The 288,358-nt window shown below is 45.7% G+C and overlaps 2 protein-coding genes, 1 long non-coding RNA gene and 1 other non-coding gene across 4 annotated transcripts in view; 3 read left to right on the top strand and 1 right to left on the bottom strand.

Annotated features, from left to right (window-relative positions):
- Positions 1-74,245: 74,245 nt before the first annotated feature.
- GCLM (glutamate-cysteine ligase modifier subunit) lies at positions 74,246-111,323 on the top strand. Its single transcript, XM_073643220.1, has 7 exons — positions 74,246-74,597; positions 94,099-94,164; positions 96,259-96,343; positions 96,638-96,694; positions 100,816-101,018; positions 103,194-103,308; positions 105,928-111,323. Exons 1-7 carry the CDS (start codon positions 74,472-74,474, stop codon positions 106,098-106,100), a joined length of 825 nt encoding a protein of 274 aa, XP_073499321.1. The 5' UTR covers positions 74,246-74,471; the 3' UTR covers positions 106,101-111,323.
- A 3,423-nt stretch (positions 111,324-114,746) lies between these two features.
- Positions 114,747-114,831, bottom strand: TRNAR-UCU (transfer RNA arginine (anticodon UCU)). Its single transcript is given in 2 exon segments — positions 114,747-114,782; positions 114,795-114,831. It is a non-coding gene; the product is annotated as a tRNA-Arg (tRNA).
- Positions 114,832-114,878: 47 nt separating this feature from the next.
- On the top strand, positions 114,879-214,407 carry LOC141156399 (uncharacterized). The gene is made up of 3 exons (XR_012247603.1): positions 114,879-115,324; positions 213,887-213,955; positions 214,288-214,407. It is a non-coding gene; the product is annotated as an uncharacterized lncRNA (long non-coding RNA).
- A 43,570-nt stretch (positions 214,408-257,977) lies between these two features.
- Positions 257,978-288,358, top strand: part of BCAR3 (BCAR3 adaptor protein, NSP family member) — a 112,799-nt gene continuing 82,418 nt past the window's right edge. The window contains exons 1-2 of the mRNA XM_073643218.1: positions 257,978-258,222; positions 285,075-285,403. Coding sequence (XP_073499319.1) covers positions 285,084-285,403 — 320 coding nt within the window. The 5' untranslated portion in view covers positions 257,978-258,222; positions 285,075-285,083. The remainder of the gene's footprint in view (positions 258,223-285,074; positions 285,404-288,358) is intronic.

Genomic DNA, 288,358 nt, shown 5'->3' with positions numbered 1-288,358 from the left:
GCCGGATCAGATGGGGGTTGTAGTCTCCGAGTGGCTGTGACCCGGTCCGTGCCCAGGGTGTCAAACTCAGTGTGTGGCAGTCCTACAGATGTTATTAGAGTTCTTTGTGTCGACTACGCCACCCGTTGATTTGCGGTCAAAAGGCCGCCGCTGCAGCAGGGTCCGCTGAGGCTGTTGGTATGTGTGCAGCTTTGGTAGTATAACCCCCAACGGGAGGGGTATAGCCTCAGGGGGGTCAGATGTAGAGGATGGTGGTTGTGAAGGTGCAGGATGAATCAGCAAGAAGACTCAGAGTCGGGCTGTGCAGTTCAGGGGTTTTTACTTACGGGTGTTCTTATGGTCACTCTGGACTGAAGCGACCACCCGAGCCGTGCTGCGTCCACCAGGTCCTGGACTCGGCTAACCCCCAGGCAGTTCTGGAGCGTGGTCCTGAGCTCCTGTCTGACTTTCCCTCTCTTCTGGCCGTTCTCACCAGGGATCCACCTATGTCCGGCTCCCTCGGGTCTCTTGGTGGGTACACCTCCTCTGGGTTCCCTGACCCTATACTTGGTCTGCCTTCCTGGTGGATTTGGTGAGGGTCGTGGCAGATCCTGCCCACGACCTCCGGTCTCTGGCTAAGGTGTGCTTTTCTCTCTGCCAGCTTGGGATCCGGTACCCTAGGTGCCAACTCTTCACCCTCTAATCTAATTTTGGGTTCTTGGAGTTCCCTCTTGTTTTCTCTGGGTCCTTCAGACTCCTCTCTCTCTCTTGGCCTTGGAGCTGGGTCCAGCCGGAACCACAACTCCCTGTCAGCCCTTCTGGCTGAGCTTCTCTGCTCTGCTCCTCAGGTTACACTCTGACAGACTGACTCACTCTACAAAAGACCCTGTCCTAAGATGGTGCCCACCTTATATACTCCCTCTATGTGTGAGCTCAGGTGACCAGCACCCAATGAGCTCCTAGCTTTACCCAGACTGCTCCCCCTATCTGCCCCTACACTACTGGGATGTTCCACCCCCCTCCCACTCCAGCCAGGAACAGACACTGTCGTACCTGCACATTTCTCTAGTGGGAGTACCATCGGTCTGTTCCTCGGAAATGGGATGTGTGTAGTGCATGCAGCTAACTGAGCTCAGTTCCACACTCCATCCTTACCCGGGAGTGGAATATCACACCTCTGGGTTGAGGTGCAATACCCCTGTAGCAGCCGAATCCTCAGGGTGCTACACATCCACAAGATATGTGATAAATATCTGATAGATGCAGGTCCGGGCGGTGTCTAAAACCTCCTCATGGACTGCAGTGATGTCCACTTCCTCTGGATGTGACTGGTCCTTTCATTACAGCGGTTGTATGTGTAAGCCCTCAATCACATGATGCAATTTCAGTGGTTTATAATGACCTAAATATGGTAACGTTGCCCCTGATGAAGCCATCAACAGCTAACAATAAACCAACCACCAGCGCGTTATTTACTGACAGTCGACAAAACCAAGAATTAGTAAGAATTAATCACTAGACAAAGTTGAAAATGTCAAGAGAAGCGCGTGGAATGCCAATGCGGAGTACGCACGAAGCTCCGAAGAGAAATGATATAGAATATTGTAAAGGTTAATTCAGCTGCACAGTTTTCTCTAAAATACATAAATAAATGAGCGAGTGATTTTATTCATATGCAAGGTGATTGAAGAATGAAAAATATGAAAGAGAATAGCAGATAATTTACTATGCCATCTGCCCTTTCCTTTCTAACACAAATGTGCTGCTCTGTATATATAATTATCACAGTGTATTCATTAGTTTTAAAAATATGCGCTAATTTACAGGTTCATTAGAACATTTCACAACCAAGCTCAGAGGTTCATTTCCATACAATCTATTTAAATATAGCTCTGACTCCCAAGAAGTGTCTCATTCATCAACAGGAAAATGGAAGGGGACAGTCACTGATGTACCAAAGAAAAGCTTCATTGTTTGCAATCTGATTCTTCACATTTTACCAGTCTTTCTTCACAATAGCTGATGAACTGATTTTATCAGCTTCTGTATTGGCTTAATTCTCTGGCAAAAGTCTTGGATGATATTTGGAATTGAGGAACAACGAAGAAAGTCCTTCTGTTACACTTTAATGCGGTAGGGTTTCCTAATTTTTCAAACTTGAGGCAGCCCTGGGGAAAAAAAAATGTTACCTTGGGGAACCCCAACTAAATTATTTTTCACAAAAGCCTCCAAAAGCAGCTGAAAAAAAGGAGCATGCAATAGATATAAATAGCTGTTAACGATTTTCACCTGAATTTTACCTTAAAATGGAAAAAACAAGCCTAGCATTTTAGCTTGACATATGGGTTTGCTTCTTCTTGGAAAAAGTTGAGACCTGCAGAAAATTTACAGACGTTGGTTGATGATATTGGGGCAAGATCTAAATTTCAACACCATGTGCTGCAATTTAGAAGGCTATTCCCGTCTACCTTGTTTCATAAGATAGGCTATAAAGGTATGATAGGTATTGATACTACCTCTGGCACCCAAATATCTCAAGAGATCAAATTCTCTTCTTCTCTGAAGAGGCTATGTGCATGTCTATAGAAATGCATTCAGTAGTTGAAAAATATACATTTTTCTTTAAATTGCTATATGTTGGGATGTGAGAGCGAATTCAGAGTGCTTTTAAAAAGTTGTAGCTATTTTTTTCTCCATAGGGTGTAGTAAAAATTGCATAGAAATCTCTTGGAAATCACTCATTAAAGAAGCACTCCTCCTCCTCCTATCAATGTTTTTATCCTCTTAATATATTGCACTCATCATATTATATATCACTGTGTACTTACAATTGTTCATTTTGCCTTTCTACCAAGCTTATTCTTCTCTTTTTTCTGCTCTATGTAGACACAGTGAGTTTCTAGTCCCTGCATTTACCATCCCCCTCTTCAACTCCTAAGCCAGTTACTCCTCCTCCCCCCTGCCATTGACTTTTGCAGCGACTGATGACTCATACAGGGAAAATTGACCTCCTGTTTCTACTTAGAACTTAGAAGGATTCAGCTGGTCAGTTCTTAATCACGTGGTGTCATAAACCTAATGGAATAGAGAAGAATTGACTGGGTAGAAAGGCAAAATGAGCAATTGTAAGTACACAGTGCTATATAATATGATGACTTCAATATATTAAGAGGATAACATTTTGCTAAGAGTGTCAGAATGATTTTACTTTTGTAAGTAATGGTATTGCCTTATAGGTATTAAAACGACTATAAAAATGATAGATACCTGTCTTGTTATATAATGTGCCATCACTAAGAAATCAAGCTTTGAATTTACATGAAAAATTATACTGGATATGCCCTGGAGGTGTGTCCGCCCCCTCTGAGTACATCACCATGTCATCGGTGCAATTCTGTTACATATCTGTCTCGTACATCCCGTAACCCATTTCCTTCCCCTGGGTCCTCTGCCCTCTGCTGTGCTCCGCGCGGGTTCTATAGGTTGCCCATCGTGGATGAATGACATGATCTGCCTAGACCTGTTTAAGACCAATTTGGACACACACCTGTGTCTTGGGATTGAGACTCTAGTATTCCATGTTTGGTTTGTTCTATTACCTGTGCTTGCTGTGTTTTATGCCAGTAACGGCCAGTAAAAGAAAATACCATGTAGGTAAATACAGCTCTGATAAGGGGTAGAAAGTAGAATCTATCTTATGTCAATTAAAATAATAATTTTTCATAGGAAAATCTATATGGAAAATTGTACAGGTAGCCATGTATAGAGCTCTGCATGTGATACTACAACTATAGATGTTACCGTGCTTTGTGCTAAACCTGCCTATTTTTCTGTTACAACAGAATTTAGCCATTGCACTTTGAAGGACATCTCCAGGGATTATTAACGCTGACGGGCATTACATTATTGCACTTCCAGCATACATACTAAGTGAGGATGTAATTTCCTTCAAATAGCGCTTTCTTCCATGCCACTGTAATAAACTTTTTTTTTTTTTTTGCTGGCGCTCAGGATTTCCCGTGTGCTGACTTCCAATATGTTTAAACTATGTGGAAGCAGTTTTGCAAACTGATGAGTAGAACAGAATAACTGAATTTATCACCTTTTTTTTTTTTTGTATCGGAGGGCGTCAGTTTTACATTATTTTTTATACTGTGCAATACATACGCGTGAGGAAATTATATTAGCTTGGACTATTAGGATCAAGTAAACTAATTATTTTACAGCAAAACTCTGCAAGATCTTCTTAAAGTCTTACTGTCCTAAAATGTAAAAAAACATAAAAAGGAGAGACCGTGCTCCCCTATATCTCTGTAGCACACACTCGGAGTCAACTGCAGCATGAAGGATTTTGCTCACCAGTACTGTGCAGTGTAGCTGCACATCCAGCATTAGAGTAAGATAAAAACGTTTACTACAAAAGCAGCAGCACTATCTTTGTGTGTCTCTGTCACTACAGCAGCTCCCCCCGTTTCCATAGACTTTTATGGCAGCAGCAGCTGTAACCAGATCTTTCTGCCTGTCAGTAAATTCAGAGACTTGTCAATGCAAGAGGTTAGTGTTAGTCAAAGAATTGGACTTTAAGTGGAGAAAAGAGCATTTGTCATCAAACATATATTACAGAGTTACTTCTAATCACTTCTACTATTGATTTAAAAAAAAATATAGTTACTAGAGATGAGTGAATTTATTCGAGTGGGCATAGAACAGAGGAGGCACCCGGAGAGGTGAGCGGTGAGGTATTATTTATTCTCTTTACATCTAACGTCTATTATGCTCAGGGATCTCTTCAGACCCCAGAGCATAATAGAGAACATTCAATTCATGGAGAATTGCTTCTCTGCAAAACAAATTTGCATGTAAAATCCAAGCAATTTGGTCAATACGAATTTTGTCAGATCTGCTAATCTCTACTAGTTACTCTTCTGCATGAGGCCTAAAACTCATCTCTTCACACAATGATATATAAGGGTTAAAATTCTGGTTTTCGGGCATTTTTTTCTTGCGATTTGAAGAAAATTAAGGTAAATATTACGCTATTTTTCCAAACTCAGCAAAACTATCTATAAATATAGTCTAATCTGTTGTAAAGTATCTAAGATACATTTTCATGTTCATTAAGCAAAATATTCATTATTCGGATGCCAGTAAACCATATTCTGCAGTGCTGCTTATTATTCCAAAGTAGTGAGTTTCCTGACATAAGACATTTTACAACATGTTCATTTTACTCAGAAACATAATCTATTTCCTGAAGAGATACTGACATAAGCCAGATAAGCAGCTGTGATTGATACTTCACATTGTGCGCCACCAACTGAGACTCGATCAAGGGCATTAAATCTGAAACGGAACAGGCTGCTATTTGAGCATCTCTCATTCACAAAGTTATCGGGCAATTTCCTCCTGCTCCACTTGTTCACGTGATACGACAATCTCCGCATACTCAGCTCAATGTTACACAACAGAACCCCGGTTGTCTTGTGTTCTTATTACAGCAATTTTAGGATTCCTTCTAGTAAATGCACTTTTAATTACTTATTTTATTAATTGACCATACAAGAAAAGATAAGAACCTTTATAAAGTATTTTATTAAAGAAAAATGGCCTTTTCCTTATTTATCACTCACTCTTCCTGCTCTGATCATTCACTTTCAAAAACTGCTCAAATCTGTCTACAGTTTTGTTTTCAGTGAGGAATCAAATTACACCTGCTGCCTATAGAAGTCTATGGATAGGGAAGAGGAAAAAAGAAGGAAGGAATCAGAAGCGGAGACACAAAGAGAAACTGATGCAAACTACAGCATGCAAAGGGGTAAACTGATAAATAATGCAGGATACAAGTCATATAACAGCACAAATAGTGTTATTCCTGAAATAACAGTAGCCTGGATTATCAATTAGACTTTAATATCTAGAATTATGTTTTGATAAATTAACAGGGAACACAGTAAGACTCCTGATTTATCAAAAGTGTTTATGTCAGAAATTTGTCGTAAAACACTTTGAAAAGTTCAAAATATTTTGCGCAACGCAAGGATGTGTAAAAGTTTGGCAGCTTTTGGAGTTTTCACAACAGTTTCACAACAGAGAGCAGCATGACACTGAGCATGAAGGTTCCTGTTTTCTGCCACTAGAGGACAGTACACAGGTACATCATACTACCATCATGCTCAGCACACGCCGGCCGCGGTGTCACCGGGTGCGGGCTATAATGATGAGGAGCACACCGATTTGTTGCATAATCTTCTTACAACACATAAATAGTACCCATCTTTTAACACTGGCCATGTCTCCTGACAAAGCCCAGTGTAGTGAAAAGTGAGTCGCGGTGCACCCCGAGCCTACATCTTTACATGCACTTGATGGCTGATTTAATCAAACATCATGTGCCTCTAACACACCGACAGGGGTGCACGTCATTCCTTGCCGCTCCCATTGGCGCTGACGTGATCACAGGGCGCTGATTGGTTGTCATGAGAGCCAGAGGTCTGCTGAAGACCCCCGTGCCTGTCATTACGATAGTCCTGTGAAAACCAGCCCATGAATGGCGTTCATAGGAGATCATGATTTTAGCACTGCTATGTATTCCAGAGGCGATCAGATGATCACAGCTTCAAGTCCCATATGGGCAGTGCCAGACTGGGGTGCCATGTTTGATTGCAGAGACCCCACTGTAAACAAGAACAAAGTTCTATGGGAGCAAAATGCCAAAATTTCTCTTTTTTCTGTTTCTGTTGACTCCTAAATAAAAAGTAACTGAAAAAATGGCCCTAATGAAAATGTAAACTTGTCATACACACAAAAAGCAGAATTACAATTTTTCTATTTTTCTCTCGCAGAAAATAAAAGGGGAAAGCAATAAAATGTTTTCTTTTTTTTCAGTTAATAGTTTTATATGCCAGCCTCCTGAGGTCGGTATTGTTACCACTGATAATTCTGCACTGAGTGGTGGATGGGCGTTTCCTGCATAGAGATCTTTTCTATGAAACCCAGAAACAGACGTTTAAAATGTATAGACCAAAATGTATAATCTACTGTATAGACAACATTCAGCCTATGAATTAATATCAAGAAGATGGGAGAAAAGCAGCACGAGCCTAAAATACTGTGTGGATGGGGCCACGGTGGGATTTGAACTCACAGCCCCAGGTCACTAAGCTCTGAGCCACCAAACCTGTAGGAAAAAATTGTGCTTTGGCCGAGAGCACTTCATGTCCTGGAGCTCCTGGCAATGTCCTGCCAGCTACATATGTGCCAGGCAAGCCACATATGAGACCTCTCCGATCTGCCGCCTATCCATCCTGTACGCCTGTGGCCGTGCTCTGCTGATAGATATTTGGCTCCTGGCAGATCCCTTTTATTACACTCCCATGATCTCAGCACTGCACCCGATTATACAGTAGGACCTCAGCTCTATTTATGCGCCTGTGCGGGCAGAAACTTTTATCTTAGGGAGACTAAAAAGAAAAAAATCAAAAGAGACCTGCTGACAGATTGACCCACCCCCGCTGACAGACTGACCCACCCCCCGCTGACAGACTGACCCACCCCTGCTGACTAAGTGACCCCGCCCCTGCTGAATATTTAGGAGAAATTTGTTGAAAAGTCGTTGGTTTTGCCACCAGCTCATTTGCATATATCGGTGAGTGAGCGCTCTGATTGGCTGGCTACAGAATGCTGTATCTGCAGCCAAGTTATAGACGGGATCATCATCCTGACAGGACAGGTCGCTGAACAAGGGACAAGAGGTCACATATGAAGAAAATGGGGCCAAATCAGGACCGTATTGGCCACTAGGCACCTTAGGGGGAGGGTCCTTTGGGTGGCAAACTGCAGGAGGCAGCATCACCATGATTAAAAAAAATATATATATTTCCCCTGCTTCAGCGCTGGACCAAGTGTCAGTATCGCCGTATTTATTTGGGGGGGATGGGAGGGGGAAGGTGGTGGAAATTCAGGAGGTGCTCACGTGCTACATGGGCAGAGGAGCACTCAGCAGCTCCTGCCCAGGCAGAAGACAATGAACCCTAGAAGTAAAGGACATGTGATGATGGTTGGTTGGTGTCCTGGAAAATCCTGTTATTAGCAGCAGCAGACTTGTGCAACAAGTGTAAGCGAGCATAGGGAGAGTAAGCAACAAGCAAAGAGTGAAATAGGCAGTCAAGCCAAGTATTTGAGCAGACAGCACATTCACCGAACACATACGATGGAACCAATTGCTCGGGCAAGAAAGTAAAGTCAAGAAGATGCTTAAAAGCCTCCAGAGCTTGTAGCCTATAAGCTGAGTTTTATTGTAACATAGCATGCACTGGCCACTTATGTAGGAGCCGGGTGTTACATGCTCCAATAGTGAGACAGAGCAATGGTGGTGACAAAAGGAATAAAACACCTCCGAAAAAGGTGGTCATCAGATGTCCTGTTATATTGTGAAGACCAAATTCAACAATATCTGGAGCCGACCTGGACTTAGTATTGGCAGTCATGGGAATAGTTGGGGACATCAATGTATTTGGTGATTTAAATGGGTTTCCCAGTATTACCTGTTTTCCATTCCCAGGCTTGCAGAGATTAAAATTTAAAAAAAAATGTGTTTAACTAATCCACTGCTTCTCCAGCTCTGCCGCTGCTCCGGCCTTTTTTTGACAGTCTGCAACAGAGCAGTGACATCACAGAGTAGTGACATCACAACTACTGCAAGTGAACACTGCAGCCAATCACTGGGCTCCTGTTATGTTCTGCTACCAGAGCTAAGGAAAGAGAGGAGATCTGTCCCTACGATAGAACTCAGCTGAATCCCTACGATGTAACAGGGGACCTGATCCTGCGATCAGACCTGCTAAAGTCCTAAGCTAGTCTGTACGGAGACCTATAGATGTGGGGAAGGAATCCCTACAAGTACTAAGGACTGGGAGGAAAATGGACACCTCCTAACAGAAATAGTAGCAGACAGACGAACAAACAAAATATATAGAACATAGATGTCCGTAGACCAAGCAAACTAACAGAGTTAGATACAGAGCACAGGCTAGCTAGAAAGTAGTAATACAATGAAGTCCAGCAAAGCCAGAAGGGCGGAGCAGGATTAAATAGGCCAACAAGGTCATGTGACCAGCAAAGGAAAAAACCTAAGAGCAAAGTTCTAACAGTACCCCCCCTTCTAAGAGGATCCTCCGGATCCCCTAGGACCAGGCTTATCAGGAAATCTCCTGTGAAATGCTCTGATAAGTCTGGACGCGGAAACATCATCTGACCTCACCCAAGAGTTATCCTCGGGTCCGAAACCTTTCCAGGCCACAAGATACTGCAAACTACCTCTATACCGTCTAGAGTTAAGGATGCGAGAAATTTCATATTCCCCGTCCTCCACAACCGGAGGAACAGAGGCAGAGGCGTCACCATTCGACACAACAGCTTGTATGCCCCCTTAAGGTCAATTTTAGAGAACCACTTGGCCCCCATTAACTGGTTAAACAGATCAGGAATCAATGGCAGTGGGTAAGGATTGCGTACAGTAATTTTGTTAATCTCACGAAAATCCAGACAAGGACGTAAACCGCCGTCCTTTTTTTTTACAAAAAAAAATCCAACCGCCACAGGAGACTTAGAGGGCCTAATGTGACCGGCGGCCAAACTTGTCTGTATGTATTCCTCCAAAGCCTTCCTCTCAGGAATAGTAAGGTTAAATAAACGACTTTTAGGAAGAGTCGCTCCAGGGACAAATTCAATAGAACAATCATAGTCTCTATGGGGAGGCAAAACCTGCGATTCCTTCTCAGAAAAAACTCTCCAAAAATCCTGAATAGGAACAGGCAATTCTCCCCTATCCAAAGCTTCAATACGCCCGTTACAACACTTGTCATAACATTTATGGCTCCAGGATTTAATTTCACTGGTAGACCAATCCAGTACAGGATTGTGAAATTTTAACCAGGGCAATCCCAATATTACTGGAGAAGGCAAGTTATTCAAAACTACCAAATCCAATTTCTCATGGTGAACACCATTAATAGTGAGAGGAAATTCACAGACCTTGAGAGTAATATTCTTCAAAGGGGAACCATCCACAGAAACCACAGCAATGGGGGATGATAAAGGTTCGGGTTTTAAATTGAGTCTTTCCAAGAATCCCCCATCAATTACCGTATATTCCGGCGTATAAGACGACCTGGTGTATAAGACGACCCCCCTACTTTCCTGTTAAAATATAGAGTTTAGAATATATTCACCGTATAAGACTACCCCTTTTCCAACGCATACCAAACACCGGTAAAAATTAAAAAAAAACAGATTTGAATTTAACATGGTCCTTTTTTAATTTAAATTCTTATGACATGCAGGTATATAGCAGGAAAACTGTCACTCATAAACATATTAAAATAGGGGGGACCCCACGTCATTTTTGGGGGGGTCCCCCATTCTAATAGCTAGTAAAGGCTAGGTATTCAGCTGGGGGCTGATATTAGTAGCCTGGGAAGCTCCGTGGGTATTACCCTCTTCCCAGACTTCAAACATCTGCCCCAGCCGTCTGCTTAACCTCCGCTAGAGACTATAATGATGGTGGATCCCACGCCAATTTTCTTTTTAAAAAATCCTTTATTTTAACACTAAATGACAATTGAGGGGTTAATAAAGATGCAGTCCCTAAATTATTAATTTTGTAATTAATTTTTCCCAAAAATGTTGACGTGGGGCTTCGCCATATTTTTGTGTCCAGCCAGGTACAGCAGGCAGGAACGGGCTGCACCCATCCACCAGCTGCCTATTTGTACCTGGCCGGACACAACAATATAGGGAAGCCCTTTTTTTTTTAATTATTTCATGAAATAATTAAAAAAAAAAATACGTGGGGCTTCGCCCTATTTTTGTGTCCAGCCAGGTACAACTAGGCAGCTGGGGGCTGGAATCTGCAGCGCAGGGAGGCCCAAGCTTTCTGGGCCACCCCCGCTGCAAATTGCAGTCCGCAGCCACCCCGGAAAATGGCGCGTTCATAGAAGCGCCATCTTCTGGCGCTGTACCCAACTCATCCAGGGCCCTGGTGCGGTGGCTCACTGGGTAATAAAGGGGTTAGGGCCAGCTTGGCATTATCAGCTGGCCCTAAGCCCGAAATTCATAGGGTCACGCCAATATTAGACATGACCACCATGAATTTCTAGTAAAGTAATTAAAAAAAACACAACACCCAGAATAAAGTCCTTTAATTGAAATAAAGACACAATTTTTTAATGTTCTAAATTAAACCATACTTACAGTCACGCCCATTCCAGCTGAAGCCAACGATCTCCTGCAATAAAAGTAAAATAATAAAGCAACCTCATCCTTACCTCTCCATGGTTCCCAGGACCGGTCCAGCTCTGCTACATTCACATGACAGGCTGGACCGCAGCAGAACGCTGCCGTTCAGCTTGCCATGCGGCAGACACTGAGAAGCGCAGGCATGCTTGTGCTCCTCAGTGTCTGACTGTGACGGCATCCAGATGAGCCGAGATCATGTCCAATGAACTCGGCTCACCTCATGCACGTCACTGACAGCGTGGGAAAATTCTCCTGCTCCCCGCATGCGCAGTAGAAGTTTCCCACGCTGTCAGTGACGGACGTCCAGGAGGTGAGCTGAGTTCATTGTCGGCTCATCTGGATGCCGTCACAGTCAGACACTGAGGAGCGCAAGCATGCCTGCACTTCTCAGTGTCTGCGGGATGACAGGCTGGATGGCAGCGTTCTGCTGCGGTCCAGCCTGTCATCTCGATGTAGCAGAGCTGGACCCGTCCTGGGAACCATGGAGAGGTAAGGATGAGGTTGCTTTATTATTTTACTTTTATTGCAGGAGATCGTTGGCTTCAGCTGGAATGGGCGTGATGGTAAGTATGGTTTAATTTAGAACAATAAAGGATTGTGTCTTTATTTCAATTAAAGGACTTTATTCTGGGTGTTTGTGTTTTTTTTAACTTTCACTATGGGGTTAGTAATGGGGGTGTCTTATAGACGCCTCTCCATTACTAACCTGGGCTTGATGTCAGCTGGCATTATAAGCTGACATCAACCCCAGCTCTATTACCCCCTGCCACCGCTACAGGGCAGCGTGGAAGAGCGAGGCTAAGTGCCAGAATTGGCGCATCCTATGAATGCGCCATTTCTGGGGCGGCTGACGGCTGGTGTTTCTAGCCTGGGAGGGGGCCAATATTCATGGCTCCCTTCCTGGGCTATTAATATCAGCCTCCAGCTGTCTGCCTAGCCTTTGCTAGCTATTAAAATAGGGGGGACCCCACGTCATTTTTTTGGGATCCCCCATTTTAATAGCTAGTAAAGGCTAGGTATTCAGCTGGGGGCTGATATTAGTAGCCTGGGAAGCTCCGTGGGTATTACCCCCTTCCCAGGCTTTAAACATCTGCCCCAGCTGTCTGCTTAACCTCCGCTAGAGACTAAAATTAAGGGGAACCCCACGCCAATTTTTTTTTTAATAAATCCGTTATTTTAACACTAGATGACAAGTACAGTAACCAACACTATCACTGTACTTCATATATATGTGACTGACATGTTTCTATCTATCTAATCTATGTGTGATGCTCTATCTTTCTGTTATAAATTGTCGGGTATCGCTGCTGAATTGCCGGCCGGCTTTTTTAAAGAGACGGTGCATGAAAACACTATTATTTGTTTTAATAAATCCTTTACACTAAATGACAAGTACAGTAAGCATTACTGTCACTGTACTTCATATATATGTGGCTGACATGTTTCTATCTATCTAATCTATGTGTGAAGCTCTATTCTTTCTATTCTAAATTGTCGGGTGACGGCTTATGCCGCTGCTGAATTGCCGGCTTTTCATATATTGTCACAGAAGCGATGCGAACTTCCCAGCTCCGGACACAGCGCAGCGCTTCTGTGACAAGTGAAAGCTGTCGGCACAGAAGCCCTGCGCTGTGTCCGGAGCTGGGAATACGCAGCGATGTGTCAGTTTCAGCACAGAAGCGCTGACTGTCTGGACCTACCGCCGCCGTATTTTAACTCCCTCCACCTTATATTAACTCCGACATGGCAGGGATACGGCCACGGCAGCTTATTAACACCCCCAGAGTATCCCCGCATGTCAATTTCTGAAAGTTCAAAAGCATTACCGGCGTATAAGACGACCCCAGACTAGACAGAAGATTTTTCAGTCTTCAAAAGTCGTCTTATACGCCGGAATATACGGTACATTCAGAGTAGACCCACAATCGACAAACACCCGAAATTCCATTAATTTTTCCTGAGCAATCGTGGAAGCAGCTAAAAATACACCCTTGGAATTTAAACAGGCAATACGGGCATGACTGACCATTTTTTTTTCTTTCTTCATACGAAGCTCACAGCCTTTAATCAAATGACCAGATTTTCCGCAATAGAAACACAAGCCTTCAAAAAGTCTACGGTCTTTTTCTTGAGAGCGAGGTGCCACCGATCCAATCTCCATCGGTTCACCACTGTTAGTACACACATTCTTATAACCAGAAACTGACATAGCAGAGGATTTGTTGTCATTAACCCTTGCACGCAGTCTTCTATCCACCTGTATAGCTAATTGCATAGCCTGTTGCAAATCTTCAGGTGTAGGATAAGCAATTAGCAGGTCTTTAACCCTTTCATTGAGCCCAGCAAGAAATAGACTTTTCAGAGCAGAATCGTTCCACCCTGTTTGAGTAGACCATCGACGGAAATGAGTACAATATTTTTCCACATTACCTGATCCCTGTCTCAAACGTCTTAACTCAGTCTCAGCTGATGCGACACGGTCAGGATCATCATATAATAGCCCCAAAGCAGAAAAAAAACTATCCACTGATCTGAAGCATGTATCACTAGGTTGCAAAGAAAAGGCCCACTCCTGAGGCTCTTTGCGCAAAAGTGACATTATGAACCCTATGCGCTGGGATTCATCCCCAGAGGACTTGGGTCTCAAACGAAAATACAATAAGCAAGCATTTTTAAATGAAAAAAATTCTCGGTGTTCACCAAAAGATAAATCCGGCAAACATACCTTAGGCTCCAAGAAATGTGCTCCAGGACAGTTACTCACGTGCTGACGGAGCTCGGCCACCTCCAGAGAGGGTCCCTGCAGACGATGAGCCAAATCCTGAACCGACACCATGATGGAACAGAAAAATCTTTCCTTAGAGAATTTGCAGGCTGGACTTACTGTTATGTTCTGCTACCAGAGCTAAGGAAAGAGAGGAGATCTGTCCCTACGATAGAACTCAGCTGAATCCCTACGATGTAACAGGGGACCTGATCCTGCGATCAGACCTGCTAAAGTCCTAAGCTAGTCTGTACGGAGACCTATAGATGTGGGGAAGGAATCCCTACAAGTACTAAGGACTGGGAGGAAAATGGACACCTCCTAACAGAAATAGTAGCAGACAGACGAACAAACAAAATATATAGAACATAGAGGTCCGTAGACCAAGCAAACTAACAGAGTTAGATACAGAGCACAGGCTAGCTAGAAAGTAGTAATACAATGAAGTCCAGCAAAGCCAGAAGGGCGGAGCAGGATTAAATAGGCCAACAAGGTCATGTGACCAGCAAAGGAAAAAACCTAAGAGCAAAGTTCTAACAGCTCCGCAGTAATGCCGATGTATATGGCAAAATTATTTCTAAGACTGACAGAGACCTGACCAGAATATGTTGTAATCAGATATTGTAAGTTCCGCAACAAAAACCTTGCCCCTATAACTTTAAGCAAATGTGGCACCCCAGGCCTGGTTGCCACAAATGTGATTAATCTGCATCTGAGAGCAGGAGGGAGGTTCCCTGGTTAGGGACAATTAGCATGCAGCACCTCCTGTCCCAGGCCAGTAGGAGGAGCTGGCTGCCCTATAAAAGCTGGAACTGGGGCAGGGTTAGAGAGACCAGAACCCACTTCTGAAGTGACCAGAAGGGTTTCTTTGAGGAAGGGACAGGTCAGCAGCAGCTGAGGAGTCCAGGAGGCAGAGGAGAGACTGCAAGCCAGGGACAGAGGAGACGAGAGCCGGTCCTGGCAGAGAATCAATCCAACCGGACACTGGAGTCCGAGGCTGTCCGGGTTATCATTCCCAGCAGCAAAGAACCAACCCGCGAGGGATTTCAAGTCCCTTGACCTAAAAAGCCTGGTGGCTTCGCCACGCAGAGGGACCAGTAAAGCAGGAGAAAGCAAAAGGTACCCAAGGCCCGAGTCGCAAGCCATACAGGCGAGAAGTACACGGCAAGCTCAGGGACGTGGGCTATTACACCACGAAGAGGGGGATAGTCAGAAAGAGCATAGAGAGAACGGTAGGCCTACACACTCACCCTGACCAGTGGGGCTCCCCCGAATGCTCTCAGACACCCAGGCCCATTCCTAACCGGTACTACTGTTGGGTCATTACCATCTGTTACAATAAAGACCCTGAACTGTTTAAGCGGACTCTGCATTCTGACCATCGCGGCCGGAACTATCACCCCCAACATCCACCTACACTGCCCTGGGGCTATACTCCTCCCGTGGGGAGTTATACCATTCCTGTGCTGCTCACCAACACCAGCCCCAGCGGTCTGTCCTGCAGCGGCGGTTATCCCTGACCGCAATCCACGGGTGGCGTAGTCGGACTTTCACATGTATATATATATATAAGGAGACTGCCACCATTTTAGCCTGACACCCTGAGCACGGGACCGGGTTGCCACTACTACCCCCATCAGCACCGCGCAACCCAGAGACCCGGTTTGAGTACCCCACGGCCCAGGGGGCGAGTCACAAACATAGCAAGACATACAGTGGCTTGCAAACGTATTAACCCCCCTCCCACTTTTTTCGTGTTTTATTATTTGACAGCCTGGAATTTCACTGTTTCTTTTAGAGGTTTGCATCAGTTCATGTAAAGAACATGCCTACAACTGTGAACGTTTGTTTTGTTTTTGTTGTGAAGCAAACAAGTAGGACAAAATAACTGAAAACTTCAGTGTGCATAACTATTCACCCCTCTAAAGTCTGTACTTTTTAGAGCCTCCTTTTGCGGCAATTACAGTTGTAAGTCGCTTTGGATAAGTCTCTATGAACTTTCCACATCTTGCCACTGGGATTTTTGCCCATTTCTCAAGGCATAATTGGTCTAGGTCCTTCAAGTTAGATGGTTTCCTCTTGTGAACAGCAATCTTCAAGTTTGTCCACAGATTCCCAATTGGATTAAGGTCTAGGTTTTGACTAGACTGACTCCAAAAAATTTACACATTTCCCTTTAAACCACTCGAGTGTTGCTTTAGCAGTATGTTTTGGGTCATTGTCTTGTTGGAAGGTGAACCTCCGTCCCAGGCTCAAATCACTGACAGACTGAAATAGGTTTTGCTCAAGAATATCCTTGTATTTCGCACCATCTATCTTCCCCTCGACTTGGACCATGTTCCCTGTCCCTGCTGCCAAAAAACATCTCCACAGCATGATGCTGTCGCCACGATGTTTCACTGTGGGGATGGTGTTCTTGGGGTGATGAGCTGCGATTGGTTGGCGCCAGATGTTGCGTTTACTTAGGTGGCCAAAAAGTTCAATTTTGGTCTCATCTGACCACATCACCTTCCTCCATTCACTTGGGGAGTCTTCCACGTCTTTTGTCATACTCAAAATGTGTGTAAGTAAAGGATTTTTTCTGCCGACTCTTCCGTAAAGGCCACCTCTATGTAGTATTTGGCTTATTGTGGTTGTATGGACAGATACTCCTGTCTCTGCTTGGGAACTCTGTAGCTCCTTCAGGGTTATCTTTGGTCTCTGTGCTACCTGATTAACGCCCTCCTTGTCTGGGCTGAGAGTTTTGGTGGGCGGCCCTCTCTTGGTAGGTTTGTTGTGGTACCATGTTCTTTCTATTTGATGATAATGGATTTGATGGTGCTCCAGGTGATTATCAGAAATAGGGATATTTTTTATTACCCAACCCTGACTTGTGCTTCTCAACAACTTTGTCCCTGATTTGTTTGGAGATCTCTTTAGTCTTCATGGTGTTTGGTTAGTGGTGCCTCTTAATTGTGTTGCAGACTCTGTGGCATTTCAGAAAAGGTAAAGTGTATATACTGAGAGACATGTGACACTTAGATTGCAAACAGGTGGACATCCTTTTACTAAGTAAGTGACTTATGAAGGTAATTGTCTCACAACAAATACTAAGTAACAAGAAAAAGACCTAAAATATAGGCATGTGATCCGAACCTGTTTATATAAATCACCCCAATCTAATATTCACTCTGTGAGGGTGTCTTAAAATCCATTAATACAACCCAGGAACACCTAATAACAGAAGATTGGACCGCGACCAATCAGCAAAGCGGTGTTTAAATTTGGCGCCAATATCGCTGATTGGTCACGGCCGGCGGTCGCGACTAATCAGCAGAGCAGGGTTTAAATTTGGCACCAATAATGCTGATTGGTCACGGCCGGCGACCACGACCAATCAGCAGAGTGGTGTTTAAATTTGGCGCCAATAGTGCTGATTGGTCGGGGCCGGCGACCACGACCAATCAGCAGAGTGGTGTTTAAATTTGGAGCCAATAATGCTGATTGGTCGCGGCCAATCAGCAGAGCGGGGTTTAAATTTGGAGCCAATACTGCTGATTGGTCGCGAACGGCGACCGCGATCAATCAGCAGAGCGGTGTTTAAATTTGGCGCCAATATCGCTGATTGGTCGGGGCCGGCCTCCGCGACCAATCAGCAAAGCGGTGTTTAAATTTGGCGCCAATATTGCTGATTGGTCGCGGCCGGCGACCGCGACCAATCAGCAGAGCGGTGTTTAAATTTGGCGCCAATAGTGCTGATTGGTCGCGGCCGGTGACCGCGACCAATCAGCAGAGCGGTGTTTTAATTTGGCGCCAATATCGCTGATTGGTCGGGGCCGGCCTCCGCGACCAATCAGCAAAGCGGTGTTTAAATTTGGCGCCAATATTGCTGATTGGTCGCGGCCGGCGACCGCGACCAATCAGCAGAGCGGTGTTTAAATTTGGCGCCAATAGTGCTGATTGGTCGCGGCCGGTGACCGCGACCAATCAGCAGAGCGGTGTTTTAATTTGGCGCCAATATCGCTGATTGGTCGCGGCCGGCGGTCGCGACCAATCAGCAGAGCGGGGTTTCAATTTGGCGCCAAAATCGCTGAATGGTCGCGGCCGGCAACCGCGACCAACCAGCAAAGCGGTGTTTAAATTTGGCGCCAAAATCACTCATTGGTCGCGGCCGGCAACCGCGACCAATCAGCAAAGCGGTGTTTAAATTTGGCGCCAATATTGCTGATTGGTCGCGGCCGGCGGTCGCGACCAATCAGCAGAGCGTGGTTTAAATTTGGGAGATGAGCGGCTGCTCGCAGCAGAAGTATCTCGACCGGCGGCGCCGCTCCCCGGTCCTCCCTTCACACTTGCCGTCGAGAGATCAGCGGCCCTAGCCGCTGATCTCCCGCCGGTAGCTGCATGGAGGGCAGCGGCGCCGCCGGTCGGGGTACTTCTGCTGCGAGCAGCCGGGAGATGAGTGGCTAGCGCCGCTCATCTCCCGGCTGCATCGCCGCTGACCTCCGTGCGGCAGATGAGCAGCTAACGGCCGCCATCTTTTTCTGAAATCCTGCGTCGCTGATTGGCCGCGGCCGGACCAATCAGCGACGCGGGATTTCCTGGACAGAAGGACAGACAGACAGACGGGATAAGACGAATATATATATATTAGATATATCATATGTCATTTCATGTTTTGCTCTGTCCATTTTTATATATTGCTGGGTAGCAATATGCCTCCTCCAGTTTGGAATGTAATGTAATTTATGTTACACTAATTACATAATAATGTTGATTTCTGCTATTCTATGTCCTGGATGATGCAGAGCCTAAAGTGCAACAGATGTGCAACAATGAGGAGGAGGAGGAATGCTGCATGATGGGGGTGACGCGCCCCCGGGGCCGTGGGGTACTCGGTAGCCGGGCCGGTCGATGCTGGGGGATGTCACAGTGGCGGTGACCCGGTCCGTGACCCAGGGCGGTCAATAAAAGGGGAATTATTGAAAGGGGATTATAGTTTTTATAGTTTAATGTACGTGACGCCACCTGTGGTATGCGGCTATATGGGGCCGCCGCTGCAGTGCAGATCCTCTGGAGCTGATGGTGACGCAGCAGAGTTAGTTCAGCTCTCCACAGGTAGAGCTAAGCTCCAGGGCGGTGCAGTGATGATTAATGAGGTAGATGTAGCTGTGCAGTGTAGTGCAGGGGATGGTGCCGATAATAATTCTAGGACACAGTGGGGTGCAGTCTTCAAGGTTTACTCACAGTTGTTGCACTCCAGGTTACCAGGACCAGGGTAACCTCCCACGTCATCCTGTGTTTACCAAGGCAGGGGTTCAGCAATCTCCCACGTGCTTCAGGAGTACATAACGGGACCCTATTCTGTGTGCCTTTCTCGGTCGTCTTCCTGCGCTGACTCTCACCCTCCTGCCCTGCGCCTCGGAACCAGTGTCCCAAGCCGGTAACCTTGGATCTTGGCGGGCAACCTGCAGTGCCCTGAATCCTATATGTCTACCTTTTCGGCGATATAGTTGCGGCTGTGAGCAACTGCACCCTGAAGGTACAGAAGCCTCCGGTTTCTAGCTGAGCCTTGTCGTTCTCCACTAGTAAGGGGCCGGTCCCCTTTGCGGCCTGATCCCTCCACGTTCCTGCAGATTCGGGTGCACAGGTGGCTTCCGCACTCGCTGTGTTCCTGGGATCCCCTCACTCCTGGAGCTTTCCTCCGCTCCCTTCCTCGTCCTGCCAGTCCTCCTGGGCCTCTCAACGTAGGCCCGCTCCTCTCCTCTCCTCTGAGCAGAGCTCCTACAGAGCTCCTGCTCCCACTACTTCTCCTCTGACTGTTCTGTCTCCTTCCCAAGATGGTTCCCTTTTATAGTCCTATTGAAGTGCTCCCCTGTCCTTCTTCCTCCACCCACACCCACTACATGGTTCCACCCTCCAGCTAGGGACCAGGGACTGTGCTCTCTCCCTTAGGAGCAATCTCGCCCTTCCCTCTGAAGTGGAGTGTAATGGATGCAAGTGGGTGGGTCTCGGGTAGTACTCCATCCTTACCTGAGAGTGGGGTACCACACCTCTGGGTGAGATGCAGTACCTCTGCGGCGACTGAACCCGCAGGGGAGCCACAGGGGTGTATGACAATTATGGGAGTAATGTCTTGGTCAGATGATACTTGTACAGGAGGACACTGGTAAGAGGTGTAAGTTGCCACTTATTAGGAGAAAGGGCCGCACTTTGTCCTTTATAGAGTTAATGTGCTGTGTTGCTGCTGACACAGCTGAGAGCAGCATGACACTGAGCATGAAAGGTTCCTGCTTTCTGCCACTAGAGGACAGACATATGTACACGGGTACATCATGCTCCCATCATGCTCGGCGCACGCCGGCCGCGGGTCACGGGGTGCAGGGCATCATAACAAGGAGCGCACCGATTTGCTGAGCAATCTTCTTACATCACATAAATAGTAAATTCAAATACCGCTCACATAGGACATAAATTCAAGAAAATTCACAGAAGAATGCAAACAGATGAAGCTTTTATAGGGCGCTAGTCACAGAGGTACGTGTGATGCACAGTGTCTGGCTTACAGCCTATTGATGACGCACATACTATTAGATCAGGCGGGCTGCCCAGCAATGTATAAGTGCACCCCAAAAGACAGACACCCCAATTCACCCAACCAACACTAAAACCTCATATGTGTGTGACGCGCCCCTGGGCCTGTGTCGCGCTGCGGTGCGCACGCGGGAGCTTACCCGGAGCCGGATCCGTGGAGGGTTGTAATCTCGTGGCGGTGACCCGGTCCGTGCCCAGGGAGTCAAACTAGACGGCAGTCTATTAGTAGTAAATAGTTGATGACTACGCCACCCGTTGAGTGCAGCCAGGAAGCTGCTGCTGCAGGGCAGACCGCTGAGGCCGGTGGTAGGATTGTGCAGCGTGATAGTATAACCCCCAACGGGAGGGGTATGGCCTCAGGGCAGCCGACGTGGATGATGGGGGTAGCAGGAACCACTCAGAGACGGTACGGTGTAGTTCAGGGTCTTTACTGGTAACAACGACAGACCCTCCCGGAGTACTTGCTAGCAAACGGGGCCTGGTCAGTCTTTGAGCAGATGGGATCTCCCCTGGCCAGGCGTAGTTGTAGGCCTCCCAACTGACTGTACTCTTCTGGCTACCTTGCTAGAAGCTGATGTAAGTAGCCCACGTCCCTGAGTGTACCGTGTGGTGCTCACCCGTATGGCCGGTGACTCGGGGCCTTCTAATGGCTTCCGCTCCACGATGGCGGTGCTGGTCCCACGCGTGTGACCGTGCCTTCGGGCTTCTGGGCCAGAGGACCTGAAATCCCCTGCCCGACGGATTCTGCTGCTGGGTAGGAGTTAGTCCCCACAGCCTCGGACTCCGGGTCCGGTAAAGAATCTTCTTAGTCAGGGCGAGCTCTGTAGCTGCCAGCCCCTGACTCCTTGTAACTCTGCTGTTTCCTATGCTGCTTCTCTTCTCCACTCTCCTTGTCTGACTCACCCTGCCTCAGCCCCGGGTTTATACAGGGGAAGTTCTTCCCCTCCCAAGACTGGGCAGGAGGTGTGGCATGCACAGGATCCCTGACCAAAGGACCTCCCACCTGCTCTCAGACATAATATCTCTATCACTGTGGCAACCAGACCCCTGGGGTGTCACATTCCCCCCTAGTGAAATTTAGTACTCCGGGACTAAACACATTTAGAAAAACATAACAAAGTATAACAATAACAATACTATAAGAAAAACACATAAGATGGTTACGGCGTGTCCGCAACCGGATGCAGTCTTTGAAGAAAAGCAAAGGTGTCCATTTCACCAACACAGGGAGACGTAACCAGGTAGGGGTCTGTCCTACCCCGAGTCCTTAACAGTCTCTAGTCCATCCTGGGTTACGCTCCAACTATATACAAGGATTCCCGGTAAATCCACCAAGGTTTCCTAAAAATAACTAGAAACACAAAATTATACACAAGCAACAAGACACAGAAAAACATAAATAAAACAATTTATACACTTTAAATTCTCCAGCGTGTGGGTAACTGGCCTCTAGTGGCCCGAGTGGACCTACGGAGCTGACTGTCTGGCCCTGAACTACAGGGTGTAGGAGCTGTCAAGGGTAAACTGGGCAGCTGTCTACCGGCTCTTTGTCTCACTAGGGGTACGGCAGGCTCACTATAAGCAGAGGGTTGATTCTCCTGTTCTGCTTGTGTGGAGTCTTCTGCCTCCTGGACCGGCTGTTCTTCCAGCTCTACCCGTTGCTCCGTAGGTTCTTGGGATGATGGTTGGAGGAAGGTGAGTACGGGTACCACAACTGCACCATTGACTTGAGTCCAAGACTGAGGAAAGTCCCCGAGCACGGTACTAACCATATCTTCCCTTTCTTCCACGGGTCGATGGTCTTCTTGTTCTTCTTCAGGGTTCCTCAGTTGTTCGGGACACTTCTTCAGGTGGTCCCGGGATACAATGGCTGTGGTTTCCCCTCCGTCTTTACTGATGGTACAGACCTTCGGGTTCTCGTGGCTTGAGGGCAGTACGGTGTACGGGTCCTTCTCCCACTGGTCGTCCAACTTGTGGAGCCGTCTCTTCCTCTTCAAGACCTGCTCTCCGGGTACCAGGGGAACAGCGGGAGCATACTGGTTGTAAGTTTTCTCTTGTCTTTCCCTAGCCTGACAGAGACTTCGCTCCACGCTCTCCTGTACTCTCCGGTACTGCTGCTGCCTCTCTGTGTCCCAGTCTGTTTCTGGTGAAGTGTCCTCGGGGGTCAGGACTCCCATTTCCAGGTCAACAGGTAACTTACCAGGTCTTGCCCTCATTAGGTAAGCCGGGGTACAGTTGGTGGAACCTACCGGGATGTGGTTGTATAGGTCCACCAGATCGGGCAACTTTTCAGGCCACAGACTGCGTTCTTCCAGGGGCAACGTTTTTAGAAGATCCATTACCACCTGGTTCATTTTTTCACAAAGTCCATTAGTCTGCGGATGGTAGGGTGTCGTCCTTATCTTCCGGCAGCCATACAGATTGCAGAATTCCTGAAAGACCTCCGCTTCAAAGGCAGGTCCCTGGTCCGTCAGCACTTGGTCCGGGTACCCGTGTGGACGGCAGAAGTGCTGCTGGAAGGCTCTAGCTGCTGTTTGAGCCGTTAAGTCCTTGACGGGGACGACAACCAAGAACCGGGAGTAATGATCCACGATGGTTAACGCGTAGACGTAGCCACTTCTGCTTGCGGTCAGTTTTACATGATCCAAGGCTACCAGTTCCAACGGTTGCCGGGTGACGATGGACTGCAGGGGAGTCTTCTGCCTGGCTCGGTCCTTCCTTCTCAGGTTGCACGGGCCACAATCTCTGCACCACTTCTCGATGGTTCCCCTCATGCCTACCCAGTGGAACCGCTCGCGCAGCAGGAACTCCAGCTTTTTCCACCCAAAGTGTCCAGCTCCGTCGTGGTATGCCTCCATCACCATGGCTGCGTCTCTTCGTGGCACCACTACTTGCCAGAGTAATTCATGCATCCGGGAGTTAACCATTCTGCGGCACAACTTCCCTTTGTAAAGGAACAGTCGACTCTTCTCTGCCCATAGTTGTTTGGCTTCCTCCGGAGCGTCTGGTTCAAGGCGAGCCTCCGGCCGAGTCAGCATCTCCTTCACCAGTCGGACGGCAGGGTCGCTGTCTTGCGTTTCCGCCCAGTTGTAGTGGGGTAAGGGGTTCAACGTAGCAGCCTGCTTACTCCTTACCCGGTGGGAATACTGAATAGTCCCATGACGGTGGAACGCAGGGAGTTCAACTTCTTCCAGTCCCTCCGGATCTTCTCCTCCGTCCGGCAGGTTGGGCATCCTGGACAGGGCGTCCGCGTTGGTATTGGAGCGTCCTGCCCGGTATTTAATTGTGAACTCGTAGTTGGACAGACGGGCCATCCACCTCTGCTCCAGGGCACCGAGTCTTGCCGTGTCCAGGTGTGTCAGCGGGTTGTTATCCGTGTACACGGTGAACCGGGAAGAAGCGAGGTAATGCTTAAAGCGCTCAGTGATTGCCCATACTACGGCCAGGAACTCTAACTTAAATTAGCTGTAATTCTCGGGGTTCCTTTCGGTGGGTCGCAGTTTTCGGCTGGCGTAGGCGATTACTCGTTCCTTCCCCTGCTGGATCTGGGACAGTACGGCTCCTAGCCCGATGTTACTGGCGTCGGTGTAGAGGATAAAGGGCTGGCTATAATCCGGGTACGCCAGGATTTCGTCCCCCGTGAGGGCCATCTTCAGCTGGCGGAAGGACTCTTCTTCCAGCTCTTCCCATTTGAAGGGCGGCTTCTGGTTCTTGGCCTTCCGGGACTGGCCTATCAGGAGGTCCTGCATAGGTGCTGCCTTTTTGGTGAAACCGGGAATAAACCTTCGGTAGTAGCCTACCAACCCGAGGAACTGCCGCACTTCTTTTACGCTGGAGGGGCTTGGCCATTCCTTAATTGCGGTGATTTTATCAGGGTCGGGAGCCACTCCGTCAGCGCTCACTACGTGTCCCAGGTACTGCACCTTTGGTTTCAGGAGGTGACACTTGGAGGGTTTCACCTTTAGGCCGTAACTCGCCAGAGCCTCGAACACTTCCGCCAGGTGTTTCAGGTGGTCCTCATACGTCTTGGAATATACGATGACATCGTCCAGGTACAACAGGACCGTCTCGAAGTTTCTGTGGCCCAGACAACACTCCATTAGGCGTTGGAAGGTTCCTGGTGCGTTGCAGAGTCCGAACGGCATGCAGGTGAACTCGCTAAGTCCCATCGGGGTGGTGAATGCGGTCTTCTCCCGGTCTGCCTCTGCTACAGGAACCTGCCAGTACCCGCTAGTGAGATCCAAGGTAGAGAAGAAGTTAGCAGATCTTAACGCAGCCAATGACTCCTCTATCCTTGGTAAGGGGTACGCATCCTTGTGTGTGATACGGTTGATTTTCCGGTAATCTACACACATCCTCATGGTGTTGTCTTTCTTTTTGACTAAAACTAATGGGGCTGCCCAGGGGCTACAACTATCCCGGATTACCCCAGCCTCCTTCATGTCTCTAAGCATCCCCTTGGCGTGTTGGTAATGTGCAGGGGGTACGGGTCGATACCTCTCTTTTATGGGAGGATGATCTCCCGTGGGGATGCGATGTTCTACCCCCTTGACTCGCCCGAAGTCTAACGGGTGTTTACTAAACACTCTCTCATACTCTTGAACCACCCGATAGACTCCTTGTTTCTGATGTGAGGGAGTGGAGTCAGTACCCAGATGTAGTTGCTGACACCAGTCCTCCATGTCTTTCTTAGAGCCGTTACCTTCCTCCGGGTGAGATGGAGGCAAGGGTTCCACAGATTGTATAGAATTTTGATTAGTGATATATAATTTGGCTAGCGTGGCATACCGGGGCAGGTACACTTCCCTCTCCCCGATATTTATTATGCGAATGGGCACCCTCCCATGGCGTACATTGACCACCCCCCGTGCTGTCAAAATGGTGGGCCTACTGTCTGAGTAAACTGGTTCTACCATTGCCTGGTAATCTCTACCTCTCAGACCAATAGCTGCCCGGCACCAAATCATCATTTCACTTTTTGGGGGCATGGCAATAGGAAAAGGGTCACACATTCTTACGCTACCAATCTCACCGCCGGAGAGTTCCACTTGTTGCCGTTGCATCAGTGCCCGGATCTCTTTCTGGAGCACCCGCTGCTCGCCGGAGCTGGCATTCTTGGCAACCTGCTGTAAAAGGAAAATCACCTCTGCAAGACAATTTTCAATTATATTAGTTCCTAGAGTTATTTTTGGGTGACTCTCATGTTTATCGATATCTACAATGATCAGTCCCTGTGCGGCCAGTTCGACTCTACCAATTTTGATGGTCACCTCTTTAAATCCGATCTGTGGCACGGGCTGACCATTGCTGGCGATGATACTCAAGTCGTCGTCGGGGTAGCGGGTAATATCCGAGTCATTCCAGTACTGCTTGAAGAGCACGTACGGGATGGTGGTGACCTGTGACCCGGTGTCCAGTAGGGCACTCATGGGAATGCCATCCAGTACCACAGGCAAGACTGGACGTCCTCCCACACATCTGTCGTGCCAGTTCGATGGGCCTGGTGATCTTTTTCCTGGGGGTTGGCCCTCTACCCCAGGTTGTGCCCGTTTAAAGAACAGTACCTTGCCATATGTCCGGGTTGATTGCAGCGGCGGCAGATGGGTCGTCCGTCCTCACTGTATCGGTCACTGGGTCTTCCTCTGGCCGGTGGGGTCCTCCTTGGTCGACGCCACGGGATGTCCTCCGGTCCGGATGCCAGCTGGATCTTCCCTGGGGTGGAAACCTGTAAAGACTGCACAGTTCGGGTTAGCGCAGCAACGCTCTTAGCTAGCTCTTGGACCTGATGGTGTAGGTCTGGAGCCGGGTCATTGTCCAGAGCCTGCGCATCAGCTCCCACAGGCCCTGCTGACAAGGGCGCCGCCTCCTGGTAGTAAGTGGTAGTGGGGCGTCTGTGGGTCACAACGCCACCTGGTGCCGGTTCTCGGAGCACCCGGATGGCTCTGTCCTTGAACTGTGCAAAGTCCAGATGGGGATCCTGTAAGGCCATTGCCCGCAACTGGGTTCGGTGGGCATTGCAATATAAACCCTCTATAAATTGTTCAGTTAACAGCCTGTCCTCGTTTCCCACCCCATCAGGGTCGGTCTGCTTAATGGCCCTCAGGGCCTCTTGTAGGTTTAGTGCATAGTCCCTTATACTCTCATGCGCTCGCTGCTTGCACCCGTAGAATCTAAGCTTAATCTCGGCTGAGGTGCGGGTATCAAAGGTGTCCTTCAGCCGGGTTAGTATCCCTGCGACAGTCTTCCTCCCAGGTGGCCAGGATTTTACTTCCCTTTTGGCTGCCCCAGTTAGTTGGGCCACCAGGATGCTCACTTTTTGCTCTTCTGTGAGGGGGTACACCTGGAAGAGGCTATCCAGCTTTTCTCTAAAGTCATGCAGGGTATGTGACTCCCCTGAGTACTGGGGTAGCCAAGCTGCTCCCGGGATATAGGGCATGGTGAAGGGCATAACTGCAGCAGCGGTGGCGCTGGCGGGGGTTGAGGCAGCGAAGCTCTCTTCCGTATCCGACATCTTCCTCCCCCCTAGTGGACCGTGGCCTACCTTGCGATGATCCTCTTCCGTAGGCCGCGGCTCCGCAGTGGATCGTCAGGGTTGAGGACCTTCCGTCGCGCTCCTGTGACGTCGGCGTCTGCTGGGCTCCTTCCAGGACCTTACGCAACGTCCGGACGTGAGGCGGGGCTTCAGTTCTCGCGCGCTTTCGGAGTCCACGCCCCTCTTCTTCCCGCGCGGCGTCCTCAAGATGGCGTCCAATGGCGGGAAAACTCCACGGATGGCGGGAAGAAGGTCGAAGATGGCGCCGGATGGCGGGAAAACTTCGCGGATGGCGGGAATCTTCACCACTGGTAAGTTTGAACAGTCTTTGCTTTTCAGGCACGCAGTACCCGGTGGTTGCGGGCACGAAATCCTGCCGACTACGCCAAAGTTGACGCGCCCCTGGGCCTGTGTCGCGCTGCGGTGCGCACGCGGGAGCTTACCCGGAGCCGGATCCGTGGAGGGTTGTAATCTCGTGGCGGTGACCCGGTCCGTGCCCAGGGAGTCAAACTAGACGGCAGTCTATTAGTAGTAAATAGTTGATGACTACGCCACCCGTTGAGTGCAGCCAGGAAGCTGCTGCTGCAGGGCAGACCGCTGAGGCCGGTGGTAGGATTGTGCAGCGTGATAGTATAACCCCCAACGGGAGGGGTATGGCCTCAGGGCAGCCGACGTGGATGATGGGGGTAGCAGGAACCACTCAGAGACGGTACGGTGTAGTTCAGGGTCTTTACTGGTAACAACGACAGACCCTCCCGGAGTACTTGCTAGCAAACGGGGCCTGGTCAGTCTTTGAGCAGATGGGATCTCCCCTGGCCAGGCGTAGTTGTAGGCCTCCCAACTGACTGTACTCTTCTGGCTACCTTGCTAGAAGCTGATGTAAGTAGCCCACGTCCCTGAGTGTACCGTGTGGTGCTCACCCGTATGGCCGGTGACTCGGGGCCTTCTAATGGCTTCCGCTCCACGATGGCGGTGCTGGTCCCACGCGTGTGACCGTGCCTTCGGGCTTCTGGGCCAGAGGACCTGAAATCCCCTGCCCGACGGATTCTGCTGCTGGGTAGGAGTTAGTCCCCACAGCCTCGGACTCCGGGTCCGGTAAAGAATCTTCTTAGTCAGGGCGAGCTCTGTAGCTGCCAGCCCCTGACTCCTTGTAACTCTGCTGTTTCCTATGCTGCTTCTCTTCTCCACTCTCCTTGTCTGACTCACCCTGCCTCAGCCCCGGGTTTATACAGGGGAAGTTCTTCCCCTCCCAAGACTGGGCAGGAGGTGTGGCATGCACAGGATCCCTGACCAAAGGACCTCCCACCTGCTCTCAGACATAATATCTCTATCACTGTGGCAACCAGACCCCTGGGGTGTCACATGTGCATTTTTAATACTAGGCAACCACCCCCTCCATGAAATGGTAGGTTTGTGAGTGGTTGCCCCATTGGTATTTTGCACCTGTGCTGCCCCCACCTTTATCATGGGGGTCTGCTACATCCTGCTAGTGCATTTGTAATCTGGCCTGGAGTTGGTAAAGCTGTTTTTTTCTGTGAATTTTATCACATAAATAGTACCTATCTTTTAACACTAGCCATATCTCCTGATGAAGCCCAGTACAGTGAAACGCGCATTGAGGTGCAAGCTGAGCCCGCATCTTTCCCCGCACTTGATGGCAGATTTAATTAGCCATCATGTGCCTCTAAAAGTGGAGCTCCACCACTCCAGCAGCGGCTGTGAACCTGTTAAATCCTGTTGTCCATCTCTGACACCAGCATTTAACACATCAACAGGGGTGAGTGTTGTTCCACATTCCCATCAGCGCACCAGTGACAAGATCACGGGGCAGAAATGGTCTGTCATGACAGCCAGGGGTCTGCTGAAGACCTCCATGCCTGTCATTACGATACTTGTGTGAAAGTCAGCCCATGGCTGGCGTTCATAAGACATTGTGATTTCAGCTATATATAGCAGGGCTGATACTCGGCTATGTATTGCACAAGCAATGGGATTATTATATCCAGTTAAAAGTGAAAAAAAATTTTTTAACAATGTGAAAAAAAATAAAAAAACACAACAGGTCAAATCACCCTCCATTTCCTCTATAAGAAATAAAACAATAAAAAAACACACACATATTCGGTATCACTGCATTCATAAATAAGAGGCGATCAAAACATTGTATCTACCCCAAAATAGTATCACTAAAAACGTCAGCTCGGGGCGCCAAAAAAAAAGCCTCTACCCATCCTCATATCCCAAAAAATGAAAATGTTAGGGGTCTATGAAAATGGCAACAAAAGCAAAAAAGAAATTTCCAATTTTTTTTCACCTCTTAAATAATAAAAAAACAACTATACATGTTTGGTATCTGCCCACTTGTACAGGTCAGTTTTACCATATAGTGAACATGGTAAATAAAAAACCCAAAAAACAGTTGTGATATTGTGAAACAGGAGTACCCAGACCAGGCAAAAACAGGAAGAACATACAAACTACTTGCAGATGTTGTCCTTGATTGGATTTGAACCCAGGACCCCCAGTGTTGCAATGCATCTAACCACTGAGCCACCGTGCTGCCCTCATAGCTGTGTGAAGACTCGTTTTTTGGGGGACGAGTTGTACTTTTGAATGACTTCACTCACTTTATCATGTGATGCATTGGAAAGTGAGAAATAAAATTCCAAGTGCGTTGAAATTGTAAAAAAAAGTTCAATTCCACAATTTTGTTTTTGGATTTTTTATTTACCATTTTCACTATACGGGAAAAACTGAGCTGCAATATGATACTTCATCTGCTCAGGAACAAAGAGCCAAGATGATCACAAAACCATTCTCGCTTATTTCAGTGGTGAACTGGATGCAAGTTTAGCTTAAAGCACACCTGTCAGCAGGGTTGTGCTTAGTAAACTACATACACTGTCAGGTGGGCGTCGTTACACTGAGTAAAATGATACCTTTGTTGATGAAATCCGTACTGTGGTTGTTTTATAATCTTTATTTTCATTTCTGACATAATAAGATGCCCGTGCTCTGGGGCGGGACTTTAGGGAGGGGCTGTAACTGGTGCTCTCATTATGTATGCCTATGTCTGCCTTCTGACAGGTCACTGTGCCTTCAGTCACCTGCCTACTATCTGTTAGAACCTTGCTCTTAGGTTTTTTCCTTTGCTGGTCACATGACCTTGTTGGCCTATTTAATCCTGCTCCGCCCTTCTGGCTTTGCTGGACTTCATTGTATAACTACTTTCTAGCTAGCCTGTGCTCTGTATCTAACTCTGTTAGTTTGCTTGGTCTACGGACCTCTATGTTCTATATATTTTGTTTGTTCGTCTGTCTGCTACTATTTCTGTTAGGAGGTGTCCCATTTTCCTCCCAGTCCTTAGTACTTGTAGGGATTCCTTCCCCACATCTATAGGTCTCCGTACAGACTAGCTTAGGACTTTAGCAGGTCTGATCGCAGGATCAGGTTCCCTGTTACATCGTAGGGATTCAGCTGAGTTCTATCGTAGGGACAGATCTCCTCTCTTTCCTTAGCTCTGGTAGCAGAACATAACAGTAAGTCCAGCCTGCAAATTCTCTAAGGAAAGATTTTTCTGTTCCACCATGGTGTCGGTTCAGGATTTGGCTCATCGCCTGCAGGGACTCTCTCTGGAGGTGGCCGAGCTCCGTCAGCACGTGAGTAACTGTCCTCCTGGAGCACATTTCTTGGAGCCTAAGGTATGTTTGCCGGATTTATTTTTTGGTGAACACCGAGAATTTTTTTCATTTAAAAATGCTTGCTTATTGTATTTTCGTTTGAGACCCAAGTCCTCTGGGGATGAATCCCAGCGCATAGGGTTCATTATGTCACTTTTGCGCAAAGAGCCTCAGGAGTGGGCCTTTTCTTTGCAACCTAGTGATACATGCTTCAGATCAGTGGATAGTTTTTTTTTTCTGCTTTGGGACTATTATATGATGATCCTGACCGTGTCGCATCAGCTGAGACTGAGTTGAGACGTTTGAAACAGGGATCAGGTAATGTGGAAAAATATTGTACTCATTTCTGTCGTTGGTCTACTCAAACAGGGTGGAACGATTCTGCTCTGAAAAGTCTATTTCTTGCTGGGCTCAATGAAAGGGTTAAAGACCTGCTAATTGCTTATCCTACACCTGAAGATTTGCAACAGGCTATGCAATTAGCTATACGGGTGGATAGGAGACTGCGTGCAAGGGTTAATGAGAGCAAATCCTCTGCTATGTCAGTTTCTGGTTATGAGAATGTGTGTACTAACAGTGGTGAACCGATGGAGATTGGATCGGTGGCACCTCGCTCTCAAGAAAAAGACCGTCGATTTTCTGAAGGCTTGTGTTTCTATTGCGGAAAATCTGGTCATTTGATTAAAGGCTGTGAGCTTCGTATGAAGAAAGAAAAAAAAATGGTCAGTCATGCCCGTATTGCCTGTTTAAATTCCAAGGGAATATGAAATTTCTCGCATCCTTAACTCTAGACGGTATAGAGGTAGTTTGCAGTATCTTGTGGCCTGGAAAGGTTTCGGACCCGAGGATAACTCTTGGGTGAGGTCAGGTGATGTTTCCGCGTCTAGACTTATCAGAGCGTTTCACAGGAGATTTCCTGATAAGCCTGGTCCTAGGGGATCCGGAGGATCCTCTTAGAAGGGGGGGTACTGTTAGAACCTTGCTCTTAGGTTTTTTCCTTTGCTGGTCACATGACCTTGTTGGCCTATTTAATCCTGCTCCGCCCTTCTGGCTTTGCTGGACTTCATTGTATAACTACTTTCTAGCTAGCCTGTGCTCTGTATCTAACTCTGTTAGTTTGCTTGGTCTACGGACCTCTATGTTCTATATATTTTGTTTGTTCGTCTGTCTGCTACTATTTCTGTTAGGAGGTGTCCCATTTTCCTCCCAGTCCTTAGTACTTGTAGGGATTCCTTCCCCACATCTATAGGTCTCCGTACAGACTAGCTTAGGACTTTAGCAGGTCTGATCGCAGGATCAGGTTCCCTGTTACATCATAGGGATTCAGCTGAGTTCTATCGTAGGGACAGATCTCCTCTCTTTCCTTAGCTCTGGTAGCAGAACATAACACTATCCTATCCTGCTGACAGGTGCTGCTTTCCTCTATACACAGCGCCTCCCCTGACCATGGGGTTGTGTTTGGTATTGCAGTGCAGCTCCTCTGAAGAGAAGGGGGCTTGGCTACAAAAATGAATGCTGATATGATGCCCTTGTCTGTATATAGTGAAACATGTATTGTACCAACTACTTCTCATATAAGTGGAGTGGAGAGCCCATCCCTGCATGGGTGCCCACCGGAGGATCCTCCTGCTCTCCTGTAGGACAGTCCGGGCCTGATGGCACATATTAGGATAAATACACTACACCCAGATAAAATGTATAAGTCTGTGGAAAACTATTAAAACGTTTACATACATCATTTTTGTAATGCCATTTTGGTCCCTTTTTGGCGTTTTTCCCCTTGATATTCTGTATAGGATAAAAAATGCTCAAACCACATATGAGAAACATAATGAATAGAACATGGCACAAAAAAACAGCATGAAAAACACTTGAAATTAATCACATTTTTTGGAAGTCTTTGTAAATGCTGAATACAAAGTGTGCACAGGAGACCCAAAGGGGTAATCTATGAGCAAGTGTATCACGTTTGATTGCAGAGACCCCAGTTAAAAAAAGTACAAGGTTCTATGGGAACAAAATAAAAATTGCTTTTTTTTCTGTTTATGTTGACTCCAAAAGTAATTGGAAAAAAAAATGGTCCTAATGAAAAAGTAAACTTTTTCATTATACACAAAAAGCAGAATTACTGTTTTTTATTTTTATCTCTCAGAAAATAAAAAGGGAAATCAACAAAACATTTTCCTTGTTTCAGTTCAGAGTTTTAGGCTATGTGCCCACGATGCAGAAATGCTGCATATTTTTTCCGCGTCTCCCTGGTAGGAAAAACACATGCGGATTTTACATGCATTTTTCCCGCCAGGTAGAAGCGTTTGTCAAGCGTTCTTCACATGCATTTCCGCATGCAGGTTATCAAGCACTTTCCAAGCGATTTTAGCATCACTTGGAAAGTGCTTGACAACTTGGTCACACTATATAAATCCGTGCAACCGGCATGAATTTATATAGTGTGACCAAGTAATAGTTAAAAAAAAAGAATAAAAATGGTAAAAAATAAAGATTATACTTACCTTTCGATGGCCCCCGGTATTTTCTCCGCTCCGTCCAGTCTCCCCGGTGTCTATGATGCTGTTAGGCTATGTGCCCACGTTGCGGACCTGAAGCATATTTTTTACGCTTCTCCCTGGCGGGAAAATCGCATGCGGATATTACATGCGGTTTTCCCGCCAGGTAGAAGCGTTTGTGAGGCGTCTTTGCATGCATTTCCGCATGCGGGTTATCAAGCACTTCTCCAAGCATCACTTGGAAAAGTGCTTGACAACTTGTTCAGAATGGTAAAAAATAAAAAAATAAACTTTATACTCACTTTCTGATGCATTCTCTGCCCCGTCCGGAGGCTTGAGCGGCTCACGCTGTTGTGTGCAGGACCTGCGGTGACGTCATTGAGTCATGTGGTGGGTCACATGACTCAATGACGTGGCAGGTCCTTCAGACAACAGCGCGACGGAGGGAAAACATCATAAGATAAGTATAAACTTTATTTTATTCTTTTTTTTACAGGTTCTTTGGTACCCAGGTCTGGAGGAGAGTCTCCTCTCCTCCAGACTTGGGTACCATCCGCACATTGATTCCGCTGCGCTTCCGCAAAATTAATGAACATGCTGCGGATTTTTGACTGCAGCATATACGCTGCGGAAAAATCCGCAGCATGGGCATTGACATTGCGGAATGCCATTGGGGACCATGGGGTGCGGATCTACATGCGTTTTTCAAGCGTTTACGCTGCGGAAATTCCGCAGCATATACGCTTGGAAAACGCTACGTGGGCACACAGCCTTACAGTTGAAAGCAATGATGGAGGAGAGAGCATCATGTGACGCTCCCTCTTCCATCATTCCCTCTCTGCCTCTGCCTGCTGTGAGTGCGATGACATAATTTCATCGTGAGCCACGCTGTGCCGGCAGTGGAGCTGCTGAGACACGCTGCGGACACAAGGGCAGCAGGGGAACGAGGAGGAGAGGGGAGTATGTATTTATTTTTTTGTGAATCAGTGAATACGCGGCCGCCATAATACTGCAGGACTGGGGGGGCTGCATTATACCCTGGGGGGTTGCATTATACTATAATGGGGCCTGTATTATACTCTGGGGTGGCTGCATTATACTCTGGGGGCCTGTATTATACTCTGGGGGGCAGCATTATACTCTGAGGTGGCTTGCATTATACTCTGGGGTGGCAGCATTATACTCTGGGGGGCTGCATTATACTCTGGGGTGGCTGCATTATACTCTGGGGGGCTGCATTATACTATATGGGGGGGGTGCATTATACTATTTGGGGGGGACTGGATTATACTCTATGGGGGCCTGCATTATACCATGGGGTGACTGCATTATATTCTATGGGGGGCTGGATTATACTCTATGGGGGCTTGCATTATACTAAGGGGAAGCTGCATTATACTATATGGGGGGCTGCATTATACTCTGGGGGGCTGCATTATACTCTGGGGTGGCTGCATTATACTCTGGGGGGCTGCATTATACTATATGGGGGGGTGGTGCATTATACTATTTGGGGGGGACTGGATTATACTCTATGGGGGCCTGCATTATACTATGAGGTGACTGCATTATATTCTATGGGGGGCTGGATTATACTCTATGGGGGCTTGCATTATACTAAGGGGAAGCTGCATTATACTATATGGGGGGCTGCATTATACTCTATGGGGCCTGGATTATACTCTTTGGGGGCCTACATTATACTATGGGGAGGCTGCATTATACTATATGGGGGGTCTGCATTATACTATGGGGAGGCTGCATTATACTATATGGGGGGTCTGAATTATACTATGGGGAGGCTGCATTATGCTATATGGGGGGCCTGGATTATACTCTATGGGGGGCAGCATTATACTATATGGGGGGCCTGCATTATACTCTATGGGAAGGCTGCATTATACTCTATGGGGCAGCTGCATTATACTCCATGAGGTGGCTGCATTATACTGTATGGGGGGCCTGCATTATACTCTATCAAGGACTATGAGGTGCATTATACTATATGAAGGACTATGGAGAGTGCATTATACTATATGGAGGACTTTGGGGTGTGCATCATACAATATGGAGGACTATGGCATGTGCATCATAAAATATGGAGGACTATGGGGTGTGCATTATACAATATAGAGGACTATAGCGTGTACATCACACAATATGGAGGACTATAGCGTGTGCATCATACAATATGGAGGACTATGAGGTGTGCATTATACAATATTGATGACTATGGCGTGTGCATCATACAATATGGAGGGGCTATGGGGTGTGCATCATACAATATGGAGGACTATGGGGTGTGCATTATACAATATTGAGGACTATGGCGTGTGCTTCACACAATATGGAGGGCTATGGGGTGTACATCATACAATATGGAGGACTATGGGGTGTGCATTATACAATATGGAGGGCTATGGGGTGTGCATTATACAATATGGAGGACTATGGCGTGTGCATCATACAATATGGAGGACTATGGGGTGTGCATCATACAATATGGAGGACTATGAGGTGTGCATTATACAATATGGAGGACTATGGGGTGTGCATTATACAATATGGAGGACTATGGGGTGTGCATTATAAATACAACCAAAATGTTTTGTGTGATAGTGCAATATGTGAGCATTTGGGGCCACACTTTAAACTTTTGCCCAGGGCCCCACTTTGTCTAAAATCGTCCCTCCTTGTAATTCTCAACAACTTTGTCCCTGATTTGTTTGGAGATCTCCTTGGTCTTCATGGTGTTGTTTGCTTAGTGGTGCCTCTTGCTTAATGGTGTTGCAGCCGTTGTGGCCTTTCAGGAAAGGTAAAGTGTATATACTGACAGACATGTGACATTAGATTGCACAAAGGGGGATTTCCTTTTACTGAGTATGTGACTTATGAAGGTAAATGCTTGCAGCAAAAATGTTTAGGGGCTTCATCGCAAAAGGGGTGAATACATATGCACATGCCAATTTTTAATTATTAGATCCAATAAATTTAAATTATGCCTATATTTTTCTCACTTCACCAACTTAGACTATTTACTGCTGATGCATCACATACAAATCAAATTACAAAAATATTTAAACACAGGTAACATTTAAGGTAACATTTAAACACAAGTAAACACAATGTAACAAAATAGGTAAAAAGCCAAGGGGGTGAACACTTTCGCAAGCCACTGTAGATATAAGATATAAAATGGGTTGTCTGGGATTAAGCTATCGCCAGGACAAGTCATCAGTATGAGATCATTGGGGCACTGATACCTGACAAACCCCTGATTAGCTGATATCTACTCCGAAAGATGGCAGATGTAGCAATGTGCTGAACACTGCAGCTACATTCCCATGAGAATGGAGTGAAGTTGCACATGTTCTACTGCTGCTCCATTCATTCTCTATGGGGCTGCTGAGCGTTGTATACAGCATTATAGCAGGGAAAACAGTGCTATAAATGGGGTCCCGATATAGGTGATGGGGTATTCCAACCAAAATACCCCTTCAACAACTGGCAGTGGATAGCAAGTTTTACAGACAGAAAACACCTAGCGGCTGGCACTCTGGAGTGATTTTTTTGGCTGCATTCTCATGTGCGAGAAAAACAGACGAGTGCTATTGCACTTTGACTAATGTTATTCTATGATTCCCTGCTCATCTGCAATTTTTTTTCTCAGATCAGATCGGACTGAGAAAAAAATCGCAGCATGCTGCTTTTTGCCGTGTGTATTGGACGAGACTCGCCAATGCAAGTCAATGGGTGGGATAAAAAAAATCGTATAGCACTCAGATCATGCGAGTGCCGTCCAATTTTTACTCATCCATCTCATAGAAAACCTGACATTTCATCAGCAGCGTACAGTAAAATCACAGTGTGACCCGTCACAATTGAATAGATATTTATACATAGAATAAATAAATAGAAAGATGTCAGTGACATATATAATTGGTACAGTGAATGTGTAGCTTACTGTACATGTATTTTATTAATAAATAAATTACAGAAAAAATGGCATAGGGTCCCCCAAATTTTTATTAACCAGTTGAGGCTGAGGGAAAGTGGAAAGCTGGGGGCTGATATTTATAGCCTGGGAAGGGGGTAATACCCATGGAGCTTCCCAGGCTATTAATATCAGCTCACAGCTGTATACTTAGCCTTTACCGGTTATTAAAATGAGGGACCCCCCAAAAAATGACTTGGGGTCCCCCCTATTTTAACAACCAGCAAAGGCCAGGCAGACAGCTGTGGGCTGATAGTAATAGGCAAGGAAGGGGCCATGGATATTGGCCGCCTCCCAGACTAAACATCAGCCCCCAGCTGTCCGCTTTCCCTCTGCTGGTCAATAACATTTTGGGGGATCCCACACCGTTTTTTTCGGAAATGTATTTATTTAATAATAAAATACATGTACAGTAACCTACACACGCAAAACAAATACCCTTGAGTGTTCACTTAAAGTTAATAATGCCCCCCCCCCAAAAAAAATAGTAATGGAACCTGAGTGCCCCTATCAAAACTAATAATGCCCCCATTTATAACAAATAATGTCCTCTGCGTGCCCACACAGCTCTGTATATACAGCATGATGGTCCTACAGCCCCAATACACAATATGATGGTCCAAAAAGCCCTTTATTATACACAGAGGACCCCAGAGCTCCTTATATAAAGTAAAATTGCTACATAGCCCCCTATATACAATATTATGTCACCATTGCCCCTCAATATACACACGTGGTCAAAATTGTTGGTACCCCTCGTTTAATGAAAGAAAACCCACAATGGTCACAGAAATAACTTGAAGCTGACAAAATTAATAATAAATTAAAAATCTATGAAAATGAACAAATGAAAGTCAGGCATTGCTTTTCAACCCTGCTTTCACAAAATGTAAAAAAAATTAAAATGAAATAGGCCTGGACAGAAATGATGGTACTCTTCTTAACTTAATATTTTGTTGAACAACCTTATGAGGCAATCACTGCAATCAAACGATTCCTGTAACTGTCAATGAGACTTCTGTACCTCTTGACAGGTATTTTGGCCCACTCCTCATAAGCTCCAGTTGTCTCGTCTTTGAAGGTTGCCTTTTCCAGACGGCATGTTTCAGCTCTTTCCAAAGATGCTCAATAGGATTTAGGTCAGGGCTCATAGAAGGCCACTTCAGAATAGTCCAATGTTTTCCTCTTAGACATTCTTGGGTGTTTTTAGCTGTGTGTTTTGGGTAATTATCCTGTTGCAAGACCCATGACCTGCGACTGAGACCAAGCTTTCTGACACTGGGCAGCACATTTCTCTCTAGAATCCCTTGATAGACTTGAGATTTCATTGTACCCTGCACAGAATAGAGACACCCTGTGCCAGATGCCGCAAAGCGGCCCCAGAACATAACAGAGCCTCCTCCATGTTTCACAGTAGGGACAGTGTTCTTTTCTAGATAAGCTTAATTTTTCCATCTGTAAACATAGAGCTAATGTGCCTTGCCAAAAACTTCCATTTTTGTCTCATCTGTCCATAGGACATTCTCCCAGAAGCTTTTTGGCTTGTCAACATATAGTTTGGCAAATTCCAGTCTGGCTTTATGATTTTTTTTCAACAATGGTGTTCTCCTTGGTTGTCTCCCATGAAGTCCACTTTGGATCAAACAACGACGGATGGTGCGATCTGACACTGATGTTCCTTGAGCTTGAAGTTCACCTTTAATCTTTTTAGAAGTTATCCTGGGCTCTTTTATTACCATTCGTATTATCCGTCTCTTTGATTTGTCATCAATTTGCCTCCTGCGGCCACGTCCAGGGAGGTTGGTTACAGTCCCATGGATCTTAAATTTCTGAATAATATGTGCAACTGTAGTCACAGGAACATCAAGCTGCTTTGAGATGGTCTTATAACCTTTACCTTTAACATGCTTGTCTATAATTTTATTTCTAACCTCCTGAGACAACTCTTTACTTTGCTTCCTTTGGTCAATGTTGAGTGTGGTACACACCATGTCACCAAACAGCACAGTGAGTATCTGTAGCCCTATATACAGGCCCACTGACTGATTACAAGATTGTAGACACCTGTGATGCTAATTAGTGGACACAACTCGATTTAACATGTCCCTTTTGTCACATTATTTTCAGGGGTACCATCATTTCTGTCCAGGCCTATTTCATGAGTTTAATTTTTTTTTTAATTCTGTGGAAGCAGGGTTGAAAAGCAATGTCTGATTTTCATTTGTTTATTTTCATAGATTTTTAATTTATTATTACTTTTGTCAGATTCAAGTTATTTCTGTGACCATTGTGGGTTTTTCTTTCATTAAACGAGGGGTACCAACAATTTTGACCACATGTATATATAGTATGAGGCTCTACAGTTTCCTATATATACTGTCATGGTGCCCACAGCTCCCCACAAATAGTATTATGTCTCCACAACACGTATAGACACAAAAAAAGAAAAGGTCAGCTCACCTCTTTGGGGTGTGGAGCAATCAATGCCTCGAACAGATCCAGCCAGAGCCGCCAAAGAGTCAAAGGAAAAGTGCAAATGATCCAGCGTAAAGCCTTGCTTAGTAGAAAAAATATAAAACTTTTATTAGTCATATAAAATACTGCTCCACAAAGTACCAGGGGAGGAGTCCTGAGGAGACAATTTGCATATTATCACTGCATTTTGGGATAAGTGAAGAGTCTCCACGAGCTCAAAGAACACTGGATTTTGGCCATTGGAGCTGAAAGGAGGACATCGGTTTTTCACTGTTTTCAAAACATATCAACAATAAGAACATGGAAGAGTCCAGGAGCCATTTGGTGAGCAGCATATCCTGCTACATGGTCACAGACTTGCCAGTGGAAAAGCCAAACTTCACAAGCCAGAAATGCAAGCTTGTGTCCCTGTTGGAGGAAAAGTTGCAAAATCTAGATGAGAGGTTAACTACCTTGAAAATCATTAAGAAAGGTGAAGAGTTCTTAGACAGAGCAGAATTATCTCTTCATGATTCAGAAAGAGAAGAAATTCAAACTGCACCTGATGAAACAGAGGAATGGAAGCATGTGACCCACAGAAGCAGGAGGATCGAGAGGCAGTCAGCACCCATACTGCTCAGGAACCAGTACCAGGCTCTCACACAGGAGAACCATGAAGAAATACAGCAAGATAAGACTTTGCCCACAATGAATAACCTTGTAAGCCCTCAAAATCCTCCTGGATGGAGAAAGAAAAATGTTGTGAAGAAAAAACGGAGAGTGGTGGTCATGGGGGATTCCCTGTTGAGAGGAACAGACCGCTATCTGCAGACCAGACATAACCTCAAGAGAAATGTGCTGTCTTCCAGGAGCAAAAATTAAAGATGTGTCTGACAGGATATCAAAACTCTTCAGACCTACAGATCACTACCCATTCCTGCTAATACATGTGGGGACAAATGACACCGCAAGAAAGGACCTGGAAACCATCTGCAGTGACTTTGAAGACTTAGGCAAGAAAGTGAAAGAATTGGGAGCGCAGGTGGTCTTCTCATCCATCCTTCCAGTGGATGGCCATGGAACAATGAGGTGGAATAAGATTCTACAGGTGAACAACTGGCTACGTCGATGATGCCGTCAACAAGGATTTGGATTTCTGGATCACGGAATGAATTACCTATATGATGGACTACTTGCTAGAGATGGGGTGCAACTTACGAAGACTGGAAAACATGTATTTGGAAGTCGCCTTGCTACACTCATCAGGAGAGCTTTAAACTAGAACAATGTGGGAAGGGAAGCAAAAGGCCAGAAAAAGCCATACAGCTGACAAATACTATTGAGATCTCTGCTACTGGAAGTGGAAAGGAAGAACAAAGACAAAACAATTTAAATAATACAAATATGGGAGGAAGAGAAACCAATCACAAACTAAAATGTTTTTATACAAATGCACAAAGCATGGGCAACAAACAAGGAGAATTGGAACTACTAACGCAGGAAAAGAAATATGATGTCATTGGAATCACTGAAACTTGGTGGGACGATACACATGATTGGAATACAAGGCTAAAAGGATACAACTTATTTGCAAGAAACAGACTTGATAAACGAGGAAGAGGTGTCGCTTTGTATGTTAGAAAAGCGTATATCTGCACAGAGATTGAAGCTTCAGAGACTGGGAGTTCTGTGGAAACTGTTTGGGTAAGAATACAAGGAGAGAACAACGGAAAGGACACCATTGTAGGCATTTACTACAGGCCACCTGGGCAAGCTGAAGATATGGATGAACTCTTTATGTATCAAATGACCCAGTTCTCCAAAAAATATGACATAGTGGTCATGGGAGATTTCAACTATCCAGACATTTGTTGGGAATCTCTCTCAAGTAAAGCTAACAGGTGAAGAAAATTCTTATCCTCTCTTGCTGACAACTTTATCTTCCAAAAGGTAGGGGAGAAAACAAGGGGATCTGCTACTTTGGATCTCATCCTTATAAACAGGGAGGAAATGGTTGAGGAGGTAAAAGTGGCTGGGACCCTAGGAGGCAGCGATCATGCTATTACAGAATTTTGGATAACTAGAGGAGGAAGACATGTGAAGACTCAAACTTCAAGGTTAGATTTCAGAAAGGCAGATTTTAAGCGACTCAGAAAGAGAATAGGAGGGATCCAATGGCTGGATGTCCTTAAGGACAAAAATGTCCAGGAAGGATGGGACATTTTTAAAAATGAGATTCTCAAAGCACAATCGTTAACAATCCCGAAAAGTAGGAAGAATGGGAAGCATTTAAGGAAACCAGGATGGGTGAACACAGAACTTAAACACATGCTAAAAAGAAAAAAAGAAATGTTTATCAAATGGAAAGATGGAGCCATATCTAAAGAAGATTATAATGCAGTCTGCAGATCCTGTAGGGCACGTATCAGGTTAGCTAAAGCTGACAATGAATTAAGGCTTGCAAGAGATGTCAAAAGCAATAAAAAGGGATTTTGGGGATATGTCAAAAGTAAAAGAAAGTCAAAGATGCTATAGGATTTTTACAGGATGAAAATGGTGAAATGGTAAGAAAGGATGTTGAGAAGGCCGAACTTTTTAATTCTTATTTTGCATCTGTTTTCTCTCAGAAAGAAAATGTAACATCAACTGATCTTCACTGTCCTATTAAAGGAATAGAAGAATCCAAGTTATATGTAAACAGAGAGATTGTGAGGGAATATTTAGCTAACATAAATGAGTTCAAGTCTCCAGGTCCAGATGAATTACACCCCAGAGTACTGAAGGAGATCGTAGAAGAAATTTTAGAACCACTCTCCATAATCTTAGAAAATTCTTGGAGAACAGGAGAAGTCCCAGAAGACTGGAGAAGACCAAATGTTGTTCCTATCTTCAAAAAGGGGAAGAAGGTGGACCCAGGCAACTATAGGCCAGTGAGTCTGACTTCTATACCAGGAAAGATCTTTGAACAAATTATTAAACAACATGTATGTAAGTACCTGGATAAGAATGAAGTGATTAACCAGAGTCAGCATGGGTTTGTAACTAGCAAGTCATGTCAGACTAACTTAATTTCCTTCTATGACAGAATCACTGACTGGGTGGACAGGGAAATGCTGTAGATATAGTATATCTTGACTTCAGCAAAGCATTTGACAAAGTATCACACCATCCTTATTGAAAAAATTACCAAGTATGGAATGGACAAGGCAACTGTTAGGTGGATTCATAACTGGCTTAGTGATCGGACTCAAAGAGTGGTCGTAAATGGCTTCACATCCAGTTGATTGAATGTCTCAAGTGGGGTACCACAGGGCTCTGTCCTGGGACCTGTATTGTTCAACATCTTTATCAATGATTTAGATGAAGGAATTGAGGGTAAACTGATTAAATTTGCTGATGACACAAAGCTGGGAGGGATAGCTAATACTAGAGAAGAGAGAGAGAGGATTCAAAAAGACCTAAATAAACTGGAGCAGTGGGCAGTAACTAACAGTATGGTTTTTAACAGGGAAAAATGCAAAGTACTACATCTGGGCAATAAAAATGAAAAAGCATATACAAAATGGGAGGAATAGAGCTAAGCAACAGTACATTTGAAAAAGACTTAGGTATACTAATAGATCATAGACTGAACATGAGTCAACAGTGTGATGCAGCAGCAAAAAAGGCAAATACAATTCTGGGATGTATTAACAGAAGCATGCATTCTAGATCACGTGAAGTCATTATTGGACTTTACTCCTCTTTGGTCAGACCTCATCTGGAATACTGCGTCCAGTTTTGGGCACCACATTTTAAAAAAGACATCGACAAACTGGAGCAAGTTCAGAGAAGAGCGACCAGAATGGTGACCAGTCTGCAAACCATGTCTTATGAGGAACGGTTACAGGATTTGGGAATGTTTAGCTTGCAAAAAAGAAGACTGAGAGGAGACTTAATAGCTGTCTACAAATATCTCAAGGGCTGTCACATTGTAGAAGGATCATCTTTATTCTCATTTGCACAAGGAAAGACTAGAAGCAATGGGATGAAACTGAATGGGAGGAGACACAGATTAGATATTAGAAAAAACTTTTTGACAGTGAGGGTGATCAATGAGTGGAACAGGCGGCCACAAGAGGTGGTGAGTTCCCCTTCAATGGACGTTTTCAAACAGAGGCTGGACAGATATCTGTCTGAGATGATTTAGTGAATCCTGCTTTGAGCAGGGGGTTGGACCAGATGACCCAGGAGGTCCCCTCCAACTCTATCATTCTATGATTCTATATAGCATGATGGCCCCACTTCTCCCCATACATATATTATGAAGGTCCCCACTTCTCCACATATATATTATGAAGGTCCCCACTTCTCCCCATGTATATAATATGATGGCCCCACAGCCCACATATATATTATGATGTCCCCCACTGCTCCATTTATATATATGATGGTCCTCAGTGCTCTTTCATATAAAAATAATGAAGTTTATACTGGCCCGAATCCTGATTCCTGGCATCGCAGCCTCAGTCGTCTCTTTTGACCTGCAGAGCGACGCGATGCAATGACGTTATCGCGCCGCCTGTGTGAGTACGCTGATGTGTCGTAAGCCGGCTTACAAGACAGACAGTGATAGGGCAGGGAGCTTGTGTCACGCTGCTCTATCACGGGATTGAACCGAGTCGGCGTCATGTTGATGTTGACTCAGTTCAATGCGGCTGCTGCAAGAGATCTGGGGCTCCGGCCAAGACGTTTGGGGCTGGAACCCCGATCTTTGATGCTAGTGACAACTCTGGTGATGGGTATGAGCCCTTTAAATGAGCCTAAGTCTATTGAAACAACGGTGATTATTTAAGTAACTTGCAAATTGTGTGTTGCTCATCATAACGACCATATGTTGCATTGTCTGCTCAAACTCAAACATCAATTGAGTCACCATTGACCCTCATGCAGTAGAGATACCGCCTGGTTATGTTGCCCATTTATTACAGTATGTACAGTAATATATAACATTTCATGTTTTGCACTGTTCATTTTTATATATGTGTATTCGCCTGCTGCGTACCACCAGCCAAGAACTATTGCTGGGTAGCAATATGCATCCTCCAGCTTGGTATGTAAGGTATTTTATGTTACACTAATTACATAATAATGTTGAGTTCTGCTATTCTACTGTAAGTCCTGTATGATGCGGAGCCTGAAGTGCAATAGATGTGCAACTACGAGGAGAAGGAGGAACGCTGCATGAAGGGGGCGTATGACAATTATGGGAGTAATGTCTTGTTCAGATGATACTTGAAAAGGAGGATACTGGTAAGCATAAGCTTATAATGAGACAATATGGGCTACCGCCAGGGGCCTGAGGCGCTAGGGGGCCCATCGCCAGATTGCCCTAATTGTAATGTTTTCTGCGCTGCCATCTGCGGTACACATATCCCGGCAGGGAGCTCCCCTGGCGCTGCGCTGCCGACAATGCAGAATTCGCCTGAATGTACGTGCTGGCCAGACTGGAAGTGTAGCCTCGTGGACCGGAAAAGAGCACCGGGGGAACGGGAGTGAAGTGAGTATGTCTGTATGTGTTTTTTTATAATATGTTTATCGAATGTGGAGGCTCATACTGTACACAGGAGGCTATATGCAGGCACATACTGTATATAGGAGGCTACATGGGGGCTCATACTGTATATAGGAGGCTATATGGGGCTCACACTGTATACAAGAGGCTATATGCAGGCTCATACTGTATACAGGTGGCTATATGCAGGCTCATACTGTATACAGACCATATGGGGGCTCATACTGTATACAGGAGGCTATATGCGGGCTCATACTGTATACAGGAGGCTATATGCAGGCTCATACTGTATATCGGAGGCTATATGGGGGCTAACCCTGTATTCAAGAGGCTATGTGGGGCTCATACTGTATACAGGAGCCTATATGGGGGCTCACACTGCATACAGAAGGCTATATGGGGGCTCATACTATATGTAGGAGGCTATGTGCAGGTTCATACTGTATATAAGAGGCTATATGGGGGTTCACACTGTATACAAGAGGCTATATGCTGGCTCATACTGTATATAGGAGGCTATGTGCAGGCTCACACTGTATACAGGAGGCTATATGCAGGCTCATACTGTAAATAGACTATATGGGGGCTCACACTGTATACAGAAGGCTATGTGGGGGCTAACTGTATATAGGAGCCTATATGTGGGCTCACACTGTATACAGAAGGTTATGTGTTGACTCATACTGTACAGTGCTGGCCAAAAGTATTGGCACCCTTGCAATTCTGTCAGATAATAGTCAGTTTCTTCCTGAAAATGATTGCAATCACAAATTCTTTGGTATTATTCTCTTCATTTAATATGCTTGCAAGGAAAAAACACAAAAGAGAATGAAGCAAAAATCAAATCATTGATCATTTCACACAAAACTCCAAAAAAGGGCCGGACAAAAGTATTGGCACCCTGAGCCTAATACTTGGTTGCACAACCTTTAGCCAAAATAACTGCGAACAACCGCTTCCGGTAACCATCAATGAGTTTCTTACAATACTCTTCTGGAATTGTAGACCATTCTTCTTTGGCAAACTGCTCCAGGTCCCTGATATTTGAAGGGTGCCTTCTTCAAACTGCCATTTTGAGATCTCTCCACAGGTGTTCTATGGGATTTAGGTCTGGACTCATTGCTGGCCACCTTAGAAGTCTCCAGTGCTTTCTCTAAAACCATTTTATAGTGCTTTTGGAAGTGTGTTTTGGGTCATTGTCCTGCTGGAAGACCCATGACCTCTGAGGGAGACCCAGCTTTCTCACACTGGGCCCTATATTATGCTGCAAAATTTGTTGGTAGTCTTCAGACTTCATAATGCCATGCACACGGTCAAGCAGTCCAGTGCCAGAGGCAGCAAAGCAACCCCAAAACATCAGGGAACCTCCGCCATGTTTGACTGTAGGGACCGTGTTCTTTTCTTTGAATGCCTCTTTTTTTTTCCTGTACACTCTACGTTGATGCTTTTTCCCAAAAAGCTCTACTTTTGTCTCATCTGACCAGAGAACATTCTTCCAAAACGTTTTAGGCTTTCTCAGGTAAGTTTTTGCAAACTCCATTCTTTTTTATGTCTCGGGGTAAGAAGTGGGGTCTTCCTGGGTATCCTACCATACAGTCCCTTTTCATTCAGACGTCAACATATAGTACGGGTTGACACTGTTGTACCCTCGGACTGCAGGGCAGCTTGAACTTGTTTGGATGCTAGTCGAGGTTCTTTATCCACCATCCGCACAATCTTGCGTTGAAATCTCTCGTCAATTTTTCTTTTCCGTCCACATCTAGGGAGGTTAGCCACAGTGCCATGGGCTTTAAACTTCTTGATGACACTGCGCACGGAAGACACAGGAACATTCAGGTCTTTGGAGATGGACTTGTAGCCTTGAGATTGCTCATGCTTCCTCACTATTTGGTTTCTCAAGTCCTCAGACAGTTATTTGGTCTTCTTTCTTTTCTCCATGCTCAATGTGGTACACACAAGGACACAGGACAGAGGTTGAGTCAACTTTAATCCATGTTAACTGGCTGCAAGTGTGATTTAGTTATTGCCAACACCTGTTAGGTGCCACGGGTAAGTTACAGGTGCTGTTAATTACACAAATTAGAGAAGCATCACATGATTTTTCAAAGGGTGCCAATACTTTTGTCCACCCCCTTTTTTAGGTTTGATGTGGAATTATATCCAATTTGGCTTTAGGACAATTCTTTTTGTGTTTTTTTCATTGAAGACAAATTAAATGAAGATAATAATACCAAAGAATTTGTGATTGCAATCATTTTCAGGAAGAAACTGAGCATTATCTGACAGAATTGCAGGGGTGCCAATACTTTTGGCCAGCACTGTATATGGGAGGCTATGTGCAGGCTCATACTGTATATAGGAGGCTATATGGGGCTCATACTGTATTAAGGAGGCTATGTGCAGGCTCATACTGTATATAGGAGGCTATATGGAGGCTCATACTGTATAAAGGAGGCTATATGGGGGCTCACACTTTATATAGACTCTATGGGGGCTCATACTGTATAAAGGAGGCTATGTGCAGGCTAACACTGTATACAGGAGGCTATATTCAGTCTCATACTGTATATAGGAGACTATATGGGGGTTCATACTGTATACAAAAGGCTATTTGGGGGCTCATACTGTATATAGACTATATGGGGGCTCATACTGTATGCAGTAGGCTATTTGGGGGCTCATACTGCATATAGGAGGGTATATGGGGCTCACACTGTATACAGAAGGCTATATGAGGGCTCATACTGCATATAGGAGTCTATGTGGGGGTTCATACTGTATGTAGGAGGTTATGTGCAGGCTCATCTTCTAATATATACTTACCCTGTAATGTCCTCACATCCTGTTCCGTCCAGATGTGTCCGGATCCCAGAATTCCAAGCATCGGAAGTTTGCTGACTGCCATATTGGGACACCCAAATGATGGGAGTCTCAATAAGGAAACCGCTGGCAGTACCAGCCTCTTGCGCGTTACCACCAGTGGAACACCGTTGCACCACACACACACACACTGTATACGCCATATGCACCACACACACAAACACACACTTTATATGCCGTACGCACCACACACACACTGTATATGCCGTACGCACCACAGACACACACACACACTGTATACGCAGTACGCACCACACACACACACTGTATACGCAGTACACACCATTCATACACACTGTATAAGCCGTACGCACCACACACACACAAACTGTATACGCCGTACGCACCACACACACACACACACTGTATAAGACATACGCACCACAAACACACACACTGTATACGCCGTACGTGCCACCACACACACACACACTCTGTATACGCCATACACACCACACACGCACTGTATATGCCGTACGCACCACCACATACACACACTCTGTATACGTCGTATGCATCACACACACTGTATACGCCGTACGCACCACACACACACTGTATACACTGCACGCACTACACACACACTGTATATGCCGTATGCACCACACACACTGTATACACCGTACGCACCACACACACACTGTATAGTCTATACGCACCACACACACACACACACACTGTATAGTCCGTACGCACCACACACACACACTGTATACAACGTACGCACCACACACACACACTGTATACGCCATAGACGCACACACTGTATACGCCGTACACACACACACACTGTATACGCAGTATGCACCACACACACACACTGTATACACCGTACGCATCACACACACACTGTATACGCCGTACGCGCAACACACATACACTGTATACGCCATAAGCACCACACATACACACACTGTATACGCCGTACGCCCCACTTCACACACTGTATACGCTGTACGCACCACACACACACACTATACACCGTACGCAACACACACACACTGTATAAGACATACGCACCACATACACACACACACTGTATACGCCGTACGCACCACAAACACACACACTGTATACGCCGTACGTGCCACCACACACACACACACTCTGTATACGCCGTACACACCACACACGCACTGTATATGCCGTACGCACCACCACATACACACACTCTGTATACGTCGTATGCATCACACACACTGTATACTCTGTACGCACCACACACACACACACTGTATACGCCGTACGCACCACACACACACTGTATACACTGCACGCACTACACACACACTGTATATGCCGTATGCACCACACACACACACTGTATACACCGTACGCACCACACACACACTGTATAGTCTATACGCACCACACACACACACACACTGTATAGTCCGTACACACCACACACACACTGTATACAACGTACGCACCACACACACACACTGTATACGCCATAGACGCACACACTGTATACGCCGTACACACACACACACACTGTATACGCAGTATGCACCACACACACACACTGTATACACCGTACGCATCACACACACACTGTATACGCCGTACGCGCAACACACATACACTGTATACGCCATAAGCACCACACATACACACACTGTATACGCCGTACGCACCACACACACACACTGTATACGCCGTACACGCACCACACACTGTATACGCCATACGCACCACACACACACACTGTATACAAAGTACGAACCACACACTCACACTGTATATGCTGTATGCACCACACACACACACACACACTGTATACGCCATACACACCACACACAGTATACGCCGTACGCACCACACACAGACACGCTGTATACGCCACCACACGCACCACACACACACGCACACACTGTATACGCCGTATGCACCACACACACACTGTATATGCCGTACGCACACCACACAGACACACTGTATACGCCGCCGTACGCACCACACACACACACATTGTATACGCCGTACATACCACACACACACTGTATACGCCGTACGCACCACACACACATTGTATATGCCGTACGCACCACATACACACTGTATACGCTGTACGCACCACACACACACTGTATACGCCGTACGCACCACACACAGACACATGTATACGCCGTACGCACCACACACACACACATGTATACGCCGTACACACCACACACACACTGTATACACCGTACACACCACACACACACTGTATACGCCGTACACACCACACACACTGTATACGCCATACACACAACACACACACTGTATACGCCGTACGCACCACACACACACTGTATACGCCGTACACACCACACACACACACACTCTGTATACGCACCACACACACACATTGTATACGCTGTACGCACCACACACACACACACACACTATATACGCCATATGCACCACACACACACACACTGTATACGCTGTACACACCACACACAATATACGCCGTACGCACCACACACAGACACACTGTATACGCCACCGTACGCACCACACACACGCACACACTGTATACACCGTACGCACCACACACTGTATACGCCGTATGCACCACCACACAGACACACTGTATACGCCGCCGTACGCACCACACATACACACATTGTATACGCCGTACGCACCACACACACACACACAGTATACGCCGTACGCACCACACACAGACACACTGTATACGCCGCCGTACGCACCACACACACGCACACACTGTATACGCCGTACGCACCACACACTGTATACGCCGTATGCACCACCACACAGACACACTGTATACGCCGCCGTACGCACCACACATACACACATTGTATTTGCCGTACGCACCACACACGCACACTGTATACGCCGTACGCACATCTTTGTACAGGAGAAACGCATGCGCAGTTTTAATGTGACCGCCGCACAAAGAAGGCAGCGGTCTGATTTACTGCGCGGGGAGACAGCTCAAACGAGAGAACTCTGCTCAGAAACAAGAAGCCAAGGTGATCACAAAGCCATTCTCGCTCACTTCAGTGGTGAACTGGATCCAAATTTTGTTTAAAGGGGATCAGGAATATAATCCTATGGCTGCTTTCCTCTATACACAGCGCCTCCCCTGCCCATGGGTTGTGTTTGGTATTGCAGTGCAGCTCCTCTGAAGAGAAGGGGGCTTGTCTGCAATACTACATGCTGCCTATGAACAGCAGTTTGGAAAAGCCATGCTTATCTCATCGTGACAAATTCCTTTTTGCTTGTAACTTGCACATAGCGTCTAGAAGCATTTTTCATGGCATTTTTAATGGCACACAGTGCCGGGCTAGGGTGCCAAGGTCCCACCAGTAATACTGAGTCACAAATTTGCCTATATTTCAATGTAATAATAAACAAGGTAGTTTGTTAAATTAATGCTGAGATGATGCCTTTGTCTGTATATAGAGAAACATGTATTGTGCCAACTACATCTCATATAGGTGGAGTGGAGAGCCCATCCCTGTATGGGGGGCCCACCGGAGGATCCTCCTGCTCTCCTGTGGACCAGTCTAAGCCTGATGGCTCATATTAGGACAAATACCCTACACCCAGATGAAATTCATAAGTCTGTAGAAAACTTTAAAAAGTTTACATACATCAATTTTGTTACTGCCATTTTTGTCCCTTTTTGGCGTTTTTCTCCATAATCTTCTCTATAGTATTAAACAATGCCCAAATCACATATGAGAAATGTAATAAATAGAACATGGCACAAAAAACAGCATGAAAAACACTTAAAATTCATCACATTTTTTAGAAACCTTTGTAAATGCTGAAAACAAAGTGTGCACAGGAGACCCAGAGCGGTAATCTATGAGCAAGTGTATCACGTTTGATTGCAGAGACCCCACCTAAAAAAAGTACAAGGTTCTACGGGACCAAAATGCCACACACAAAAACCCAAATTACTGATTACTCTCAGAAAATAAAAAGGGAAATTAACAAAACTTTTTACTTTTTTCAGTTAATAGTCTTATATGCCAGCCTCCTGAGGTCGGTATTTTTACCATTGATAATTCTGCACTGAGTGGTGGACGGGCGTTTCCTGCATAGAGATCTTTTCTATCAAACCCAGAAACAGACATTAAAAATGTATAGACCAAAATGTATAATCTACTGTATAGACAACATTCAGCCTATGAATTAATATCTAGAAGATGGGAGAAAATCAGCCGCGCCGGTCACTAAGCTCTGAGCCACCAAACCTGTAGGAAAAATTGTGCTTTGGCCGAGAGCACTTCATGTCCTGGAGCTCCTGGCAATGTCCTGCTAGCTACATATGTGCCAGGCAAGCCACATATGAGACCTCTCCGATCTGCCGCCTATCCATCCTGTACGCCTGTGGCCGTGCTCTGCTGATAGATATTTGGCTCCTGGCAGATCCCTTTTATTACACTCCCATGATCTCAGCACTGCACCCGATTATACAGTAAGACCTCAGCTCTATTTATGCGCCTGTGCGGGCAGAAACTTTTATCTTAGGGAGACTTAAAAAAAAAAAAAAAGTGACCTGCTGAGATTGACCCACCCCTGCTGAGATTGACCCACCCCTGCTGACAGACTGACCCACCCCTGCTGACAGACTGACCCGCCCCCGCTGACAAAGTGACCCCGCCCCTGCTGAATATTTAGGAGAAATTAGTTGAAAAGTCGTTGGTTTTGCCACCAGCTCATTTGCATATATCAGTGAGTGAGCGCTCTGATTGGCTGGCTGTAGAATGCTGTATCTGCAGCCATGTTATAGACGGGAACATCATCCAGACAGGACAGGTCACTGAACGAGGGACATGAGGTCACAGATTAAGAAAATGGGGCCCAACTCAAGGCCGTATTGGCCACTAGGCACCTTAGGGAAGATGCCTAGGCCGGTAGACTACAGGGGGCGGCTCCACCATGATTGAGTAAAAAAATAATATTTCCCCTGCTATACTGTAGGACCAAGTGTCAGTATCGCCGTTTTTATTTGGGGGGCTGGGGAGGGGGAAGGTGGTGGAGGTTCAGGAGGTGCTTGTGTGCTGCATGGGCAGAGGACGATAAACCCTAGAGGTAAAGGACATGTGATAATGGTTGGTTGGTGTCCTGGAAAATCCTGTTATTAGCAGCAGCAGACTTGTGCAACAAGTGTAAGCGAGCATAGGGAGAGTAAGCAACAAGCAAAGAGTGAAATAGGCAGTCAAGCCAAGTATTTGAGCAGACAGCACATTCACCGAACACATACGATGGAACCAATTGCTCGGGCAAGAAAGTAAAGTCAAGAAGATGCTTAAAAGCCTCCAGAGATTCTAGCCTATAAGCTGAGTTTTATTGTAACATAGCATGCACTGGCCATTTTTGTAGGTTCCGGGTGTTACATGCGCCAATAGTGAGACAGAGCAATGGTGGTGACAAAACGAATAAAACACCTCAGAAAAAGGTGGTCATCAGATGTCCTGTTATATTGTGAAGACCAAATTCAACAATATCTGGAGCCGACCTGGACTTAGTATTGGCAGTCATGAGAATAGTTGGGGCCATCAATGTATTTGGTGATTTAAATGGGTTTCCCAGTATTAATTTCCATTCCCAGGCTTGCAGAGATTAAAGATTAAAAAAAGTGTTTAATCCACTGCTTCTCCAGCTCTGCTGCGGTCTTTTTTTGACAGTCTGCAACAGAGCAGTGACATCACAGAGTAGTGACATCACAACTACTGCAAGTAAACACTGCAGCCAATCACTGGGCTCCACAGTAATGCTGATGTATACGGCACAAATTATTTCTGCACCTGACAGAGACCTGACCAGGAAATGCTGTAATCAGATATTGTAAATTTCGCAACAAAAACTTTGGCCCTATAACTTTAAGCAAACATAGCTAGACATACAGTGGCTTGCAAAAGTATTAAACCCCCCAACACACACAAACACACACACACACACACACACACACACTCATATTTTCCGTGTTTTGCTACTTGACAACCTGGAATTTTACTGTTTGCATCAGTTCATGTAAAGAACATGCAATTTGTGAACATATGTTTTTTTTTTAATGTGAAGCAAACAACCAATAGGACAAAATAACTGAAAACTTCTGTGTGCATAACTATTCACCCCCCTAAAGTCAGTTCTTTGTGGAGACTCCTTTTGCACAAATTACAGCTGCAAGTCGCTTTGGATAAGTCTTTATGAGCTTTCCACATTTGGCCACTAGAATTTTTACCCACTCCTGAAGGCAAAACTGCTCCAACTCCTTCAAGTTAGATGGTTTCCTCTGCTGAACGGCAATCTTCAAGTCTGACCACAGATTCTCAATTGGATTAAGGTCTGAGCTTTGACTAGGCTACTCCAAAACATTTACACATTTCCCCTTAAACTACCCGAGATTAGCTTTAGCAGTATGCTTTGGGTCATTGTCTTGTTGGAAGGTGAACCTCCGTCCCAGGCTCAAATCACTGACAGGCTGAAACAGGTTTTGCTCAAGAATATCCTTGTATTTCGCACCATCCATCTTCCCCTCGACTCAGACAATTTTCCCTGTCCCTGCTGCCAAAAAACATCCCCACAGCATGGTGCTACCACCACCATGTTTCACTGTGGGGATGGTGTTCTTGCGGTGATGAGCTGTGTTGGTTTGGCGCCAGACAATGTGTTTACTTTGGTGGCCAAAAGTTCAATTTTGTTCTCATCTGACAACAGCACTGTCCTCCATACATTTGGGGGTCTCCCACGTCTTTTGGCAAACTGAAAATGAGCCTTACAATTATTGTGTGTAAGTAAAGGCTTTTTTCTGCCCACTCTTCCATAAAGGCCACCTCTATGGAGTATACGGCTTAGGGCAGGGTATAACTGATGCGATAATTGCATCGCACTGAACGGACTGGCCCACACCTCTCCTGACCTAAGCATGACAGCATGATGGATTTCTATGCAGCTGTCAAGCTCAGGTCAGGAGGGTTGCCGGCCAGTATGAGGTGTACCATGCAATCCTCGGACGAGAAATACGGCAGTGTGTCCCTGCCCTTATTGTGGTTGTATGGACAGATACTCCAGGCACTGCTTGGGAACTCTGCAGCTCCTTCAGGTTTACCTGATTGTTGTGGTACAGTAGCGTAGGGGGGGGCAGAGGGGGCAGTGGCCCCGAGCCCAGAGCTCAGAGGGGGCCCACCCGGAGCTACGCTATTGTATCAGTATCCGGCGTGCGCAGCACCTGATACAGTTACACTCCGGCCAGAGCAGGCAGACTATGTCCCTGCACTGCCCAGCAGTTGCTATGCGGCCCTTGAGCAGGAGGGGGCCCCCTGTGCCAGCATCCGGCCCCCCGCCCGCCACTGCAAGTTCATTAATGAGAGAGGGAGCGCGACGCTCCCTCTCCCATCAGTCTCCCCTCTGCGTCTGACGTCAGTGACGTCATCAGTTGGCACCCGGCCCGCTGTGCTGAAGATGTGTGGCTGGGAGCGGCACTCAGAGCAGCGAGGGAACGAGGAGAGGTGAGTATTGTGCTTATTCATTTTTTTGCCAGGGCGGTGACATTATACTACGGACCCTGCCTATGAGGGGGGGAGACATTATACTACAGACTCTGCCTATGGGGGGGGACATTATAGTACAGACTCTGCCTATGAGAGGGGGGGACATTATACTACAGACCCTGCCTATGAAGAGGGGAGCATTATACTAGAGACTCTGCCTATGGGGGGGCATTATACTACAGACTCTGCCTATGGGGGGGAGCATTATACTACAGACTCTGCCTATGAGGTGGGGGCATTATACTACAGACTCTGCCTATGGGGGGTGAGCATTATACTACAGACTCTGCCTATGGCCTATTGGGGGAGAGAATTATACTACAGGCCCTGTCTATGAGGGGGGAGCATTATACTACAGACCCTGCCTATGAGGGGGGGAGCATTATGCTACAGACCCTGCCTATGAGGGGAGGGGGAGCATTATACTACAGACTCTGCCTATAAGGGGGGAGAGCATCATACTACAGGCCCTGCCTATGAGGGGGGCCTTATAGTACAGACCCTGCCGATGAGGGGGAAGCATTATACTACAGACCTGCCTATGAGGGGAGAAGCATTATACTACAGACCCTGCCTATGAAGGGGGGGGCATTATACTACAGACTCTGCCTATGAGGGGGGGCATTATACTACAGACTGTTTATAAGGGGGATAGCATTATACTACAGACCCTGCCTATTAGGGGGGGAGCATTATAATACAGACCCAGCCTATGAGGGGTGAGCTTTATACTACAGACCCTGCCTATGAGGGGGGAGCATTATACTACAGACCCTGCCTATGGGGGGGGAGCATTATACTAAAGACCCTGCCTATGAGAGGGGGGGAGCATTATACTACAGACTCTGCCTATGGGGGGGCATTATACTACAGACTCTACCTATGAGGGGGGGACATTACACTACAGACTCTGCCTATGAGGGGGGGAGCATTATACTACAGACCCTGTCTTTGAGGGGGAGCATTATACTACAGACCGTGCCTATGGGGGAGCATTGTACTACAGACCCTGCCTATGAGGGGGGGAGCATTATACTACAGACTCTGCCTATGAGGGGGGATTATACTACAGACTCTGCCTATGGGGGGATAATTATACTACAGACCCTGCCTATGAGGGGGGGAGCATTATACTACAGACCTTGCCTATGAGGGGGGGAGCATTACACTACAGACCCTGCCTATGGGGGGGGGCATTATACTACAGACCCTGCCTATGAGGGGGGAAGCATTACACTACAGACTGTGTCTATGGGGTGAATAATTATACTACATACTCTGCCTATGGGAATGGGGGAGCAACTACAGACTGTGCCTATGGGGGGGTAATTATACTACATACTCTGCCTATGGGAAGGGGGGGAGCATTATACTACAGACTCTGCCTATGGTGAGGAGCATTATACTACAGACTCTGCCTATGGGGGAGGATTATACTATATGTAGGCTATTTGTCCAGTTTGGGGATTACAGTTAGGGTCATACAGTGTGGGAGATAATGTGGGTCTTTCCACAGTGTGGGGGCCATCATACAGTGTGGGAGATAATGTGGGGTCTTTGCACAGTGTGGGGGCCATCATACAGTGTGGGAGATAATGTGGGGTCTTTGCACAGTGTGGGGACCATCATACAGTGTTGGAGCCATCAGTTTGGAGGCTACTAAGGGGCCAGTATACTGCATGTGGGGGGTACTGTACAGCGAGGGGGCATTATACTGTGTATAGGAGAGCATTATACTGTGTAGAGGGGAGTTGTACAGGGGGAAGACTCAGGACATTATTAAATCTTAAGTGGGCACTTATGGTTATAGGGGAACTCAGGTTATTCGGACTGTCAAAGGGACACACAGAGGGCACTATTACTTTCTAGTGGGCAAAATGTTGGCAATGTTTTCTAGGGCACTTTCACAGGACATTACTATATTCTATGGGTTTGTTTTACCATCTAGAGGGCACACAGTACCACACAGTAGGTGCAGTAATAGGGACACATACAGCAACGGCTCAGTATTGAATTATCAGCAGGATGAGGAGTTTGGGCAGGTTGGGAATAGATGTGGACGGTGCCTGAAATGTAAGGAGTCAAATGTGTCTTTGTTGTGATCTCTGCAGACCTGAGACTCTGAGTCCTGGATGAAGGAGTTGTCGTGTCGGTCTGGGCAAGATGGAAAAGACGAGAAAAGTGAACAATTTAATCAGAAAGAACGTTACCTGTAAGTCACCATATATAACTGTGCTGTGATCTCTTATATGTTTTGCAGGACTGGCATCTATCAATATATGTCACCACATGGCGGTAATATCAGTGCTGGTATTTGTATAGAGATTATTTTCAGTAACAGCGTGTGTAAAGATCTGAGGTTGTGGGTTGTAAGTAATCACCTAGGCAGGTTAACAATGCAACAATATTTTATTGATCACAGCCATGGTAATAAAGCAATTCCAGGTAAATGGCCAAAATACAGTTCTCTCAGTCCTCAAATTCCCAATCTGGGTTCAGTAGTTCCCCTGGCTTTGTATAAGGCCATACTCACTGTCTCACAACTTTTGGTTGGCCCACAGATTTTGTATCTCCAGCCAGTATAGTCTGTAGCCACAGTCCATGATCCTCTAGACCGCAGATAAAACGATGAAAGCACGGATATCCAGTAGCAGCAGTCCTTTTAAGAAAGTGTAAATCCAAATGACATAATCCATAATGGTAACATGTTTATCCATTCATCCTTCCAAGTTCACGGTCTCCATCCTCTTCCTTCAATCCTTCCACACAACTCTGACTAAAAAATGTCTCCACTTTCTTCCACTGGGATCAGTCCCCTGCCGGGTCAGAAGTGATCACACCCTCCCCCTTAAACATTCACTGTTCCCTAAAACAATGAAGAATATTCTAGAAACCTTCATCTGAGACTGCCTGTAAGATCCTGTGGTGACGGCTCCACTGTGTCTCAATCTACACTCACCTAATGAGATTATTGGCTGTTGAAACAATGGACTCCTGAGATAAAGATGAGATTAGTGGAATGCTGGACATTTTACAAGTGAATCTTACATACTGACAAGTTAGCAGAACTATATAAAACATAACAAGTAAATCACTAATAAAACACATTAATAATACTGGCAAAAATGGTGGTCCATTGCTGGAAAAGTATCATGGTCTTTAGTAAGTTGGCAGCTCCTCACATACCTCCCCCACTTTTTCAGCACGGACACGAATGTAAGAGGTCTCGCCTTTATGAGAACGAAACTTTGTATCATCCAGTTTCCTCAAAGCATATTCCATGTCATCCTTGCGAATATACTCCACAGTCCCCATTCCACCCTGTAATAGACATCTCCAGCTTCTCTCATATGGTCTTTCAGATCCTGACAACTTCCTGATGGGGGAAGCCCTGAGACAAGGACTCTGTATTTAGTTTTCTGGATCAGGGGTCTGTCCTTTCCGTGGGGTCCTCCATACCCCCCCCCCTGATCCCCGGTTTATCCTGGGAAACTATCCACGTGCCCAATGAGAACCAAACTTGAATCCATTGCGACCAACTCCAGAGTGCTGACACCCAGTTAGGGGGATGGTCACTGGGCGGCCTGGTAAAGGGAGCTCTGGGGGGACAGTATCTGGGCTGACCAGGGTGATGGTAGATCCAGTGTCACGAAGTCCCTGGACCTCCTCCCTGATGTAATTTACCTCCCCAGATTACATTCCTTCATTGTGACAGTCATTGCATTTTGTGTATCACTCACCGCTGACATGTTGATATTGCTCCTTTCCCTATTGGCTGATGCAGTATGAACCGGTCCTTGGCTTCCAGTTAAGACATTGGCCCAGTGGCACACCAATCCTGCTCCCAGATTGTTTCACAGCAACACATCTACTGGTAGGTGCCGCACTACTCCTACATCCACCATTCCATGACTGTGACCCTAGTCTAAATGTAGTTGGGCCCTCCGAATGTTCAAAGTTTCTCCTCCGGCTATATTGACTAACATACGGCTGACGGGGACAATACATTCGTCCGGTACTGAATGGTCTTTTATCAATGTGACCGAGGCTCCGGAGTCACGGAGCCCCACAGCCTCTATGCCCTCTACCCAGACCTGCTGCAGATGCTGGTTAATAGACTCTGAGGTGTCCAATCTAGTCCGGGACACTTCTCCTTGTACCACATATGCCTCTTCTTCTTCCGGTCGTGGTAGTGGGATCCTCTCTCCCTCAGCATTCCAGCCCCATTGCAGCACAGTGTTCACAGGTTGGGGACGCGGATGATGTGGCCTACAACGTTCCCGGCATTCCCTGGCAAAGTGTCCCATGCGTCCACAGTTATGGCAGTTAAGCCATCCTCGCCCCAACACGGGCCGTACTTGGGGGCTTGGGCAACCTCCCCCTCTTTGTGAAGTCCGAACTCCCTGTCGTTCCTCCTCTGGCCAGTCCATGGGTTTCAATGGCCCCCCTGTAAACTCCTGTTCCCGACTCACTGGGGCTGCACTTCCACGTCGCCCTGGTCGATTAGCAGACCAATCATCAGCCAATCTTGCAGCCTCATCCAGGCTGAGTGGTTTTCTATCTGCCCCCCATTCTTTTAAATTACCTGGGAGCTTTGACATAAATTGTTCCAGCATGATTATATCCATTACATGTTCTGCTTCCCGAGCCCTCAGTCCTTCTATCCACCGAGTGCACGCCGTACCTAGTGTGTTGGCAAACTCCCGATGTGTGTGTGCAGCGGGCTTGTCAGTCTCCCGAAACTTCCTCCGGTAGGTTTCCGGCGTGACCGCATACCTCTCTAGTAATGCGCTACGAATGGTATAGTAACAACTCTGATCCCCAGAAGACAAGTTATTAAAAGCTTCTCTTGCTTTTCTGGTCAGGCCAACACTCGCAGAGGTTCTCAAATAACCGGAGATGGTCATAAATATCCGAGGTGTCCTCATTGAACTGTGGTATATCCCGGTACCTTAAATATGTGGGCCCCTCTCTCCTGTTATCCACTGTCCTCTGCAATGGGGCGGGTTGGGGTACTGCTACATGCACACCTAGATATTTGCTTAACACTGCCGCCCGCTCTATCTCCGTAGCCCGATCTCCTAGTGCGTCCAGCATCCGCCTCAACCCAGTCGGTCGATTCTCCACCATCTGGATGACAGCCCTGGGCTGTTGTCCCTCATCAACGTCTGAACTGACCTCCTCATGTGGTTGTTCCTGGTCCCAATCGTCCAAGCATTGCATTAGGGTCGCCCGATTGTCCTCTGGCAACCACTCTAGTTCTCTCTCAGAGCAAAGGGCTCTCAGCTCCTCCTTCTTGAGCCTCTTGTAGATAGATCTGCCATTTCTTCTGCCAAGACACCTCTCAGTAACTTTCACTGGTATGCTGTCCAGAGATAGGTGATCCCACCGCTTGCCACCACTTGTAAAGATCTGAGGTTGTGGGTTGTAAGTAGCCACCTAGGCAGGTTAACAATGCAACAATATTTTATTGATCACAGCCATGCTAATAAAGCAATTCCAGGTAAATGGCCAAAATACAGTTCTCTCAGTCCTCAAATTCCCAATCTGGGTTCAGTAGTTCCACTGGCTTTGTATAAGGCCATACTCACTGTCTCACAACTTTTGGTTGGCCCACAGATTTCGTATCTCCAGCCAGTATAGTCTGTAGCCACAGTCCATGACCCTCTAGACGGCAGATAAAACGATGAAAGCACAGGTATCCAGTAGCAGCAGTCCTTTTAAGAAAGTGTAAATCCTAACGACATAATCCATAATGGTAACATGTTTATCCATTCATCCTTCCAAGTCTCCATCCTCTTCCTTCAATCCTTCCACACAACTCTGACTAAAACATGTCTCCCTATTTTCTCTACTGCGATCAGTCCCCTCCCAGGTCAGAAGTGATCACACCCTCCCCCTTAAACATTCACTGTTCCCTAAAACAATGAAGAATATTCTAGAAGCCTTCATCTGAGACTGCCTGTAAGACCCCCTGTGGTGACGGCTCCACTGTGTCTCAATCTACACTCGCCTAATGAGATTATTGGCTGTTGACTCCTGAGATAAAGATGAGATTAGTGTAATGCTGAACATTTTACAAGTGAATCTTACATACTGACAAGTAAGCAGAACTATATAAAACATAACAAGTAAATCACTAATAAAACACAATAATAATATTGACAAAAATGGTGGTCCGTTTCTGGAAAAGTATCATAGTCTTTAGTAAGTGGGTGTAGCGCCCCGAGGGCTCGGCCGCTACACGGGTATTGCACCTCTGCCAGAGGTGTGGTATTCCACTCCCGGGTAAGGATGGAGTATGGACCAGGGCTCAGTTAGCTGCATACAACACACACACCCCATTTCCGAGGGACAGCTCAACGGTGCTCCCACTAGACAGAAGTGCAGGCACGACCGACTATGTCCCTGCCTGGAGTGGGGAGGGGGGTGGAACACCCAGTGCTGTAGGGGCAGATAGGGGTTGGTTCCTGAGCGTAGGTAGGAGCCCATTGGTTGCTGGTCACCTGGGCTCATGGCTAGAGGGAGGTATAAAAGGTGGGCACCATCTTAGCTCTAGGGGAAGAGAAGTTTGTTCAGTCAGAGGAGAAGACCGGGAGTGGAGGCTCTGTAGGAGCTCCACTCAGGAGCGGGCCTAGAGAGAGGCCGAGGAAGAGAGAGAGAGGAGGTGAAAGGGAGCTGTGATTAAGTCTCATCCCAGCTCCACGAGAAAGGAACAGAAAGGAACAGAGAAAGAGAAGAAGAGACAGAGAAACAGAAGGGCTCAGGAACAAGAAGGTGGAAGGGACCCTAAGAACCCAAGAGAATCCAGGGTGAAGGGTCAGGCAGATTAAGGGTACCGGATCCCAAGTTGGTGGAGGAGAAACTACCCTCAGCCAAAGACCGGTCGTCGTGATCATCTATTGGTGCGACACCTCATCAAACCTGCTAGGAAGGCACCATATAGGACAGCAGAGGACGGGGCCCACGTTTAACCGCACAAGTCCGCGGCAGCTGGACAAAAGTGGGTCACTGGTGAGGCAGGCCAGAGAAAGGATTAAAGGGGGTCCTGTGCCATGTTTCTGAACTGCCTGGGAGTTGACCGAGCCCCACACCTGGTGGACGCAGCACGGCTCGGGCGGTCACTGCTGACAGAAGTGACCCGGAACAAATGAACTGTGAGTAAAGACCCTGGACTGTAACTTGTTGTCTGTGTGCTCCTTCGCGCCTCCAGCACTACCGGTACTGGGACTCTCACCACTATCACTCCCACCATCCACTACACTGCCCTGGGGCCGCACTCTTCCCGTTCGGAGTCACACCATCCCAGCTGCACACGTCATCGGCCCCAGCGGACTGCCTTGCAGCGGCGGTTCCTAATAACCGCAATCCACGGGTGGCGTAGTCGGACATTATCTGAAGCACGTAGCAGACTACCATTGGTCTGACCACCCTGAGCCGCGGAACCGGGCCGCCACTACTACCCCTATCGTTCCCCTATCGCCCGGATCCGCGTGCCCCACGGCCCAGGGGGCGAGTCATGGGCACCTCCTCACAGCGCGCTCATCTGCTGAGGTTCTCCTACATCCACTATCGGGGTGCGCCACCATAGCTGTAATCAGGGTTACCTGGTTAAGGACCCCCCCGTGAACCAAAACCCTGGCTACGCCTCTGTTGTGGTAGCATGTTCTTTCCATTTGATGATAATGGATTTGATGGTGCTTCAGGGGATCAGCAGAGATTGAGATATTTTTTTATAACCCAACCCTGATTTGTGCTTCTCAACAACTTTGTCCCTGATTTGTTTGGAGATCTCCTTGGTCTTCATGGTGTTGTTTGCTTAGTGGTGCCTCTTGCTTAATGGTGTTGCAGCCTCTGTGGACTTTCAGAAAAGGTAAAGTGTATATACTGACAGACATGCGACACTTAGATTGCACACAGGTGAACGTCCTTATACTGAGTATGTGACTTATGTAGGTAATTGCTTGCATCAGAAATGTTTAGGGGCTTCATCGCAAAAGGTGTGAATACATATGCACATGCCAATATTTAGTTATTTGATCCAATTAATTTAAATTATGCCTATATTTTTCTCACTTCGCCAACTTAGACTATTTAGTGCTGACGCATCACATACAAATCGGATTACAAAAATATTTAAACACAGGTTGTAATGTAACAGCATAGGTAAAAAGCCAAGGGGGTGAACACTTTTGCAAGCCACTGTAGATATACAATATAAAATGGGTTGTTCTTTGGGATTAAGCTATCTCCAGAATAAGTCATTAATATGAGATCACTGGGGGACTGACACCTGACAACCCCCACGATCAGCTGATATCTACTCCAAGAGATGCCAGATGTAGGCAATGTGCTGAAAACTACAGCTACATCCCCGTGAGAATGGAGTGAAGGTGCAGATACAGTTGAAGGCAATGATGGAGTAGGGAGCATCATGTAACCCTCCCTCTCCCATCATTCCACCTCTGCGTCAATTGTTACCATTGATAATTCTGCACTGAGTGGTGGACGGGCGTTTCCTGCATAGAGATCATTTCTATCAAAATCCAGAAACAGACATTAAAAATGTATAGACCAAAATGTATAATCTACTGTATAGACAACATTCAGCCTATGAATTAATATCTAGAAGATGGGAGAAAATCAGCCGCGCCGGTCACTAAGCTCTGAGCCACCAAACCTGTAGGAAAAATTGTGCTTTGGCCGAGAGCACTTCATGTCCTGGAGCTCCTGGCAATGTCCTGCTAGCTACATATGTGCCGGGCAAGCCACATATGAGACCTCTCCGATCTGCCGCCTATCCATCCTGTACGCCTGTGGCCGTGCTCTGCTGATAGATATTTGGCTCCTGGCAGATCCCTTTTATTACACTCCCATGATCTCAGCACTGCACCCGATTATACAGTAAGACCTCAGCTCTATTTAAAGTGACCTGCTGACAGACTGACCCGCCCCCGCTGACAGATTGACCCCCCCGCTGACAGATTAACCACCCCGCTGACAGATTGACCCGCCCGCTGACAGATTAACCACCCCGCTGACAGACTGACCCGCCCCCGCTGACAGATTGACCCCCCCGCTGACAGATTAACCACCCCGCTGACAGATTGACCCGCCCGCTGACAGATTAACCACCCCGCTGACAGACTGACCCGCCCCCGCTGACAGATTGACCCCCCCGCTGACAGATTAACCACCCCGCTGACAGATTGACCCCCCCGCTGACAGATTAACCACCCCGCTGACAGATTGACCCGCCCCCCTGAATATTTAGGAGAAATTCGTTGAAAAGTCGTTGGTTTTGCCACCAGCTCATTTGCATATATCAGTGAGTGAGCGCTCTGATTGGTTGTCTGTAGAATGCTGTATCTGCAGCCATGTTATAGACGGGAACATCATCCAGACAGGACAGGTCACTGAACGAGGGACATGAGGTCACAGATTAAGAAAATGGGGCCCAACTCAAGGCCGTATTGGCCACTAGGCACCTTAGGGCAGGCGCCTAGGCCGGTAGACTACAGGGGGCGGCTCCACCATGATTGAGTAAAAAAATAATATTTCCCCTGCTATACTGTAGGACCAAGTGTCAGTATCGCCGTTTTTATTTGGGGGGCTGGGGAGGGGGAAGGTGGTGGAGGTTCAGGAGGTGCTTGTGTGCTGTATGGGCAGAGGACGATAAACCCTAGAAGTAAAGGACATGTGATGATGGTTGGTTGGTGTCCTGGAAAATCCTGTTATTAGCAGCAGCAGACTTGTGCAACAAGTGTAAGCGAGCATAGGGAGAGTAAGCAACAAGCAAAGAGTGAAATAGGCAGTCAAGCCAAGTATTTGAGCAGACAGCACATTCACCGAACACATACGATGGAACCAATTGCTCGGGCAAGAAAGTAAAGTCAAGAAGATGCTTAAAAGCCTCCAGAGATTCTAGCCTATAAGCTGAGTTTTATTGTAACATAGCATGCACTGGCCATTTTTGTAGGTTCCGGGTGTTACATGCGCCAATAGTGAGACAGAGCAATGGTGGTGACAAAACGAATAAAACACCTCAGAAAAAGGTGGTCATCAGATGTCCTGTTATATTGTGAAGACCAAATTCAACAATATCTGGAGCCGACCTGGACTTAGTATTGGCAGTCATGGGAATAGTTGGGGCCATCAATGTATTTGGTGATTTAAATGGGTTTCCCAGTATTAATTTCCATTCCCAGGCTTGCAGAGATTAAAGATTAAAAAAAAAGTGTTTAACTAATCCACTGCTTCTCCAGCTCTGCTGCGGTCATTTTTTGACAGTCTGCAACAGAGCAGTGACATCACAGAGTAGTGACATCACAACTACTGCAAGTAAACACTGCAGCCAATCACTGGGCTCCACAGTAATACTGATGTATACGGCACAAATTATTTCTGCACCTGACAGAGACCTGACCAGGAAATGTTGTAATCAGATATATAACTTTAAGCAAACATAGCTAGACATACAGTGGCTTGCAAAAGTATTAACCCCCCCCAACACACACACACACACACTCATATTTTTCGTGTTTTGCTACTTGACAACCTGGAATTTTACTGTTTGCATCAGTTCATGTAAAGAACATGCAATTTGTGAACATATGTTTTTTTTTAATGTGAAGCAAACAACCAATAGGACAAAATAACTGAAAACTTCAGTGTGCATAACTATTCACCCCCCTAAAGTCAGTTCTTTGTGGAGACTCCTTTTGCACAAATTACAGCTGCAAGTCGCTTTGGATAAGTCTTTATGAGCTTTCCACATTTGCCACTAGAATTTTTACCCACTCCTGAAGGCAAAACTGCTCCAGCTCCTTCAAGTTAGATGGTTTCCTCTGCTGAACGGCAATCTTCAAGTCTGACCACAGATTCTCAATTGGATTAAGGTCTGAGCTTTGACTAGGCTACTCCAAAACATTTACACATTTCCCCTTAAACCACCCGAGATTAGCTTTAGCAGTATGCTTTGGGTCATTGTCTTGTTGGAAGGTGAACCTCCGTCCCAGGCTCAAATCACTGACACTGAAACAGGTTTTGCTCAAGAATATCCTTGTATTTCGCACCATCCATCTTCCCCTCGACTCAGACAATTTTCCCTGTCCCTGCTGCCAAAAAACATCCCCACAGCATGGTGCTACCACCACCATGTTTCACTGTGGGGATGGTGTTCTTGCGGTGATGAGCTGTGTTGGTTTGGCGCCAGACAATGTGTTTACTTTGGTGGCCAAAAGTTCAATTTTGTTCTCATCTGACAACAGCACTGTCCTCCATACATTTGGGGGTCTCCCACGTCTTTTGGCAAACTGAAAATGAGCCTTACAATTTTTGTGTGTAAGTAATGGCTTTTTTCTGCCCACTCTTCCATAAAGGCCACCTCTATGGAGTATACGGCTTAGGGCAGGGTCACACGGCCATATAACTCATGCGATAATTGCATCGCACTGAACGGACTGGCCCACACCTCTCCTGACCTAAGCATGACAGCATGATGGATTTCTATGCAGCTGTCAAGCTCAGGTCAGGAGGGTTGCCGGCCAGTATGAGGTGTACCATGCAATCCTCAGACGAGAAATACGGCAGTGTGTCCCTGCCCTTATTGTGGTTGTATGGACAGATACTCCAGGCACTGCTTGGGAACTCTGCAGCTCCTTCAGGTTTACCTGATTGTTGTGGTACAGTAGCGTAGGGGGGGGGCAGAGGGGGCGGTGGCCCCGAGCCCAGAGCTCAGAGGGGGCCCACCCGAAGCTACGCTATTGTATCAGTATCCGGCGTGCGCAGCACCTAATACAGTTACACTCCGGCCAGAGCAGGCAGACTATGTCCCTGCACTGCCCAGCAGTTGCTATGCGGCCCTTGAGCAGGAGGGGGCCCCCTGTGCCAGCATCCGGCCCCCCGCCCATCACTGCAAGTTCATTAATGAGAGAGGGAGCGCGACGCTCCCTCTCCCATCAGTCTCCCCTCTGCGTCTGACGTCAGTGACGTCATCAGTTGGCACCCGGCCCGCTGTGCTGAAGATGTGTGGCTGGGAGCGGCACTCAGAGCAGCGAGGGAACGAGGAGGAGAGGTGAGTATTGTGCTTATTCATTTTTTGCCAGGGGGGTGACATTATACTACGGACCCTGCCTATGAGGGGGGGATACATTATACTACAGACTCTGCCTATGGGGGGGACATTATAGTACAGACTCTGCCTATGAGAGGGGAGGACATTATACTACAGACCCTGCCTATGAAGAGGGGAGCATTATACTACAGACTCTGCCTATGGGGGGGCATTATACTACAGACTCTGCCTAAGGGGGGAGCATTATACTACAGACTCTGCCTATGAGGTGGGGGCATTATACTACAGACTCTGCCTATGGGGGGTGAGCATTATACTACAGACTCTGCCTATGGCCTATTGGGGGAGAGAATTATACTACAGGCCCTGCCTATGAGGGGCGGAGCATTATACTACAGACCCTGCCTATGAGGGGGGAGCATTATGCTACAGACCCTGCCTATGAGGGGAGGGGGAGCATTATACTACAGACTCTGCCTATAAGGGGGGAGAGCATTATACTACAGGCCTGCCTATGAGGGGGGCCTTATACTACAGACCTGCCTATGGGGGGGAGCATTATACTAAAGACCCTGCCTATGAGAGGGGGGGAGCATTATACTACAGACTCTGCCTATGGGGAGGCATTATACTACAGACTCTACCTGTGAGGGGGGGGGGAGCATTATACTACAGACCCTGCCTTTGAGGGGGAGCATTATACTACAGACTGTGCCTATGGGGGGGCATAGTACTACAGACCCTGCCTATGAGGGGGGGAGCATTATACTACAGACTCTGCCTATGAGGGGGGATTATACTACAGACTCTGCCTATGGGGGGATAATTATACTACAGACCCTGCCTATGAGGGGGGGGGGGCATTATACTACAGACCCTGCCTATGAGGGGGGAAGCATTACACTACAGACTGTGCCTATGGGGTGAATAATTATACTACATACTCTGCCTATCTATCCTGTACGCCTGTGGCCGTGCTCTGCTGATAGATATTTGGCTCGCTGGCAGATCCCTTTTATTACACTCCCATGATCTCAGCACTGCACCCGATTATACAGTAAGACCTCAGCTCTATTTATGCGCCTGTGCGGGCAGAAACTTTTATCTTAGGGAGACTAAAAAAAACCTAAAGTGACCTGCTGAGATTGACCCACCCCTGCTGACAGACTGACCCGCCCCCGCTGAAAAAAGTGACCCCGCCCCTGCTGAATATTTAGGAGAAATTCGTTGAAAAGTCGTTGGTTTTGCCACCAGCTCATTTGCATATATATCGGTGAGCGAGCGTTCTGATTAGCTGGCTGTAGAATGCTGTATCTGCACCCATCTTATAGACGGGATCATCATCCTGACAGGACAGGTCACTGAACGAGGGACACGGGGTCACGCATTAAGAAAATGGGGCGTAACTCAGGGCCGTATTGGGCACTAAGCACTTTAGGGCTGGTGCCTAGGGCAGCAGACTGCAGGGGGCGGCGCCACCATGAATGAGTAGACGCTGGACCAAGTGTCAGTATCGCCGTTTTTATTTGCGGGGTGATGGGATGGCGGAACTGTACTGTTAAATTTTACTGCCTGGCCGCATCAGACGTGCCAACACAGCGCGCTGTGTGTGGATACGTCCTGTCACGCAGAGCACCTGGTTGAAAGGGATTTCCGGCTGTCTTTTTCTGCAATCCAGGACCTTTTCGGAGCTGAGTGCTGCTCTGCCTCCCTTTTCCTGTGCTGCCTTTCAGGGCTTCCCACCGGCTGCGCAAGGAGCTCCTGGCGGGTAAATTAATGGTAAGATTGATGTGTGGTGACAGATGTCAGGGTATGCTCTACTGGGCACTGTGGTGGGCTTGATGGAGGGCTTAACGTATGAGAGTCTGCGGCCATTTATATGATGACGGGTTGGGGAAGTTCTGCGGCCATGTATACTATGAGGGGTTAGGGGGGTCTGCAGCCATGTATATTGTGTGGGGCTGGTGGGGGTCTGCTGCCATGTTTATTATAAGGGATTGGGGATTTGCTGCTATGTAAATTATGAGTGGCTGGGGGTCTGATACACTTTATGCCCTGTGTGTGTATGAGGGGTGGGGAGGGGTGCTGAACTGTCTACTGTTAGGGACTGGGGACATATTACCCTGTGTACTGTGTGTTGTGCTGATTGCTTTGGGGTGCTGGTGGGTATTATACTGTGAGGGTCATGGGAATCACTTCATAGTTGTACACTCTGAGCTGCTGTGAACTTTGTGCTGGGGGTGTTATAATGTATACTGTGTATGGGGAACATGGTGGATTGTGTCTGAATGACTGAGAACTTTGCAAAGCTGGTTAAAGGCATTATCCAGGACTAATTTATTTATTTTTTTACTATGGGCCTAAGAACGATGCTGTAAACAGCCCCATCTGAATGGAGGGTATTATACTGGGGGATGCTGGCTGCGGGGGACATGTTACACTGGGGGATGGTGGCTATGGGGGACATGTTATACTGGGGGATGGTGGTTGTGGGGGACAAGTTATACTGGGGGATGCTGGCTGTGGGATACATATTATACTGGGGGATTCTGGATGTGGGGGACATGTTATACTGGGGGATGGTGGCTGTGGGGGACATGTTATACTGGGGGGATGCTGGCTGTGGGGTACATGTTATACTGGGGGGATGCTGGCTGTGGGGTACATGTTATACTGGGGGGATGCTGGCTGTGGGGTATATGTTATACTGGGGGATGCTGACTGTGGGGCACATGTTATACTGGGGGATGCTGACTGGGGTACATATTATACTGGGGGAGGCTGGCTGTGGGGTATATGTGGGGCACACAGAATTGCAGCACCGCAGTAGGAAGCCGGCAGCTGCGACTCACACCGCTATTAAGGAGAATGAATATTCACTCCTCTCCACTCCCATGGGCGTGGAGAGGAGTGAATATTCAATCTCTTTAGCAGTGGGCACATGTGGTAGCAGCAGCTGCCAGCTACTACCTGTGCCCGCTGCTCCACCGCTGCAACCCCCCCACCACAGCTAGGAGAACAGCCGAGCCGTGACGGGACGCGGGACTGAGCCCTCAAAGCGGGACAGTCCCGCCGAAAATGGGACGGTTGGGAGCTATGTTGTAGGCATGTCCCCATCCAGGTCCCTATATTGTAAGCATGTCCCCATCCAGGTTCCCATATTGTAGATATGTCCCCTGTGCTGTTCTTCACATACAGTCATGGCCAAAAGTTTTGAGAATGACACCAAAATTATATTTTCACATGATCTGCTGGCCTCTGGCTTTTGTTAGTGTTTGTCTGATGTTTATATCACATACAGAAATATAATTGCAATCATATTATGAGTACCAATAGGTTATATTGACAGTTAGAATGAGTTAATGCAGCAAGTCAATATTTGCAGTGTTGCCCCTTCTTCTTCAAGACCTCTGTAATTCTCCCTGGCATGCTCTCAATCAACTTTTGGACCAAATCCTGACTGATAGCAGTCCATTCTTGCATAATCAATGCTTGCATTTTGCCAGAATTTGTTGGTTTTTGTTTGTCCACCCGTCTCTTGATGATTGACCACAAGTTCTCAATGGGATTAAGATCTGGGGAGTTTCCAGGCCATGGACCCAAAATCTCTATGTTTTGTTCCATGAGCCATTTAATTATCACCTTTGCTTTATGGCAAGGTGCTCCATCATGCTGGAAAAGGCATTGTTGGGCGCCAAACTGCTCTTGGACGGTTGGGAGAAGTTGCTCTTGGAGGACATTCTGGTACCATTCTTTATTCATGGCTGTGTTTTTAGGCAAGACTGTGAGTGAGCTGATTCCCTTGGCTGAGAAGCAACCCCACACATGAATGGTTTCAGGATGCTTTACAGTTGGCATGAGACAAGACTGGTGGTAGCGCTCACCTCTTCTTCTCCGAATAAGCTGTTTTCCAGATGTCCCAAACAATCGAAAAGGGGATTCATCAGAGAAAATGACTTTGCCCCAGTCCTCAGCAGTCCACTCCCTGTACCTTTTGCAGAATATTAGTCGGTCCCTGATGTTTTTTCTGGAGAGAAGTGGCTTCTTTGCTGCCCTCCTTGAAACCAGCCCTTGCTCAAAAAGTCTCCGGCTCACAGTGCGTGCAGAAGCACTCACACCAGCCTGCTGCCATTCCTGAGCAAGCTCGGCACTGCTGGTAGTCCGATCCTGCAGCTGAAACAGTTTTAAGATACGGCCCTGGCGCTTGCTGGTCTTTCTTGGGCGCCCTGGAGCCTTTTTGACAACAATGGAAGCTCTCTCCTTGAAGTTCTTGATGATGCGATAGATTGTTGACTGAGGTGCAATCTTTGTAGCTGCGATACTCTTCCCTGTTAGGCCATTTTTGTGCAGTGCAATGATGGCTGCACGTGTTTCTTTAGAGATAACCATGGTTAACTGAAGAGAAACAATGATACCAAGAACCAGCCTCCTTTTAAAGTGTCCAGTGATGTCATTCTTACTTAATCATGACTGATTGATCGCCAGCCCTGTCCTCATCAACACCCACACCTGTGTTAATGGATCAATCACTAAAACGATGTTAGCTGCTCCTTTTAAGGCAGGACTGCAATGATGTTGAAATGTGTTTTGGGGGTTAAAGTTCATTTTCTGGGCAAATATTGACTTTGCAAGTACAGTAATTGCTGTTAAGCTGATCACTCTTTGACATTCAGGAGTATATGCAAATTGCCATTACAAAAAATGAAGCAGTAAACTTTGGAAAAATTACTATTTGTCTCATTCTCAATACTTTTGGCCATGACTGTACACATGAAAGAGAAAAAAAAAAGATTCTTCTCACTTGTCCTCCGTTCCCTCGGCGTCCTTTCGGCACATGCGGGCCGCAGGCACCATAGACCCCTTGACAAGCGCGGCCCAGTCCAGGAGCCCCGGATATCAGCACTTTATTTCAGTGTATTGCCGTGCAGAGACCGGGTCTCTGCACAGCAATACCAATGCCAGCCGCCGGCCTATCCGAGGCCAGCAGCTGACATCTGCACATGGCAGTGACGTCATATGCCTCTGCGTTGGGACGCTGATGTCAGCTGCTGGCCTCTGATAGGCCGGCGGCTGGCATTGGTATTGCTGTGCAGAGAGCCGGTCTCTGTGTGGCAATACACTGAAATAAAGTGCTGATATCCAGGGCTCCTGGACGGGGCCGCGATTGTCAAGGGGTCTATGGTGCCTGAGGGCAGCATGAAGCAGCCTGAGGGGACGCGTGTTTCACACCCCTGATTTATACTATAGCGTTATTATGGTCTTATATCACTGAACTATGCTCCCCCAACTACATCCAATGCAAAATAAATGACAATTCTAATTGTTAGGTCTTCTACATCAGTGTTCCCCAACTCCAGTCCTGAAGACCCACCAACAGGCCATGTTTTCAGGATTTCCTTAGTATTGCCCAGGTGATAATTCCATCACCTGTGTAATACCAAGGAAATCCTGAAAACATGGCCTGTTGGTGGGTCTTGAGGACTGGAGTTGGGGAACACTGATCTAGATGATTGAGCGATTACTAACAGCTCAAAAAATGTATATAGGATTGCAAATGTGTTTGTGGTCGCAATCTGAAAACCGCACCGGCTGCCGTGTTTTAAAGCCTGTTTTATACAGCAGCCCCAGGCAAGCAGGTTAAAGATGGGCCGACGCCATGCGTGGGCCAGTCCTGTGTGCTTACCCCCAGGATAAAATTTGCCAGCCCCTGTGTAAGTCCCCACTATCAGTATTTGGTCGGTATTTTTTCTCAGGAGTGGGAGCCAAAACCAGGAGTGGGTGATAAATGCAGAATTGGTGACTTGTTTCTATTCTACCTTTTCTCTGATTGTTCTTCTTCTGGTTTTGGCTCCCACTCCTGAGAAAAAATACTGACCGAATACTGACCAAATACTGATAGTGGGGCCATGGCCTAAGAGAAAGTCTAGTTACAAATGGTCGGATCTGGAGGGGGATAAAGCAAAGTTCTGTGTCACACATGACCCCAAGACAGCGAGTGTGGTGCTGGGGGGCTATGGTGGGACCACCCAAGACAATGGCAGTATCGGTATTGGTCGATCAGTAGAGGAACTGGTGAAAGTTTATAGGGAAATATGCGGCGCTCTGTAGACAGCATGATCTGGAGTGTGGCGGGTTTTGTTCTACAGGATTCAGAAAACGCGGTGACCATGTATGTACAAAACATCACAAAAAAGGTACAGATAGCTGCAGGTCATGGACTCCTGTACACTGAGAAGGTGTGTGAGGCCTGACAAAGCTTGTCACCGGCTCGTACTGATAATGACGGTGTGTGTGTCCCTGTCCGGGGCTGCAGACATATGATAATGAGGATATAACGAGCCCAGACCTCATGTGCTCCGTATACAGCGTTATATAAGCAGCTCCTGCGTCACTGCTGCACTGTGCACTCCCGGGCGGCAGGTGGCGCTGTTGTACAAGGACAGCCGCGCTCAGCTTGTAGCAGTCAGTGCGGCGCACATGTAGCGGCGGTGCCGGGGCCGGCGGTGAGTCACGGTTACCCAGCACTTCTCGCACAGAGCTGGACGGCTGCCGAGTCATCGTGCTGCAGCAGTCGCACTACATAGAGAGCGCAGGCGGAGCTCCGCACAGTGCACGGCGGCTGAGGACACGCTCACACCGGTATCTGCACACGCCAGGAACATGGGCACCGACAGCGGCGCAGCCAGGACCCTGCTGGACAGTGCGACCACCCTGCACCTGCACACGGGCAACCTGATGAACTGGGGGCGGCTGAAGAAGAAGTGTGCTGTCACCCCCAGCGAGGAGGTGAGTGATCCCCGGCGCGTCCTGCCGCCTCACCTGAGGACCCTGACAGGGCATGCTGGGAGTTGTAGTACAAATAGACATGTGTCATAAGTGTGTGTGTGTCTTTTTTTTTTTTTTTTAGGTAAGACTGCTGTTGTATTTCAAGCCAAAAGGTGATCCACACCTCCTGTTCTCATAACTTGTGTTTTTGGTGCTGATACACAAACTGGGACAGTGAGATACTGAACTTGCACATACACAATAAATGTCCCTCTTTCTGGTGAAGAGTAACTTATACTGGGGGCATGGTGAGATTGGCCAGCAGAGGGGTATATCCTGATGAATGAGGCCCCACACATACTTGTGCCTGTAGACCAGGGGTCTCAAACTCGGCTGGGTATATGGGCCGCACATGGAAAAAATTTGAATTTGGGGGGCCGCATTCTTTGTTCAATGTGACATTTTTAGTGATACCATTTTTTTTGTATACACCTTTTGAACATTTTTTCCGTGTTTATTTTTTTATGGCTTGGGTCGTTATGGATGTGGCGATAATAAACGTGCACTTTTTTGTGTTTACTTTAGTTTACATATAAAACAGCATTTTTAGCGCCCAATATTTTTTCATGCTTTATTTTTATTTTTTTGATTTTTACAATTTTGTTTCCCCCAATTGGCCACATTCAGTAATATTGTCTTACAATTAGCATCATATAGTAATAATGGCAAACATCTTGTAGTAATGTTCCCCATCCAAGTCCCCATCTTGTACTAATGTGCCCCATCCAGGTCCCCATCCTGTGGCTATGTGCCTCATCCAGGTCCCCATCTTGTGGCTATGTGCCCCATCCAGGTCCCCATCCTGTGGCTATGTACCCCATCCAGGTCCCCTCTTGTGGCTCTGTGCCCCATCCAGGTCCCCTCTTGTGGCTATGTGCCCCATCCAGGTCCCCTCTTGTGGCTATGTGCCCCATCCAGGTCCCCATCTTGTGGCTATGTGCCCCATCCAGGTCCCCATCTTGTGGCTATGTGCTCCATCCAGGTCCCCTCTTGTGGCTATGTACCCCATCCAGGTCCCCTCTTGTGGCTATGTACCCCATCCAGGTCCCCATCTTGTGGCTATGTGCTCCATCCAGGTCCCCATCTTGTGGCTATGTGCCCCATCCAGGTCCCCTCTTGTGGCTATGTACCCCATCCAGGTCCCCTCTTGTGGCTATGTGCCCCATCCAGGTCCCCTCTTGTGGCTATGTGCCCCATCCAGGTCCCCATCCTGTGGCTATGTTTTCCCTGTGCTGTTCTTCACACACATAAAAAAAAAAAAGATGATTCTCACCTGTCCTCCGTTCCCTCGGCGTCCTTCCTGCAGATGTGGCCCGCAGGCACCACAGAGTCAGACCCCTTGACGATCCCGACCTGGTCCAGGAGGAGCCGCCGACAGCAGCGCTGCATTGCCGCACAGAGACTGTCTCCCAGCACAGCATTTTCAATGTCAGCCGCCGGCCAATCAGAGGCCAGCAGCTGACATCTGCATATGGCAATGACGTCATACTCGCTGCGCCGACACGCAGATATCAGCTGCTGGCCTCTGATTGGCCGGCGGCTGGCATTGGAAATGCAGTGCTGGGAAACAGTCTCTGTGCGGCAATGCAGCGCTGCTGTCGGCGGCTCCTCCTGGACCTGGTCGGGATCATCAAGGGGTCTGTGCCTGCGGGCCGCATAAAGCAGCCTCAGGGGCCGCATGCGGCCCGCGGGCCGCGTGTTTGAGACCCCTGCTGTAGACTATGGATGACTCCATCTGTCAGGGAGCACCTGTCACCAGGCTGTGAGGGGTCTGGATCATGTAGGAGTCATTGTCCTGGCTGATTGGCTTTGTTTATCGGATCACAGCAGTATCCGTATAACGTGGTATGGGCATGCACGTCATGTCACCTTGCAATGTGTCCTAGGCCTGGTTCGCAGTGTGTGCTGGATGAGAATAACTGGCTTTGCTGCTTTTGTGACCGGTAAACAATTGCATTTGCTGGTTTTGTGTCTTCAAAAGTCACTTAGGGGATTTTCAGGCATCGAAGAATTTCTAACAGGCTACATTTGCTATGGCTTGCACATATTTTGTGGCTTCAGACTTTTGGCTGGCAGTCTGGGGTTGCTCTGCCCGGGCCGTTACCGGTTTTCTCATTGCACTTCTGACATGGGAAGAGACCCTAGTCTGCCCATACAAATCCGCAGAGTGCTGGTAATGATGCATACATTAAGCCAGCAGCTGAGATCAAGTGCTGGGAGGTCAGTGGAGAAGGGAGCACTTTCACTTTACATTTAGTTTTCTCCTGTCAGGGTGACTTGCTGCTTTTCTGCTGATTAGCATTACATTCATAGACCTGCTTCTCCTTGGAAGATCTGTTAGGTGTCCTAACAGTTTTTACTACTTTTATTTCCCATGAAATACAACTCTGCCTCGTTCCTTTGTAATTCCTTCGGGAAACATAGTTAATTTATCTATCTTTTTTTTTAAAGAAACCTGACACATGCTGTGCAATCCACAGGCAGCATGTATCAGACACTGGCTGCATGATTTGTTGTGGCCCTTAAAGACAGTGAGTTGTGACTTCTGGATCACCCAGCAAACACCTGAGCGATCCAATCCAGCAGGTCACAAACTACAGATGATGGCAGCTGGTAAGTATATTACTATGGCAGGTAGCTTGGATTAGTGGCATCACTCTTGTGTTGCAATAAAAAAAGAAAACTGCTGGAGAGGTGCTTTTAGGCTGTGGGCCCACGATCCGTTTAAGTGTTTCTGCAGTGGCAGAAATGCTCAGACGCATGGTAGAAGGTCTGCCATGTTCCCCAATGATCCGCATGTGCTGTGCACATGCTACGGAAATTTCCGCTGTGGATTATCATTGCGGAAAAAAACGCAGCACTACCAATTATTTTGCGGAAGTGCTGCGTTTTTGCCGCCATTGACTTGCATTGGAACGCATGGATTCCTCATCACTGCATATGTAGATGTGCGGATGGTACCCAGGTCTAGAGAAGAGGAGACTCTTATCCAGACCTGGGTACCTTTAGAAAACTGTTTAAAAAAAAAAAAAAAAAAAAAGTTATACTTGCCTTCTGATGGTCCCCGGTGCGCTGGTCCTCCCATGCCGGCAAATCGCGATGGACTGAAGGACCTGTGCTGACGTCAGTCTTGTGACGGGTCACGCGACGCTGACGTCGGCAGGTCCTTCAGTGTACCGCGATCTGCCGGCTGTCAGCATCGAGCGAAGCAAGACAGCGCGGGCCATCGGGAGGTAAATATAGATTTATTTTTTTACATTCTCTCGGTCACACTATATAAATCCATGCCGGTTGCATGGATTTATAAAGTGTGACCAAGTTGCCAAGCACTTTCCAAGTGATGCTAAAATCGCTTGGAAAGCGCTTGTCAAGCCAAATGCGGAAATGCATGTGAAGAACGCTTCACATCCGCATGTCCCTGGCAGGAAAACACATGTACAATCCGCATGCGTTTGCGTTTTTTTTTTTTTTTCTGACATGGAGATGCAGAAATGCTCAGGAAAAATCCGGAGCATTTCTGCATCGTGGGCACATAGCCTAAAAGGGGTTTTCCCACGAACAAAGTACATTTTAATCAATAGATCTTGGAAGAATAATAAGTTCCACAATTGGATGTGTTTAAATAAAATGTTCCTGTGCTGAGATAATCTTATAAATGTGCCCCTGCTGTGTACTGTGTAATGGCTGTGTCTGACCGTACAGGGACATGGTCTGATCATACCACAGCTCCTGGGCAGGGGAGGAAGGAGAAGAGTATACAGACAGGACCGCACAGGATCACAGATGATTCTTTCTTTGAGGTAAAACATTACTTAAAAACAGGCAGGGAAATGTTTTACCTCACACAAAGAATCCCCCCCCCCCCCCGACTGTAATGTCTGCATACCCTTTTGCGTGTGTGGGTTTTGTTTTTTTCTCATCTCCAATTGTGAATATTATTATTTCAAGATATATTAATGAAATGTACTTTGTTCATGGGAAATCCCCTTCAATATATTCAAGAAAAATGCCATACTGATAAAGTAGACTTGCAGACCATAAATGACTGAAGGGGGGGGATTGGGGGGGGGGGGGGGACTTTTTTTTTTTTTTTTCCCAGACATGTGAATAAGGCCAGTTTTTGGTGTACTCCAAACAGAAAAATGGGCAGATATCACCGTGCTGAATAGTTAATAAAAACCACAAAGACTTTGGACTGCATGTTGTAGAAGACACGAGCCAATAATAGTTTTTCACATCCGTGCACAGTTGTAATTGTGTATTTCCAGTAAATATGGGAAATTAAAGGGAACCAGTCAGGCTGTGTGTTTTTGATGTGGCAATTCCACGTGGAATTGCCCCCCCCCCCCCCAAAAAAAAAAAATTGCAAACCTTATCCCATGATTTCCTATGACATTTTTGCAACATCTGTGCACATGATCAGGATTTTTCCTGATTGAATTTCATGTGCAGAAAAAGCAGCATGTCCACTTTGTGCGTTTTGGCCTGTGTGTTTTCCCTATACAATGCATTGGAAAAAACGCATGGCAAAATGGCACAAATACTGCAGATATTCCACAGCTTTTTTGCTGCCAAGAGGTACAGAACCTTGCAGAAATTTCTGCAAGCAAATCCTGATCGTGTGCACATAGCCTCACATTGTTTTTCGCTATTAAACTGGCCCCAGTGTTAGTGATTCACATTGCACCACTAACATGTTGTTTTTCAAGCAAAACTGCGCAGTACTCATTCCAAAAAAATCATTTTGTATAGTTGTTTTCTACCGTGGGCTTCTGTTTTCAGTCACTCGTCATCTAGTCCACTCACGTGGATCGATCTGCAGTACTGGCCCGATGTCACGGGAATCTCTGTAATCCCACACTTGCACAGTGACGAGCTGCTCCCCAGGCATGTGCACTGAATCTGGGTGTACGTCCCCAGCTTCATTTACTGTGTGCACATGCTCCAGAACCGCTGCCAGTCACTGACTTTGTGACGTCACCATTGTGAGTGGTGCGAATGCGCTCTGTCTGCCCACCACACTGACTGTCCCTGCCGCTCAGATACCGCCGCTGCATCACTAATCACACACTGTGGCCAGTTTAATAGCAAAAAACTGACAGATTCCCTTTCAAAGGTGGTCTAGTCCAGTTATGCTAGATGTGCTAGTTGTCTCACAACCCTACCGTCATTATCTAAAGTTAACCTCTTTCCCTCTGTTAGGCTGTGTGCCCACGTAGCGTTTTTCAAGCGTATATGCTGCGGAATTTCCGCAGCGTAAACGCTTGAAAAACGCATGTATATCCGCACCCCATGGTCCCCAATGGCATTCCGCAATGTCAATGCCCATGCTGCGGATTTTTCCGCAGCGTATATGCTGCGGTCAAAAATCCGCAGCATGTTCATTAATTTTGCGGAATCAATGTGCGGATGGTACCCAAGTCTGGATGAGAGGAGACTCTCATCCAGACCTGGGTACCAAAGAACCTGTAAAAAAAAGAATAAAATAAAGTTTATACTTATCTTCTGATGTTTTCCCTCCGTCGCGCTGTTGTCTGAAGGACCTGCCACGTCATTGAGTCATGTGACCCACCACATGACTCAATGACGTCACCGCAGGTCCTGCACACAACAGCGTGAGCCGCTCAAGACTCCGGACGGGGCAGAGAATGCATCGGAAGGTGAGTATAAAGTTTATTTTTTAAATTTTTACCATTCTGAACAAGTTGTCAAGCACTTTTCCAAGTGATGCTTGGAGAAGTGCTTGATAACCCGCATGCGGAAATGCATGCAAAGACGCCTCACAAACGCTTCTACCTGCCGGGAAAACCGCATGTAATATCCGCATGCGATTTTTCCCGCCAGGGAGAAGCGTAAAAAATATGCTTCAGGTCCGCAACGTGGGCACATAGCCTTAAAACTAAAATCTGACCTGTTTCTACTCTTGTGCTTCTTTACAAGACTGTAAATGCCTTGTGATTGCATGCAAACACTTGTGTGCTCTAATTTCCCTAAAAGAAGAGTACAAACGTTAAATGTGGTGCAGACACCATTAGCTGAAAATTACACTGCAGAACTGGAGCCTAAACAAAGCCTCACTTTAGATTTACTGAAAATGAAGGTTTGGAAATGTTGCATATTGACTTTTATTTTTAGTATGTAGCAAATGATTTTCAACTGTCACTGTCCCTAAAACCTGCAGGACTTGTTTGCTCTCCAGCCATCTGTTTAGATGTTTGTTTTTCTAATAAGATCAGTGCTGGAGCATCTTTTCTTAGAATACTGTTTCATCATATTGACAACTCAGTATTGCCATTCCTCTTGACTAGTGTTGAGCAATATTTCCTGATATCTGAAGGGATCGGATTGGATCGGGCCGATACCCAAAAAGTATCGGATATCGCCGATTCCGATACCGGAAACCAATGCAAGTCAATGGGACACAAATATCGGAATGAAAATAAACCCTTTGTTTCCTTGTAGGTTAATTCTACATGAAGGAAAACAACTAAGAATAATGTAGAATTTATTGGGGGAGGTGGTTGCCCAAATCGATGGGAACAGTGCTCACAGTGAAACATGAAAAGCCGGCAATTCATCAGCAGCATACACCGGTACCTGACAATTTACAACAGAAAGAATAGAGCTTCACACATAGATTAGATAGATAGAAACATGTCAGTCACATATATATGAAGTACAGTGACAGTGTTGGTTACTGTACTTGTCATTTAGTGTAAAGGATTTATTTAAAAAAATAATAGTGTTTTCATGCACCGTCTCTTTAAAAAAGCTGGTCGGCAATTCAGCAGCGGTACCCGACAATTTATAACAGACAGAATAGAGCATCACACATAGATTAGATAGATAGAAACATGTCAGACACATATATAAGAAGTACAGTGATAGTGTTGATTACTGTACTTGTCATTTAGTGTTAAAATAAAGGATTTATTTAAAAAAAAATTGGCGTGGTATCCCCCATAATTTTAGTCTCTAGCGGAGGTTAAGCAGACGGCTGGGGTAGATGTTTGAAGCCTGGGATGGGGGAAATACCCACCGAGCTTCCCAGGCTACTAATATCAGCCCCCAGCTGAATACCTAGCCTTTACTAGCTATTAAAATGGGGGACCACCCCAAAAAAAAAAAATTACGTGGGGTCCCCCCTATTTTAATAGCTAGCAAAGGCTGGGCAGACAGCTGGGGGCTGATATTAATAGCCCAGGAAGGGAGCCATGAATATTGACCCCCTCCCAGGCTAGAAACACCAGCTGTCAATTCTGGCACTTAGCCTCGCTCTTCCACGCTGCTCTGGTGCGGTGGCAGTGGGGTAATAGTGGTGAGGTTCATGTCAGCGCCAGCTGCCATGAAGCCCAGGTTAGTAATGATGGGCGTCTATAAGACACCCCCCATTACTAACCTACAAAGTGTTAAAAAGAAAAAACACACACTACACCCAGAAAAAAATAATTTATTTGAAATAAAACACACCATTTTATTTAATTCTTAGTTTACTAAAAAAGTTACCTGTCCATGATCTCCCATGCACAGCTGTCACATCTGGAGATGGTGACAGCTGTCATTGCTGCTGTAAGCTCACACTGCTGGGAACACGTCCGCTCCCGGCAGCGGGAGCCACTGACTGAGGTCACCGGAGTGCATTCAGGCAGCGCAGCTCCAGAGACCTCCTTTACGGCACTGTTCTGTGGGAATTTCTCATGATACAGCAGGGCCGTAAAGGAGCTAACCGGGGCAGCGCTGCCTGAACTCCGGCGAACCCGCTTATGCAATGACGGGGCTGCTTTACGGCCCCGTCACTCTAGCAGCGGTTCAGGGCGGTCACGTTCTATGTGGCTGCTCTAAACTGGAGATCATCGTGGGACACTCGTGGACTACTACGGAGGGGTAAGGATAAGGTTGTGGTTTATTTTATAACAGGAGATCGATGGCTTCGGGGAATTGGGTGTCTAGGTGAGTATAGGTGTAGTTTTTTATATTTTACTTTATTTTAGGTGGTGATCGGCAGGGACAGGTAATGTATAAACTAATTTATTTTGGGTAACCACTGGCTACCAATGACATGTATTTAAAATTTATTGGGGACCAAAAACAAATATATATGGGGGCCTAAAAGAATAAAAGATGTGTAGGGGCAAAAATAACAGGATCAGGCTGATGGGAACTACTGCTCCCATCAAGCTGATCCTGCTGGCACGAGTGGACGGGGGACAGACATAGGCCAATGGGAGTAGTAGTGTCACATCGGCCTATGTCTGCCTGCACGCGCAGACACCCTAATCATGACTGGTCTGGGAGGTGAGGCTGACCTGTGTGGCCGTGGGAAAGTTCATGTGAGTTCATGCAATGCAGTCAAGCATGAACTCGCATGAACCCTCTGAGGGCACCGCGGCTACTTCAAATGCACAGCTGATCGGCATCACCTGATACCTCAGCTGTTCATTTGAAATAACCGGCGGGAAAGCGCAGCACAGAATGGGAAAGCCGGCGGTGAAGTCTTTTCCGCGCCCGGGTCCTTCGCTCCCCGCTCCTTGGTGCTGCGCTCCCCGCCCGGTCCTAACTTACGATCTCGAGGGGAGCGGCGAATCGGGGTGGGAGGCTGCGGGGAAGCAGTATGGGGCTGTGTGATTGGTTAAAAGCCGGCAGGCAGTAAAAAGCTGCCGGCTTTTAACCAATCAGGAGAATTCTCCCACGCTGGGATGGCATTCTGATGACAGGCTGGATCGCAGCTGAGCGCTGCCTTCCAGCTTGTCATCCTTCAGAGACACTGCAGAGCGCAGGCATTATGGGAACTTCCGATTCCGGTATTCGATATTCTAAAAGTATCGGAATTCCGATACCGCGAATATCTGCCGATATCCTATATTTCAGTATCGGAATGCTCAACACTACTCTTGACATGTTGTTGGTTGTGTTTTTTTTTTTTTTTTTTTTTTTTTTTTTGTTTGTTTGTTTTTCCTTGTTAATGGGGGGGCCCTTTGACACCTAGGGATACAATGAAGACAAGTCGACTGCAGGAAAGTATTGACATCAGTGCGCTTGATTGAAAAGTTGCTCCTACAATATTGGTTAGTTAAAACTGTCAGGAAGCTTGGGGCTAAATTTATGAAGTTATTTTTATAGAATTAGTGGAGCCCTACACTAATACTTAGCGCCCCCCTTCACCCTCAAATATCATTATGGGGGCGTGGTATTGTCATAAAATATCAAGGTCAAACATCTCTTTAGCTGACAACGCAGTGGGCTCTGTATTGCATGACATAATCAAAATTATTTTTTACTTAAAATAAATTGAGATTTCCCCCTCCCCCCATATAGTTAGCAGGTCAATATCTAATATCCATGAATGGAGATTGGGTTTGGCCTCCTCTGTAAACACGGAGTCACTTGTATTAGGAGAAGCTTTGGTAAAAAAGCAAGAGGAAGGAAAAATGTTCAGTCATGATTGTGCAGTCTACACCGGATCCAGAACAGATGCTGCATACTTCAGGTTATGCCTGAGGAAGGGGTAGCTTCTGCTCTGAAACATTACAATTAGTGTTGAGCGATACCTTCCAATATCGGATCGGATTGGATCGGACCGATACCGAAAAAGTATCGGATATCGCCGATTCCGATACCGGAAACCAATGCAAGTCAATGGGACATAAATATCGGAATTAAAATAAACCCTTTCTTTCCTTGTAGGTTATTTCTACATGAAGGAAAACAACTAAGAATAATGTAGAATGTATTGGGGGAGGTGGGGGAGACAATAAAGGCATAGAGGTTTAGCCCAGTCAAATGGAATAGCAGGAATTAATATTTTTTTATTATGTTCTGAGTTACGGAAATATTAACTATGTTAAGTATTTTTATATTTTGTCAGATATTTATGTTTCACTACTTCCATGCTCTTCACCTTCTTTTTTACTTCTCCCACACTTTCTCCTTCATCATCCTCAGCATCTTTTTCATCCACTTCTTCTTCACCTTCTTGTTCTTCACCTTCTTCGTATTATTCTTTTTTTTACATTCTTCATATTCTACTTCTTCATCTTCTTCATATTCTTCTTCTTCATCATATTCTTATTTGTGACAGGCATTTCTGTAGTTGTTATCTATAAAAGGTTGGACATTACACCTTTCGTTCTGCCCGTCACAAAAGATTTACAACAGGATTTGTCCGCGTTCAGTTTGGCCTGCAGCAGCAGGTCTTTTCCAGGGGCACCACGAGGAGGAACGGACTCACCCCCATACACTGCTTAGTCATCTTCTGCTTATAATTTAGATATTATCTTTTGCTCTGATTTTTAGTCTTATGCTTAATGTTCTTCCGCTTTTTGTTCTGCAGCTTCTTGTATTTCTGCTTCTTGGTTTTCTGTCTCTTGTTTTTCTGTATCTTGGTGCTTGTCTTCTCTTCTTTGTCTTCTTGGTCAACTTCTTCAGGGTCATCTTCTTGGTCTTCTTCGGGGTGGTCTTCAGGGTCGTCGTCTTCAGGGTCGTCGTCTTCGGGGGTCCTCGTCTTCGGGGTCCTCGTCTTCGGGGTCCTCGTCAGGGAGATCCAGAGTGATTACCAAGAACCATTTCAAAAAGCTTGAACTTGGAAATGTAGCAGAAGGTACAAGAAAGCTGAGGAACTACCGAGGACCAGCTGACGGTACTGGAACCCGGATGGATAGCAGAAGGTACAAGAGCCAATGGAACTACCGAGGACCAGCTGATGTTACTGGAACTCGGTTACTAAGCAGGAGGTACCTGTGCCAGAAAGCACTACCAAGGACCAGCAGACGTTGGTGGAACTTGGATACCGAGAAGGAGGCACCTAATCCAAAGGCACTGCCGAGAACCAGCTGACGGTACTGGAACCCGGATGGGTAGCAGAAGGTACAAGAGCCAATGGAACTACCGAGGACCAGCTGATGTTACTGGAACCCGGATGGGTAGCAGAAGGTACCCATGTAAAAAAAAAGTTCAAGGCCGCGAGCCGGCCGCAGTTACCAAAACCCACAGTCCTACAGAGGGTGCTTGTCCTATTGGCACTATGGAACCAGCCTTCATTGCCAGATCCCGCAGCCCACATAGGAGTCACCTAAACTGCAGGCACCATAGAGTCGGCTAACCCGACCGCAACACGACAGGACAACGCATTGGAGGCAAAGTGACGTTGACACTACCCGGAAACGGCTGGCGTGCTGGAACCAGGCTGGGCAGGAGGGAGTACCCGTGCCAAAGACACTGCCGAGAACCAGCTGACGGTACTGGAACCCGGATGGGTAGCAGAAGATACAAGAGCAAATGGAACTACCGAGGACCAGCTGACGGTACTGGAACCCGGATGGGTAGCAGAAGGTACAAGAGCCAATGGAACTACCGAGGACCAGCTGATGTTACTGGAACTCGGTTACTAAGCAGGAGGTACCTGTGCCAGAAAGCACTACCAAGGAACAGCAGACGTTGGTGGAACTTGGATACCGAGAAGGAGGCACCTAATCCAAAGGCACTGCCGAGAACCAGCTGACGGTACTGGAACCCGGATGGGTAGCAGAAGGTACCCATGTAAAAAAAAAGTTCAAGGCCGCGAGCCGGCCGCAGTTACCAAAACCCACAGTCCTACAGAGGGTGCTTGTCCTATTGGCACTATGGAACCAGCCTTCATTGCCAGATCCCGCAGCCCACATAGGAGTCACCTAAACTGCAGGCACCATAGAGTTGGCTAACCCGACCGCAACACGACAGGACAACGCATTGGAGGCAAAGTGACGTTGACACTACCCGGAAACAGCTGGCGTGCTGGAACCAGGCTGGGCAGGAGGGAGTACCCGTGCCAAAGACACTGCCGAGAACCAGCTGACGGTACTGGAACCCGGATGGGTAGCAGAAGATACAAGAGCAAATGGAACTACCGAGGACCAGCTGACGGTACTGGAACCCGGATGGGTAGCAGAAGGTACAAGAGCCAATGGAACTACCGAGGACCAGCTGATGTTACTGGAACTCGGTTACTAAGCAGGAGGTACCTGTGCCAGAAAGCACTACCAAGGACCAGCAGACGTTGGTGGAACTTGGATACCGAGAAGGAGGCACCTAATCCAAAGGCACTGCCGAGAACCAGCTGACGGTACTGGAACCCGGATGGGTAGCAGAAGGTACAAGAGCAAATGGAACTGCCGAGAACCAGCTGGCGGTGCTGGAGCCCAGGGTAAATACTAAAAACAGAAGAGCCAGAGGTGTATTTGGAGGAGGTTTTAAATCCGTACTACAGTGGATGTGGACAAAGCAGGAGAATTTGCCGGACACACAGCTGGGGATCAGCTGACGTTACTGAATCCCAATAACACTGGAGCAAGCGTTGACTGTGCAGACGGCACTTCTGAGCAGCAACTAGCGGTATTGGAGCCCAGGGTAAATACTAAAAACGGAGGAGCCAGAGGTGTAATTGGAGCAAGTTTTAAATAAGTAGCACAGTGAATATGGACAGAGCAGGAGAAATTGCCGTGAACACAGCAGGGGAACAGCTGACGTTACCGAACCCCAATAACACCGCAGCAAGTGTTGACTGTGCAGACGGCACTTCCGAGCGCCAACTGGCGGTGCTGGAGCCCAGGGATAAGAATGAAAACAGAGGAGCCAGAGGTGTAATTCGAGCAACTTTAAAATGTGTAGTACAGTGGATTTGGACAAAGCAGGAGAAATTGCCGTCCGCACAGCAGGAGAACAGCTGACGTTACTGAACCCCAATAACACGGCAGCAAGTGTTGACTGTGCAGACGGCACTTCCGTGCGCCAACTGGCGGTGTTGGAGCTCAGGGATAATACTGAAAACAGAGGAGCCAGAGGTGTAATTGGAGCAACTTTAAAATCTGTAGTAGTGAGAATGTGGACAGAGCAGGAGAAATTGCCGTCCGCACAGCAGGGGAACAGCTGACGTTACTGAGCCCCAATAACACGGCAGCAAGTGTTGACTGTGCAGACGGCACTTCCGAGCGCCAACTGGCGGTGTTGGAGCTCAGGGATTACAGTTCAGGTGGTAGAAACATGAACAGAACAGGAGACCTGGATACTGTTGCCAACCAATTATTTATTCTGGAAGAGGACTGGCAAATTCATGAGAGATCCAGGCCTTGTTCATTTTGAGAAAAGTAAGCCGGTCAACGTTATCGGAGGATAGTCGCATGCGACGGTCTGTTAGTACACCACCTGCGGCACTAAAGACGCGTTCCGATAATACACTAGCAGCAGGGCAAGCTAGCACCTCCAGTGCATACTGACTAAGCTCTGGCCATGTATCCAGCTTACAGACCCAAAACTTGAAGGGAGAAGAGCCGTCTGGGAGTACACTAAGAGGGCAAGACATGTAGTCTGTCACCATCTGACGGAAACGTTGCCTCCTGCTGACTGGAGCTGTCTGTGATGGTGTAGACATTTGTGGCGGCGGGGACACAAAACTTTGCCACATTTCGGCCATACTGGTCTTGCCTTGTGCTGAGGCGCTGCTTCTGCTCCCTCTTTGTGCAGAGCTTCCTCCACTGCCTCGACGCACTGAGCTGCTTTGTAAAGCACTAGCAGCACTGCTCTCGGTTGGAATGGAGAACATGATGGAATGCACCAGTGCGTCTTGGTACTCCCGCATTTTACGCTCCCGGTTCAATGGTGTTATGAGGCTTTGTAAGTTGTCCCGGTAGCGAGGATCTAGGAGGGTGGACACCCAATAATCAGCCGTGTTGAGAATGTGGGCGATGCGGCGGTCGTTTCTGAGGCACTGCAGCATGAAATCAACCATGTGCTGCAGACTGCCAACTGGCCAAGAAACGCTGTCCCCTGCTTGAGGCGTGATCTCTGCCTGCTCTGCATCACCCCACCCTCGCTCTAGATACTGACTACTAGAGCATTGTGTACCTCCCTCCTCTGGACAGATGTCTTCCTCATCCATTGACTCCTCCTCATCCTCCTCACAAAGTGTCCCCTGCCTAGGCCTTTGTGAGGAACCACATTGCGCAGACTGTAGAGAAGCAGATGGCATTTGTGACTCCTCATCCTCCACCTCTTCCAAAACCTCGTCCCTTAGTGCTTGCAGTGTTTTTTCAAGCAGGCAGATAAGGGGGATAGTCATGCTGACTAGTGCATCATCTGCACTCGCCATCCGCGTGGAATAATCGAAGGCACGCAAAACGTGGCAAATGTCCTTCATAGAGGCCCACTCAGTGGTGGTGAAGTGTGAACGGCGCGCACTGCGACTTGTTTGCGCCTGCTGCAGCTGGTACTCCATTACTGCTGCCTGCTGCTCACACAACCTCTCCAACATATGTAACGTTGAATTCCACCTGGTGGGTAGGTCACATATGATGCGATGTTCCGGAAGACATAATCGGCGCTGCAGAGCTGCAATGCGTGATCTTGCATTGCTGGAACGCCGCAAGTGAGCGCACTCTATGCGGACCTTGTGAAGCAGTGCATCAAGATCCGGATAGTCCCTCAAAAAACTCTGCACGACCAAGTTGAGCACATGTGCCAGACATGGGATGTGAGTGAGGTTGCCTAGGCCCAGAGCTGCCACCAGATTTCGGCCATTGTCACACACTACCATGCCTGGCTGGAGATTCGCTGGCACAAACCACACATCACTCTGCTGCTTGATGGCATTCCAGAGCTCCTGCGCTGTGTGGCTTCGATTCCCCAAAGAAATTAATTTTAATACGGCCTGTTGACGTTTGGCCACGGCTGTGCTCATATCGGTCATCATAACAGGTAACCGTTCACGGGTCGATGTGGAGGTAGACCGTGACGGCTCCTGCAGCGCTGATTCAGAGGAACTGGAGTATGAGGAGGAGTCAATGTGTACAGACTGGATTCCTGCAATCCTTGGAGTTGGCAGAACACGTACAGCGCCACTCTCAAGATCTGTACCCGGCTCCACAACATTTACCCAATGGGCAGTGAGGGAAAGGTATCGTCCCTGTCCATGCTTACTGGTCCACGCATCAGTGGTCAGGTGGACCTTGCTACTGACGGCGTTTTGTAGCGCATGTTTAATTTTTCCCTCCACATGATGTTGCAGGGCAGGGACGGCTTGCCTGCTGAAATAAAAGCGGCTGGGCACGTTGTATTGTGGGACTGCCAATGCCATAAAGTTACGGAATGTGTCAGTCTCCACCAGCCTGAATGATAGCATTTCAAGGGCCAGTAGTTTAGCAATGCCAGCATTCAGAGCCTGTGCTCGGGGGTGGTTTGCCGAGTATGGGCGCCTTTTCTCCCATGCCTGTGCTAACGATGGCTGTAGACTGGCCTGGGAGTGTGAGGATGACTGGGAAAGTGGTGCTGTGGGTGGAATTACACTGTGTCTCTGTACAACAGTGCCAGAGATTCTTCCATGGCGATCCTGTGAGGAAGCCGAACCAGCTGTGTGTGAGCTGGAGGAAGAGGCTACAACACGAGCTGAAGAGGTGGTAGGTGGCGCTGTAGGTTGGCCTAGGTCTTCAGTGTGTTTGTGTAACTCCACCACGTGCTTGGTCCGCACATGTTTCCACATATTTGTGGTATTGAGGTTGCTGACACTTTTCCCTCTTTTCACCTTCTGATTACACAGCTTGCATTTGACAAAGCAAATGTCATCTGCAACTGTGTCAAAAAAGGACCAGGCACTGCAAGTCTTGGGAGCGCCCGCTTTGGATTTTGGAAGAGCCATGCTCCTAATGGGTGCCGAAGTGGAGGCTACAGGCAACCAAGTCTGCCCCCTCCCTCTCCCTCCTTTTTGGGCCGTTCGGGGAATCTCTTCCTCAGAGCTGCTCCCACCACCTTCCTGTCCCTCACGCCATGATGGGTCAAGGACCTCATCATCTACACCACCCTCTTCAAACAACTGCTTCTCCTGGGTAGTCTCGACAGCACAGTACGCACCAGAAAGTGGCACCTGAGTCTCATCATCAGATGCGTACTGAGGTGTGCTGCTGACCATAGGCACTGGCCCACCCGCCTCTTCAGATTCAGAGAGACAAAACGGTTGCGCATCACTGCATACTACCTCTTCTTCAAATTCTCGAATTCTGCTTGGCTGGCCCCCTCTTTCCAAGCCAAGAGATTCAGAGAACAGAAGTAGAGATGGCTCCTGTCCAGGGCTCTCTGACTGCCTGGGCAATTTGGCAGGTGGTGAAGAGACAGATGGGTGCTCTTCAGTGCTCAGGACCTGAGAGGATCTGGAACTAATTGAAGTCGATGCGTTAGCTGCCATCCATCCGACAACGGCTTCAATTTGGTCCTCGCGCAGCAGTGGGGTACGGCTAGCTCCTACAAAGCTGCGCATAAAGGACTGTTCCCTGGTAAAACTGGGGGATGCTGAGTCACTGGTGCCCGCAGCAGGCACAGAATCCCCACGTCCTCTCCCTGCAGGCACAGAATCCTCACGTCCTCTCCCTGCAGAAACTCCACGCCCACGACCACGACCACATGCCTTACTCCCTGCCTTCTTCATCTTGGTAGACTGATAAAGATAGGCAGAAAAGTACTAAGGGCTTAGTGTGCTTATTCCTGAACAGCTGCTAACAGGTATAAGAAACACTAATTTTATAAAGTGTGGACTAGACTTTAATATGAGCTAATGTGGCCTACACAACTGTAAAGTGGAGTGTTTGGTGAACTTTATTTAGGTTTTTTTTGTCACAAAAAGACACTGGATGTGCCTAAAGATGTAATAACGATAGTATCACAAACTTTTTGTAGCTATTACAATGTAGGAAGGTAACCTACAATGCAATAGATGAGGCTGCAAAAAATAGGCTAATACTAATCTGGCTGGGGCTGCAGGGCCCAATGCTGCAGAAAGGCTCCTCTATCTACTCCTATATAGTGTGTTTGGAATCAATTTAGCTGAATATGGATGGAACCACCACACTAATAGGAGATATCAGGAAAAATTATGAATTGGCAATAAAGGACAATGTATGAGGCAGTGACACACACTGAGTGCACTACAACCAGACGGGGTTGAAGCACACACTACAGGGTGAGCTGCACTCACACACCAGACCTTGCAGACAGCGGTGAACAGTACAGATGCAGAGCACTGTGCACTAGTGCTGCAAGACGGAAAAAAATTTCTCTATCTACTCCTATATAGTGTGTTTGGAACCAATTTAGCTGAATACAGATGGAACCACCACACTAATAGGAGATATCAGGAAAAATTATGAATTGGCAAAAAAGGACAATGTATGAGGCAGTGACACACACTGAGTGCACTACAACCAGACTTGGCTGAAGCACACACTACAGGGTGAGCTGCACTCACACACACAGACCTTGCAGATAGCGGTGAACAGCACAGGGAACTGTGCACTAGCACTGCAAGGCACAGTGATTTAGAAAGTAGCTTGGGTAAAGCAGTATAGAGCAAATAGGTAGCTAAAACTGTCCCTCAGAACAACAGCGTCCTATCCCTAACTGAATTCACAGCAGAGTGAGCTCAAAATGGCGGCGGTGGCTTTTATAGTGCATCATGACATCATTTCAGCAGCCAATCACAGCCATGCCATTAGTTAAGATGCCTACATGCCTAACAGGATGTGCCCACACTTCTTAGGATCCTCATTGGCTGAATAAAATGAAACTGGCTCATTGCATTATGGGAACTTCCGATTCCGGTATACGATATTGCAATAGTATCGGAATTAAGTATCGGAATTCCGATACCGCGAATATCGGCCGATACCCGATATTTCAGTATCGGAATGCTCAACACTAATTACAATACATTGAAAGCTTTTGTTTTTACTTCCTGCCTGGATTAACCTTTGTCAGTGCTTGGTACCCACCATGCTCTTCTCTCCTTTACTAGATACTACATAATCTGTATTTATTTGGGCCCATTATAATGTTTCACGTCCCACTGATACTCTGGCTTCCAAAAAAAAGTACTTTGACATTTGTGGTTCCAGACCACTGGCACTTGGCATCACAAGCTGCAGAAAAGTTATGTAATACAAAGTGCCAACAGTGTATTGGTGAAAAGTTGTAGGAAAATTCCTAACAAGGCTCAAAGTGCATAATGTATCAATGATTACAGTAAGTGGGAGAATCTACTGATCTGCACAGGAGCGGTGTCGAAAGTATTGAGCATTGGTGAGCCTGCATAGTCAAGTAAGGCTATGTGCCCACGATGCAGAAATGCTCAGGATTTTTTCCTGAGCGTTTCTGCATCTTCCTGGCAGAAAAAAACACATGCGGATTTGAAGCGTTCTTCACTTGCATTTCCGCATGCGGGTTGTCAAGAGCTTTCCAAGCGATTTTTAGCATTACTTGGAAAGTGCTTGTCAACTTGGTCACACTATATAAATCCATGCAAACGGCATGGATTTATATACTGTGACCCGAGAGAATGTCAAAAAATAAAAAAACAAATGTATACTTGCCCTCCGATGGCCCCCCCAGTCTTGATTTCCTCCGTCCCGGCTGCTGGCAGCGGTAGAGTGAAGGACCTGCTGACGTCAGCGTCGCGTGACCCGTCGCATAACTCTGACGTCAGCGCAGGTCCTTCATTCCATCGCGAACTGCTGCCAAGCAAGGAGGAGCCAGCGCGGGCCGCCAGAAGGTGTGTGTGTGTACATTAGAATGCATGGAATGCGCATCTGCTTATGCAGTAGTGCGTAATCCATGTGGTCTAATGCAAGTTAATGGCGGTGAAAACGCAGCACTTCCGCAAAATAATTGGTAGTGCTGCCTTTTTTTCCGCAATGATAATCCGCAGCGGAAATTTCCGCAGCATGTGCACAGCACATGTGGATTATCGTTGGGGAACATGGCAGACCTTCTACCATGCGTTTTTGCCACTGCGGAAACGCTTAAACGCATCGTGGGCACTCGGCCTAATAGTAGTATGGGGTGCGGGAAATGTCTGAGTAGTAAATCTTTTTGGTGTAGACAGGAATGTGCTGCTGACAGTAATGCAAACTGCTGGAGATGAACAAGTGTAGTGATAATCGTTCAGGGTCATGTAACACTAGGGCAACACTGGTGTTGTGTGGCAGCAACTCAAGTCGAATGACAAACATCTGCATCTTTGTTTGGCAATTTTACAAAAAAAATAAAAATTCTTAAATTGTGACAAATAACATGTCTATTGCATTGGATTTTATGACACGTGAGCCACTTGTGACTTGCTACAGAAAAACCACCTCATTTGGAAACCTCTGTTACAATGCAATACCTTTAGGAAGTCATTAGATGTGTTGCTGTCTGTGTGTAATCAGGGCACTTTGGCTAATTCTGGGGGGTTATTGACTACTCATGAGGTCCCTGTATGCAAAGTCTGATCCTAATGTAGAGTACAAAAAACACTAGTCCTCCAGCAGGTCTGCTTCCCGTTCTGCCACACTCCTTGTATTCTGTTGAGGGTGCAGAGATGCACAAAATATTGAGTGATCAGTGATCTGCCATAACTTTACAATACTTTTTTGATAAGGTTCAAATGTATTTTTTCATTTTCTTTTTGCAGTTGGGTGATTGTATAAGGACAACGCTAAATGAATGGAGCCTGAAAGTTAGTCCGGAGCTTGTGCAGGTAATTATTGCTTGTGTTAAATGCAGAGACTCCTCTGTAGGCAGTGGTCTTGGTGTTTTTGCATCATCCGTACAGAGCAGGGTACAATTGGCTGAATTAGATGCAGCTCTATGGGGGCACTAGCTCTCATGGAGACTTATTTAGTGTCTGTCTGTCTTGGTTCTCCTCTTGTACAGTCGTGGCCAACAGTTTTGAGACTGACACATTTTGGTTTTCAGTCTACTGCTTCCATGGGATTTTTTAGATCTTGCACTCAGATGTTTCTATGGTCACTCAAGTACAATTACAATTTCAGTAGTTTTTGAACTTATTGACCAATGCTTCAAGTCTATGTAAAGATTAACTATTTTAGTGTTGAGCCTTATTTTTCAAGACATCTGCTCAGCTTCTGAGGCAAATCTTGACCCATGCTTGAGTTTATCACAATTTCTGTTTGTTTACCCACCAACTCTTCAAGGATTAACCCTATTCTGCTAATGGCTCGAAATCTGGGGTGTCTTCTGGCCATGGACCCAAAGTTTCAATGTCTTGTTCACAGGCCACTTCTCACTTTTGCCTTGTGACCTGGTGTCCATCATACTGGAAAAAGCATTGTTCATCACCAAACTTCTGAATGGTTGGGAGAAGTTGCTCTTGGAGGACTTTTAGATGTAATTCTTTATTCATGGCCGTGTTGGGAAAATTGTGAATGCGCCTTGGATGAAAAGCCCCCATGCATGTAGCACTCGCCCTTTTTTACTCCAGACATCCATTCTTTCAGATGTCCCAAACAGTCTAAAGAGCGCTTCATTGGAGAACATAACTTAACCCCTGTCCTCTGCAGTCCAATCACAGAAAAAAAATAATAAAATGCTTACTGTCCTTCAGTAACTATAGAAATATCTGACTAAAATTTAACCACAAATTTCTTACCACTGTCGTATGAAATTTATTATAGGAAAATTTCAATCTCTGTAGCAAGTCCATTGGATAGCTTTTTCTAATATTTATATGTGCAGTCCCAATCTGCTCGTTGTAAAGTGGCATGTTACAGCTGCCTGATACATTTTTAAATGGGCAGATAACCTTGAAATGAGCATTGGTGGAAACAAGCCTTTCTAATTATGACCATAGTTTATTACATTGTTTGCATAAGACCACGTTCAGTATTTGTTCCACTCCTGACTTTGGCTTACATTAAGAGGAAAAGTATAACAGAAACAAGTCACCATTTCTGCATTTTCCCCTACTCCTGGCATTGGCTTACAAATACTGAATGTGGCCTAAAAGTGTAGTTGGCTGGTCTAAATATGCCAATAAAATACTTCTAATTGTCAGTCGTTTAACGGCAGTGTAAGCCTAGCATTGTAGCCATGATGCACTGAGAAACGGCAACACCCTACCAAACTTCAAACACTGTTTCTCAAATTCAATTATTTTTCCATTTACTGAATGAAACTGTATTTTCTGAACATGTTTGATCAGGTCACATCTACTATTCCATGTCATTGACTAGTTAATCAGTACAGTTAGGTTTATTACCTCTAGAAGTCCATCCTGCCAAAAAGTAATTGACTATCTGTGTATAAACCGACCGATAAAGGATTCCCACCCCTTCTGTCAGGAGTCTCCCTTCTCGTGCTAATCAGGAATATGGAGAATTTAAAATAAATCAAATAGCTGATTTTTCTCATGACTCATTTCTATTCAGTTGCTTTTGCTCTTTGGCTACTGAAAATGTGGATTAAAAAGTAAAAGGACTTGGTTTTCTTGACTGATGTGGAGTTGAATGGCACCGCTGGACTGAATATCTGTTGTGCCGAAAGGCTTTGTCCGAGACCAGACTGTTATTTTAACCGAGGCAGTGACTTGTCAGACTGTATTAGGAGCTTGTGATCCCTCCAGTCGCTCAATGTTGACTCAAATTCAATATTTTGCCTAGTGCATGATGGTTTATACTCTGGAAAATATGTAGAGATGGAAGGAGAAGCTGTACACCTGCTTGGCTTTACCATCCTTCTGTAAATGACACGTACACGAGAATCTCCTCTCCTGTGCGCATATCTAAATGATGGATCCATGATGTTCTAAATAATGGCACATTCTTTATTTCAGGAATCTCCAAATGCACTGGAATGTACCATGACCCCGGCACTGGAAACCATAAACCCTGAAGAGCGGGATGAAATGAAGGTGTCTGGTAAGTATATGTATGCCTGTAATGTGTAGTAAGACACTACCCATACACTGTATAGCTGTCATTTCACCCCTCCTGATGCACGTGCTGTGATTAGCCCACCATGTGTATTTAACTAGGGAGATGGGTAGAAGCTCAATCTGGCACTATGGCTTCCACATGGGTCGGCTGCTTGCAATTTTGCATAATCTGTCTACTGGTCTTTACTCTCTTATGTATGGTCTTATCTATGGATCTAAACACTTCGTATCTTATCTATGAAATTCCATCTAACCTATGTTTCTTTCCCTCCTAAAGTAAAGCTGTTTATTTTGGGCAACGGCCTCTCCTCTATCAGACACGCTGTGGACTTGGGTAAGTCTTACAGTGGAGAGATGCTCTGAATTTTGGTGAAGTGACCCATAGGTTGTGTGACAGCACGCAGGGCACCATTGCTGTTAGTGCCAGCTCTGAATGTCTGAGGGCTTGTGTCTTTGCTGAATGAGTTGTAGTTTTGATCGCCACTATTTATTTTGCCATATAATGAGCTGAGGAAGAAAACAAAATGAAGGTAAAATGGTAAGGGGCTAGGAATGCAGTTCTGCCATTATTTTGGGGTTTCATTTTAACAGCACTCAATGTGCAGTAAAAATGACCTGTCAACAGGTCTTGAGTTTCAAATGTGGCATTTAAGTGTTAAATGGGAGCTATCTCTGATCACTGACGGCAGGATGCTGGCTGTATAACATGGCAGCAATGTGTGTCATGCAAGAGGTGGGCTCAGATCTATGTATGGGAGACATCAGGAAGGGACTAGCTGGCTCATCCTGATGGGAGAGTTGTTTGAAGGTGTACATCTGATGGGAGGAAACCTACATTTCACTAATAGAATATACAATATTGGATAGTGATGCCCTGGACAGGGCAGAGTTGTAGACTACTTTGCTATACAGATGCTTTTAAACTCCAAACTATTTAAAAAAGCACAGATGGGCATATGCCTAACTTAACCACCATGCTGTGCTTCTTGTTGGTGCACAACATCAAAAACTCCATTCTCAACTAGTAAGTCTATCCCTGAAAAGTGTAAATATGCAATATGACCAAGCAGCTCTTATCCTTGGGGTTTTTTTTTTTTTTTTTTCCTTGACCTCATTTGAACCTTTTTTGGATTTAAGCAACGCCCATATTAAGCTACAGAGCCGGTGATGTAAGCCACACAGAAAATAAACAGCGATTTGGCAGAGCTTGTGGCTGGCGTCTGTACTAAAGAGTCCATGAACACAGATGAACAAACGTGTGGTGTTAATGCTGTATACGAGTTCATATTCCATAATCCTCAGCATGCCATTGTGTCCAGAGATACCCCCTCTCCGGTCTTGTGACAGCATGCCAAACATAGTATGCTGTAAACAGATCTATATATCATGTCTTATCTATGCCATCAGGACCAGAGGGGAGCCCTGAGCTTTTTTCTTTTTTTTTTTTTCCCATGCACTTCTGTACACTTTTTTTTTTTTTTTTTTCAAAATACTCCCACTACAGTGCTCCCCTATTATGATACCGAGCCTCACCCACTGTTCTTCACTGTGACCCAGAGACATTTCACCTATTGATTCAAGGGCGTGAACTGGGTTTGTCCTTATCGGACTTTGACATGCTAACATATTCAATTGAAAGTCTGGACAGCAAAGACCTGGCACAGTGGTGAGATTGTACCATGTTTACACACAAATGGAACTGTATAGAAAAACATCCACTACTCAGAAGTTGGATAAAGGCAATCCTATAGGAAACAAAAATCCAAGCAAGATAAAGTTTTAAAAATAACCTTGCATGTTTTGTACATTAGGGGCGTTCGTAAACAAAGCAATGATGTGTTTTATACATGGTTCTTAATCACACGAGGTTTGTTTTTCCCCCACTTTGAAACTTCTTTATATTGCTTTTTGCATTTAAAAAGTATATTCAGTGCCATGCCAATGCCCTTAATCTGTTAGGTAAATGCCTTTCAGGTGATGCTGATACTTTCTATGCCATAATATAATCTGTCTTTTAAAAGGTTATTCCCATTTAAAGGCTGAGATTGGCATAAAGACTTCTAGGTTGTGGCCTCCAGAGGCCAGATTCTGCATATAGGAGGCTGCAGCTTTCTAAACTGTTAATGGTTTCTGTAACTCCCATCCATTTCTGTGGGACTTCTGCAACTCTGAAGTTATTCCAACAGCAGAGTTCACTTTTAGTTTTCTAAATTCCCCCACAAAATAAATAAAAATCCACTTATTTGGACATTAGGCAAATTGTAGTACAGCTGATCTCCCAGGCACTACACTGTGTTCAGAATTATTAGGCAAGTTGTATTTTAGAGGATTATTTTTATTATTGATCAACTATGTTCTCAATCAACCCAAAAGACTCATAAATATCCAAGCTTAATATTTTTGGAAGTTGGAGTTTGTTTTTTTTTAGATTTGGCTATCTTAGGAGGATATCTGTGTGTGCAGGTAACTATTACTGTTTTTGACTTTTTAGTCGACTTGATAAAAACCAAATATAATCCCATCTCACTTGTTTATTTTCACCAGGTAAACCAATATCCGTGCAAAAACAAAAAAATTAGTGATCAATATAGCCACCTTTTCTTTATGTTGACACTCAACAGCCTTCTATCCATAGATTCTGTCAGTTGCTTGATCTGTTTTTGATCAACATTGCGTGCATCAGCCTCCCAGACACTGTTCCGAGAGGTGTACTGTTTTCCCTCCCTGTAGATCTCACATTTTATGATCGACCACAGGTTCTCTATGGGGGTTCAGATCAAGTGAACAAGGGGGGCCATATCATTTTTTTCTTCTTAGACCTTTACTGGCCAGCCACGCTGTGGAGTAGTTGGATGCATCTGATGGAGCATTGTCCTGCATGAAAATCATGTTTTTCTTGAACAATACCAACTTCTTCCTGTACCACTGCTTGGAGAAGTTGTCTTCCAGAAACTGGCATTAGGCCTGGAAGTTTAGCTTCACTCCATTCTCAACCCGAAAAGGTCCCACAAGTTCATCTTTGATATCAGCCCATACCAGTACCCCACCTCCACGTTGCTGGTGTCTGAGTTGGAGTGGAGCTCTCTGCCCTTTACTGATCCAGCCTCTGGCCCATCAAGAGTCACTCTCATTTCATCAGTCCATAAAACCTTTGAAAAATCAGTCTTAAGATATTTCTTGGCCCATTATTGACGTTTTATCTTATGTTTCTTGTTCAAATGTGGTCGTTTTTCAGCCTTCCTTACCTTGGCCATGTCCCTGAGTATCGCACACCTTGTGCTTTTTGATACTCCAGTAACGTTGCAGCTCTGAAATATGGCAAAACTGGTGGCGAATGGCATCTTGGCAGCTTCACGCTTGATTTTCCTCAATTCATGGGCAGTTATTTTGCGCCTTTTTTGGCCAACACGCTTCTTGTGACCCTGTTGGCTATTTGCCATGAAACATTTGATTGTTCGGTGATCACGCTTCAAAAGTTTGGAAATTTCAAGACTGCTGCATCCCTCTGCAAGACATCTCACAATTTTGGACTTTTCAGAGCCCGTCAAATCTCTCTTCTGACCCATTTTGCCAAAGGAAAGGAAGTTGCCTAATAATTAAGCACACCTTATATAGGGTGTTGATGTCATTAGACAACACCCCTCCTCATTACAGAGATGCACATCACCAGATTTACTTAATTGGTAGTTGGCTCTCAAGCCTATGCAGCTTGGAGTAGGACAACATGTATAAAAAGTGATCAAAATACTCATTTGCCTAATAATTCTGCACGCCGTGTAGATGCAGTTACCATCTTGAGCATGAAAGGTGCAATTAACCCTTCAAATATTCTAATCATTGCTTTCATACATGGCATAAAAGTGGTTACGGGAGTCTAGAAAACAATGCTTTTTCATTGGTCGTCATCGCAGCTCTTGTCGGTGAGACTGCAATTCCAGAAACCTCTTTAGGGTAAATATGGCATGGCCTTCATGGGGGGGGGGGGGGGGGAGACTAGGTCTTTTTTAAAGGTGTTTGTACCAAGTTTAACAGTTATTCCTTATCTGATGGCTGGGATCTGGCACGGATTTGCCCACCGATCCTGAAACTAGGGCTCTGAATGGAGCGGAGAGAGCATGCACACTGCCACTCAATCCATTCTTAATGAGTGTGCCAAAGACCAGCCAAACATGGTGTGGTAACAGCAGTCCTACCTCCAGTGATCAGGAAGTTATACCCTATAAATTGGATTGTTGGATGACTTCAAACTTTGTACATTACCGTTTAAAAAAAGAAAAAAAACAAACCTAAACACCTGGTATGTCATACACTCACTGCAGAGATGCGGTGACCTAAAGGGGGCAAGGTGACCAGCAGTTGCCTTTTTTAATGACTTCAAATAGTTGCCTGTCTCCAGTTAAAATAATTTTTGCATAATGTCTTCAAAACCTCATTCACCTAACCTTGTTCCTCCAGCCTGTTCCACTCTTGCGGTTACCCAGTTGGATTCCGTGATCATAGCGCCACCTCCTTTGGAAGATGGAGTCACTCTTACCTTGGAACATTTGCAGCCTTACTGGAGGGAACTGGAAAGTCTGGTACAAGACAATAAAGTAGTTGCTATAGGGACGTCAGATTTAGATAAACCACTCTTGGAACAGCTTTACCTCTGGGCACAGGTGAGACTTGGCATCCAGTGCCAGTCACTAGGTGCAAGGTTGTAAGCTATGTAATGGCATGCAATCTGAGATTCCTGATTTTTCTGCCAAAACATGTTGTGCTTTGTGTTTGGATAAGATATAATGTACTTAACAGTGATGTTTTTGTTTCTGACTTTTTTTATATGAATCTGTTAAGCTATTTCCTGGCATCAGAAACCAAACCTCCAGATGGCCTTTATGGCATAAAGCTACAGATATGATGTCTGTAAAGCGCTGTGGAATTATTGGCACGATATAAATAAATATTCATACATTACTGACAAGTCACACCAACCTTATAGACTATAAAATTGCTGAGCTGGCAATTTCCACCAACAGATATTCTCATCTCCCTCATATGTTGTATTTGTCTTTTAAATATCTTATTACTTAAAATTAAAGTCCTTCAGATGTTGCGCTACAGTCAGGGCTGTGAAGTCAGGTATAAAATCTACTGACTCATAAATATATAATACTGCACTGTACTATAAGAATTTGGGAAATGCTCTATTCCTGATCTAAGTATGTTGGCTTTTAGTTGAGATGAATCTGTGCTGCACTTTATGTACACGCTCAGTAGTGAGGCCGGGCTGTGGAGTCAGTCAGAGAAATTGAGGAGTCGGACGTTTGGCTTACTGACTCCACAGCCCTCGCTACAGTTATTGTTTTTTGGCAAACTGATTTTTCATCATGGCAGACCAATTTTTTGGCAGATGAGAGTTAATCAAATAAGCCCTTGGACATCTATTTTGGCCTGATCAGTTATTTGTCCTGATGAAGTCTGTAGTACTTTGAAATACGTCGACCAAATAAAAAAAAAAAAAAAAAAAAAAAACTCTATTGCCACTTGTCTGTACTTGAATTTATTACATCGTTCACCAGCAGCGTGGATCATCCACAAATCTTCCTTCCCTATGTAGGTTCATTGACATGGCTCAAAATTACCTATACAAGTCTGAATCCATGAAAACTATGGACTGCACATAGGCTTTACAACTTTATTTTTTTCATATGTGAAAATTGACAGTAAATGCTGATTATCATGAAACTGATCCAAAACATTGTTCTGAGAAGACATCTGAATGAGGCATAAATGTACCTTACTTATTTCCATTCATGGTCAGCAAGTGGCGACCATTAAGGCTGAGTTCACAGGATGCGTATTTAATGCTTTTCCGTGGCGTTTTTGCAGTTGCGTAAACGCATGGTAGAAGGGCAGCAATGTTCCCCAATTGAAATCCGCATGTGCTGTGCCCATGATGCGGATTTTTCCACAGCGTAAACGCTGCGCTCAAAAATCCGCAGCATGTCAATTAATTTTGCGTAAACGCGGTGTTTTCGCCGCCATTGACTTGCATTAGAACGCGCCAATTCCACAAGACTGCATCTGTACTTGCGTTATTGGCGCGTTCTAATGTGCGGATGGTACCCGGGTGTAGAGGAGACTCTCCTCCACACCCAGGTACCATTAAAAAAAGCTGTAAAACAAGAATAAAATAAAAAATATATACTTACCTTCTGTCGGCCCGCGCAGCGCTCCTGCTTGGTTCCCGGCACTTTGCAGTGAGTTGTAGGACCTGCGCTGATGTCAGAGTCATGTGACTGGTCACGTGACGCTGACGTCGGCAGGTCTTTCAATTCAAAGTTGCCGGGAGAACTGATTGAGCAGGACAGCGTGGGCCATCGGAGGTAAGTATATACACTCTCTCTCGGGTCACACTATATAAATCCATGCTGTTTGCATGGATTTATATAGTGTGACCTAGTTGTCAAGCACTTTCCAGGTGATGCTAAAATCGCCTGGAAAGCGCTTGTCAATCTGCATGTGGATCCGCATGTATTCTGCAGGAAAAACGCATGCGTTTTTTCTGGCAGGGAGCTGCAGAAATGATGCAGAAATTTTCTGCTTCATTTCTGCATCATGTGCACATACCCTAAAACTGAGGCAAAGTATGAAAGGTGTTTCATTTATACAAAGGTCCTTCATTATATGTTATACTAGGAAATCAGAGTTTTGTTTTTCCTGTTACATTTGTAATGGCTGTCAAGACTGCACTTGTCTGTGACAACAATTGGGATAAATTTAGCAATGTGTTATAAATGTTTACCCGTGAACACTTTCAACATTTTGGGGTAAAATCCTTTCTTTTGCAGATTAAGCCAAATAGTAACCAAGTGAACCTGGCGTCGTGCTGCATTATGCCCCCGGACCTAACGGCCTTTGCAAAGCAGTTTGACATTCAGCTATTAACGCACAGCGATTCCAAAGGTGAGCGAGCCGTCTAGATGTGTGTACATGTAGGAAAGAACTCATCTGGATCATAAACTGTAATGCATGGTCAGCTTCATTAACCAGCGTCAGTCATTGTAAGTGACTGCCTCCTATAAATGGAGCTGATCTGCAGTACCTGGCTGTGGTGAGGACTTGTACAATGTATATAACCGGCTGGTGCCAGTGCTGAGAATGGCGGAGTGGTGGACCCCCATCAATCTTATACTGACCCCCCCCCCCCCCCCCCCCTAATGTAAGGCTGGTATGGTAGAGGGGTTCAGTTGCATTTTAGTGAAAAATGCCCAGTGATGGGATGACTAAAGAATCTGCAGTTCTACTTTAAAAACTTTGGCCCTAATTCATCAAGGCAATTTTGACATAGGTTTTGCAATATTTTTTCCCCCCCCCCCCCCCCCCCCACTTTTGGCAGGATGTGAGGGCATGATGCCACAACTCATCTAATTCATAACTAGCTGTGGCGTTCACCATGCCAGAAATCTTACTCCAGTCCTTGTATGAAGTAAGATTTCATAATCATAGCCTCAGTCTGCAAGAAAATCAGGGGCATTTAGCTATTGCTGTAACTTCTGATTTTATTACTGTGCTAATGAGTCACTGACTCTAAAGATTAATTTTCCTGTTGACTGTTATCTATGTAGTATCTTTAACTTGATTCTTAAGTCACTGGGTGATCTATTAATGGATTCATGGTATGTGCCATCACGTTATGGACTCTGTCTGAAACACATAACTTTCCCCCCCATGCAGTTGTGCTCCCAGCCACCCACGTATTGCAGGGATCTGCAATTGTTTCCATCTTAAAATGAAGTTGTGCTACAGTCCCCTATTAGCAGATCAGTAACATGTCCTAAAGTGATGGCATAGCCAGGCATATGTTACTACTTTCAAGATGGGAATAGTTCTTTTAAAGTTACTAACAGGGTAACTGTCAAACTTTTTTTTTTTTTTTTTTTACAAGGCTTAATTTCAGGGACTCAAAAGTAATTGTACATTTTATTTAGGATAAAGTTAATTTGTACATTTTTAATACTTTGTAGAGAATCCTTTGCTGGTAATGACTGCTAGTGACATCCATGACTACAAATGCGGAGTTTCCTCCTTTCGTAATATTGTCAGGCCTTTACTGCAGCTGACTTCAGTTGTTTTTTGTGTCTTTCTGCCTTAAGGGGTATTCCTCTCCCAATATGTAGTAGGAATAATAAGATTAGCAAATACCTCCAATTAGAAATGTAGTATAGTTTTTCTGATTCACTGTCCTTTCCTTATGTGCAGGACCTTGGGTATCCATGGTTACAACTGCTAGCAACGAGCTAACTGTCACTATATGAGTAATTGAAACCGTGAATCAGAAACTATACCACACTTCTAATTGGAGCTATTTGCTAATCTTATACCTACTACATATTAGGATAGGATCTTGAAGATAAAAATACTCAAGTTTTGTCTTAAGCATAGGAGATGCTGCTCAAAGGGGCTGAGATCTGGTGATGACTCAGACATTGCAGAATATTCCACTTCTTTGCCTTAACCTCCTGGGTTGCTTTTCGCAGTACATTTTGGGTCATTGGATGGCACTTCACAGTACAGATGGACAATCAACCTTGCTGCAATTGGTTGAATCTGAGCAGGAAGTATCACCCTGTACACTTCAGAATTCATCTGGGTGATTCTGTCTTCAGTCAAATCCTCAATAAACACTAGTGACCCAGTGCCATTAGAAGCCATGCATGCCCATCCCAGCACACTGCCTCCACCATGTTTTACAGAGTATGTGCTGTGCTTTAGATCTTGAGGTGTTCCAAGACTTCTTCATACTTTCTTCCCATCATTCATTCTGGTACAGATTTGATCTTGGCTTCATTTGTCCAAAGAATATTTTTCCAGCACTGAGCGGCTTCTTTAGAGGTTTGTTGACAAAGTCTAATCTGGCCTTTGTATTTTTAAGGCTGATTAATGGTTTGCACCTTGTGGTGAACCCTCTGTATTTGCTCTTGTAACGTCTTCTCTGTATGGTGGACTTCGATTCTGAAACAACAACTGCTGCTGGGAGTGTCCATTAGGGTGGAAGTTGGGAAGTGGCTTTTATTTACCATGGAAAGGACCAAGCTCATTAGTTTGGGGTTTTTCCTTGAATGTACCAAACTGATTTGGCCATTACTAACATTTCTGTCATCTGAATTATTTTTTTCAGCCTAATGGTCTGTTTCTCTTCCACGGAGAGCTCCTTAAAACCACATGTTGTAGGTTCACGGCAACAGCTTCTAAATGCAAATGCCACACCTGGAATCTGCTCCAGACCTTTTACCTGATTTAATGATGGAATAGCCCATACAGTCCACTAAAGAGATTTCGAGATAATTGTCCAATTACTTTTGTTTCATTGAAAAAGGCAGCTACATATTTAAAGGGCTCCATTTCTTAAACTTTCTCTAACTTAGGATGTGAATGCCCTCAAATTAAATGGAGAGCCTACACTTTAAGCCCATATGGATTATATAACTATCTTGACTGTTTTGGTAAACTGCTAAAATGATTTGTGTCACTGTCCAAATTTCTGGACCTAATTATATATACTTCATATTTGTGTTCACACAGAAATCTTATCTGAAGAGAGTTTTCAAGATGCTGTTAGAGAAGGCATCCAAGGAGCCCAAGTGGATGGCTGGTCACCAGAATGGATCTTGCGCTATTCTGTCATTGTGAAAACGCGTGGAATTATTAAATCGAAAGGCTACATAATACAAGCGCTGAGGAAAGCTCCCCATTAACAAGCTGTGGATCCATAACAAACCACTGACATGTTGTTGCACACATTAGCGGTGTATAAAAAACACCAAAAAAATATATAAACCTGTGTATACGTAGATTCCCAGACATTACCTGCAGCCAGAGTGTTTACATACTGGAAGTTATGGATCATGGCAATTGTGCATCCATTGTGCTAGAAGTTAGTGCCACTTACACCGGAGCCAACTAGTGATCTAACGTCTGCATTGTATAAAAAGAGTATTAATGTGCTTATAAAATCTGTTCAGGTGATGGTTTATGCATCTAATGGGCATAATCCCTCAATGTTACACTAGATCGTGAGTTGTCAGGTTCCTGCAGTAACAGGATGCAAACTACCAGACTCTCTACTCTGCATGAAAACATGGCAATATTCACTCACAGGATTTTAATCTTTTATCTCTTGCTTTCTGATCTTGATAAAGCGGAGCACCTCCTTTTAGACATTAACAATGGCTTATGTAGTGTTGCATTACTAGATGGCCAAGGCAGATCTTGATATATGGTGTCGTCAATGTACTTTGAAGATTTTATTGCTTTTTATCTTTATTTTCACCATGATGACCTTAGTGCTCAGATATGAAAAATACTTCATTATTTAGCTGACATATACTTTTATTTTTGTTCAATGTTAAAGGGAACCCTTTGTCAGGGGTGGGCAATCTTACTGAGGAGCCACATGAGACCATGGCTCTTGTGGAAGGCCAAACCAATTGACAAACTCTACTCATCTTTAATATTTTATCACTTAGTTACTGCTGCTCAATATTATGTCCAGTTGCTAATGTATTCTTACCATTAACAGATAATCTAAAACATAGAACTCACTGCTCTTATAAAGTTTAGAAATCATACTGGCCTTGTACCTTAATCAGCAGCCTCACCATGCACAATGGCTCTTCCACACATCATGTTTGGAGGCCTGTACAGTGTATGTTGGCCCTCATAGTGAGCGATGTCCCATCCACAGCATCTCATTCTCCCAAACAATGATGGCCCTCACAGCCAGACACACAATATCACGCCCTCACACGCATGCACAAGATGCTCCCACCCACAATATAATGCCTTCACAGCCCCCTGAACACAATGATGGTTCTCACAGCCAAACACAATAATGGTCACCCCAGACACAATATGATGGCCCACACACAATAGCGGCCACCCCAGACACAATATGATGGTCCGCACACGATAGTGGCCACCCCAGACACAACATGATGGTCCTCACACATGCACACTAGAATATGATGCCCCCACAATTAGGGACTGCCAAAAAAAATACTCACTTGTCCCATTCCACCAATGTGCTGCTTTGGACTGAGGCTTCATTCAGCAGGTGCGATCCAGTGTCATCATTGTGCAGATACTAGGGTGCATAGGCTAGTGCAACAGGGAGCAGACAACTCTGACTGTTTTCAACTATCTGCATCCTTGGGGTGCAGATACCATGAAGGTCAAGTCACTGTGTGAGGGGGGTTATGGTGCTGTTCATCACCACCACTACCATCGCTCGCAGGCAGTCACTTGCAAGACAGGAATAGCCAAAGCGCCAGATGTGACCAGCGGGCCGCAGTGTGCCTAGGTCTGCTTTGTGACCCTGTTTGTACATATTAGATGAAGGTCGGTCACTCTCCTACCATCCGATGTGTATAAGTGTTCTGACTTGTACCTGAAGTTGGAGGTAATGTTTTATGTTTTGATGTATAGCACCATAGAATTAATGGTGCTATATTTAAAAAAAAAAAAAAAAAAAAAAAATGTTGGATTTTTTTTTTTTTTTACATCCCTCCTTATTTTTCCTCAGTGAAAACACTTGGGCACTTGGGCTTGCATGGGAGTTCTGCTGATTGGCTATCTTTGTGGCCAGCTTTAAGAGTGGTCTATGTAAATGATGAATTTTAGCTTGTAGACCCTGGATAGTGGTCGGCCCCCTCGTCATGCAGGATATGCTGTATGTGCTTTTAATGGGGAGTGTAACAGACTGGGACTATACAAAGCGTGAGCACAAGAGACTGGGAGGAAATGGGGGCACCTTGAATTCGCCATACCCAGTGATGTCGGGGGAGGGTCAGACAGCATTGCCAAAAAAGTGGGTTTGGTCAGTGTTCATCAATGGGATGTACATGTTTTGCCCGATCTAGAGAAGCGCTTGAACTAGATAAACCATTCTACAGTACTTGTAAAAGCTAGTAGTAATATGGACATTGGCCATGTTCTCACGACAGTATTGTCGCACAGATGTCAGGGTGTTTTCTGCACCAAAATCAATTTTATCTTCACAGGAAAAAAAATCTAGTGTTTGAATATCACCAGTAAAATATTTCCTATGCATTCTTCAATATGTAACTGAATAACCTGCTGTATTTGTCAAGAATTGACGGCTAGTAGGGATGACTGCTTGTATTTACATGAAACCACTGTGTTAGAGGACCAGCAAGTCTGTGACTTTGTGCTATTCTGGCAATATAAATAAAGTGACAAGGCAAAGTAAGGATACCATACCATCATGTGCAAACTCAGTCTGCTAAGAATCTATAGTTGTCATGCCCTGGAATATTAGATGTGAACATACTTAACTTTTAAACCTCCTTTTATTAAATGCAGTTTTGGCAGAAAGAAAATAATCTGCTTGATAAGCTCCCAGACTGGTGTGCCGCATGGAGGAGTCCACTCTGGAGCAATTAGGGGCCCCTTTACTGATCTTGCTAGGTTACTGTATGCCGGAACATACTGTGCAGGTATATAGGTGTATATATGGTTATTTGTTCCAAATCTATGGAAATCTACTGTATCCAGTTAGCTATTCTACTAGTGATACCATTTTATTTTTTTACAAAGTTGAAGGTTCAATTGTCTTGTTAAATATTTTTAACCAGGTTATATGTATATTCTGCAAGAGCTCAACAGCTGCAAAGATGGATAAATGTAATGTTTGAATATACAAGTTATTTTAAGTTTAATTTTTTTGAAGCTTTAAGTCCTTTTATAGCATCAGTTTAATGTCATCAGTTCCTGTCTTTTTCACAGCGAAGAATACAACCTTGTGCGCTGGGGCCATATCCCACCTGGTTTTAGTAGCCGTTGATGCACTGTCATGCTCGCTTATATGTATCATGGAGGTTGATGTGTAGCAAGAGTTGGACACTCTTGGCCAGTGGCTGCCAGCGCTTCCCAGGATCGTTTTATGGAGATTCATCACCTTAAGGCTGTGCCCATGATGCAGAAATGCTCCGGATTTTTCCTGAGCGTTTCTGCATCTCCCTGGCAGAAAAAATGCATGTGCATTTTACATGCGTTTTTTTTTTTTCTGCCAGGGACAAGCGTTTGTCAAGCGTTTTTAGCATGCGATTTCGCATTCTTTTGTCACGCGCTTTTTAGATTTTAGCATCACTTGGAAAAGTGCTTGAAAGTTGGTCACACAATATAAATCCATGCAACCGGCATGGATTTTGAGTGTATGACCAACATAATGTTAAAAAAAAAAAAAAAAAAAAAAAGCGTTAAATAAAAAAATAACCTTGTATTCACCTTTCCGGCGGCCTCGGTCTGCTCCCAACGTCGCTGCTGGCTCCGTGGCGGGTACCAGTAATGTATAAGGACCTTCCATGACGTCAGCGGTCCTTATACATTACCGGTACCCGCCATGGAGCCAGCACCAATGCTGGAAGGGGAGTATAAGGTTATTTAAATTCTTTTTTTACTTGCAGGTACTATGGTACCTGGGTCTGGAGGAGAGTCTCCTCTTCTCCAGACCTGGGTACCATCCACGCATTAATCGCATAAGATCCAGATGACTACATGTAGTCATGCGGCGCTTATGCAATCCAATGCAAGTCAATGGCGGTGATTTTGCAGGAAAATCGCACTACAATTGGTCTTGCTGCAGGTTTTACCGCAATGTGAATTCGCAGCAGAAATTTCCGCATGATGTGCACAGCACATGTGGATTTTCATTGCAGTAAATAGCAGACCTATTACAAGCGATTTTAATTCGTTTTCGCAGCAAAAATACGCCACAAACGCATTAAAATCACTTTGTATGCACATAGCCTTAATCTCACATGCTGTAGAAGTATATCACTCTTCTTCTAGTCCAGATATGATTGCCACCTCCGCTCTCGCAGGCTTGACGTTAGTGCGCTATAGCACTCATTTCAGACCTATATCATGCAGGGTGATGCCTACAAAGAGCAGGACACTCTTATCCCACGGCTGCCAGTGCTTACCAGGAGCTTTTTTTGGGGGGGGAGGGGGGATTTCATTTTCGTTCAGTAGATGTCTTGTGTTCCATAAATCATTACCACTTCCACTACGTTGATATGAAAATGTGAGATGCTAGAACATTCTCGCTTATCCTTTGCATACTTGCATATATCAATTCCTTAAGTTTGTTTACTGTAGCGACTATTCTAACAATTATATCCATGGTGGCATTTTGTAAGTTAGCAAATGGAAGCAAGTACCTGTTTTGTTTCTTGACAGCTTCACTACTTGCTGCCTTTGTCATGGGGCCAGAGCACCTCTTACAAAGATTTGTACAAAATTCAAAAAAAAAAGGTTTCTCTGCGCGCCCCCCAAAAAAGTACCACATGAATGCAGCTGAGCTGCAGCATCAGACAACTAACCGGGGTGCTATTTCTAGAAGAAACCAGTTGTCCCCCAACCCCCCCCCCCCCCCCCCCCAACTGTTCTTTTGCAGATGCAATTTTTGCATATAAATGCGTTAATCCTGCGAACTGAATTGCTACTCTTTCAAAGCAATGCATTATGGAGGGGTAGTACCATATCTTGGTAAGATTCATCCTATGGCCACGGCCCCACTATCACTATTTGATCAGTATTTTTTCTCAGGAGTGGGTGATAAATACAGAATTGGTGACTTGTTTCTATTATACCTTTTCTCTGATTTGTTCCTCACCTTGTTTTGGCTCCCACCCCTGAGAAAAAATACTGACCGAATACTGATAGTGGGGCCATAGCCTTACCTTCTCAATGGCCACACTGATCAGGCTGGTCAAGTGCATTGAGCCTCCTGTTTACAGCAGAAAATGCATATAAAGTCTCACATTCTCTGGAGGAAATTTACAATTAATAGGTCTTTCATTTTTTTTATGCTGTTCATATTTTGGTTTGTATAGTCTGTAGAATGACTGTAATTTTTTTTTCCCCCATTACTTGAAATAAACTGATGCTGTAAAATATTTTTTGGGTCAGTGTAATTTTTATAACTTTTTGTATGATCAAACTGTATCCACTATTTACTCACTTTCTTGGAAGCCAGGTACTACAATGTTAAAGCTGCCACCTCCTCAGATGCCCTGTGTAATTGAAGGCTGGTTTGCACAAAAATATATATTTGGCAAATGGGACTTCACCAGTTACTAATGTGATTCAGGCTGTGTACATGCACTAGACATGGGAGTCTTTCAGGTGCTTTCTGAGCAGACCTGCCCAACATGCAGTATGTGGGGGGAGGGAGAAAACGCAGTGTGAACATAACCAAAATATATACGGACTAGCCAGTAAGCACGGAAAGCAGAACACAAAGGTAAATGCAAACCATGAGGTGCAACACTATCCAAAGTGGGCCACAAATAACACTAATAAATGATCTTGTATACTGACATGGGGCAGAATAATATAACCCAGCATGTCGCAATGACCAAAGTGCACAACAAATGCTCAAGGGTAATTACAAACCACAAAATTCTGCACAGCCCCTACATGTTTCGCCTATAGCTTACTCATGGGTGATTATGCCAACACAACTTGAATCCTGCCTAAGGCTATGTTCACACTAGCTGTTTTTTATGCAAATTTTACAGTACCAGCAAAGTCTGAGATTTCAGAAACGTCATGCACACTGGTTTTTGTCATCAGTATTTTGTGCTTTTGCATGCTTTTTGCACAATAGAGCATGCCACACTTCAGTGTTTTGTTCTGCGTTTTTCACCTATTGAAAGTAATGAGTGGTGAAAAAAGCCTAATGTGAACATAGCTATCAGGTTTTGCTGTGGTTTTTAGTGAAAAAAAAGCAATTGGAGCAGTATGTGAAATTCTATTTTTGTGATTTTTACCATCTTGTCTTGGTCACCGGAGATGGCAGTCTGCATTAGGACCATTTAAATTAGTGATCTTGTAAAACAGTAAACATTGGCTGAGCTTGACTTGAGATTGAACAATACCTGTGGCCCACGGAGGTGTGAAATTGAACAATCTGAGCAACTCAATGGCAGACCATAGTGTAAAAATGGTGTCCTACAAACTCAATGCTCTGCCAGTGTCTTAAGTAAACTATTCCTGAACAATTCACCTCCCCTCCCGACTGTTACATTTGAAATTCTGATTAATATGGTTTCACATATGTCTTGCATTGGTGACCTGTGTTGCTTCTTCTGTGATGGAAGCAAAGCTGAACTTTGGGATCCTGAGAAAACTCAGCAAAGACTCACCAAAACCTGTGTTTTTGACGCAGCTTCTTTCCTGCCAAGAGATCAGGTTTTGCGCCAGGAAAAAAAAAAGCCTAGTGTGAACCTAGCCTTAGACATCAGATGCAAGTCTTTCAGTCACTTTATCCACTGACTTGAATATACAATTTTCTTCCTTGGGTATGTTATCCCTATTTATATCTGGCAATTAATTCCCCCAAATGTTAAAAGCCTAGCTCAACCTGAGCTACAGGTAACACTGAGAGATGCTCCAATCTGGGTCCTTAATGGCACATGCAGACAATGAAATGACTCATGGGTGTATTATATTTGCAAAAAAATGAATGTGCAGAAACAGGAGCTCACATACTATCCCTTTATTTTTACTAGCATTTCACTATAGACCTAAAGCAAGAGACTTTGCTAGCTGGTTCCTGTAATGCCTACTAATGACTGAACTATTAACCTAGAAAGACACCAATGCGTAAGGCAGCTCCTCCTGACATCTGCAACCTACACTGGTCAGACAGAAGTGGTGCCTTTTTGCCATGTGTGGGTTTTTTTAGCCACTTTTTTTTTTCTTCTACAGAAAAGCCTATGCAAACTGCAGGGGGGAAAAACCCAGATGCTCAATTGTGAGAACATGGATCTAAAAAGCTAGAAACAATGAAAGGCATTTATCGGCCTTTTTATCTTTAGAATGTTGGCTAATCATTTGGTTTGCAATAAAAATAAAACAGGAAAGCTGATATACAGAATTTTTCCCCCCAAAAAATTATGCTTGAATCTGCACCTATGATTTCTCATTCACAATAAAAAAACAAAAAAAAAACACCCCACTTCTACCCATTGGGACATGCATTGCATTGTGACTTGGGATGAAGATTTTAAAATCAGCATGATTTATGTTGATTCTTTGGGCAGAGTTCATTGCGAACTTCACCTTTTGCAATTGATGGTAAGAAATCCACAAGCTGCACGTAACGCATACAGATTTTGCTGTGGAAAAAATTGCATCAAATCCATATGGAGGGGAAGGTTTAAAATTTGCAATTTTATTGTACTTGGTTTGGTGGCTCTTAACATCTGCACCCAGGCTTCCCTTTGTAATAGAAAGCTAAGTGTTTGTATTTTTAGCTCTTTCAGCGCCATTAATTTCACAGCACTTTACGGACCTAATCAGTCCCTAGTGGAGCTCACAATCAAAAATCTGTGTCCTTTTGTGTGGGTTTCCTTACAGATATTGCTCTTGGTGAGATTTGAACGTAGGACCCCATCACCGCAAAGTAATGGCGCAGTCAGACAGCCGTATAAACGAGTGTAATGTGCGGACAGGCCCGGCTCGTCTCCTGACGGGGCCGGCTCGTCTCCTGACGGGGCCGGCTCGTCTCCTGACGGGGCCGGCTCGTCTCCTGACGGGGCCGGCTCGTCTCCTGACGGGGCCGGCTCGTCTCCTGACGGGGCCGGCTCGTCTCCTGACGGGGCCGGCTCGTCTCCTGACGGGGCCGGCTCGTCTCCTGACGGGGCCGGCTCGTCTCCTGACGGGGCCGGCTCGTCTCCTGACGGGGCCGGCTCGTCTCCTGACGGGGCCGGCTCGTCTCCTGACGGGGCCGGCTCGTCTCCTGACGGGGCCGGCTCGTCTCCTGACGGGGCCGGCTCGTCTCCTGACGGGGCCGGCTCGTCTCCTGACGGGGCCGGCTCGTCTCCTGACGGGGCCGGCTCACACATTTCTATGAAGCTGTCATATTAGAGTAGGAAGAGCTGCTGTCCAGTCCGTGGACAACGTTCCGATCTCTGTACAATTTATGCGCTCGTCTGACTGCGACCTAAGAGCGCTAACTATGGGGCCTACTAATTAGAGGCCCTGTCTGACTGCCATTGATGACAATGCAGCAAATTGATGAATTAGGCCTAAAAGCCACTAGCGTGAACAGAAAGGCAAAAAAGAGAAATGATTCAGGGCCTCAATAAAAATCCCCCAGTGCGGCTTTCTGCCTCATGTTTCTGTGCAATTAGAACAGGCGCCAATTGTTTTCCATGAAATATAAGAACATGAATAATTAATCTAACGTTCTGAGGCTTTATGCCAATTCCAAATCACAAGATAAAGATGGAAGAAATAAAATCAGCTTTTTCCAACAGTGTATGAGAAAAAAAATAAAAGCATTTAAAAAAAAAAAAAAAAAAAAAAAGTCGCGACTCCGCCGGGACTCGAACCCGGAACCTTTGAATCGCTGCCTCCACTAGAAGTCCAATGCGCTATCCATTGCGCCACGGAGCCACCTGTTGGATTTTGAGTACACAACGTACACCAGCTCAGCCCTCTGGCCGCCCGCAGCAGTATACCATACACGTAGTTCCTTCCGGTATAATGTATAGCCGCCGGCCTCAGGACGGCGCTCTGTTCCTCCCACAGACAGTAACGAAGGCGGAGAGGGCGGTGGAACATTTACCACCGCAGCAATAAGAGGCCGACCGGATTGTGCAATAGATAAAGAGTAGCGCATGCGCGCTAAGATCGCGGATGAACACGCATGCGCATTATGTAAATACTAGAGCACCATACAGCTATGTAATTTTTTTCTCAAAGTATGTATTCGGAAAGGTTGGTCTTCGGAAAAATGTCTCTTTTTTTTTTTTTTTTTTAAAGCTCTAGTTTTGTATAGAAGAGGCATCAATGCGCAGATACTAACTGCAGCCACTAGAGGGCGAGCCGCATGGTTCCACATAATATGGCGCGTCCTACGTTAGAAGAGACGTCATATTTACTGCAGGTACATCACTTTTCTAATGAACAGACGTTTTATAATCTGTAAAATGTGGTCTCTATAGGGAGTGTCGCAATAGAGGTCATCTACTGGATGCGTTTATATCACCACCTAAAAATCACCCTCCCCTCCTCCCCAAAGTGGTAGCTCTAAATGCCAGAGCAACCAATCACAGCAAAGATTTCATACTGTACAGCAGCTTGAGCCATAAAAGCTGTGCTGTGATTGGTTGCTATAAAAAACAAGGGAATGTTTTGAAAAAATATGGGGGGCTTTGCGTTTGTGCCATTTTTTTTTTTTGCAACATTTTTTTTCTCCACAAATTGTAACAATTCATTGTCGTAAATATCAAAACTAGATTGTTCAATGTTTTACGCTATTAATTGTCATTTTTCACTACTTGTACCAACTCTTAAAAATGACAAGAAAAGGAGAAGTGATTAACTTTTTGGCGTGAAGTCTGACATTATTATGACTGCATTTTTACATAAAAGTCACAAAACATTTACATGTTCCAGACACGTCGTAGCCATCTTAAAAAAGGCGAGGAACAAATGCATTTACGTGGAAGCCATTTTGTAATGTGTTAAAAGTCGCGCTCAACATTTGGCACAAAGTCACTATTTATGATAAAGGCGGAGCAATGTGTTTTGCAGTTTGTGGTAATTTTTCACACAGACCAGATGTTACATTTATGGGGTTATGGAAATCCTGTTTACAGCATGCGGCCTAAAAACTCCCTCCCGCATGTGGCTTAGAAACTCCCTCCAGCAAGGCTCGGACACATTATATTTTTCCTCATTGCACCCAGGAAAAAAAAATGCAGGACTCGAAACTGTGTTTAATATGTTTGACGAATATTTTCAAGTGACCCTAATCAAACCGTGCTCCCCAGGGCGATCTACTGTTTGCCTCCAGGTCCTGCTACTTTTTTCACCCACTCTTGGTTTTGTCTTACAAATACTGAGGTAAAATACTGACCAAATACTGAACGTGTGAACATGGCCTTACCTGGAGGGCAATGAAATGATGTGATACAAGGATGTGAATGTGGTAGATCAGTGACTGCCTATTAATGTAAAATGGGCTCCAAACACTCTAATATACCTAAGGTAACAAAAGCAGCTGGTACTCACCCTCCCCACGTTCAGTACCAGCTCCCCGACGCTGTTCCAAGTCCTGGTATTTTGGCTGCAGTGGTGACATCACATTGACAGTGCGCAACACTGCTGCAGTCAGTCACTGAGCTGAAGCAGTGATGTTCACCGTTTGTCAACTTGATGTCACCGCAACAGCCAAAATACAGAGACCCGAGCAGTGGCAGTGGTGATCCAGTCAGAGGCGTAAAGATCGCTGTCGCGACCGGGCCCGTGCAGATGAGGGACCCATGCGAGTTAGGGGCTCACCCATCAGGGCCAGCGTCACCACCTGGGCAAGAGTCGGGGCCCTGAGCAACTGATGGGGCCCACTCGCCGTCAGGAACACCGGCACACTATGGGGCCCATGAGTCGGGGGGGCCAGGTCACAGCGCAGGCACTGGCATTGGGCCTCCCCCTGTGCTTTAAACTGTTTGCAATACTCACCTCTCCCCATTCCCCACTGCTCCAGTCTCTTCCGCGTCGTCTGACTGATGTCTCCGGGCAGAGAGCGCGATGATGTCACTACAGTGTGCCCTCTGTGCTGAACAGTGCAGGGAGCCAGAAGATGCTGAAAAGACAGGACCTGCGGCCAGCGGGAAACGAGGAGAGGTGAGTATTTGATTATTTTTTATGTAAGGGGCCCATTCTATATGGAGCATTATATGGGGTCCATTATTCTGTATGGAGCAATATATGGGGCCCATTATGTATGGAGCATTATATGGGACCCATTATACTGTTTGGAGCATTATATGGGGTCCATTATGTATGGAGCATTATATGGGGCCCATTATTCTGTATGGAGGACTATGTGGGGCCCATTATTTTGTATGGAGCATTATATGGGGCCCATTATTCTGTATGGAGTATTATATGAGGCCCATTATTCTGTATGGAGTATTATACGAGGCCCATTCTGTATGGAGCATTATAAGGGGTCCATTATTCTGTATGGAGCATTATATGGGGTCCATTATTCTGTATGGAGCATTATATGGGGTCCATTATTCTGTATGGAGCAATATATAAGGCCCATTCTGTATGGAGCATTATATGGGGCCCATTATTTTGTATGGAGCATTATATGGGGCCCATTATTGTGTATGGAGCATTATATGCGGCCCATTCTGTGTGGAGCATTATATGGAGCAGGGCCCATTCAGTATAGAGTATTATATGGGGCCTATTATTCTGTATGCAGCATTATATGGGGTCCATTATTCTGTATGGAGCATTATATGGGGCTCATTATACTATATGGAGCATTATATGGGGCCCATTCTGTATGGAGCATTATATGAAGCCCATTCTGTATAGAGCATTATATGGGACCCATTCTGTATGGAGAATTATATGGGACCCATTCTGTATGGAGAATTATATGGGGTCCATTCTGCATGGAGCATTATATGGAGTCCATTATTCTGTATGGAGCAATTTATGGGGCCCTTAATACTGTATGGAGCACTATGTGGGTCCGGTCTGCACTGTACGCTGTGAGGATTCACCGGTTTCTGAGCTATTGTAGAATTTACAATAGATATCACTCAGAAGTAAGTGAAATCTTTGGCATTGTACTACAGGTGCATCCAGGGCTGGGCTGAGCTGGGGGGCAGAGGGGCAAATGCACCCCAGGCCACTCCTCCAACAGAGGTTTTGGGCCGCCCGGCCCTCAGCCATCACCTCAATACTGCCGTGGCCACTCCTATGCATGCGCCCTCCCATCAGGGCACGTGGCCTGATGGGAGGGCGCGCGCAGAGGAGAGTGGCCGCAGTATTAGTGAAAGGGGGATGGCGTGCGCTTTGACAAGGGTGAGGGGATGGCCCGTTGGCCCACAGGTAGGGATCAGTGTTGGAATGGCAGAGGTGAGTATTTATTTTTTTAATTCTGGGGCCATTATACTGTGAGGAGCACCATGCAGGGCTGTGTATACAGTACGGAGCATCATGCGGGGCCGTGTATACAGTATGGAGCACTATGATGGGCCATGTATACAGTACGGAGCACTATGCTGGGCCATGTATACAGTATGGAGCACTCTTCGGGGCCCTGTATACAGTACGGAGCACTATGCTGAGCCATGTATACAGTACGGAGCACTATGCGGGGCCGTGTATACAGTACGGAGCACCATGCGGGGCCGTGTATACAGTATGGAGCACTATGCGGGGCCGTGTATCCAGTACGGAGAACCATACGGGGCCGTGTATACAGTACGGAGCACCATGCGGGGCCGTGTATACAGTACCGAGCACCATGCGGGGCCGTGTATACAGTACCAAGCACTATGCGGGGCTGTGTATACAGTACCTAGCACTATGCGGGGCCGTGTATACAGTACGGAGCACCATGCGGCGCCGTGTATACAGTACGGAGGATTATGTGGGGCCATTATTCTGTATAGAGGACTATGTGGAGCCATTATACTGTATGGAGGACTATGTGGAGCCCATTATACTGCATGGAGGACTATGTGGAGCCATTATACTGTATGGAGGACTATGTGGAGCCCATTATACTGCATGGAGGACTATGTGGAGCCATTATACTGTATGGACGACTATGTGGGGCCATTATACTGTATGGAGGACTATGTGGTGCCCATAATGCTGTATTGAGGACTATGTGGGACCCATTATACTGTGTGGAGGACTATGTGGGGCCATTATACTGTATGGAGGACTATGTGGTGCCCATTATACTGTATGGACGACTATGTGGGGCCCATTATACTGTATGGACGACTATGTGGGGCCCATTATACTGTATGGAGGACTATGTGGGGCCATTATACTGTATGGAGGACTATGTGGTGCCCATAATACTGTATGGAGGACTATGTGGGACCCAGTATACTGTGTGGAGGACTATGTGGGGCCATTATACTGTGTGGAGGACTATGTGGGACCATTATACTGTATGGAGGACTATGTGGTGCCCATAATACTGTATGGAGGACTATGTGGGGTCATTATTCTGTATGGAGCACTATGTGGGGCCATTATACTGTATGGAGGACTCTGTGGCCATTATACTGTATGGAGGACTCTTTGTGGCCATTATACTGTATGGAGGACTCTTTGTGGCCATTATACTGTATGCAGGGCTGTGTGGGGATTACAGATGGAGAATCATACTGTGATGGGGTCACCATTCTTTCTTGGGGGGATTGAGGGAGGGGGGTATAGTAGGGTCATCATACTGTGAGTGTGGAGGAATTCACTGTGGGGGTATCATACCGTGTTTGGGGGCACTTTTGTTTGCATCATACTTTATTATCTGTTTCATTCAAGGATTTTTATCCTCTGTTAAATTACATATTTAAATGATGTCATTGGACCATGTGCTTTTTACTGCTTTTACATAACATATTATAATATTCCACTATAATTTTTAAATTAATCATTATATTTGATTAAGAAAAACTTCCTCAATTGTAGACACTTTTTTAATAAATATCAAGGTTGGTCCTCGACTTTGTCCAAGCTTTGAACTTTGGCCCTCTGTGTATTTGAGTTTCACATCCCTGGCTTTAAAGGGAACCTGTCACGTCCTAGTTGCTATGTACACTGCCCCCATTGCTCATGCTTTTTTTCATTAAAATTGGTGGTAGTATAATGATTTTATAACCTTATATATACTTTGTCCTACCTGCTTGCTTTCAGTTATAGGGGTGTGATCCTTCTATTCAGTTAGTGCTGGTGCCGCCCACGTATTTGAATATTACTCCCGGCAAGTGCTAGTATTGTGGGGCGCATGCGCATTTCTACATGTCCAGTGCTGGTCCTGCTCCTGCGCAGTGAGGCTGTGCCGCTGCTAATGGGCCACTGCTATATGCTTGCCCCTAGGTCAAAATTTGCCAGCCAGCCCATGGATGCATCTCACTAAATTAGATTATCATCAAAAAGTTAATGTATTTCAGTTCTTCAATAGAAAAAGTGAAACTCATATATTATATAGAATCAATACAAACAGAGTGATCTATTTCAAGTGTTTATTTGTTAATGTTGATGATTATGGCTTACAGCCAATGAAAACACAAAAGTCATTATTTCAGTAAGTTAGAATAATTACCAAAAAACACCTGCAAAGGCTTTCTAAGCACTTAAAAAGGTCTTTTAGTCTGTTTCAGTAGGCTCCACAATCATGAGGAAGACTGTTGACTTGACAGATGTCCAGAAGGCAGTCACTGACACACTCCACAAGGTCCCAGAGTTCCAATTTTCATTTAGAAATCAAGGTCCCAGAGTCTGGAGGAAGAGTGGAGAGGCCACAATTCAAGCTGCTTGACGTCTAATGTGAAGTCTCCACAATCAGTGATGGTTTGGGGGCCATGTCATCTGCTGGTGTAAGTCCACTGTGTTTTATCAAGACCAGAGTCAGCGCAGCCGTCTACCAGGAAATTTTAGAGCACTTCATGCTTCCCTCTGCTGACAAGCTTTTTGGAGATGGAAATTTCATTCTCCAGCAGGACTTGGCCCCTGTCCACACTGCCAAAAGTACCAATACCTGGTTTACAAACAACAGTATCACTGTGCTTGATTGGCAGCAAACACGCCTGACCTTAACCCCATAGTGAATCTATGGAGTATTGTCAAGAGGAAGATGAGAGACACCAGACCCAACAATGCAGACGAGCTGAAGGCTGCTATCAAAGCAACCTGGGCTTCTATAACACCTCAGCAGTGCCACAGGCTGATCGCCTCCATGCCACGACGCTTTGATGCAGTAATTGATGCAAAAGGAGCCCCGACCAAGTACTGAGTGCATTTACTGTACATACTTTTCAGGAGGCCAACATTTCAGATTTTAAAAACATTTTTCAAGCTGTTGTTATAAAGTATTCTAATTTACTGAGATAATAACTTTTGTGTTTTCATTGGCTGTAAGCCATAATCATCAACATTAACAGAAATAAACACTTGAAATAGATCACTCTGTAATGACTCTATATAATATGAGTTTCACTTTTTGTATTGAAGAAGTGAAATAAATTGACTTTTTGATATTCTTATTTAGTGAGATGCACCTGTGTGTGTGTGTGTATGTATATATATATATATATATATATATATATATATATATATACACATATACAGTACAGACCAAAAGTTTGGACACACCTCATTTAAAGATTTTTCTGTATTTTCATGACTATGAAAATTGTACATTCACACTGAAGGCATCAAAACTATGAATTAACACATGTGGAATTATATACTTAACAAAAAAGTGTGAAACAACTGAAAATATGTCTTATATTCTAGGTTCTTCAAAGGAGCCACCTTTTGCTTTGATGACTGTTTTGCACACTCTTGGCATTCTCTTGATGAGCTTCAAGAGGTAGTCACCGGAAATGGCTTTCACTTCACAGGTGTGCCCTGTCAGGTTTAATAAGTGAGATTTCTTGCCTTATAAATGGGGTTGGGACCATCAGTTGTGTTGTGCAGAAGTCAGGTGGATACACAGCTGATAGTCCTACTGAATAGACTGTTAGAATTTGTATTATGGCAAGAAAAAAAGCAGCTAAGTAAAGAAAAATGAGTGGCCATCATTACTTTAAGAAATGAAGGTCAGTCAGTCCGAAAAATTGGGCAAACTTTGAAAGTGTCCCCAAGTGCAGTTTCAAAAACCATCAAGTTCTACAAAGAAACTGGCTCACATGAGGACCGCCCCAGAAAAGGAAGACCAAGAGTCACCTCTGCTTCTGAGGATAAGTTTATCCGAGTCACCAGCCTCAGAAATCGCAGGTTAACAGCAGCTCAGATTAGAGACCAGGTCAATGCCACACAGAGTTCTAGCAGCAGACACATCTCTACAACAACTGTTAAGAGGAGACTTTGTGCAGCAGGCCTTCATGGTAAAATAGCTGCTAGGAAACCATTGCTAAGGACAGGCAACAAGCAGAAGAGACTTGTTTTGGCTAAAGAACACAAAATATGGACATTAGACCAGTGGAAATCTGTGCTTTGGTTTGATGAGTCCAAATTTGAGATCTTTGGTTCCAACCACCGTGTCTTTGTGCGACGCAGTAAAGGTGAACGGATGGACTCTACATGCCTGGTTCCCACCGTGAAACATGGAGGAGGAGGTGTGATGGTGTGGGGGTGCTTTGCTGGTGACACTGTTGGGGATTTATTCAAAATTGAAGGCATACTGAACCAGCATGGCTACCACAGCATCTTGCAGCGGCATGCTATTCCATCCGGTTTGCGTTTAGTTGGACCATCATTTATTTTTCAACAGGACAATGACCCCAAACACACCTCCAGGCTGTGTAAGGGCTATTTGACCAAGAGGGAGAGTGATGGGGTGCTACGCCAGATGACCTGGCCTCCACAGTCACCAGACCTGAACCCAATCGAGATGGTTTGGGGTGAGCTGGACCGCAGAGTGAAGGCAAAAGGGCCAACAAGTGCTAAGCATCTCTGGGAACTCCTTCAAGATTGTTGGAAGACCATTTCCGGTGACTACCTCTTGAAGCTCATCAAGAGAATACCAAGAGTGTGCAAAGCAGTCATCAAAGCAAAAGGTGGCTACTTGGAAGAACCTAGAATATAAGACATATTTTCAGTTGTTTCACACTTTTTTGTTAAGTATATAATTCCACATGTGTTAATTCATACTTTTGATGCCTTCAGTGTGAATGTACAATTTTCATAGTCATGAAAATACAGAAAAATCTTTAAATGAGAAGGTGTGTCCAAACATTTGGTCTGTACTATATATATATATATATATATATATATATATATATATATATATATATATTTCTCTGCCGTGTCTGTGCATCATGAATCGTTGTATGTGTTAAAGGGGCCCACTGAGACTCTGTCGCCCAGGGCCCACGAGAACCTGGAGCTGGCCCTGGGCACCACGAAAGCAAATGATATATTATGTATCTATTACATACCTGGAGCCAGCCATTGATGCCAGCGCAAACTTCAACTGGATGTGCATCCTCAAACTGGAGACTCAGACTGTGTGATGTAGACTTGCACAATGTGACATCATCAGCATAATGTATGCAGCTGTCACGTGACCAGCGGGAAACACTGTAGGAGGATCTCAGAAACTGAGCTAGTCCAGGATAGTAAGTATGAATTTTTCTTATTTTCTGCACTAGACTTGAGCTTTTAAGTAGAATACAAACCCATTCAATTTATAAGTTGTCTAAAGTAATTGAGCTGGGGCCAAGCCCAGGGCTGTGGAGTCGGAGTCGTGGAGTCAGAGCCCATTTTGGTGGAGTCGGAGTTGGAGTCAGTATAAAATGGACTGACTCCAACTCCTAAAATATATAATAAATTGAGTACAGTAGTTCAATACAGTTTGTGGGGAATATTTTTTCATAAGAATTTGGGAAAGTTATGAAATGTCCTATAAGGGTATGTGCCCACGTAGCGTTTTACAAGCGTATATGCTGCGGAATTTCCGCAGCATAAACGCTTGGTAATCCGCCCCCCATGGTCCCCAATGACAAGCAGCAATGTCAATGCCCATGTTGCGGATTTTTCCACAGCATTTATGCTGCGCTCAAAAATCCGCAGCATGTCCATTAATTTTGCGGACACGCAGCGTAATCGCCGCTATTGACTTGCATTGAAACGCATAATATCCGTGTCAGTACATTTGTACACGCGGATAATATGCTTTTCAATGTGCGGATGGTACCCAGGTCTGGAGGAGAGGAGACTCTCATCCAGACCTGGGTACCATAGAAACTGTAAAAAAAAAGAATTTAAAATAAAAAATAAAGATTATACTCACCTTCCGATGTCCTCCCGGTGTTTTGTCTGCTCCGGGACGGTGTCTTACACTGCTCGCGCTGTTGTGAAGGACCTGCAATGACGTCACTGAGTCATGTGACCCATCGCATGGCTCAATGACGTCACCGCAGGTCCTTCACACCACCGCGAGCAGTGTAAGACACCGTCCCGGAGCAGACAAAACACCGGGAGGACATCGGAAGGTGAGTATAATCTTTATTTTTTTATTTTTTACCATTCTTATTCTTTTTTTTTAACTAACTTGGTCACACTATATAAATCCATGCCGGTTGCATGGATTTATATAGTGTGACCAAGTTGTCAAGCACTTTTCCAAGTGATGCTAAAATCGCTTGGAAAGTGCTTGATAACCCGCATGCAGAAATGCATGTGAAGAACGCTTGACAAATGCTTCTACCTGGCGGGAAAACCGCATGTAAAATCCGCATGTATTTTTCCTGCCAGGGAGAAGCAGAAAAAATATGCAGCATTTCTGCATCGTGGGCACATAGCCTTAATGTCTGTCCTATTCCTGATCTAAGGGTCTAGACGTTTAGCTGAGATGAATCTGTGCTACAGTAAATTTATCACTTAAACATGAGCCATGTATGAGGGAGTCGGAGTTGGAGTTGGAGGTTTGCTTACCGACTCCACAGCCCTACAAAGCCGCCCTAGTTCTCGGATCGATACGGCACATATGGGCTAGCTCCCCCCAATAAGATGTTTATGGGAACCTACTGTACATACATGGGAGAATTGATGCAGATTTTCCACAGTGAATCCTCAGAATATGTACAGTGTTCCTGCAGTTAAATGAATGTGTTTTATTTTAATTTTGTTGCAGGTTTCACCCTTTGTACTGCAAAGAAAATCCACAGAGAGAATTAACATGAGATGTAAAAATGCTCATCGCAGGTCTAGTACCGTATTATTTCTCTCTGAAAATCTGCACCCAGTACACACTGTGTGTATTTACCCTAAAAGGGCTTTAGGGGATAATCTCTGTACTGCTGTGCTATAATAAATGCTGGAGATCTGTCCCTATCAAGGTTCATACCGATCACCCCCTATACTGTATCCACTGGGAGATTTCACAATTACATTCCTACCACAATTATTAGTGCTAAGCAGCATACTTGGCTATCTCAGCCAATACATATGATATTTCAGTATTTGGATATTGTCATAAATTATAGTTATTTGTCATCACAATGTTCCTTTTCTGGAGGTTAGGGTTACTTTTAGTGATTGTGATTGAGCGAGTAATATAAGTATTTCAATCCCAACAGTTACCTCTAGGTGGCAGCACAAGACTGATTATCATATTGCATTTGCCTTTCAGCTCTTCATATAATGAATAGAATGGCCCCATAACCAAATTATTATTAATTGTTTCATTTTTTGTAACCCCTGTGTATATCCCTTGCTTGGAGAGTAACAGTTCAGTAGCTGTAGATGCATTATATGCAAATAAAACCAAACACTTGGATCAGGTTGCCTCATTACAACAATCTTTGTGTATATTATTATTATTATTTATTATTATAGCGCCGTTTATTCCATGGTCCTTTACATTTGAAAGGGGTATACATAGCAAAAACAATTACAATAATCATGAACAATACAAGTCAGCAATTGGTACAGGAGGAGTGAGGACCCTGCCCGCAAGGGCTCACAATCTACAAGGGATGGGTGAGGATACAGTAGGTGAGGGTAGAGCTGGTTGTGCAGCGGTATGGTGGAGCGAAGGTTACTGCAGGTTATAGGCTTGTCGGAAGAGGTGGGTCTTCAGGTAGAGCGTTCCAGAGTAGGGGGGATGCACGGAAGAAATCTTGTATGCGATTATGGGAAGAGGAGATAAGAGGGGAGTAGATAAGTAGATCTTGTGAGGATCGGAGGTTGCGTGAGGGTGTGTACCGGGAGACTAGGTCAGAGATATATGGAGGAGACAGGTTGTGAATGGCTTTGTATACCATGGTTCGGGTTTTGAACTGGAGTCTCTGGGCAATGGGGAGCCAGTGAAGGGATTGGCAGAGGGGAGAGGCCGGGGAATAGCGGTGGGACAGGCGGATTAGTCGGGCAGCAGAGTTTAGGATAGATTGGAGGGGTGCAAGAGTGTTAGAAAAGAAGCCACAGAGCAGGAGGTTGCAGTAGTTAAGGCGGGAGATGATGAGGGCGTGCACTAGTGTTTTTGCAGATTCGTGGTTTAGGAATGTGCGGATTCGGGAGATATTTTTGAGTTGGAGTCGGCAGGAAGTAAAAAGGGCTTGGATATGAGGTTTGAAGGAGAGTTCAGAGTCCAGGGTTACCCCAAGGCAGCGAGCTTGCAGGACTGGGGAGAGTGGACAGCCATTGACGTTGATAGATAGGTCAGTTGGGGGGTTGAGTGAGATGGTGGAAATTCTGTTTTATCCATGTTAAGTTTTAGAAATCTAGCAGAGAAGAAGGATGAAATAGCAGACAGACATTGTGAGATTTTGGTTAGTAAGGAGGTGATATCGGATCCAGAGAGGTAGATCTGTGTGTCAACGGCATAGAGGTGATAATGAAAGCCATGAGACTCTATGAGCTGTCCCAGTTAGTTGCACATGCTCGGTCTCCACTCCGTTTGTTAGGTGGGCCTGCCAGAAAGAACTGAGCATGCAGATCTAAACTTCAAGTTGGGGTTCTGAATATTGCAGCTTAACCCCTACATGACAAATGACATACATGTTGATCTAGGCATTGAAGTGTTTTACATAGAAAGGGGCTGCCTCCATCACCTTGACTGCCCACCTTCCCCCTATTATGCAATCACTGGGTGCTTATGGATTCTATAGCTTCCAAGGACATAATAATTACCTCAGGTCTGCCATCTTTGTCCAACTATTACGGCCTGTTAGAAGGCTTGTCAGGCATCATACACTAAAATATAGCCTGAATGTGTATAACGTCCCTTAGCAGTGCTAAAAAAGTAAGAATAAGTATGATGAAATGATAAAATAAAAGAAAATAACAATAAAAACTAAAAAAAACCTTTTCTGCATAAGGGCTTGTTGACATGGATAAGATTTGCTGCTCATTCTCCATACAGATTTGCAAAAGTGTCGCAAATGTGAAAATCCGCAGCATGTACATTTGTTGATTTTCACTATAGATTTGACCTTCTGCAATACATGCAGTGGTCTCTGAAACAAAATCCTCAAAATCCCCCCAAAAATGGAATAAAAGTGAGCAAAATGTGTCATAAAAAAGAAGCCCTCACATAGTTATAACTCTCAGAAGGTGGCACCACCAGGGCCGGTGTCAGCACCTGGGCAAGTGCCGGGACCCTGAGCAAGTGGGGGCCCACTTGCCATCGGGGACACCGGCGAGCTATGGGGCCCGTGAGTCGGGGGAGCCCGGTGCCAACGCCTGTGAATGGCCCTCCCCCCTCTTCCTCAGGGCCCCGGCACTTGCAATACTTACCTCTCCCTGTTCCTCCGCAGCTCTGGTCTCTTCCATGCCTTCTGACTCTGTGACGTCTCAGGGCAGAGGGCACAATGACATACAGCGCGCCCTCTGCTCTGAGCAGTCACAGTAGAGAGAGCCAGCAGATGGTGACGCTGAGGAGTCCAGAGCAGCGGCCAGTGAGGAGAGGTGAGTATTTTATTTTATTTTTTTTATGTATGGAGCATTATATGGGGTCCATACTGTATGGAGAAATATATGGGGCCCATAGTGTATGGAGAAATATATGGGGTCCATACTGTATGGAGAAATATATGGGGCCCAAACTGTATGGAGAAATATATGGGGCCTATTCTGTATGTAGCATTATATGAGGCCCATACTGTATGGAGCATTATATGGGGCACATTCTGTATGGGGCATTATATGAATCCCATTATACTGTATGGAGCATTATATGGAGTCCATTATCCAGTATGGAGCAGTTAATGAAGCCCATTATTCTGTATGGAGCATTGTATGTGGTCCATTATTCCGTATGGAGCATTGTATGGGATCCGTTATTATGTATGGAGCATTATATGGGGTCCATTATTTTGTATGGAGCATTATATGGGGTCCATTATTCTGTATGGAGCATTATATGGGGCCCATAAACTGTATGGAGGACTATACTGTCCGGTCTAAAATGAAAACGTTTGAAACCCCCCAGGGTTTCTGAGCTATTGTAGAATTTACAATAGATAGTGTTTGCGTGGGTTTCCTCCGGGGTTCTCCGGTCTCCTCCCACACTCCAAAGACATACTGATAGTTAATCTAGATTGTGAGCCCCAATGGGGACAGTGCCCATAATGTCTGTAAAGTGCTGTGGAATTAATGGCGCTATATACTGTATTTTTCGGGCTATAAGATGCATCGGACCATAAGACGCACCCCAAATTTTGGGGTGGAAAATAGAAAAAAAATATTTTTTATTAGATGGGGGTCCATCTTATAGTCTGAATAGGTACGGTATCTTACCTGGGGGGCAGTGGAGCGAGGGTCACAGGAGGCAGGGTCCATCAGGAAGTCGGCGGCTGCAGCAGAAGAGGTCAGATGCTGTGGAGCCTGTGCCGGGCCGGGGCCTGTGCCTGACTGAGGCCCCTAGCCTGGCCGGTTCCTGTGCGGAGGCCTCTGGCTGGGGCCTCTGGCTGGGGCTGAGGCCGGGGCCTCTGGCTGCGGCTGAGGCCGGGGCCTCTGGCTGCGGCTGAGGCCGGGGCCTCTGGCTGGGGCTGAGGCAGGGGCCTCTGGCTGGGGCTGAGGCAGGGGCCTCTGGCTGGGGCTGAGGCCGGAGCCTCTGGCTGGGGCTGAGGCAGGGGCCTCTGGCTGGGGCTGAGGCAGGGGCCTCTGGCTGGGGTTGAGGCAGGGGCCTCTGGCTGAGGCCGGGGCCTCTGGCTGGGGCTGAGGCCGGGGCCTCTGGCTGGGGCTGGGGCCTCTGGCTGGTCTTTTGGCTGGGGCTGGGACCTGGGGCTGGGGCCGAGGCCCCTGGCTGGGGCCGAGGGTGAGGCCGGGGCCTCTGGCTGGGGTTGAGGCCGGGGACTCTGGCTGGGGTTGAGGCCGGGGACTCTGGCTGGGGCTGGTGCCGAGGCTTCTGACTGAGGCCTGTACCGGGCTGCTGTCGGTTCCGGGCTGTGAGCGGCGAAGCAGTGCGGCCTGCGCAGGTTTCCGGTGTGCGCGGCCATCTTCCTAGAGCTGTGATCTACAGGAAAATGGCCGCCGGAGCTACCGGTCCGCGCATGCGCCGGCTCGGGCGGCCATTTTCCTGTAGTTCACAGCTCTAGGAAGATGGCCGCGCACACCGGAAACCTGCGCAGGCCGCACACCGCTCACAGCCCGGCCCCAGTACCGGCCAGGCACAGGTGCCGACCCCAGCCACTCACCTGTGCTGCCGCTGACGCCGCCGCCGCTACCACCACCACGTTCCTGGAAGACCACTGCAGGTAACGTTCGGACCATAAGACGCACCCCCCATTTTCCTCCCAAATATTGGGGAAAAAAAGTGCGTCTTATGGTCCGAAAAATACGGTGAGTAAAATAAATAAATAAATATCACTCGTAATGTAGGAAGTAGGTGAAATATTTGGCATTGCACTATACCTATATTTCTCTGCCGTATCTGTGCATCATGAATCGTGGTATGTGTTAAAGGGGCCCACTGAGAATCTTTCGCTGGGGGTCCACGAAAACCTGGAGCCGGCCTTGGGCACCACGAAAGCAAATTATATATTATGTATCTATTACTGTAAGAATTTGGAATCAACGCAACCGTGCCAACCCGCAGAATAAAGGTATTATTGTCATTTACACTGCAGTGTGAATGCTATAAGAAATTTGGAATTGCTGTTTTTATTCCATTCCACCCCCAAGAAAGAGTTAAAGGAGGAGTCAAGGCTTGAGGTTAAATTCTGCAATCACTCTATGTGACTGCAGATTTTTCATTCTTCACAGTGCACGCTGTCAGGATTCGCCAGCTCTGGGAGCGAGCTGTCACATGACCACAAGTATGCGATATGCATGCTTCCGGCCATATCCCGACTAGACATGCTTGGCCTTGGGTGAATAAACATTAGACTAAATGTATCCCAGCTGTTTCTGGGAGCATTTATCATTTGCGTGCACTGCCCCTTTAAAAACAGGGCATGCATGACCTAGTAATGCCGCTGAGACAGAATGCAGATTGCACGGGCAAGGAAGGAGGCAGGAACAGGAGCACACTCGGGGGCGTGTCGCGGACCGAGGCGGTGAGTAACCCGGCATCCCTCCACACCGGGAGAAGGGAACAGCTTTTAGGGGCGCCAGACACATCGTAACGGTTCCCCTCTTTAAGCCCCATCTTCTTCAAACTCCCGATGACTCCTTGCAGAGAAGATGGAACCAGATTCTTCCTCCTGAACTTCCACGACCTCTTATCAGGAACACATTCTCTCCGAGCTACTGGGAAGAAAGTCACATGTCCCACCTTCTTCTTGGCCAGAATGCCTCTCATCAGACCAGAACGAAGCGGATATGGAGTCAGGAACCTTCTTCTGCTGAACCTCTCTCTACGTCTGGTAGAAACAACTGTCCCCTTGGAAGACACAAAGCTGGACTGGAACTCCTTCTGCTGGCTGGTGGACAGTACACTGTGTTCCAAATTATTATTCAAAAAGTGTTTAGGAGTGATAAGGTAAGAATTTTTTTGTTTGTCAGTTAAACTCATTGATGGTGATGTGTGTCAGGGCTCTTTAAATCACTGTAAGCAATTGCAGACACCTGTGCTAATTAGTTTGGCAGGTGTGTCCAATGAAAGGCAAGACTACTTAAGAAGGCTGTCCCACATTATTAAGCAGCCTACATTTTCTGCCAAAATGGGAAAGAAAAAGGATGTGTCAGCTGCTGAGAAGCAACAAATTGTGGAGTGTTTAGGTCAAGGCATGACTACAATCAACATTGCCAAGACACTTCATCGTGATCATCGCACAATCAAGAAGTATGTAGCTGATTCACAGTACACACGTGTGCGTGCTGATAAGGGAAATTTGAGGACTCTTTCCTACAGGCAATTACGTCAGGTTAAAAGAGCAGCGGCAAAAAAGCCTTGTCATAGCCGCCGACAAGTTTTTGAAGCTGCTGGTGCCTCCAACCTCCCCCGAACAACAAGATGCAGGGTCCTTCAGAGGTTTGCAGCTGTGCGTAAGCCATCCTGTCGACCTCCTCTATCCACTGCACACAAGCAGAAACGGCTCCAGTGGGCCAAACAATACACGAAGACTGACTTCAAAACTGTTTTGTTCACCGATGAGTGCCGTGCAACGCTCGATGGTCCAGATGGATGGAGTGGAGGATGGCTGGTTGATGGACACCCCACGCAAACACGGCTACAGCGCCAACAAGGAGGAGGTGGAGTAATGTTTTGGGCTGGAATCATGGGGAGAGAGATTGTCGGCCCCTTTATGATCACTGAAGGGGTAAAGATGAACTCCATAATGTATGTTGAGTTTCTCAAACAGCACTTCCTGCCATGGTTCAAGAAGAAGAACTGTGCATTCCGCAGCAAGATCATTTTCATGCATGATAATGCACCGTCTCATGCTGCACATAACACATCTGCATCTCTGGCTGCTATGGGCATAAAAGGGGACAAACTTATGGTGTGGCCCCCATGCTCCCCTGACCTCAACCCCATTGAGAACCTCTGGAGCATCATCAAAAGGAGTATCTATGATGGCGGGAGGCAGTTCACATCTAAGCAACAGCTCTGGGAGGGTATTCTGTCCTCATGCAAAACAATTGAAGCAGAAACCATCCAAAACCTGACAAATTCAATGGACGAGAGAGTTCAGAAGCTCCTTTTGAACAAGGGGTCCTATGTGCAAATGTAACATCACCTAGAATAAAGTTTTGAGTTGAAAACTGTTTGATTTCAGTTTGTAATAACCTGCTAATGCTTATAATTTCAAAAATGACCATTTTTTTGTTCTTTATTAAAATGAAAAGGTTGAAAACTCTGCTGTGCATAATAATTTGGAACATGTATTTTGAGTGCAGTTTGAGTGTTTTATTTTTTAAAAAATATACTGTTATCATAGGCAGTTTGTACAAAAAACTTTCAATTGTACTCTAATAGTTATTTGACTGGAAAATTATAATGACTGCAATTCATATAGGTAATTTGGGAAAATCTGAGAAAATATTATTTGCATAATAATTTGGAACACAGTGTAGAGACTCAGAGGATGCCTCCGCTTTGACGTTGTCATCCTGCGGCCACCTGGAACTAAAAATTACCTTCTCAGGGTTGATCTTCACATTCGTTTTCCCCAGGATACGCCTCTCGAGCGGTAGGTCTTTAGGAAACTGGTTATTGGAATCATCGCCTGCTGGAGAGGATGGTAACCCAGGCGATCCAGCTGGAAGCACAGAAACCAGTCACTTCTCGTGGCACAACTCTCCTTATTGAAGTTTCTCACCGGACTTCCAATCTAGCACAGGCTCATGAGATCTTAGACATGGAAGACCTAAGAGAAGGGGGTGAAAAATGTCATTAAGCACAAAGAAGGCAATGTTCCCAGAATGGTGCGCTCCATGCTGTAGCTCTACTGGTTCTGTGATGACTTGAACGACTTCAGGGAGGTCCGTTGCCTCAACAAATGACACTGTCAGCAGATTCAGGAGGGGTTGAACAGGAATATAGTACCGATCCACCACGGCCCGTTGTACGAAATTTTCCGCTGAACCGGAATCAAGAATGGCTTTCTCGTTGAACCGGATTCCTCCACAGGACATGGAAGCGTTCAGAGTCAATGATGAAGAATCTCCTCTCTCACCTAGGTAAGCTTCACCCACAGGCCCTAGGTTTAGAAGTTTAGACCTCAAATAAAGTGCTCCGTGATACCGCAGCCAAAGCACGCTCCCTTGGCACGACTATCCACAGGCTGTCTCTCTGCCAGCCTAACACAATCGATCTGCATGGGTTCGGTCATTACGGATGTTTCAGGAGGCTAGGGAGATAGCAGCCTTTGAAAACAGGGAGCAAGACGTGCCAGTATCTTTTCACATGTCACCTGTTTTGTACGCTCTTGAAACCGAAGGTCGATTTGGATGGCCAGGGAGATTAATTCGTCTAAGGAGGTCAGGATGTCACGTCCGGCCAATTTGTCCTTGATCCTTCCAGATAGTCCTTCCCAGAAGGCGGCTACCAAATTTGTCCTTGATCCTTCCAAATAGTTCCATCCCAGTTCAGACAACAAGGTGCGGTACTGGACGGCACACTGGCTGACAGTTCTCCCTGATGCAGCCTGAGCAGGGAGGATGCACTGATGGAAGCACGACCAGGTTCGTCAAAGACCTTTATGAAGGCCGCCAGGAAGGCCTGTGGGTCCATGGTCACAGGATCCCCTCTCTCCCACAGGGGGTTAATCCATGCAAGGGCTTCTCCAGCAAGGTGTTGACATTAGGAATCCCATCTTAGCCCAATCAATCAGGAACTGATGGGCCAAAAGTTCATAGTGCAGGGTGCGCTGGTGCAAGAAACCACGGCACTGCTTAGGGTCTCCGCTGTATTGTGGTGAAACCAATAAGTGAGGTTTAGCTCTAGGAGCATAGGTCGCAAGCGGGGTAGGCTCGGATGGACCTGTGGGAGCTGGAGCGGAGGAAGCGGCCGAGGTCAAAGCATCCAACCGAGTATTTACAGTGCTCAAATATGAAAAACAAAATCTTGCTGAACACGCTGCCAAGAAAGCTCCTGGTACAGGTCCATGACCTGGGGAATCTTGGGATCAGCGGAGTCCATGGCCTGAGCAAACTGTGATGCTGTCAGGTGGCGCACGTGGTTCGTGGAGTCACTGTGCCACAGACCGGCCTTACCCTTGAGGGGCGTGACTAAGCAACTACCTTGGTCAGGCTTGTGCGGCAGGTAGCTGCCAGGTGCCACTCCAGGGCACGTCCAGCGGTAGCGGCTGACCCCAAAGGGAACTACAGAGAACGGCCACTTGGGACAAGTTCAGACAGAACAGCCACTTGGGACAAGTTCAGACAGGACAGTCACTTGGAACAAGTTCAGACAAGACGGCCACTTGGGACAGGGCTCAGACTCACTAGTGTCGAGTAAAGCAGGTACCGCTGATGCAGCCACGGGGTACAGGTACCGGAGATGTGGTTTCAGGTTCAGGGTTCTGGCCTGGGTACTCCACCTCCAGGGTGGCAGACAGGTGCCGCAGGTGCGGTTATGGGCTACAGACTAGACTAAGGGACTCAGGATACAGGACACAGGATAACTGTAACAGGCTAGGGACGGGGGACCTGGCAACATTACAGTTGCTCACACTAACCACCTACTAAACTATAGTGGTTGCTCAGGCACCTCCCTATTGGGGAGGGTGCCTTATATGCAAGATGTCTTCCAGCTATTGGCTGGGAGACAACTTGCAGGTGAACAAAATTAGACTAAATGCTTCCCAGCTGTTGCTGGTAGAATTTACCATGTGCACATGCTGCCCCTTTAAGAACAGGGGTGCACGCGCACGTGTGCCCTAGCAACGCCGCCGAGACAGAGTGCGGTGTGAACGGGCTAGGAAAGAGGCAGGAACAGGAGCACGCTGGGGAACGTGCGTCACCCGGCGTCACTGCACGCCAGGAGAAGGGGACAGCGTGCAGGGGTGGCGGACACTTCGTAACACCTTTTTTCCACCCTTAATGAGTGCCCCCTGGTCCTTAGTATTGTCTTTGGAAGGAATAAGTCATGTGCCAGTTTTTTGTACTGACCACACATATACTTATACATAGAAAAAAGACGTCTCAAAGGAGATCTCATTTATAAGCTAAACAAGCCCAACTTTTCCAACCTCTCATCATTTGGGAGACCTTCCATCCCTTGTAATAATCTAGTTGCCGCCTTTGAACTGACTCTAACTTCTGAATATCCTTTTTAAAATGTGGAGCCAAAACTGGATCACATATTCCCGATGTAACCATACAAGTGATTTATAGAGGGGTAACAATACGTTGGGATCACAGGATTTTATCTCTTTTTATACACCCTAAAATCTTTATTGCTTTTGTGGCTGCTGTCTGACATTGAGTGCTGCTGCTCAGCTTACTTTTAACCAGAATACCCAACTCCTGCTCTGTAATCCCGAGTTACGTCACTGCTTCATCGTGTAAATGTTACTAGTCCATCATTAAGAAAAACCCAGTTCTAGCATCTACATATAAACTCTTCATAAGCTGTCCAGTTCTGCGTTGGAAGTCTCATTTCAATATATGTCACTTATTCCGATTGTTGCCATCTCTATTCGTATATGATAAAACGAAAGAAGAACTCTATTTATCAAACATCCCATTGGCTTGTCCAAATATATTCATCCCACAGACAATACTATGATCACCTACAGGTAATTTGCATCTAATGCAAAAAGCATCAAAAACTAGAAAACTTGACTCTTCTGTAACTAGACATAGTTGTATTAACAAGAATGGAAATTGTGGTGGTTTTATCAATGATAAATGTGTCACTTAGGCTTTAATAAGAGTGCTTTTTTATTGAGCCAGTGATTGATTATTTAGAAATATTAGGCAGGTTCAGTTTAATGTAACGCGCTAGGTTCGTGCTTGGACACATATTGCACAGCTGTTGGAATGCTATCCTCCAGGTATTAACCGAACTTTCCTTCCCCTTCTTTGCTCATTCTCAGCAAAAATTATATAAACATGCTTACAATAAAGTGAGTTCTGGTTAGATCTGCTGTAAAGGCATCCTTACACCTCTAATAGCTGTCAGCCATCGCCCATTCCTCCCAAAACCACCGTTCTCCACCATATACAGGTGCTTCTCACAAAATTAGAATATCATCAAAAAGTTAATTTATTTCAGTTCTTCAATACAAAAAGTGAAACACATATATTATATAGAGTCATTACAAACAGAGTGATCTATTTCAAGTGTTTATTTCTGTTAATGTTGATTATGGCTTACAGCCAGTGCAAACACAAAAGTCATTATCTCAGTAAATTAGAATACTTTATAACACCAGCTTGAAAAATGTTTTTAAAATCCAAAATGTTGGCCTAGTGAAATGTATGTTCAGTAAATGCCCTCAATACTTGGTCGGGGCTCCTTTTGCATCAGTTACTGCATCAATGTGGCGTGGCATGGAGGCGATCAGCCTGTGGCTCTGCTGAGGTGTTATGGAAGCCCAGGTTGCTTTGATAGCAGCCTTCAGCTCGTCTGCATTGTTGGGTCTGGTATCTCTCATCTTCCTCTTGACAATACCCCATAGTTTAAGGTCAGGCGAGTTTGCGGGCCAATCAAGCACAGTGATACTGTTATTTGTAAACCAGGTATTGGTACTTTTGGCAGTGTGGACAGGTGCCAAGTCCTGCTGGAGAATGACATTTCCATCTCCAAAAAGCTTGTCGGCAGAGGGAAGCATGAAGTGCTCTAAAAATTTCCTGGTAGACGGCTTAGCTGACTTTGGTCTTGAACACAGTGGACCTACACCAGCAGATGACATGGCTCCCCAAACCATCAGTGATTGTGGAAACTTCACACTAGACCTCAAGCAGCTAGGATTGTGGCCTCTCCACTCTTCCTCCAGACTCTGGGACCTTCATTTCCAAATGAAATACAAAATTTTCTTTCATCTGAAAACAACACCTCGGACCACTGGGCAACAGTCCAGGTCTTTTTCTCCTTGGCCCAGGTAAGAGGCTTCTGGCATTGTCTATTGGTCATGAATGGCTTGACACAAGAAATGCGACACTTGTAGCCCATATCGTGGATACGTCTGTGTGTGGTGGCTCTTGAAGCAATGACCCCAGCAGCAGTCCACTTCTTGTGAATTGCCCCCAAATTTTTGAATGGCCTTTTCTTAACAATCCTTTCAAGGCTGCGGTTATCCTGGTTGCTTGTGAACCTTTTTCTACCACACTTTTTCCTTCCTCTCAACTTTCCATTAATATGGTTGGATACAGCACTCTGTGAACAGCCAGCTTCTTTAGCAATGACCTTTTGTGGCTTACCCTCCTTGTGGAGTGTGTCAATAACTGCCTTCTGGACATCTGTCAAGGCAGCAGTCTTCCCCATGATTGTGGAGCCTACTGAAACAGACTAAGGGACCTTTTTAAACTCTTAGAAAGCCTTTGCAGGTGTTTTTTTGTTAATTATTCTAATTTACTGAGATAATGACTTTTGTGTTTTCATTGGCTGTAAGCCATAATCATCAACATTAACAGAAATAAACACTTGAAATAGATCACTCTGTTTGTAATGACTCTATATAGTATATGAGTTTCACTTTTTGTAATGAAGAACTGAAATAAATTAACTTTTTGATGGTATTCTAATTTTGTGAGAAGCACCTGTACATGCATGGTGGGTCATTGCTGACATCCGAATGATAAAAGAGATGAAGCACTAGGTGGTAATACACTGTGTGCAGAATTCTTAGGCAAATGGAGTATTTTGATCACATGATACTTTTTATACATGTTGTCCTACTCCAAGCTGCATAGGCTTGAGAGCCAACTACAAATTAAGTAAATCTGGTGATGTGCATGTCTGTAATGAGGAGGGGTGTTGACTAATGACATCAACACCCTTTATAAGATATGCTTATGTGTCACCCTGGCCTGGATGCCACAAATGTTTAATACAGCTGTGTCTGAGAGCAAGGGGGAGGTTCCCTAGTTAGGGACCATTAGCATGCAGCACCTCCTGTCTCAGGCCAGTAGGGGGAGCAGGCTGCCCCTATAAAAGCTGGAACTGGGGGCAGAGTTAGTGTCACGGGTGTGTTGCCACGAAGATCGTCACGAGTACACAGCCTGACTTCTCGCAGCTGACTTGTTGGTGCTTTGTGTTTCTCGGCAGTGAGGGAGTTAATTCTCTCTCTCTCTCTGGGCTAGATGAGGTCCAGCCTCGCCCAGCTGCAATCAATACTTCTGTAGTGAGACTCCTTCATATACCTGCTGGTCTGTCTGGGAGGTGTCGGTGAAAGCATTTCATTCAGACTGACAGAGCGGATCGTGGTGTTTGGAGTTGCTGAGATAAGTGTACTTGGAAGTGTTTTTTCCCTTTCCTCGCTTTATCATTTATCTCCTTTCCCGTTGGTTTTCCCTCTGTTGTAGTTGAGAAGTTGTTTGTATGCAAGGTGGTTTTGGTTTTTCCCTTGTACTGTCTCGTTCGTCTAAATACTGTGTTTGGGCATATTATTTCTTGTTCCCTTTGGTTGTGATCGGGGTCCTTCTCAGGACTAGATTACTGAGGTGCAGGGATCTTCAGGAGGTAGGGGTTACGCTGGCGGCCTGGACCTCTGTACCTTTAACAGTACCTCCAGGTTGAGGGATTAGTCAGGGCCCCAGCTTAGGGTCAGCTTAGGCCCCCTACCTCCAGTATACAGAGACAGCGTGACATTTTCACCGACCCACTTAGTTTTTCTCCAGCTACTATGGATCCAGTAGCCGGTCTAGCTCGGCAATTGCAGAGTTTGTCCATGGAGCTGGCGGACGTTAGGTCCAAGGTTTGGCATCCTCAGGAGCAAGCCGGACCAGAACCTAAAGTAGCTCTCCCTGATAGGTTCACTGGGGGGCGGGACAAGTTTTTTGTTTTCCGGGAGGCATGTAAATTGTACTTTCGGCTGCGGCCTCGGTCATCGGGGAGTGAAGAACAAAGGGTGGGAATTGTCATCTCGCTCCTACAAGGGGACCCACAATCTTGGGCGTTCTCTCTTCCCCCGGGTTCCCCGGCTCTCCAGTCAGTGGATAGGTTTTTCGCTGCCCTGGGACTCGTATATGATGACCCAGATCGGATCTCCCTTGCTGAGTCTAAGTTACGTAGGATCCAGCAGGGAGATCGTCCGGCGGAGGAATTCTGTTCGGAGTTCCGTAGGTGGGCCACGGACACCCAGTGGAATGACCCGGCTCTTAGGAGCCAGTTTTGTCATGGTTTATCCGACAAATTACAGGATGTGTTGGCACAGTATGACTCTCCCGTGTCTCTGGAAGCCGCTATGGCCCTCGCTATTCGCGTGGACAGACGGCTTCGGGAGAGGTGCGGGATAACTCTACCCCCTGTGATGACTCCACCTCCTACAAGGTCCCCTCATATGGTGGTTCCCCTGGTCAGTCCAGAGGAGCCTATGCAATTAGGAGGGACATCATTTCGGGGGAGGGGACCGGTGGTGCGCCATAAGGCAGGAAGGTGTTTCTTCTGCGGGAGAAAGGGACATTTTATTGGGGGGTGTCCATCCCGTCCCTTGCAGAGTGAAGAGTCGTCGGAAAACTGTTGATCCCAGGTTGTGTGGTGGACGGCAATCTGGGAGTAGGTATTTCGTCCCTAGGTTCGTCTCAGTTTCTCGTACCGGCGGAGGTGGTGGTGGGTACGAGAACTGAGAGGATATCTGTTCTTCTGGATAGTGGGGCCGGGGCTAATCTGGTTGATGCTCGGTTTGCCTGGGTTCAAGGTATGCGGTTGAGTGAGTTGGCTAAACCCATCCCCATATTCTCGATCGATGCCAGGCCTCTCGGGCAGGGAAGTTTTTTGCAAGTTGTGCATGACGTAAAACTTCAAGTGGGGGCAATACATAAAGAACTGTTGTCTTGCTACGTGTTGGAGGGTCTTCCCACTCCTATTGTGTTGGGCCTTCCTTGGTTAGCTAAGCATAACCCGGTTATTAATTGGCAAACCAGGGAGATAAGCCAATGGAGTAAATTCTGTAATAAAAACTGCATGAACACGGTCATTGGTGCGGTTACTCCTTGGGTCTTACCTCCATTTCTGGCGGACTTTGAGGATGTATTCTCGGAGAAAGGGTGTCAGGAACTACCTCCTCATCGCGTGTATGACTGTTCTGTAAAACTGCTCCCAGAGGCCAAGTTACCTAAAGCTAGGTTGTATAACCTTTCTGGTCCTGAGAGGCAGGCCATGAAGGATTATATTTCAGAAAGTCTGGCTAAGGGGCATATTAGACCTTCATCTTCACCGGTGGCTGCGGGGTTCTTCTTTGTTAAGAAGAAAGATGGAGGCCTACGCCCTTGCCTGGATTTCCGTGAACTTAATCGGATTACGGTCCGAGATCCGTATCCGCTCCCACTTATTCCCGATCTCTTTAATCAGATCGTGGGCGCCAAATGGTTTTCTAAGTTGGATCTCAGGGGGGCGTACAATCTGATTAGGATGAAGGAGGGGGATGAGTGGAAGACGGCGTTTAACACTCCGGAGGGGCATTATGAGAACCTTGTCATGCCATTCGGTCTGACTAATGCCCCGGCGGTGTTCCAACACTTTGTTAATGACATTTTTCGCCGCTTGGTGGGACAGTTTGTTGTCATATATCTGGATGATATCCTAATTTACTCGCCGGATCTGGTGTCTCATCAGGAGCACGTTAGGCAGGTGTTACAGATCTTGCGGGATAATAAACTGTATGCCAAGTGGGAAAAGTGTGTGTTCGCCGTACAGGAACTCCAGTTTTTAGGCTTCCTGGTTTCAGCGTCCGGTTTTCGTATGGACCCTGGGAAAGTGCGGGCAGTTCTTGAGTGGGATCGGCCAGAGAATCTTAAGGCACTACAACGTTTCCTGGGGTTTGCTAATTATTACCGAAAGTTCATTCGTAATTTCTCGTCCATGGTTAAGCCTCTCACTGACATGACTAAAAAGGGGACGGATTTTTCTAGGTGGTCTGACAAGGCTTGTCAAGCATTCTCCTCTTTGAAAAAATGCTTTGCCTCGGCGCCCATACTCATTCAACCTGATGCGTCTCAGCCATTCATTGTAGAGGTAGACGCTTCCGAGGTAGGGGTGGGAGCAGTATTGTCACAAGGTTCGTCCCCTGGTAAGTGGCATCCGTGCGCCTTTTTCTCTAAAAAATTGTCGTCCGCTGAGAGGAATTACGATGTCGGCAATAGGGAACTCTTGGCCATTAAGTTAGCTTTTGAGGAGTGGCGCCATTTTCTGGAGGGGGCAGTTCATCCGGTCACCGTCATCACCGATCACAAGAACCTGCTATATCTGGAGTCCGCAAAACGTCTGAATCCCAGACAAGCTAGGTGGTCATTGTTTTTTACCAGGTTTAATTTTGTCGTTACATATCGTCCTGGGTCAAAAAATGTAAAGGCGGATGCCTTATCTCGTAGTTTCCCGGGGGCCCTGGAATACGGACGACCCGATTCCTATCCTTCAGGAGGGGGTGGTGGTTTCGGCAGTATGCTCTGAGCTGGAGGAGGAGGTATTGGAGGCTCAGGGGGACGCCCCTGTTGGACCTCCGGGGAGACTGTTTGTTCCAGATCAGTTGCGACAAAAGGTGATCGAGGCACACCATGACTCAGTTTTTGCAGGACACCCGGGGAGTAAAGCAACTGTGGATCTCCTCTCGCGTCGGTTTTGGTGGCCTAATTTACATAAGGAGGTGGTAACTTTTGTCGCGTCCTGTGGGGTTTGTGCGCGCTCTAAGACCTCACATACCCGTCCGTCTGGGGCCCTCTTACCTTTGAAGATCCCGGAGCGTCCTTGGACTCATCTGTCTATGGACTTTATTACGGACCTCCCTCCGTCTTCGGGTAAAACGGTCATACTCGTTGTAGTGGACAGGTTCAGCAAGATGGCACATTTTATCGCTCTTCCGGCTCTCCCTAATGCTAAAACTCTTGCGCAGGTGTTCATTGGGGAGATTGTGAGGCTTCACGGGGTACCCTCCGAGGTGGTGTCTGATCGGGGGTCTCAGTTTGTGTCTAAGTTCTGGAAGGCGTTTTGTGCACGGCGGGGGATGCAGTTGTCATTGTCATCGGCTTTTCATCCTCAGACCAATGGTCAGACGGAACGTATGAACCAGAGCTTGGAGACATATCTCCGGTGTTTTGTGTCAGAGAACCAGGAGGACTGGGCTTCTTTCTTACCTCTGGCAGAGTTTGCTCTTAATAATAGGCGGAGCGAGTCCACTGGTAAGTCCCCGTTTTTTGGGGCATATGGTTTTCACCCCCAGTTTTGTACTTTCAGTGGGGGGGGCTCTTCGGGGGTTCCTGAGGAGGAACGATTTTCCTCATCACTCGCTTCAGTATGGAGAGGGGTGCTGAAGAATCTGAATACTATGGGGAACCGATACAAACGTATGGCTGATAGGAGGAGAGTGTCTGGTCCGGACCTAAGTGTGAACGATCGGGTATGGTTGTCTACCAGGAATATAAAACTTAAGGTTCCCTCCTGGAAACTGGGTCCCAGGTTCATCGGGCCGTACAGAATCAGTTCTATTATTAATCCGGTGGCATTCCGTCTTGACCTCCCCCCTACGTTTAAAATTCACAACGTGTTTCACAGATCATTGCTTAAGAGGTATGTGGCGCCGGTGGTACCGTCACTTTTACCTCCCCCTCCAGTGGTTGTCAATGGTAACTTGGAGTTCCAGGTATCGAGGGTCATTGATTCACGCTTTAATCGCCGGTCCCTTCAGTACTTGGTTCATTGGAAGGGGTATGGTCCTGAGGAGAGGATGTGGGTTCCTGCGTCGGATATTAACGCAGACCGATTAGTTCGGGCCTTCCACACGACTCACCCGGATAAACCTGGCCCTGAGGGTCCGGAGGCCCCTCGTAGAAGGGGGGGTACTGTCACGGGTGTGTTGCCACGAAGATCGTCACGAGTACACAGCCTGACTTCTCGCAGCTGACTTGTTGGTGCTTTGTGTTTCTCGGCAGTGAGGGAGTTAATTCTCTCTTTCTCTCTGGGCTAGATGAGGTCCAGCCTCGCCCAGCTGCAATCAATACTTCTGTAGTGAGACTCCTTCATATACCTGCTGGTCTGTCTGGGAGGTGTCGGTGAAAGCATTTCATTCAGACTGACAGAGCGGATCGTGGTGTTTGGAGTTGCTGAGATAAGTGTACTTGGAAGTGTTTTTTCCCTTTCCTCGCTTTATCATTTATCTCCTTTCCCGTTGGTTTTCCCTCTGTTGTAGTTGAGAAGTTGTTTGTATGCAAGGTGGTTTTGGTTTTTCCCTTGTACTGTCTCGTTCGTCTAAATACTGTGTTTGGGCATATTATTTCTTGTTCCCTTTGGTTGTGATCGGGGTCCTTCTCAGGACTAGATTACTGAGGTGCAGGGATCTTCAGGAGGTAGGGGTTACGCTGGCGGCCTGGACCTCTGTACCTTTAACAGTACCTCCAGGTTGAGGGATTAGTCAGGGCCCCAGCTTAGGGTCAGCTTAGGCCCCCTACCTCCAGTATACAGAGACAGCGTGACAGTTAGAGAGAGCTGGACGACCTGTCTCTGAAGTGAGAGGCGTCCCAGAGAAGGGAGAGTCAGTTCAGCTGTAGCTGAGGAGGTCGTGTGGCAGTAGAGGAGCCACGAGCCAGGGACGGAAGGCGAGGTGAGCCTGTCCTGGCTGAGAGAGAAACTGATCTACCGGACCTTGGTGTCCGAGGCTGTTAGGATTCCAAGTCCTACAGCAAATAACCAGCCCACAGGGGATTGTATGTCCCTTAGCCTAAGAAGCCCGGAGGTTCCGCCACAGCAGAAGGGACCAGCAAAGCTGCACCAGGCCAAGAGTAGAAAGGGACCCAAGTTGCAAGCCATATGGGCGAGAAGACACGGCGAGCTCAGGAACGTGGGCTGTTACACCACGAGGAGGGAAATAGCCAGAAAGAGCGCAGAGAGCACGGTAGACCTTCACCCTCAACCTGACCAGGAGGGCTTCCCACTTGTTCTCAGACATCCAGGCCCCCTTCCTAGCCGGGACTGTTTTTGGGTCGTCTCACCTGTTCCAATAAAGACCCTGAACTGTTCAAGAGGCCTCCGTTTCCTGGCTATTGCGATCGGAATCATCCCCTCCATCATCCACTTACACTGCCCTGGGGCTACACTCCTCCCGTTGGGAGTTATACTACTCAGTGCTGCACACTTACCTCTGCCCCAGCGGTCTGCACTGCAGCATCGGTTATCCCTGACCGCAATCCACGGGTGGCGTAGTCGGAACTTCCCATACATATATCAAAAGACGGTTCCCCTTTAAGCCTGACACCCTGAGCAGGGGACCGCGTCGCCACTACTACTCCCCATCCGCATCCAGAGGCCTGGCCCTGAGTACCCCACGGCCCAGGGGGCGAGTCACTTAATTATTAGGCAACTTCCTTTCCTTTGGCAAAATGGGTCAGAAGAGAGATTTGACGGGCTCTGAAAAGTCCAAAATTGTGAGATGTCTTGCAGAGGGATGCAGCAGTCTTGAAATTTCCAAACTTCTGAAGTGTGATCACCGAACAATCAAGCGTTTCATGGGAAATAGCCAACAGGGTCGCAAGAAGCGTGTGGGCCAAAAAAGTTGCAAAATAACTGCCCATGAATTGAGGAAAATCAAGCGTGAAGCTGCCAAGATGCCATTCGCCACCAGTTTTGCCATATTTCAGAGCTGCAACATTACTGGAGTATCAAAAAGCACAAGGTGTGCGATACTCAGGGACATGGCCAAGGTAAGGAAGGCTGAAAAACGACCACCTTTGAACAAGAAACATAAGATAAAATGTCAAGAATGGGCCAAGAAATATCTTTAGACTGATTTTTCAAAGGTTTTATGGACTGATGAAATGAGAGTGACTCTTGATGGGCCAGATGGATGGGCCACAGGTTGGATCAGTAAAGGGCAGAGAGCTCCACTCCGACTCAGACACCAGCAAGGTGGAGGTGGGGTACTGGTATGGGCTGGTATCATCAAAGATGAACTTGTGAGACCTTTTCGGGTTGATTATGGAGTGAAGCTCAACTCCCAGACCTACTGCCAGTTTCTGGAAGACAACTTCTTCATGCAGTATTACAGGAAGAAGTCGGTATCGTTCAAGAAAAACATGATTTTCATGCAGGACAATGCTCCATCACATGCATCCAACTACTCCACAGCGTGGCTGGCCAGTAAAGGTCTAAAAGAAGAAAAAATAATGACATGGCCCCCTTGTTCACCTGATCTGAACTCCATAGAGAACCTGTGATCCATCATAAAATGTGAGATCTGCAGGGAGGGAAAACAGTACACCTCTCGGAACAGTGTCTGGGAGGCTGTGGTGGCTGCTGCACGCAATGTTGATCGAAAACAGATCAAGCAACTGACAGAATCTATGGATGGAAGGCTGTTGAATGTCATCATAAAGAAAGGTGGCTATATTGATCACTAATTTTGGGGTTTTTGTTTTTGCATGTCAGAAATGTTTATTTCTAAATTTTGTGCACTGATATTGGTTTACCTGGTGAAAATAAACAAGTGAGATGGGATTATATGTGTTTTTTATTAAGTTGCCTAATAATTCTGCACAGTAATAGCGACCTGCACAAACAATTATCCTCGTAAGATAGTCAAATCTAAAAAAAAAAAACACTCCAACTTCCAAAAATTTTAAGCTTGGATATTTATGAGTCTTTTGGGTTGATTGAGAACATAGTTGTTGATCAATAATAAAAATAATCCTCTAAAATACAACTTGCCTAATAATTCTGCACACAGTGCATGTTTAAAGCCTTTTTCAGATGAGCATATTTCACATTGTATAAATGGACCACAAAGCACAGACCGTCTGCAGGTCTCCTTCCCTGAACAAACAGCCTGACAGGCATCTATGAGGTTGTTATACCCAGTGGCAATCTATGCATTGCAGTTCATATGTATAGTGTGAATTACACTCGTCTGAGAGAGACTGGAAACAAATTTTTAGAGTTAGAAAAAAAATCTGCTTTATTCGAAAAAAAAAATGCACTGCTTTAGTTTATGGGCTGTGTATCATGAGCTGGGTGTACCAGACACTGCCCATGGACTAAAGTGGTGCTGCTTCTAGAAAAAAAATCAACCTTTTTTTCCTAATCTTGGGCTGACGTTTCATAAATAACTATCCTGAGCTGGGAGTAGGCAGCCAAGACATGAGGACAGGAGAACAGGAGCAATAAAAAGCACAAGATCAAGCAGTGTCTGAACCACCAGAGCGGGAGTGAAGTAGGGAGAGGAGACTGCCACAGAGGAGAGTCAGGAGATGTTGCCAGCAAGGAGTGAGCCATAGCGCCACTAGAGCCTTTTCATGATTGCTCCTCCTACTTCACTGTGTTTTTAGACAACTTTAACTTAGCCGCAGGAGACAGCCCATGTCAGGGGTCTGCAAGTCACATATGGCTTGTGACTTATACTTAAAGGAGTTGTCCACTGAGAATAAGTTATCATCTAACCATAGAATAGGTGATAACTTGCTGATTAGTGGGTGTCTGACTGCCGAGACCACTGATTAACAGGTTGGGAAATTTTTTCTCCAAGTGGAACTTTTGCTCCCATTACAAAATTGAGAGCAGGTCAGATGTGTGAACACAGCTTTGTTAATTTTCTATGGAGCTGCCGGGAAAAAGAAGAATGCATGAATGGAGCAGTGGTTGAGCATGCGCCCTGCCACTTCATTCTAACAGAGATAAAAAGTCCCCATGCTGCCGATGATTGCAGGTCTATGCAGTGATTGACAGCTCAGATGTCCAGTCTGGTGCAGGGGCGTGCTGAGCTGTCTGTGCAGTGATTGACAGCTCAGTTGTCCAGTCTGGTGCAGGGGCATGCTGAGCGATCTGTGTTTTGATTGATAGCCGTCCAATCTGACATCGGGAGGTGCTGAGCTCTCACCAGGTTCTCTGAGTTCCCATTATTGCCCAGCTATTTAACTGAGCTGGCAGTCCCAGATAGCTGTCAGCCATAGCTTCAGCTAAGTGTGGTTGATTTACTCTGTGCCTTGTATTTTGATCATTGATCTATCGCTGCCTGACCTTCAACTTCCTTCTGACCATCCTTCTGTTTAACCCCTTTGTTCTGATCTGCTATCCTCCTGGTATTTTGACCTCAGACCGTTACCTGACTATGACTTTGTCTCTTCCCTCTGTTTATGACGTACCCTCCTGGCTATCGACCTTGGACTCTTTTATTATCCCGACTCACGGCTTGTCCGTGAGAAGTGACACACCAGTGTCACACCAGCGGCCAGATAACCCCCACGCTTAACAAGTTATCATCTATCTGGTGATTAGGTGATAACTTGTTTTCATTGGACAACCCTTCTGATAGATTCAATTATGTCACTGCATAGGAAAAATGTACAAATAGAAAATAAAGGATGATGTCACAGCTAAAGAATAATGCACACAAAAAAGTCACTGCACAGAACTGATGGACAGCTAGGTAACAAAGCAAGATTTGTGCTAACAGTAATGCGAGAGTACAGTCATTGTACACGTTCTGATGTCACCCCGTAAAAATAATACACAATGTCTTGGAAAGTTGCAGGCATGGTACACACACTAATGTCACATAATTCAGACAGGGATGCCGCAGTACATGCACATTGTGATGTCGTAACACAGAAAAAAATGTACACTGATGTTACAGCCCATAAATGATGTAATTCAAAAGGGATGTCTCAATACATTTTGTACACATTGTGATGTCACAGTAAAGAAATAATGTGCACAGTGATGTAACAATATGGCTTAGGTGGAAGTGATAATGTTATTGCACATGAATAATAAACACAATGAAATTACTGTTCACAGGAAATAATTATGTCATAGTACGGGGATTGGCACATTGACATGTGTGCATATGTCATTGACCACATCCATAGAGGCCTATAGACCTGACGGATAGCAAAAGATTGTTTCTTTGCCATGCACTAGGCCGCTGTTGTGTATGTCAGTACACCTTTTTATTAAATTGTATAGTGAAGCATAGCCTGCTCGCTTTCCTATGAAATGGGTCACTGCTCAAAAGTAAACTGCACAGTAAACTTCTTTTAACATGGGGGACTATAAATGATTAAGGTGGCATACAGTGACATACATTATTATTATTATTATTAATAATAATAAATATTTATATAGCGCCATTAGGTTCCATGGCGCTTTACAAGTGTAGGGGAGACAGGGACACGAACATGAAGCATCAGACGAGGCGCACTGGTACAGTAGGGCAGGGGGTCCTCTCCACGAGGGCTCACAGTCTATCGGGGGTGGGTAGGGAGACAGGAGGAAGGGGGAGAGGAGAGGGTGAGATGGTGTAGCGGATGGGTCTCAGCGTGGGCTGTAGGCCTGAAGGAAGAGGTGGGTCTTTAGGTTTTTCTTGAAGGTTCCCAGGGTGGGGGAGTGTCGGATGTGATGGGGGAGACAGTTCCAGAGTATGGCGGATGCACGAGAGAAGTCTTGTAGGCGATTGTGGGAGGAGAAAATGAGAGGGGAGAAGAGGAGAAGTTCTTGAGAGGAGCGAAGATCGTGTGGAGGAACATATCTGGAAACCAGGTTGGAGATGTAGGGGGGGGACAGGTTATGTATGGCCTTGTATGTTAGGGATAGGGTTTTGAACCGTGATCTCAGGGCAATGGGGAGCCAGTGGAGGGCTTGGCAGAGGGGGGAGGCGGGGGTGAAACGTGAAGATAGGTGGATGAGTCGGGCAGCGGAGTTGAGGATGGTGCGGAGAGGTGCGAGGGAGGAAGCGGGGAGACCAGTGAGCAGGGGGTTGCAGTAGTCGAGACGGGAGATGATGAGGGCGTGGATGAGTGTTTTTGCCGAGTCCTGGTCGAGGAACGAGCGGATTCGGGCAATGTTCCTCAGTTGGAGTCGGCAGGCGGTGGCGAGGGCTTTGATATGAGGCTTGAAGGAGAGGGCGGAGTCGAGGATTACCCCGAGGCACTTGACGTGGGAGACGGGTGAGAGGGTGCAGCCGTTGATTGTGATGGATAGGTTGTGGAGCTGGGGAGAGCGGTTAGGGGGGAAGACGATTATCTCGGTCTTGTCCATGTTGAGTTTGAGGAAACGGGCGGAGAAGGATGAGATGGTGGATAGGCATTGGGGAATTTTGAATAGCAAGACGGAGATGTCGGGGCCAGAGAGGTAGAGCTGGGTGTCGTCGGCGTAGAGGTGGTATTGGAGGCCATGGGATTCGATGAGTTTCCCCAGGCCGAGGGTGTATATGGAGAAGAGTAGTGGTCCCAGGACTGAGCCTTGGGGAACTCCAACAGAAAGGGGGTGGGGCGAGGATGAGGTGTGGGAGTGGGTGACGCTGAAGGTCCGGTCATTTAGGTAGGAGGAGATCCATGAGAGAGCTAGGTCAGTGATGCCAAGGGATTCTAGGATGTGGAGTAGGAGGGGGTGGTCTACTGTGTCGAAGGCGGCGGAGAGGAGGAGGAGGACGGAGTAGTGTCGCTTACTCTTGGTGGTCAGTAGGTCGTTGGTGACTTTAGTTAGGGCTGTTTCGGTGGAGTGGTGGGGTCGGAAACCGGATTGAAGGTGGTCGAAGAGGGAGGAGGAGGAGAAGTGGGAGGACAGTTCGGCGTGTACGTGCTGTTCAAGTAATTTTGAGGCAAAAGGGAGGAGAGATATCGGGCAGTAGTTGGAGACTATTGCAGGGTCTAGGGAGGGTTTTTTGAGGATGGGTGTGATTGTGGCATGCTTGAAGGATGATGGGAAGGTGCCAGATTTAAGTGATAGGTTGAAGAGATGGGTTAGGGCGGGGATGAGGACTGTGGTGAGGTTAGGGATGAGGTGGGAGGGTAGGGGGTCGAAGGCGCAGGTGGTGAGGTGTGAGTGAGCTAGCAGAGAGGAGAGGAGGTCTTCTGTCATGGGGGAGAAACTGCATTTGGGTGAGGGGGGTTGGGCTTTTGGGGTGGGGGGCCGAGCGGCTTGTAGATCGAAGCTTTGTCTGACTTTGTCAATCTTGTCCTTGAAGAAGGTGGCAAAGTCGTTGGCTGAGATGAGGGGCGAGGGGGGGGGGTGCAGGGGGACATTGGGCCTTTATGTTCTGCAAGCAGAATTCCCCAGTTTATAATCTCAATGTAAAGACAAAACATTATTTAGACCTAACCTCCCCACCCCCCCAGCTATTTACTGCATCTGGACATTTTAGCTTTAAGAGACGATGGCCGCCCATGTCCTGCATGTATAGACCAGGTCTGCCAGACAGAAGCTGCTTTTATAGAGCTGCTCTCCATTTTAACTCATAGAGGGGCTTCATTTTTGAGGTTATGAAGAAGATGTCTTTATTTTGTCATAAAAGCCGCCGTATATAAATATGATTTTCCAAAAGATAGCATTCACCCCAATCCTAATGATCAATTCTACAATAACGAATGTTCACGAGGGCAGCGCTGATGTCCAAACATTGGTGGAGCTGTGTGAGAAGAGCAATAACCAGAATATAGGAAATGTATGCACAACTCTTGGCACTTTGATTTCAGTCCATGAGGATCATCTTCATGCGGTGCACATATAGCGGTGGAGGAACAGCCTGTTGTCTCCACTAAATCTGCATTGAATAAAGATGAAATCAAAGTGGTGAGTTCCATGGATGTGTTTTCAATTATCTGGAATATATCTTATTATAGCACACAAGAGCAAAGCCTGTAGGTTACTAGGTGACTCTGTGCTGACACTTATAGGATAAATGATTGTCCATCCAATGACTATCATGAAAAACTTAAAATACCAAGGGGAGGGAGAGGATGCACAATCGGGAGCCCTGGGCACCAAAAGAGCTCGCCCCACCTTCTGTGGCATGGTCTGGTTGTATAATGAGACTAATGCAATTTAATTCTTACAATTCTTAAAACTTCTGACTGTTGGATATGCAGTTTATTCACTTGGAACCTTTTAATGTTTTAGGGTCCCAAAATTACATCAAGACTGACATTTAAAAGGAAATAGGTTTGGAACAGACGAAAAATATATATATAGAATTATATATAAACCTGCGCTAGTCTCAAAGTTTGTAACGTAAAAGTGCTTAATTCTAAAGGATAAAAGAGGAGATGTTGGCTGTATAAAATACGAATTTATTTAGAGCAATAATAATCGGATAAAAAATATTTTGATAAGAGCAAAGGATAAATAGAGTTATAAGCAAATCCCGATGATCCTAAGCAAAGTGCGTTGTGCTTCTTAGTTTTGTAGTGGTTGGTTCCTCATGGAGATAATATCCTATGGGAGGAAAGAAAGATAATAAATAAAAGTATTCTAGTGGGTGGCCTAATTGGGGGTGAAATTATAAGAAGATATTTACCTGAAAATTGGGGTTGGAGGGATATGATAGGTCAGTAGAGGATCAGTTTGAGGGACGATTCTGTTCTAAAAATCAAAGTAGCTTTTTTAGGGTCCTAATTCATCATTTAACCAGAGATCCTAAAAAAGCTAATCCAACTATCCACAGCTCAAGGGGAACTCCAACACTAAACTGGACCAAAAACTATCCTTCTACCCCCAATTCAGGTAAATATACTCACCATAAATTCGAGAATTAAGAACCTAAATCCTAAACATCTACTTTGATTTTTAGAACAGAATCGTCCCTCAAACTGATCCTCTACTGACCTATCATATCCCTCCAACCCCAATTTTCAGGTAAATATCTTCTTATAATTTCACCCCCAATTAAGCCACCCACTAGAATACTTTTATTTATTATCTTTCTTTCCTCCCATAGGATACTGGGCCAACCACTACAAAACTAAGAAGCACAACGCACTTTACTTAGTATCATCGGGATTTGCCTATAACTCTATTTATCCTTTGCTCTTATCAAAATATTTTTTATCCGATTATTATTGTTCTAAATAAATTCTTATTTTATACAGCCAACATCTCCTCTTTTATTCTTTAGAATTAAGCACTTATACGTTACAAACTTTGAGACTAGCGCAGGTTTACATATAATTCTAAATATATAATTTTTCATCTGTCATTTACCCACTAGACAACTGTGGTAGTTGTCTCCCTTGCAGCAGATCAAAGTTCTACCTATTAGCGCCACCACTCCCCTTTTCTCCGGAAATAGGTTTAGGGCCACTAAACCACCAGCATGTCGTTATATACCGGGATTTAGTGTTCCAACTATGCCTATTCCGCAATGATATTAATAGGATATATACCTTGCCCTGGAAATTAGTTCATTCGCAGTGGGCTAGTTTGTGCGTGCAATGAAGGGAGGTGTACTGTCCTTAGCTTCATGGGCACCTGTTGCTCTTGGACCTATCTCCTGTACAAATATTGGTAATATATAAATTCTTTTGCTAACCAATATCAAAGCTCATTTTCACATGGGCCTGTTTGGAACACTAAAGCCCAGGTGTATAACAACATGGTGGTGGTTTGATGGCTACAAACCTACCGACAATGTCTCTTTGACTGATGGCACTGTCACATTTGATGTATAGTTAAAATATTTTATGGAGTTGTCTGGTCTTAAGCTACAAGTCTGCAGTTACTCTATGTGACTGCAGGCTTGGGAATCCTCACATTGCTCACACTGCGCACTGTGAGGATTCTCCGTCACTGGCAGCGGGCGGTCATTTGACCACAAGTATGCAATATGCATACTCCCGGCCATATACTAACTAGACCATTTTTTTGGCCTAACTCAATACACTTGCATTGATCGAGGCAGCTCCCATCTAGTCTGAATGTGGTCGGTAGTATTCATATATCACATATTTTTGGTCACATGTTCTCCCGGCACGGAGAATCTTCACTGCGCATTGTGCGCAATGTGAGGATTCACAAGTCTGCAGTCCCATAGAGTGACTGCAGACTTGTAGCTTAAGACCTGACAACCCCTTTAATAAATCAGCTTACAATTTAATAAAATAAAGTCATACCAATCTTATATCGTTCTGGTTCCGACCCTTCCATGTTCCCAGCCTGTCTCTGTAGTTCCCTGCTGATCACATCACTATTACGCCACGGCCCCACTATCAGTATTCGGTCAGTATTTTTTCTCAGGAGTGGGAGACAAAACCAGGTGAGGAACAATCAGAGAAAAGGAAAAGGAAACAAGTCACCTATTCTGCATTTATCATCCACTCCTGGTTTTGGCTCCCACTCCTGAGAAAAAATACTGACCGCACACTGACCAAATACTGATAGTGGGGCCGTGGCCTTAATATGACTGTTGCATTCAACCAGCGTTAGAATTGCATTGGTCCCATGGCTGGACATAAGATCAGCTGTGTTGTGATAGAGCTGGTGGTCGGGAAGCATTGGAAATTGAGTTGTAGCAGATCGGTAAGGTGGGTATGACTTGTTTTATTAATTTATGATATTGTAAGATGTTTTCACAAAAAAAAAAAAATTGAATGAATGTCCCCATCCTCTTTAAACTATTATATATGTGGAACTGTTTTCAATGTAAAAGTAATTTAAATTTTAAGATGTTGCAAGACTGAATGCAAAGTGAGTTCAGGATATTTTGCAAACACGACATATCCAATGACAAATCTTTTCCTGGGGCTGTAGCTGTCTTTTGCTCTGCATCATCAGCAGTAGAGGATTATGAATGATACGCTTGCAGAGCATCTAAAGCTAGTGAGATGGTTGATAGCGGGAAGGAGAATGCAAGAATTTCAGGAATGTTCATCTGCCTTTCATGAGATGAATAAAGTTATTTAAATACTTTACTTTTCTTAAACAAATGGTACCGGAATGCCACAATGGCTTGTGAAGGCCGAGCACATCAGTTTCTTCCATAAAATATAAAAGGTTCCGTCTTCGATTTGCGTAAACTATTCTGAAGATGGAACAAACAGCTGCAAATAGATCTAGAGGATCTTTCAGCTTTATACAATATATTATAGCCTTTTGCTATAAACTATAATCTCTCCCAGAGTCTGGAAGGAAGTATAGAATCACCTGTGGCGCATTCATGGGCAAATGAAGAATTACACTGTGCATGGAGACACCGGGTATACAGGACAAGAAGTGCTCTGTTCCCTAACTTATAAATAAAGGGAAGACCCCCTTTAACACCTCATAATACCCAACTGGGATGTTTGAAATGGGTTTTCAGAACCAACTAAGCCCCTTATTAAGGATTTTTTCACTCCTCAACATTGAAATTGTAACACCAAGTCATGGAATTATGGAAATCACAGGATAGCTAGACATGTTAATGATATGCAAATTATAAAAAACGGGAACAAAATTTTCAAAACATCTCAATTTATTCAGTATACTTCATAAGCACCACGCACAGAAATCCCCGCACTTACACGCCTTAGCTACTATCAGTAAGGTTATTAATGGTCGCCTGAGGAATGTTCTATCACACTGAATGCACTTGGGCACGAATGCCATCAAGATCCGCTGCTGGCAGCTGCCTTTGCAATTGCCGACCAATGACTTTCAAGAGGTGCTCGATGGGAGAAAAGTCTGGAGACGCTGCAGGTCATGGTATCACGTTTAGGTCACGCAGGCTGCTCAAAGTAGCACGAACAACATATGTCCTGGGGTTGTCATGTTGAAAAATAGCTCCTGGGAAACTTTGGAGAAATGGCCATACCACTGATTCCATATTATATAGAAATTAGCTAACACGATGATTTTCAATTCATGCAATTTAGCTAATTCTTGCCTCTCCACAAATAGTATCTTAAGTGTGCAAACTGTAAATTGATGTTTGTGTCTACAGAGACGCTGCAATAGCAGCCAATATGTAATCCACAATAAAGAATGTCTGAGGCGCGAGGCTGGTACGTGTTGGAGGCGCTCAGATGGCCTCTTATCATTCTTTTATGTATACACAGAGAAATGAATGTTCAGCAGAAAAGAAACACCTGATTCACCGCAACAGAGTTATGCACATGCTACGACAAGTTCATTTTTCAAAGCAAAAACCGACACCTTCAGTTATTTGGAGTTGTTACTGCACACGTCTAAGGACAGCACCAAATATCAATTGTTTTACTGCCAATAAATTCGAACGACATGCATATAAAAGCATAGGAAGATTACTTATAAAGGCCAAATTTAAGGGAACTTGTCATCAGGATTTACCCCTAAAAGGTATTAGGAGCGCTTTATCAGCCACCTAATACCCTCTTTAATGATGCTTGTATTAGCTGACATCCCAGAGTGTGCGGCATTAGCTTTGAGATGGAGAAGAGACTGACCCTCTTCCCCTGCTCTGCCTGCATACGCTGGGATGTGAGTTACAAGTAATGCTGGTGGGTGTGGAGCCACTGCACCACGGTTTGGGCTTACCCTGGAGGGGTGTGATTAAGTGTCTACCGGATCTTCACTCGAGCCTCTGATGGTGAGGATAGGCTGGGCTGCTGGTAGACACCAGGCACCACTCCAGGGTAGTCCCCGGGACTGCAGCAGCTGACCGAAGGGTCAGAGGCGCAGATACGCGGTACAGGAGGTCAAAGACATGGTCAGACAATCCTAGGTCAGGGCTGGCAGCACAGGTTCGATACACGTAGCCAAGGCTGGTTCAGCGAGGTCAGACAGGACAGGTAAACAAGCCGGGTGGATAACAGGAGACTGAATATGGAGGAATGGATAAGCAAGTTGCTAGCAGGGTAGGAACCAACGTTCGGGCGAGGAATGGAGGATGGAGTCACTTGATATGTCACCTGCTAGCAGGTGATAGGCTGGGTAAGCAAATCTCTGCAGGACAGGGTGGATACAAATTTCTGCAGAGTTCGGTCGCGCCCCCTATGACTCACATCCAGCACAAGGCAACTCAGAGTGATGGTCAGGTACAGGATGGAGCAGAGTGAAACACACAGTGAGTAGGGCGACGCTTAGAAGGCATGCGAGCGGCTGGCGTAAAAACGGCACTGTGGGCATGTGTGCTCCGCACAGTGGCACTGATTGACAGCGATCCCTGACTAGTCCATTTAGGGCTAATACAATAATCATTAAAGAGGGTATTAATAGACTAATAAAGCGCTCCTAATACCTTCTAGGGGTAAGTATTGATGACAAGTTCCCTTTAATCATTTGTCAATATGTATCTCCAGTTTGGATGTATTTCACATAATATTTAAAGAAATTGTTGCTTTTAGAGTTAATTATTTTTATTAATCATTTTTTAGTACTTTTACCATGAGTTATACACATGTACAAATTTATTTTTTTTGCAGTGTACATTTGGGGGCTAGGGTGCTTTCACATTGCGTCCCTGCACCAATTCAGTGATCCCGTCTGAGTTTACGTCCGAACCCCCTGCAAAACTGGATCTGGAAGTATGCGCCGATGGGGCCATAGACTGTAATGGTGCCGGCAGAGGGAACTTGCTCTCTCACATGCATGATTTTCGGGAGTGTATGCCTACAGGAGGCGGACACTCAGACGTAGTTATGCCACTCATCATAAGTTATGCCATTAAAGTGGCATAACTTATTCCACAAATGTACATCAGCCCTCAGTTCACATGATTTGTGGAAGAACAGTTCACATCACAATTGTATACCGAGCTGTCATCTGTCGTGATTTCTCCGGCTGTATATCCTATATACTGTACAATTTGGCAGCAGACGATTAAGAGGATAACACACCATTTAGTGTGCCCTAACAGTGCTTTATGTCTTATTATATTCAGAAAAGTTGAAGTATGCATGGAAAGAATGAATGTCTAAGACATGATAATACAGGTCGGAATATCATCTGTATGTTTTGGAGGTGCCCCAAACTGGTCAAATATTGGGAAGACTAAAAGAACAGCAAATTCTAGAAGATATTCATGGACATTTAGTTTCTTAAGACTTATGTAGACAGTACAAGTTTCTATACTCAATAATTATCTGTTACAGCATAGACCAGTGCAGCAGTGGAGACAGCGCAGAGCTGGACCTGAAGAAGGTAAGTAAAGCTCCATTTGTTTGTTTTTAAACCTAAGCCTGTTGGCAGAAGTTTGCTGAAAGAGATATACCTCTTTTAAGGGAAGCCAGTAGTGATCAGCGAGTGTGCTCGGATAAGGGGTTATCTTAGCACGCTCGGGTGCTAACTGTGTATCTTTGGCGTGCTCGAAAAATAGGTTAGAGACGCTGCTGTTAGACAGCCGCAACACATGCATGGATTGCCTAATAAACAGGCAATCCATGCATGTGTTGCGGCTGTCGAACAGACAGGCGACATGCAGCTGCGGCGACTCTAACCTATTTTTCGAGCACGCCGAAGATACTCGGTTAGCACCTGAGCGTGCTAAGATAACCCCTTATCCGAGCACACTTGCTGATCACTAGAAGCCAGAGATTGGCTGCAGTGGTCATATGTAGGTATGGTATGTCATTACGTGCAGAATGTAAACAAAGAAGAGTATGCCACCACCAAGCATCTGTGTCAGATCGCCAGCAAGTTTATAAAGAGAAGCACAATTTTTAGGACATTTGCTGCGTCATTTATTCTACTTTTCGAGGTCTAGGACAAAACTAGCATGGCACAACGAGTCTTATCTGACCAGTTTCTGTATTTTTGTCTGTAGTTAAATGCAATGTAACCATGTGATACGAACCACCTTTATAACTCTCTAGGTACATGCTATCAGATGAGCTGGAGGGCATCTGTGCCATAATAACTGATAATGGATTTTATTCAGCTGTGTTGAATTTTCAAAGTTCAGGTTACAGGTTTCTTTCCATAACCCATCAATGTGCTGATGATGTTTGGCAGCTCAACACAGTGAGGACTGAGAGGGTTTTAATTAAACATTTAAATCAAGTTCATGACAGACTGTTCTGTGTAAGTAATCCAATATTCAGCTTTGTGTTCGAGTATCTTTGAAATATAGCCACTGTCAGACAAATCTGATTCATCCTCCAGAACTGTTCCAAAAGCACCTGTATGGAAAACAAGTAATTAGTTATACACCAGAGCCGGCACATCCCCACCGCTGCCCTTGAGACTGCTGGAGGCAGATGAGGCAACACTTGCTCAGGCTTTTACTTCAGTAATAGTTTCTAGACATGAAGTAGTTGACACTTCAAGGGGTAATTCAACAAATACACTGTCTTTTGTGTAGAAAAGGAGTACACAATTTTCCAATGTACTTTGTATATCAATTCCTTATTGCTTGCAAGATCTCTGCTTGCAGTCATTCAGTAGAGGCTTCCGTTGTTTACTTCTAATTAGAGATTATCAAATCTTTTGAAAGTGAAATTTGCTTGAAAAGATGTGTGCAGTACTTTGAGCTTCCTAAGACTGTATCCAACTCCTTTTAATGCAAACACAGCCTTTGTAATGTCAAAAACCTCACCATATCAACCCGGTAGTAACCAATAAACCATTTAATAACACTGCACTGACAAACTTTTCATGTTATTTTAATTAAAAAATGGTCTAAAAATTATCCAATCATTTGTGTTCAGGCAGACTTTCTATGCAGAACACTTACTCAAACTGATGATGTTGCTGTCAGAGGTAACAACATCCATATTTTCCATAATGCCCTTTGCTTCCTCACCACTAAAATGTTTGCCAGAACTTGAATTTCTCTTTGGTGAGACTTGTGTTGTTAGGTGGTAGTGATGATTTTACTCGCAACTGCTTTTTTTAGGTTTTCGTCAGTCTGGGGTGTAGTCTTCTTTTTGCGATAGTACGTTTTGTAAAGAACGGATCGCAGTAATAAGTTCTTCTGAACACAGATGTATATTACACTGCATGTCTCCTCAAAGTGGGTAATTCATCACTGCTCACGTAACTTTTATAGAACAGTGGGAGTCTACTGTGTACATCACATTGGATACTCTTAGACTGCTGTATATACGTCACATAGGATACACCAACACTGCTGTATGCATTACATAGTATACACTGAGACTGCTGTATACATCACATAGGAGAAACTGATGTATGTGTCACATAGAACACAGACTGCTGTATACATCACATAGCATACACTCAGACTCTGCTGTATACATTGCCTAGGATACACAGAGACTGCTATATAAATCACGTATGAGACACTGAGCTGTACACATCACATGAGATACACTAAGGCTACAGTATACTTCACATAAAATACACTGAAACTCTCCTGTATACATCACATGGGAGACACTGAAATAGCTGTATACATCACATAGGATACACTGAGACTGCTGTATATACATCACATAGGATAAACAGACTGCTGTATTCATCACATCGGAGACGCTGAGACTGTTGTATATACATCACATGAGATACACTGAGACTGATGTATATACATCATATAGGAGACACTCAGACTGCTACATATTCATCACATAGGAGACACTGAGACTACTGTCTATATCACATAGTAGACACTGAGACACTGACACTCTGCTGTATACATCACATCTGAGACGCTGAGACTGTTGTATATACATAACATGGAATACACTGAGACTGCTGTCTATACATCACATAGGAGACACTGAGACTGCTATATACATCACATAGTAGAGACTGAGGCTGCTGTGTGTACATGACATAAGAGACACCAAGACTACTTTTTATACATCACATAAGAACAATATCAATAGAACAAAGCACATCATCAATATAGTAAACAATAAGACCCTACGCCATATAGTAAACGGGCCTAAATAGTATTTTGGACATTTACATTTCAAACATACAAATGACATGGAGTCCACTATTAAATATAACAAGTTTTATTGAGATAATCAGAAATGGAATGCATATAAATAGACAAAGAATACAGGACACAGTTAATAGCAAGACTCAGGTGCATGAGGACATGCCTATCCACTAATAGTTATGGGTGGGAAGAGAATCAACTCGGAAATTAACCCCATGTAAAGTGCCAGTGCCTATCTAGATAGTAATATCTCTCTTATGCGTCATACCTAGTGTTGAGCGAACATGCTCGACACTGCTCGGTACTCGCCGGAGCATCACGCTACTTGGGATGTTCGGCGAGCACCGAGCATTTCCGGGTTACTCGGGCGGGAGCTCGGGTCTCCACCCTGCATGTTTGGCGCTCTTTACAGAGCCAATGAACATGCAGGGATTGCCAGTCAGTCACTGTAATGCTGCAGCCATGTTGGTTGTGGGCATTACATTGATTGGCTGGCCGCACAGCGTCGCCTCGAGTATTTAAAACCGGGCGCCGCCATCTTGGACACAGACGCACGGGATCAGACAGTGTAGGGAAAGCGCTGCTGAGCTAGGGAGAGATTTATAGTGCGAAATAGTTAGTGTAGGGTCTCTAAAGGCTGCCAGATCAAACAAACAGTCCTTCTCAGGACTAATATCTATCCCAGATATCAGGCAGGCAGGCTGTATAGAAGACGCAGTGGGGTTATACCAACAAACGCTGCATTACAGTCCTGTGTGATGCTCCTGTTGCTGAAATTTCTGGACTTAGCTCCAGGTCTCGGGGGGCCAAGAAAAATCCTTTTTTTCATCTAAATCCGCTTTTTTTTTTCCTCCTTCACACTGTTCAAATACCCGTCTTATTAACCTTTTGGTGTCCCCTCGCCCCCCCCAAAAAAAACCCAGTGTGTCTCTGATTTTTCAGACACAAATATATCTGTTGAAAATAGTCTAGTGTAGACCAGAGAAACAGAAGTGTGGTTTTGCAGTTTCACGGTGCAAACCTCTGTATTATCCACTTTTGGGCCATTTGTATATAAAAAAAACAGTTTGAGTGTGTCGCTCACTGTTCAGCCGCAAATATATATATTTAAAAAAGTCTGGTATACACCAGTAAATTATAACTGTGGTTTTGCTGTTCCACGGTAAAAACCTCTCTTATCCTGCTTTTGGCATTTTTTGCCGTAAAAAAAAATAATAATAGTGTCTCCCTGATTTTTCAGACACAAATATATCTGTTGAAAATAGTCTGTTGTAGGCCCGACAAATCCAAGTGTGGTTTTGTATTTCCACGGGTCAAATCTCTGTAGTATCCAGTTTTGGGCCTTTTGTATGTAAGAAAAAACAGTTTGAGTGTGTCGCTCACTATTCAGCCACAAATATATATATTTAAAAAAGTCTGGTATACACCAGTAAATTATAACTGTGGTTTTGCTGTTCCACGGTAAAAAATCTCTGTTATCCTGTTTTTCGCATTTTTTGGCTTTAAAATAAACAGTAGTGTCTCCTGACTGTTCTGACACAAAAATATATCTGTTGAAAATAGTCTGTTGTAGGCCCGACAAATCCCATTGTGGTTTTGCAGTTCCACGGGTCAAATCGCTGTAGTATCCAGTTTTGGGCCTTTTGTATGTAAAAAAAAAAACAGTTTGAGTGTGTCGCTCACTGTTGAACCGCAAATATATATATTTAAAATTTTATGGTATACCCCAGTAAACAATAACTGTGGTTTTGCCATTCCACAGTAAAAAATCTCTATTATTCAGGTTTTGGTATTTTTTCCATAAAGAAAAACAGTAATAGTTTCTCCCTGATTGTTCTGATTGTTTAAAAGAGTCGGGTGTAGGCCAGAGAAATAGAACTGTGGTTTTCCTCTTCCACGGTTGTAATCTACTTTTTATTACCCTTTTTCCATTGATAGTGCGAGTGTAAGCTATTTTACTTCCTTTACAATGGGCAAGGCGCGTGGCAAGGGACGTGGAAGTGGACGTTCTGGTGATGGTGCGTGCAGAGGACGGGGCTGTGGCCAAGGTGAAAATGTGCCACAACCAACAGCCACATCTTCTCACTCCCACTTCTTGACCGAATTACTAGGGAAGCACAGAACAACACCAGTATTGCGAACTGATCAGTTTCAACAGGTTATTAATTGGATAGCTGATAATACTTCCAGTTACCTGAGCACCACCACCACATCCGGTCTGTCTTCCACACGGTCAACTCTTTGTAGCCATGAGTTTCGACCGCATACTTCTCCTCACCCTGATGCTCCTTCCTCCCACCATGCCGAGTGTCGTCAGACAGCAACTGATCCCACACTTGGACACTCTGAAGAGCTGTTCACTGGTCCATTTCCATATTTGTGCCCCTCGCCTGCTCCGCTTGAAGTGGTGGAAGAGGAGATCCCAGCCACGGCCACAGGAAGTCAACGCTGGCAATTTGTCACAAGTGGTGGACGATGACGAGACACAATTGTCAGGAAGTGAGGAGGAGGATCGTGGTGCGCAAGTGGAAGAGGAGGAGGTGGTGGATGATCTAGTAACTGACCCAACGTGGCAGGAGGACATGCAGAGTGAGGCCAGCAGCACACAGGGGGAGGGAGGCAGAGTACCCCAACAGGCAGGAAGAAGCAGTGTGGTGGCCGCAGACAGAAGGCGGGCAACCGTTCCCCGTAACACCAACACGAGGGACGTTGCCAGTACAAGCGGTAGGTCTTCCAGAGTATGGAATTTTTTTAAAGACTCTGCTGATAACCCCAAAAAGGCCATTTGTACCACCTGCCATGCCAGCATCAGCAGGGGTGACAAAACTACCAGCCTGACCACCACCAGCATGATCAGGCACATGGCAGCAAAGCACCCGACTTTGTGGGGCGAACCCCAGGGTCCACGACCAGTGTCAGCGGGTGTCACCACTGCTTCTTCTGCTGTTGTGCTTGCAATAGAACCCCCTGTTGTGTGTTCAAGGCAATCTCCTGTCCATACTGCATGTAAAGATTGCCCTCTCCTCTCAGTCCTCACTTGTTATGGCAGTTTCTCAAGAAACAGCATCAACGTCCACATCCCACCGCAGCGTTCAATTGTCCATATCCCAGACCTTTGAACTAAAGCGGAAATTCGCAGCTAACGCCCCACAAGCCACAGTCCTAAAGTCGCACATTTCACGACTGCTTGCGTTGGAAATGCTGCCTTTTAGGCTGGTGGAGATGGAATCCTTCCACAACCTTATGGCGGTGGCCGTCCCTCGGTACTCGGTCCCCAGCCGACACTATTTCGCCCGGTGTGCCATCCCCGAACTACACAAGCATGTGTCCCAAAACATCTGCCGTGCCCTCAACAACGAAGTTACTGGGAGAGTCCACCTGACAACGGACACGTGGACAAGTGCTTGTGGCCAGGGATGGTACATCTTCCTGACGGCACACTGGGTAAACCTAGTGGAAGCCGGAGCCCAGTCGGAACTTGGGACAGAACACATCCTCCCCACACCGAGGATTGCGGGGCCTATGTCAGTCAGAGTTGCCCCCACAGTGTACAGCTCCTGCGCATCATCCTCCTCCTCCTCCTCATGTTCAGCCTCCATCTCAGATATCACCACATCAGTTACAAGCTGGAAGCACTGCAGTACTGCCTTCGCCAAGCGGCAACAGGCTGTGCTGAAACTCATAAGCTTAGGTGAGAAACCTCACACTGCTTGTGAGTTGTGGACAGCTGTGAAAGAGCAGGCAGATCTGTGGCTGAGACATCTGAACCTACATCCAGGCATGGTCGTGTGTGACAATGGCCGTAACCTGGTGGCGGCTCTGAGGCGAGGCGAGATCACACACGTACCATGCCTGGCTCATGTGCTTAACCTCGTGGTTTAGCGGCTTCTTAAATCGTACCCCGAGTTGCCAGATCTGCTCGTGAAAGTACGCCGCCTGTCAGCTCATTTTCGCAAGTCGGCTACAGCTTCCGCCGCCCTTGCTGTGTTGCAGCAGCGTTTGCAGCTTCCGGCACACTGACTGGTGTGTGATGTCACCACACGTTGGAACTCTACCCTCCACATGTTGCTAAGGATTTGTGAGCAGAAGAGAGCAGTTGTGGAGTACCAGCTGCAACAAGGCCGTCGATATTCAGGTCAGACTCCACACATAAGACCTCAGGAGTGGACCTGGATGTCTGACATATGTACCATCCTGACAAACTTTGAGGAGGCCACCAAGATGGTGAGTGGCGATGACGCCATCATTAGCGTCAGCATCCCACTTGTCTGTCTTTTGCAACGCTCTCTGCAGAGAGTTAAATAGGAGGCATTGCAGCCAGAGTATGATGAGATGGATCAAGAAGCCGTAGCGGGCGATTACACACAGCCCAGCCTCATCTCATCCCAACGTGCATTGGGGGATAATGAGGAAGGAGGAGGAAGAACAGGAGCTGGTATCATGCGCTGTAGACGGTAGTACCTCTACAACTGTCATACCGTCGGTTCAGCGTGGGTGGCCTGACGACAGGGGGGGAGGAGGAGGAGGAGGAGAGCATGGTCAGTCGTCATCTTGGTGAGGACACGGAAATCTTGCCCATTACCAGTTTGGCACGCATGGCTGACTTTATGTTCCGCTGCCTTAACCATGACCCTCGCGTTGTCAAAATGTTGGGTGACAGTCATTACTGGTTGGTGACACTTGTAGACCCCCGCTACAAGGAGAACTTTCACTCTCTTATTCCTGAGGTGGAGAGGTCTTCAAAAATGGGTCAGTACCAGAAGGCCCTTGCTGCAGAACTGTTAAAAAAATTCCCATCTGAACACGCTAGCGGCAGAGGTCACAGTTCGTTGTTGCCCAACCAAGGCATACATGCGAGAGAGACGCAACTCCAATCCAGCAGAGGCAGGGGAACACTGTCAACGTTCTGGGACAGTTTTCTCAGAACCTCCCTTCGGACAGACCCTGAGGCACGGGGTACTCTCACAAGGAGTGGAAAGTTTCAAAAGATGGTGAGGGAGTACCTTGCCGACCGTACCAGCGTCCTCAGTGATTCCTCTGTGCCTTTTTATTATTGGGTATCCAAGCTGGACACTTGGAATGAACTCGCTCTGTACGCCTTGGAGGTCCTGGCCTGCCCTGCCGCTAGCGTGTTATCGGAGCGTGTTTTTAGTGCCGCTGGGGGAATTATAACTGATAAGCGCACTCGCCTGTCAACTGACAATGCTGACAAGCTGACCCTTATCAAAATAAACAAGGGCTGGATTGGGCCAGACTTCTCATCACCACCAAATGACAGCAGAGTAACATAAAGTCAAATCCACTGTGTTATTTCGGGAGGTGTATTCACATGCACCGCTTCACACCCACACATGGGTATACGCTTCCTCATTTCGGCTGTTTTATGCTCTTCTCCTTATCCTCAGCCTCCACCACCACTATACCACCAGGGTGACCGTGGTCCGTGTTGCCATTATTGAAAGTTCCTCCATCCTGTTTTTTGTCAGCTTTTGCTTGGAAGGCATAAGCAAAGACTGTGGGAGACCCACTCCCCAATAATGGGAATAATATTTTTAAGATGCTGTACTGTATGGCTCTTCCAAGGGGCATTAAAAGCGTCTTGTTATACCACTCTGACCTCCACGTCTCTTCTGAGGGGCATTAAAAGCGTCTTGCTATACCACTCTGACCTCCACGTCTCTTCTGAGGGGCATTAAAAGCGTCTTGTTATACCACTCTGACCTCCACGTCTCTTCTGAGGGGCATTAAAAGCGTCTTGTTATACCACTCTGACCTCCACGTCTCTTCTGAGGGGCATTAAAAGCGTCTTGTTAAGCTACTGGGACCTCCACCACTTTTCCGAGGGGCATTAAAAGCATCTTGTTAAGCTACTGGGACCTCCATCATTCCTTCAAGGGGCATTAAAAGCGTCTTGTTAAGCTACTGGGACCTCCACCACTTTTCCGAGGGGCATTAAAAGCATCTTGTTAAGCTACTGGGACCTCCATCATTCCTTCAAGGGGCATTAAAAGCGTCTTGTTATACCACTCTGACGTCCATATCTCTTCTGAGGGGCATTAAAAGCGTCTTGTTAAGCTACTGGGACCTCCACCACTTTTCCGAGGGGCATTAAAAGCGTCTTGTTAAGCTACTGAGACCTCCATCATTCTTTCAAGGGGCATTAAAAGCGTCTTGTTATACCACTCTGACCTCCACTTCTCTTCCAAGGGGCATTAAAAGCGTCTTGTTATACCACTCTGACCTCCACGTCTCTTCTGAGGGGCATTAAAAGCGTCTTGTTATACCAGTCTGACCTCCACTTCTCTTCTGAGGGGCATTAAAACCGTCTTATTATACCACTCTGACCTCCACGTCTCTTCTGAGGGGCATTAAAAGCGTCTTGTTATACCACTCTGATCTCCACGTCTCTTCTGAGGAGCATTTAAAGCGTCTTGTTATACCACTCTGACCTCCACGTCTCTTCTGAGGGGCATTAAAAGCGTCTTGTTATACCACTCTGACCTCCACGTCTCTTCTGAGGGGCATTAAAAGCCTCTTGTTATACCACTCTGACCTTCACGTCTTTTCTGAGGGGCAATAAAAGCGTCTTGTTAAGCTACTGGGACCTCCACGACTCTTCGAACGGGCATTGCATTTCCTCATAATTTTTGGAAGCTTTTGCTTGGAAGGCATAAGCAAATACTATGGGAGACCCACTCCCCAATAGTGGGACTTATGTTTGTAATATGCTGTACTGCATGGCTCTTGTAAGAGGCATTGCAAGTTACTCCGTCCTAATTTTTGGAAGCTTTTGCTTGGAAGACATAAACAAATACTATGGTAGACCCACTCCCCAATAATGGGACTTATGTTTGTAATATGCTGTACTGCATGGCTCTTGTAAGAGGCATTGCAAGTTGTTCCGTCCTAATTTTTGGAAGCTTTTGCTTGGAAGGCATAAGCAAATACTATGGGAGACCCACTCCCCAATAATGGGACTTATGTTTGTAATATGCTGTACTGCATGGCTCTTGTAAGAGGCATTGCAAGTTGCTCTGACGCGCCCCTGGGCCGGTGTCGCGCTGCGTTGCGCATGCGGGAGCCTACCCGGAGCCGGATCAGTAGAGGGTTGTAGTCTCGTGGCGGTGACCCGGTCCGTGCCCAGGGAGTCAAACTAGACGGCAGTCTATTAGTAGTAAATAGTTGATGACTACGCCACCCGTTGAGTGCAGCCAGGGAGCTGCTGCTGCAGGGCAGACCGCTGAGGCCGGTGGTAGGATTGTGCAGCGTGATAGTATAACCCCCAACGGGAGGGGTATGGCCTCAGGGCAGCCGACGTGGATGATGGGGGTAGCAGGAACCACTCAGAGACGGTACGGTGTAGTTCAGGGTCTTTACTGGTAACAACGATAGACCCTCCCGGAGTACTTGCTAGCAAACGGGGCCTGGTCAGTCTTTGAGCAGATGGGATCTCCCCTGGCCAGGCGTAGTTATAGGCCTCACAAACTGACTGTACTCTTCTGGCTACCTTGCTAGAAGCTGATGTAAGTAGCCCACGTCCCTGAGTGTACCGTGTGGTGCTCACCCGTATGGCCGGTGACTCGGGGCCTTCTAATGGCTTCCGCTCCACGATGGCGGTGCTGGTCCCACGCGTGTGACCGTGCCTTCGGGCTTCTGGGCCAGAGGACCTGAAATCCCCTGCCTGACGGATTCTGCTGCTGGGTAGAAGTTAGTCCCCACAGCCTCGGACTCCGGGTCCGGTAAAGAATCTTCTTAGTCAGGGCGAGCGCTGCAGCTGCCAGCCCCTGACTCCTTGGAACTCTGCTGTTTCCTATGCTGCTTCTTGTCTCCACTCTCCTTGTCTGACTCACCCTGCCTCAGCCCCGGGTTTATACAGGGGAAGTTCTTCCCCTCCCAAGACTGGGCAGGAGGTGTGGCATGCACAGGATCCCTGACCAAAGGACCTCCCACCTGCTCTCAGACATAACATTACATTACTGTGGAAAACCAGACCCCTGGGGTGCCACAGCTCCGTCCTAATTTTTGGAAGCTTTTGCTTGGAAGGCATAAGCAAATACTATGGGAGACCCACTCCCCAATAATGGGACTTATGTTTGTTATATGCTGTACTGCATGGCTCTTGTAAGGGGCATTGCAAGTTCCTCCGTCCTAATTTTTGGAAGCTTTTGCTTGGAAGGCATAAGCAAATACTATGGGAGACCTACTCCCCAATAATGGAAATAATGTTTTTAAGATGCTGTACTGTATGGCTCTTGTAAGGGGAATTAAAACCGTCTTGTTAAGCTACTGTGACCTCCACGTCTCTTCAAAGGGGCATTAAAAGCGTCTTCTTAAGCCACTCTGAACTCCACAGCTCTTCCAAGGGGCATTGAAATGTTGTTTTTAATTACCTTACCTCTAATCTACACGACTCTTCCAACGGGCATTGCATTTCCTCCTAATTTTAGTCAGCTTTTGCTTTTCAATGCAAAGGTGAAAACTAAGGGAGACACACTCCCCAATAATGGGTAGAAGGTTTTTAGTACGCTGTAATCCACGTCTGTTTCAAGGGGCATTGCAGTTCCTCATAATTTTTGGAAAGCCTTCCATTCACTGCTTAGGCCAACAGTGCACAGGAGACCCAGTTGCTATAAATGGAAAAAAGGTTTAGTTAAGGCCCTCTGACCTCCATGTCATTTCTAAGGGGCATTGGAGTGCCTCAAAATTTTTGGTAGGCATTGCACTCACTGTATGCCCTATAACTGTGTAGCCGAACCGCTCCTTTTGTTACAGAAACATATCCTACAAGACATATGTGGTTGACTGGCCTGATAGTGATGTGAATGGTCCCTGTTCCTCCTGCTCTTTCTCCTTTGCCACTACCTCATCCATCATTTATCACCTGAAGCTTTGTTTTAACGAGAGTCATAGAACTTGGATAGTAGCAGGAAAACATCCAGCAATCCTCGGAGGAGGTAGGATATGCGCCAAAACGCTGACCACCTCAGGCCTAGCCGCTACTACATACATGCACTTGCATTCCTTGAAAACAAAGCAGATGCTAACTTCTATCATCCTCATCATGCTCCTCACCTTGGCACTCTCAACTCCCCTGATGGAGAAGCCAGGGCCCACCGGAGGAGTCGGGTTCTCTGGTGGGCTCGTCCAATGCTGCCCTAAAGCAGGCCAGTCTAAGAAAAGTGTGTGGGGATGTTCCGCGTAGAAATCGGGGCGGCTGGGGACCGAGTGTGGACACCCGGCCGCCTCCTGCCGGCTGGGGACCATGTGTGGACACCCGGCCGCGGGGCGGCTGGGGACCGAGTGTGGACACCCGGCCGCCCCCTGGCAGCTGGGGACCGAGTGTGGACACCCGGCCGCCGGGCTTCTGGGGACTGAGTATGGATAAAAGGGCCGCCGACGCAGCCATGACATGGTGGCCGGCGTCTGCCTCCACATGCCTAAAAGGCCCAATTTCAAGTGCAAGCAAGCTAGCAGTATGGTATTGCAGCCTGGGGGTGGGTGGGTGTCAGGTTGCACACTTACGCTTGCATTCCAAGAAAACAAAGCAGATGCTAACTTCTATCATCATCATGCTCCTCACCTTGGCACAAACAACTCCCCTGATGGAGAAGCTGGCGGCTGGGGACCGTGTGTGGACACCCAGCCGCAGGGCTGCTGGGGACCGAGTGTGGACACCCGGCCGCACCCTGGCAGCTGGGGACCGAGCGTGGACACCCGGCCGCCGGGCGGCTGGGGACTGAGTATGGATACCTCGCTGCCGAAGCAGCCATGAGGTAGTGGCCAGCTTCGGCCTCCTCAAAACTAAAAGGCCCCATTTCAAGTGCAACCTAGCAGTATGGTATTGCAGCCTGGGGGTGGGTGGGTGGTTGGCTGCATATTTGCGCTTGCATTGCAAGGAATGGGGGAGGTACAATTGAACACTGCCCTGGGACAAGGACTTGCATGGGGATAGTTGCAAGTCTACATCTTCTGATGCGACAAGGATCACTTCTGATGGGCACACTTTTAGGCAGTGACCTGGGAGTCAGAGATGCTTCCAGGAGTCTTCCCCATGCTGTCCCCATGTCTTTTCAGCACTGTATGCATGTGTCACACAGCACATGGCCAGATAAGGTTGTAAAATGTTAAAATGACATTTCCCGGTGAATGCATTTGTCACAGTTGAAAGCAATACAAAAGTGCAAAAACGCATAAAAAATGCTACTTGTGAACATAGCCCAAGGTGTGGAGGAGTATTTTTGTTTTTGGTTATTTATTTTACCTTATACACAAGTCTTTACCCTGGAAAATAAATTCCTTCACATATTTCACAGGAAAAAGTTTCACTTTCGTTTTTGAACGTTTTATTATGAGCCTGTAAAAGTGGCTTAATACCTCTGAACACATTGTTGACAACAGTGACCTGGGGGTCAGAAATGCTTCCTGGGGCGATGCCCATGCTGTCCCCATGTCATTTGAGCACTGTCACTATTGTTTTGGACACTTTTTAGGCTTTCTACAGACTGCCGGGGGTGCCGCCGCAAAAATGCTCGGGTCTCCCATAGACTAACATTGGGCTCGTTGCTCGGGTCGAGCACCCGAGTATCACGGCGAGCTCGGGCCGAGCTTTGAGCACCCGAGCATTTTAGTGCGCTCTCAGCACTAGTCATGCCTCATCACCCAGTGGAGCCACAATAGAAATAAAGTGCCCATATGCAAGAAAAATCATATTGGCGTCACCAGAGGTAAGTATCAGTTGATGATATTGATTAGCAGATGCATACCATAAAGAGAAACTACATATCCAAGTTTAATGGCTCTTACCCATATTACCCATGTAAATAGCACGTCACCAGCACTCTGAGGAAGCCCACGCGAAACACCCATTGGGGCTGGTGAATACAAATGCATGTCACAATTTTCAGATTCATGTTTTTAAAACATTTAGAAAACTATGTATAATTTCCTTTACGCTTCACAAATACTTGATATATTGGGTTGGTATATCACATAAAATCCAAATAAAAAATGTGGAAATGTTCACTGGGTATGAACACTTTTTCAAGGCACTGTATATTACTTGGAGACACAGAGTGCTATATATAAATCACATAGGAGACACAGACTGCTGTATATACAGCACATAGGATACACTGAGACTGGTGTAGATACATCGCATAAGATACACGAACATCACAGGAAGTTGGTCAGCGGAAAATGGGGTTGGCAGCCCAAGCATTGTGGTCCAGCGGAAATCTGCTCTAGGGCCGAAGCAAATGACAGGAGATTCCCCACCCCGGCTTTATGGAGTGGTCCAGTATAAATATTATTATTATTATTATTGCATCACAGGAATGCACTAAATCTTGGCTTGAAAGATTGATTCCTTTTCTTCTGACCTTTGGCTCACAATTATTTTTCTGTTTCTAAGAATTTTAATCCTTCCAGCAGTAGGAGGACAATTTGATGAAGGCATTCATGAATTTCTTAAGTTGGTAAAAATTAACAACTTACTTCTGTTGACACGGACATGCACCTCTTTGTCCGCACTTGAGAGGTTTTGGACATTTTGCAGAAAATAAAAAGCCGTGACAGCCGTAAGGATAGGATGATGACAACTGGAGGCTTGTAAGCGGGGAAAAAAAGGAAAGAATTAGCACAACAAAACCTACATATCTGTATTCATAGAAAGTCCTCCATCTCATTTTTTTACTGACACACTATTTGCTACCTGTCAAGGACCATGATATGAAACACCACATTATGAAAATATTTTCTTTAACAACTAAAAGGGGTTCCAATGGAATATTTTAATGAATAATTTGATGGAATCCACAGAAGCAATTGTCGTGTATCATAATATTAGATATAATCATTTTCCATCATTATGAAACTATTTGGCAATTTTTCTTTTTTAAAAATCACCTCTTAGAATCAGTGCTAAAAAATTGTTAGTATTTGTTACTTTATTAGATTGCTCGCTCTCCCAGATATGAAGTATGGGTAAAAAATGCTGCTGTCTGGTGTTAAAGATGTCTTCCATGACCTCAAAGTAGGTAATTAGTATCGAAGTGTGAGGGCCTGACTCCTGACATGCCCCCTGATCATCCGTTACCAGCAGCAGATAGATGTAGATGGTTTATGGAGCAGAACACCACAGCTGCATACACTGTTTAGTGGCTGCTGCCAGGTACTGCAGATCCACTCCTAATCAAATGGCTCATACAGAGCTGATTTGGATGATCTGTCCTAGGTATAACAATGCTACTCAGTTGGGAGTGATCTGAGGTATCACAGGAACCATTTCTTTCTAAAAGTCAGGCTGGTTTATTTCAGTCCTTATAAACCACATCACAGGAAAACTTAAATACAGCCTGTGTTCGGCACAAAGTGAGACATAAAGTAATAAGTCCGTACAATAGTGCTGGTTAGCACACCTGGCTTAGAGTCCAGCTTCTTAGTCCTTTAGCAAAGGCACTCAATTCAGGAGATCTGCGCACCTCCATTTTCACAGACAGGTCTCATTTTACAAAGTGAACCATACCCAGGGGTGGAGATATGGTGAGCAGCCATCTCTCCCAGCTCTTCAGCTAATCATAATACAACTTGTCATGGCTGATTAACCCCTTTTAGTCCCATATCTACTAAAGCATTACTCCAGGTTTATCTCCCATCCACTAGGTGTCCTACAGTCACCTTACATAGGCCATCAATATCTTTGTAGTTAAAACCCATTTAAGCAGGCATTTTGGGACATTGAGCTACTTTACGGCCTCATACACATGGTAGAACTGTGTGCATGGAGCCTTTACATTGCCTCCATATGGCAATGTGCTGCTGGGATAATGTGTGGTTCTAGAGGCATAGTTCTTCCATGGTAAAAAAACAAACAAACAAAAAAAATCTCCACTATACAACAAATGGGGCATGCTTTATATTGTTTCTATTAGCTTTATATGAAATTAAAGGAATATGCAGTGTATGTAAAAAAAAATAAAAACATTGTCCATCTACTACTAGTTTAGGCAAAACAGAGCAATTTTCTAGCATAGACTATTGTTAGAACCCTCCTGTTTGTTTTTTCCATCTTGTGTTTTGCGGTCACGTGACCATCTGCCTTTATATTCCTGCTCCGCCCTTTTGGCTGTGCTGGACTTCAGTGTTTGACTGTTTCTCTAGCCAGGTGCTTCGGTGCCTTTCTCTGTCAGTTCGCTTGGTCCTTCTGGGACCTCTAGTACCTTTTTGTCAGTTTGTTTTTTGTGTTCTGCAACAACTTCTCTGTTTAGGAGGTGTCCCATTTTTGTCCCAGTCCTTAGTTCTTTTAGGGACCCCTCCCCTTATGCTATAGGTCTTCGTTCAGACTAGCCGAGAACTAAGGCGGGTCTGTTCGCTAGGAATAGGCAGCCCGCTACATCGTAGGGATTCAGCTTAGTCTTACTGTAGGGACAGCTTTCCCCTATCTTTCCTTAGTACTTGTTGCAGATCATAACAACTATGATATCATTCAATATTGTTACGCTTCTTTCTCAGCTAGGCCAGGCTCCGCTCCATTCTCCTATGGCCGTCTCCCTTTGCTGTGCTCCACGTCAGCTTACAAATTGCCTGGCATCTCTCTGTGACATTATCTCCATAGGCCTCTTAAATGCCAGTTAGAGAGTACCCGTGTCTTAGTATTGAGACTAGAGTTTAGTTTGGTTGAAGTGCTCCATCGTCCGTTCAAACTGAGCAGTCATCTTGCAATTTTCCTGATTTCTGCATACCCTCAGTTCTGTTGTTTAACCCTCTACAAGCCACCTTCTGGATTAACCCATCTGTTGCACTAAGCTAACTATCATTTTGTGTATGCATTCTTGCAATACGAGTGTGGCTCCTCTGCCTTCCTCAGTGTGTTGCCCCAGACTATCCTTCATCTGCGTTCATGGTCCTGTGGTTCCAATATGTCCAAGTCCTCCTCCACATGCCCTCTGGTCGTCTGTACCAACGCTTGGAATCTGTGTGTCCTCCCTGACGTGTGGCTTTGTGAATCCCCGTCATCAGATGGGGAATATGCTTGTTCAGTCAACAGCTATCTCTCACGACAGAAGTATGTGTGTGCAGTATGAACAATTGACTCATCCGAGAGTCTGTGATTTTAATAGGGAGAGGAGGAAAACTGCTGTTATACACTCAGTGGTAGCTTGTCTTCCCATAAGAACAAAGGGATTGGGTGTTTAAGTTTAATGTAATTTAATTCTGTCTGATGTATACGATGGCCACCCATCTACCACTGATGTCATCTCTTTGGGTACAGTCGGGAAGCCTCTATACACATTAGGTTATTAGAGACAGAACACACTGAATTTTAAAGCACAGGACACAGACCATACTATCACCTGTAGGCTGGCCTGGTCAAACTTATGTCAAGTGCTTAGTGTATGGACCAATGAGGAATGGCAGACCATTCGGTAACACACATGGAAAAAAGAGAACCACCGAATGATAGGTCCAATCATACAAAGGATTAAATAAATCACTTTATTAGGTAAGGGTAACAAGTGGCACTACATGCAAAGAGAAGGCCGCATTGTAGAGTCCAAAACACAGAAATAAATCACAGAGTAAAATTTACATGATTAGCTGCATAATATAAAAAACATAATGGTAATACAACAGGTACAAATATTAGAAATATATTCAACCAATATATATAGAAGTACTATGTGTACTATAATACTGACCATATCTATATCAAATATCCAATATATATGTACAAGCCATACCAAAGGGGCAACGTACAATCAATTAGAGAAAATTGTATATAGAAAAGATGTATAGCGTACCTGTGTCTACAGCAGCTAGTGTGAGTGGCACTCCGCGGCAAACCCCACTCACACTGAGTGGGGTTGAGTGTGCCACTCACACTAGCTGCTGTAGACACAGGTACGCTATACATCTTTTCTATATACAATTTTCTCTAATTGATTGTACGTTGCCCCTTTGGTATGGCTTGTACATATATATTGGATATTTGATATAGATATGGTCAGTATTATAGTACACATAGTACTTCTATATATATTGGTTGAATATATTTCTAATATTTGTACCTGTTGTATTACCATTATGTTTTTTATATTATGCAGCTAATCATGTAAATTTTACTCTGTGATTTATTTCTGTGTTTTGGACTCTACAATGCGGCCTTCTCTTTGCATGTAGTGCCACTTGTTACCCTTACCTAATAAAGTGATTTATTTAATCCTTTGTATGATTGGACCTATCATTCGGTGGTTCTCTTTTTTCCACATTAGGTTATTGTCTATACCCATCGAAAAAGGTAGTGTTGTGTATGGGGACGTTAACTGATTGGTTGGATAAGTACTTTCAAACCATGAAACTCAGTCCAGCAATGAGATGAAAGTCTGTTGGGCTAAATAACCATGTGCAGTATTTGATTAAATTCATCTTGTCCTATTTATCATCCTATTTAACAATAATGAGGGAATAACTAATAAAGTTATTTATTAAGACAATTTTATAATATTCTAACATTCTTTTAATGATGTAATAGTATTTAAAAAATGGCATGTGAATGCACGGTCCAAGTTTTTGGTCCCTGACGAAAGAGTCTCAGCAGGCCCCATTAACACATACCACGATTCATGCAGAGATACGGCAAAGAAATATAGGTATAGTACAGTATAGAATAAATATGAGCACTAGTGTTGAGCGAACATGCTCGACACTGCTCGGTACTCGCCCGAGCATCACGCTACTCGGGATGTTCGGCGAGCACCGAGCATTTCCGGGTTACTCGGGCGGGAGCTCGGGTCTCCGCCCTGCATGTTTGGCGCTCTTTACAGAGCCAATGAACATGCAGGGATTGCCAGCCAGTCACTGTAATGCTGCAGCCATGTTGGTTGTGGGCATTACAGTGATTGGCTGGCCGCACAGCGTCACCTCGAGTATTTAAAACCGGGCGCCGCCATCTTGGACACAGTCGCTCCGGATTAGACAGTGTAGGGACAGCGCTGCTGATTTAGGGAGAGATATAAACTGCGAAATAGTTAGTGTAGGGTCTGTAAAGGCTGCCAGAACAAACAAACAGTCCTTTTCAGGACTAATATCCATCCCAGATACCAGGCAGGCTGTATAGGAGACGCAGTGGTTATACCAGCAAACACTGCATTACAGTCCTGTGTGCTCCTGTTGCTGAAATTGCTGGACTTAGCACCAGGTGTCGGGGGCCAGGAAAAATTCTTTTTTTTTCCATCTAAATCCTCCTTTTTTTTTCCTCCTTCACACTGTACAAATACCCGTCTTATTAACCTTTTGGTGTGTCCCCCCCCCCCCCCCAAAAAAAAAAGCGTGTCTCTGATTTTTCAGACACAAATATAACTGTTGAAAATAGTCTGGTGTAGGCTAGAGAAACAGAAGTGTTGTTTTGCTCTTCCACGGTTCAAACCTCTGTATTATCCATTTTGGGCCATTTGTATCTAAAAAAAAAAACTGTTTGAGTGTGTCGCTCACTGTTCAGCCGCAAATCTATATATTTAAAAAAGTGTGGTATACCCCAGTAAACAATAATTGTGGTTTTGCCATCCCACGGTAAAAAATCTCTATTATTCAGCTTTTGGTATTTTTTTCCGTAAAGAAAAACAGTAGTGTCTCCTGACTGTTGTGACACAAAAATATATCTGTTGAAAATAGTCTTGTTTAGGCCCGACATCCCAGTGTGGTTTCGCAGTTCCACGGGTCAAATCGCTGTACTATCCAGTTTTGGGCCTTTGGTATCTAAAAAAAAAAGCAGTTTGAGTGTGTCGCTCACTGTTCAGCCTCAAATATCTCTATTTAAAAAAGTGTGGTATACCCCAGTAAACAATAACTGTGGTTTTGCCATCCCACGGTAAAAAATCTCTATTATTCAGCTTTTGGTCGTTTTTTCCGTAAAGAAAAACAGTAGTGTCTCCTGACTGTTGTGACACAAAAATATATCTGTTGAAAATAGTCTTGTGTAGGCCCGACATCCCAGTGTGGTTTCGCAGTTCCACGGGTCAAATCGCTGTACTATCCAGTTTTGGGCCTTTGGTATATAAAAAAAAGCAGTTTGAGTGTGTCGCTCACTGTTCATCCGCAAATATCTCTATTTAAAAAAGTGTGGTATACCCCAGTAAACAATAACTGTGGTTTTCCTCTTCCACGGTTCTAATCTACTCTTTATTACCCTTTTTCCATTGATAGTGCAAGTGTAAGCTATTTTACTTCATTTACAATGGGCAAGGCGCGTGGCAAGGGACGTGGAAGTGGACGTTCTGGTGATGGTTCGTGCAGAGGACGGGGCCGTGGCCAAGGTGAAAATGTGCCACAACCAACAGCCACATCTTCTCGCTCCCACTTCTTGACCGAATTACTAGGGAAGCACAGAACAACACCAATATTGAGAACTGATCAGTGTGAACAGGTTATTAATTGGATAGCAGATAATACTTCCAGTTACCTGGGCACCACCACCTCCGGTCTGTCTTCCACACGGTCAACTCTTAGTAGCCGTGAGTCTCGACCGCATACTCCTCCTCACCCTGATGCTCCTTCCTCCCACCATGCCGAGTGTCGTCAGACAGCAAGTGATCCCACACTTGGACACTCTTAAGAGCTGTTCACTGGTCCATTTCCATATTTGGGCCCCTCGCCTGATACGCTTGAAGTGGTGGAAGAGGAGATCCCATGTTGCGATGCCCAAATATTTGAAGAGCCACGGCCACAGGAAGTCGACGTTGGCAATCTGTCACAAGAGGTGGACGATGACGAGACACAATTGCCAGGAAGTGAGGAGGAGGATCGTAGTGCGCAAGTGGAAGAGGAGGAGGAGGTGGTGGATGATCTAGTAACTGACCCAACGTGGAAGGAGGACATGCAGAGTGAGGCCAGCAGCACACAGGGGGAGGGAGGCAGAGTACCCCAACAGGCAGGAAGAAGCAGTGTGGTGGCCGCAGACAGAAGGCAGGCAACCGTTCCCCGTAACACCAACGAGGGACATTGCCAGTACAAGCGGTAGGTCTTCCAGGGTCTGGAATTTTTTTAAAGACTCTGCTGATAACCCCAAAAAGGCCATATGTTCCACCTGCCATGCCAGCATCAGCAGGGGTGACAAAACTACCAGCATGATCAGGCACATGGTAGCAAAGCACCCGACTTTGTGGGGCGAAACCCAGGGTCCACGACCAGTGTCAGCGGGTGTCACCACTGCTTCTTCCACTGTTGTGCGTGGAATAGAACCCCCTGTTGTGTGTGCAAGGCAATCCCCTGTCCATACTGCATGTAAAGATGCCCCCTCCTCTCAGTCTTCACTTGTTATGGCAGTTTCTCAAGAAACAGCATCAACGTCCACATCCCACCGCAGCGTTCAATTGTCCATATCCCAGACCTTTGAACGAAAGCGGAAATTCGCAGCTAACGCCCCACAGGCCACAGTCCTAAATTCGCACATTTCACGACTGCTTGCGTTGGAAATGCTGCCTTTTAGGCTGGTGGAGACGGAATCCTTCCGCAATCTTATGGCGGTGGCCGTCCCTCGGTACTCGGTCCGCAGCCGACACTATTTTGCCCGGTGTGCCATCCCCGCACTACACAAGCACATGTCCCAAAGCATCTGCCGTGCCCTCAACAACGCAGTTACTGGGAGAGTCCACCTGACAACGGACACGTGGACAAGTGCTTGTGGCCAGGGACGGTACATCTCTCTGACGGCACACTGGGTAAACATAGTGGAAGTCGGGACCCAGTCGGACCTTGGGACGGAACACATCCTCCCCACACCGAGGATTGCGGGCCCTATGTCAGTCAGAGTTGCCCCCACAGTATACAGCTCCTGCGCATCCTCCTCCTCCTCCTCCTCCTCATGTTCAGCCTCCATCTCAGATATCACCACATCAGTTACAAGCTGGAAGCATTGCAGTACTGCCTCCGCCAAGCGGCAACAGGCTGTGCTGAAACTCATAAGCTTAGGAGATAAACCTCACACTGCTTGTGAGTTGTGGACAGCTGTGAAAGAGCAGGCAGATCTGTGGCTGAGACCGGTGAACCTACATCCCGGCATGGTCGTGTGTGAGAATGGCCGTAACCTGGTGGCGGCTCTGAGGCGAGGTGAGATCACACACGTACCATGCCTGGCTCATGTGCTTAACCTCGTGGTTCAGCGGTTTCTTAAATCGTACCCCGAGTTGCCAGATCTGCTCGTGAAAGTACGCCGCCTGTCAGCTCATTTTCGCAAGTCGGCTACAGCTTCCGCCGCCCTTGCTGTGTTGCAGCAGCGTTTGCAGCTTCCAGAACACCGACTGGTGTGTGATGTCCCCACACGTTGGAACTCTACCCTCCACATGTTGCAAAGTATTTGTGAGCAGAAGAGAGCAGTTGTGGAGTACCAGCTGTAACAAGGCCATCGATATTCAGGTCAGACTCCACACATAAGACCTCAGGAGTGGACCTGGATGTCTGACATATGTACCATCCTGACAAACTTTGAGGAGGCCACCAAGATGGTGAGTGGCGATGACGCCATCATTAGTGTCAGCATCCCACTTGTCTGTCTTTTGCAACGCTCTCTGCAGAGAATTAAAGAGGAGGCATTGCAGCCAGAGTATGATGAGATGGATCAAGAAGCCGTAGCGGGCGATTACACACAGCCCAGCCTCATCTCATCCCAACGTGCATTGGGGGACAATGAGGGAGAGGAGGAGGAGGAGGAAGAACAGGAGCTGCTCTCATGCGTTGTAGACGGTAGTACCTGTACAAGTGTCATACCGTCGGTCCAGCGTGGGTGGTCTGAGGACAGGGGGGAGGAGGAAGAGGAGGAGGAGGAGAGCATGGTCAGTCGTCATCTTGGTGAGGACACGGAAATCTTGCCCGTTACCAGTCTGCCACGCATGGCTGACTTTATGTTACGCTGCCTTAACCGTGACCCTCGCGTTGTCAGAATGTTGGGTGACAGTCATTACTGGTTGGTGACACTTGTAGACCCCCACTGCAAGGAGAACTTTCACTCTCTTATTCCTGAGGTAGAGAGGTCTACAAAAATGGGTCAGTACCAGAAGGCCCTTGCTGCAGAACTCTTAAAAAAGTTCCCATCTGAACACGCTAGCTGCAGAGGTCACAGTTCGTTGCCCAACCAAGGCGTACAAGCGAGAGAGAGATGCAACTCCAATCCAGCAGAGGCAGGGGAACACTGTCAACGTTCTGGGACAGTTTTCTGACACCCGCCCAGCTTACAGGCCCTGAGGCGCGGGGTACTCTCACAAGGAGTGGAAAGTTTCAAAAGATGGTGAGGGAGTACTTTGCCGACCGTACCAGCGTCCTCCGTGATTCCTCTGTGCCTTTTAATTATTGGCTATCCAAGCTGGACACTTGGAATGAACTCGCTCTGTACGCCTTGGAGGTCCTGGCCTGCCCTGCCGCTAGCGTGTTATCGGAGCGTGTTTTTAGTGCCGCTGGGGGAATTATAACTGACAAGCGCACTCGCCTGTCAACTGACAATGCTGACAAGCTGACCCTTATCAAAATGAACAAGGGCTGGATTTGGCCAGACTTCTCATCACCACCAAATGACAGCAGAGTAACATAAAGTCAAATCCACTGTGTTATTTCGGGAGGTGTATTCACATGCACCGCTTCACACCCACACATAGGTATACGCTTCATCGTTTCGGCTGTTTTATCTTCTTCTCCTTATCCTCAGCCTCCACCACCACTATACCACCAGGGTGCCAGCATTGCAAGTTCCTCCAGCCTTATTTTTGGCAGCTTTTGCTTGCAAGGCATAAGCAAATACTATGGGACACCCACTCCTCAATAATGGGACTTATGTTTGTAATACGCTGTACTGCATGGCTCTTGTAAGGGGCATTGCAAGTTGCTCCGTCCTAATTTTTGGCAGCTTTTGCTTGGAAAGCATAAGCAAATACTATGGGAGACCCACTCCCCAATAATGGGACTTATGTTTGTAATATGCTGTACTGCATGGCTCTTGTAAGGGGCATTGCAAGTTGCTCTGTCCTAATTTTTGGCAGCTTTTGCTTGCAAGGCATAAGCAAATACTATGGGACACCCACTGTTAGAACCTTGCTGTTAGGTTTTTTTTCCTTTGCTGGTCACATGACCTTGTTGGCCTATTTAATCCTGCTCCGCCCTTCTGGCTTTGCTGGACTTCATTGTATATCTACTTTCTAGCTAGCCTGTGCTCTGTATCTAACTCTGTTAGTTTGCTTGGTCTACGGACCTCTATGTTCTATCTATTTTGTTTGTTCGTCTGTCTGCTACTATTTCTGTTAGGAGGTGTCCCATATTCCTCCCAGTCCTTAGTACTTGTAGGGATTCCCTCCCCACATCTATAGGTCTCCGTACAGACTAGATTAGGACTTTAGCAGGTCTGATCGCAGGATCAGGTTCCCTGTTACATCGTAGGGATTCAGCTGAGTCCTATAGTAGGGACAGATCTCCTCTCTTTCCTTAGCTTTGGTAGCAGAACATAACAGTAAGTCCAGCCAGCAAATTCTCTAAGGAAAGATTTTTCTGTTCCATCATGGTGTCGGTTCAGGATTTGGCTCATCGCCTGCAGGGACTCTCTCTGGATGTGGCCGAGCTCCGTCAGCACGTGAGTAACTGTCCTGGAGCACATTTCTTGGAGCCTAAGGTATGTTTGCCGGATTTATTTTTTGGTGAACACCGAGAATTTTTTTCATTTAAAAATGCTTGCTTATTGTATTTTCGTTTGAGACCTAAGTCCTCTGGGGATGAATCCCAGCGCGTAGGGTTCATAATGTCACTTTTGCGCAAAGAGCCTCAGGAGTGGGCCTTTTCTTTGCAACCTAGTGATTCATGCTTCAGATCAGTGGATAGTTTTTTTTCTGCTTTGGGACTATTATATGATGATCCTGACCGTGTCGCATCAGCTGAGACTGAGTTGAGACGTTTAAAACAAGGATCAGGTAATGTGGAAAAATATTGTACACATTTTCGTCGTTGGTCCACTCAAACAGGGTGGAACGATTCTGCTCTGAAAAGTCTATTTCTTGCTGGGCTCAGTGAAAGGGTTAAAGACCTGCTAATTGCTTATCCTACACCTGAGGATTTGCAACAGGCTATGCAATTAGCTATACGGGTGGATAGAAGACTGCGTGCTAGGGTTAATGAGAGCAAATCCTCTGCTATGTCAGTTTCTGGTTATGATAATGTGTGTACTAACAGTGGTGAACCGATGGAGATTGGATCGGTGGCACCTCGCTCTCAAGAAAAAGACCGTAGTTTTTCGGAAGGCTTGTGTTTCTATTGCGGAAAATCTGGTCATTTGATTAAAGGCTGTGAGCTTCGTATGAAGAAAGAAAAAAAAATGGTCAGTCACGCCCGTATTGCCTGTTTAAATTCCAAGGGTATATTTTTAGCTGCTTCCACGATTGCTCAGGAAAAATTAATGGAATTTCGGGTGTTTGTTGATTGCGGGTCTACACTGAATGTAATTGATGGGGGATTCGTGGAAAAACTCAATTTAAAACCTGAACCTTTATCATCCCCCATTGCTGTGGTTTCTGTGGATGGTTCCCCTTTGAAGAATATTACTCTCAAGGTCAGTGAATTTCCTCTCACTATTAATGGTGTTCACCATGAGAAATTGGATTTGGTAGTGTTGAATAACTTGCCTTCTCCAGTAATATTGGGTTTGCCCTGGTTAAAATTTCACAATCCTGTACTGGATTGGTCTACCAGTGAAATTAAATCCTGGAGCCATAAATGTTATGACAAGTGTTGTAACGGGCGTATTGCAGCTTTGGATAGGGGAGAATTGCCTGTTCCTATTCAGGATTTTTGGAGAGTTTTTTCTGAGAAAGAATCGCAGGTTTTGCCTCCCCATAGAGACTATGATTGTTCTATTGAATTTGTCCCTGGAGCGACTCTTCCTAAGAGTCGTTTATTTAACCTTACTATTCCTGAGAGGAAGGCTTTGGAGGAATACATACAGACAAGCTTGGCCGCCGGTCACATTAGGCCCTCTAAGTCTCCTGTGGCGGTTGGATTTTTTTTTGTAAAAAAAAAGGACGGCGGTTTACGTCCTTGTCTGGATTTTCGTGAGATTAACAAAATTACGGTACGCAATCCTTACCCACTGCCATTGATTCCTGATCTGTTTAACCAGTTATTGGGGGCCAAGTGGTTCTCTAAAATTGACCTTAAGGGGGCATACAATCTGTTGCGCATGAAGGAGGGTGATGAATGGAAGACTGCTTTTAACACTCCTGTGGGTCATTTTGAGAATCTGGTTATGCCTTTTGGTCTTACTAATGCTCCTGCATTTTTTCAGAATCTGATTAATGACATCCTTAGACCTTTGATCGGTAAAAATGTGGTTGTGTATTTGGATGACATTTTGATTTATTCGCCAGATCTGGAGTCTCATTGGCGGAGCGTGCGTGAGGTATTACAGTTATTAATGGACAATTCGCTTTTTGCTAAGCTGGAGAAATGTGAGTTCGCTGTACAGAGAATTAGTTTTTTGGGCTACATTATCTCCAGCAAAGGTTTTGAGATGGATCCGGTTAAGGTTCAGGCTGTGCAGGAATGGCCTAGGCCTATTGGTATGAAATCGATACAGAGGTTTTTGGGTTTCGCCAATTACTATAGAAAATTCATAAAAAATTTTTCTAGTATTGTCAAACCTCTGACTGATCTCACCAGGAAAGGTGCTGATGCAGTTCAGTGGTCTTCTGAGGCCATTGAAGCTTTTGTGTATCTCAAAGAGAGGTTCACCTCTGCTCCCATCCTTATGCAGCCTGATGTTACTAGGCCGTTTTTGGTTGAGGTTGATGCTTCCTCTGTGGGGGTTGGCGCAGTATTGTCTCAGGATAACGGGGATGGATTACATCCCTGTGCCTTTTTTTCAAAAAAATTTTTGGAGACTGAATTGAATTACGATATTGGTAATCGGGAATTATTGGCTATTAAACTCGCATTTGAACACTGGCGCCACTTCTTGGAAGGTGCGGAATTTCCCGTTCAGGTTCTTACGGATCATAAAAATCTGATATATCTTGATGCTGCCAAGCGCCTGAATGCCCGTCAGGCTAGGTGGGCACTGTTTTTCTCGCGGTTTAATTTCTCCGTTACTTACATCCCTGGTACTAAGAATGTTAAGGCGGATGCCTTGTCTCGCAGTTTTTCTCCCATAGTCGGTGCTGAGAAAGAGGAAAACATTTTACAAGAAGGTGTTGTGATAGCTGCTTTAGACTCCGTTTTGGAAGATGAGATTCTTAAAGCTCAGGAGAATGCCCCATCTAACACTCCTCATGGGAGGTTGTTTGTGCCTGGGACCTTTAGGAGAGATTTGTTTGTTGAGTGTCACGAATCTCGGTTGGCAGGTCATCCCGGAATCTCTGAGACCAAGAGACTGGTGGGTCGCAGTTTTTGGTGGCCTGGATGGCAGAAGGAAGTCATTAAGTGGGTGCGCCAATGTACTATATGTGCTAGATCTAAGTCCTCACATACTCCTGCTGCGGGGTTGCTTTGTCCTTTGGAGGTCCCCAGTGCTCCTTGGACACATTTGGCTATGGACTTTATAACTGACCTTCCCCCCTCTGAGGGTTTTACTGTCATCTGGGTGGTCGTGGACCGTTTTAGCAAGATGTGTCACTTGGTTCCCTTCGTCAAACTGCCCTGCGCTAAAACTCTCGCTAAGGCCTTTGTCAAGGAAATTGTCAGACTTCATGGTGTTCCTACTGACATTGTTTCTGATAGGGGTCCTCAGTTCGTGGCTCGTTTTTGGCGTGCCTTTTGTGACAGGTTGGGAATTCATTTGTCGTTTTCGTCCGGATATCATCCTGAATCTAATGGCCAGACAGAAAGGAAAAACCAGGATGTTGAGCAGTTCTTGCGTTGTTTTGTGGCAGACAATCAAGAGGGGTGGTCTGAGTTTCTGCCACTTGCTGAATTTGCTCTGAACAATCATACATCTTCTTCTGCTGGTTGTTCGCCTTTTTTTTGTTGTTCTGGGAGACATCCGTCGTTTGGGTCGTTCTCCAAGTTGGGATCTGCCGTGCCTGAGGAGGAGAATTTTTCCGGTGATTTGGAAAGAGTTTGGACGGATGTGCGTGGTAATCTTCAGGAGGCCAACAGAAAATCTAAAGACTACTTTGATAGGAAACGACAGGAGGTTTTGTTCGCTGTTGGTGACATGGTTTGGTTGTCCTCTAGGAATCTGCGGTTGAGGATTCCTTCTAAGAAATTGGGTCCCAAGTTTGTAGGGCCCTTTAAGGTGCTTCAGGTTGTCAACCAATCTGCTGTTAGGTTGGAGGTTCCTACCTCCTGGAGAATTAATCCGGTCTTTCATGTCTCTCTGTTAAAAAAAGCTGTTGTGTCGGATGGTGACGCCTCTGCCTCTGTTCCTCCGGTGGTGGAGGACGGGGAATATGAAATTTCTCGCATCCTTGACTCTAGACGGTATAGAGGTAGTTTGCAGTATCTTGTGGCCTGGAAAGGTTTCGGACCCGAGGATAACTCTTGGGTGAGGTCAGATGATGTTTCCGCGTCCAGACTTATCAGAGCGTTTCACAGGAGATTTCCTGATAAGCCTGGTCCTAGGGGATCCGGAGGATCCTCTTAGAAGGGGGGGTACTGTTAGAACCTTGCTGTTAGGTTTTTTTTCCTTTGCTGGTCACATGACCTTGTTGGCCTATTTAATCCTGCTCCGCCCTTCTGGCTTTGCTGGACTTCATTGTATATCTACTTTCTAGCTAGCCTGTGCTCTGTATCTAACTCTGTTAGTTTGCTTGGTCTACGGACCTCTATGTTCTATCTATTTTGTTTGTTCGTCTGTCTGCTACTATTTCTGTTAGGAGGTGTCCCATATTCCTCCCAGTCCTTAGTACTTGTAGGGATTCCCTCCCCACATCTATAGGTCTCCGTACAGACTAGATTAGGACTTTAGCAGGTCTGATCGCAGGATCAGGTTCCCTGTTACATCGTAGGGATTCAGCTGAGTCCTATAGTAGGGACAGATCTCCTCTCTTTCCTTAGCTTTGGTAGCAGAACATAACACCCACTCCCCCATAATGGGACTTATGTTTGTAATATGCTGTACTGCATGGCTCTTGTAAGGGGCATTGCAAGTTGCTCCGTCCTAATTTTTGGCAGCTTTTGCTTGCAAGGCATAAGCAAATACTATGGGACACCCACTCCCCAATAATGGGACTTATATTTGTAATATGCTGTACTGCATGGCTCTTGTAAGGGGCATTGCAAGTTGCTTCGTCCTAATTTTTGGCAGCTTTTGCTTGGAAAGCATAAGCAAATACTATGGGAGACCCACTCCCCAATAATGGGACTTATGTTTGTAATATGCTGTACTGCATGGCTCTTGTAAGGGGCATTGCAAGTTGCTCCGTCCTAATTTTTGGCAGCTTTTGCTTGCGAGGCATAAGCAAATACTATGGGAGACCCACTCCCCAATCATGGGACTTATGTTTGTAATATGCTGTACTGCATGGCTCTTGTAAGGGACATTGCAAGTTGCTCCGTCCTAATTTTTGGCAGCTTTTGCTTGCAAGGCATAAGCAAATACTATGGGAGACCCACTCCCCAATAATGGGACTTATGTTTGTAATATGCTGTACTGCATGTGACGCGCCCCCTGGGCCGTGTGTACACGTGTGTGGGATACCCGGTGCCGGGTCTCTGGGGTCTGTAGTCTCCGTGGCGGTGACCCGGTCCCGTGGCTCAGGCTGGTCAAACCAGTGGCCGTCTTTCTTAGGTTTTGAGGTTAATTGTCCGACTGCGACACCCGTGGATTGCGGTCAGGGAGTACCACCGCTGCGAGGCAGACCGCTGAGGCTGGTGTTGTGTGCGCAGCAGAGAATGGGATAACTCCCCACGAGAGGAGTATAGCCTCAGGGCAGTGAGTGTGGATGATGGGGGTGATGGTGCACTAGCGCAGCAGGAACGACTCAGAGTCTTTGCAGTGCAGTTCAGGGTCTTTACTGATGATTATAAGGTAGACCCTCCCGGGAGTACTGGCTAGCATAAGAGGCCTGGTCAGTCTGTGAGCAAGCAGGAGTTCCCCTGGCCAGGTGGAGTTGTAGGCCTCCCCGTCTGTCTGCACTCTTCCTGGCTACCTTGTTGTAAGCGGGTAGAAGTAGCCCACGTCCCTGAGTGTACCGTGTAGTGCTCACCCGTATGGCTGGTGACTTGGGGCCTTCTGTTAGCCTCCGCTCCACGACGGCGGTGCTGGTCCCTTGCTTGTGACTGAGCCTCCGGGCTTCTATGGCCTGAGGACCTTAAATCCCCTGCCGGCTGGTTTCTGCTGCTGGATATATAAGTCCTCACAGCCTCAGACTCCTGTGTCCGGTTCCTATTGTCTTCTGCCAGGGCGAGCTCTGCTCAGCTTCCAGCCCCTGGTCTTTAGCTCCTAGCTCCTACAGAGCTCCTTGCTGTTACTTTCCCTTGCTCTCACTCTGACTCTGACTGTTCTCTGTTCTCTGACTCACTCAACCCCGCCCCAGATCTAGTTTATAAGGGCAGAATTCTCCCCTCCCAGGACTGGGGCAGGAGGATGTTGCATGTTTAAGGGATCCTGACCAGGAAACCTCCCACTTGCTCTCCGACGTAATATCTCTATTACTGTGGTGACCAGACCCCTGGGGTGCCACACATGGCTCTTGTAAGGGGCATTGCAGTTCCTCATAATTTTTGGAAAGCCTTCCATTCACTGCTTAGGCCAACAGTGCACATGAGACCCAGTTGCTATAAATGGAAAAAAAGGTTTAGTTAACGCCCTCTGACCTCCATGTCATTTCCAAGGGGCATTGGAGTGCCTCGAAATTTTTGGTAGGCATTGCACTCACTGTATGCCCTATAACTGTGTAGCCGAACCGCTCCTTTTGTTACAGAAACATATCCTACAAGACATATCTGGTTGACTGGCCTGATATTGATGTGAATGGTCCCTGTTCCTCCTGCTCTTTCTCCTTTGCCACTACCTCATCCATCATTTATCACCTGAAGCTTTGTTTTAACGAAAGTCATACAACTTGGATAGTAGCAGGAAAACATCCAGCAATCCTCGGAGGAGGTAGAATATGCGCCAAAACGCTGACCACCTCAGGCCTAGCCGCTATTACATACATGCGCTTGCATTACAACAAAAGAAAGCAGATGCTAACTTCTATCATCCTCATCATGCTCCTCACCTTGGCACTCTCAACTCCCTTGATGGAGAAGCCAGGGCCCACCGGAGGAGTCTGATAGTCCGGTGGGCTCGGCCAATGCTGCCCTAAAGCAGGCCAAGCTAAGAAAAGTGTGGGAAAGTTTACCGGGACAAATAGGGGTGTCTGGGGACCGAGTATGGACACCCGGCCACCCACTGGAGGCTGGGGAGCAAGCAGGGACACCCGGCACCAGGCGGCTGGGGACTGAGTATGGATACCAGGCCGCCGACACAGCCATGGCGTGGTGGCCAGATTCCGCCTCCACATGCCTAAAAGGCCCAATTTAAAGTGCAAGCAAGCAAGCAGTATGGTATTGCAGCCTGGGGGTGGGTGGGTGGCAGGCTGCATACTTGCGCTTGCATTGCAAGGAATGGGAGAGGTACAATTGAACACTGCCCTGGGACAAGGACTTGAATGGGGATAGTTGCAGGTCTGCAACGACAGGTGCAAGGTGGGAGGCATCTTCGCATGTACCATGAAAAGGGGTTTGGCATGCACACACTACAGCGGAAAAGGCTGTCCTTCCCACTAAATGCACTGGGGAGGGCACAGGTTTTGGTATACGCGCTTAATCTTATGTATAAGGCACACCAGGACAAATAGGGGCGGCTGGCGACTGAGTATGGATACATCGCTGCCGAAGCAGCCATGAGGTAGTGGCCAGCTTCGGCCTCCTCCAAACTAAAAGGCCCCATTTCAAGTGCAAGCTAGCAGTATGGAATTGCAGTCTGGGGGTGGGTGGGTGGCAGGCTGCACACTTACACTTGCATTAAAAGAAAACATAGCAGATGCTAACTTCTGTCATCATCATCATGCTCCTCACCTTGGCACTCTCAACTCCACCGATGGAGAAGTCAGGGCCCACCGGAGGAGTCTGGTTCTCTGGTGGGCTCGTCCAATGCAGCCTAAAGCAGGCCGGGCTAAGAAAAGTGTGTGGGGGGATGTTCCAAGGAGAAATAGGGCGGCTGGGGACCGTTTATGGACACCCGGCTGCCCCCAGGCGACTGGGGACCGTGTGTGGACACCCGGCCGCGGGGCGGCTGGGGACCGAGTATGGACACCCGGCCGCCGGGCGGCTGGGGACTGAGTATTGATTCCAGGCCGCCAACACAGCCATTACGTGGTGGCCAGATTCCGCCTCCACATGCCTAAAAGGCCCAATTTCAAGTTCAAGCAAGCAAGCAGTATGGTATTACAGCCTGGGGGTGGGTGGGTGGCAGGCTGCATACTTGCGCTTGTATTGCAAGGAATGGGGGAGGTACAATTGAACACTGCCCTGGGACTAGAACTTGCATGGGGATAGTTGCAAGTCTGCATCTTCTGATGCGGCAAGGATCACTTATGATGGGCACACTTTTAGACAGTGACCTGGGAGTCAGAGATGCTTCCAGGAGTCTTCCCCATGCTGTTCCCATGTCTTTTCAGCACTGTATGCATGTGTCTCACAGCACATGGCCAGATAAGGTTGTAAAATGTTAAAATGACATTTCCCGGTGAATGCATTTGTCACAGTTGAAAGCAATACAAAAGTGCAAAAACGCATAAAAAATGCTACTTGTGAACATAGCCCAAGGTGTGGAGGAGTATTTTTGTTTTTGGTCATTTATTTTAACTTATACACAAGTCTTTTCCCTGGAAAGGATGTTCCTTAACATATTTCACAGGAAAAAAGTTTCACTTTCGTTTTTGAACGTTTTATTGTGAGCCTGTAAAAGTGGCTTAATACCTCTGACCACGTTGTTGACAGCAGTGACCTGGGGGTCAGAAATGTTTCCTGGGGCGATCCCCTTGCTGTCCCCATGTCATTTGAGCACTGTCACTATCGTTTTGGGCACTTGTTAGGCTTTTAAAAGACTGCCGGGGGTGCCACCGCAAAAATGCTCGACTCTCCCATAGACTAACATTGGGCTCTTTGCTCGGGTCGAGCACCCGAGTATCACGGCGAGCTCGGCCCGAGCTTCGAGCACCCGAGCATTTTAGTGCTCGCTCAACACTAATGAGCACCCATGCTGTGCCCTAAATAAGCCCAACACTGTGCCCCGGAATAAGTAATTGCCCCTCACTATGCTCTTTGCACAAAAATGACACCGCATTGTCTTTCTTAAATTACATAGTGTCCACACTATCCCCACCTGTAAAATATTCCCATTATACTGTTCCACTTTTTTTTTACTATGACTACCACCATACTGTATGCCTTGATGAACTACAACTGCCTCATTGTCCTCCATTATGAGATATACCCAAAACACCTTCCTTCTTTATGAACTATGACCTCCACATTGTTTTCCTCCTATCAGGACTCGAACCCAGCAGCTCTTGTGCACCAGGTGGCAGCTCTTCCCTCTGAGCTATTCAGCTCATTGGACAGTTCTTGGCTAACCTAGATTCTAGTACCTGCGTTGTTTCTGAGCGTCTCCACCCTGTGTTGTTCCTGATTGGCTTCATCCTGTGAGTTCCTGATTGAACACCCTATTTAAACCTGGCCTGGTACCTCCTTCCTTGTGAGATTATTGAGCTCCCAGCCTTTAGTCAAGCACTCCCTTCACCTGCTGCTCCCAGAAGTGCCGGCGCTCAAATCTTCATTTGCATTCGCGTCTATAAAGACGCAAATACAAACAAATACCCGCAGAATGTGCGCTGCCTCTCCCCACCCCCTGATGGCAAGTTGGCCCCCCGTTTGTCCAGGGCCCCAGCACTTCCACCGGGTGGTGATGCCGGCCCTGTGTGAATGTCAAATGCTAGTTAGTGCTAGAGCAGTAGTGGCGAACCTATGACACTTGTGATAGAGGGGGCACGCATAGCCCTCCCGTTGGGCATGCGCACCATCTCTGCACTAGCGCCGCCACCACTCTCCTCTGCTCGCGCACCCTCTAATCAGCCTGCGCACCATCCCCCTTATCACTATCGCACCGAAACTCTCTTCTGCACGCGCAACGTCCCATCAGTGCTAAGGAGGTGAGGGTGGCGGCGCTAGTGCTGAGGGGTATTGCTCAGGAAAGTTTTGGCGGCGTTAGTGATTAGCAGATGGCGCAGATGCTCACTGGTAGGACTGTGATATATGAAGAGACCAGAACAGCGGGGAAATGGGCAGAGGTGAGTTTTTTTATGTGGGACCATTATACAGTATGGAGCACTATGTGGGGCCATTACACTGTATGGAGCATCATGTGGGGCCATTATACTGTATAGAGCATCATGCGGGGCCATTATACTGTGTAGAGCATCATGCGGGGCCATTATACTGTGTAGAGCATCATGCGGGGCCATTACACTGTATAGAGCATCATATGGGGCCATTACACTGTATGGAGCACTATGTGAGGCCATTACACTGTATGGAGCACTATGTGAGGCCATTACACTGTATGGAGCACTATGTGGGGCCATCATACTGTATGAAGCACTATCAATAATACTACAACCCTTGCAAAAATATTTAGGCGTGCATGGGTGAAGGTACCTCCCATGAACACCAAATTGTGCCAACTCATAGTAAGCAGGCTTGATATGGAGAAAAAGAGAGTTATAACGGCTTAAAAATATACATGTTTTATTTTGAAGATAATTAATACATCAGTACAACAGAAAAACAATCAGAATAAAGTGCAAAAGATAGCAGCAGTAAACTGTGGCAATTCAGTCCCCAATTCACATCAATAAATTACATGCATGCACAGTGCTGTGAGTCATGGAAAATGCAGCACAAATGAATTATAAACAGACAATTAGACTAGCCCTATACCAATTATCAGTGCCATATATAGTATATCTCTTATTGGAACTCAAAAATAGGGAACTAAACCAAATGTGTTATCAATTGGTTACAAAAATAAACAGTGCTGCAGAATGGAGGTAAAAAGTGCAGTGCAGGTAGACCGTACTGGTATGTGCAAAGAGTAGCCCTTTTGCTGGGACTGGTTGGTATTTACCAAATATAAACCATGTCTAATATAACCCAAATTTAGAGCATACTCGAAATGTTATCACTCTTACCAGATTTGGGGGCCGGATGGAGGCCAGCAGTGAAGAGGCGCAGTGGCGTGCCCCGACGCGTGTTTCGCGGCTACCACAAGCCGCTTTCTCAAGGGGAGGTGAGGGGTAGTGGCGGAAGAGGCCTCTTTAAGGCTTCAGTATGGAGCACTATGTGGGGCCATTACACTGTATGGAGGACAATGTGGGGCCATTACACTCTATGGAGCAGTATGTGGGGCCATTATACTGTATGGAGCACTATGTAGGGCCTTTATACTGTGTGGAGCATCATTTGAGCCCATTATACTGTATTGAGCATCATGTGGGGCCATTATACTGTGTGGAGCACTATGTGAGGCCATTACAATGTATGGAGCACTATGTGGGGCCATTACACTGTATGGAGCACTATGTGGGGCCATTACACTGTATGGAGCACTATGTGGGGCCATTACACTGTGTGGAGCACTATGTGGGGCCTCTATACTTTATGGAGCATCATATGAGCCAGTTATACTGTATAGAGCATCATGTGGGGCCATTATACTGTATAGAGCATCATGTGGGGCCATCAGGGGTGGCTTAAGAGCAGCAAGGGCCCCGGGCAGTTTAGAATGCGCGGGCCCCCCCCACCCACGCACACACCTGATGTATCACGTGACATGTCACATGATCCCCTGTGATAGATCATGTGATAGTTCACGTGAAATTAATTTGGCACAATATTAATATATTAATCATAATAATTTTTTTTACATTAATTGTATGACTTAATATTGAGCACAATTAAGTATGCTGACATCCCCTATATACAGTATGAGACCCTACACACAATATGAGCTGCCACAATCCTCCCATACACAGCAGGAGGCCGCACGTAGCCATCTATACACAGCGGGAGGCCGCACGTAGCCATCTATACACAGCGGGAGGCCGCATGGTGCCATCTATACACAGCGGGAGGCCACACGGTGCCATCTATACACAGCAGGAGGCCGCACGGCACCATCTATACACAGCAGGAGGCCGCACGTAGCCATCTATACACAGCAGGAGGCCGCACGTAGCCATCTATACACAGCAGGAGGCCGCACGTAGCCATCTGTACACAGCAGGAGGCCGCCCATAGCCATCTATACACAGCGGGAGGCCGCACGTAGCCATCTATACACAGCGGGAGGCCGCACGTAGCCATCTATAAACAGCGGGAGGCCGCACATAGCCATCTATAAACAGCGAGAGGCCGCACGTAGCCATCAGTACACAGCAGGAGGCCACACGGTGCCATCTATACACAGCGGGAGGCCGCACGTAACCATCTATACACAGCGGGAGGCCGCACGGTGCCATCTATACACAGCGGAAGGCCACACGGTGCCATCTATACACAGCAGGAGGCCGCACGGCACCATCTATACACAGCAGGGGGCCGCCCGTAGCCATCTATACACAGCAGGAGGCCGCACGGCGCCATCTATACACAGCAGGGGGCCGCACGTAGCCATCTATACACAGCAGGAGGCCGCACGGTGCCATCTATACACAGCGGGAGGCCGCACGTAGCCATCTATACACAGCGGGAGGCCGCACGTAGCCATCTATACACAGCAGGAGGCTGCACGGCGCCATCTATACACAGCGGGAGGCCGCACGTAGCCATCTATACACAGCAGTGGGTCACACGGCGCCATCTATACACAGCAGGAGGCCGCACATAGCCATCTATACACAGCAGGGGGTCGCACGGCACCATCTATACACAGCAGGAGGCCGCACGGTGCCATCTATGCACAGCAGGAGGCCGCACAGTGCCATCTATACACAGCAGGAGGCCGCATGGCGCCATCCATACACACGGGAGGACGCACGGCGCCCCCCCAGAGACAGCAGGAGGCCGCATGGCGCCATCTATACACAGCAGGAGGCCACACGGCGCCATCTATGCACAGCAGGGGGCCGCACGGCGCCATCTATACACAGCGGGAGGGCGCACGGTGCCATCTATACACAGCAGGGGGCCGCACGGTGCCATCTATACACAGCAGGGGGCCGCACGGCGCCATCTATACACAGCAGGGTGCCGCACGGCACCATCTATACACAGCAGGGGGCTGCACGGCGCCATCTATACACAGTGGGAGGCCGCACGGCGCCCCCCTGATACAGTGGGAGGCCGCACGGTGCCCCCCCAGAGACAGCGGGAGGCCGCACGGCGCCCCCCCAGAGACAGCGGGAGGCCGCACGCAGTCATGCATGCACACACAAACATATACAGACATATACATACATGCATAAACACATTTGAAACACAAAAATACATATAAACAGACATCACACAATGATATCTGCACACACACTCACTCACCATCCCCCGGCTCCCGTCGGTGGTAAGTAGCAGAGCCGGGCGCGCACTGCGTGACGTCACACTAGCAGACACGGCCGCACACAGGGCCGTGTCTCCTAGCTGTGATGCAGCCGGGCCAGCACACAGGGAGTTAACAGGTGCAGTGCTGGCCCGGCCGAAAAAGAAGCAGCGGCAGTGCGCCGCTGCTGGAGGAGCGGTCCGGGGGCCCTCCGCCTCTGACTGCCGGTATGTGCCGCGGCGTCGCACATATTATAATGAGGGCAATCTGGCCATGGACCCCCAGGTGCCCCGGGCGGTAGCCCAGATTGCCCTCATTATAATCCGCCTATGGGGGCCATTATACTGTATGGAGCTTCATGTGGGGCCCATTACACTGTATGGAGCATTATGTGAGGCCCATTACACTGTATGGAGCGCTATGTGGGGCCAATTACACTGTATGGAGCACTATGTGGGGCCCATTACACTGTATGGCGCACTATGTGGGGCCCATTACACTGTATGGAGCACTATGTGGGGCCCATTACACTATATGGATGACTTTTTGTGCCCATTATACTGTATGGAGGACTGTGGAGATTACAGATGGAGAATCATACTGTGATGGGGTCACTATTTTTTTGTTGGGGGGATTGAGGGAGGGGGGTACAGTAGGGTCATCATATTGTGCGTATGGTGGGCACTGTGGAGGAATTCACTGTGGGGGTATCATACTGTGTTGGGCCATATGATTTTTACTGCTCTTACATAACCTATTATATTATTCCAATATAATTCCAAAAGTTGATAGATTTATTTGATAAGGAAAAACTTCCTCAATTGTAGATATTTTTTTAACAAATATCAAGGTTGGTCCGAGACTTTGTCCAAGCTTTTAATTTTTTCCCTCTGTGTATTTGAGCTTGACATCCCTGGTTTAAAGTGTTATTCTCATCATGGTAAACAATTACAAAGAGGTTGTAGAAACAAACAACATTGCAATTTTGCTTTTAATTAAAAATCCTCTCCATTCTCAAGAACAGACCTCCACTGCAATCGGTGGCTAGTATCTTAGGCTTGGAGTGCAGCGCTTACAAGCTCTTTGCTATAGACTCTATAGCTCCAATGTAGGAGATGTTTTTATAAACTAAAATCTCAGTATTCAGGATAAATTGCTGTGTTGGCACTTTGTGATAAATAAGTGGGTTTTGGATTACAGTTTGGGCACTCGGTCTCTAAAAGATTCGCCATCACTGTGCTAGAGCTACAACTAGAGTGATTTACCTCTAGAGGTAAATTGCTGTGAAACCATTGCAAGAGATTTCCAAGCAATTTCCATTAGATTCTAGGGGTGAAAGAAAAAGCTATTACTTTTTATTATTATTATTATTATTATTATTATTCATAATTATTAGGGATTGTCAGGTCAGAATATATTGATGACTTCCCTTAGGATAGGTCATCAATATTAGATCGGTGTGGGAATGACTCCTAGCATCCTTTTATTTAGTTCTGTAGTGCAGGCCTGAGATTACAGTAGTTCAACAGTATTTTCCATACAGACAACAAAAATTACTCTGAAAACCAAGAATGTAGGAATTTAAAGAAAATGCTAACTATTTCCTTGACTGGAGCAAGTTTGAAGAGATTTTTAAGCTACTTAAAAAGAGTAAATATCTCTTTAAAAAATTTTCACAGATCAGTTTGGATCACTAGTACACATGAAAAGAATAAACTTTTTAATATACTGTACCTTATTACAAAAATCTGCATCTTTCACCTCCTGGATTGATGATTCATTCTCCAAATTCTCAATTCGAAGGTGAAATCAGTCTTCAGTGAGTACAAAACATGAGCGAATAAATCTGAGTGGAAATGAATATTACAAAAATCTGCATTTGCGAAAAATGAGGATTTTTTTTTTATTTGCTTCCGCACGGATTCAGAGAAGTGGTGAAGGCTGCCATTTTTCTGCACCATAATGTGCCATCAAACGGCTAAAAAAAATTAAAAATCCTTATACTCATCTCACCGCTCATATCTCTGACCCCTCCATTGCTCACCACCACTTGTCCGGTCCTTGCCGCATATTGCAATCTCCTGCTGCTTATGTTAGAATGTCATTGCACCCCCAGGGAGGTTTCTGCGTAGGTGCATGGGAGGTCAAAGGTGTCATGACGTCACAACGCACGTTGTTGACTTCCCGTATCTGCGCAGAACCCTCCTGACCGCCATGTCACCCGAATGCAGTCATGAGGTTCCATTTCCACTGTAACGGGCTAATATACCAACCCCAGTTATAGGAGAAATCAGGTAAAAAAAAAGGATTTAAATGATGAAAAGCCCTCCACCCTACTCAAAAAAAAGTATTTTATGACCATAGGGTGGCGCATGTGAGATAATTGAAAAATAAAATGCTTAATAAAAAGAAGGTAATAAATAAATAAAGCCACTGCCAATCCAAATTGTTGTTACTTGCCATGCCCCTGTTGAAAAAAAATGTCCAACATAGAAAAATAATTGTTACAGAAAAGGGAACATGTATTTTATTGATCTTTGTGGTCATTAAAAAATGTGGAAAAAAAAATCGCCCGATATCAGTAACACAATAAAAAAAGGAGAATGAAAATGACATGATAATTATGCCCCATGTATCACGAAAAAAGGTGCTAAAATTATTTGACTATCCAAATGAGAATTTTTTTTTTACAGCTCTTTAAACCACATGTTTGATAGAACCCTAAAATGTGCCTGGTCAGGAATGGCGGAAAATGGGCAAGTCCTCAATTGATTAAAGCATCACTCAATGGACAATATGTCTAAATGTAGTAGCCATAGTCTAATGATGCAAGTTATTCAAGCCAGATTTACATCCTGATTATAGCCCAAACTCATTCTGGATTCTACCCTTTTGGATAGTAATAGATAGGACACCGCAGGAGGCAATGCAGGTTAATTTGATCTATTGACATGCACACATCCAGGCCAGTGGTCTATTGTGCCTCCCTGAGCATCGCCCACTGTTTGAATAATTCTAATTTCCTTTCCCTTCCTGTAAATGTAAACCTATGAGAGAATAGAGCAAATGCAGCTGGCCGAGATAATACTCCTGCTGTATGGACAGTAATACCGTCAGTCCTTGGTATGGACTAATCTCTTACTCTAATTTAGTGGGCATATTTACCCATAAACATTCACAATCCACATAACAGTTTAAGTTAACATATCTTTTCTCAGTATAATGTAGTTTCTGGATTGCTTGATCTAAAATGTGAGATTAACAGGTTTATTATTTGGGCAAGTAAAGGTCAACTAAATATCAGCCCTTTAGGCTATATTAGTATCATGGAAGATTTCCCTCAAATTAAAAAAGGGTACCTATCAATTCTGAGGAAAAACTCAAAAATTGACAGAATATGAAAAAGACTTTTCTCAAATAAACGTCATTAATAAATGTGATAGTTTCTCTCAGTATTACAGGGAGGCATTTACTTTCCTATTGCATTTGAAAAATCTCAATAAAAATGAAACTATATTAATTATCATGAAAAGCACAAAATATCCCATAACAAAATGTACATGGCACCAAAACAGATATCCTATAGAGACTTCTAGGTCAGATTCCACTACCCTTCCCCTATGGCTGATGCCCTTTGCTGTGCGCCACATCGGGCTTTAGAATTTGGTCAATGTTCTTCAATAACATCATCATCCAAGACCTTTTAAGATCCATTTAGACACACCTGAGGTGTCTGCGGAGTCGGTCAGTGCAAATTGCTTCTGAGACCTGCTGGTTAATCCATCATTTGCTGTAAGCATTACAAACTGTTAATAGATACTGTTCACATTACGCTGCAATCTTCTGTGGATTCTACTATTTGCATCTACTGCTTCTCAGACCTCTTGATTTACCATTCATTTGCTGTAGCATTACGAATTGCTATTTAGAGAATGTTCCTTAGACTCCTGCATTTTCTACAACCTTCATCTAAGTTTTGCTTCAGACCTGCTGTTTTCTTGTGTTCATCTGCACTCTTGGTTCCGTGTCTTCTAGTGTGTCTTGCCTCTCTTGTTTGTTTTCCATTTAGTGCATCCTGTTGTCTGGGTTCCTGCAGTTACACCTGCCTTCCAGCCTGCTGTGCTAACCTGATGCATTTGTGTGTCCACCTGGACCTGTGGCTATGTAAATCCACCTCACTATGTGAGCTTAACAGAAACAGGTGTGAAAAAAATAAGATATACACACTAACCTATTTTATCCATGGTGTCAATTGTTACCTTTATATATGGACCTTTTGTACTCGTTCTCTGTGTGTTCTCCTTATGAACCCTACACTTAGAGGGAAAGGCATCAATACTGGATGCATGAACCTAAAATGAATGATTAGGACATGATCTTTTGATCCATCTAGTAAGTATTAGCGCCTTGCTGTATCTCTCTTCTATCATTTTTGTTGCAAGACACATCTTGTACCATACTGTATATTATAATTCACTTATGTAATATGGGTTATGCATTTGGGTGCATATAAACTTGGTGCATCCAGTGGATTGAATAATATCTTTAGCGGTTCATGCTGATGGTTGATGCTTTACTTTTTTGCATTTGTGGTTGTCAATTTCATTCATTTTAATAGCTATTACTCATGCTTTTTTCTAGATGCTGCTCTCTGAGGACATATATTTGTTTCTATTGTGATAGTAGACCTTAGAGTTGTCCAGGGTTTTTTAGGATGGGGAGCACCACTTAAGACTAGAGATGAGCGAACCCAGACTTAAAAGTTTGGGGTTCGTATTAGACAGTTAGTGTTTGGCGCGAGACACGAAACACTGACTTCTCCCGGACGTCCATTGCAATGTTCGGAGTTTTGGGGAAAGTCCTTTGTAGAGAGAGAAAGATTCTTTCCCAGATCCAAAGTTCAGGTCTCCATTTATTTCAATGTGGTTCGGGCTCTGGCTCCCGAACCAAACTTTGGACTACAGTTCGGGTCAGGTACCAAAACCTGAACTTCCATGGTTCCACTCATCCCTACTTAAGGGTGACAACCTCAATAATAAGACACGATCACTTGTTTAGGGAATACTAGAGACTCACAAGTATTTTTAGTCTATGTTCACTGTTGAACCTCCGCCCAATTTTACCCTCGTCTTCATAGGTTAGTGTGTATATCATATTTTTCACACACTTCTCTTACCCTTTTGGATATCTGTTGATCTCGTGTCTTTTTTTTTATGGGATGTTTTGTGCTTTTATGATACGTAGTAAAGTTATTTTTTTAAAGAACATATTTTTCTGAGCCCTATTGTCTGGAACCTCCTATTGTCATTATCGTCAATCTAAGTAATTTGTAAGCCTTTAGGTTCATTTTACCAGAGTGAATATAAAGTCTGGTGACTGGGGGTTACTCTATACAGCTTCTGAATCGTAAATGGAACCTTGTGTTTAGATCTGCGGAATTGTCTGTTTTGTCACACTAGTGGTCCATGTAATAAAATGAGAGGATCAATTCACTATTCTTTCTCATAAATTTGTCTAAACAACTTAACAAACATGGTAAATTATTTCACCAATGCGTCTCAATGGTCTGTGAAACACAAATTTTCCTCATCTATAACCAGGAGCCGGACCTTTATGATATGCAAAATTGTTTTTCTCTCATACATAATGAAGTTAGTATTTTACAGCCTAGCTAAAGGAAAGGGGCATAGCTGCTTCTAAAGGGTTAATCTGAGTCGTTTACTACATACTGTGCAAAGCCAGAAGCCGCTAAAGCACACAAAGGAGAATGCTGTAGGGTTTACCTCTGCTGCTACTTCTATCCCCCTCCTGCTGTCACGCAAGGTGTGTGAAAGACTAAGTGCAACACAAAGGGAAGGGGCAAAGGAGCCCAGACTCTAGGGAAAGGGGGGACTGTAGATCTCTTAGGCTGATCTGATATCACCATGTCTCCGCTAACCTCCCTGTATTGGTTCCTCACCAATCGCCGCATGCGCACCTAAACCCTGTATTTCCCTAGCGCTTGGCCCTGGATAGGGAAGAGGGGATGAGCACTAGTCGATCCCCACTGACAACTAAAGACAACAAGGTAGACAGTCACGGGAGAAAGTAGCTTAGCTTTAGCCGACTTCAGAGAGATAACTCCAAGTGGCCTCCAAGCATTCACAAGGAGACATGTGAGTATCACCGGCCCCTCCCTGCTGCAAAGTGAAACTATTTAAACACCCAGGCCAGGTGTCAGTTTGCAGGTGGGAGGTGGCCGCTGGGTTCTAGAGTGAAACAGCTAAGAAGGTGTCTGTAATGCCAAACGAAGAGATCTTATACAATCAACTGCAGGGCACCTGTCTGTCACATCTGACACACCCGTGACACCTGCTGTTTCATAATACACAGGAATCCATCTTATACAATGTGATCCAGCATATAGTAAAATAAGAGGACAGATGTTCTCTGTGTTTACATGCAGCACATATTAAAATCAGCGTTTGTTGACAGCACATCACCTGTGTAAACTGGAATGCAATGCCGACGATAATTAAAATGCATATGAACAAGCAATCCCACTAACGATTGCTGTCTCATAGAGCTAAGCAAGCTGCAATCTACTATATCACCCTTTGGTGCTTCCTTAAGCAGAAAATCTGCCCATGTAAATAGACGCAGACTAGTCTACTGTATGCCTAGATTCCATAGTATAAACTAATTATGCTTATTGTTAGATAAACCTGACTTGTTCCCTGCTATAGTTAGTCATGACCTTATCAAAATGTTATGATTTTGTAGTAACACAGTCCGTCCAGATCAATGTTTCAGAGATGGACAGGTAGGTCAAACATTGCCCACAAAAAAATAGTCTGCGCAGCATTTGTATTTTAGAAACCAAGTGGAAGATTCCGAGTGAGCTGGCACATAATAATAGAACAGCTATTAGCCACATTTCCTGTGGAAATCTGGGTGGTACTGAGAAATTCCATTATGTATGGTACATTTCCTATCACAGAACAATACCTCCAAAATGTAATTACAAGTTTAAATTAGTGCACTGATGACACAATTTGTATAATTGGTACGAGTAGGTCAACAATTCCATTTCTAGAAGACACTAGAACTATAGATGGCTTCATTACGAATTATATGATATTAATTACATAAGCAATCTATTAAGAAACATCTATCATATGTCCAATAAATTTTCAAATTGATAGCACTTTTCCATTACTAAAAAAATATATATTTTGTTACCATCAGCTATTGGATTATTATCAAAAGTGCTAGTCACTGTCACGATTCCGCCACTCAATGTGTCCTAGGAACGATGTGAGTGACAGTTCAGTCACCCTATGGATAGCAGGGGCTATCAGGGCAGTCAGTGTTGTGAGTGACAGCTCAGCCGCCCTATGGATAGCAGGGGCCTGTTCAGCTGTCAGTGTTCTGTTTCCTTCAGGTGTTTTCTTTTCCAGATAATTGTCAGGCTATTTAATTGGCTGCCAATGTCAGATCATTGCCAATTGTAGCTTCAGTACAGTGGTGTGCCTACTCTGTGCTCTGTATTTTGATATTCTGATCTTTTGTTGCCGGACCTTGGATTTGCCATTCTACTACCCGTTTATATAACCCCTTTGCCTTTTGACGTATTTTGATTTTAGTTACCAGACCCCGGACTTTGCCCCTGACTATCCATTTGTCTTACCACTCTGTCTTTGACCTACCTTCCTGGCTTTTGACCTTGGACCTCTTGACCACTATGCCTCACAGCTAGTCCATGAGTAGTCACCAGCGTCACAGTTACCAGTTGTATCAGTTAAATTATATTCAGTTGGAGTTAATATTATTGGTGTCCCGGAACATTAACGAGGTTCTCCAAGAAGTAATGCTAGATGGCTTCCATCACCTATTTCAGGCTACAACCCATCCTTGGCGGGTTGCAGCCTGAAGAAACACTGCTCGAGACATGTCTCAGTTGTCAGACTGAGGTGCAGAATCATGAATGAGAATAACTTATTTGCTCACTCAGTCTGAGAGGTTTGCAGTGGGCCATGGACCAGGAGGAAAAGGTCCTCTCTCCACGTCTCCATGCTCTGTTGTAAACTAAACATCAGGGAGGCTTACTGAGCAGAGCGGCTTTTTTTTACCTCCTGGTCCATGTCCCATTGTAAACCTGTGACGCTAAGTGAGAAGACAAATTATACTCACTCATGATGCTGCTCCTCAGTCTGAAAGTTGTGACACCGCTTCTTTATGACAGTCATAGCTCCCTCCACACCAGTGTCAGACTGAAGAACATTGGGCCTACCAGAGGATTTGATTCTGAGGGACCATCTTTCTACCCCACTCAAGAGCCCCATGGCTGCTGTAAGGTTTCCACTATGAACTCTCCTGAAGGAGAAGCCATGGCCTACCGGAGGATTCTCTGGTTCTCTAGTGGACCAGTCTAAATCTGCTCCACACTACTGGACATATCCTAAAGAAGCTGCAAATACAGGCTGCAGTCCACTGCTGTGCAAGTCATGACAGTGTACATAATGTGTATTGTCATGTGTCAGACAAGGAGCAGAACCAGGGCGCTGATGGACACATTTCGATGCTTATTTCATGGCTTATTCTGCGCTGCACAAGCACTGACATGTGTAGATCAGTGCTCTGCCTCTGCAGTTGATCGCAACCTGTATTTGCAGCTTCATTATGACATGTCCATGAGTGTGGAGGGAGCTATGACTGTAATAAATTTGCTTTGAAATTAAAGGCATGGATCCCGAGTGCAGAGGGGAAGGGGAGGGCAGGCACAGCACAGATAGAATGACTGCAGCTTGGCAGGGGCCACGTCCCCTGATCTCGGTGCTGAACAGAAGGAGATTTTGTCAGGGACCTGTGCTCCATTTATTCCCAATGTGACTGCTGAGCGTTGTGCTCGACTTTTACTGACAGCCCCACAGAGAATGAATGGGAGCGCCTTTTAGCGTCTGAGCTTCTGCTCCATTTTATGACCGGTATAAAAAAATGCCCTCTTGGTGATAAAAATTCCCCGTTCCGCTAATTGTTGCAGGTCCCAGTGGTCGGAGCCCCACCAATCAGCTAATTATCACCTATCCTCTCTATAGGTGATAACTTGATTTCACTGGACAACCCCTTTAAAATACTCTAATGGTAATCAGTTGATCTATAGCCAATGATTATTGAAGATATTGTTTTTTTTAATAACAAACAATCAAGGTTACCAATAATGCTGACCACGACTGTATGTGTATAATATCTACCGATATGGATATATAAAATTATAGGGGCTGTCTGGATCAGAAAACCATATTTCAAAAATCCTAGCAAAGAATTGAGTTAGTACAGGAAATTGTCTTCCCAAGATGCTTGTAAACTTCTTTTCTGGCCAGAGTGTACAACTGAAAGAGTGCTTCTCCCTCTGGAAGACTTGTTTTGACCTGCATTATACAAAAAAAACATTACTTTGAATTCCAAAAGCCCCTGAGCTGGCGCTGTAAGGAAATTGAAAAGTTCTTGCTAGGTTTCGCCACAGAGCAAATTATTGCTGGGGATCCCTGAAGGTGGACATCTTGCAAGCAACCCCTCTACATAGTCCAATAGAGAAAACTATTTTAATTTGTTCTTTCTTTACCTAATTTACTTACTTATTAACATAGTTCTTGAAATAAAACTGCTGAAAAAAAGCTTGTCTATATAAGAAGTAAAGTTCTATTCTGGGCCACTGTTTTGGGATGGGCCCACTTTCAGCAAAAGAGTCTCTTCTCAGCGTCAGGGAGAGAGGCACTCTCTACTTGAGAAGTCTGTGATCTAAAATGGGATTACTCAATTCCAGCTTCTGGAAAAATATATCCAAGATAAACGAATACATAGATCTGCAAACAATCTCCAGGGAGATAACTCATTTAATTGTGGTTGCTCAAATGTTTCATCCATAATTAAGTAAGTTGTGGTAAACATAAGGAATGACATTTACCAGAGCATTTTGCATCTTGTTCTGCAGCGTAATTAAAACAAAAACACATTATACTGCGTGGAACAGAAACAGGTTTTAACATGAGGACAAGGGTAATTAAATTGTCTTTTTGGCATAAACTACAAGCACATCTTATCGTTAAAGCTAATTACTATTTTTATGCTATAATGTGCACGAATGGTATTGTCCTCAAAATTAAACAGTAGATAGAAATCTGTCCTTCTGAATTAGCATTAGAACAATATGTATTTTTATGCCAAATTCACTATTAAAGGGAATTTCAATAGGCTTGCCAAGTGTAAAAATTAAGAAAATGAGCTTCGTTCACCCACTGCTACCTCCAATGCGGCCTCTCTGCCACTGCTGCGTCCTTCTTGATAGGTTGCAGCGGTGACATCACAACTACAGTATGCGATTGCCACATCAAATCACTGGGCTCAGTGGTCTCACGCCGATTACACAGTCATCACCAGCCACTGATACTATTAATTGGCTGCAGCCATGTGCAGTGGTAGTGATATCCCAGTTAAAGTCTATCAACAAAGACCAGGGACAGCAGTGGAGAGGCAGCTTGGAAAAGCAATTTAATGTAAAGATTTTTGTCTGATGTAGGATTCATGCTGCTCAACATTTCTTTTTTTTTTTTGCCAAATAGTTTGTCTTATAATGCACCAAAAATTGTCTGGATAGGAACATATATTATTCTAGTGCCGCTATATAATGCTCAGTTTTGATAGTGGCTTTCATGATGTGTAGGCTGCCCATGCCATAGGCACTAACACAGTCCCATACCATCAGAGATGCAGGAACTGCATTCTGGGCACCACATTTTAAAAAAGACATAGAAAAACTGGAGCAAGTTCAGAGAAGAGCTACCAGGATTGTGAGCGGACTGCAAACAATGTCCTACAAGGAACGGTTAAAGGATCTGTTTAGCTTGCAAAAAAGAAGGCTAAGAGAAGACTTAATAGCTGTCTACAAATATCTGAAGGGATGTCACAGTGTGGAGGGAGCATCCTTATTCTCATTTACACATGGAAACATGAGAAGCAATGGAAGGAAACTGAAAGGGAGAAGATACCGATTAGATATTAGAAAACACTTTTTGACAGTGAGGGTGATCAATGAGTGGAACAGGCGGCCACGAGAGGTGGTGAGTTCTCCTTCAATGGAAGTCTTCAAACAGAATCTGGACAGACATCTGTCTGAGATGGTTTAGTGAATCCTGCATTGAGCAGGGGGTTGGACATGATGATCCTGTGAAGTCACTTCCAACTCTAACATTCTAGGATTCTATGATAACAAGCTGGATGGTCCCTCTTCTCTGTAGTCCGCAGGACATGGAGTCCATGGTTTCTTAAAGAATTTTACATTTGATTCTTCTGACCACAGGACAGTTTTCCATTTTGCCTCAGTCCATTATAAATGAGCTTTAGCCCAGAGAAGATGGCAGCGTTTCTGGATTGTGTTGATATATGGCTTTGTCTTTACATGATAGAGCTTTAACTCACATATGTGGATGACACGACCAACTGTGTTCACAGGATATGATTTCTGGAAGTATTCCTGAGCCCATTCAGTGATTTGAACAACTGAATCATGCCTGTTTTAATGCAGTGCGGCCTGAGGCCTTGTAGATCAGGAGCATCTAATACTGACCACCGGCCTCTGGTTTAGATAAAAGGGGTGATCTTTATCTTTAAACAAATCAGTGGGTATTCCTTTTTACCAACAGAAACTCAGAGTAACACAGAATACCCCTTTACCTCTTGAAAATCAATGTAAGCATTTTTATGGCGTAGATGGAACCAAGGTATTTGGCTACAAATCACTCAGACACATTTTATTGCTACGTTGACGCCTATCACCCCTGGGCACAGACCTTTTCATGACTAGTTTACTTTGCCCAGGTGTAAACAACAATGTATTAATCCACGGGAAAAGCTCTGATTTCACAATATATTGGTAATCCCATCAACAGCTGTGGCTATTTTAATTTTTATCTTAAAGTAGCAATAAGTCTGCAAAATAAGAAAAAATTAGAGGCATTTAGAAAAGTCTTAACAGATTTGCTAACCATTCAACCATTCATAAGCTCCTGTGCAAATATCAACTTTTCTTGACTGGTTTATGTAGAACTTCTAGGGATATTCTATCATAAAACATAATTAGGAAAGTAGCCATCATGTAAAAGTAGTAGACATCTTATCTAAAAAAAAAGAATAAACCAAAAACAAGTGATCATTCATTATGGATATGATTTCAGGGCTGAATAAGTATTTAGCATACTATTTGCTAGTAGCAATATAGGGAATCTTAGTACTTTCTTCTTTTAAAGTATACTTTTGACATGTCATGAGGATACATCTGATGTTTGGATCTGTGGGTATCCAAGTTGTAAAACCCCCATCGATTGGTGAAACTAAGGGGCATTGTCGTTTTAGGAGCGCAGAATTCAGATGAACATTTTTACCTTTTCATTTTAACAATCAATGAGGGGTCTCAGCAATCAAACCACATTAGAAACTTTACCACCAGTTAAAACTGCTAACGTGTCAAAGTTTTTTTTGACAATGTACTTACACACCCCAATAGCTAAAATCTTCTCCAACCCATAAAACTACATTACATTAAAGGGGTTTGTCCAGGCTTGAGGTTCATGCCTGAATTCACTGTATGTGACTGCAGACTTGTGAATCATGGCAGCACGCAGTGTGCACACTGGCAGGATCCTCCGGTGCCGGGAACTGGCAGGCGCGTGACCGCCAGTATTGTGAATTGAGTATGATCACAATAGAAGTGAATTGAGTGATGCAGACATGTGTAGTCCGAATGTGGCCAGAAGTATGCAAATTGCATATTTGCAGTCACATGACCGCCCACTCCCGGTGTTGGCACTGGAGAATCCAGACAGCACGCACTGTGAGGATTCACAAGTCTGCAGTCACAAAGAGTGACTGCAGATTTGAGGCCCAAACTTGGACAACCCCTTTAATGTGAGTTAATTAGGGCTCATATTGAAGGGAAATGCAAAAAAGATAAGACATATGCTGATTCTACTTTGTACTCTTGTGCTAATTACTCTTACAAATACCAGCACCATAGTATTGTAGCATTACAAAGGTCCCATGAGTTGGGAAATGAAGAATCAGGATATGGGCAGCACGGTGGCTCAGTGGTTAGCACTGTTGATTTGCAGCGCTGGGGTCCTGAGTTCAAATCCCACCAAGCACAACATCTGCCAGGAGTTTGTATATTCTCCCCGTGTCTGTGTGGGTTTCCTCCTGGTTCTCCGGTTTCCTCCCACACTCCAAAGACTTACTGATAGGGAATGTAGATTGTGAACCCCGATGGGGACAGTGCTGATAATGTCTGTAAAGCGCTGCGGAATATGATGGCGCTATATAAGCAAAGCATAATAAATTAATAATAATCTGTATCATGTTACAATTTTTGGATGATAAGCAGCTTATTATCAGACCCTTCCCCACCTCTATGAACACCATACCAATATGGGACAAGCACACAACTGGACAAAATTGTGAAATCAGAAACTTTATTACTTTAGAAGATGATTTTAGCCTTGTTATCTGAAGTTCATATTTACTCCTTGTAGGCATCACAAGATTATTGAAAGATAAAAAGAAGCAAACGTCCCGATGTCTCAAAAATTTCTGGGCATACCCGTTCCTGATGCTTGGCATGGTGACATATCTGTATACATTGTAGCACTATTCTGTAGACTGTGTGTGGTAGTAAAATTAGAGCATTATTATTTGGCCACCATATAGATCATTTCTTTAGTCATCATGTGCTGCCATTATTTGGACACTTCATGGTACTGGTATATGTGCACTTTCGGTTTGTCTCAAGACTGATTTTTTCTGAATTGGTCTCCCTTTCTTAATAGTAAGGAAGGGCTATCCCATTCAATAGTTACATCTATTAATAGTTAAAACTAATCAGATGAAACATTGAGTATTTGACTGTAGCAAATTTCTTCCTTGCATTTTTCTGAGGACTAGATTCGATAAATCTCCCCAACTTTTTTTTTTGTGCTGAAGAACTTCCACAATGTTCTGGAAGTTTTTCTACTTGGTATCAGCTTTTGATTTTGGAAAAGTATATGCCATGTCAATGCTACACTATATGGTAAATGTAGGACATAAAGATGTAGAAAGACGATCACAATGACAACTTGTACATTCTTCTTTTATTTTGTTCCTCGCTGTATTTGTGCCCTTAAAGGAATAATTACACCAATAATTTAAACATATCAAACACCCAAGAAGATACTAGAGCTGAAATATTATTATCATTACTACAATGTTTATATGTGTGTAGCCAAGTGATGTCAATGGAGAGGATGAGGAGGCCATAGGTAATGATGAATCACTGCAGGTTCACTGCAAACACTGGAGCTCACCTGGTTTACTAATGATTGCCGCCTCGAAAGTAGTGCTGAAATGTATGGAAAAATTTAAAGAATGCTTGTCTGCCAATAAAAACAGCAACCTTAATAGCAGCTTTGGCTCCTTGAGAAATTGGTCTTCTGAATCCATGTCAAAGTTCCACAAAGCCATAAATTTAGTGTCATAAATGAATTGACATATAGGATGAAGAAAATATTCCAATAAGATGCCATCTTTCTCTCTAAAGACGAGCCAACCAAGAATCCAAAATTCAAACACCCGCTTTATTTTTCCACCTCCCAAGTATGTCCACTTTTCTTTTTGGCTTCCATATCCTAGAATGGGAACTCATTTTTTTGACTAATGCCACATTACCTGCATCATTTATATAAAATATTTAGAGAGTTCTGTCTCAGTTTTATGATTGACCGTTAATGGTGAAACCAATGGAGCACAGAGTTTCTATATTTACTTTGTTATATGTTATAGTATGGCAGGAGGCACTGGTTTGCTCTCAAATAAGCTACCAATGCCATTTGTGAGAAACCCATAGATTGTAAGCATGCGAGCAGAGCCCCCACTTGATATTTGTTGAACAATATATTACTCTGTGTCAAGGATAACAGCCGGGGAGGTCACGCAGATCCCACCGCTGTTACCACTTTGTCACAGATGACATCAGAGAGATCAAGCAGATCCCACCACTGTCACCAGTTTATCAGGGGAACGCAACTTCGCTGCCTCCAATCATCAGGACAATTACGCACTTGACTGATGAGGGATGGACAAGGCCACCGCTGCTTCCACTACTAGGCCGGTTATTGGGGAACTCACAGTGAGCGTATAGTATATACACCTCTGATTCCAGCGCATGGCATACAGTACAGACCAAACATTTGGACACACCTTCTCATTTAAAGATTTTTCTGTATTTTCATGACTATGAAAATTGTACATTCACACTGAAGGCATCAAAACTATGAATTAACACATGTGGAATTATATACTTAACAAATAAGTCTGAAACAACTGAAAATATGTGTTATATTCTAGGTTCTTCAAAGTAGCCACCTTTTGCTTTGATGACTGCTTTGCACACTTGAAGCTCATCAAGAGAATGCCAAGAGGTAGTCAGCGGAAATGGTTTTCACTTCACAGGTGTGCCCTGTCAGGTTTAATAAGTGGGATTTCTTGCCTTATAAATGGGGTTGTGACCATCAGTTGTGTTGTGCAGAAGTCTGGTGGATACACAGCTGATAGTCCTACTGAATAGACTGTTAGAATTTGCATTATGGCAAGAAAAAAACAGCAAAGTAAAGAAAAACGAGTGGCCATCATTACTTTAAGAAATGACGGTCAGTCAGTCCGAAAAATTGGGCAAACTTTGAAAGTGTCCCCAAGTGCAGTTGCAAAAACCATCAAGCGCTACAAAGAAACTGGCTCACATGAAAGGAAGACCAAGAGTCACCTCTGCTTCTGAGGATAAGTTTATCCGAGTCACCAGCCTCAGAAATCGCAGGTTAACAGCAGCTCAGATTAGAGACCAGGTCAATGCCACACAGAGTTCTAGCAGCAGACACATCTCTACAACAACTGTTAAGAGGAGACTTTGTGCAGCAGGCCTTCATGGTAAAATAGCTGCTAGGAAACCACTGCTAAGGACAGGCAACAAGCAGAAGAGACTTGTTTGGGCAAAAGAACACAAGGAATGGACATTAGACCAGTGGAAATCTGTGCTTTGGTCTGATGAGTCCAAATTTGAGATCTTTGGTTCCAACCACCGTGTCTTTGTGTGACGCAGAAAAGGTGAACGGATGGACTCTACATGCCTGGTTCCCACCGTGAAACATGGAGGAGGAGGTGTGATGGTGTGGGGGTGCTTTGCTGGTGACACTGTTGGGGATTTATTCAAAATTGAAGGCATACTGAACCAGCATGGCTACCACAGCATCTTGCAGCGGCATGCTATTCCATCTGGTTTGCGTTTAGTTGGACCATCATTTATTTTTCAACAGGTCAGTGGCCCCAAACACACCTCCAGGCTGTGTAAGGGCTATTTGGCCAAGAAAGAGAGTGATGGGGTGCTACGCCAGATGACCTGGCCTCCACAGTCACCAGACCTGAACCCAATCGAGATGGTTTGGGGTGAGCTGGACCACAGAGTGAAGGCAAAAAGGCCAACAAGTGCTAAGCATCTCTGGGAACTCCTTCAAGATTGTTGGAAGACCATTTCCGGTGACTACCTCTTGAAGTTCATCAAGAGAATGCCAAGAGTGTGCAAAGCAGTCATCAAAGCAAAAGGTGGCTACTTTGAAGAACCTAGAATATAAGACATATTTTCAGTTGTTTCACACTTTTTTGTTAAGTATATAATTCCACATGTGTTAATTCATAGTTTTGATGCCTTCAGTGTGAATGTACAATTTTCATAGTCATGAAAATACAGAAAAATCTTTAAATGAGAAGGTGTGTCCAAACTTTTGGTCTGTACTGTATATATATTATATATATATATATATATATATATATATATATATATATATATACCCCGATACGGTCACTATCAGCTCTTCAATAACACAAAAAGAACCCACTACTAGCTGCCACCACCAATCATTTATACAGGCCTATTGGACACCTGTTACAAGATAGCAAATTGCTTCAGGAGTGCGGTTTACAGAGCAAGAGGAACAGAGATATTAAATTTAATATATTTAATCCAGAAAGGTAGGCAGTGTTTATAAGAAATATGCAAATATGATACAAAATGGGAACAAAATAATACGATATATACAATTGCATAAAATTAAAAGAAATAACGAAAGAGAATTACTAAACCGGATGTCACGGAGATGGCTCAGAGCTTAGAGGAGGGAGGTACTTCTTCCATGACAGATGAATGACCCAAACCCAAATACTGCTTTGTATCAGATAAAGGTTACACATACATATCTCCCCTTAATGAGCTCATGTGTTGGCTGATTGTGGGATGTGCTAGGATTTCAGAATTTCATGAGATCCCCAACTTACAGGAGATCGTTGCCCCTGGAGGTCCCAGACAGTAGATATTGTCGTCATGTTTCTTCTCGCGACCCTTTGTTACAATGTTTGTTATAATATATCTCCCATAAATATCGGATTGTTGCAAACCCCAATATTCATATCTGGACACCGGAGACAGTTATGGAAAAGACGGAAAAAACGGAGACAAAGTGTTTGACTGCAATTGTCTAGTTTTTCTTTGAAGAGAACAGTTACCTCTGCAAGTGTTAGATTTTCCACTTCTCTGCCTCTTGAATATACGAATCTCAGACTTTGAGTCCTCTCTCTAGCAAATCTCTCTGTTGTAATTATCTGGTCACCGCAGGAGGCCACTACTTCAATGTAGATTGAAGTGTTAGCACTCTCTCTCTTATTTCTCTTGTTTTAATTAGTCCCTCTGTTCCTAGGTTTAATTAATCCCATATGTTCTATGTGAAGGCCTACTTCAATGGAGGTTGATGTGCTAGCACTCCTCCCTTCTCTGGAGATGTCTTTATAGATTTAAATTTTTTTCTATGACACTCTATAATGTCTTATATTCAAGTCCCCTCTAAGTGTAAAGTGCTGCAGATTAAGTCAGCTCTATAAAATAAAAATAATTTTTATAAATCTATTTTAAACCAAATGGAGTTATTGGAAACTCTATATTTCTCAGTTTACGAAGAACATAATAGAATTATATATAAAAATAAATTTGTAAAATAAGACCTTCATATGTTGGCCAGAAAAACAAGCATAGGCTTTCTTAATCTGGAATAAAGTGTTAATTTTAAAGGGGTTGTCTCAACTTCAAGGAGTTTTCCTGGCTGAAAAGAAAAGTCTGCATTCACTCTAATGTGTAAAATATTCTGCAAATATGCGGTCACATGATTGCCCACTCGTGCTGCCAGTGCAGGGGAATCGTGACAGTATGCATATTGAACACTATCATGATTTGGCAGCATGTAGTCACATGGAGTGACTGCAGACTTTTCTTCTTTTCAGCCCGTAAAAAGTGGGTAATATTGCAAAACACTTGTAAAAACAAGCAACTTTGCAATTTGTTAATTGTTAATAATCCTATCTGCTCACAGGAGTGGATGAATTTTTAGAGGGGTTGTCCAGGACTTTAACATTGATGGATAATGGTCTATCCTTAGGATAGGTCATCAATATCTGATCGGTGGGGGTTTGAAACCCAACACCCCGCCGAAAAGCGGTTTCCAGTATTTGCGTCATATGAAACGTTTCAGTTATGAAACTGCACAGCACAACTCTGTCAATGGAATAGTGGCCGCAGTGGGGTACTACACATCTGCCATCTATTGAAATCAATAGGGGGTGGGTATGCAGTATGCAGCCACTATTCTCTCAACAGGGATGAGCAGCTCCGTAACTAAGCAGTTCCGGCCACCAGTAACAGCTGATAGGTCATTGATGACCTATCCTAAGAATTTGTGGACAACCTATTTAATTATATAGATTACACTTCGCTTCCCAGGATGCCTGCCACCACTGCCGTCTACCAGGGGCTGGTTTTGTGGCAAGTAGCGTGCGCTTACAAGCTCTTTGCTTTTGAGTCTGAAAGTGCGTAGTCCTCCGGTGGTGCCTTGGAAAGTGCACATTTCAGGCCACAAGTTTGACAATACGTTAGATTGTCAATATTCAGAACTGCACAAACCCTGATAAAAGGGAAACAGTAAAGGAGAGGAGCAGTGCACTTCTGAAGAAAGAAGATTAGGCAACCCCTATAAATAAATCAATGGAAAGTCAAGAATGTGCATGTGATAGAAGTGTCACGCAGTGTGAAGGAAATACTAAGTGCACAACGAGGGGAAGAGAGGGAGGAAGCCCAAACACTAGAGAAAGGGGGAAGTGGAGACCCCTAGACAGATCTGACAGTCACCCTGACTCCCCTAACGTCCCTAAATAGGTTCTGCACCTATTGCCGAGCAGGAAACCTAATCCCTGACTGCCCCTAGCGATAGGCCCTAGGTAGGGAGGGGATGGGGTGAGCACTAGTCAGCCCCCACTGCAACTAAAGATAAACAGGTAAACAGACAAGGGAAACACTTAGCTTGAAAAGACACCAGAGAAATCACGCCAACTGTCCTCCAAGGGAACTCCAAGAAGACACTAGCCGACTACTGGTACTTCAAACCTGGACAGAGGAAAATAGAGCTATCACTGACGACTCTCTGGAGAGATTGAAGGTATTTAAACACCCAGCAAGGGTGTGTCAATTAGCAGCTGCCGGTGGAGGTCACTGCTAGGTCCTAGATGGAGAAGGATATCACTACAGAGATGAAAAAGATCAAGAAGGTGCCTGCAGAGCCAAGCGCAATGACCTTATACAGTTGGATCCAGAACGACTGTCTATCACACCTGACACACCCGTGACAAGAAGTAGCTACTAGTAGCCTTAGGCTTGTGAAGAAGCATGGCTCCACTTCTTTTTTGACAATACATATATATTTTTTTTTTTTAGGAACTGTAAATTTAACAAACAGGATGAGGGGGCAAAGACGGGAAACAAAAGCTGGACATTACAAGGAAGGTATGAGACAGTAAACAGAAGAGCCCCAATTTTAAATTTTTGGTCTTGTGCCACTTTCTCACTAATGACTAGTCAAAGCCTTCACATACATCAGCACTGGGGTGTCTTTCTTTGCAGAATAATATTTAGCACATTTCTATCCCTTTTTATATTCTGGTATTTCTACTTCTAGTATTCTATTACCAACAGTAATAATAAAGATGACACAGGATTATATGTAATACTTGCCCTTGCTGACAGCAAGATGTGTTAATATCATTAGATGGAAGGAAGAAGCTGCACTATATTAGTAACAATTGTTTCTACATTATTCTTTATCTTCTTCTTTGTAGGCCTAAATCTAATTTTCCAGCTATTACAGTGTTGTGGACATGTATCTGGTCATCTCGGGCTGTGTGAGTACATTTTCTGGCTAGATCCATCTTTAGGATTTGCGATATGATGTCACCCAGAAGATATGAATAATAATGTGTGCATTGTGAGATAAGCGGGTTTATCTCTGTGCCTGGCAGCAATATCTTACAAGGCCACAGTCATGTCAAAGTGTTCCTCTCTCCATTTATCTCATTTAGTAATATTTGGGTGTAATTGCTTCTCGGCTCATTGCTTCAATTATGTAGGATTTTTTTTTTTTTACAAAGTGGAATGAATCACTTAAGATGTTAATTTGTAAAAATATAAATTGGCTGCTGGGCTGTTTTGTATGTGTTTTCTTTCAATGACATACATAAGAGGAATTACTCTAGAGAGTTTGTGTTATATTTTACTGGAATTGACAACAGAGGGGGTATGTGCTTATGTCCGTCTGCAAACTTGTTCAGGATGAACCAATATGAGTTGTCGTTGCAGACAAAAGACAAAAAAATATTTTCCTACTCCTCAGCTACATTGAAGTACAATCACAAGGTGTGGTGGCCACAACCTGCCAAAGACCAGTCACTGCAGTGACGTCATTTAGTCAGCTGATGGTCACGCGACCATCACCTGACCACTGACGTCAGCGGTCGCGTGACCATCACCTGACCACTGACGTCAGCGGTCACGCGACCATCACCTGACCACTGACGTCAGCGGTCGCGTGACCATCAGCTGACTAAATGACGTCACCGCAGGTCCTGCGGGCCGCCGAGGAGAGAGGACGCGGCTGGGAGAAGACCGGGGGCTGCCGGAGAGGTGAGTATGAATAACTTTTTTTATTTTTTACTTTATAATTCTCTTTTTACTTGCAGGTACCATGGTACCCGGGTTGGAGGAGAGTCTCCTCTTCTCCAGACCCAGGTACCATCCACGCATTGAACCACATAATATCTACATGTATATACATGCGGATATTATGTGGTTCAATGAAAGTCTATGGACGCGATTTTGTGGCGAAATCGAGCCCAAATTGGTTGTGCTGCGTATTTTTCCGCAATGATAATCCGCAGCGAAAATTTCCACAGCATGTGCACAGCACATGCAGATTATCATTGGGATACATCTCTGACCTCTTAACAAGCGATTTTAATGCATTTCCGCGGCGGAAATGCCGCCGCGAAAATGCATTAAATCCGCTTCGTGGGCACTCAGCCTAATACTAATATCAAAGGGGACAGGTCATTCCCCATGCTGATGACTGAGTGGATAAAATTAAATATTCCATTCCAGAATCTCTTGACAACTGGACTGGTCCACCAAAACTGTAGATCTGTGCTGTTGTTATAGCCTTTGAAACCATTGCTGACCAAACCACGGGCAGCATGAATCGGAGCCTGGCTACATGCTTGCAGACAGGTATGCTTTTCTCTAAAATTCTATGATGTTTCAGAGAAGATATAATTTGAGGAGCCAACCGAGGACCATAGGGAGAGAGGAGACTAGTCCAGTGCTGCCCCTGGCTGGCTTGTCCCGCACTGCTCTGGTTGATTGACAGGTTTCTCCCTAGCCGGAGCGTTTTAGAGACTCTCTGATTCCATCTAGACAGAGATTTTAATCGAGTTCCTTTTAAACCATTCATTATGCCAGTATTTTTGGAAATCTTTAGCCTCCTGAGCTTACACACTCTTCCCATTGATCTTCAGGATTATTTCATCTTCAGTAAAGACACCAGACAGTATTATTCATTAAAACATGTCATTTTAACTTTGTCACAGAACTGTCCTTGCACTTGGCAAACTGGCTATTACTGTGCAGAAAATGTTATACAGGGTATATTAAGGTCTGTTGACACTGTATGTTGCAATGCATTTGTGGCGCCCCGAGGGTTCGGTTGCCACAGGGGTATTGCACCTCAACCAGAGGTGTGATATTCCACTCCCAGGTAAGGATGGAGTGTGGACCAGGGCTCAGTTAGCCGCATAGACACACACACAGACTCACCCCATTTCCGGGGAACAGCTCGACGGTGCTCCCATATAATTGCAGGCACAACTGACCATGTCCCTGGCTGGAGTGGGGAGGGGGGAGAGAACCCAGTGGTGTAGGAGCAGAAGGGGACGGTTTCTGGAGCATAGGAAGGAGCTCATTGGGTGCAGGTCACCTGAGCTCAGACACAGAGAATCAGATAAAAGGTGGGGGCCATCTTAGTTCTGGGAGAAGTTCAGTACAGTAGAGAGGTGACAGGGAGCAGAGGCTCTGTAGGAGCTCTGCTCAGAAGGCAGGCCTGGAGAAAAGGTCGGGGCCAGAGAGGAGAAGAAGAGTAGGGGAAGGAAGGAAAGAGGAGAGACAGAGGAGTAGAAAGGCTCCAGAAACAAGAAGGCAGAAGGGACCCTAAGAGAGCAGAACGGACAGCAACCGTTGCAAGCCCGCGCTATATCGGGTGAAGGGTCAGGCCGCAGAAGGGTACCGGATTCCCAAGTTGGTAGAGGTATATCATCCCTCAGCCAAAAACCGGAGGTCGTGATCATTTATTGGTGCGACCCCTTGCTATACCCGCTAGGAAGGCACCACATAGGGTCAGGGAAACTGGCACCAAGTTTTACCAGAGAAGGCCCGAGGCAGCTGGACAGAAGCGTGGTCACTGGTGGGGCACGAGAGGCCACGAGAGGCCAGAGAAAGGATAGAAGGGGGTCCTGTGCCATACTCCTGAATTGCCTGGGGGTTGACCGAGCCCCTCACCTGGTGGACGCAGCACGGCTCAGGCAGTCCTTGCCGACGGAAGTGACTTGGATAACAACTGTGAGTAAAAGGCCTGAACTGCACTATTGGACTCTGTGTGATTTATGCTGCGTCTGCACCATCACCCCCAGCATCCACCTACATTGCCCTGAGGCTACACTCTTCCCGTGGGGAGTTATCCTATCTCTGTGCTGCACACTAACACCAGCCTCAGCGGTCTGCCTTGCAGCGGCGGTTATCCCTGACCGCAATCCACGGGTGGCGTAGTCGGACATTCCCAAATCTATAAATAGATTGCCACAGGAGATCGGGATCGGGTTGCCACTACTACTCCCAGCATCGTACAGAAGCCCGGTTCAGGGTACCCCACGGCCCATGGGGCGAGTCACATTCATGTCTCCTAGAGCTTTTTTTCTGAATTACCAAAAAATGTGATTAAGACAACTGAGGAAAATTTAATGATGAAGCCATTGAATTAAATAGGGTCAGCAGTTTGAAACTTTGGCTCCATTTGTGCTCTTTTCCAGCAGTATCTGGCTTTGTAGACTGGCACAAGAAAGTGGTAGACTACGTGCTAGAAAAATGGAGCACAGAGTTTCAAACTTTGAACTCTATTTATGTTAAGGAAATACAGGTTTTTGCTACCCCATCTGAGAGCAGCATGATGTAGGGGCAGATACCCTGATTCCAGTGATTTATCACTTACTGGGCTGCATGTTGTATTTTTTTATAAAATCACTGTTTTATCTGCTGCAGTTTTCTGAATGCTGCGCACTCTATAACCCGCCCATACCTCTGATTGGCAGTTTTCTGCCTATGCACAGTGTATACAGAAAGCTGCCAATCAGTGGTGGGGGTGGGGTTATATGGAGCTCATGAATATGAACAGGGTTGGACTGGGGTGTCTGGAACCCACAGGGAAAATTTACTCTAGGGGCCCACCCTACATCTATATGCAAATGCCTGTTAGCCATTATTCCCGTTAGAGTGGAGCATCAACTGTAAAACTCAGACGGCTCCTGCACATCTACTGTACACATACTGTAACTGGGATGTAGAATTACAGTAGTTTGCATTAAAGGGTTCTTTGATGAAAACAAAACATCACCAATCCACAGATCGTGGAGTCCGAGCATTGGAAACCGCACCCATCGGAAGAATGGGGAATTTTTATCCCCATTTTAAAATGAATCTGCAGGTGGGATGTCTGACCGCAGCTCCATTCATCCTTTTTGGGGCTTCCAGAAAAAGCCAAGTTCAGCCCCTTCGATAATGAATGGATAAGTGGTCAAGACGCACATGCCACTCCATACTAATGAGGATAAAAGCTCCACAGTCTGCAGATCGGTGCAGGCCCCAGCAGTCGCCCGCCACCAATGAATAACTTATCACTTATCCTTTGGTCACGTTCAGTATTTGGTCAATAATTTACATCATTATTTGTAAGCCAAAACCAGGAGTGGAACAATCAGAGGAAAAGTATAATAGAAACAAGTCACCACTTCTGTATTTATCATCCACTCCTGGTTATTATACACAGGAGTTCTGTATATAGTGTATAGGTAATACAGGGATCACCGGTGACATTATACACAAGAGCCCTGTATATAGTGTACAGGTAATACAGTGATCACCGGTGACATTACAGCATATACAGAGTACCTATATATGCTGTAATACAGGTATATACAGGTGATACAGTGACCATATCCATATAGAATTATGGACCCCATGTAATGCTGCTCCATACAGTATATTGGCCCCATGCTGCTCCCTACAGTATATGGGCCCCATGTTGCTCCACACAGTATATTGTCCCCATGTTGCTCCACACAGTATATTGTCCCCATGTTGCTCCATACAGTATATTGGCCCCATGCTGCTCCATACATTATATTGGCCCCATGCTGCTCCATACATTATATTGGCCCCATGCTGCTCCATACATTATATTGGCCCCATGCTGCTCCATACATTATATTGGCCCCATGCTGCTCCATACATTATATTGGCCCCATGCTGCTCCATACATTATATTGCTCCATGCTGCTCCATACATTATATTGCCCCATGCTGCTCCATACAGTATACGGTCCCCCATGCTGCTCCATACATTATATTGGCCCATGCTGCTCCATACATTATATTGGCCCCATGCTGCTCCATACATTATATTGCCCCATGCTGCTCCATACATTATATTGGCCCCATGCTGCTCCATACATTATATTGCCCCATGCTGCTCCATACATTATATGGGCCTCCATGCTGCTCCATACAGTATATGGGCCCCCATGCTGCTCCATACAGTATATGGGCCCCCATGCAGTATATGGGCCCCCATGCTGCTCCATACAGTATATGGGCCCCCATGCTGCTCCATACAGTATATGGGCCCCCATGCAGTATATGGGCCCCCATGCTGCTCCATACAGTATATGGGCCCCCATGAGGCTGTTTACTTTAAAAAAAAAAAATCAAATCCTCGCCTCTCCCTTTCCCTGCAGGTCCGGTGTAGTCAGCGTCTTCTGACTCTGCAGCTCTCAGAGTAGAGGGTGGTAGTGACGTCACCTCGCCCTCTGCCCTGAGATGTCAGAATCAGAAGACGATGACGTCACTCGAGGAGGGGTGCGTATCTGAGGAGGAGGTGGGGAAGTTCTCCATGAGGTGGGGGCTCTCCCTCCCCAATGGGGGGCTCTCCTTCCCCTGACACAATAGCGCCCTTCCCCCCAGGGCCCCAGCACTTACCTGGGTGCGCCGGGTGGTGAAGCGGCTACCAGCCATGAGCATCGCAGCGGGTCAGGTTCGCATGCATGCGCCACTGACTCCCATGCTTTTAAAGGGCCCACGTACCTTAAATATTTTTTACATTTTTTTTTTTAAACTAGGCCAGTCCGACCCTGAATATGGAAGACTACCAAGCAGCAGGGTTACTAGTCCTCTAGTGATAATCTCCTGCTGATAAAACAGTGATTTTATCACAACTACAGCAAGCAGCTCAGTAAGTGACAGATCACTGTAATCAGGGTCTCTGCATCTACATTATGTCTCTCTCAGATTAGGTGGCAAAATCTGGTGACAGATTCCCTTGAATCCAGTGGTTTCATCAGTGGCTTGGCTCAATCCTATTTTCGATAATTCAGTGTAAAGCCCTAGAAAGAGACATAAAAGCACTGCAAAATGCAATGGTTTTTATAATTCATAATGAATACATAAAATGATTATAATAATAAGCGATTTTCAATGTAGTGATGAAAACATTTGTGAATCTCTGTTTTTTCATGCACATTTATACAGCAGATTCCTTGAAAATAAAAAAGTAGCAAAATGATTTAGATCTGGAAAACTAGGATATTACCATCAAGAGACACACACAAGGGAGATATCATCTAATGTGAAAAGTGAATTAATTGCCTATAGCAGGTATGCAATAAAAGTAGGTCAGATCATATGAAATTAAACAGAACATGCCCAAAATTACAAGTAATGATGGAGACAAATTGGTGCATATTTATCAATACTTAGTGCAGACTTCGAATAGACAGTCTCTAAATGCAAAGTGGTTCATACGGTTTGATAAATGTGACATATTTTAAGGCTATGTGCAAACGCTGTATTTTTGTTGTGTTAAAATGCTGCGTTAAATATGCAGCATTTTACAGTTCAAGCAAAGTGAATCAGATTTCTGAAATCTCATGCACGTGTTGCTTATTCAGATCTGCAACATTTCAATTCTTGCTGCTTTTTTTGCAGCATATTTCACCCATACTAACGAGTAAGGGAAATCGGTGTGAAAAATGCAACAAAACGCGCATATTTTATTTAGCAATTTTTTTCTGCCAATACATCGGGATTTGCGGCAAAATTATTTTCTGTTGTAAATCCTGAACGTGTGCAGATAGACTTAGACTATTTGGTCTAAATTCACAACACCAATGAGCTGGCTTACTATGCAGCAAAATTTACACCAACATTTTGGCTATTTTTTTTGGTGAACGGTTTCACATACTAGGTCAAACCCTTTTCATAACTTAGCAGACTTACCATCTAGACCCAGGAAAGATGAATAACTTTAAGGAACAAAGCACCTTTGATATGAGAAATAAAACTTTTATGGTGTGTTCGTCATATAAAGGCAGAAGCTCACAGGAGAGCTAAGCTTCCATAACAAGGCAGATCTGTATATGCCGTTCAGCCTACTCTACTGTGAACAGAAGGCATATCTATGAGCAATGGACATCTTTGACATGGTAAAAAAACATTTTAACCTTGTAGGGAGGCTGTCAGACACCTAGTGGATGGGTAGTAATGCATATAGGACTAAAAGGGATTTATCAGACATGACAGATTGATTGTGAGCAGCTGAAGAGTTGGGAGAGATGGCTGCTCACCATATCTCCACCCCTGGGTGTGGTTAACTTTATACAATGAGGGTATGTGCACACGATGCAGAAATGAAGCAGAAAATTTCTGCATCATTTCTGCATCTCCCTGGCAGAAAAAACGCATGCAGATTGTGCATGCGTTTTTCCTGCGGAATACATGCGGATCCACATGCGTTTCCGCATGTGGATTGACAAGCGCTTTCCAGGCGATTTTAGCATCACTTGGAAAGTGCTTGACAACTAGGTCACACTATATAAATCCATGCAAACAGCATGGATTTATATAGTGTGACCCGAGAGAGTGGTAAAAATAAAAAATAAATGTATACTTTACCCTCTGATGGCCCGCGCTGTCCTGCTCAATCCGTTCTCCCTCGCCGGCAACTTTGAATTGAAAGACCTGCCGACGTCAGCGTCATGTGACCCGTCACATGACTCTGACGTCAGCGCAGGTCCTTCAACTCACTGCAAAGTGCCGGGAACCAAGCAGGAGCGGTGCGCGGGCCGACAGAAGGTAAGTATACATTTATTTTTTATTTTTTCTTGTTTTTACAGCTTTTTAATGGTACCTGGGTGTGGAGGAGACTCTCCTCTCCTCCACACCCGGGTACCATCCGCACATTAGAACGCGCCAATAGCGCAAGTACAAATGCAGTCTTGCGGAATTGGCACGTTCTAATGCAAGTCAATGGCGGCGAAAACGCCGCGTTTACGCAAAATTAATTGACATGCTGCGGATTTTTGAGCGCAGCGTTTACGCTGCGGAAAAATCCGCATCATGGGCACAGCACATGCGGATTTCAATTGGGGAACATTGCTGCCCTTCTACCATGCGTGTTTAATGCGTTTCCGTGGCGTTTGCGCAACTGCAAAAACGCCGCGGAAACGCATTAAAAACGTATCGTGTGAAATCAGCCTGAGACCTGTTTGTCTGACACATGTCTGTGTGTATGGAGGTGTGCAGATCTTCTGGACTGAATGCCTTTGCTAAAGGACTAAGAAGCTGGACTCTAAGCCAGGTGGGCTAACCAGCACTATTTTATGGACTTATTACTTTATGTGTCACTACAAAAGCTGTATTTAAGTTTTCCTTGTGTTGCGGTTTATGAGGACTGAAATAAACCAGCTGGACTTTAAATAGAAATGGTTCCTGTGATACCTCAGATCGCTCGCAAGTGAGTAGCATTGTTACAACCTGTGTGAGTTTTGATAGCTGCAGATTTTCATTTCTTCATTTATTTTTAGACCTCAATATTCACCCTGCAAACTGCTCCTTGTTTCAGACTTTTCTCATCTGGCATTTTCCTCCCTGTAATACATGCTGGATGTGAGGTCTGTATGAGATGCTGCTGTCGCCTTCACTAGCTCTCGTGTATCAGCATATCTCTGTACTTATTTCTCCTTCTACAATCTACGAGGGGTCTCCATTTTACTAATGGCAGGGGTAATACTAAGTGTGTGTGAATTTACACTCCCTCATCCTGCAGAATCTGCACCGAGCTTTCCCCCAATTTGTACTCTGTTATGGAACAAGATGTCTGATCTGTCCTTCTTCCAGCGAATTAACTAATCTCCCAAATGCTTTCTTAGAATTCAAGTCTTAAAGGGGTTTCCCCGGTGTGAGAAATTTTCTCAGTAACTCTAGTAACTCTGCATGCCGACTAGATTCTCATCCACTTCCCTCAATTAATTAATGTTCTATTGAGAAAAGCACATGAGAATTTAATGACCACCTCCTTGATCTGGCAAGTGAGAGGACTCCTGACAGTGTGCTTAATGCACACTATTTGCAAACTCCCAGCACATGATAGCTGCAGACAATCAGCAGCCACGTACCATACTACTGGAGTCATGACTTAGCAGTGATGGCAATAACATGTGGGCCAACCTCCAAAGCCTCTGCTCTGTAGAGAGGGATAGAATTTTTTTTTTAGAAAAAATGGATAACCCCTTTAAGTGTTATGGAGACAGCAGGTATGGCGGTGCGGTAGAGTCTCATCGAAGTCCTCATGAATATATTGTAAAAGCATTTTTAGGTTTATTGCATATGTTTGCATACTATGAATTTTTCACATTTTTTTTTACATTTGCTACAGACCCTTCACCTGAGCAAGCTTGGCTTGTACATTTTTATCATTGTATACATTTTTTCTGACAACCATAAATCAAACAGTGTTGTGAAAGCAGCCGTCCATACTGACATCACTCTCCCAGTATAGTACTGATACGGACGTTTTAGGCACCGCCTGGTTTACAGCCTAAAATACTATTTGTACTTATCATTTAAAAGTAAACTTAAAGAAGAGAAGTGATAATTTCTGCAGGTGTTGAGTCGACTTAAATTACAGGGATTAGGATCTAGCGCTGAGTGATTTCTTACACAGCAATGTCTGCAGGTTAATTGCTTATTTTACTAACCACAAGTTCGTTCCCCCGGGCAGTCTTCTAACTAAAAAAATGTAATCTTTCCATGAAAAAAAAAAAAAACTGTCTCTGCATTTTCTCCTGTCATTTTATCTGAAATTGCTTCAAGACTAAATGTAAACTGAAACGGTCAAATTTTACCTTTTTTAGTTGAGGACCCATCATGTTCTACTTCTACCCAAAAGTCATATGTTGAATGATACTGTAAGACCACTGTTATTCTGCATCTAAAATGTGCCACAAAGTAATGCGTGATACATAATACCTACAAATAGGGGTTGCATAGTGCAAACTTAACGTGCAGCATGCCTCTTATCTCATGGCTTCATTATGGCAAATCCACAGCAAAATTGATCAAATATTTGACGCCACCTTGAATACACAAGTCAATTAAAGTGAACCTTGAAGAGGTTGTCCATATTGATGGCGTATCTGTGAGACATGTCATTAATAACAGACTGGTAGGGTCCGACATTCAGCACCCCTACCAATTAGTTAATATCTGCTCCAGGGGCAGATATCTCATTGGCAAGTTTGGACTGGCCCACTGGAGAACAGGAGAATCCTCCGGTGCGCCACCACCCTCTTATATGAGCAGTACTTGGCACAATATACTTGAATCACTATGTACAGACAAAGGCAGCATCTTATTCATCTAACAATCTACCCAGTTCATTGTTATATAAATTTGTGATTGAGGATAATGTCACAATTGCATGTAGCTGAAAAGTGGAACCTTGGAGTTGGTTACTGGTGGACCCTTGGCACCCCAGTCCGACACTGCTCTTGACTATTCCCCAACAGATAAAGTTTGGGGGAAAAGAAAAGCTTAATCCATATGTTCTTCAGCCACTGCCAGAAGCGTCAGATAGAAGCTTACTCTCAGGGGCCCGAGAGATAAGGGGTCCATTTCCACCTCTAAAACAGGCAGAATTGTGCATTATGAAGAGCTATTGGACTGCAAAGGGCACACATGTTGCTCTTGCAGAGGTATCGTACATTGTTTAATGGCCGCTTCCAGTTATATAACCATATCTCCAATTCAGTCAATATTCAGGAGATAAAATGCAGTGCCCGGGAGGGGTCACTAAACAATGTACGGAGCTGTGCAGTTTCAGCTTTGTACATTGTTTACAGCTGGTCACTACCAGAGCAGATATCAGCTGATCGGTGGAGGTACTGAGTGTCAAAACTTGACCAATTTTACATTGATGAGATAGACCATATGTAGTGTAGTTCTACTCATAGTAGCCTGGCTGCTGTTAATAGGAGTTCCATGGAAAGGTTTTGCTCAAGCCACTCAATTTAGATGGTCCCAGGGGAACCTTGGCCTTCAACGTTTCACCTCTATAAAGGGATCTGACATTACACAGGAACTCCTGGTTCATGTCCATATCTGCTGGCCAGTGGAGTGAGCTGGCAGAGAGAAGGGTCATAAAACCAGATAAAATCCACATCTACGCTGCAAATTTGAAAAAAAGAATGCAATGCATGTCAATTTCCACGCAGAAATATTCCACTTCATGTTGTTGAAATCTCATTGACTTTTCTGATATTGTCTTGCGCTGTGGATTTTGCACACGCAAATTTTCTTGGCAAAGTCTATAGCAAATACACAAAGTGTGTGTTATACGGCTCACCTTGTGAATTGTATCCTATAAGCCAAGGTCCGGGTGGGCACATGGATCCCGGGTGTTGATGCAGCAGCAGAAAGGCACATATAGAGCGAGGACTTGAAGCACTCGAAGCCGCAGGCAAATAGGACAGAGGAAGGCAGGTATGGAGAAGGTACGTGAAGCACTGGAGACCACAGGCCAACAGGACACAGGAAAGCAGGTATTGGGGCACAGTAAAACAGGACCAAGAGTCTTAATTCCAAGACAGGTGTGTGCCTTATCTAGGCCTAGACAGGTGATCAGACGGGAGCACGTTGGGCCACTTGTAAAACCCAGCGTAGAGCACAGCAGAGGGCAGCGACCATAAGGGAAGGTGATGAAGCCCTGCCGAGGCGAAGCAGAGGCGTAACAGTGTGAATATACCCTTAGGCTGTGTGCCCACTATGTGCTTTTTAAGCGTTTCCGCAGCGCCAATTCCGCTGCAGAAACGCTTAAACGCTTGGAAAAAAAATAAAAAATGGTCTTATGTGGACATGCATTTACATTTTGCATGCACATCAATTTACGTTTCAGTTCAGACTCCCAGGTTTTTTATTGTAGTCTAATGTGCTTTAGTGCATATAAGGGTGTGGCCGCCCTTTGTCTGAGCTGAAAGGTTCATTCTGCCTCTCAGGTCCATGCTTCTACTAAGGGTTCAGTCTCTCTGCCCTTATCCATATGTATGTCACTTGACAAATGGTAAGGTTTTAATATTAGAGTTAGGACTGTCCCATAAGGGTTGCCGTGACGTTGTGGGATGGCTTTTACTATTTTGATCAAAATTTATGTTAACTAAATACCCTTTATTATTTATCATTATTTTTATGCACTGTGTGATTTATCCATTTACTTTTAGGTATTCGTGTATTTTGCTTTTGTCTTTGTTTTTTTTATTTTTTTTTAAAAAACGCTTGGTAGAAGGTCTGCCATGTTCCCCAATGATAATCCGCATGTGCTGTGCACATGCTGCGGAAATTTCTGCTGCGGATTATCATTGCGGAAAAATCCACAGCACTACCAATTATTTTGCGGAATCACGGCGTTTTCGCCGCCATTGACTTTCATTGGAACGCATGGATTCCGCATCACAGCATCTGCACATGTGGCATCCAAACATTTCAATGTGCCGATGGTACCCGGGTCTGGAGGACAGGAGACTCTCCTCCGTACCCGGGTACCATAGAACCTGTAAAAAAAAAAGAATAAAATAAATATATTTACCTTCTGATGGCCCGCGGTGTGCTTAATAATAATAATAATAATAATAATAATCTTTATTTATATAGCGCCAACATATTCCGCAGCGCTTAACAATTCACCGGTTCATGTACAACAGTCATAAGTAACATAGGTAAAGATAATACAATAATTACAGCAAAAATAATGACGACCCTGCTCCTAAGAGCTTACAATCTACAATGAGGTGGGGGTGACACAAAGTACAATGGCTTATTTACAAGGATGGTCCAGCCATCTTGAGGGAATGAGGGATAGATAGAGGCTGCATGAGCTTATCACCAGCCAGTATCTGTAGTGCTTTTTGGCTAGGTGGAGACTTATGTTTGGAGAAATAAGGAATGGGCTATAAGAATATAAAAGGACTTTGATTAGGGAACGTGATAGGCCACCCTAAACAGATGTGTTTTTAGGGAGCGCCGAAAACTGTGTAAATTGTGGTTCATCCTAATTTCTTGGGGTAGAGCATTCCAAAGAATAGGTGCAGCTCGGGAGAAGTCTTGAAGCCGGGAGTGGGAGGTACGGATTAGTGCGGATGTTAGTCGAAAGTCGCTTGCAGAGCGTAGAAAACGGGTAGGCCGATAAACAGAGATGAGGGAAGAGATGTAGGGGGGTGCCACACTGTGGAGAGCTTTGTGGGTGAGAACAAGCAATTTAAATCGGATCCTATAATTCATGGGCAGCCAGTGCAATGACTGGCACAGAGCGGAAGCGTCTGAGTAACGATTAGCCAGATAGATGACCCTGGCTGCAGCATTAAGGATGGACTGGAGGGGGGAAAGTCGAGTGAGGGGGAGGCCAATTAAGAGAGAGTTACAGTAGTCAAGGCGGGAGTGGATCAAGGCAACAGTGAGGGTTTTTGTTGTTTCCAAGGTGAGAAAGGGGCTGATTCTAGAGATGTTCTTCAGGTGCAAGCGACAAGAGCGGGCAAGAGATTGTATGTGGAGGGTGAAGGAGAGATTGGTGTCAAACACAACGCCCAAGCAACGCGCCTGCTTGCTCGGCATTATTGTGGTGCCACACACTGAGAGAGAGATGTCAGATTTAGAGAGGTGAGTAGACGGCAGGAACAGAAGAAGTTCAGTTTTTGAGAGGTTGAGTTTCAGATAGAGAGCGGACATGATTTTAGAAACTGCGGCCAGACAGTCACTGGTGTTCTGTAGTATAGCGGGGGTAAGGTCAGGGGATGAGGTGTATAGTTGTGTGTCATCAGCATAAAGATGATACTGCAAACCAAATTTGCTGATTGTCTGTCCAATTTGGGCTGTGTAGAGAGAGAAGAGAAGAGTGCCAAGGACTGAACCCTGAGGAACCCCTATAGTGAGAGGAAGAGGGGAAGAAGTGGAGCCAGCGAACGATACACTGAAAGAGCGGTCAGATAGGTAGGAGGAGAACCAAGAGAGAGCAGTGTCCTTTATGCCAATTGAGTGAAGCATAGAGAGTAGGAGGTGGTGGTCAACGGTGTCAAAGGCTGCAGAGAGGTCAAGAAGACCTGTGCTTGTCTTCCCTTGCCGGCAGATCGCGGTGGACTGAAGGAACTGCGCTGACGTCATTTAGTCATGTGATGGCAGGCCCTTCACTGTACCGCGAGCTGCCGGCAAGCCAGAAGGTAAGTATAGATTTATTTATTTTTTTTTACATTCTTTATGGTCACACTATATAAATCCATGCCGTTTGCATGGATTTATATAGTGTGACCAAGTTGACAAGCACTTTCCAAGTGATGCTAAAATCGCTTGGAAAGCGCTTGACAACCCGCATGCGGAAATGCATGTGAAGAACGCTTCACTTACGCATGTCCCTGGCAGGAAAATGCATGTACAATCCGCATGTACAATCCGCATGCGTTTTTTCTGCCAGGGAGATGCAGAAATTCTCAAGAAAAATCCTGAGCATTTCTGCATCGTGGGCACAAAGCCTTATACCTTTTCTCTGATTGTTCCTCACCTGGTTTTGGCTCCCACTCCTGAGAAAAAATACTGACCAAATACTGATAGTGGGGCAGTGGCCTAAAGCTTTATCTCAGAGGATAAAACTGGAATCTCACAAACCATTTTTTAGTGCCCTTTTTATGCGAAAGTAGATACAAAGTAAAGAAGTATCAGTCTTACCTTTTTTATATATTTTTTTATGTTTTAGATCCATTTCCTGCTTTAGTTTAAAATAGAAAAAAAATAAAATCAAAATAATATAATATAAAAGTAAAAAAATATACATCAAAAAGTTCATGCGTGATTCATTATTGCATTTGCATCTCTTTATTTTTTGTCTAGTTTTTTGCTTTTCAGGTTTTTTATTTGCGCCTTTGTCATTGTTTACATTGTTATTTGGACCTTTTTTTTTAAGTCTATTTTATGTGTTTTCCGTATTTTTTTTTCTTAATGTATACTCGTTATACTTCTTTTTGCTACATCAGCTTGTTGCCTTAGTTCAAAAAATTGCATCAAGACCTGAAGTGCAGTTTTTCCATAAAATGCATTTTGTGTGAAACCATCCTCCAGCTGGCCATACCCATGGAATAGCTGTTGGCAACAAGCTAGCTGTCACCATTTCCCCATACATATAAATGTCGGGAAACTCAGCCGAGCATTTGTGTTTTTCAACGACCCCCTCTATCAGCTTATCTCCTGTGGATCAAAAAGTTTTAGGTGTCTAAATTCAAACTGCCCAATCTTTATCTCCCCTGACATCATTTGTCAATGGAGAGTCGGGAGGCCCCCATACACATTCAAATGTCAGCCCAGCTCACCGATATCAGTGGGTTCATCCAAATTTGATCGCATGTGTATGCACATGCATTTTTTGTTAGTTTTTTCTGCAGTTTTTGGAGGCAGCCGAAGAATGCGTAGTATCAGCCTTTACTTTATACTTTTCCTTTTTGATTTATCCACTCAAAAACACTCTACCAATTACTGTCACAAAAGATGCATATGTGATCCCAGCATGGACACTGCGTATTCTAACTGAAACTTTTCTTTATAATTAATTTGCTGCTTTACATATTGATACATTAACATTTATAACATCAAATTCTTAGATCAGGATATATGATTACTATTTTTCTGAGGGTTTCATGTTGATGCTTGTCTCATTTAACCAATTACATCATATAAGGTTTTTTTTTTTTTAATACGCTTCCAACCAAAACATGCGATACACTTTGTTCTTCTGAGACTTGATTCAGTGACCTTGGGGCATTCAGGAATATATTTTATCAGAAGAGCATTATCATAAGTAAAGCAACTGATGGGAACTCTGTGGGAAGGTAATTATGCAGGATTAATTAATCCATCGATTGTTCACAATAATACATACCAATGTAGCAGAGACGTGTTAGTTGGCATAATTGCTTGTTTTGTGTTATCCGTACTTCACACGGAACTGCAGGTCGGTTCACTGCATTATATTAAAGTGTATTTTCAGCCAAAAGTGAAAACTTAGATGGTAACTATCATTTGTAAGAAGTTTATTATGTTCTGCGCTCACAGAGCGGTGTACCGGCTCAATGGTCGTACACTACACATTTCTGCTCGATCTCCAGCACTGACATGGATTGTAGTCTACTTTTATAATACACTGTATACTTTGTGTGCAGAACCCTGCCTGACCGATTTTATCTTCTGCCATCTACATCAGTATAGCTGCCTATGTGGTTTTACATTATTGTTAGCTGGTTTCTCTCAGAGCGCAACTCTCCTGCACTCCCAGAATGGAGCTTGTAATAATCTAAAACACAATCTGAGCTGCGCTTCTTTCCTTCTTCTGGCAGCTCAATCATGTGAAAGTGTAAATGCTGTTGGGCCGCATAGTGCCTCAGTCATTGTATCTCAGCTGTGCACTGCCCCATTATTACAAGTTCCATTTTGGAGGATTGCAGGAGAGTTGAGCTGTGCTAGAAAACGGCTAACAATGATGTAAAACCACACAGCAGCTATACTGATGCAGATGGCAGAAGATAAAATTGGTCAGGTGGGGTACTGAACAGGAGCAGAGAATGCACAGAAGCATTAGGTGAATTCTATACTTAGATTAACTTGATGACAACTCAGAGAGGTGAGACTAGTCAAGGGCATGCAGGAGAGGGGGGAGTGGTCTGAAATTCTGAGGAGAAGCAAGTGCTGCTGGGAAATGTAGTTTTAGCATTGTAACAATAGAACCTCCCATTCTGCTACGTCAAGATGGATACACAGAAGGACAGAGATGAAAAAAGACACAAAGGCCCAAAAAATAACTTTATGTGTGTGTGTGCCTACTTCGACATTACTGCCTATAGCGTTCGTACAAGCCGTATGCTGATCACCTCAGCAACCATACACAGCGCTGTTAACCGATTTTACCAGTTACCACAGGAGGCGTCAAGACACAATACTCCCATCATCCTCACCCCCATCCCTTTACTGACGTTCCAGGGCATGGAACCGGGAACCGACCAACCGTGATCCCCACAGAAGTAACCCATCCATCCCGGTATTCGAGTACCCCTACCCCTGTCGACCGACTCAGTTTGGCGTCACGAACAGGATACCGGGCCCGGTAGAACCGGGTACTGTGTGCTTAAATTGGACTTTATTGAATGTTTTTGTACTGTAAAAAAAGGCCGTCATTACTGCGCGATAGGGAAATTAAACTGCGTCACAGAGCGGAGAGAGACCCCCAATGTGCCCTGCAGCCATGGATGCTGGGAAACAGCAGTGATTGCCCCAGCTTATTAGATAAAAGGCGTATTAGAGAGGAGATGGTGAAACTCATCAAATGCTTTTTGGATTCTGTTGTCACAGAAAAAGAAATTCTAATCACAATTATTGGTCGGCCTTAAAGAGGTTGTGCACTACTTAGGATAGGGCATCAATGTCTGATCGGTCCGGTCCGACACCCGGCACCCCCGCCGATCAGCTGTTATCGGTATCTGTAGCGGTGGCTCTGTCTTCGGGTAGTGGCCGAGACTGGGTACTGCACATTCAAATCAATAGGAGGCAGATGTGTAGTACCCTGCTGCGGCCACTATCAGAAGGCGGAGCAGCTCCACAAGTATTTCCAGCCGGCGACTACCACCGCCGACACCACTTACAGTTGTATGCTGGGCGTCAGACCCCGACTTGAGATATTGATGACGTGCAGGGGGTACAGCATTGATTATGGAGGAGCTATGCCAGTACTGAAGCTTTCCGTCGGAAAGTATCTTTTTTTTTTTTTCCTGACCCCCATTGATAAGGGATTGTCTTGCACTGGACAACCCCTTTAATTTATAATGTCTTGGTGAGGGATTCTCATCAATTTTCAATACACTTTTGAGTTAATAAAAAAAAAAAAAAAAAAAGACAAAAGATTATTGAAACGTCAGGTTTTTTTCACATACGAGTTTCATCAGATTTCATCAGTCCATGAAAGTCTGACCACATTCGAATGGCATCTGAGTGCTGTCCGATTTTTTTTTTTTTTATATATATATATATATATATATATATATATATATATATGTATATGTATATATATCTCGAACCCATAGACTTGTATTGATGATTTTGATCTGACACGCAGATCAAAATCAGACATTACTCCTCAATTTTTAGCGGACCACTCATTTCGCGAAAAATCACGGACATGTGAACGGCCCCATTCACTATTATAGGTATGAGTGCTATCCGTGAATATCTTGGCTAGTAATCATACGCAAAAAGCTGACGTCTAACTGAGCCCTAAGACTTCCATAATATGTTGTTTTTTTAATCATTTTTGTCCAAGTTGTAAAAAATTCTATACTTTTCATGCATGTTTTAAATTGCTGTTATTTTTCGTATACACTTTTTTTTTTTAGATTGTATTTACTTTTTTTTTTTACTATATAAAACTTTATATAAAAATGCAGAATAAATCATCCCAGAATGGAAAAAAAACAAAACAGAAAAATACCAAGCCTTTATGACCAAAATGCATTGATTGTAGTGCTTTTCATATTTGTTGTTGCAAAAAATTAATCAAAACGCATCAAGGGAAAAAAAACACAAAAATAGGCAAACCACCCTGAAAAATGCAGTGGTTTACTCTAACATTTACTATGATGACATCGATGTTTCATATCCAATAGATAAATGACTATTAAATTCTTTAGGCAGTTTACATAAAAATGATTTTTAACATTATATTTGCAAATGTTTTCTTATATTCAAGTATTTTTACTGCCTAACAATGTACATTGAGTTTGGAAAACTACATAAGTAGATCACAGAATCCGGGAACATGTGGCAGCGCACTAATCATTTGTCATAGCGGATACAACATAAAGCTGTGACTTGTCAGTGATCTAATGTCTGCACACACGGAGATCTCATTAGGGACAGACCCTCCTCACAATAACATAATCCTTGTATTGTGCCCAGTGGATTGGCAAAACTCATCCTATTGTCTCTGTTACAACATGGTTGGTCTTGTCCTTAGCCCATCAATGGCTCTGTCATAAAAAAAAAACAGTCTAAAGATTGAGGATAGTGTTGCTTTTATGTCGCAATTTGGGTTTCATTCACTTGTTAATGATGGAGACAAAATGACAGAATGACTTGATTTGGACAGTAGAGTTTTCTTGGCCACACACTGTTCAGTCCTTTCAGCACAGCAAAGTTGATTGCTTTTACATGAATGGACATAATGTTTCTGTGTTGGGGAAAAAAATGAATAAAAAACTAGGGTGAACAACAGATTTATCCAAAAAACTTTAGTTTCTGAGCAGAATCAACATTTTCTATGGGATACCATGCTACAAAATACTCCCACAAATGTGGGCCATTGATTACAAATGAAATTTGTTATTTTGTATTCCCCCAAAAAAAGTAATTATCCTATTAACTTCATTCAAGAACATGTTGCAAAATTGGATACACCCCAATGAAACTCTTAAGAGCAAAGCTAAAGTTTAGACTACAAAATTCTAATAAACATGAATTCAACAAGTAAGGTAAGTCTAATTATTCATTAAACAGGTGTCAAGCAGGTAGTGAACTATAAAAGTCACCGGCAAAGAAAACCCCTTCCCATTTCATTCTGTCAGCAATGGCACCACATGGAAGAGAAATGTCACAAGATCTGAGAAAGAAAATCATTTCTTTACACAAGAAAGGTGAAGGCTACGAGAACATCAACAAAGCTTTACTTATCAGTCAGAATACTGCAGCAAAGGTGATTTTACAAATATTAAACTGCAACCATCTCACAGAGATGTCCAAGCCGACCACTGAAGTTAACACCTAAACAGGAGCGTCTTCCGATGAGAATGGCTGAAGAAAATCGACATGCAAGTTCACTGCAGTTAGCTAAAGAAGTAAAAAGCCAAATGGGGGTGAGTGTTTCTCGTGACACAATACAGCTCACACTCCAGAAGAATAAAATGCAGGAGTGTCATCCACAAAAGAAGCTTTTTCTAAAGCTCATGCACAAAATGCCGCCTTCAATTTGCTAAGGTCCATGCTGAAAAATATGAAGACTACTGGACCTCTATACTCTGGAGTGATGAGACCAAGATAAAGGTTTTTGAAACATATGGCTTCAAAACTGTATGGTGTTGCAAGGGTTAGGAGTAAAAGAAAAATAGATGGTGCCTACAGTGAAACAGAGTGGTGGCAGTGTCTTTATGTCTTTATGTGGGACTGCATGAGTGTTCCTCGTCTCGGGGAGCTACACATCATTGATAGTATTATGAATTCACAGATGTTCTGCTCTGTTGAAGGAGAAGATGCTACTGTGGCTGTAGCGCCATAAAATCTCTGCATGTGTAATCTAATTTAACTGTATTGCCAGCTATGGTGAGGGCTGGTTTCTCTGCAGTTATAATTGCATCCACATATTGTACCCGATCCCTTAGGCTGCGTGCCCACATTGCGGATTACAAGCATTTTTGATGCGGAATTTCCGCAGCGGAAACGCTTGTAAAACGCTTGGTAATCCGCACCCCATGGTCCCCAATGGGAATCCGCAAGTTCTATGCCCATGCTGCGTATTTTTCCGCAGCGTTTATGCTGCATTCAAAAATCAAAAAAAGCGGAATTGCCTTATTCAATGCATGAAAAAACACAAGGCAATTCCGCATGTCGAAAACACGCGAAAAACGCGCGATAAACGCTTGCGGAATTCCGTATCCTTTTTTCCGGGAGAGGACTTGCAGAAATGAAGCAGAAATTTTCTGCTTCATTTCTGCATCGTGGGCACATAGCCTTACTGAAGGACTGTGCACTTTAGCCTAAACCAGGAAGTTGTGCACGATCCCTCAGAGGGGAGGAGGTGCTTCTGAAGTGTAGTGTGCTTCAGTGGAGCAGTGAAGTGTGAGGAAGAATTTGCATCATGGAGGTCCGTGTGTAGGACAAGCTGCATGAGGCAGTTTATCAGCCCCTAGAGCACAGAGACTTCCAGAGTCCGTGCTAAACTGAGAGACTGCTCAGTCTTTATATAACTAGAAGAAGAGTGCTTTTGCCCAGGGGTTCAGCAGCTGCATAGAATCAAGAACATTGTTGCAAGAAGAAGTAAGTATTCTGACAGGATTCAAGCTGCCTGCTCGCTGGAAGGGATCATGGATCCAGTAACTGTTTACCTTGGACCCCTAGGAATCCAAGGAATCAGTTACCAGAGATCTAATTAGCAGCAGGAAAGCTACATACCTCACAGCAGAGAAACTGAACCCTCACCTTGCAGGTCCACTCCAAAATCCTTTGTGAGAGTTATATGGAATCTTCTGGAACTGTTTACTGAAGTTCTGCAAAAGGTACGAACTGATTATCATGCTGATTATTCTCTGCTGCACCATCCCTGCTCCAACTCCCCTGGGAGCCAGCCCTGGATAGGAAGGGTTAATCATCTAGCACTGTTCATCACTACCTAACTCTCAGGGACCTCTATCAGTGACCGGCCATACCAGTCTGAACATCCCAACTGGGGTCATGAACCTTTTTATTATTTTATTATTAACCCCCACAATTGATAAAGACTGTTGTGCACCCCTGGTCGAGCCTGACCAGCACTCGAACCGCCGTGCACAAGTACTGTGACCGCAGTGGCCGGCCGGGGAGGCACACTACCATCACTCCGTGCCCTTGGTAGACGACCACTTTTCCAACATGAGCATGATCCAAATCATACATTTGCTGCATTTCTAAAGAAGAACATTCAAAGTGATTCAGCGGCCAAGTGTCTCCTGATCCGAATCCAAAAGAGCGCCTATGGGGAATTCTGAAGAGACAAGATGAGCATTACTCTCCATCCAGCATCCAGGCTCTGAAAGATTGTGAAAAGGTAGCTACATGTTGCAATATGTCACCAACTTGTTTATCCATGCCTAGAAGACATGGTGCTGTCCTTAAAAATCATTGTGGTCATACAAAATACTAGATGTGGTGGTTTTTCATGTGCGGTGTATTCATTTGTGCATCAACTAATTTGAGTAAAACTGAAGATTTTATAATGAAAGTATCATTATTTTCATTTATTTTACCTTATTTTCATGTTATAGGTTAAAAATGTTCTATGAAACTCAGTCTTGTCAGAATTTTGGAAATTGTTCTTGTGTTCAGTGAGATATTGATTCAAATCTTAATTTTCAAAGGGGTTGTACTCATTTATTCTGAGCACGGTACATGCTATATTATCTTGCAATAAAGGGAATGAAGGATAAAGAAAACAAAAGTAATGGCCACTCACTTTCTATGATCACTATACTTAGACAGATGTCCAAACTGCAATCAATTCTCGAAAGCCCTCATACACATAAAAGGAAACCTGCAGTCCAATTTGAAGACACCATGTTATAGAGCAGGGAGAGCTGAGCAGATTTATGTATATTTTTGTAAGAAAAGATTCAGGATAATCTGCATTTTACCCATTTAAACCTCTGTTTGTTTTGTGATTTTTTTAGTCCAGTGGGTGGTCCTATCAGTGACTGACAGCTCACTCTGCATGCACACTTATACAAAGAAAACTGTCAGTCACTGATAGCCCCGCCCACTAGACCAAAAATCCCAGGAAAAGCAGAGGATTAAATTATGAAAACACATGTTATCTCTGCAGATTGTAGCATTGGCGTCTTTGCCTCCTGCACGGCAGAGACGCCGATCCCCTTACTGCCGCGGCCCTGGTCCGGTGTCCACTGCTCCTCCTCCCCGCTCCCACGCTGTGCATGCCCAGGGTGCGCGCACCATACGCAGATTCCCAGGCACTGTGCTCAGGGCGCACGCGCTCCCTGCTTCTTAAAGGGGCCGCACATGCTGTCCTAAAATGTCCATGGCCGAAGGACATTTGTTATTTAATGCACCTCCCCCAAAATGGAGGTGCCTGTGCAATGTTGTAGTTAGTGTTCTAACACTCTCTCCAGCTCTCAGGTCCCAGTGCTGCCCGCCAGCCTGTCTATCTGCCATGCCCGTCTGTCTGTCTGCCAGCCAGCCATGCCTGTCCGCCTACCAGCACTGCCTACCAGCCGTGCTCATCAGCCAGCCTATTTGCCATGTCAATCAGTGTCTGTCATCAGTCCCTTGGGAGTCGCCTGCTCTAACACGAGGTCTGTCTCGGAGTAGCACCTGGTCCACCTTCCCGGTCCCTCCCTGGCTCACGGAGTCGACTAAGCCGCCGTGTAGCCAGGGTTGGTCTGGGTGAGGCCCTTAGTTACACCCCTCCGGTCCCTCCTTGTTCCACGGCACAGTGGTTCCACCATCCGGACCCGTAATACAGATCACAGTGTGACCTGGAAGTCGCTTTTACAATTTAAGTCTATGGAGGGTCAGAACGAAGTCCCATAGGCTTTCATCGTAAAAGAGACTTCAGGCTCACTCATAGAGTATAGAGTGAGCTGGTTAGTCTGAATTGCGGTGATCCCACTAAGAAAAGGAACAGAACGGTTATAGATCCCAGAGAAAGTGACGGTAAGTGAGTATTTTAAGATACTCACACTACACACCATATATACACTGCTCAAAAAAATAAAGGGACCACTTAAACAGAATATAACTCCAAGTGAATCAAACTTCTGTGAAATCAAACTGTCCACTTAGGAAGCAACACTGATTGACAATCAATTTCACATGCTGTTGTGCAAATGGAATAGACAATAGATGGAAATTATTGGCAATTATCAAGACACCCTTAATAAAGGAGTGTTTCTGCAGGTGGGGACCACAGACCACATCTCAGTACCAATGCTTTCTGGCTGATGATTTGGTCACTTTTGAATGTTGGTTATGCTTTCACACTCGTGGTAGCATGAGACGGACTCTACAACCCATGGAAGTTGCTCAGGTAGTGCAGCTTATCCAGAATGGCACATCAATGCGAGCCGTGGCAAGAAGGTTTGCTCTGTCTGTCAGTGTAGTGTCCAGAGGCTGGAGGCGCTATCAGGAGACAGGCCAGTACACCAGGAGACGTGGAGGCGGCCGTAGGAGGGCAACAGCCCAGCAGCAGGACCACTACCTCCGCCTTTGTGCAAGGAGGAACAGGAGGAGCACTGCCAGAGCACTGCAAAATGACCTCCAGCAGGCCACAAATGTGCATGTGTCTGCACAAACGGTTAGAAATCGACTCTATAAGGGCCCGACGTCCACAGATGGGGGTTGTGCTCACAGCCCAACACCGTGCAGGACGCTTGGCATTTGCCACAGAACACCAAGATTGGCAAAGTCGCCACTGGCGCCCCGTGCTCTTCAGAGATGAAAGCAGGTTCACACTGAGCACATGTGACAGACGTGACAGAGTCTGGAGACGCCGTGGAGAGGGATCTGCTGCCTGCAACATCCTTCACCATGACCGGTTTGGCAGTGGGTCAGTAATGGTGTGGGGTGGCATTTCTTTGGAGGGCCGCACAGCCCTCCATGTGCTCGCCAGAGGTAGCCTGACTGCCATTAGGTACCGAGATGAGATCCTCAAACCCCTTGTGAGACCATATGCTGGTGCGGTTGGCCCTGGGTTCCTCCTAATGCAGGACAATGCCAGACCTCATGTGACTGGAGTGTGTCAGCAGTTCCTGCAAGATGAAGGCATTGAAGCTATGGACTGGCCCACCCGTTCTCCAGACCTGAATCCGATTGAGCACATCTGGGACATCATGTCTCGCTCCATCCACCAACGTCACGTTGCACCACAGACTGTCCTGGAGTTGGCGGATGCTTTAGTCCAGGTCTGGGAGGAGATCCCACAGGAGACCATCCGCAACCTCATCAGGAGCATGCCCAGGCGTTGTAGGGAGGTCATACAGGCACGTGGAAGCCAGACACATTACTGGGCCTCATTTTGACTTGTTTTAAGGACATTACATCAAAGTTGGATCAGCCTGTAGTGTGTTTTTCCACTTTAATTTTGGGGGTGACTCCAAATCCTGGCCTCCATTGGTTAATAAATTTGATTTCCATTGATGATATTTGTGTGATTTTGTTGTCAGCACATTCAACCTTGTACAGAACAAAGTATTCAATGAGAATATTTCATTCATTCAGATCTAGGATGTGTTATTTGAGTGTTCCCTTTATTTTTTTGAGCAGTGTATATATATGTATACACTGTAAGGTAGCTCACGGATACATAGTTGATGGGAGGTATGTATCACAGAGATGGTTGTCATCTGTGATGTAATCCTGGAATGTTGCTCTAGTGCACATAAGCACTAAGAGGATTTTTGGGGCATCTGGGCCCGGTTTTACGGGTAGCCGGAGAGACGGGTGGGTCTGGCTACCCACATACCTCACCTCTGGGTGTGGTTAACAACTTCAAATGGAGGCCATTGTTTGGCACGTGGTCTGTCTATTGAGGAAGAAGGCTTCCTGTGTGTTATCTCCAGATTGAGCCAGTGTTCTGGATGCTATCCAGGCTGTGTGACCACAGGAGCTAACTAGAGACTTTACCTAAAGGACTGTTTTCTTTGTTTTGCCTACACTGAAGGCTGTTTATTTTCCTTTTGCTGTGGACGCTTTATGAGGCAATAAACCGACATGGACATTTAAACAGAAACGCTTCCTGTTATGCCTCCCTGCGCACCCAAGTAAGCAGAAGCCCCACAACACATTTACTGAAAAAAAATTATTCATCTGAGTGCTTCTTTAAAGACTTCTATGGTATGGACGTAGTGGTTCATAGTCCAAAATTCAGCTAACAAATTTGCAGTGGTATGCTTTACCTACATTTTCTCCATTAATCCCTGAAGAAGCCTTAGACAGTGATACACATTGAGACTCTTGGTCCACAAACATGCCTACAGAGATATAATGGATTGTTTTTATATCTCCTTATACAAATTCATGGTGTTTACATATTGTATGTTTGTATGCGGTCCACGATTTATACATTGTTTATTGGTTACTGTAACGGGTCTGGGAGGCGGAACCTCTGAGCTACTATACAAGGGGGCGGTCCTTGTAAGGGAGCGGGTGGCGACCAGGGTAGACGGGCAGGCAGTCACAGCAGGTGACTGGGACAGTCTCTGAATGAACGGACAGGAGGTCACGGCAAGTGACCGGGGCAGTCTCTGGATGAACGGGCAGGAGGTCACGGCAAGTGACCGGGGCAGTCTCTGGATGAACGGGCAGGAGGTCACGGCAAGTGACCGGGGCAGTCTCTGGATGAACGGGCAGGAGGTCACGGCAAGTGACCGGGGCAGTCTCTGGATGAACGGGCAGGAGGTCACGGCAAGTGACCGGGGCAGTCTCTGGATAAACGGGCAGGAGGTCACGGCAAGTGACCGGGGCAGTCTCTGGGTAAAGGATTGGTACGACCTGTGGCGGCAGATGATGGACGTGAGCTCCGAGGTGAGCAGGCGAGAGTCTCTGGATAATCGGGTGGTCACAGCATGTGACGGCGGAGCCTCCAGGAAGATCAACAGACAGGTAGCAGATGAGCGCTCCCAGGTGAGCGGGCAAGAGTCTCTGGAATAGCAGGTGGTCACAGCACGTGACGGCGGAGCCTCCAGGTAGGCAAGCAGGCAGGTAGCGGAGGAGCGCTCCCAGGTGAGCGGGCAGGAGTCTCTGGAATAGCAGGTGGTCACAGCACGTGACGGCGGAGCCTCCAGGAAGGCTAGCAGGCAGGTAGCGGAGGAGCGCTCCCAGGTGAGCGGGCAGGAGTCTCTGGAATAGCAGGTGGTCACAGCACGTGACGGCGGAGCCTCCAGGAAGGCTAGCAGGCAGGTAGCAGATGTGCGCTCCCAGGTGAGCGGCCAAGCTGGTCCATAGACAGACTGACAGGAGTAGGAAGGCAGACCGTCGGACCTCAGGCTGGCAAGCAGGTAGCAGGAATATCAGGCAGGAAACAGACAGCAAACTGGCAGGACTCTGGCAGGAATCAGGCAGGTAACTGGCAACGGGACCTGAGGGCTGAAGCAGAGCAGTGAACAGTGCAACAACATTGCTCGGGCACCTCCATTTTGGAGGAGGTGCCTTATATATGGTGAAGTCCTCCGGCCATTGGCCGGGGACTCCTTAGGACGGCGCGCGCGGCCCCTTTAAGAGGGAGGGAGCGCGCGCGCCCTAAGCACAGTGGCCGGGAAGGAGCGCGCGCTGCCAGCAGAGCGGGAGGAGGACGCCGGGCTCGGAGCAGGGAGGTGAGGGGAACAGCGTCCCTGCCTAGCAGAGGGCAGGGACGCCGACGCTACAGTACCCCCCCCTTTAGGCCCCCCCTTTTTTAGGCCAGACAGAAATTTAGCAAGGATGAGAGGGGCATGGATGTTCTCCCGGGGCTCCCACGTTCTCTCTTCAGGACCAAACCCCTTCCAATCTACTAGAAAAAAGGTCTTCCCTCTTACCCTTTTGGTGGCCAGAATGTTCTCTACCTCAAATTCGTTTTCAGCGGAAACCGGAGCAGGAGGCGTGCCTGTAGACTTGGAAAAAGAGTTAAGTACCACAGGTTTGAGGAGAGATACATGGAAGGTGTAGCGCCGGCGTCCCTGCCCTCTGCTAGGCAGGGACGCTGTTCCCCTCACCTCCCTGCTCCGTGCCCGGCGTCCTCCTCCCGCTCTGCTGGCAGCGCGCGCTCCTTCCCGGCCACTGTGCTTAGGGCGCGCGCGCGCGCTCTCCCTCCCTCTTAAAGGGGCCGCGCGCGCCGTCCTAAGGAGTCCCCGGCCAATGGCCGGAGGACTTCACCATATATAAGGCACCTCCTCCAAAATGGAGGTGCCCGAGCAATGTTGTTGCACTGTTTACTACTCTGCTTCAGCCCTCAGGTCCCGTTGCCAGTTACCTGCCAGTTACCTGCCAGATTCCTGCCTGATTATCTGCTACCTGCCTGCTAGTCTGAGGTCCGACGGTCTGCCTTACTACTCCTGTCAGTCTGTCTAAGGACCAGTCTGCCCGCTCACCTGGGAGCGCACATCAGCCACCTGCCTGCTTGCCCGAGGTCCGACGGTCTGCCTTCCAACTCCTGTCAGTCTGTCTATGGACCAGCTTGCCCGCTCACCTGGGAGCACACACCTGCTACCTGCCTGCTAGTCTACCTGGAGGCTCCGCCGTCACGTGCTGTGACCACCTGCCTGTCCAGTGACTCCTGCTCGCTCACCTGGGAGCGCTCATCTGCTGCCTGTCTGCTAGCCTACCTGGAGGCTCTGCCGTCACGTGCTGTGACCACCCGCCTGTCCAGAGACTTCTGCCCGCTCACCTGGGAGCGCTCATCTGCCGCCTGTCTGTTGGTCTTCCTGGAGGCTCCGCCGTCACATGCTGTGACCACCCGTTCATCCAGAGACTCTCGCCTGCTCACCTGGGAGCTCACGTCTATCATCAAGCCGCCACAGGTCGTACCAACCCTTTACCTAGAGACTGCCCCGGTCACTTGCCGTGACCATCTGCCCGTTCATCCAGAGACTGCCCCGGTCACTTGCCGTGACCATCTGCCCGTTCATCCAGAGACTGCCCCGGTCACTTGCCGTGACCATCTGCCCGTTCACTCAGAGACTGTCCCGGTCACCTGCTGTGACCTCCTGCCCGTCTTCCCTGGTCGCCACCCGCTCCCTTACAAGGACTGCCCCCTTGTATAGTAGCTCTGAGGTTCCGCCTCCCAGACCCGTTACAGTTTGCTCGGGCCATGGAACCCGGTGGCACCCAAGCTCCCTCGCTCTCGGACCTGTGTCATGAACTGTCCCGTCAAAGGTCCCAACAGGAGTCCATCCTGGGTCACCTGCGGAATGTCAATACTCGCCTGGACACTCTGACTGCTCCACCAGCAACCTCCGCCAGTGCCATGTCTCGCAATCCGGCAGCTCCGCTGCCCACTAATACCATGGTATCCTACCCCGGACCCCGGCTTTCTGCACCTCCTCGCTTCGGAGGCGACTCCGTCCAGGCTCGGGGCTTCATAAATCAGTGCACCCTGCACTTTGAACTATTGTCCCACCAGTTTAACTCCGACCGGGCCAAAATTGCATTTATCATGTCCCATCTCACCGGGGAGGCCCTGGCCTGGCTAAATCCTCTATGGGAGAGAGGAGACCCCCTGGTGTCCAACTTGCCTGCTTTTCTCACGGCTTTCCGGAAAGTCTTCGACGAACCCGGACGGAAGACCTCATCCGCATCATCACTGCTACGCCTCCGTCAGGGAAGTCTCACCGTGGGCCAATATGCCATACGGTTCCGTACCCTTGCCTCGGAGCTGGCCTGGGATAACGACGCTCTGGTATCCGTCTTCTGGGAGGGTCTGTCCGGCCGTATTAAAGATGAACTTGCCGGTCGGGACATTCCTACCACTCTCGATGACCTAATAACTCTTGCCACCCGGATTGACCTACGGTTCCAGGAGCGTGCCAAAGAGGTCACCCGTGAGAGGAGGTTACCATGTCTAGCTCCTACTTTTCAGAGACCCGTCACTCCCTCCGTCTCTACCCAGGTACACTCTCCTGAGTCTATGCAGGTCGACCAGACCAAGATGGTCAAAACTCGTCAGGACTTACGCCGTGCCGAGGGGAGCTGCTTCTACTGTGGCAGTAATGAGCACCGGATCCGTGCCTGCCCGGACAGGTCGGGAAACGCCTGTGTCTAGGTTCGCTCAGAGAGGTCAACCTAGACAAGAATAAATCCTCTCCATCTCTGCTGCTGTCAGTCTCAATCGTCTGCGGGGAGAACCGTTATTTCGAACTAGCCCAACTTGACTCTGGAGCAGCCGGGAATCTTATTTCACAGTCCCTGGTAGAGAAATACCGCATCCCCACCAAACCTCTGGCTGTACCCTTGTCTGTTGCTGCCGTGGATGGGGGCCTCTTACCACGCCCCATCCAACTCATCACCGAATCCATTACTCTGCAGGTGGGAATGCTGCATTCTGAGAGTATCTCCTTTCATGTTCTGCCTGGACTCTCTCACGCCCTCTTGCTAGGCCTACCTTGGCTCCAGAGACATGCACCCGTGCTTGACTGGCAGACCGGAGAAGTCCTTCGCTGGGGACAGGACTGCCATAAGACCTGTCTGGTTCCCGTCCATCCCGTCCGTCCTTCTCCTACCCCAGCTAATCTACCTGGACTTCCGATTCCTTATTGGTCTTATGCTGATGTCTTTAATAAAAAGGAAGCAGAGACACTACCTCCTCATAGACCATACGACTGCCCTATCGACCTGTTACCTGGTACTACTCCTCCCCATGGGCGTATTTATCCTTTATCCGCTGCTGAGACCCGGTCGATGTCCGAATATATTGAGGAGAATCTGGCCAGGGGATTCATCCGGAAATCTACCTCCCCGGCGGGAGCAGGCTTCTTTTTCGTCAAAAAGAAGGACGGCTCTCTCCGTCCCTGTATAGACTATAGAGGCCTTAACCAGATCACGGTGAAGAATTAGTACCCCCTTCCGCTCATTCCGGAGTTATTTGATCGTCTGAGGGGGGCTAGAATCTTCACCAAACTGGACCTCCGTGGGGCGTACAACCTGGTTCGTATCCGTCAGGGGGATGAATGGAAGACGGCATTCAACACCCGGGACGGCCACTATGAATATCTGGTAATGCCCTTTGGTCTCTGTAACGCTCCTGCCGTCTTTCAAGAGTTGGTCAGTGACATCTTCCGGGACCTTCTCTACTCCTGCGTTGTGGTGTACCTGGACGACATCTTGGTCTTCTCTCCGGATCTCCAGACTCACCGGAGGGACGTTCGTCAGGTCCTGCTCAGGCTCAGGCAGAATCACCTCTTCGCTAAATACGAGAAGTGCCTCTTTGAGCAGACCTCGCTTCCGTTTTTGGGCTACATTATTTCTCAGACCGGCCTACGAATGGATCCAGAGAAACTGTCTGCCATCGAGAAATGGCCTCGACCGGAGGGGTTGAAGGCCATTCAGCGATTCCTGGGCTTCGCCAACTACTACCGCCTCTTCATACCACACTTCTCTTCCCGGACTGCCCCAATTTCCGTGCTCACCCGTAAGGGTACTAATCCCAAAGAGTGGCCGCCCGAAGCAGAGGAGGCCTTTCTTTCCCTAAAACAGGCCTTCTCTTCCGCCCCGGTGCTGCATCGCCCGGACGGCAACAAGCAGTTCTTCCTGGAAGTTGACGCCTCCTCCTCTGGAGCCGGTGCGGTACTTACTCAAAAATCATCTTCCGGGAGAATGGTAACTTGTGGCTTCTTCTCCAAACTCTTCTCCTCTTCTGAGCGCAACTATTCCATAGGAGACCGAGAGTTATTGGCCATCAAACTGGCATTGGAGGAGTGGCGTTACCTACTCGAGGGGGCTCTTCACCCGGTAATAATTTACACTGACCACAAGAACTTGGCTTACCTCCAGCATGCCCAGAGACTTAACCCGCGCCAAGCCCGGTGGTCCTTGTTTTTTGCTCGCTTTGATTTTGTTCTACATTTTCGCCCGGCTGACAAGAACATCAAAGCAGACGCCTTGTCCCGATCCTTTCAGGTATCTGATCTCGAGGAAGAACCTAAACATATCATCGATCCCGCCAGAGTAATGCAGGTGGCTCCCGTGAGTCTAAATCGTCTCCCTCCCGGTAAGACGTTCGTATCGGTACCTGATCGGGAGAAGATCCTACACTGGGGTCATTCGTCTAAACTAGCTGGCCACGCCGGTCAGAAAAAGACCCTCCAGCTTATTGCCTGGCACTACTGGTGGCCTACCCTGCACAAGGACGTAATAGACTTTGTTTCTGCCTGTGTGTCCTGCGCCCGCAACAAAGTCCCGAGACACCTGCCAGCCGGTCGCCTTCTTCCGCTTCCTGTGCCTGCTGCCCCCTGGCAGCATATTGCTATGGACTTCATAACTGATCTCCCCGTCTCTGCCGGTTGTACGGTCATTTGGGTGGTCGCTGACCGCTTTTCCAAGATGGCTCACTTTATTCCCCTGCCTGGCCACCCGTCTGCACCCGAGCTGGCTAAAGACTTTATCCGCCACATCTTCCGTCTTCATGGCCTGCCCCTCCACATCGTGTCGGATCGTGGGGTACAGTTCACCTCACGTTTCTGGAGAGCCACTTGTAAACTGCTAGACGTCACCCTGGACTTCTCTTCCGCTTACCACCCACAGTCCAATGGTCAAGTGGAGCGGATCAATCAGAACCTGACCAGTTACCTCCGGCACTTCGTTAATGCCCATCATTCTGACTGGGTGGATCTCCTACCATGGGCCGAGTTCTCCTATAACAATCACGAGAGCGAATCCTCCTCCAAATCCCCGTTTTTTGTAGTCTTCGGTCAGCATCCTCGGATTCCTTTTCCTGTCTCCACCTCTGTGGACAACCCGGCTGCGGAATCTCTCGTTAGCAAATTTTCCTCCATTTGGGAGAGTACCCGATCCGCACTCCTTCAGTCGTCCAAACGGATGAAAAGACACGCTGACAAAAAACGCCTGGATCCTCCACAATTTCGTCCTGGAGATAAAGTCTGTCTCTCGTCTAAATATGTCCGACTCAAGATACCTTCTTACAAGTTAGGGCCTCGGTTCATCGGTCCTCTGGAGGTCATCAGTCAGATCAACCCGGTGGCCTATAAATTAAAACTCCCGGCCAACTTACGGATCCCTAACTCCTTCCATGTATCTCTCCTCAAACCTGTGGTACTTAACTCTTTTTCCAAGTCTACAGGTACGCCTCCTGCTCCGGTTTCTGCTGAGGACGAGTTTGAGGTAGAGAAAATTCTTGCCACCAAAAGGGTAAGAGGAAAGACCTTTTTTCTAGTAGATTGGAGGGGGTTTGGTCCTGAGGAGAGAACGTGGGAGCCCCGGGAGAACATCCATGCCCCTCTTGTCCTAGCTAAATTTCTGTCTGGCCTAAAAAAGGGGGGGCCTAAAGGGGGGGTACTGTAGCGCCGGCGTCCCTGCCCTCTGCTAGGCAGGGACGCTGTTCCCCTCACCTCCCTGCTCCGTGCCCGGCGTCCTCCTCCCGCTCTGCTGACAGCGCGCGCTCCTTCCCGGCCACTGTGCTTAGGGCGCACGCGCGCGCTCTCCCTCCCTCTTAAAGGGGCCGCGCGCGCCGTCCTAAGGAGTCCCCGGCCAATGGTCGGAGGACTTCACCATATATAAGGCACCTCCTCCAAAATGGAGGTGCCCGAGCAATGTTGTTGCACTGTTTACTACTCTGCTTCAGCCCTCAGGTCCCGTTGCCAGTTACCTGCCAGTTACCTGCCAGATTCCTGCCTGATTATCTGCTACCTGCCTGCTAGTCTGAGGTCCGACGGTCTGCCTTACTACTCCTGTCAGTCTGTCTAAGGACCAGTCTGCCCGCTCACCTGGGAGCACACACCTGCTACCTGCCTGCTAGTCTACCTGGAGGCTCTGCCGTCACGTGCTGTGACCACCCGCCTGTCCAGAGACTTCTGCCCGCTCACCTGGGAGCGCTCATCTGCCGCCTGTCTGTTGGTCTTCCTGGAGGCTCCGCCGTCACATGCTGTGACCACCCGTTCATCCAGAGACTCTCGCCTGCTCACCTGGGAGCTCACGTCTATCATCAAGCCGCCACAGGTCGTACCAACCCTTTACCTAGAGACGTGCTGTGACCACCTGCCTGTCCAGTGACTCCTGCTCGCTCACCTGGGAGCGCTCATCTGCTGCCTGTCTGCTAGCCTACCTGGAGGCTCTGCCGTCACGTGCTGTGACCACCCACCTGTCCAGAGACTTCTGCCCGCTCACCTGGGAGCGCTCATCTGCCGCCTGTCTGTTGGTCTTCCTGGAGGCTCCGCCGTCACATGCTGTGACCACCCGTTCATCCAGAGACTCTCGCCTGCTCACCTGGGAGCTCACGTCTATCATCAAGCCGCCACAGGTCGTACCAACCCTTTACCTAGAGACTGCCCCGGTCACTTGCCGTGACCATCTGCCCGTTCATCCAGAGACTGCCCCGGTCACTTGCCGTGACCATCTGCCCGTTCACTCAGAGACTGTCCCGGTCACCTGCTGTGACCTCCTGCCCGTCTTCCCTGGTCGCCACCCGCTCCCTTACAAGGACTGCCCCCTTGTATAGTAGCTCTGAGGTTCCGCCTCCCAGACCCGTTACAGAAGGAGTTAGGGATCCGCAAGTTGGCCGGGAGTTTCAATTTATAGGCCACCGGGTTGATCTGACTGATGACCTCCAGAGGACCGATGAATCGAGGCCCTAACATATAGGAAGGAATCTTGAGCCGGACATACTTGGACGAGAGCCAGACCTTATCCCCTGGACGGAATTGAGGAGGATCCAGACGTTTTTTGTCAGCATGTCTTTTCATACGCTCGGATGACAGAAGGAGTGCGGACCGGGTACTCTCCCATGTGGAGGAAAATTTGTTAACAAGAGATTCCGCAGCCGGATTGTCCACCGAGGTGGAGACGGGAAACGGGATCCGAGGATGCTGACCGAAGACTACAAAAAACGGGGATTTGGAGGAAGATTCGCTCTCGTGATTGTTGTACGAGAATTCGGCCCATGGCAGGAGATCCACCCAGTCAGAATGGTGGGCATTAACGAAGTGCCGGAGGTAACTGGTCAGGATCTGATTGATCCGCTCCACTTGACCATTAGACTGTGGGTGGTAAGCGGAGGAGAAGTCCAGGGTGACGTCTAGCAATTTACAAGTGGCTCTCCAGAAACGGGAAGTGAACTGTACCCCACGATCCGACACGATGTGACGGGGCAGGCCATGAAGACGGAAGATGTGGCGGATAAAGTCTTTAGCCAGCTCGGGTGCAGACGGGAGGCCTGGCAGGGGAATGAAGTGAGCCATCTTGGAAAAGCGGTCAGCGACCACCCAAATGACCGTACAATCGGCAGAGACGGGAAGATCAGTTATGAAGTCCATCGCTATATGCTGCCAGGGGGCAGCAGGTACTGGCAGAGGAAGAAGGCGACCGGCTGGCAGGTGTCTCGGAACTTTGTTGCAGGCACAGGACACACAGGCAGAAACAAAGTCTATTACATCCTTGCGCAGGTTAGGCCACCAGTAGTGCCGGGAAATAAGCTGGAGGGTCTTTTTCTGACCGGCGTGGCCAGCTAGTTTAGACGAATGACCCCAGTGTAGGATCTTCTCCCGATCAGGTACCGATACGAACGTCTTACCGGGAGGGAGACGATTTAGACTCACGGGAGCCACCTGCATTACTCTGGCGGGATCGATGATATGTTTAGGTTCTTCCTCGAGATCAGATACCTGAAAGGATCGGGACAAGGCGTCTGCTTTGATGTTCTTGTCAGCCGGGCGAAAATGTAGAACAAAATCAAAGCGAGAAAAAAACAAGGACCACCGGGCTTGGCGCGGATTAAGTCTCTGGGCATGCTGGAGATAAGCCAAGTTCTTGTGGTCAGTGTAAATTATTACCGGATGAAGAGCCCCCTCGAGTAGGTAACGCCACTCCTCCAATGCCAGCTTGATGGCCAATAACTCTCGGTCTCCTATGGAATAATTGCGCTCAGAAGAGGAGAAGAGTTTGGAGAAGAAGCCGCAAGTTACCATCCTCCCGGAAGAAGATTTTTGAGTAAGTACAGCTCCGGCTCCAGAGGAGGAGGCGTCAACCTCCAGAAAGAACTGCTTGTTGCCGTCCGGACGATGCAGCACCGGGGCGGAAGAGAAGGCCTGTTTTAAGGAAAGAAAGGCCTCCTCTGCTTCGGGCGGCCACTCTTTGGGATTAGTACCCTTACGGGTGAGCGCGGAAATTGGGGCAGTCCGGGAAGAGAAGTGCGGTATGAAGAGGCGGTAGTAGTTGGCGAAGCCCAGGAACCGCTGAATGGCCTTCAACCCCTCCGGTCGGGGCCATTTCTCGATGGCAGACAGTTTCTCTGGATCCATTCGTAGGCCGATCTGAGAAATAATGTAGCCCAAAAACGGAAGCGAGGTCTGCTCAAAGAGGCACTTCTCATATTTAGCGAAGAGGTGGTTCTGCCTGAGCCTGAGCAGGACCTGACGAACGTCCCTCCGGTGAGTCTGGAGATCCGGAAAGAAGACCAAGATGTCGTCCAGGTACACCACAACGCAGGAGTAGAGAAGGTCCCGGAAGATGTCATTGACCAACTCTTGAAAGACGGCAGGAGCGTTACAGAGACCAAAGGGCATTACCAGATATTCATAGTGGCCGTCCCGGGTGTTGAATGCAGTCTTCCATTCATCCCCTTGACGGATACGGACCAGGTTGTACGCCCCACGGAGGTCCAGTTTGGTGAAGACTCTAGCCCCCCTCAGGCGATCAAATAATTCTGGAATGAGCGGAAGGGGGTACTTATTCTTCACCGTGATCTGGTTAAGGCCTCTATAGTCTATACAGGGACGGAGAGAGCCGTCCTTCTTTTTTACGAAGAAGAAGCCTGCTCCCGCCGGGGAGGTAGATTTCCGGATGAATCCCCTGGCCAAATTCTCCTCAATATATTCGGACATCGACCGGGTCTCAGCAGCGGACAATGGGTAAATACGCCCACGGGGAGGAGTAGTACCGGGTAACAGGTCGATAGGACAGTCGTATGGTCTATGAGGGGGTAATGTCTCTGCCTCCTTTTTATTAAAGACATCAGCAAATGACCAGTAGGGAATCGGAAGTCCAGGTAGATTAGTTGGGGTAGGAGAAGGACGTACGGGATGAACAGGAACCAAACAAGTCTTATGACAGTCCTGTCCCCAGCGAAGGACTTCTCCGGTCTGCCAGTCAAGCACGGGTGCATGTCTCTGGAGCCAAGGTAGACCTAGTAAGAGGGCGTGAGAGAGTCCAGGCAGAACATGAAAAGAGATGCTCTCAGAATGCAGCATTCCCACCTGCAGAGTTACGGATTCGGTGATGAGTTGGATGGGACGTGGTAAGAGGCCCCCATCCACAGCAGCGACAGATAATGGTACAGCCAGAGGTTTGGTGGGAATGCGGTATTTTTCTACCAGGGACTGTGAGATAAGATTCCCGGCCGCTCCAGAGTCAAGTTGGGCTAGTTCGAAATAACGATTCTCCCTGCAGATAATAGAGACTGACAGTAGCAGAGATGGAGAGGATTTATTCTTGTCTAGGTTGACCTCTCTGAGCGATCCTAGACACAGGCGTTTCCCGACCTCTCCGGGCAGGTACGGATCCGGTGCTCCTTACTGCCACAGTAGAAGCAGCTCCCTTCGGCACGGCGTAAGTCCTGACGGGTTTTGACCATCTTGGTCTGGTCGACCTGCATAGGCTCAGGAGAGTGTACCTGGAGAGAGACGGATTTCTGAAAGGTAGGAGCTAGACGTGGAAACCTCCTCTCACGGGTGACCTCTTTGGCACGCTCCTGGAACCGTAGGTCAATCCGGGTGGCAAGAGTTATTAGGTCATCGAGAGTGGTAGGAATGTCCCGACCGGCAAGTTCGTCTTTAATACGGCCGGACAGACCCTCCCAGAAGACGGATACCAGAGCGTCGTTATCCCAGGCCAGCTCCGAGGCAAGGGTACGGAACCGTATGGCATATTGGCCCACGGTGAGACTTCCCTGACGGAGGCGTAGCAGAGATGATGCGGATGAGGTCTTCCGTCCGGGTTCGTCGAAGATTTTCCGGAAAGCCATGAGAAAGGCAGGCAAGTCGGACACCAGGGGGTCTCCTCTCTCCCATAGAGGATTTAGCCAGGCCAGGGCCTCCCCGGTGAGATGGGACATGATGAAGGCAATTTTGGCCCGGTCGGAGTTAAACTGGTGGGACAGGAGTTCAAAGTGCAGGGTGCACTGATTTATGAAGCCCCGAGCCTGGGCGGAGTCGCCTCCGAAGCGAGGGGGTGCAGAAAGCCGGGGTCCGGGGTAGGATACCATGGTATTGGTGGGCAGCGGAGCTGCCGGGTTGCGAGTCATGGCACTGGCGGTGGTTGCTGGTGGAGCAGTCAGAGTGTCCAGGCGAGAATTGACATTCCGCAGGTGACCCAGGATGGACTCCTGTTGGGACCTCTGACGGGACAGTTCATGACAGAGGTCTGAGAGCGAGGGAGCTTGGGTGCCACCGGGTTCCATGGCCCGAGCAAACTGTAACGGGTCTGGGAGGCGGAACCTCTGAGCTACTATACAAGGGGGCGGTCATTGTAAGGGAGCGGGTGGCGACCAGGGTAGACGGGCAGGCAGTCACAGCAGGTGACTGGGACAGTCTCTGAATGAACGGACAGGAGGTCACGGCAAGTGACCGGGGCAGTCTCTGGATGAACGGGCAGGAGGTCACGGCAAGTGACCGGGGCAGTCTCTGGATGAACGGGCAGGAGGTCACGGCAAGTGACCGGGGCAGTCTCTTGATGAACGGGCAGGAGGTCACGGCAAGTGACCGGGGCAGTCTCTGGATGAACGGGCAGGAGGTCACGGCCAGTGACCGGGGCAGTCTCTGGATGAACGGGCAGGAGGTCACGGCAAGTGACCGGGGCAGTCTCTGGATAAACGGGCAGGAGGTCACGGCAAGTGACCGGGGCAGTCTCTGGGTAAAGGATTGGTACGACCTGTGGCGGCAGATGATGGACGTGAGCTCCCAGGTGAGCAGGCGAGAGTCTCTGGATAATCGGGTGGTCACAGCATGTGACGGCGGAGCCTCCAGGAAGATCAACAGACAGGTAGCAGATGAGCGCTCCCAGGTGAGCGGGCAAGAGTCTCTGGAATAGCAGGTGGTCACAGCACGTGACGGCGGAGCCTCCAGGTAGGCAAGCAGGCAGGTAGCGGAGGAGCGCTCTCAGGTGAGCGGGCAGGAGTCTCTGGAATAGCAGGTGGTCACAGCACGTGACGGCGGAGCCTCCAGGAAGGCTAGCAGGCAGGTAGCGGAGGAGCGCTCCCAGGTGAGCGGGCAGGAGTCTCTGGAATAGCAGGTGGTCACAGCACGTGACGGCGGAGCCTCCAGGAAGGCTAGCAGGCAGGTAGCAGATGTGCGCTCCCAGGTGAGCGGCCAAGCTGGTCCATAGACAGACTGACAGGAGTAGGAAGGCAGACCGTCGGACCTCAGGCTGGCAAGCAGGTAGCAGGAATATCAGGCAGGAAACAGACAGCAAACTGGCAGGACTCTGGCAGGAATCAGGCAGGTAACTGGCAACAGGACCTGAGGGCTGAAGCAGAGTAGTGAACAGTGCAACAACATTGCTCGGGCACCTCCATTTTGGAGGAGGTGCCTTATATATGGTGAAGTCCTCCGGCCATTGGCCGGGGACTCCTTAGGACGGCGCGCGCGGCCCCTTTAAGAGGGAGGGAGCGCGCGCGCGCGCCCTAAGCACAGTGGCCGGGAAGGAGCACGCGCTGCCAGCAGAGCGGGAGGAGGACGCCGGGCTCGGAGCAGGGAGGTGAGGGGAACAGCGTCCCTGCCTAGCAGAGGGCAGGGACGCCGACGCTACAGTTACTGTATGCATATGGAGCTTTTTTTTTTGCACATGACCCCTGTCATGTTTGGCATCATGTGTGACCCCAAGGTCAGATACAGGTTCAGAGATTCTGTCACCTTGTTTGGAATATTAAATGTTTCTAATGATAAGGTGTTGCTATTATTACATCATTTATTTGAAGTGGAGTTATTGTTTGCATCTTTTTTCTTTCCTTTTTTTGTAGCTGTTTGTGGTTAATATATGTACAGTCGGCGCTCCGTTTTTGTGGTCTACATTGTGGTGCCTGCCCATATTACATTTTGCATTTGTTTCTAAAAAAAAAACACTATGAAGATACTTATGTTCTTATTATGCAGAAAATGACAGCGCATTCAAAGATTTTCCTAAAATAGCAAAGAGGGTAAAGTCATGTTACATCCAAGAGGCAGGACATAATGTGGAGTGGCCTCAATTACACACTGCCCTACCTTCTCTTTTTTAGTTCCATTAGCTAGTAAAGCGTGCCAATATGGCTGGTGATAAAGAGTGAAGCTGGCACTGGATTCAGTCCTGCTTATGACTCAAGGATACATCATTATGATGTTGAAATTCAGTGTTTCATTTTTCTAATAAAAATCCATTTTTAACTGGATCCTTCCATCTTGTTGGCAGGCTGTCCTGGGTCCCATCCAAGGCATAAGCACTTTTTCAAAAATTAGTATAATTAGAAGGTAAAAATCAATGTTTCAGTCTGACCACCTACTAGATACTGTTCTTGGTACCATAATGTTGGTGCTTTTTTTTGCCATCACATACTGTTTTAAACATTTTCGGCTGTGCAACTGTGTTATTGGGTGCAGGTAGAAAATTTAATTATTCTCCCTGCAACTTCTCTCTTCCAGTCACGGTGGTCTTGGGCTGTAAGCAGTCAGCGCTCTCAATATTGAGCTTTAACCACTCTGCTGTTCTTTGATTCCAACATGATAGAGGACCCTATATAGGTTTATAATTGCTACGACATGCTGGTCCACAAAAGAGCTCTACTTTTGAACTTTCTCCAACTATATGGATGCTAGTCAATATATTTTTTGCACTTTTGGAACTTTTTGCCTGGCAGGAGAATCTATGCTGTTGGACCCATATATCTTGTCAATTTTAAACTGCTTGCATTGTCTTACATTTTCTTTTTTCAGCACTATATGTGCAAGAACTTTCGTTGGCTCACTTTCCATCTTCTGCCATTGTCCAATGACTTACCTGTCCACAACTGAAAGCGTGCCTCTCTGTAATGTCTGTATACATTGTAACAAACAAGTCAGCAGGAGCATAAAGACTACAGCCTACATCTTAATTCGTCACTGTCTCCACTACTAGAGATGGATTCCATTTAACAACATTTTACACTTCCATTTGCCTGTCTGCTGGAAACATATTTCAAATATTGGTATTGATCATGAGTTGGGATGAGCGGACTCGTGGACTTTTGTCCAAAGTTCTGTTCGAATACCAGAACTTTACCCAAACTTGAACCTGAACCCTATAGAAGTCAATGGGGACCCTACTTTGGTGCTGTAAAATGGTCGTAGTAAGGGCTAGGGGGCTGCCAAAGGAAGCAGAGTACCCCCACATAGTCAGTCAGTCACTCTCTCTTATAGTTAGTTTTTAATTAAATATATTGAAAACCTAGTATCCTCAAATAATTCTGGTCTCTTATTTAGTGGCCAAACCCTGATTAGAAATGCGAAATATCCAGGTAAATGGTAAAATCCTAAAGTTAGTGTGGAAACAACGTTGTAAACTACTAGGTAATAGCAAGTAAATCAGTGGACACTCATTTACCCCAAGGCAGGACTTTGGAAGCGTATCTCCTTTAGTGCAGGATGAGGTTTCATTACACATGTTGAATGAAATGTCTTCTGAAAGTTTGGAAACTTTAGCATGCAATAAAGTCACTTTTGCAGCTTTTCATTCATTTGTGATGCTTTGCACGATTTACTAGAGGGTGACAAGTGCATGAAAGATTTCACACAGCCCATAGCAATGAAAATCACAATGAGCAAGCTACTCGTATGGCCGCCCGCTCTGCCGTGTCTGACAGATGTTACCCCAGGGTGAAACACAGGCTGATCAGCACTGTCGAATTGACAGCCATTTGTATAGCCATCATCATAAGACAAGTCGTTCACATACCCATGATGAGGAATGTAGTGTTTTGTGATGTTGCCCATGATGGACTTAGATATACAAATTTTTTATTTAAAATTGTGTCCTTTATTAATATGAAGAGCAGAGTTGGGGTAATTTTTCTCTAAATATGGAGACTAAGGCTACGTTCCCAAAATGAGCTTTAGGTGAGTTTTTGATGTTGCAGATTTTTTGCACCATTTTTGAACTTATTATGTAAATTAGGTTACTTGTGTTTTTTCATTGCAATTTAAGTGCTTTTTTTACATGCTTTTTTTTCGCGTTTTTGACTATGTGTTTTGTCTCTTGTTGATGTGTCATGTTTTAAACAAAACTACTTTGTTTTTCATACTCCCTGGTATTTGGCTTTGAGAAAACTTTATTGCTACAGTCATGTGCAGATTACATGCATTTTTGATGCATTTCTGTTGTGGAACCGCACTAAAAACTCAGTTTTTTTACCTGCCAATTTTCCGCATATAATGCAATTTTCAGATCCCTAAGGTTTTTTTTTTTCTCCAAACATTGCATATTCTAGGTAAGGCATTTTTCCCACAATCCTCTCCGTAGGAGCCATTGATAAGAATGCATGTACGTTAAACACCACAAAAAGCGCTTGTGAGTACGTTCATGAAAAATATAGAGATTTTATTAACACAAAAAAACATTAAAAAAATTTCCTCTGAATATAACACCTTGTACGACTGTATCCCTGTCTCAAGTACTGAAACTTCTGTTCAGTGATGTTTTGTCTTATCTTCTAGAAATGCAGAGTAAGGCTGTGTGCCCACGTAGCGTTTTTCAAGCGTTTTTGATGCGGAATTTCCGCAGCGGAAACGCTTGTAAAACGCTTGGTAACCCGCACCCCATGGTCCCCAATGGGATTCCGCAAGTTCTATGCACATGCTGCGGATTTTTCCGCAGCGTTTATGCCGCGTTCAAAAATCCGCAGCATGTCAATTAATTTTGCGTTTCCGCAAGCAGAATTGCCTTTGTCCAATGCATAAAAAACGCAAGGCAATTCCGCATGTGGAAAACGCGTGATAAACGCGCGAAAAATGCGCGATAAACGCGTGCGGAATTCCGCATGCGTTTTTCCGAGAGAGGACTTGCAGAAATGAAGCAGAAATTTTCTGCTTCATAAATGCAACGTGGGCACATAGCCTGACAACCAGTAAAAGCACTGCTATAGCAAACACAGAGAGAAGTACAACACCAGGCAGAGTGGACGGATTAGTGACTGTATTGGTGGCGACACTGGTTGTCACTTATCTCTGCCTGAAACTACTTTTAAGGCCACGGCCCCACTATCAGTATTTGGTCAGTATTTTTTCTCAGGAGTGGGAGCCAAAACCAGGAGTGGGTGATAAATGCAGAATTGGTGACTTGTTTCTATTATACCTTTTCTCTGATTGTTCCTCACCTGGTTATGGCTCCCACTCCTGAAAAAAAATACTGACCGAATACTGATAGTGGGGCCGTGGACTAAGTGTGAGATATCTGAGTTTGTTCCCTGATCTGACTTTGATTTTATCTCCCTTCAATAATCTCTTCGCCAGTATCTGTACTCCGTGTCCATGTTTTTCCACATGACATAGTATTTTTGATGTTTCTGTGTATAACATTTATCACAATATATATATATATATATATATATATATATAATATAATATACCTAACTTTGGATATTATCCCCAGTCTGTTACCTCCATGTGCTCCAAGGGCGGCATGGGGGCTCAGTGGTTAGCACTGTATGGTGGCTCAGTGGTTAGCACTGCAGCCTTGCAGCACTGAGCCCTGGGTTCCAATCCCACCAAGGACGACATCTGCAAGGAGTTTGTATGTTCTCCCTGTGTTTGTGTGGGTTTCCTCTGGGTTCTCTGGTTTCCTCCCACACTCCAAAGACATACTGATAGGGAATTTTGATTGTGAGCCCCAATGGGGACAGCGATGATGATGCCTGTAGAGTGCTGTGGAATATGATAGTGCTATACAAACATAATAAATAAATAAATGCACTCTGTTATGTGCTGCTTCCCACTTGTTTTATGAATTTTTATTATATTATACTATTAAATAAAATCATACTTGATATTTACTCCTGAGAGGCTATTTATCTTTTTACAGGTTCTTATTGGTTGACAACATAACAAAACCAATAGGATGATTGTCACATAATTTGGAGCTGATATTTTTATTTTTACAGTTTGCTTTATTTTTCATGCCCTGCAGGCTTCTTGTCTTCTCTATTGAATGTAACCTCTGTACAAGTATATGTGCACATACACAAATAAACAGAAGAAGTAACCCCACCAGCCCCTACAGGTCAGCTGCTGTACAATGGGCAGTAAGTGTAGATGTGCCCTGTGTGGAGTGCAGGGCAAAGTTTGGTCATCACATGGACATGAGAAGCCTTAGGCTGATCATCACACACAGCAGCAGGCAGGGCTGGGGAGTGGCTGCCAAGTGCTGAGCCTGCCCTGAGCTGCTGCTGTGTAGTGTGAGCTGCTGGGGATCTGCTGCTGGATCAAGACTGGGGAATGTGAGCAGACTGAGGAGCACTGACATTACTGAGGAAGGAGACATACTGGACCTGGACTGTACACTATGCTGGCTGGATAACTCTCATCATAGACACACAGGTGAGGGATCATCCAAAACTGCTGCTGCATGTTCCCTAAGACTGATCATGGGGCCACATACTAGTGAGTCTTAAACTATGCCATTGAAATTAGTGCTGTGATTGACAGCAATTTTTACAGACCCTAAGACTGCATTCACACTTTGCAATTTCCAAGACAGTTTTTTTTTTTTTTTGCAGCGATTTTTGAAAACTTTCAGCTTTAACCACAAAGAACTGCACTGCAGCCAGAAAGAAAGTGCGAGTCTATACAAAACTGCAAAACCAAGCCTTTGAATGTAGGGCAAGTAGTCCTGTAATTGACAGCAATGCTACAGACCCTAAGGCTGCATTCACACTTTGCAATTTTCAAGGCAGTTTTCAAAAATCTCTGCAAAAAACTTGCATCTATAACCACAAAGAACCGCAGAACCATGGTGCTTGACGCACCAGAAATACGTCGGTGGTTCACAATTTTTAAGCCAAGTCTGGATTTTAGATCTGTACTAATAAAGATTTTATGTCCGTGCAGCTTGTCTTCCTCTTGTTACAATGTGGGAACGCTGCCTTATTGTCCCTGTACGATAGTTATGTCTTACTTGTGTCTAACGTTAGCCATAAATGGAATGATTATACAACCGATAACGACAATCATTAATTCTAGTGGTTACACCTATGGCACATATACATTACGACCAATAGAAATGAGTGGCTCATAAATACTAGACCATTATGTGACTGCGAGTTCTGCTCCTCCAGGTATTTCTTCAGGCTACACTTCTAAAGCTTTGAAGTCATCCAGGGATTTGCACTCTGGTCCAGCCATAAAGATCGGAATTTGCAAACACTACATACAGATAATAATGTTATATTCCAGTTTACTGATCGCAGGAGTATTTCCGATAAGGAACTGGGTGACATTACCAGGTCATTCACTGTAACCTTATATTGAAAGCTCGCTGTGTTATCTTCTATAGTTATTGATTCTCGCTGTATACTGTGTATTCCTGCTTCGCTGACACATGCAATATTACATGTGTAGAGGAGGCAGCAGGAGAGCAGAACTGTGCTGGCTGTGGTCCTACAGATGATACCAGTGATACAACCAATACCTGGTATTTGTAAGGCTGGGTGCCCACGTAGCATTTTTCAAGCGTATATGCTGCGGAATTTCCGCAGCGTAAACGCTTGAAAAACGCATGTATATCCGCACCCCATGGTCCCCAATGGAATTCCGCAAGTTCTATGCACATGCTGCGGATTTTTCCGCAGCGTTTATGCCGCGTTCAAAAATCCGCAGCATGTCATTTAATTTTGCATTTCCGCAAGCGGAATTGCCTTTGTCCAATGCATAAAAAACGCAAGGCAATTCCGCATGTGGAAAACGCGTGATAAACGCGCGAAAAATGCGCGATAAACGCGTGCGGAATTCCGCATGCGTTTTTCCGGGAGAGGACTTGCATTTATGCAGCAGAAATTTTCTGCTTCATAAATGCAACGTGGGCACATAGCCTAACAATGTTTCCATAACTGAGCGATAGTTTCCAGGTGGAAAATGTATCACCGTCAGTATGGTGCACTGATAGATAGTGAGAAATGTCCATCAAGTTCATGTAACTAGTAAGTGGAGGATAGGCATCTAATGTGGACAGTGAATTTGTCCAATGATTGCAGAAAAAGGAATAATTGTTTGAGCTTTGCAACATTTCTATTGGAATAGGGACAACTCTCTGTATCTATCGCCAAGATATGTCGCTGAATAATTAGTTGTAGCAAGTCCAATTTAATTTCCAGAAGTTCTGCCTTGTGGGGGTCTGTCCTCTGTGACTTCATTGCCTTTGACAGCTGTGATATATTCTCCGCTACTGTGCACATTAGCAAATGAAACCTCGGTGGTGTTCCAAATTGTAGTGACCTGAATACTGAGATAATGTGGATCACAGCTAGGTACAGTCTGTGAATGTTTGCTAAGAAACCCCCCAAGGTTTTATGTGTTTACTAAAAACTTCTACATTGGGTCAAATGTCAGAGGCGAAGTTGGCAACCTGTGGCTTAGCATATGTAAAACTGGATGTCACAGCATAGATATAGTGCCCTTATGTTGGACCAATGCAACCATTAGGCCACGTTCACACATTCAGTATTTGGTCAGTATTTTACATCAGTACTTGTAAGCCAAAACCAGGAGTGGGTGACAAATACAAAAATGGTGACGTGTTTCTATTATACTTTTCCTCTAATTGTTCCACTCCTGATTTTAGCTTATAAATACTGATATGAAATACTGATGTGTGAACATGGCCTTAAGCAAATCATTGTTCAATGTGGCACTTCTGATTATCAGAATAACATATTTGAGGGTTTTCCACCTTTTAGATGATAATTTTTGTTAACCCTTGTCACTAAAGCTTTCGTCTATTTAATCATCACCTTCCTAGAGGCATAACGCTTACATTTTTTTTTCGTTGACTTCACCATATGAGGGCTTGTTTTTATCAAGGCGCATATTTTTGTGGGGTAAATTAAATTTTTGCATTAGAAAAAAGAAAAAGACATGATGCCTGGCTCATCAAAGCTTTCACACCAGAATTCTTTTGGCGTCTTCACGCCAGAATGGGAGATTCTCTGACAAATTGGGCAAAGCTAGAGTAGGAAAGGTGAATTGTGTTGTGACCACCACTCATGAAATTCATGACAAGCGGCAGCTTTTGCTATGCCATGCCACACATCTTACTCCAGCAGAGGCTGGAGTAGGATTTCTGGCGAGGTGCACACAGAGGTGTACGTCTCTTCATCAAACGGGAGCGTCTGACTCCAGCGTAAACACTAATCAAGACTGGCATGAACAATGCTTTTCTTGATGAATCAGGCCCATTAACTTTACTCTATTCAGTGCTATTACTGTGATACCAAATATACATGTTTTACTGTTGTTTTTTTTTAAACAAAAAAAAAAACCTTAAAAAACAAACTTTTTCTTTCCTTTTTAGTCAATGAAGCTGTGTAAGTTTTATTTTTCCAGGTTGAACTGTATTTTTATTGGTTTTATTTTGGTGCACATACCACACTTTGATAATTTTTCAAAGCATTTTTGGGGGGAGGTGCAGTGACCAAAATGCTGTGATTCTACCATTTTATTTTGTCATGTACCGTGCTGGATATGTGCCTTTTTATGAATGGCGTGATAACAAATATGTTTATTTTTAAACTTTTTGTTTTGTGTTATTTTCAATAATATGGACATTTTTGAAACTTTTTTTTTTAATGTTTTTTAGTCCATCTTTTGATCTCTTGTACAATACACTGTCAAGCTTCTATATCGCTGTGTATTGTTCTGTCAGCCTTCTCTTATCGAAGGGCTTAAAGAAGTTGTCCACTACTTTTACATTGATGACCTATCCTTAGGATAGATCATTAATGCCTGATCGGCCGGGGTCCGACACCCGGCACCCCTGCCAACCAGCTGTTATTGTTGTCAGCGGCTATCGGAAGTTCTCATATGCGGAGCTGCTCCGTCTATTTGTAGTGGCCGCCGTAGGGTACTACACATCCACCTCCTATTGATTTGAATAAGAGGCGGATGTGCAGTACCAAGCCCCGGCCACTACTAGAAAACAGAGCAGCTCGGCAAGTGAGTACTTGCAGCCGATAACAGCTGCCGGGTGTCGGACCCCGGCCGATCAGACATTGATGACCTATCCTGAGACCAACAATTTAAAAGTAGTGGGCAACCTGTTTAATAAGAGAGTTAAAATTGCAGTTCTGGGGGACTTTTATTAGGCCCCAGACCACGATGACAACCCATCAGCACCTGCGTTCACATTGCGGGGGGAGCCGATGGGTTGACAGAGGTGGGGTCCCCCTGATTGCTAAACATATGTTCACACAGTTTTCTTATGTGGATTTTGATGCAGATCTACTCTCAAACCAGTAACAGAGTCTTCGAATTAGTTTTTTATATGGATTTTGGGCCGGATCTGCATCAAAATCAAGGTTAAAAAAAAACCTGTCACTATACACTAAAGGATTATAGTCCCGGATTCGGAGTTCTCTCTGATGCCGACAGTTGCAGGCTTGGTATTCTCAGATCCGGTAAGCTGTATAATACCATCGGCAGCACTCGCCATGTGTGGAGACGGCTCAGATCCTGAGCCCGCACCATACACACCCTCCCGACATGTGCCATGCCATGTACGTTACTTATCAGGAAGGGGTGATAAAAATGTCTTTGGAATTACATGACCATTCTTGCTGACATAAGAAAGAGAACCAATGTGGTTTGGATGTTGACCCAGCAGAGGTATATAATTTAGGAAGAGTCTCACCGATCATAGAAGAAGCCTTTAGTTACTGTACATTATCCCTTCCACCTCATACACTTCCTAAATGTAACAAAAAAAACAAGTGCAGTGACCGCCATGATTCAGGAGCCAGCACTTTTTTGCAGGAGCATGTTTGTATATATCATATAGGTGGGTATGTGCGGTCTGTAGCTGTCACTGATGAGACATAATCCTTTGTACCTTGAATAAGAGTCGCTGGCGTTATATAAATAAAGATTATTATTATAACCTGTCGGAGATTCTTGAATTGACACAATCTTTCCATTACAGCTGGGGGTCTGAAGAATATGGGCTACCCTCTTTAGATCTCACAGGAGACATCTCCCCATGTGTGGCCAGTTTTGTAAAAATGATGTCTAAACTTTTATTGGTTGCTATAAACCAAAGCCTCCTTATTCACCTCGTAATAATAAATTCCCAGAACTCTGAATATTTTATTGCTATGACCTGACCTTCCAAATGGTAAGGACTGATGAGCTTTCCAGAGATAAAAAAAAACAACAGAAAATACTCATTGATCCATGTCAAAGACATAAGTGGGGCAGCCTGGTTACATATGTCTCCTGCAAAGTTATGTTCAGACCTCAGGGTTATTGGAGGCCAGATTAGATTTATGACCTTCTTCTTCTTTGTAGCTTTCTAGTACATGTTGTTATAGTCAACATAAAATGACGTCATTCCTTCTCTTTCTAAAAGGGGTGGTCTGAAACTAAAATTTAATTTCATCGTAAAAGAGTCGCTATGCTTCCCTCTCTAATCTAACTGCTTTGTTTTTTACCTATTTCTGTTTTGATGACGCTTCGTTTGAGAATTACCAGTGCATGTTGGAATACTCGAACAAGACGTTATCAGGGGTCGGAGGATGCGGTCAGTGCCACAGCCTCTGTCCACACCATGAAACATCCTCAGTGACATCTGTTTCATGGACTGGACTAGTCCCTTATGTTCTGAGCATGCGTCAGTTTTCAAGTCTGACATATACTCAGTAGAATCTTGTCACTGTACACTATTCTTTTTAATTCATAGTGACAATGCGCTCTCTTGCTGGCTCATCAGTTCTCCTAAGAGAGAGCGCATTGTCACTATGCACTGAGAAGAATAGTTCATGGTAACAAGATCCTACTGAGCATCCACTGGAATTGACAACAGATGCATGCTCAGTAAAGCAAGGACTAGCCCAGTCCCAAAAATGGGCATTACTGATGACAGGGTAGGGACAGAGACTGTGGCAGTGACCGCAGTCTCTGCCCCCTGATAAAGTCCTGTTTGAGTATCCCAGCATGCACTGGGGATTCTCAAACCACCATCAAAATGGAAAAAGGTAAAAAAAAAATGTAAGCGGTGTTCAAGCATGGAGTTGAAATTTGGCAGAATGTGTATGATGTTAGGCTATAATGGGACTTAATATGAATGTAATATATAGTAGAAATCTAATGATGCTCATTAGAGGCTGAGACTCAAGGGAACCACAATAGAGAACATCTGTGTAGATATGATGTGGACATTCACTAACTTTTGTAAAAGAGAAGCCTGATGGGCAGTAGAAGAAGAGATGACAAGGAAAAGGGTAAAGAGTATAATGTAATGCCCTGGCGATAAAGGCCACCGTACACATTAGACTTAGGTCAGTTGAACCTGCCAATATAGCTGGGCTCTCGCCAACAGTCTAACGGGCATGGGGTCCCCTGACTCTCTCAAGACTGAAGATGTTGGTGAAGATAAGGATCCCACATGTCTGATTTTGGACTGACGCAAAATGAGCTTCCATCAGAGGAGTCTTGAAGCGCGAGCGTTCCTGTGTATGGGTGAGTCAGAAGAGCAAGCTTCCGGCTGACTGATCGGCCAAACCATCGTTAGACTGACTGCTATCTATAGTGTATAGGGCCACTTAAACTAGTAAAAGATCCATATACCACCAATCAGCGAAAGGCCCAGGACTATTGACTTTTAGAGTAAATGGGGACACAATAAAGCACAAAAATATATAATTAACATAGTTAGGGTCAACCTCAGAGTAGAGAGGGGAACATGAGATTCACAATAAGCAAATGCGTGTTTGCAAACATATAGTGCTATGAACAGTATGACATGAAAAACTATGAGAACAGTCAATGATTAGTCACAGGTCATGACCTTAATCAGTCCACGGAGGAGATGGTGAGTTCACAGCAGAAAGAGGAATCCAAGTTCTGTTGGGATGTGATGTTCCCACTTGATGTTAAAAGTCCAAGAATGTCCCGTGTCACAGTGTGTTAGAGCCAGAATGTAATGCACCTCTGATCCAGCCAAGATAATCTGATCCATCCTTGAAGCTTGAAGTGGCTGGATGATTAAACAGTAATGATAGTGATGATAAATTGTGTAGGAGGCCACATGGGGCCATTTCGCTATCATTGATGCGGGGCTGTGACAGCAGAAGACCCGTGGTTGTTAGTGACCTGGCTGGACAACCCAGCGGTGGCGACCGAATTTCAAAGGCAATTCCACAGAGAAAGGACGGTCAGGTCACAGGCCAGCAGCCTTGAGATTTTAGGAATGCCCTCATGATATAAGCATATAATAATAGAGCTTGTGTTAGAGGTCTCAAGCGTAGGCCACAAATGACAGTGGATATCTAGTATCTCGCCAGAAAACTCGCTATCATAGGTTTGCACTAAGTCCACTACGTGTAGGTGGATCCATGGTAGAAAGCTGTGCTCAAAAAGGAGAAAGTGCAGGAGCTCAGCAAAGGCATGTTTGGCCCTACTGTTGACCATGGCCTCGTCATAAACACAACTTGTTATTTTCATGTACCGTACAGACCAAAAGTTTGGACACACCTCATTTAAAGATTTTTCTGTATATTCATGACTATGAAAATTGTACATTCACACTGAAGGCATCAAAACTATGAATGAACACATGTGGAATTATATACTTAACAAAAAAGTGTGAAACAACTGAAAATATGTCTTATATTCTAGGCTCTTCAAAGTAGCCACCTTTTGCTTTGATGACTGCTTTGCACACTCTTGGCATTCTCTTGATGAGCTTCAAGAGGTAGTCACCGGAAATGGTTTTCACTTCGCAGGTGTGACCTGTCAGGTTTAATAAGTGGGATTTCTTGCCTTATAAATGGGGTTGGAACCATTAGTTGTGTTGTGCAGAAGTCTGGTGGATACACAGCTGATAGTCCTACTGAATAGACTGTTAGCTGCTTTTTTCTTGCCATAATACAAATTCTAAGTAAAGAAAAACGAATGGCCATCATTACTTTAAGAAATGAAGGTCAGTCAGTCCGAAAAATTGGGCAAACTTTGAAAGTGTCCCCAAGTGCAGTTGCAAAAACCATCAAGCGCTACAAAGAAACTGGCTCACATGAGGACTGCCCTAGGAAAGGAAGACCAAGAGTCACCTCTGCTTCTGAGGATAAGCTTATCCGAATCTCCAGCCTCAGAAATCGCAGGTTAACAGCAGCTCAGATTAGAGACCAGGTCAATGCCACACAGAGTTCTAGCAGCAGACACATCTCTTCAACAACTGTTAAGAGGAGACTGTGCAGCAGACCTTCATGGTAAAATAGCTGCTAGGACACCACTGCTAAGGACAGGCAACAAGCAGAAGAGACTTGTTTGGGCTAAGGAACACAAGGAATGGACATTAGACCAGTGGAAATCTGTGCTTTGGTCTGATGAGTCCAAATTTGAGATCTTTTGGTTCCAACCACCGTGTCTTTGTGCGACACAGAAAAGGTGAACGGATGGCCTGGTTCCCACCATGAAGCATGGAGGAGGAGGTGTGATGGTGTGGGGGTGCTTTTCTGGTGACACTGTTGGGGATTTATTCAAAATTGAAGGCATACTGAACCAGCATGGCTACCACAGCATCTTGCAGCGACATGCTATTCCATCCGATTTGCATTTAGTTGGACCATCATTTATTTTTCAACAGGACAATGACCCCAAACACACCTCCAGGCTGTGTAAGGGCTATTTGACCAAGAAGGAGAGTGATGGGGTGCTACACCAGATGACCTGGCCTCCACAGTCGCCAGACCTGAACCTAATCGAGATGGTTTGGGGTGATCTGGACCGCAGAGTGAAGGCAAAAGGGCCAACAAGTGCTAAGCATCTCTGGGAACTCCTTCAAGATTGTTGGAAGACCATTTCCGGTGACTACCTCTTGATGCTCATCAAGAGAATGCCAAGAGTGTGAAAAGCAGTCATCAAAGCAAAAGGTGGCTACTTTGAAGAACCTAGAATATAAGACATATTTTCAGTTGTTTCACACTTTTTTGTTAAGTATATAATTCCACATGTGTTAATTCATAGTTTTGATGCCTTCAGTGTGAATGTACAATTTTCATAGTCATGAAAATACAGAAAAATCTTTAAATGAGAAGGTGTGTCCAAACGTTTGGTCTGTACTGTATATTTGAAAAAAAATTGTTTAGTTTTCCTTTTGTTTGTTTATTTGAAACCCAGTAATAACACATTGGTAATGCACTTGTTCCGAAGAAAGTATTTCTAAGTACTGTAAGTGGAGTAATTGGGAGTGCCGAAATCCTTACATTCCTTGCGTTAACAAGATGATCAGCACCGTATCGGATGATGCTGTTTGCCCCACACTTTGTGGCTTGGTTATGGAGACTTTGTGCTCCTATGCACAGCTGTTGCTCACATAATGATGGCAGTCACTTTCATAAATATAGTAATTTTTATCAAATACCAAAAATTGCTTACACGTATGCGCTTATTACCTGAATCTCTACTTTTCCATGTAGTTTTAGAAATTCAATTTTGCTTCCCTATGTCTGCCCTGATGCCGGCACGCAGCACTGGATTCTGCTCATGTATTCTGTGGCCCTCAACCCATTGATTGCACACTTCAGATTCTGCAAACGACCATGTACAAAAAAAATATATTAGGAAATTATTTCAACAGATTGGAATTTCACAAAGATGTTTATCCATGAGCATGACTGTGTGACATTGTTCTGCGGGAACCTCATGGAGATTAGTTGGTCGATTGAAAGACATGGTCCAAAGAAATGACTAATCACCCAAAGAATCCATTATTATTAGATACAAAAATTTTCAAATCTATGGAAAAATGGCCCCTTGTGTGGCCAGCTATACTTACATCAGTACTTGCAATGGTCATATGAAAGACGATTGTATTGGGGATGACCCACAATTTTAATGGAATCTTATCACTAACGTCTATGGGAAGGCTAGCAGTTGGGACCACTTTAGAATTACATTGGAGATACCCATGGCGCTCTTCTAGGCACATAGAATTTTGTATCTCTTAGTCACATGTGGAAATAACCTTTAGGGCTCGCTAACGCGAGCGTATACATTGGACTAGTGCTAGCCGATGTTTCATTGGATAGCACTCAGACCAATAATATGTAATGAGGCAGTGCTGATCAGTGTGTTTTTTTTCTCATACCTATTCGGCATGAGAAAAAAATAGCAGCATGCTGCGAACAGCTCCGCAAATTGGATGGGACATACCCATTCGAACCTATGGGTGCTTGGAAATCATCAGACTGCACTCGGATGATATCCAAGTGCAGTCTGATTTCCGCTGATAAAGGATGAAGAAGGTGGAGAAATGTTGTTCTCCATCTTCTCCGCACCTGTGCTGCGATTTTTTTTCATTCGAGAGAATCGGATCACACTAAGCTGACACGCGGATCAGAGTTTGATGGAAGTGTCATTACCATAATCGATCCGATTCTCTCGGAGGAGAAAATATACACTCCTGTGCCCCCGGCCTTACCATAATGTACTTTTTGTAATATGCTTCATTAAATGTGCTACACATTTGCACTATATGAAGCCACAACCTTATAATGAAAGCCATCATTCACCTGGAGCATGGATAGATGCCGTATCATTTGGCACATATATATTGTTTTATGCTAAATAACTTAAAAAAAAAAGACATTTCTAATTGTGTCCATTCTGTAATACATGACGTGGGATCCGATGATAGGTAAGTACATATTCAGGTGTGACATTGCAGCTAACAGAGCATCAGAACACGACCCAGTTCAGAGAAGCGCCGTCCCCGCCACCCAGGCTCCTCGTAATCCTTCCTCTATGCGGCTGCATTAATAGTCATGCGATTGTACTAATGAGTGTGTTGGCACCTTTAACTTTTGAATTTCACTTGGAGCACAGAGGAGGTTCTGTTAACAGGAGTGGCTGCTGTTAGAGGGTTTTAGTGCGCCCGTCTGTGTGTGCTCAAATGCCCTTTTGTGCTAGAATGCATTTGAAGTCTGTCCCTTTACAGGGCATTGCTCTGGCCATCTGGCTTATTGTCGGCTTACCATCTCTCTGATAGGGGCTTCTAGTTTTCTGCAGTTGGGAGACAGTTGTAGGAGACGCACATTCCAATCAGCCTCTTTAGTAAGAGCAGCCTGAACAAGTAGGCTGCATCGAAATGTCTGTGCAGCATTGTTCCCTCGGCATTGTTCTGCTGACATGAATGGGACATTGTGTCTTCAGTTTGGTCACACTGATTCTTGCAATATCATTCCCAGTAGAAAAGCTGAATCTGTCAGTGCAGTAGAGCCGAGTCCACCATTCGCAGATTTTATTTTTATTTACAAATATTTTATTTGTGAATTCCGACAGTTTTTATAGGTAAATCCTGCAGCGTTATCTTATAGCATCTTCTATGAGTTATTGCAAGTGACAAATTCCGCTCATGTACTTGGTGCCCTTGACCGCATCTGTATAAAGAACTGGTACATTATATACGTCTGTCGTGCAGTTATTGCTGCTGGATTATCATGCTGTCCAGATATATATTCTAATTACAAAGCTTTGTGCAGTGTTTTTGTTCACAGATAAGCCTGGAATGGGGCCTCTGTAGCCCGTACAAAGCAGTGACTGGCGTGAACCCCCTTTATGCCGGCGGACCGTGTTTATGCGTGTGACATGCTGGTTCAGTCTCCTGTTTACGGTTACAGTCAAATCAAAATATTGGAGGAATTGATTGATTACAGTTCAGGCTTCGGATATGATTAAGTGCACATTTATTCTGTAACATTGTAACACCAGCAGGCTCATTCCCAGTTAAAGGGGTTTTCCAATTTTGGAAAACCCCTCTCCCCCTGGCGGAGTTCATATATAAAAAAAATCCTCATTTTACTCACCTTTCCCGGTTTCAGTCTCCACTTCTTCTCCTGGTGTCTGTTATTGTCTGCAGCACTGACATCACATTGACAGTGCTGCAGCCAATCAGTGAGCTCAGCGGTTTGTGCCGTCAACTTGAGTGAGGTATGACGTGAAGTAAGCACTGCAAACAATAACAGACACTAGAAGCAGAAGTATAGACTCAGCGCTGGACCCGGGGAGCATGAGTAAAGCACATTTTGTTTGTTTTTTATTAAACAAGGTGCAGCCAAGATACAGGGGTGTTATAAATCTGTAAAATTCCTTTAAACGACATTAGGTCTCATTTTGCTTCATTCTGTTTTGTCATTTATATTTGTATGAATATTTTCTTTGTTTGTGTTTACACCTTTGAATTAATGTTAAGGTCTCCATACGCATCTTACTGCATAAAGAGCTTAATGTTGAGGTGAGTCAGAGAAAAACATCAGTTTCAATGGTACACGATTAGTTGTAACTAGTGATGAGCGAGCATACTCGCAAGTACTCGGTGCTCGCCCGAGCATCTCAGTACTCGAGATGCTCGGAGCTCGCCGAGTACTTGCGAGATGCTCGGGTCCCTTCCCTGCATGTTTGGCGCTCTTTAGAGCGCCAATAAACATGAAGGGATTGCCTGCCACTCATTGTAATGCCGCAGCCATGTTGGTTGTGGCATTACAGTGATTGGCTGGCCGCACAGCGTCATCAGGTCTATATCAGACCTGGCGCCGCCATGCTCGTCAGTCTACTCCGCAATCAGGCAGTGTAGGGAGAGGTGCTGCTGAGCTAGGGAGAGATTTGGTTGTGTATTAGGTAGTGTAGGGAGAAAAAACATACATTACACATATCCATCTCAACAAACAGTCCTTCTGATGACTAATCCATCTGCAGAGATATCAGGCAGGCAGTGTATATAGCAGACTGCAGTGCATATAGCACAAGAGGCTCTATTCCAATTCTGCCTTCTGCTGCTGTTAGATATTTCTAGACAAAGGCCCAGGTCTCAGGGGCCAGGAATATTTTTTTTTGGATCTTAATCCTCATTACTTGCTTAAAAAGCAATCCAGAGAACACCGTTTTTCTGCGCCATTTGCTTGTTGGCACTGCAGAATACAGCCAGGTCCATTCCATATTACAGTTCTAAAAATCCAGCTATTTAAAACTGTGGTTTGTCCGTCACACGTATCACATAATTGCGCTGAAAATACTGCCAATTTTGGCCTTCATTCAAATTTTTCGTCAGTGTGTCAGCAAAGTTTTTGGCACCGGTTTGCTGTTCAAAATAGTTACCTACAGGCCAGGTATTTAAAACTGTGGTTTGTCCGTCACACGGATCACATATACGTTTTCTGAAAATTCTGCCATTTCTGGCCTCCATTCTAATTTTTTTCAGTGTGTCAGCAAAGTCTTTGACACCGGTTTGCTGTTTAAAATAGTTACCTACAGGCCAGGTATTTAAAACTGTAGTTTGTCCGTCACATGGACCACATATACATTTTCTAAAAATTCTGCCATTTCTGGCCTCCATTCTAATTTTTTTCAGTGTGTCAGCAAAGTTTTTGACACCGGTTTGCTGTTTAAAATAGTTACCTACAGGCCAGGTATTTAAAACTGTGGTTTGTCCTTCACACGGATCACATATAACTTCACTCCAAATTCAGCCATTTGTAGTGAGCGTGGAAGATATTGTCCTACATTTAAAATGGGCAAGGCACGTGGCAAGGGACGGGAAACTGGACATGATGGTGATAGTGCATGCAGAGGCCGAGGCTGTGGGCAAGCTGAAATTGTGCCACAACAAACACCCACATCTTCTCGCCTGACCTTCCTGTCCCAAATCCTAGGGGACCGCAGCACACCACTATTGAACTCAGAACAGTGTCAAAAGGTTGTTGGTTGGATAGCGGATAATGCTTCCAGTCACTTAGCCACCACCACCACCCTGTCTTCCACACGGTCAAGTCTCAGTAGCCGTGAGTCTGGACTGCATATTCCTCACCCTGATCCTCCTTCCTCCCACCATGCCGAGTGCCCGGGGACAACTGATCCCACACTTGGACACTCTGAAGAGCTGTTAACTTTTCCATTTATAGATTCGGGCCACTCGCCTGGTCCACTTGAAGCGGGGCAAGAGGGGATTGCATGTAGCGATGCCCGAATATTTGAGCAGCCACGGTCACACAAAGGCGACGGTGGGAAAGTGTCACAAGAGGTGGACGATGATGAGACACAATTGCCAGAAAGTCAGGAGGAGGACCAGAGTGCGGAAGTGGAAGACGAGGTGGTGGATGATATAGTAACTGACCCAACCTGGCAGGAGGACATGCAGAGCGAGGACAGCAGCACACAGGGGGAGGGAGGCAAAGCATCCCAACAGGCAGGAAGAAGCAGTGTGGTGGCTGCAGACAGAAGGCAGACAACTGTTCCCGTTCCCCGTAACACCAACACAAAGGAAGTTGCCAGTACAACTGTTGGGTCTTCCCGAGTCTGGTTGTTTTTTAAAGACTCTGCCGATAACCCCAAAAAGGCCATTTGCGCCACCTGCCAGGCCAGCATCAGCAGGGGTGGCAAAAATAGCAGCCTGACCACCACCAGCATGATCAGGCACATGGCAGCAAAGCACCTGACTTTGTGGGCCGAACCCCAGGGTCCAGGAACAATGTCTGCAGGTGGCACCACTGCTTCTTCCGCTGTTATGCATGCAAGCCAATCCCCTGTCCATGGTGTATGCGAAGATGCCTCTTGCCCTGCACCTGTCATTGCACACTCTCAAGTAGCAGCATCAGGAAGCACGTCCACGTCCTAGTCCCAGCGCAGCGTTCAGTTGTCCATACCCCAGTCCTTGGAACGCAAGCGCAAATACGCAGCCAATGCCCCACAGGCCACACTACTAAATTCCCACATTTCATGACTGCTTGCTCTCGAAATGTTGCCTTTTAGGCTCCTGGAGACGGAAGCATTCTGCAACCTGATGGCGGCAGCCATCCTTCGGTACTCGGTCCCCAGCCACCACTATTTCTCCCAGTGTGCCGTCCCCGCATTATACAAGCACGTGTCCCAAAACATTAGCCGTGCCCTCAACAACGCTGTTACCGGGAAAGTCCACCTAACCATGGACACTTGGACAAGTGCTTGTGGGCAGGAACGGTACATCTCGCTGACGGCACACTGGGTTAACATAGTGGAAGCCGGGACACAGTTGGACCTTGGGGCGGAACAAGTCCTCCTGACGTCAAGGATTGCGGGCCCTAGGTCAATCAGGGTTGCCCCCACAGTCTACAGCTCCTGCACCTCAGCCTCCTCCTCCTCTTCAGCCTCCATCTCCGAAATGACCACATCAGTCACAAGCTGGAAGCACTGCAGCGCTGCCTCGGCCAAACGGCAACAGGCTGTGCTGAAGCTAATATGCTTAGGTGACAAACCGCACAATGCTGAAGAGTTATACACAGTTCTGAAAGAGCAGGCAGATCTGTGGCTCACACCGCTGAACCTACAGCCAGGCATTTTCGTGTGTGACAATGGCCAGAACCTGGTAGCGGCTCTGAGGCGAGCTCACACACGTACTATGCCTGGCCCATGTGCTTAACCTCGTGGTTCAGTGGTTTCCGAAATTCTACTCGGAGCTGCCGGATCTGCTTGTTAAAGTACGCCGCCTGTGTGCCCATTTTAGAAAGTCACCTACAGCTTCCACCGCCCTTGCCGTGTTTCAGCAGCGTTTGCAGCTTCCGGCTCACAGACTGGTGTGGAACTCTACACTGCAGTTGTTGGGAAGGATTTGTGAGCAAAAGAGGGCAGTTGTTGAGTACCAGCATCAACAAGGCCGTCGGTATTCAGTTCAGACTCCACACATAAGAGCTCAGGAGTGGACATGGATGTCAGACATATGTACCATCCTCCAAAACTTTGAGGACTCCACCAAGATGGTGAGCGGAGATGACGCCATAATTAGCGTCACCATCCCGCTTCTCTGTCTTCTGAAATGCTCTCAGCTCACAATAAAAGAGGATGCATTGCAAGCGGAGCACGATGAGATGGAGCAAGGAACCATACAGGGTGATTACACACAGCCCAGCCTCATCTCATCCCAACGTGGATTGGGTGACAATGAGGAAGAGGAGGAAGACAGGAGCTAGTTTCATGCTCTATAGATGGTACTACCTGCACAGCTGTCATACCGTCTGTTCAGCATGGATAGCCAGAGGACCGAGAGGAGGAGGAGAGCATCGTCAGTCATCCTCTTGGTGAGGACACGGAGGTCTTGCCTGTTAGCAGTCTGGCACGCATGGCTGAGTTTGTTACGCTGCCTTTCCCATGACCCTCGCGTTCTCAAAATTTTGGGTGACAGTCATTACTGGTTGGTGACACTTCTAGACCCACGCTACTAGGAGAACTTTATATCTCTTATTCCTGAGGCGGACAGGTCTACAAAAATGGGGCAGTACCAGAAGGCCCTTGTTGCGGAACTATTAAAAAAATTCCCATCTGAAAACGCTGGCGGCAAAGGTGACAGTTCGTTGGACCACCAAGGAGTACAGGCGAGAGAGACACAACTTCAATCCAGCAGAGGCAGGGGAACACTGTCAAAGTTCTGGGAGAATTTTTTCAGCCCCTCCCATTGCACAGGCCCTGAGGCGCGGGGTACTCTCACAAGGAGTGCAAAGTTTGGGAAGATGCTGAGGGAGTACCTTGCCGACCATACCAATGTCCTCCTTGATTCCTCTGTGCCTTATAATTATTGGGCATCCAAGCTGGATATGTGGAATAAAGTGGCTCTCTATGCCTTGGAGGTCCTGGCCTGCCCTGCCGCTTGTTAGAACCTTGCTCTTAGGTTTTTTCCTTTGCTGGTCACATGACCTCGTTGGCCTATTTAATCCTGCTCCGCCCTTCTGGCTTTGCTGGACTTCATTGTATAACTACTTTCTAGCTAGCCTGTGCTCTGTATCTAACTCTGTTAGTCTGCTTGGTCTACGGACCTCTTTGTTCTATATATTTTGTTTGTTTGTCTGTCTGCTACTATTTCTGTTAGGAGGTGTCCCATTTTCCTCCCAGTCCTTAGTACTTGTAGGGATTCCTTCCCCACATCTATAGGTCTCCGTACAGACTAGCTTAGGACTTTAGCAGGTCTGATCGCAGGATCAGGTTCCCTGTTACATCGTAGGGATTCAGCTGAGTTCTATCGTAGGGACAGATCTCCTCTCTTTCCTTAGCTCTGGTAGCAGAACATAACACTGCTAGCGTTTTTTCAGAGCTGGTTTTCAGTGCCGCTGGTGGAATTATAACTGATAAGCGCATCCGCCTGTCAACTGAAAATGCTGACAGGCTGACTTTTATAAAAATTAACAAGGTCTGGATTGGGCCAGACTTCTCAACACCACCGAATGATAGCAGCGTAACATAAACTCAAATCCAGTCTCTTTTTTTTGGGAGGTGTATTCCCATGCACCTCTTCACACTCACATATGGGTATATGCTTCCTGATTTTATCTATTTGCTCTTGTCCTCCTCCTTCTCCTCATCCTCCACCACCATGTCACCAGGGTGACCTTGGTCCATGATGCAGCACCCACATAATTTTTTTAAAGATTGTTTATGATGCCCGTAAAAAAAAATGTATACAGTATGTTCATGTATACCCCAGGGGTAAATGTTTGTCAGCCCATACACTTAGTGCATGGGTGTTAGAAGTATAGGAGGCCTGTTCCTTTCTAATGGGAAAATTGTTTTATGAGGCCCTCCTCCACGTCTCTTCCAAGGGACATTGGAGTGCCTCCAAATTTTTGGCAACCCTTTCATTCACTGCATAGGCAAATACAATGTGAGACCCATTTCCTAATAATGGGAACATTGTTTTCAGGAGGCCCTCCTCTAAGTCTCTTCAAAGGGGTATTGGGGTGCGTCCAAATTTTTGGCAACCTTGCCACTCACTGCATACGCAATAGCAGTATAGGAGACCCACTCTTTAGTAATGGGAACAATAAAACATAGCCGGCTGATGGCTCTCTAAGAATAGTGAGGGCCAACTGCTGGCCCTTTAAGAATAGTAAAGGCCGCCTGATGACCCTATAAAAATAGGCTTTGTGACTTTCAGAGTCCCTCCTTCATAAATGAAACATGATGTGTCTGATGATATCTCAACTACCACATGGCCAGATAAGGTTGTAAAATGTTAAAATGACATTTCCTGGTGAATGCATTTGTCACAGTTGAAAGTGCAAAAACGCATCAAAAACGCTACATGTGAACATAGCCCAAGGTGTGGAGGAGCATTTTTGTTTTTGGATATTTATTTTGCTTTATATACAAGTCATTACCCTGGAAAGGATGTTCCTTAACATATTTCCCAGGAAAATCCATTTTGGTTTAATTTTTGTATGTTTTATTGTGAGTCCGTAAAAGTGGCGTAATACCTCTGACAACGTTGTTGACAGAAGTGACCTGGGAGTCAGAAATGCTTCCAGGGGTCTTCTCCATGCTGTTCCCATGTCATTTGAGCACTGTTCCCATCGATTTGTGCAATTTTTAGGCCCTCAGCAGACCGCCAGGGGGAGCCACCTGAAAAATGCTCGAGTTTCCCATAGACTTACATTGGGCTTGTTGCTCAGGTCAAGCACCCGAGCATTTTAGTGCTCGCGCATCACTAGTTGTAACATCATTGAATAGATATGTTCTTAAGGCAGAGATTTTAACAGGATCAGCTGAACGTGATAAGGTATTTATACCAAGAATTGATTTATGTCCATCAGAAACAGGACTACCATTTAAATTGAAGAGACAACAATTTCCAGTAAGACTGGCTTTTGCAATGACAATTAATAAGTCTCAAGGACAAACACTTGAACGAGTCGGCATTTATTTGCCTGAGCCTGTGTTTGGACATGGCCAATTATATGTGGTGTTTTCAAGAGTTCATAGGAGAGCAGATGTAAGGGTGAAGGTATTAGATACTCCCACACAAGGAAGATTGATCGAAAATTGTGAAAGAGTATTCACTCGTAACGTTGTGTACCAAAAGGTACTTTTAACGTCGAGATAGAGAATTTAGCCTGCGGTGGCTGAAAAAAAACACCAGTGTCTACTTCAGTACGCCAGAGATTTCAACGCGATCTGCCCTGGGCAATTCACTTTTTGAATTGGCGAACGTCTCATCATTTACTAATTTATTAATTATGACAACTTTGTTGTTTATCGTGTAAAAAGGCTGAACGTAGATAGACATGGGTAATTTGAGTTAGTTTTTATTATGTAGAGCTAGCTTTTCTAGCTTCCGAAACTTATTTGTTTCGGAACTCAGGCTGCTAGTTAGTTTAATATCATCCAAACCTGTTAATGTTTTACTGGATCTAAGTATCTAATGTAAAGTAAGCAAATGTAGGTATCCACCCAATTGGATGTAAAACTTCTCCAACTTTTTAGTACAGCTTTAAATGTTCCAGACGTATTAAAAGTATTGCATCAAGGCAAATGTCAATGCCTTTCGGACATGGAACTGTCCTTAGTCATGATAATTATCTAATGTGTATGAGGGTCTACTACCTTTTTCAACAGCAGATATCAGGGGTAAAAGATGTAGTTTCATGGGAAAATGTCCTCTAAGAAGACAAAATGAGATTCAACTGTAGAACCTCATAACTACTTCCAAGGACACTTGGAATGTCGGCTGAAACGCTTTACAAAGCACCATAGCAAAAGGTCACTACACAACTACTCAGAGGTCAAACTCATTTTCTGTAAGGCTGCCAGGTTAACATGCATATGTTAAAGGAGGTGCGGAATGGGTTGATCCTCTGTCATTATCAGTTTAGGAGTAGATAGATGGTGTAACTGATGTGATTGGAATGTGAGATGTTCTAAAGAGGTGAGGAAGGCTCATGTAGAAAAGGGCTAGTGTGTAGAATGGGGGATGCTACCTAACAGTGGTGCTGGTTAAGTAAGAAAGACTAAACCTTCTGCGGCAGGAGACAGCCTAATCTTCAAGGACTCACTATCTTATGTTGTTGTCCTAAGACAGTCAGTGAACGTCCTTGTGATGGAACAAAGACTAATACATGGGTCTAAAAGCCGTCATACACCTTAAGGTGCCCGTACAGCTCGTTCGGCCAACATCTGTAGCTCCTGACCATGTATTCTCAACATGGCTGAGAGCGTTCATGTGTTATCAATGGGATAGAAGAGTAAGCTTCTATCTGATGCTTCTGGCAGTGGCTGAAGAACAAATGGATTAAGCTTTTCTTTTCCCCCAAACGTTATCTGTTGGGGAATAGTCAACAGCAGTGTCGGACTGGGGTGCCAAGGGCCCACCAGTAACCAACTCCAGGGCCCCACTTTTCAGCTACATGTAATTGTGACATTATCCTCAATCACAAATTTATATAACAATGAACTGGGTCGATTGTTGCATGGATAAGATGCTGCCTCTGTCTGTACATAGTGATTCAAGTATATTGTGCCAAGTACTGCTCATTTAAGAGGGTGGTGGCACACCTGAGGATTCTCCTGTGGGCCAGTCAAAGCCTGGTCAAGTGTCCCATACAAAATAAAAAATACTCAGATGATGTCTTCTAAATCACCGAGATCGACCAACTTTTCTACAATGTGTAAAAAGAAGTTCTTTGAACCCACCACTTTCAGTGAGACTGGCCAATTATTTTATGAAAGAACTGACCTTCTACAAACAAATGATGTTGGGGAGGGGGAGAAGGCAGGAATATGTTTATTTTCAATGCCTTGTTTTCAGAGAATCTTCCACACAGGGTCTTAATGGACGCCCATTAGGACGCCATTTTTAATTTGGAACTCGTTAATAGCTCTTCAGTCTGTCTCTTTCACCTGGACTTTAGCTTTCAGCAAACAACTTGTGACTGTGATCTAAATCAATTGATACCAATTTGCAGTATCCCAACATCCCAATAATTCCATATTGAGAAGACTAATAGATGCTGCAATTCTGAGTTGCAGGTGGCAGCTATGAGACCTTCTCAGTGGTCCCCTATAAGCTCGGGTAAACGGTTAGCACTAATGCCAGGTCTTCTCACCAGGGCAAGTGGTACAATGTTGTGCTAGGGGCACGTGTTTCATCTCTTTTCACAGACAATAATGTAACCAGCATTTGCTCTTCCTGTCTTTAAGGGGATGAGAAGATCTGAAAGGTTTTGGTTTTAGACTTTTAGGTAAAACTAAACAAACACCATAGATAGTCGCCTTTAGTCTGCAGGATACTGTGATTAGATAGGCTGATTATCAAGGAAGGAAAAGGAATTTGCAAAGCTTCTGGAAATCAGCTTAATACAGATAGTTCTTTAAAGATAAAGCCGAGAGACCTTTAAGCCCCTACATATCTTCTTCTGCCCGTTGTTTTCTCAGCAGAACTACTCATCTGTATCTGAGCTTATTCTACTCACTGAACTTCCCTCGCACAATGATACATGTCGACACTCGTCATAAACCCAAGAAATAGATCAAACTGCAAGATTCTGCCGTTACTAACATGTGACAGAATGGTAGGTGGTGCAGAGCTCACGGATACCAGTGCGGTCCTTTAGTAGGAACCACCGCTGTAACAAATCCGTTCACGACACTACTTCTCTCCTAAAAATTCCAGGATCACCTGTGAATGGTTTTATTGAAAGTGGAAGCAGTTAGGAACTTCCGCAATCAGCTACAAAATGGAGACCACATAATGCTACAGATCAGGATCACCGAGTGCTGAGGAGCATAGATGTCACCAACTGCAGAGTCCAAACCTCCTCTGGTATTGACCTCAGCACAAAACTGTGACCCTCCCGGGAGCTTTATTGCATGGTTTTTCCTTGGCCAAGCAGATGCCTGCAAGCCTAAAATCACCAAGCGCAATGCCAGCTGTTAAGTTTGATGTATACTTCAGCATACTGAGGGGCTCCATATACCATAGTTAGCTCTTGGCTGATTGTTTGGTCAGCAGCTCTCCCTCCCAACTCCTACATACACAGGTGCGCTTGCTCCACTGAGAGCTCCTGTGTTGTCCATGGGAAAGAAGCTGCCAGACTCCTCTGAAGGCTGCTTATCTCACTGAGAAGAAAAGGATCAGCAGTCTGAAATTGGACATGCAAGAGCCTTATCTTCCCTGACATCTCTGTCGGGGAGAGTAGGGAGGCCCCATACACAGTAGACTGTTGGCCGAGCCGGCCAATGTTAGGGAGTAGCATGTATGGTGACTGTAAGACATTTTGGACAATTGTTTGCGTCCAACTTTGTGAGAACAGTTTGGAGAAGGCCCTCTTCTTTTCCAACTAAGCAAGTTCCGTAAAGGCAAGGTTGAGTGAATTTGACCACACAGACCCTGGAGCTCAACCCCATGGAACACCCATTGTGTGCCAGGCCATCTCTCCCAACATCCATGTCTGACCTCACAAGTGCTTTTCTGGATAAATGGGCACAATTTCCCAAAGACACCTGCAAAATCTTATAGAAAGTCTTCCCAGAAGAGTTGAAGCAGTTATATCTGCAAAGTAACCGACCACATATTAATTCCCATAGCGTTAGAATGCGATATCATAAAATCTCATGTTGGTGTAATGTTGAGGGGGCACAATACTTTAGTCCGTATAGTATACACCAAGCAACTTATAAGCATAATGGAAACTTAACTACATACTAAATTAATAATTACATCTACATTAGTAGATTTTTGCTAATTCTTTACGCAATCCCATATTGAAGTCGTGAATCTACATTACAGGTTCTGCTTTGTGTTTGTGTCATGAATCTGTTAATCTTCAGTCTAAGGACACGACAACCCTATGTTGAATTGCTAACCTGCTGTAAAATTCCAGGAATCTTAGTTGGAAGGAGCTTGCTTGAATGTGAAAGTACATTATTCACGTTGCTGGTGACAGCTGCACACTTTCTGCCTAATTTTTGGGAGTGCACAGCTGTCCTGGACAGCAGTTCTTGCTCAGAGGGGTCCGCTGGATTTACTCCCACTCCGAAACAAACTGTGTAATGCCTGATAACATCCATGCTTACAATGTGGACCACATCAGCACATTATGGTCTCTTATCACTCCTACGATCGGCCTCTGGGCGTCTTCCTTTACAGGGTATACAGTATTTTAATATATGCAGCTGTTAGGGTAGAATAGGGACATGTGGTTTCCATTGTCTTTTTGTTAACAGTTCTAAGGAACGTTTCAAGAGTTGATTGAAAATTCCATATGTGGTTGTCAGCATTGTACTTTTGCCTAATTTTCCAAGTTATTGGCAAGAAATCGATTGGTTATAAAACACAACAACAAACAACAAAGCCACAAAAAAAGGTCAATAATGAGTTGCCCACAGCAAGCAATCCGGTTCGAACTCAAATTTTCATACGGCTTTTGTAAACTTAACGCCGAGACCTGATAGGCACAAGCTCAACATTTTCCTTGTAATATTTTTCAATAATAATAATATGAAAACTCATAAATTCTTAGCTCATTTTCTTTTATTACATCTGGCAATTAAGGAACAAAAACGCTATAAAATATCCTCTCATGAGCCGGAACTTAGGAAATAAAACTGAATCTAACTAAGGTTTCTATGAATAATTACCCAACTGTAAAAATTATATACCGTGCATAAATGATTCATTGCTTGTAGGGACATATTATGCGGACTGCTGTCTATATTTGGACCTTTGCTTGTAGTATAATGACATTTTACCTAAAATCAATAATCATTAGATCCCTTATCTCTTAGTTTTGTAGGGGTAATGAGGCTCTGACTTCCACATCTGGAGGGGAGTTGGACCAGGATGTCATGTCTTCAGATATCAGCCAGATCATGCGTAAGATCGGCAGGTATCATGCACCTGTTTTATTTATTAGGACAGGTGTATGATACCTACAGACACACGACCTGGCAGATATCCGTCACCATCTTTGCTCACCTCCAGATGTTGATATGAGCAGACCCTTTGGGCCCAGCGAGTGTTTGCTATTCCATAGAAGGTGTAGATATCACCGTTTCGACAACATTTGTGGTTGACTCGCCAGTGCGGAGAGCTCTGCTAAAAGTGGTGAGGCCAGCTGACAAGTGTCTCTCACGTTGCCCAGATTTGGCCATTATCTATGAAGTCCACATCTGCAATAGATCTGGTCTTCCATTCCCTTGAAAATGAAAGTACATTCACATTAGATTTTTGTTCTGGTCCTTCGACAGATATGGGGGCACCAGTCACTCCACCAATGGCAGCTTTTGTGAAAACCATGATTCAAGTACTGTTTACCTTCCTGATGTGTCTGACAAGAACTCGTCTCCCACATATTATGTCCGGCCCAAATGTGTTTGCTATCTAATGCAAAGGCCACTTGTCGTTGGGACGGCCAGATCATTAGCGAGCTCCTCAATCATATGAATGAAAGACACCAACAGCTTTTCTTTACTCCTTTTGTACTGCTTGATCACAATCCTTTATCTTCTCAGATACAAATGTAATGTTTGACATTCTGAGATGGTGAGTTCCTTTCTAGATGTTAGTAAAGATTGGGAGACAATGGTGTTTTGACGTTCTGACATCATCCCTTGGTTTATATGGCAGCAAGAGCGAGTTCCATAGTAACGGCCGTCAGCACACGAGTATAGAGGAAGGTACCGACAGACGCCGAGCACTTCATCACTTATCGAATACGAGATACTAAATATTTACACAGCGCAGCCGGGCGCACTCCATGTTCCCAGAGCCTGTGCTGCGGGGAGTCAGAGAAATAATAAACAATTGCATTATCTCCCCCGCAACCCACCATGTGTATTTCACGATTTATATTAATTGTAAAGTGCTGCGGAATATATTGGCGCTATGTAGATAAAAAATTATTATTATTATACTGTTGTACATATATCACCATGGCGTAATTTAGATAAAAGTGGATTTGATTACTAGCCAGTTTTGGTCTAGAAGAGTGACATTGTTTTGCATTTCCTAATGCAAATTAGTTCATAAAAAAACTGTCTTGCAAATGCCACCTAGTAGAGGTCGCTACTAGAGATGGGAGAATCGAATCGTAGGACTCCGGTCCATTGGCCAGATCAGTAATCTGTGACCACTGGATGGGAAGCCTGAGAATCCCCTTACCTCCTGGCTCTTTTTTTTTATTAGCCAGGTTGGCGGAACGTCTTGTGTGCGTCACACTGCAATGATGAGGTTTCGCCAGCCCGAGTAGTCAAAAGAAAAGGTATGTTGGGAGGTAAGGGCTCCCCATCCATTGGTCACTGATTTCTGACCTGGCTGATGGACCGGAGTCCTGCAAATTCATTCTCCCATCTCTACTCGCTACATAATAAAGACCCCGGGATCTAATGGAACCATCTAATGTGTATGGGAGCCTCCTGACAGATCATGTCGGAGAACTTAAGGATCAGGTGGTTAGAATTCAATTGCCGATCCTTTTGTTCGGCAGGAAGATAAGCCGGTACTAGATGATTCTTGTAGAAAGCACAGGAACGCTCTGCCGAGCCAAGGTTTCCTATACGTGGTGGAGTGGGAACAGACAGCTTACAGACAATTGATAGTTCATCCGACAGCTATCTAATGTTTATGGCCAGCTTAAATGAATGTCCGACCCTTTAATTATCTTTGCAATGTGATCACGGGTAATGGCTAATTCAGAAACTCATCTACAGACAGTTTATATAAAAGTGAATGCAACACGTGCGGAGATCGAACTTGACTCAGACAATCCAGATCAGATGGATTGTCCTTCTCTTCTGAACATTGGGGTGATATCATTCACTTGTATAAGTAAGATTCAGCAAGCCTCGTCTTTATTCTGTAAAAAAAGTGGAAAAGGAGCGAGCCAAGACGCTCACAATAGTGAAGAGAGGCAGACCGGAATTATAAAGCACATTCTTTTTATTTTACTTACAAGAGAGAAAATAACTATCAGTATAACATATAACCTGAAAAGTCCAACTCGAGTTTCACCATATCGGCTTCTTCTGGGGCATGTACCCAAAATGGTAAAAGACAGGGACTCTGAAACAGCTGTCTGGTAATAGGTTTCCAGCTTGACTAATATTCTTTGTCATGTTAAAGTGTCTAGCACTGAGGGTACGTACCTCCAATAGGTGTCTAATGAGAGAGTTTTTCCTTGAGTGACAGCTAATTATTTATTTATTTATTAATTTATTTTACTCGCTTATATAGCGCCATTAATACCACAGCGCTTTACAGACATTATCGATTAATTACATCCTTTTTTTTAATTTATTTTTTTACTATGAAGCATTGCTTATAAAACTCCATACTCAACTGGTTTCCTTTAAAAAGGTCTTCCTGATTCAGAAACCTGCAAAGTTTGCTTAAAAACAGCAAAATCATGCTTTACTCAGCCTCCCCAGGTCCAGCACTGAGTCTCCATCGTCTGATATTGTTTGCAGTGCTGATGTCCTATCGACAGTGCTGCAGCCAATCACTGAGCTCAGCAACTTTGAGTAAACACTGAGCTCACGGATTGGCTGCAGTGCTGTTGATGTGACATTAGCGCTGCAGACAACAATAGATGTTGTGAGCAATGGCGGAGACTCAGTGTTGGACCCAGGGAGGGTAAGTGAAGAGCAGTTTGTTTTTGTTTGTTTTTTTAAACAAACTGTGCTTTGGGACAGGGATTTTCTGAAACTGGTAAACCCCTTTAAGGAGAACTAGTCCTTCCTCAAAAATATTTTGTTCTTCTAAAAAAAACTAGGAGAGGCAAAACATGATGGAGGACCATTCTCCCAGACTCCTATTTAGTCAATAAAGTCTGTAAAAAAATGTGTCAAACTGTATTTGTGCCACTTTTAGACACTTAATTGTATGTCCCATCACATAAACATTTCATGCATGAGACCAAGTCCTGGGTTATTTGGATATGGTCACTTCCAAATAACATCCTACAGTTGAAATGAGAGCAAGAATGTTTTTTTCTGTGGCCTCGGGAGCTTTAAGAGACTCTGACCACCATATGCCGATTGCTATGTATTTAGGTCAGAGAAACGTCAAGTGAAAAAAAAGCCTAGTGATGGTGGATATTTATTTAGTTCGGAAGTGTTCGGTTTTAGGAAATGGACTTCTAGGTCACAGATCTAAAGCAACAATTACATAATTAGTCAAACCTGGTAACAAAACCCAGTTGTAAAAGCACGAAAGGCTTGTCAAGGAGTAGCCGGGACTGTGATGGAGAGTAGCCAAAGTCACATTGGAGAACAGAGGCTCCATGAATGGGAAACGTCTCACATTCTGCGGTGAGCACAAGAGACGGCTCTGTCAAGGGAAATGTCGTTTCTTTCTTTCACCTGACATGGCATTTGCTTAGCCTCTTGAAAATGGAGAATTCTGTGTCTTTTTGTCTCAACAAGTATGAAAACTGTTCTGTTCCTTTTTTTTTTGTTAGGACTGAAGAATGATGGCTGCCGGGAAATTTGCCAGTTACCCTAGAAACGGGCAAACGAACCATTCTTTCCCACTGGTATCGTCAATGGATCTTCTAAGCAGCAAATCCCCACTTGCTGAGCGGCGGGCTGATTCGTTTCAGAATGTATGCATCCATGGCACGCTACCCCGTAAAAAGAAGGACAGGACTCCAATTAGATCCAGTGACATGTTCAGTCACATGGGAACCTTGCCTCACTTCAAGTCACACAGGCTACCCTCCCCGAAAATGCAGGACATAATAGAGGAATATCCATTCCAGGACAGGAGAACAGCGATGTATCCCACAAGGTAATGTAGAATATGTGAAATGGATTGTGACATGGAAGCAATAAAAGTTTTATGCAACTTTTTAAAAACATCTGCAGATGTGAGAAACCCACCTGCAATTCTCCCATTTTTTAATTTACAGGCGGTCAGCACGTAGCAGCTGCAATCATTCAGTGAGCACAGAGATCATGTGCCGTACTGCTGACACCACCGCTCAGAAAACCGAGCCATGATGTCAGTGGTGCGGTACTTGTCCTCTGAGATGGCTGGATATGGGCTGGCCGCTTGTAAAGAAAGACTGAGATCTATCATTGGGGAAAGAAGATGAGTCTTGTTTCTTGTTCTGTCTTAAAGGGAACCTGGCACAAGGTTTTCTCAATCTAAAGTACAGCTGCCACCTTTAAGGCCTCTTTTACAGAACTCTAGTGAACTGTATGCAAGTCCTCCATCCCCTCTGCATAGCACAAAAAGACCTTTTATAATTCCCCCATATGGTGCAGTCCGGTGGGCATCTCTGGTCTTGATTCGGTGCCTCCTCTCTCATTGCAGTCACAGTCCTCCTGCCCTATTTTGTGTGGATGACGCATCCTACATCCTCCACACAATGTCCTCCATCCTGCTCCTGCACAGGCACCCATCTCTCTGCCGTGCCGAGGGCAGAGCAAAGTACTGTAGTGCACATGCTCCGACTTTACTTCCAGGTCATCGGCGCTCTTTGTCCTCTCTCAGCACATGTGCATTACAGTACTTTGCTCTGACCTAAGCAGGGAAGGAGGACGGCGATCCTAAGAAGAGAGGGGGCGCCAGACCAAAACTAGCAACACCCATCGGACAGGGCAACACTGTACGTGGGTATTATAATAGGTATTTTTTGTGCTATGCTGAGTTGGATTGGGGACTTGCATAAAGAGGCCTCAAAGGTGGTGGCTGTACTTTATATTGGGAAAACCAGATGATGGGTTCCCTTTAACACCGTTTACAGCTATTTTTGGAAAAATAAAAAAGGTTATAAGTTGGATAACCATTTTAACTTAACTCAAAGGGTGATAAGCTGGCCATATAAATGGTATTCTAGATTACACAACCTTATTTACACAGTGCAAACACAAAACTTCTCGACACATTGATTAGATGGAAAACCATTTAAAACCACATAACATTATATAACCAAATAAATATCTCATTTTTCTTAACAAGTTCCAACATTTACCAAACCGCAGCTCAGCCACAAATCTCAGGCCCGTTAACCAAATACCTATCCATCCAGATCCCTGGACGACTAACCCCCGGCCGTGATGATTATTCAAGGGAGGGAGGGCGGGGCAGCACACAGGTATGACAGCGCCGGAGGAAAGGCACGAACCTCCAACGCTGAACCCCCGCTCGCCTCCCGCAACTAATGTCCACGCCAATCAGGGGCCGTCACCAAGGCAGAAACTCGGTCTACCCCTACTACGGACCCCTGAGTGGCAAGACTTGACCACCAATCAAATGACCTCTTTGCCCTGTAAACAGGACCTGGGCAAAATGGCAGGAAGCATCTTCCCACCATTTAACCCTTTCAGTACTCAAGGGAACACATAGCAACACATAATGCCATGTATTCCCCTCCTGGAGGTCCGGGGAAACCATTAGATTACTAGCAGATGTGTAGAGAAGGATCGGGCTGTTGTATTTCAATATGCCTAATCGTTTTTATCTCGAAGAAGATGAGTAACCACAATAGGTATCTGGCAGCAGCTCATTCTTCTCTCCCTGTACAGAACATGTGCTCAACTGCATTTATACAGGATGCTCAGGAAAGACATCAGTCAGCAGAACTCCCTTGTATCCTATGCACAATGTACACATCAGGAATCAGAGGTCTATGCCCATTTCTGATCCAGTCATCTGGTCCGTCAAGAGTCACTCTCATCTCATCTGTCCATAAAACCTCTGAACATTCTGTCTTCAGATATTTCTTGGCCCAGCCTTCCTTACCTCGGCTGTGTCTTTCAGCACTGGACGCCTTGTACTTCTGGGCCTCCAGGAAGGTTGCAGCTCTGGAATATGACAGCACTGGAGGATAATGGCTTCCTGGTCTCTTCACGTTTGATTCTTCACACATCTTTGACTGTTAATAGGCATCTTTTTTCTCAGCACATTTTTTGCGACCCTGTTGACCCTGTTGACTATATGCAACAAAATATTTGATGGTTCTGTGATCGCGCCCCAATATCTTAGCAATTTCAAGACTGCTGCGTCCCTCAGTATGACTTGTGACAATTTTTTACTTTTCAGAGTCAGGTTAAATCTCTTTTTGGGCCCATTTTGCCTGAGGAAACCAGCTGTCTCAAGGCACAGTTAGATGGCCGTATAACACTGATGACAATCGCATTGCAGTGCATGGACATTGGTCCAAGTGAAGGGGGGAGGCACAGGGCCGGTAACAATCTGCGGGCCGGAACTGAGTTCTCTTCGCCCTGTGTCCCCTCTTCTATAAAGGACTGACAGCGGAGTGTGTGGTGTGATGGAGGATTTTCTGTACTCACGGTTACATTGTCCATGGGACCGGAACCGGCTTCAAACAAGACAGGAGATCTGAGATTCGGATTAACAGACTCACTTTTACTGTGCAGTTCTTCCACATACAGCTGCAGCATACAGATTAAGACATAGTCTTTAGTTAGTGAAGTACCCTTGGTTATGTGCCTTTCTAGTGTTCGTTCTTGTCCTGTCCTGAGACCCGACATCTTCCACTTCCTCTGTGACCCGGCTGAGATTCTCCCCATGAGGGATATAGAGGCCTGCTTCTGAGCACCTCTGGTGGGCTGTAAGCCCAGGACTGTGACGGTGTCCAGATCGAGTATCAAACGTGTCTTCATTCTGCTCTGAAAACTTGCGCTGATAAAACATTTCCTCCACCACTGTATCTGCTGTTGGAATCTGTCTCCCTGTCCGTTCAGCCTCCTGCACTCCACTCTCTTTCACGTAGGA

Source organism: Phyllobates terribilis, unplaced genomic scaffold (assembly GCF_046119375.1).
Source record: "Phyllobates terribilis strain yellow unplaced genomic scaffold, ASM4611937v1 Scaffold_8__6_contigs__length_399053987, whole genome shotgun sequence".
Taxonomy (NCBI): Eukaryota; Metazoa; Chordata; class Amphibia; order Anura; family Dendrobatidae; genus Phyllobates; species Phyllobates terribilis.
The sequence above is the reverse complement of the archived record's forward strand: the minus strand, read 5'-3'. Positions and strand labels throughout refer to the sequence as shown.

Excerpts from the sequence above, each read along its gene's own strand:
- GCLM (XM_073643220.1), top strand. The coding sequence starts at position 74,472 with ATGGGCACCGACAGCGGCGCAGCCAGGACCCTGCTGGACAGTGCGACC. Across the intron at positions 96,344-96,637 it reads GGATGAAATGAAGGTGTCTG|TAAAGCTGTTTATTTTGGGC; the intron begins GTAAGTATATGT and ends TCCCTCCTAAAG. Across the intron at positions 101,019-103,193 it reads AGCTTTACCTCTGGGCACAG|ATTAAGCCAAATAGTAACCA; the intron begins GTGAGACTTGGC and ends TTTCTTTTGCAG.